Source organism: Oenanthe melanoleuca, chromosome 9, assembly GCF_029582105.1.
Source record: "Oenanthe melanoleuca isolate GR-GAL-2019-014 chromosome 9, OMel1.0, whole genome shotgun sequence".
In the NCBI taxonomy this organism is placed as follows: Eukaryota; Metazoa; Chordata; class Aves; order Passeriformes; family Muscicapidae; genus Oenanthe; species Oenanthe melanoleuca.
Genome location: NC_079343.1, coordinates 15,625,249 through 15,913,606, shown reverse-complemented (window position 1 = coordinate 15,913,606; position 288,358 = coordinate 15,625,249). Strand labels below are relative to the sequence as shown.

The 288,358-nt window shown below is 42.8% G+C and overlaps 3 protein-coding genes across 7 annotated transcripts in view; 2 read left to right on the top strand and 1 right to left on the bottom strand.

Moving 5' to 3' along the window:
* Positions 1-34,324, top strand: part of MECOM (MDS1 and EVI1 complex locus) — a 321,227-nt gene extending 286,903 nt beyond the window's left edge. For 2 of the 5 annotated variants that reach the window (XM_056498563.1, XM_056498565.1), the window contains 12 exons: positions 518-734; positions 2,848-2,995; positions 4,019-4,175; positions 9,362-10,721; positions 12,808-12,895; positions 22,573-22,739; positions 24,955-25,032; positions 26,764-26,933; positions 27,867-28,011; positions 30,730-30,966; positions 31,507-31,693; positions 32,613-34,324. In XM_056498563.1, coding sequence (XP_056354538.1) covers positions 518-734; positions 2,848-2,995; positions 4,019-4,175; positions 9,362-10,721; positions 12,808-12,895; positions 22,573-22,739; positions 24,955-25,032; positions 26,764-26,933; positions 27,867-28,011; positions 30,730-30,966; positions 31,507-31,693; positions 32,613-32,747 — 3,089 coding nt within the window. In that variant the 3' untranslated portion in view covers positions 32,748-34,324. The remainder of the gene's footprint in view (positions 1-517; positions 735-2,847; positions 2,996-4,018; positions 4,176-9,361; positions 10,722-12,807; positions 12,896-22,572; positions 22,740-24,954; positions 25,033-26,763; positions 26,934-27,866; positions 28,012-30,729; positions 30,967-31,506; positions 31,694-32,612) is intronic. The other 3 variants (XM_056498567.1, XM_056498564.1, XM_056498566.1) reach the window with 3 other exon arrangements.
* A 952-nt stretch (positions 34,325-35,276) lies between these two features.
* Positions 35,277-43,933, top strand: LOC130256698 (uncharacterized). Its single transcript, XM_056498562.1, has 2 exons — positions 35,277-35,538; positions 40,918-43,933. Exon 2 carries the CDS (start codon positions 41,029-41,031, stop codon positions 43,465-43,467), a length of 2,439 nt encoding a protein of 812 aa, XP_056354537.1. The 5' UTR covers positions 35,277-35,538; positions 40,918-41,028; the 3' UTR covers positions 43,468-43,933.
* Positions 43,934-75,822: 31,889 nt separating this feature from the next.
* LOC130256962 (multiple epidermal growth factor-like domains protein 6) lies at positions 75,823-267,413 on the bottom strand. The gene is made up of 36 exons (XM_056499137.1): positions 267,337-267,413; positions 255,433-255,567; positions 254,705-254,814; positions 253,176-253,280; positions 166,263-166,385; positions 147,490-147,612; positions 140,902-141,027; positions 136,645-136,767; positions 133,952-134,074; positions 131,272-131,409; positions 127,906-128,028; positions 126,952-127,074; positions 125,851-126,003; positions 123,524-123,655; positions 120,892-121,020; positions 120,122-120,250; positions 118,866-119,000; positions 117,765-117,899; positions 117,207-117,332; positions 116,756-116,887; positions 111,213-111,341; positions 105,410-105,538; positions 99,628-99,756; positions 97,879-98,007; positions 97,259-97,384; positions 96,224-96,352; positions 94,742-94,870; positions 93,534-93,665; positions 88,583-88,711; positions 87,603-87,728; positions 87,056-87,184; positions 84,788-84,916; positions 84,366-84,494; positions 83,560-83,685; positions 80,943-81,071; positions 75,823-80,543 (listed from the first exon to the last, which is right to left on the bottom strand). The coding sequence occupies exons 1-36, from the start codon at positions 267,411-267,413 to the stop codon at positions 80,464-80,466; spliced, it is 4,509 nt and encodes a 1,502-aa protein (XP_056355112.1). The 3' UTR covers positions 75,823-80,463.
* Between the last annotated feature and the right edge of the window lie 20,945 nt (positions 267,414-288,358).

Sequence of the window (288,358 nt, the reverse complement as noted above, 5' to 3'; positions counted from 1 at the left end):
TTCTCTGCTTTTCAGTAAGAAATTATGACCAATTATGACCAATTTTTTGAAATTTAAGGCAAAGAATTTAACTTCATGTGTCCCTGGTTTACTTTGAACAGGGATGGGTGCTGCAGAAGGACTGTGATGAAAATGAAGAGGCTTTTAAAAACTCTAAACATCCTTTTGGCTATTTTTGATGCTGGTGTTTGTGTCTGAGTCAGCCCCTTTCACTGAGAAATGCAGAGACTGGCAATCTCTGCTGGATATCCATGTTAGACACTTGTCCTTGCTATTTAAACTTTTGTCCTAAGCCAGTGTTAGGGACTCCTGCTGGATGTCACCCTGCCAGTTAACATGGAATCAAAGCTTTATTATAAAGCATTCTTAAGAGTCCTTCTTTCTTTTTGAGGTTCTCCTCTCCTTTTATTGAGGAGCAATTTGCTAACCACACCATTACCCAGCTTGTGGTGGGGTGGTGGTTGAACATGAGTGAAAACTGAAGTGGTGTCCCTGTGGCCACCCCTGTGTGTTGCAGAGGAGCGCCAGTACCGCTGTGAGGACTGTGACCAGCTCTTTGAGTCCAAGGCTGAGCTGCTGGACCACCAGAAGTTCCCCTGCAGCACTCCTCACTCTGCCTTCTCCATGGTAGAGGAGGACTTCCAGAAGAAGCTGGAGAATGAGAGTGACCTTCAGGATGTGCATGAAATCCAGGAGTGTAAAGAGTGTGACCAAGTCTTCCCAGACTTACAAAGGTAGGAGAAGGTGCTTGAAGCGTGACTTGAGTGGGGCAGATTCTCTGGTGGCTTCAGCTGGGTCATGCAGGGCTTCAGAACCTGATAAATTCACCTTCTACAGAAAGCAAAGATGATGATGAGCAGGATTTCTATGCCAGCTGCTGGTTTATGGTATAAAAAGCAATAGAATCTATTTGGTCTTTGTGCTTGAAGTCCTTAGTGAGGACATTAGTTTAAGAGCTGGAACTTTTGCTAATCAGGTCTGAATTGGCTAATTACAGTGAAATCACAGGAGTGGTTCTACTTCACATCAGCTGAGGTCTGGGCTCCTTAATCTTAGGTAGAAATAATTTGAAACATCTCTGAGTGTTGTTCACTGTAGTTACCAATTTTGTCTTTTCAAACAAGCCATTTTAGTTAGAGATGGGCACTCCCCAATGCAGGCCACCCCTCTGAGCAGGAATTTGGGCAAGCACAAGGTCTTGCTCACTGGCTGATGTTGGGCAGTGTGTGGCTCCATCTGCCTGATTTTCAGTCTGAGGGGTTGATTCCAAGGGGCTGATGGAGGCAGATCAAGTCAGAAGAATTTCCAGCAGCCTGGGTGAGGTTTTTGCATGTTGGGAGTTATTCAGTGTTAAAGTTCTTTTCTCCCTGCGAACAAGAGGACGATATCTAACATATGGGAATCATTGAGGAAATGTAAATTTAGCTTAAAATATTAAATATTGAAGAGAAAGGGCAGAAAACAAAGAACGAGTCATCATAAATAGATGGGCAGTACTGTGAGAAAGAGTAAAAAATGAGAGTGAATGCAGCCCTGCTCTGAACTTCTGAATTATTGAACGGCTCATACAGCACACAGACAGTTCACTGCAAAAAAGTGCCAAAGTGTGCTATAGCCAGATTATAAAACAAAAGGCCCAAATGAGGCATGCTTGAGGGTGTGAGCAATGACATGGAGAAATAAATAGCTGAGCAGGAGGATGGGGCTGCTGGGTCCAGGAGTGCCCAGTGCTGATGGCTGATCACAGAGCCACAGCAGAGTCCAGGAGCTGGTGCCACAGCCAGGGACAAGAATCTCTAGGTCTTATGGAAAATTTGTTTAAATTATGGAAATTGCTATAAAAGTATTAGGAGAAGAAGCCAGAATTATTTTTTCTTCCTCCTCCTCAGAAGAAGAGGGGTGGAAGTGTGAAAGCATTTCCATTGTCTGTGGCTGAGAATGGAGGTGGCTGTTTGGGATACATAAACAAGGCTGTAACCCCAGCAGGTTTTGTCACTGGTTCAGCAGAAATCAGTGGGAGCTTCATGTGGAAACAGTTTGGGCATCCCAGGCTAAAATTCCCACTTTACAGTGGGTTTTCTGTGAATCCACTCTTTCATTATGAAGTGATCTTCCCTCAAGCAGTGGTGTGAATTATGACTCTGTATGTGACCAAGGAATACAGGTGTTTAAAAATACACATTTGCTACAAATGCCTGATAAAAATTCAGAGACAAAAATTAATTTAAAGATGTGCAACAGAATTTAGGTGGACATTGAATATCCTAACAATAGACTGAATAAACCACTAAGAAATGAATGACTAAACAACCACACAATTGCACACAGTTAATAATAGTCATCAAGAATAACTTCAGTTGTGGTGTACCTTATCTACAGGCTTCTTAAACTCATCCTATCCTACTCCAGAGGAGCTATTCCTCATCTATTCCTGCTCTAAGAAAAATTGACTCCCATCAAAGGAGTAGATTTATAGCAGGTGGTGGCATCCAAGGTGTGTTTAGAGGGAAAGTCATAAGGCAGAAATAATTCAGACTGCAGGGAAGAATTACCAGAGTGAAATACTGAGAGGTGTATGAAATAATCTCCTTGGGGAGCGATGGCAGCAGCATCTCCTGGAGCATTTGCAAGTGGCCTGGCAAAACATGAGAGGATGTGTTATTCTGGTGGGGAGAAGGAGATTCTGCCTGCTGGCTGGGGTGAGCCTGGAACTCACAGGACTAATTTCTGTCAGGATTGGGCCTTTGGGGCTTTTTAATTTTTTTTCTTTTGGCTGTAGCTATATGCTCTGCTGTCTCCTCTTCCTATGAACCCACATGTGACTGAGCCCTGTTCCTGTTTCCACAGCCTGGAGAAGCACATGCTGTCACACAGTGAGGAGAGGGAGTACAAGTGTGACCAGTGCCCCAAAGCTTTTAACTGGAAGTCCAACTTGATACGTCACCAGATGTCCCACGACAGCGGGAAGCACTACGAGTGTGAGAACTGTGCCAAGGTACAGTGAATTTGGGGGCTGCCTGGCACCTCCTGTGCTGCTGGATGCAGGGGACAGTGCAAGTGGGGGTGCCCCAGGCTGGGATGCAGGAGGGCATAGAGCTTCTGCTGTGCTCCAGATGGTTTCTCAAGGGTTTTCACTTCTACTTGGAAAATATGTTATTTTTATTTCCCTTTTGGTTTGGAAATGGCTGTGGAGTCTGAAGTGGGCAGTGATGGAGGATGCTGAGCGTTCTTGAGCTCAGGGGTTGGCTCCTTGAGAGGATTGGTGGGGTGTAAGAGGGTCAGTGAGGGGCAAGAACCCCCAGGAAACACAGGGCAGAGGATTCCCTAGGCTGTGTGCCAGCTGCTGGGACCAGAAACTTCAGGACACTACTGCAATATAAATCAAAAATAAGCAATAGCAATGCACCCCAGCTGCACTGAGTACACCTCTTATCTCTAAAACATCTCCATCACTTCCCAGCACTGGGCTTGCCGTGGGGATTATTTGTGTTAAGATGTGGTACTCTGCATTGCTTTTTATCAGATTCCCAAAGCTTGGCCCTTTTGCATGAGGACTTGCTTGCTTTTAGGTAGATTTGCTGCAATAATGGGAATTTCATATTGAGCTGACATTTATAAGATGTAACCAAGCCCTGCTTTCTAGCTCTGGGTTGTGTACAGGATACTTCTTGTCACACACTCAGGTATCAGTATAAAGTATTTCTAATGCAGCAATGCTTAGAGGTTTCAATCAGCCACATTTTCACTCATTTCCCTTGAAGTCCCTGACCTCAAATGTGCAATTTCCAATGGCAAAGTCAAGTGCATCTTCTGCAAAGGGGTTAACAGACCCACACAATACTTGGGTGATCCTGGGAAACTGAGGCCCCTTCCTGCAGGCACAGCTCCCATTGCTGGCCATTAGCAAGGGTTTTAATACTCCCAAAAACAGCTCCAAGGTTTGGATTTTAAAAGGCTGTTGTAATAACTGGCTTCTTCTGCAGTCAAGTTTCTTGGTTAATGAGTACTCATTTCCTAGCAGGTTTTCACGGACCCCAGCAACCTCCAGAGGCACATTCGTTCCCAGCACGTGGGGGCTCGTGCTCACGCTTGTCCAGAGTGTGGCAAGACCTTTGCCACTTCTTCAGGCCTCAAACAGCATAAACACATCCACAGCAGTGTCAAACCTTTCATATGTAAGTCTCCAACTAAACCTCTTTGATTAAGTGTTGTTTCTCTCGCCGTAAAGCAGCGCAGTCTGGAGCAGGGGGTTGTGTTCTGCTCCCTTTGAATTCCCCACCCCGTGTCACAGGGGCTGTGAGTTCCTGAATGAGTTCTGGCTAAGTTGTGGTCCAATGCAAGGAGTTGTTTTCATGTGGTTTTCCTTTTCAGACAGACACTGTATTCTGTATAAATGTACCTGTTGTCCCAGGGGTGTTTTTCTGTGCACAGGTGCAAAGTGAGGAGTGGGATTTAGCCAGAAGAAGCCACGCCAGGCTGGGTGGCTGCAGCCTCATTGCTCTGCACCGTGCTGGGCTGGCTGCTCTCCTCCTGCTTTAGGAGCAGATTTTGGGCTGCAGAGTCTCCACAGCAGATGCCATGACTTTTGCTGGAGCTGGAAAACAAATCTCAGAGGCAATGAGATTCATCTTGCCACCTTCCTCGAGGCTCCTCAGCCTACCCCAGGTTTAAGGACTGAATTGAGCTGTTAGATCTTCACTAACAGCTTCTCCAGCCATAAAACTTTCCTTGGATGTGAGCCTGGCTCTGTGCTGGGCTTAAATGGGATCCTCAGCACCTCACAGGTTGCTTTTGCTGCTGAACCAGACCTGCTTGGAATGGGTGCACTTTGCTTTCCCTCCCTGTCACCAGGGAAGCAGAGGCAGAAAACATTTTAAAATATTGCTCTTGGTAGTGCTGCTGTCCACCACAGCCTTTTCAGGCACCTGCTGTGACTTGTAAGGTACCTTCACCATCTCCCCTACTTCTCTGCTAAACCTCTTCATCTTTTGCTGCTCTCAGCAATAATTTACCAAAATATCTGCACCACACCTGTGAAAAGCATTGGCCACAAGCTAATATATTTCCTAAAGAGGAGGAGTATTGGCTTAAACAGCTCATTTGTGCAAAATCTGTAACCTGCCATTGGGTGAGTAATACTTTTGTTTTGGACTCCTTCAATGAGAAAATGTATAAATAGATCCAATATTAAATTTTAAAGCTGATTGCAGATTAAATGATTACACTTAATTAGAAAGTGTTAGGTAGGGACTATTGCAACATCCTGCATAGAAGTCTCTAAGTGGAACCTCTCATGAATGAAATAATCTCTCAAATGCTTTTTGTTGCTATTTTTCCTGAGAAATCAAAACAACAACTGGTATTCTTCATGTGTAATGTGAGGGATGAAGCCCCACGGAACAAACTATGGATAACAGCCGTGTGATTGCAGAACAAAAGGGTTTGGAGACCACATGTTTGGGTGGCTTTGAGAGGGAGGTAGGGTCACCTAGAGCAGATATCTGCTTTCCACCAGAAGGCCACACACCAGGATTTACTTGTACCAGTCTGTTTATGGCAACTGTCTCTTATTACAGCGTGCGCCCAAGCTTGAGTGAAAACTCACCAACACTAAGGTAATTACTCACTGCCTTCACAAAATCTCCAGCCTCCCCAAATAGAAACCACATGCCATAATAGACTGAACATATTCTAAATAGCACTTACAGTAATTTTTTTAATAAGCAGAAAATATGCAAACTTAACTGCTGGCTCGTTTGGGGCACAATCACCCTACAGAGTGTGCGTAGGCACGAGATTAATTTTTTGCAGTTTTTGAAGTTTGTGTTAAACCTGGGGTCTGTACAGCAATGAAAGCTGCAAGGAGGGAAGCTTCTCTCACAAGCTAGTTGCTCAAAAGTATGGCAGTGAGATTTAAAGGTGTAACTGCAGAAATCAAACCCAGCTTCTGTTGCTTCCATACATGGAAACAAAGTTGACAACCACCCCCCATCTACTAAAGCTTAAGTAATGTGCTGAAAAGGAGGCAGATCCTAAAACACAAATTTATCTGAGGAGTCCTGGCTCTTGGGAATATCCATGGAGGTGTCACAGTCAGTTTAGACACAGAGTCTCCTCCAGAATTGGGTGTGTCCATCACTGATGCTGAGACACACCCAGGCTTCAGGTGACAGTTCCCAAAAAAGAAGAGCACTCCAGGGAGCAAGGGCTTCCACCTGGGCACAAAATTTCATTTCTATTCCAGCCCTTAGAACCTGTGGATTAAATAGGATGTTGCCTGTTGAATGCAAGAGGCACCTTGAGCAAGCAGCACCTCATTAAATAGTCTTAAATAACTTCAATGCTCAAAAAGATAAATTGTTGGTACAGCTTTTAATTATTTTGTTTGCTGAGATTATAATAATAAGTATTTTTACCTATTTAAAGGTATTGCTATTATTGATTGAATTTAGTTTAAAAATAAAATATAAGATAAAATGCATTTAGTCAAATTATTAATTTGTATTTCCCTTAATAGCCTGTAAGGATATCTTAAAATTTTAAGTGCATATTTTTGCTTTTCTCCAGAGTAGAATAATTCTTGATTCTGTTGACTGTGGAATGTATTAAAGGAGAATAATAATTTCATAATGTACCACTGTTCTCTAAGGGAGAACTTCCCAGATTTTAGGAAGACCCAATCTGTGCCAATACTCCTCTTCTGAGTCCTTTGCCACTCCAGCCAACCTGATCAAAGCCTTATCTTAAATAAAGCCATGTGGATAAGAAGCAGGATCTCAACACAACCTGGTAGAAGACCAAAAGTTCATAAAACATGATTTTTAAAAATTCTACAATAGCATATCCTTGGAAATGCATGCATTTGAGATATTTATTTTTCTGGAAAAATACATATGGTCTATCCTGCTTTACATGTGGGAGAGGAGTAGATTTATAATATCCAAGATGGAACTTGTGTGAACCTGTGGATGCAACACTCGAATCACCATTTGGGTCAGTTTAATTTTGATTTCTGTAAGCAATGTGATGGGAGCTGGGGGAAATTGCTGTGTAAAGCCTCAGTAGTGAAGGTAAGGGGCCTGATTCTGTACCCTGGAGAGTGGAACAAAAATCTTATGCCTGCAATTAGGATAAAGTAGGAGAAAATTGCAGAAAAACGAGAGCTTCAACTGCAGAAAATGAATGATAAATAATTCTGTATTAAATAAAAATATATATCTATGTTAAATAGGCAAGTAAATTATTTTTAAAGGGACAAAAACTACTTATTGAGAGAAAATCAACTATTTTCAAGAAACTGGAATAATCTCATCCTGCTTGTCTCTCTTATTTCTTTCTCTTCCATATTTTTTCCTCACTATTTTTCCCTTTATTTTTGATTTTCTCGCTCTTCTTTCTTGCCTTTCCTTGTGAATGAAGCTTTCCAGCAGGAACAGTAGCTGATACACAGAAGGAGCCTCCTTCCTGAATGGCAGCACTGCAAATTTCCTGTGTTTGGGGCCGATCCTGCAGCGTTCACCCCATGAATTGTCCCAGGGATGTCAGAGTGGGATGGGAGCGGGTGGATGGAGCAGGATCAGGCCCAGGAACAATGGGAGCATTGTTGGTGAGGCTTGGGGCAGGCTGCTGGAGAGGTAAACAGTCAGGAGAGGACAACAAGCAGTGGAGTTTCTCAAGGGCAGGGGTTTGGAGGAGCAGGAAGGTTAGTGCTGGCCCCGGTGGAGTGGAAGTTAGAGGACGTGATTGCAGCTCATGGGAACCAAGAGTGCAGGATGGGATACATTCAATTCAGTTTCCTCCTCAGGCTCAAAATAGATCCATTGTAAATTATGTCAGACTGTCTCGAGCCATGAAAATGATTGTTGAAAAGGCCTCGGAATGCACAATGCGTATTGTTGTGCGGCTTTGATGTGTGAAAGATGAGAGTTTATGATATAACACAAATTAAATAAAAATAAAGTGGCCACATGCTTTTTCCTGGCTGGGAAAAAAAAAAAAAAAAAAAAAAGGATTTATTGCAGAGGGATAACAGTGCTTGCTGATAGTGGTGCTGCCTTGTTTTCAAACAACTCTTAGAAGCAAGGTGGTGCAGAGGTACAGACAAATTCTGGCATAATGAAAAGCACAAGACACAGCACAGCCTTAGGAGTTGCCCAGTGCTCCTGCTCACCCAAAGGATGCTAAAAAGTCACTGGGGAATAAAGCATTGCCCTCTTCCAAACCCCACCTGTATTTACAGACTCTTAACTTGGTTGCTGCCCCAATTTGCTCCCTAAGGTTTGTGGCAGCCAGAAAATCAGGAGCCTGCAAAATCAGTGTTTGCCTCAGTGTTCTGCATGTTGGAGCTCAGCTTCCAGCAGCTTTCCACAGTGGCAGAGTGTCACAGGCTAGATCAGGCCCTGACCTCAAGGTAGATCTGCTCCCCTGTGTGTTCCCAGGCTTTCTTCCAAATGCTGCATTTGTGAGACTTGGATTTGTGAAATCATTCTCATCCGAGAGGTGTTTAAAAGGAAATTCATCAGGTTCTCACTGAGCATCAGACATGCAAATAAAGAGATTTTCATTCTTAAAGGAAATTGTTGTTGAAATACAGTCTATCTTGTCATGTGAGGAAAATAAGGAATATCAAGACTAGGAGAGTTAAGATGTGGAATTTACAGTAACAGCATCCCAGGCACCTGTAAACACTGTATGAATTACATGAATAGAAATGCATTGGACATATGAGAGTACTGAGGTTTTCCAGGTTCTAGCCTGGACTTCCATGGGTTTAAATTTTCCATTGTAAGTGAGAAAAAAAATGTTTGCTACAATTATACTTGGAAATAGGAAATACCTGGTTGTGTCCTCCTTCACCTCTTTCCTATTTTTGCAGAGTGAAAGCTCTGTGAGGCAGCTTCATCTCTGTCTGGTCCTGCAGATATTTATTTTAATGATTCATTTCCACATGGGAATAGTGACACAAATGGATGGCATTGAAGACACCTGCGCTCTGTTCACTGTGGGGTCAGAGCACAGGGTGGTGGCTCCTGGGGGCTCTGGGGCTAACACAACGTGGGGTGATGGTGCTGAGTGTGCAGCACTGTGCAGTGCCAAGAGCACACCAGGAGAGCGTGTCTCTCAGTGATTCCAGACCTTTTCTGCTTGTTGGAGTGGGTTTTGGTGCTGTGTTCTGACCTTTGTCTGCCCTGATGCCTTGCTTTGGAGAGTACAGTGGCTTTTACATTTGTGCACCCAGACCTCCCCCTGCGGCTTCCTCACTGACGTTTGGCGGGTTAAAAATGGTTTTATTTGCACAACTTGAGGGTGGGGGCGATTACCACAAAGCCTGAGATGTGTTGTTGTTGTTGTTCACATACAGGTGAGGTCTGCCATAAATCCTATACTCAGTTTTCAAACCTTTGTCGTCATAAGCGCATGCATGCTGATTGCAGAACCCAAATCAAGTGCAAAGACTGTGGACAAATGTTCAGCACTACGTCTTCCTTAAATAAACACAGGAGATTTTGTGAGGGCAAGAACCATTTTGCAGCAGGAGGATTTTTTGGCCAAGGCATTTCTCTTCCTGGAACCCCAGCTATGGATAAAACGTCCATGGTTAATATGAATCATGCAAATCCGGGCCTTGCTGACTATTTTGGAGCCAATAGGCATCCTGCTGGTCTTACCTTTCCAACAGCTCCTGGATTTTCTTTTAGCTTCCCCGGTCTGTTTCCTTCAGGCTTGTACCACAGGCCACCTTTGCTACCTACTAGTTCTCCTGTTAAAGGACTTCCGAGCGCAGATCAGACAAACAAAAGCCAAAGTCCCCTCATGACAAATCCTCAGATACTGCCAGCCACCCAGGATATTTTGAAGGCACTAAATAAACCACCATCAGTAGGGGAGAATAAGCCAGTGGAGCTTCAACCAGAAGGGTCCTCTGAAGAGAGGCATGAGAAACTCAGTGACCAGTCAGAGAGTAGTGACCTTGACCTTGACGATGTCAGTACCCCCAGTGGCAGTGACCTGGAAACCACCTCGGGCTCTGATCTGGAAAGTGACATTGAAAGTGAGAAAGAGAAATTTAAAGAAAATGGTAAAATGTTCAAAGAAAAAGTAAGCTCTCTGCAGAGCCTGGCGTCAATAAATAATAAGAAAGACCACAGCAATCATTCCATTTTCTCACCATCCTTAGAGGAGCAGACTGCGGTGTCAGGAGCGGTGAATGATTCTATAAAGGCTATTGCTTCTATTGCTGAAAAGTACTTTGGTTCAACAGGACTTGTGGGGCTGCAAGACAAAAAAGTCGGAGCCTTACCTTACCCTTCCATGTTTCCCCTCCCGTTTTTTCCAGCATTCTCTCAGTCAATGTATCCATTTCCTGATAGAGACTTGAGACCGTTAGCCTTGAAAGTGGAGCCCCAATCACCCAGTGAAATTAAGAAGATCCCAAAGGGAAGCTCTGAGTCTCCCTTTGACCTCACCATAAAACGTAAGGAGGAGAAGCCACTTACCCCCATCCCCTCAAAGCCAGCAGCCCCCTCTGCATCCAGCCAGGACCAGCCCCTGGATCTCAGCATGGGCAGCCGGAGCCGCGCCAGCAGCACCAAGCCCGCCGAGCCTCGGAAGAACCACGTCTTTGGGGAGAAGAAAGGAGGAGACCTGGAGCAAAGGAAAGCCTCAGAGTCCTCTCTGCAGCACGCCAGGCCCACCCCGTTCTTCATGGATCCCATCTACAGGTAAAGGGCCCTCTGCTGCTTGCAGCATCCTTTGGTGCAGGGCTGCCACCCTGTCCCTCCCAGTGTCCCTGGAGGTGCCATTGCACTGCCAGGGCATGGGGGCCCAGGCCACATGCTGACCTGTACATCCCTCCTCCCATCCCAGTGCTCCAAGTGGGCCACAGGACTGGGAATACTGCAGTTAGCAAGCCCTCATTGCCAGGAGTCATGGGTTTAACCTGCATAACTTGGCATTCAGAAGTTGAATATATTCTCTTACCCATCAATGAGCCGGCATCAGTATTGAATGTTTGTTTATTTGATGTGTATTTTATGTTGCTGGTTTGCCTGAAATTAATTTTCTTCCAAAACTCTGCCTACTCTGGCTTCCCCTGGAGATGACAGTGCCTCTCCCCAGGGTACCCCTTGTACTCCACTCTGCCAGCTCCTCTTGAACTCGAGAGGAGTTTCCCACAAGTACAACAAAGAAACACATTGGCCCTAAGGTGTACTAAAAGTGTGGAAATTGAGAATGATTTCTGCACTTTTTTACCATTATTTGAATGCTGAGTTGATTTCTTCAGGCATTTCATTCATGGAATTGAAGGCACAGCATCCTTGTGTGTACAAAGCCTCACCAGTGGGCTCCTTAGTTATAGAATCATCACAGAAAGCTTGGGTTGGAAGGGCCTTAAAGCTCACCTGATTCCAACCCCGTGCCATGGGCAGGGACACCTTCTACTCCACCAGGCTGTGCAGATCCCCATCCTTGTGAAATCAACAGGAGCCTCACTGTTGCTTTGAAAGGTGCACACTGTCAGTGAGCTGAGATTTTAAAAAGCAGTGGTAAAACCCAGACCTCCTGATGTTTCCCAGCAGAACTGAGATGGATCTCACTGGGATGTGAATTTCACCTGCACCCTGTGTGTGTCAGCCCCTCTTTGCCCTTTCTGCTCTTATATCTGTAAAGAGTCAAAGTCATGCATCTAAATTAGTTTAGAGAAATATTAGCCATAAAAATATTTATCTGCAATATAAATGACTGATTTTACAGCCTGTTGTTAAGAAAAAAGGATATTGCCATGTAAATTATGTTAATTTATTACTTTGCCTGAAAAAGAAATGCTGTGGGCAAAGTTTTGGAGAGTGCTGGGGCATAAGACAACAAGTCTGCATTTTGAAGAAACAGGATATGATGCTATTTACTGGGATGGTTTTATTCATGCCAGATTGATATCTGTGTAAGACCACACATTTTCTTTGCGTCATATTCACTTAAAATGCCTGAAGCAGTGGAAATAATGATCCGTGTTTTATGGCCCTGCATTACCAACTAATTAAATTGCACTGCAAACTCCCCTGCCCAGGGCAGAGGGGTTGGAACTAGATGATCTTTAGGGTCCCTTCCAACCCAAACCATTCTGTGAGCCTACATTGCTGTGATTTTAATGAAATCTGTACAAATTCTGGCAGTTATTTCTGAGGCTTCCTTTGCCATGAGCTACCTCTACATGTGGACCATGCACAGCACTAACAGAAAAAGCAAAACCCTCAAATTTCAATGCCCTTCTGAATTACCCATGCTGGGTTTTGCTGCCATGAGTGAATTGCAGGACTTGTTGCTGGCACCTCAGATTCAGTGTGTTTCTACAAGCCCACCTTTCTTGCCCTCCTTGGCCTTGGCACAGGGGAGATTTCCAGGGTGGTGGCTGTGATGTTATGTTGGACAGATGGCAAGGGACCCGTTGCTTAAGGCTCTTAAATTCTTCTCCTCTTAGTGCTGAGCATGCTCAGGTGCCTTATTTCTCTATAAAAGTGCTTGGTAGTTAGTCATTGGTTCCAATTATAATGGTTACCAATCTTTTAAATGGGATAATTGCCTATATAAATGGTATAATCAGCTTTAAAGGTGATTCCCAGCCCCACCCTGCCAGCAATGAGCTGTGTGTGAGAATTAAGACTTGGGTATCCTCCCTTATCTTTTACTGTTATCTCCTAAAAACAAATTGCTTGATGTGTAATTGCCTGTTTTAAATCTGAGTAGCTGTATGATTATTAATATCTGAGACTGATTCATCACAAGCAAATCTAATTTTAACATTTACAGAGTAGAAAAAAGAAAACTAACTGACCCACTGGAAGCTTTAAAAGAGAAATACTTGAGACCTTCCCCGGGATTCTTGTTTCATCCACAAGTAAGTATTTTGGGAATTTTGATGTTGTAAACAAGCCTGTTGATGCTTCAAAGCAGGTGCAGAGAAATGAATGCAGTCTTAGTCATTTTTGGATTTCCTAAATACACACAGTTTTTGCAGGACCATTGTGGTGGAAAAGCGTAAGCATTGTTCTGAGCTTCTTGATGTTTTGCAGATGAAACAACATGTTTTGATTATAGAGGAAGCCAGATTCGAGCTGAATGTGTCTTTTAGAACCATTTTCCTCCAAAACCATAACGTAGCTACCAACATTTGCTGCCACTCATGTCTTCAGCACTCTCCTGTGCTCTGGGCAAGGACAGCCAGTGCAGATTCACAGTAAGGACACCAAAGCTGAGCATCCCACTTCAAAAGGGATTTTATTTTGTTTAAGGACTCTCATAAAAAAGTTTCCACCTGATGTTTGCAAGGCTCATAGCTCCACAGTTTCTTTGGTAGCTGCAACGTGTGCAGTGTGTGTGGGATCCCTTCTCCTCCATTCCTGAAGAGAGACTTTATGAGGGCTACTTATTGTTCACAGAGCATAATCCTGGATGAAAAACATTTAGGAGTGTGTCCCAAAACAGTTTAACAACTGTGATGTGAATGAGGTATAGCAAGAAGATCTGTGTGCACACTATCCATTGCTTTTCTCCACCAGTACTGCACCCTCCTTTTGCCTTCCTCCTCCTTGCTCAAGGACATTTTGCTGAAAATCTCAGTTAAATCTTACACCTGGAATAAAATGCTCTGTGGTATTTACAGATTTGAGCTCCTTGCTGACTGTGGGCTGTTTCATCTTAGTAATGACACCCTCTACACATCCTGTATTTTAAGCACACGACCTTGAGCTGCTGTCTCTGGTTCAGGTTCCTCTGAATTCCAAGGCAAAACAGCCCAATTATCTGCTACCAATTGCTTTTTAAATTTTTTTAAATTATTTTTTTAAATTTTTTTTTCCCCAGTGAAGTTCTAACTTGTTATGCCTGGAATATATTCTGAAATATGGCACTTCTGCAGGACTGGGAAGAGCTGCTGGTAGCATATATGGCTCCAGATACAGAAAAACACCCCTTTCCAATTTCAATGTCTGAACAAAGTGTTGGATCTAAGTATTAAAGTATTTAGTAGTATTTACATGCTGTAAGTATTTATGGCATTTATGAGCACTAAATAAGAATTTAAGATGTGTTAAAATCACTGAGAATTTAAGTGCAAGGTTTAATAGCAGCTTAGCACCTCCTGCTGAGTTACCTTAAATAAGGTAAATCTGCCCAATTGGCAAAACAAGTGAAAATTCCCCTTTAGTAACAGACAGTGCTAATGCACAAATACACAAAGGACCTCAATCTGCTTTTTGTCCCTGCTGTAAAACAGACTGGTTCCTCTCCATCAAGTCAACGATTCTGTTAGAGCAGCTAAGGAGCTGTAAATTATGAGTAAATTATTTAAATGAGGGCATTTTAGATACTGCATTAGTGGAAAGAGCAGGATTATTTTGCTTGGTGCTCTGTAGCTGTTCACAAGCTGTAACTCAGAGTGGTTCAGTGCTGTTGGATTTGGGGGTTCTGAAGGTGTTGCTGCAGGCTGGACTGATGCCAGTGGTAGCTGGGGTGGTCAGTGGGTGGGAAAGGGGCTGCTGGGGTAAAATTCACTGTTTGGAGTTTGGCTGTGGTGGGCAGGAAAGGAGTTGGATATTTCATGTAGCACTGTGTGACTGAGTTACCTGGGGGTCAGGTGAGGATGTGGGGGTGAAATGGAGACATTGGGCATTTCCCTGTTGATTAGTGATGTCAGGCTTCCACCCTTTGTGTTAGTCCCAGGGGGTTGGTGAATCTCTTGTTGGAAGGTCCCAGGGCTGTCACCAAGGGCCAGCCCAGGTGGGACAGAGATGATTATCTCCACATTTCTCACTGAGCAAGAGAATAGAGAGCCCATGGCAAAGCCTGGCTGTGGTTTTAATCCCTTACCTGAGTGAGAGGGATAAGGTCTTTAACTTGGTGTGAGCTGGATCGATGCAGAGGTCAGGAGTGTAACAGGCACTAAGGAACATTGTAAAAGAAAACCAAACCACCAGCACATGTCCTGTCAAAAAAGCAAATGTCAAAATGCTTTCTTGCAAACTTTAATAGAGCAGAAAGGAGCCTCCTGTTTGCAGAGGCAGAATCTGGCTTGGTATTTATAGAGGGCTGGGGAAGGCTTCCAGAAAAGCTGTTTTTTCTTTATAGTCCTGTTCACTCCTGTAAAAGCACAGGTGGGGAGTGCTCTGCCAGTTTTCATTTTCTGATGGCAGCGTTTAAAATATTTACAAACTTATTGTTCATCTCCTAAAAGCTTGCGGTTTGGTTGTTGAATTTATTCCTGAAAATTACCATCCGAGGGACTAAGAATTTATTATTTCTTAACTAGATAATATGAGAGCAAACAGATGGATCTTTCAAATAGGTTTCTGAAATAGAACTTATAGACATAAACCCTGAAGTCTGTATCCCTGGCTGGGCAAAATTCCTCCCTGTGCCCAAAAGCTATGAAAATTAGATAATTTAATGGCATTTCTCAATAATTTGCCATTACAATAATTGTATTTTTAGGAAGAGAACACCCATCTACAATAAATCATTCAGAAAAACATTTTAATTAGTATCTTTAGATAAAATCTTAGTAACTAGATTGATTGCAATAAAGATTCCAATGCAGGAATAATGTGTTATTTTTGTTTCAATTTTGCTCCCAGTTCCAATTGCCTGATCAAAGAATTTGGGTAAGTTCATTGCTTATATTTTTGATTTAGTCACTGTGAAATAAATTGCATAAGAAAAATATAATATGAAAGATAACTTACCTCTCAATTATGGAGCATGCCACTCTTTCCTACAGGGTCTTGCAGCTCAGCAGATAAATATGCTCCTATGTCAAATTGGCTTTATTTTTATGTACCTGATCCTGCTGGTTTGGTTTGGTGAAGGCAATGGGAGCTTTACCTGAGTGAGGGTTGTAGAATGCAGTCTTTGTTTATATGTGACTGAAATCGTTCCAGGCCTTTTTCCTTCAGAGATTGCAGTGAAATTTTCAGGCTGAAATCTTGTTAGATTGCAATAGTTAATAAATATTTAATCTATATTAAAATACAGAGTCTCGGAGGATTTAATGTTTCTCTCTCATTTGACTTCAGTGGGAGTTAGTCACTTAATAGTCACTTAAATAGCTTTGAAATTTTGAGCCTAATTGCTCATAGCAGTGCTTAAAGCAGAAATAAAACACCCATTTATTTGCTGTGTTTAGGTCAAATTTGTCCTCTGTGTATAGTTACATCACCCTCCTTACATGAACAGGAATTGTGCTTTTAGTGCACTATGGGATAAATTTAGGCTTTCTCTTCTATTTTTATAAAACCTTGTTTTTAATGCATATGGATTGTTCATGAGAAGAAAAAGAGCCACAGCTTTTGCAGATGCAGCTCCAAAATCTCCACGTTCTGCTCTCACCGCTGGCTCCTCAGCTGCAGCGCCCAGCCCATAAATACTTGTCCCAGATTTTCCCAGCCTTTGGGCTTTGGAGGGGAGAGCTGGAGCCAGGAGGCAGGGCTGGGGTCCTGGCTCAGTGCTGCTCGTTGCTCTGACTGTGAGCTGGACTCATTTCACCAGGCAAAGCCAGAATTCTGCACAGTGAGCGCTGGGATCTCCTGCTCCCCTGCATGTGTGTCCCTGCACGGGGCTCTGATGGGCTCTGAGCCCTGCCCTCTGCCCCATGCCCTCCTTGGCACACTTCTAGAGCAGTGCTGGCCTTTGCTTTGTGTGCACACGTAGATTTTCATCCCTCTTTCTTCCTGGGAAGAGCTCTTTCACACAGTGCAAAGATGCTCTGGGAGCCTGAGCTGGAAGGAGTTGAGCAGGCACTGAAGGACTCCTGAGAGCACCCAGAGGTGTTGCAGGAGCTCAGCAAGCAGGAGAGAGGTTAGGTGCCAGACTTGGAGAGCACAGGAGGTAGTTCCCAAATATATTTTTTTGGAAATTCATTGTAGGACATGAAGGGGCCATAAGTAGTGTTTGTGATTTGGGCCAGGCACGCTTAATCCTGTTGTCTCAGAAAAGTGGCTCTGCTTCAGCAGGTTTGGGAAGTGGAAAAACCCAGTGCAGTCTGTTTCTTCTGTCTGATTTCCTTGACTTTGGCTCAGTCCTCAGATTTCCATCATCCTGCTCCTTTTGTGAGTGTTTGTCTCCTGGCTGTGCTCATTCTTTGAGCAGCTCCAGCAGAAATAGGTTTAAAACATGAAGTTACTGAGCAGGATGCTGATTCATGGATAAATCTCATCTTGAGAGATTTGGTTATGTCACACAAGCCTTTCCACCTCAATTCCCTGTTGCATGTGCCACAAATTTCAAGATTATTTGAGATAGTTTTTTTCATTGTTCCCTGGAGCCGTATGGTGCAAATCAATAGGCAACACCCTCTTGAATAATCAGGATTAATTTGATCTATTTATGCCATTTTGGTCCTATCAGGAGAAAGTTGCTCTAAGGAGTTCCGTAATTTTAGGCAGACAATATTTGGTTTACGGAGAACCATTGTAATTGAAACAACTTTACAAATGAATGGAAAGGAATTTGGTGAGGGCCTTAACAAAACTTTTGTTTCACTAGGCTGATTTTTAGGACACAATCCATTCTGTTAACTGAGCTTGATCCCCACCAACTGCATTCATACAAATCCAGTTATTCTGGAGCCATACTGCAGATCAGCAGGAGTTTCTTGCTACTGCTTCATAAAGTTCAGCCACATGTGATTGGTGTCTTGAACGTGAATATAACTCAGCCAAGTTCCAGGGCTGGCTGTCCCAATACACGCAGTTTCAAGACATGATTCACAAATTGCAGATTTTCGAGGCAACGTTATAACTTCAGCTGGGGGAGGGAGAAATCCTGAGCTTTAGCAGTTGGATTTTGTAGAGTTCCCCAAATAACAGTAATAAAAATAGAAAGCAAACACTTGAACAGTTCTTTTCCCATGAGGTCTGGCCATAAAGTCAGTTGTTTTTGTGATAGTAGCAATGAAGGAGTCACGTTTGTCAAATATGAGGTCATGCAATTCATGACATTGTCTGAGAGATTATTTCATATCATCAGGTTATTCTTAAAAAGCACCAACAGCAAACCTTCACTTTATTTATGCCACTTTTTCTTGGGTTGGTTAATAAATTTTAAGACAAATGTCCAAGGCCCCTGCTGATGATATCTTGCCCGCTGAAATGTTTATAAATACTTGTTTTAGCCGATTATGGTAATGTCTGCATTTCTGAGTCGGAGCTGGGGAATTGTGACTGCACATTAGTTTGCGTCAGTCGGAGGTTAATAGCCTCTCAGGGAGGTGGGGGAAAGCTGCTTCCTTTTCCAGACATCTGGACACAGATAGAATCAACAGCTCTTATATATGTAAATCAAAAGTTGCTGTTCTATATAAAACACTGTCACTCACTGATGGCAGATTAGGAGTGCGTGACTTGTCCGTGAGGCAATAGCTGTATGCGAAATATGTAACAGGATCTCCTCCCTCTGCTGATCCTTGGAGAGCTTTCTCCACGGGCATGGCAATTCCTCTAATCCAATCCTTGGGGTCAAGCAGTGCTTCACCCCTGTGCCCCACTCAGGGATCACCACAGCCCTTGGGTGTTGGGTTGGGCTGCAAACCCCCTGAAAGCACAGCTGGTGGCTTTAGCCACACACCTGCCTCTCTGGTGGTCCCCTGGAGAAGGGAGGTGACCATGAGCATCCACCCAATCCCCTTAGGACAGCCACTGTCACCAACACCTCTCTCCTGGAGTTTGGTGGCTTGAGCAGCATCTCCATGGCCAACACAACTCCTGGAGGCAGGCCTTGCTTTGCCATCAGTGTTTGGAAGGGTGAAAAGCTACTTCAGTTGTGTTTCAGCTGGAAGAGGGAGTTCCATTTTGGGAGGAAAGTCATCTCCTGGGTTAACATTTAGTCATTAAAAAAAAAGTGGAAAGAGGGAAAGAGTAAGAACAAAATAGTGATTTTTACAATCACTGAGGATTACCAGTGGTGTCACTGGGCTCTGAAGTGTGGCATATGTGTCTGTAAATGCCATAGGAAGAAGGGTGAGCAGGCTGAGAGTTTGTTTACTGTGAGTAGCCAAATCCAGAACTGACTATGAAGATTTTGCAGAAGATTCAGAGAAAGCTGAATTACCAGGATTAAAACAGCAATAAAAGTCAATATAGTAAATACCCAGTAATGCCAAGGGGAAAGTGTGACTTTTAACTCCTATCATTCAGGAAAAAGATCTTGAAGTTATTAGTCTTATGAAAATATCACCTGAGTGCTTAGCAGAAAGGAATTGAAAACACCATTATGTTATACTGCCTTCAGGTCTTGAATACAGCTAAAGTTCCTCTCAAAAGGCCATAGTAGAATTCAAAAAGACACAGAAAAGTGCAACAATGATGATCATAGGTAGGGAACAACTTCCATTCAAAAAGAGACTAAGTAGATTTTGATTTTTTCAGCTGGGAAAAAAAATGCCTGAGGGAGCTGTGCCCCAACCCCTTGAGCCCATGAATGGTGAGCAGAACCTGAATGAGGAATGGTTATTCATTAGTGATAACAATACCAAAAAAAGCCCCACAGAAAATATCAGGCAAAAGGCTTAGAAGGAACAAAAGCCAGTATCTTTTCATATGCACCTAATTAAATTGGTGAACTCTCCTTGACGGAAATATAAATGGGTTTGAAAAGGTTTAGCCAAGTGAATGGGAGCAGCAGCAATGGCTGTTCAATGTTGTAACAGAGATGCAGCCTCCAATTAATGCTCTTGCACCTCCCTGTGCTGGTGTGTGGCAGGGGGGACATCTGTCCCTTGCCCACCCTCCTGTGTGTCCCCTGGAGCCACTGCTTGGCACTGAGTACCAGCTTCCAAAACCTCACGTTTCTAAACCTCAGGTTTAGAATTCCTGCTTGGTTTTGGTGTCTGAATTAGTCCTCAGTGCAAAACCTCTGGATTTCTTACTGCTCAGCTGGTATTTTGCAAACAGACTGGTGAGCAGGGGCTGCCTGCCTGCACTGAAGGTGATGGAAAGCACATGGTGGATCAGGGCTGCAGGATTTCATGGGCTGTAAAATGCCCCCACAGCCCAGGAACCCATCTCACCACAGGAATTTGCATCTTGAAGGCTCTGAGCACCAACACACTACAGGACTTCTTAAGAAAATGCCCCAGTTTTGGTTCTTGGGAGCCCTAACTCCAGCAGATAATAGCAGCTATAATTATCCTGATAGCAGTGGAGTGACAGTGCCTTGGATCAGCAAAGCTGTGGGGCCAAACACTTCCCATTGGTGCTGGTGCAGTTCTTGAAAAACATAAATCATACCAGGTCATCACATAAGTCAGGCTTAAAAAAAAAAACCAACTCAACAGCAAAACAGCAAGCACAATAGTCATTCCTATGGTGAGAAACATATTTTTAGAAAGCGAGTAATACTTTAAAATAATTGGAAGTGCTCGTGTTTCCTCTGGATGAGGGATTTGAGATTAGGTGCTGATTTCATACCTATTTTGGGACTGATGTAATCCTGGAGGCAGTGTTTGTGGTAGAGCTGATCTGTGTTGCTGTGCATGAAACAGGAGCCCACCTCAGCTTCTACTCTGCAAAATCCTGGAAATAAGAACTAAAACAAAAATCAGCATGACTAAGCCATTTTAAACGTAAAGGGGAAAATAGTTGCTTTAATATATTACTGGCAGGCACCATGTGCATGAGAAATTGAGATCCAAAAATGATTTAAACCCACTAGATAATGAAATGGACTTGAATATTAAATATACATAAATAAAACATTTATTATACTTCTCAGTACCCTTATTATTCTTCACCATAAATATGTGATATCGTAACCCATGCACTGTCTTGTCATTGCTAATCAGCCAGAAGGCCAAAGGGCATTTTTCATTCAAACCATTTATTTTCAGCAGTTGTAAAATAGATGAGTGAATTTTTGTGGGGAGCAATTAGAAGGAATTAAAGGCAGTGGAAGAACTGTTTTAAAAGCTCTAAGAATCAATTCCAAGCAAAGGAGAAGATGAAGTCGTATAAAAAGAAATATATGGTAATGTTGAGGTGTATGGGTTGATAATGACATCTTGGTGCTGAGATAGAATTACCTCCTCTCCCAGCAGCATCATCATTACATATCTCATGCCTGTGATCAGTACATGTCAAAATCCTTCATATTGACAAATGTGCTGTCCACTTGCATCTGTGGAGAATGTTTTAGCAGCTGAGTGATTATGAATCAAACCCCAGAGCTTACAGCCCTTGCTGCCTCTCAATGCTTTCACATTTGTTGCCTGACAAGTAAATGTATCTTGACTTCCCTCTGAGATTTTTTATTTTTTTCCACCGTGTTTGATGAAAGACATTTGGCAAATTGGCAGTGGTACCCTGTACGTTGCAATTTGTACTCAGCATTAGGAATTTGAGCATGAAATGAGAGGGCAGGCTACAGGCTAAAGGGAAAAAACCAACCCAACCCAAAGGCAGAGCTAACCAGCATGGAAACAGTCATGCCAGGAGACAACCGTGTAATTCTGCCAATGAAAATAAAATTAAAGAAACCTGCAAAAATGCCCAGTTCTCCCAATTAAAATTTCAGTTTTCCAACAATCAGAGGAACCTTTTATGGATTTTGAAGAACAGTCTGTGGAGATGTTCCAGCTGAGAAGGGTTCAACATCTTGTCTTTCATATAATTTCCTTCTTCATTACAAGCAAGATCTTGCACAGGGCTCATGCTGTGGGGTTTGTGCTCTGTAGGTGAGAGCTTGACTTTCTGTTTTTTTCATTTGTTTGTGGTGTTATAAAGAGGTGGATGGTTATTCTCACCTGTCAGTAGGCTCAGCAGCATTCTTGAACTCTTCAAGTGGTAATGTTTGAGATTTTGGAGGAGCTTTTCGTGGTCTGTTCCAGACACCTTAAAGGAAACTGTTCTCCAGAAATTATTTAATCCCTGCTCCCTGCAAATTACAGACAGCTAATCAAGAGTGGAGCCATCCCAAAGCACATAGGAGTTATAAGCAACTAAAGATAGAGCAAGAATATTAAGAGATGGAAAAATAGCATAGACATCTAACAGGTAATGTGAATACAGAGCACCAAACCCACCAAAGCTTCATTTCTTCTGTGTTTATCTAATGGTCTTTGGCTCTGATGGGCTAGAACATTGGACTGGATGGCTGGATGTGGCTGGGACATTGATGGAGCCTCTTTGGATCTGGATTGTTGCAGCCCTTGGTTGAGCTGGAGAGACATAAGGTTTCCTCTGCAAGTCCTCAAAAATATAAAATTAGAAATGCAGTTATTATTTCTGTTCATTTGGTAATATATATTCAGTGATTTAGATGGGATGCACAGATGTGTAGGCACACAACCACAGATCATGACTGCAAAACCTGGAATTTTACAGGAGAAAAATAAGAAGAAACTGGCTGATCATTACCCTCATGGCCCATAATTTTCAAGACTGCAGCTCTACACTGATTTTTTTTTTTTTTTCCCCTTTTCTTCTTTCACTTGTCAGCCGATGTTCTCTTCATTCCGGGTCCCCGCTGGGGGGCAGGAAGCCGAGGGGATCGTTCACCTGGGGGGGCTCTGTCTGTCTCCTGCTGCAGGTGTCAGCTATAGAAAGCATGGCCGAGAAGCTGGAGGGTTTCAGCGCCCTGAAGCCGGAGGGCAGCGAGCTGCTGCAGGCAGTGCCATCCATGTTCAGCTTCCGCGCGCCGCCCAGCGCGCTCCCCGACACGCTGCTGCGCAAGGGCAAGGAGCGCTACACCTGCAGGTACCCTGCCCCAGCCCTCCTGCCACCCCTCAGCTCCCACTGCCCAGCAGGGAAAGCCTTCCTGCCATCAGGAATGGCGTGGCCAGCAAGAGCAGGGAGGTTGTTCGTGCCCTGGGCTCGGCACTGGCGTGCTGCGTCAAGTTCTGGCCCCTCAGTTTAGGGGGGATGGTGAGATGCTTGAGTGTGTCCAGAGGAGGCAACAAGGTGAGGGGCTTGGAACACAAACCCTGTGAGGAATGGCTGAGGGAGCTGGGCTTGTTCAGCCTGGAGAAAAGGAGATCAGCTCCCTGAAAGGTGGCTGTAGCCAGGTAGAGTTGGTCTCTTTCTCCAAGCAGCAGCTGCCAGAACGAGAGGACACGGCTTTAAGGTGCACCAAGGGAAATATAGGATGGATATTAGGAAAAATTTTTTTACAGAAAGAGTGATAAAGTATTGGTATGATCTACCTAGGGAGGCGGTGGAGTCACCATCCCTGGGTTTATTTAAAAACAGACTGGATGTGGCACTCGGTGCCATGGTGCAGTTGAGGTTTTAGGGCATGGGTTGGACTCAATGATCTTGAAGGTATCTTCCAGCCTGGTGATTCTGTGATTCTAGTTATTAAATTATTGGTGTTACGAAACAAAGAGCTCTCCCTTGATACCTTGGAGTGGCTGCCTAGAACAGAGGCTAGACAAGATTCAGAGAATAAAGGGGTTATTTTTTAAAGGCCTTCAATAGGTACACATTGGGCAGTCAGAAGCCTCCAAAGGCTACACCCAAGACCGACGATGGTCACAAGTTTTTCAGACAATTTTAAGTCCATTTACATATCAGGGATTAATCCTCCAATTACAGTTTCAGCTAATGAAGTAATTTACTCTGATTTTGCCCCTCTCTGTAGTTTACATCTCTCAGGGCCTGAGACAGTGAGGTGTCCTTGAATTTCAGGCCTAGAGGAATTGTTTTATCTGACCAAATTGTGAAGACAGTAGCTAACACTCTACAGGGAGTTTTAGAGTTATACACTAAAGCAGTACAGGATCTGAAAAATATAAAAGCTAAATCCTAAGGCATCACCCTGTATCACAGCGGTTTGATAAATGAGGTGAAAACTGTTATATAAACAATTCTTTTTTTCTCAAATTTTCTCATCACTTTCATATATGAAAGTGTGCTTTCATTATTGATTTTTTTGATCATAAACTACAGACGTGTTTTCTCTCGGGCTTCTGGTTTTAATATCCAAAGGGATCAGTGATAAAATACATTACTTATTAGGACTTGTGTGTACGGACTTTAAAAAAACCCCACAATGAAGATAGTCTTTGAATGTGCACCCAAAATGAATGGGGGCTTTGTCAAGGAGAGTGGAATTAGCTGTGCGGGTATTTTGAAGGCTTATACATCACGTTGTGAAAAAATAAATGGGATGTTAAAAGTGTAGGGATGCAATCTTCAAAGTCGTCATGCAGAGCAGCCATCACCCTCCTTCCCTTAAGAGAGTGCTGTGTGTGCTCTGCCCCCATGCAAAAATGGGCTCAATGTCCTCAACAGAATGGGCCAATTATAAACTGAATATTAATATATTCCTTGAACAAAGGGGGAGAATTCGTGATAATTTTTTTTTTTGCCATTTTTTTTTCCTGTGGCGTATTATCGAGGTTGGAGAATGGTTTTTAAATTGCACTGTTTAGGTCTCTGTATCATCTCCAGAATGTGCAAGCATTTGACACTGGCATATCAGTTTATCTGATCTTTTTGAAAACATGTCACCTTCTTTCAAGACATGTTGTTATAGAAACATACCTTGATGGATTAGGTCTTTGAGTCTTGTCTGCTCTGATCCTATTCAATGCACAGAACGGTGTCATGTTTGCTGACATGTAGAATTGGTTGAAAGGTTTGAAATTTGCTTACACAGAGGCAGAAATCCAAGGCTTCAATAACAGATTTGCTTGATTCCAAATCTGAATGAGGCTGGTAATCACCCAGTGGGCTTAGAACCTTGGGGTGATCTTTGAAACAGGTTTTTCATACAACCAAGCAAAGCTGGTTGGTGCCAGCAGTTCCAACCCCTCTCCTGTGTGTGTGACATTTGCTGAGATGTTGTTGCACCAAAGCCATGCCAGTAGGACCATATTGAGATAATTCCATTTGGGCTGTGCATCCAGTGCAGCTCAGATTGGGAGCCACTGAAGGATGTGTTGTCTTATCAAAGGTTTTCTTATCACAGATACTGTGGCAAGATTTTCCCGAGATCTGCGAACCTGACCCGTCACCTGAGGACGCACACTGGAGAGCAGCCCTACAGGTACCACACCCCTCACCCCTGCTTGTGGCCAAGCTTTGGGGTCCCTTCCAATGCAGACATTTTCTGTGAATAAAGCCAGGGAATTCAACATCCTTGCTGGACCAGCTCCAGCCCTTCCTCCGTAGCTTTGGACCCACCATTGCATTTTGGTCTCGGAGTTTTGTGCATTTGGTGCTGATCCTTGGTGTTGAAGCTGCAGAAAAGGAGAGAGTTTTGGTCTTAGTGAAGTTCTTTTGGCTGGGGCAGCTTCCCAACACAGTCCCCAATTCCTGTCCTTGCTGGCAGAGTGGCTGGTGCTGCTGAACCAGTGATTGAAGTGATGTTCAGTAGGGCTCATGGACGTATTTTCCCTTCCAATTTTTTTTTTTTTTGTTGGAGTCATGTGGTGTTATTTGCAGCCTAAATTTGGGTGATTTGTCAGTCATCTGATTGCTGAAAGGTCCTGGTTGCAAAGGCATTACTGTATTTATTTGTTTCCTGCCTAATCTGGATCCTTTCTGAGGTCTGCTTAACCAAAACCCATGTGGGTGCACTCTCCTGTTGATAACATGTGTGTGATACCAAATACAGGACAGTCACATTCAGAAATGTGTGTAAAGCTTCACCTTATTGAAAATGAAAGGCTAATTTAAACTGGAAAGAGGCCAGTTCATAAAACAAATGCACAGATTTCTGCATTTTACGAGCTGTAAAGAGCAGAGTAAGCTCATTGTTTGTGAGGAAACAATATGTTTTCTGCATCTAGTCTCTTTGGGAAATGAGATTCACATCTAATTTTATTGAAGGAAGGTCTTGATGCATGTTATACCCGTCCACTGCATAAAAGCCACAAGCAATTAGTAGCATAATGGGCGATTTCAGCACTAAAAAAAATTTGACATCACTGACAAGTGTAAGAGAGGCACAGGAGAAGTGAAAGATGGAAAAACTAAAGTGGTGAAGACTCTTGGCTAGTTGCCAGCCAGAGAATTTGGAATAGTTATAGTATGACTTAGTAATGGCTTAAAGAGCAATACAGTAAAGGCTTTAGGGACTCCAAATCACTACAGAGTATGAAAATTGATGCCTCTGGTACCAGAGTGATAGACTAAACTACTCACATTGGCACAGTATTAAAGGTTGGGATTGTTTATTGCTGGTTTTTGCAAGATAACCAAATTTCCTCTGGGATTAGCAATCAAGCAAGCTAATTCCTCAAGAAAAGATTTAATCACACAGTATAATTGAGAATAGGAAAAGAAATAGCCCTTTTTACCTTATTTGAGCATTAGAAGAGATCTGTTTCATGTTTTTTCCAAAAGTGTTTAATTGTATTGTATTGGCAGCACATGAAACAATAGAGTTATTGCTCTACTGTTTTCAAACTTCCCAACTTTGCGTGCAACAGTTTTAAAAACATGGGACTCAATTACCATAGCTAATTTGATGCCATAAGCTCAGAAATATTATGCTCATTCCTAGAGGCAGTATTTAACCTATAAAGTCTAATGTGAATTAAAGCTGAAAACCCACCATAGAAGTTATGTCTCCATTCCAAGAACACAGCTCTCCAGTTAGCCAAAATTTGTCTTTTTGTCAGAGAGGATTGAGCCTCAGTAGGGAGCAAGGAACTGGGTTGGTTGCTGAGGCTGAGCCCAGAAGGCTCTTCATGTATCTTAGGACAAATCTTACATTTCCAGCTACTAACAAACTTTCCTTCCCACTTGTTTTGTTGTTTTTTGTTTTTTTTAGATGCAAGTACTGTGACAGATCGTTTAGCATATCCTCTAACCTGCAGAGACACGTGCGTAACATCCACAATAAAGAGAAGCCATTCAAGTGTCACTTGTGTGACAGGTGTTTTGGTCAACAAACCAATCTTGACAGACATCTAAAAAAGCACGAGAACGGGAACATGTCTGGTATGTTCTGTCTTTTCCCTCCTGTCTCTTCCCTCCCCAGGCTGTCCCACATCCCCTGTGCTGGGATTGCCCATTCCCTGTCAGTGTCCACAGGCACACACTGCTCAAAGGGTGGGGGGTTGCAAAATATGTAAGTGCCTAAGCTCTGCTGACATTTAAAGTGCTTTGCAAATCCCAGCATAAACTCTCCCCTTGTATAACTTAAGACCACTGGATGATGCCTTTTGGTTTTAATTAAGCCAACCCATAGCGTTTTGAGGACAGGCTGGGAAAATTGGTTTAATCCCATCTCTGCAATCATTTGGCTCTCAATAGGAGTTCTAGATTTAGAGTCTCCAAAAGATTTTCCTGGCACCTTCTGATTTGGGTGTCTGCAGGGTTTAATAAAAACCCTCTCTGCAGTGCTTTCAGTCTGCATTTTGCCTCAAGGGAGATAACCAGAGGCAGTGAAGGCAGAGCTGTCTCTTTCCCAGTGCTCAGAGAAAGGTGTCTGACACTGGTTTCTCTGTGCTAATGAACCTGAGTGATTATGTCAATGGCTGCTCCATATTTTGAACAATTCTGGATAATTGATACCTAATAATTAAGCTCCATTTGCTCAGTTGAGCCATTAATCTTAAGGACAGCTATCAATAAACAGCCTTGGAATCACGAGAAGCAGGAGGGAGTTGTTGAAATAGAGACGTGGCAAAAGTGATGATAAAACATGATGATAAATGGTACCCAGCATGCAACCAAATAATTTTGGCTTGAAATCACCATTGCCCACGAATAATTACTAATTACTGGTTTTATGGCCAAAAGCTGATAATTCACACTGACCAGCTTTTGGCTCTCACCCATTTTAACCAGCTTCAATTTCACTTTGATTTAAATGGTTAAATATAGAAAATGTAAAGGAGCAGCAACAGACGTCATATGTTTTGCTTTAAGGTACTGCAACATCTTCACCTCACTCAGAACTGGAAAGCACAGGGGCAATCCTAGATGACAAGGAAGACTCTTACTTCACAGAAATTAGGAATTTTATTGGAAACAGCAACCACAACAATCAATCCCCCCGAAACTCAGAGGAGAGGTGAGTTGTGTCTTCTCTGCCTTCAGAAGGTGCCCACTGCTCCTTTTCCAGCTCTGCAGACCTGATTGTTCACTTTTGATGATGTGTGGAGCCAAAGTTATTTTAGAATCTGGTTGCTTCAGTGGCCACCTTGGTGTCTTAGGAAAAGAAATGTGTTGATTCCATCCCCACTGCATATGAAGATGTTCCAAGTGGCAGATGCTGGACAAGAGATTCCATCTGTGCACAGATTTCTCTTTGCATCTGGAGCTCTCAGTTTCAGCCTCCCACCGTTGATTTAAGTCTGCTAAAAAATTCCTTTTCTTTACATTCATGGCAGGACAGGTGAATTCTACATCCTGTGGCTGAGTGTATGGAGCCTTAGGATTTAAGTGCAATTTAAATGTGTAATTAATAAAGTAGACCAAGCTAAATTCTTGGATCAAATGGGAGATTGTAGCTGGAAGTCCTTTCCCGTAAGTAACTCAATCCCAAGAAAGATGCTGAGTAGCCAAAAGCCCGTGAGGCTGCGGGTGGGCCCTGGGAGTCCACAGAGCTCCACCATGTGAGAGAGCTTTTTCTACTAAGATTTATTAAGTATATGTGTGTTTGACTTCTTCTGAACTAACAGAAGAGAGACCACTTCTAAATATTTTCAGTTAATAAAAGTACAGCTAAGCAGAAAAGGCTGTGGGATGGAGCCCCGCATATTTTTTTGGGATTGGTGTTGCATTATGCATTATTTTCCCTTTTGAATTGGCATTGCATTATCAACATCAAAAAATTCTTACTGTTGGTGACAAACTCTGCTGTCTCCTCAATTTCTAGATGCCTTTGTGAAGGGATAAAAAGGGTGGACACAACAAAATTTCCACAAAAGTATTGGATTAAGTGATTACATGCATATTCAAATTTCATTCCATCTTGATTGGCAATGAGGGCTTGGGATTTTTTCCTTGCACATCTGGTCTCAACATGTCCTCCAACAGGAAGTCAGCAAAGTGGAAAGGTTGCTGGGTTGTGCAGTGTTTCCTTTCTAAATTTGGCACTTCAGACTGCTCTTGACGGATATTTTATCCCTGGCAAATTGCTGCATTTGAAAGCATAATTAGAGAATCTGTTTTCTTAATCACATGGCTTTTGTTACTTTGGTTGTAGTCCATCTCCCTTTCATTTCTAGCAGCCTCAATTGAGCATAACAAGCAAGTTGGCAGCCCAAACTGCGCTCAGCAATTTCTTATTTCTGCCTATTTAAATAAAAGATGATAAAGAGATATTTCTCTGAAGATCTTAGAGGGAGGTGGCTGCTTCAGCTCTCCCTGCTCTGCACAACCTCAGATTTTTTTGATACTCTTCTAAAGACAGACCGTTCCCTAGAGCATTTTTTTCATGCAATACTAAACTCATGGCAGTCAGCTGGAATTTGCTCGGAACATAGATGAAGCTCTAATATGTTCAGGAAAGCGATGCTATTATTGTGGCAGAAACCAGCTTTGCTCCTCAGAAAGTCAGCAGAAAGTCAAATGTTAAACACCAGCAAGGCTGTGAGGGCTCATCTTATCTTGCTCCAGCGTTGGGTCTATCCCATATTGTCGCGCACAGTTTGAAGCACACGGAGTCTGAAGCAAACTGCGTGCGGACAATAAGGTTTCCATTTTTATAACTGTATTCCTGGAAGAGTTAAGGACCTTTTGCACAATGAGAACAATAGATGAATCAAGGCCTCTGTGCTACATGACGTGATGGGGGCAGATACAGTGGTAGCATGAGTTTTGGGGGGGCTCCACTGGGTGCAGCTCATTCACGTTGCTGTGCCTCTGCTTGGGGTTGGGGCCAAATTTCTTTAGCTCTTATTTGATGTGATGGACACAGAGCAGTGCTGGCTGCTCTGAATCCTGCAGGGTTGAGACCATTACCAGACGAGCCCCTACTTCAGTGTGGGTATTATGTCCTTGATAAAAATCCTGTAGGAAGTAGTTAAGAGAAGTCATTGTCTGAGAGCAAAGGGCAGCGTAATAGCAGCGGGTAGACCAAATGGTTTTCCATGTGTGTATTGCTGTAATTACTCATTTAATAAGAATAAATGCACTTAAATTGCCATATGACCTTTCTTTTCATTGCTTTTTACCCTTCAGATCAGTCAATAACCTAGTTCAGCACGGTGGCAATATTGCAGGCCACTCTTCAGGTCTCCAGCTGAAGTCTCCTAGGTTCCCATGTATGAAATCCATACATTCAGTGAAGCAATATGGCTTCCAAAGGGGTGGTAGCCTGCAAAATTAATTATGCATGCAATTTCGACTTTAAAACTCTGAATGCAATATTGGATGCCATTTTTTGTTAAAAATGCTAGATCTGATTTTCAGTTTCTTGGCCCCTATAGCTTCTGTTAAAAGGCAGTGAGTTGTTTTGCCCAGACTACATGTATGATTGGAAACTTGAGATGAAATAATGCATGAGAAAATTTGGAATGGTTATCTGAACATGCCTCTGTTAGAACAGTAGTTTTAGCAGGATAACAGGAAAATCCCACGATGGTGCTGTAACATCCCACTGGTTTCTGAGTGGAATTTTCTCCAATGCTGCCTGAATGTCTGAAGCTAAGCAAGATATAAAATACAGAAATCACTTTATTCTGCTGGGACAGATGCTTTTCAGATCTGCCTCCAAGAGTCGGCCGATGAGGAGCTTTCATATCTGATCTGTGTTTATAGCTTGCATTTGTTCTGGTACTTTCAGAATGAATGGCAGCCACTTTAAGGATGAAAAAGCCATGATAGCCAGCCAGAACTCGGATCTGCTGGATGACGAGGAGGCAGAAGATGAAGTGATGATGGATGAAGAGGATGAAGAGAGCGAAATGGCAGGGAAAGCAGGCAAAGAGCCCGTGACGAGTGACATGCACGAGGGCACTCCCGAGGAGGATTACGAGGAAACGAGTACTTTGGACATGAACTGCAAAGCTTCCCCTGGCAGGTTGGTTCCTTCCGAGTATTGGTGTGCCCATGGGCGGGATAAAAACAATGAACCATACAAGAGTGCCAGCACCAAACCGGCCGCCGTGGGAACCGCTCCGGAGCAGCCGCTTCCCACTCACAATAGCACCGTGTGGCTGGGTCAGCACCAGCCCTGCCTTCTGCCTCTTCGTGCAGGCTGGAGCCCTCGTTGGGAAAATTGACTGTGCTTGGGGAGCTATTGTGAGGTTCTGGGTGAGACAGGAAGCAGGGTGAGACGGTTCCATGGGAGAGACGTTATCTGCTCCGTGAACCGTCCTGGATCTCTCATAATGGCCTTGGGAAAGGCAGTGGGGACACCAGGAGAGAGACAGACCCTCCCTCCCCCACTCAACTGCCCTTTCTCTAGAACAAAAAAGGGAATTCCTTCCATTTCAGGACACCATTCCATCAGGCAAGGTGGTTTATGAATGTGAAGAAGGGAGAAATTGTGTAAATCTGACAGGAAGACGCAGAGAGGGCCATTTAATTGACATTTAAAACCTCTACGGTGTTTTTGTAGGTATAAAGAAGAAGAGTATAATAAGACTGGACTTTCGGCTCTGGACCACATAAGGCACTTCACAGATAGCCTCAAAATGAGGAAAATGGAAGAAAATCAATACAGTGAAGCTGAATTGGCAGCTTTCAATGCTTCCCAGCTGCCAGAGGACCTCAAACAACCGTTGTACAGGAAATCCAAATCCCAGGTAAAAGCTTAACTCAGTTAAAATGTTATTGTCACCAAATATTCGTGGGATTAAGCTGTTAGTGTGTGGCAGGCAGGCTTGTTCCAGCTTTGTCAGACAGGGCTGTGCTCCATGTCCACAAAACTAAGGCTCACCCAACATCCCACAGCACCCCAGAGACATGGCAGGGTGCTCTGCTCCCTGAGAACAGAGGATTCCCATACTTTTTTACTTTTTTCTTACTTTCTTTACTATATTTGTTCTGCCTGCTGCCCACAGAAGTGCCGTGGTAAGAACTAGTCCCACTCTGCTGACACTGGTGCTGTGGAATTCAGCTGCAGCCTCACAGGGATGTGACTTGATCTTCTGGCTGACTTGGCTTTTTGGTATTTTTTTATAGCCTGTTGGTGGTACCACCTCTAGGTCCTCAGCATGTTTGACAAATAGCAATAACTGAAATGGTATCCTCATGCTATTTCTTGCAGTTTTCTGAACGTTAATTAATTAAAATGGGGTTGTTTTAGCCCCTCTGAAAGATTCCTGTTTTAAAAACTGCAGAGTATGCATTAGGAAAGGTCAGCAAAGGAGACTGTTATATTTGGTGAAATACAGGACGAGACAAGGGATAATGTGATTCCTCAGCCTCTTGAAAAGAGCCTCCTGTGCCAAGAATCTGAAGGCAAAGGAGACTTTGGGACCTTGTCGACTATCAAAGGTTTCTCTGAGCTTTGTGAAACCAGATGAAAGCAGAAATTATTATTACTATTAGTGAGTCAAAAGTGTCAGTGAAAGGGCTGACAGTAGTTTTACCTAAAGCATTTTGTAGTTTTTTTTTTAAACTAAGCTGAGTGGCCGTAGCCTGCCTGCTGCCCTGCCCACGCAGGCTCAGATCCCCACCACGGGATTGTGACCTCCCTGTCCTCCTTCTGTCCCCATCCAGGCCTATGCCATGATGCTCTCTCTCTCCGACAAGGACTCCCTTCATCCTGCATCCCACAGTTCTCCCAACATGTGGCACAGTATGGCGAGAGCCGCCGCGGAATCCAGCGCCATCCAGTCCATCAGCCACGTATGACACTGAGGAGTCTTTCCGAGGATGGGACCAAGTCCAAACCAGTAGCATGGCTCTTTCATATATGACTATTTAAAAGACTGCTGAGCAGAATGCCTTATAAATCTGCAGGGTCACTCATTTAAAGTCCGGTGACCTTAAACTGAATAATTTTAAAAAAAGAAAAAAAAAAGAAAGAAACTATTTATTCTCAATATTTTGTTTTGCACAGCAAAGGCAGCTGCTGACTTCTGGAGGATCAATGCGACTTAAAAAAAAATTAAATAAGATAAATTTCAGTGGATTATGTAAACAGAGCTGGGAAAATGTGTCTTCCAGTTCACCTGGCTTTGAGGGGCAGGGGCAGAAGGGTTAAGACTGCATTGATACACACATGGGCACTCCTTTAAAGTAGGAACTGAATTGATTTTCTTTTTGTATAAGATAGTTTGACACAGGATTGGGAACAGTTGCTTTTATGTACAAATCTCTTCATTAAAGCTTTATGCATTTTAGCCCTTCAAAAAATGAAAATAGTTCTATCAAATGCACACTATCCGTCGTAAATGTAGAAAGAAGTAACAGGGAATATTTTGTTCTCTCCGTAATTCTTTTGCCTTCTCAACTGCATTGTTTAAAAAAAAAAAAGGAAAAATGAGAAAAAAAAAAGACAGAAAAAGAAAGAACTCTGAGAAACAATACATAAGAGGCTTGTGTATATTGTAAACTATGAATGTTCACTACTCCAAGAAGCTAAATCATCCAGATAATTCCGTGAAAGCACCGCGTTCATCGGCAACACCACTAGTTCCAATCATTGTAAGGAGATTTTTAATTTTCGACAATCATGTCACTCTTTTGTTGTATTGTTTTTCTTTCCCCCTGCCCTCTTTAATTTCTCCTTTGTGTTGTGTGTACCGTGTATTTATTTGTTGGCAAACGATTGTTTGTTGATTACAATAGCACTGTTCCTGTAACAAACAGCACTGCTCCAGTCCCCCACTGTGTTACCATGTAAGGCACCCATGTACTTCCAAAAAAAAGTGAGGTGAACTGATCTGTGTATATGGGAGTGCAAAACAGTGTTTGAAATTTTCTTACATTCCTCTTTTATTTTTTTTTTGCCTTTTAATGAACTAAATAACTAATAGATGCGACTTAGTTTTGTTCTGTTTTTTTTTTTTTTTTTTTTTGTAATACAGTAAATTGATTCGATTGTATAAACAGTTATAATTTCTTCATGAAAGCATGATTCTTCTGATTAAAAAAAAAACTGTACCCAATATTTTATGCTGGTTGTCTGCGAGCTTGTGTGATGTTATGTTCATGTTAATCCTATTTGTAAGATGAAGTGTTCCAAATTTATGTTTTAAAAAAATAAATAAATAATGGAAGGTATTCAGTTATTTTTGGGGGTTTTTTTGGCCTTTAGTGAGGGACCAGATTTATTTTTCCTTTTGTTTATAATCTCATTTTGAAATAATCGGCAAGTTGAGGTACTTTCTTTAAATGCTTTGTACAATGTAACTGTTACGCATTTCAGTACATTACTATGGGAGGATCAACTTAAAAAAAAAATAATAAAGGACTACAAAACTGAAGGGATCTATTTCCTTTTTGTCTTGGTTTTGTCTGAGTTGGGGCAAAAAAAAAAAAAAGAAAAAGAGGAGCATTTCCTCTGCAGCAAAGATGGATCTGTGGGGTCCTGAGGGCAACCAGAGGATGGGGCACTGGGAGGTGTCTTGGACTTGGCCATGAAATGTGGGACACGAGCCAGAGCCTCTCAATAGACCAACTGTTGGAGGGGTTTAGTAAAGTCCTTTAAGTTTCACAACACTGCCTTGGAAAAGAGGGATATTTAGCTCATTTCACAGAGGAGGTTGGTGCAGTGTCACCTTCAAAGGTGCTTGTGGAGCTCTGAGTTTGAGGTTTTTTTTGAGTTTGAGTTTTTCCTGCTTGCTGCATGTGGGGACAACGTTGGGAAGCAGTTGGGCTTGGCTGGTGCATAGTGAAATATTCATTTACCAGAGTGATCAAAATCCATGGTTGAGAAGCTAAATGAGCTTTCATCTGCATAAAATGAGCCTTTTAGAGTCTAAAAGGGGGAAAAAAGAGAGCATTTTAAATTGTGTTCCCTTTGAAATCAGATCCAAACCCCTGCTTCTGGGCAACCTGTGGAGGAGGGATGTCAGGAGAAGCCAGCATTTTCCCAGGGAATGCCAATATTGGTGCTCTTATTGTTGCCATTTGATTAAATAAACCGTATTAAAATAGTAGTAAACCTTAATAGTTGACATTAGTTGACATAAGTAGTAGTAGTTATGCTAAGGCTTGATAGGCCGCATTTAACCTGAAGATGAACTCTTATAGCCAATTTCGAAATGTAAGCAGTGTAGTTAAGAAATAATTACTTATCTTAAGGAGTGTATTCATTTATCTAAAGAATGTACCTTTTGGCAGAAATTTAAATGTCAAAAAGATTATGGTACCAGGTATCGAGAATGAAGCAAGAATTTGTTACGATGAAGAAATCATGTAAGAAACATATAAAAACCCTGTAAATTTTCTGTGAGATGGGGCTCTGTCTTTGGACGCTAGTCCACAGGCTCCCGGGCCCTCAATAAAGCACCGCATAAACGACTTCGGTTGTTTGTGTTTTCTTCGGATCGGGCAACAGTTTTCTGGCGACCGCGGCAGGACTCCGGAGGTGGCTGGGGCGGTTCGCGTTCTGATCCACTCCACGCCGGCACCGAGTGATTCTCGGGGAGTCATCGGTTCGTGCCCGACCCCTGCGCCTGGCGGACGACTGCGAAAGGTAAGCCCGAAGGTGCTTTATTTTCTGGTTCTGGTTTGGGTGCCTGCCCATAAGACGAGGCGGCGATCCTCGCCGGGTTGGGCTAAAGACGTCTGGTTGGTCTGGTAAGCCTAGGCGCCGGCTGTCAGACGCGGCGAAAGCTGCGCAGGTCCGGCACTTGCCCCTCGCGGCGTCGAGAAGTGGCAAGTTGGATTGGTCTGGTATTGGTCTGGTGTTTATTTCTGTTGTGTGAGTATGTGGTATGATTAATTCTGTTAAATTGTCAATATTGATTGTGGTTATTATTGTTTTGTACGTTGCTGCATATTGGTTGTTGCGATCGGTTGTCGAGTTGTTGTACAGTTGCAAGTAAAACCGGTTCAAAATGCCACTCAAGGTATTTAAGTCTGTAGTTCGGTTCACTAAGGGTGTACCTGAAAATACTCCGTTAGGATGTTTATTGAAAAGGTGGAAAAGTGAAGGGTTTTTCCAGGAGATGAGTAAGGATAAGATGATTGATTATTGTAATCATTGGTGGCCAGAATATGAGCGGGAGGGGCCATCATGGCCGAGAAATGGTACTCTGGATTATAATACCCTGAATTCATTAATGCAGTATTTGAAGGAAAATGAAAAATGGGATGAAGTACAGTATTTAGACTTGTTTTATTTATTGCGCCGTAAAAAGGAGTGGCAGGCTGAATGTGGAATAATGGTATTGGAGATGAAAGAATTTAAGTGCGAGGGTTGTAAAGAGAAATCTAAATGTGTTAAGTGCTTGGCTTTAACCTCTCGACCAGAAGAGGATTTGTCTTTAATGGTGTCACCCGGTGCGCCTTCCGCCTCACCCCCTTCTGCTGTCTCACCCCCTCCTGCTGTCTCACCCCTCCCCTGTGTCTCACCCCATTCCTCTTTGTATCCACCGAAAAGCAGTGCAGAGGAGGAGGAGGAGGAGGACGAGGTGGCAAACATAACAGTAGTACCAGGGAATGCTAAAAAGGTTGTTATGTGTCCTTCAACCCCTTCCCCTGTTTCTTCCCAAAATCAGCGAAATACTCCACTCGCGGCACGAACCAGGCAGGGACGTAAGAATTATGGGGAACCCCAGCTTGTTGCCCCCTTAAGGGAAGCTATGGGACCCCGAGGAGAGAGAGTGCTTGTGAAAGTGCCTTTCTCCCCAGGAGATTTGGTGATTTGGAAGCAGTCAGCAGGCAGTTACCGTGAAAATCCTGAAAGAGTGGCACGGGTGGTTAAAATGATTATTAAAACCCAGAATCCAGATTGGAATGACATGCAGGTTTTGTTAAATACTTTAATGGATTCCACTGAAAAGGAGATGGTGTTGCGGGCAATGAGAGAGCGTGCTCGAGAAATGATTAGACTGCATTTAGCTGGAGGAACTGTGAATGACTTGGTACCGAGTGATGATCCGGGATGGAATCCAAACCGGAGTGAAGGAAAATAATCTATTAGGGAGTATCAGGAGTTGTTAGTAGAGGGAATCAGAACTGGAATGCCTAAAACATTAAATTGGTCAAAATTGTATTCAGTTAGACAAGATAAGAATGAATCGCCTTCGGCATTTTTAGAGCGACTTAAAGAAACTGCTAGACGCTTCACTGACTTGGAGATTGACAGTGAAGCAGGAAAACTGCAGCTTGCTTTAATCTTTTTAGGTCAGACACAGGAAGATATACGTAAGAAACTGCAGAAATTAGAGGGACATGATACTCGAGATTTGGATAAAATGTTGGAAGTGGCTTGGAAAGTTTATAATAATAGAGAAAAAGAAACTGCCAAGAAACAGCAGGCAAATATGTTAGCTATAATGCAGCAAGCCGGTGGTAGGGGAAGAGGCAGAGGTGGTTTTGGGCGCGGTCGTGGCTTTGGACGTGGAAGGGCAGGATTCCAAAATGCTGGATTTGGAGGAAGGGGAATGGCCTTTACCGGTCCCCAGCAAGGAGGGATTGCTCCCAATCAGTGTGCGTTCTGTCGCCAAATTGGGCACTGGAAGAATGAATGTCCAGTAAAAGCTGGACTGGGAGGAATGTCGGAAAGAGAACAAACAGGCAATTCTGCTGGATACCCCGCGAATCCAGAAGGGGTCGCTCAGGCTTTTGTTTTGGGAAATTATCAAAATCAGAGCTGACTAGAGCAGGATTTGAAGGTTAGAATAGACATAGATGGGGAAGAGCAAGAATTTGTAGTAGATACAGGGGCAATGCATTCAGTTTTAAATAAAAGATTGGGACCTATTAGCAATACTACCATACAGGTAGTAGGGGCCACAGGACATTTGGAAGAAAAACCCTTCTTACAACCACTAAATTTGAAATTTGGAGGGAAAGAATTAGACCATCAGTTTTTGTATATGCCTAATTGCCCCAAGCCATTACTGGGCAGGGATCTATTATCGTTACTAAACGTTAGAATTATATTTGAGAACGGAAGGGTAAAATTGGAAGTTCCGGGAGAAGAAATTGCTAAATTATTTGTAATAAAGGAAATTGATCCCTCTCCTATCCCCATCGAAGTAGATCAAGCTGTAGTACCTTGGGTATGGGAGACGGGGAACCCTGGAAAATCAAAGGCTGCCCAGCCAGTGGTAGTAAAATTAAAAGAAGGATCTCAGCCAGTCAGAATAAAACAATACCCAATTAAGTTAGAAGCTAAGAAAGGTGTTGCTCCTTTGATAACCCAGTTTTTGGCACAAGGAATTTTGCAGGAATGTGAGTCAGAGTTTAATACTCCTATTTTTCCAGTTAAGAAACCAAATGGTAAGTACCGGTTAGTGCAGGATCTAAGGGCAATTAATAACATAGTAAAAGACATTCACCCGGTGGTTGCCAACCCTTATACTTTGTTAACATCTGTGTCAGAAAAGTTTAAATGGTTTTCTGTTATTGATTTAAAAGATGCTTTCTTCTGCATCCCTTTGGCATTGGAGAGTAGAAAATATTTTGCCTTTGAATGGGAAAGCCCTGACACTGGAAGGAAAAGACAACTTACATGGTCCCGCTTGCCACAAGGATTTAAAAACAGCCCAACAATATTTGGAAACCAGCTGGCAAAGGAATTAGAGGAATGGAAGATTGCTGAGGTAAGAGAGTCACCTTTCTCTTACGTCATTCTCCAATATGTGGACGATATATTTCTGGCAACAGAAGAAAAGGAGGTATGTCTTAAGCTAACCATTGCCTTGCTAAACATGCTGGGTCAGGCTGGGTACCGAGTGTCAAGGGAAAAAGCACAACTGGTAAAGGAAAGTGTAATTTACCTGGGATGTGAAATTGTTCAAGGCCAAAGAAGACTGGGAGTCAATCGAATAGAAGCTATTTGTGCCATACCCCTCCCAAGAAATCATCAGGAATTGAGATCCTTTTTGGGAATGGTGGGGTGGTGCAGACTGTGGATTTTAAATTTTGGACTCCTAGCCAAACCATTATACGAGGCCCTGAAAGAATCACAATTAAACTGGAACCGACAGAGGAAAAAAGCATTTGAAGATTTAAAACAAGCCCTTAGGGAGGCTCCAGCACTGGGCCTCCCAGATTTAAATAAAGACTTCCAATTATATGTAAATAAGAGACAAAAACTGGCATTGGGGGTGCTGACCCAAAGGCTTGGATCCTGGAAACGTCCAGTAGGCTACTTTTCAAAACAATTGGACACTGTTAGTGCTGGTTGGCCGTCATGCTTGCGGGCAGTTACGGCCACAGTGATCCTCATTCAGGAGGCCAGAAAATTGACTCTGGGAAGGAAGATAGAGGTGTTTGTACCTCACATGGTACTGGCAGTCCTGGAACAAAAGGGGGGTCACTGGTTGTCATCTAGTAGAATGTTGCAATACCAAGCAATCCTGAGAGAACAGGATAATGTAGAATTGAAAACAACTAATCATATCAATCCAGCAGAGTTTCTCCGCAGTCAGCAGGAAGAAGGGAAATTAGCACATGATTGCATGGAAGTTATCGAACAGGTGCATGCCAGTCGGATTGACTTGCGAGATACCCCGATGGAGAACCCAGACTGGGAGCTGTTTACTGATGGATCCAGCTTCGTGGAAAACGGAACCAGGTATGCAGGGTATGCTGTGGTGACTGTTAAGACGGTGGTAGAAGCAAAAGCCCTAACTCCTGGAACCTCTGCCCAGCGAGCTGAAATTATTGGACTTACTAGAGCTCTAATCCTGAGCTGGGGAAAGAAGGTAAATATTTGGACTGATTCTAAATATGCCTTTGGAGTTGTGCATATTCACGGTGCTTTATGGAAAGAACGAGGACTGTTAAACTCTCAAGGGGTCACTATCAAATACAAGAATGAAATCCTAGCCTTGCTAGATGCAGTACATCGACCCGAAAAGGTTGCTGTAATGCATGTAAAAGGACACCAGAAGGAAAATGGGAAGATATTTGAAGGAAACCGATTTGCAGACTACACAGCTCGTGAGGTGGCAAGAAAGGTATGGACTCAGATGGCTCTGATACCTACCAAGGTAAGTCCAGCAACTCCGTTTTTAACCCAAGAACCAAAGTATTCCCTAGAGAATGAGAAATTAGCATCGTTGTTACTTGCTCAAAAGAATATGACTGGATGGTATGTGACAGGGACAGAACAGGTGGTGGTGCCTGCCAGAATTATGAAAACGATTCTGGAAATGGAACATAACAAATGTCATTGGGGAGCAGAGGCATTGGTAAAATTTCTAAAAAGAAAAGTAATTTCTAACCAGATGTTAACATTGGCCAAACGGGTGAATGCCATGTGTCCAACTTGTTTGAAGAATAATCCAATAGTTAGGAAACAAATTCAGCTAGGGAAAATACAAGTGGGACCAGAGCCAGGAGATTATTGGCAAGTAGATTTTTCAGAATTACCGAAAGCACAGAACTTTAAGTATCTTTTGGTGTATGTATGCACTTTTTCAGGCTGGCCTGAAGCCTTTCCTTGTCGAACAAATCAAGCAAAGGAAGTAGTCAAAACACTGTTGAAGGAAATCATTCCGAAATTTGGGGTGCCGTTGGGATTGTCATCAAATAGAGGCCCACACTTTATAGCAGGAATAGTACAAGAGGTGGCTAGGATGCTAGATATATCTTGGGACTTACACACCCCGTGGCGACCTCAATCAAGTGGCCAGGTAAAGCGGATGAATCAAACAATTAAGGGACAAGTCAAGAAAATTTGCCAAGAGGCAAAAATACAGTGGCCACAGGCTTTGCCATTAGCATTGCTCAGAATCAGAATCAAACCCAGGGAGCAATTGGGAGTTAGCCCATATGAAATCCTATATGGAAAACCATACCATGCTAATGTGTTGAAAGGGGATTTGCATGTGCAGAGTGATCAGACAATATTTAGTTATGTCATGTCATTAAACAAAACTCTTAATGCCTTAAGGGGAGCTCTGCAGTGGAACCGACCTATGCCACTGGAAAATCCAGTGCATGACATTCAACCAGGAGACCGAGTGTATGTGAAAAACTGGTCCACCCACCCCTTGAAAGAAGCATGGGACGGCCCACGCCAGGTGATCCTGACAACCTACACGGCGGTAAAGGTCGAAAGAATCGACTCATGGATCCATTACACTCGGGTCAAGAAAGTCCCCGCACAATGGGAGACTCAGTTAGTCTCTCCAACTCGGATGATTATTCGCGGAAAGTAGCGTTTTTGATTATATTGTTGCTGGTAATAACGAAACCAATTCTTGTTAATGGTTTTGTTGTAGTTGCAGTTACTGAACCAGTGGTTGGTGTTATGGACGGAATGAATGTGAACCTGACCTGTTTTATAACTAATGACCAGAAAACTGAAGTCCGGAATATACAGGCAACCTGGAAGGAAGGTGCTGATTATCCAGAAGCAAATATTGTCACGGTTTGGGATAAGGATGCACAGAAAGGAAATACCACATTACTACTGAAGCAAGTCAGGCAAGAGGATATGGAAAATTACATGTGCATTGTAAAATCCCGAAAAAGCTTTGATTATAAGCAAATTAAATTGAGAATAGTATCCTGGAAATTGAGAAAGGACATTCCATCCCAGGAATCCGTAGAGGTGAAACCCTCCTGGACTGTACAAGGTATGTGGGATGGACTTCCTTTGAAGGTGAATTGTTCATTTGTGTTAAAACAAAAATGTAATCAGACATTGCAAGTCAAATGGTGGAAAGAAAACACTCAGAAGTCATGGGACAGAATAGACCAAGGAACTAGCTGGTGGGAAGAATCTGGAAAAGGTATGGGATGGTTAAATATTAGTAACCCACAAATTGGCTTTACCGAAGGAAAATACTTGTGTTTAGTGATATGTGAACTTGATGCTGATTATGGAATAAGAATAATAGAAGCTGGACAAGGAACCAGGCCCACTCACATGGTATCCCCAGTAGAAAAGAAGCGCAGAGAGTTGAGAAATATAGAAGCAGCCGTACATCAAAGTCGCGAACAAGAAAATTTAGTAGTAGGGTTAATTAGAGATTTTGGAATGGTGCAAAACGTATCCCGAATTACAGCATGCTTGCCACTTCCACAAGCGGCAGGAGAACCAATTCCATGGGGAATAATTCCCATTCCATTACTACCTAAAACGGTAGAAAACACATCTACCGTATGTCACATTGAAAGGAAGGAAAGAGAAATAGTTACCGTCAAAAAGAAAAATGTATGGCATGCAGCACTGTATGCTGCTAGAAATGTAAAAGATAAAACAAAGCAACCTTACCAAGAAATTACATGTCAAAATATAAGCCAACAACATGTAATTTGGGATGACTGGAAAGCCGTATGGGGTCCGAGCTTATTGGAACATTACAGTTACATTGGAGCAGTGAACTGGTGTATACAGTGGACAGGAAGTAAAAACCAAACCCTGGTGGAAGTCTATAAGACAGAAACCTCTACCAGAGAAATTAAAGAAACTAAAGAAAATTGGAATTGTACTAAGGTTATTACATGTGATACCCCAGAAAGTCAAATCAGTCTAGCTCCTCTTAGAGTACTACTCAAGTGGGGATGTAAATGTAGAAAAATTAATCATACCATTGTAGAAAGAGTAGCCGCACTAAGCAGAAGCGGAATTAAAAGAGCTGTAAGCTGTAGGGATACTACAATTAGAAGTCCAGGAAATTTAGTTTGGGTAATGGGACATGGACAGTGGACCACACACATTCCTATAGATGGCCCTGTGACACAAATCACTTTAGGAGTTCCCACCCTTTGCCCTCTGTGGAAGCAATCCAAATTACAATCCAATCGGAAGAAAAGAAAAGTAGATGCATTCACTGAGTTAGAAAATGAATGGCATGAACCAGATGGTGAAGTTAAATTTGAATGGGCTTTAGAATCACTATTTGCACCTGTAGCCACCTATAGGAACAGAGAAATGCTGTACAAACTGCTAGGGCAGACTGAAAGATTAGCAGCAGCCACTAAAAAAGGATTCAAAGATATGAATTTGCAATTGCAAGCCACATCCCGGATGACTCTGCAGAATAGAATGGCATTGGATATGCTCCTGTTAAAAGAGCATGGTGTGTGTCAGTATCTAAAAACAAAAATTGACCATTGCTGCATCCATATTCCAAACATGACCATTGAAGTAGAAAAAGATATTTCTCAATTAGAAACAGTTGAATCCAAAACAAAAGACATTGAAAAGGAAGCACAACATAATTGGATCGGAGAAATTTTTGAATCTTTAGGACTTCAGGTTTCTGGTTGGGTTTCGTCTGTAATACAGTACATTCTGTTGTTTGCAGTTCTATTATTAATTATTTGGCTAGTGTATAAGTGTGTTTTAGGAGTCATCGAAAAGGAAACAAAACGCACCAGAAGAGTGATAAAAGCCTTGACAAGAACTGACGAGATGCACCTGCCTCCTCCGAAGTATGAAGTTGTTATCGGGCAAGAAAATCCTGCATTTGAGAGACCCGATAATGACTGAGAATTGAGCATCCTTGCAGAAGACTGAAGAATGCTCAAAAGGGGGGAAATGTTGCCATTTGATTAAATAAACCGTATTAAAATAGTAGTAAACCTTAATAGTTGACATTAGTTGACATAAGTAGTAGTAGTTATGCTAAGGCTTGATAGGCCGCATTTAACCTGAAGATGAACTCTTATAGCCAATTTCGAAATGTAAGCAGTGTAGTTAAGAAATAATTACTTATCTTAAGGAGTGTATTCATTTATCTAAAGAATGTACCTTTTGGCAGAAATTTAAATGTCAAAAAGATTATGGTACCAGGTATCGAGAATGAAGCAAGAATTTGTTACGATGAAGAAATCATGTAAGAAACATATAAAAACCCTGTAAATTTTCTGTGAGATGGGGCTCTGTCTTTGGACGCTAGTCCACAGGCTCCCGGGCCCTCAATAAAGCACCGCATAAACGACTTCGGTTGTTTGTGTTTTCTTCGGATCGGGCAACATTATCAGCAGAGATGGAAAGGCTGAGATGTCCCTCTCTCAGTCTGTGTCAGTGCACAAAGACCTCTTGTGGCTCATAAGATATTTAAATTATATTTCAGAATAACCTGCATGTGTCATTCTTGCCTTCAGCCCAGCTGTGGCCTTGTTTGGTTTGCTCCTTCAACTCCTTCTGCACAAGTTGGTGGCAAGCTGAGACCTACATCCCAATGGTTTTCGTGCAGGAAGCCTAAACTCCACCTGGAAAAAAATGCAAATAGATGAAAAAAAAAAAAACCCAAAACCTCCAGTGTGCATATTGTACTGTATTGGCCTGAAGCAATGGCCAGGTATGCAGATAATTGCATAAAGGCAATTATTTGTAGTGCAGTTAAAGTCACTGTGAAACTTGGTTTTAGTTTCTGCCAAATACAGAGAGCAATTAGATTAATCAAGTCAAATTTTATCTGCAAACAACTTTGCAGATCGTTTTCCCCTTTAATTTGATGCAAAGACAGCTGTTATCAGCTCTGCCCTCACCTGCCCTAGATGAAAGAGGATTTGGGAGGTGGAGAAAGGATGGAACAGTGTCCCCTGGGTTTAATGTGTCCCCTGGGTTTAATGCTCTGTGTTACATAGCACAGGGATCATAAACCTGCCAGGAAAAGTATTGCTTGAGCTGAGCTCAGGGCTAGCTCAACCTGTCTGGTGACCATTAGGGAGTGACTGCTGCCAATCCTGGGCTGATTTTCCCATTGGTTGTCTGGAATTTGGTATTTTCTTGTCACAGATCCCACCCAGCAGCTCTGCCCATGGGGTTTGATGAGCTGAGGGGACAAAGTGTATTTCTGTAATATCACAATGAGTCCTTCAACTCCATGTAGATCCTTTACCATGACCTTGATTTTCCTTGCCTTGTCTCACTGCCATAGTTGTCCTCCCAGAGGAATAGCTGAAAAGCAAACCCATATTTGATTACTCATCTGATCCCTCAATAAGCACAGAGACCTGGATAATTTTTGTCTTTGTGTCATATCCTCCCCAATGGACCACACAGGTGCAATTGTCCAGATGCAAACAGATGCTGAGTGAGGATTGATATTTCTGGCTTTCTGCTACAGCAATTTAATTTTTTTTTAAGGAAAAAAAAAAAGTCAATACTTTTAAAAAATCCCTTCAGCTTATTTCAGCATCATCCTACTGTTCACCCCACTGCAGTACTTTTCTGCAAGTCAACAAATCATTCCCATGTGATCCAGCAGCCTTCCTAGATGGAGGAGCTGCACATTACCCTCTCAATTCCTATCTACAGAACTGAACAAAGCCCCAGCATGACAAGATGATTAATCAATATTTCACCCTGGCCCAGCTCCTCAATACCCCTGTGGGTCTCAGTCACCATTCCCGTGTCAGCTGCTGTTTCCAGTGGGTACATTTGTGGAGTAATGGGAGGGGAAGTTATTATAAAAGCATTTGCAGGGCTGCTTTTGCTCAGCTATTCAGCTTGGCCCGTTGCTCCATGCGTGTCTCGAGCTTTAAAACTTTCTGTCAGGTCTCTCACATGTAGAGCTCACTGTGAGCTCCTGGATGGCTCCACTGCTCTCTCTGCCTTCCAGCTATGTTTAATCCCAGCTGTGGTTTTGCTGCTCACTCGTAGAGTGGTGTGGAAAAGTCAGTTTTAAAGATGCTTCCAGTAATAATTTAAACAAAACAAAGGTATCCAGCAGCAAACAGAAACCTCCTTTTTCCATGTCAAAGCCCCTGTTCCTTGCCAGGACTCCAGTGAGCAGGAAAATGTTTTGTGCAGCCTGGCCAAATCCAGCCTTTCTCCCATCCATTGACTGGCTCTGTAGGGCTGGGAGTACACCTAGTCTGGGGCTGGCAAGAGCCAAATTAACTCAGCTTCTGTTTCTGTACAGAAAATGGTGCCAGCTTTAGGAAAGGCTCAACTCCAGTTCAGAGTCATTTAGGGAAGTCTGGGGAGATGGTGAACACCAAATATAAAGTAAAAAAATAAGCAGTGTGTCCCTCTTCTTTTCCATTATTTTTTGCCCCTGATTCAGACTCTTTTGCTGCCAGAGGTAAAAAATTTTCAGCAAAATTATCCCTGAATTTAGCTTTTAATAAGACTAAGATTTAGATAATCCCTGGAAAGAGCCCCACTGCCACACAGTGATCCACAAACTAATGCAACATCTTGCAAGCCTTTATCCCAAAACTGTTGCCTAAACTTTGCTTGGGACTGGTTTCCCCCCTAGGTATGAACATAAACCAGACTGAGCACAGATCCTTCACATGGTGGAAGCAAAGCCTGCTTTTTTTGATCCAAGAAGGTCACATTTGAAAGGCAATTGAAGCTATTTACATCTGTAAATCCATTTGGGGAAGTTTGGGGAACCTTTTATCCTGAGGGGTGCTGTGAAAATATGAAAGTGTTGTGGTACAATGAATTTTAGCAGTCTAAGCAGGGGGTCTGAGAGAAGGCACCTCCAGCAGGCACTTGCCTTTTCCCTGCTTTATTTTAATACTAATTAATTCCAGAAAAGCTACAGAAATTTGATGAAATGCTACACTTCTAAGAAAAAGTCTTGCCCCAGAGTCTTCAAGCAGGCCTCCCAGCTTGGTAGAGTCTAGTGGGAGAAGAGGGTTAGTGGTGATTTTGATGCTTAAATTATCAGTAATTAAGAAGTTGATTTTCAGGGATTGAAGAAAATTTTAAACAGCTGCTCCTTTCGGGCCTTTTACTCTTCATTTTCATTAGCATGTGCTAAGGCAATCTGGAAAATATATTTAGATCCATATAATGCTATGTCAAGACCTCAGCATCTGTACCTTGGGGCAGATACATGTGAGATAGCCGGGGGTGGATGTGCCAGCACGCACATGTGGAAGCGTTCAATTTGTAATATGATTATAGCCCCAGCACAAAGCCTGCCTGATACCTGTGGCAGGCTCCATGGTGAGCACAGAAAATCCTCCAAGACCATGTCATGTTTCACATCACCAGCCAACTCAAACTCGAGGAGCAGAGCTTTAATTCCCGGGGAATCTCTTTCAACGGGAGCGTGTCAGCCCCAATTAAGGTCCAGCAGGGCTGGTGCTAATTGGGGTGAGCTGGGCAGGGTGTAACGAGGCCCTGCAGCAAAGCAGCCCCTTTGTCCAGGCCACACCAGCCCCTCTGTCTTCCCCAGGGTGGCCAGTGGAGGAACTGCTAGAAAATCTCCTGGAAAAGTTCACAAGTGGAGCGAGATAAGAGAGCTGGGGGTGCTCGCTGTGGGGTCTCCTGCAGGAAAGTTTCCATCAAAAGAGTGAGAAAGGTGGTGAGCTGCCCTGTCCACACACAGAATGCAAACCTGACATCAGCATCCTCTCTCATCTCAACCACGTCTTTCTCCACTCCTAAAATAAAAATACTGTTTTGGATATCTGAAGTATACACTAGGAAAAAAAAAATTAAAATTTAGGCATGAGCTGAGATGTTGGAATTAATTTAAACACCCAATCTCCCCTGAATTTCAGAGGGATTTATGTGAAAATCCCATCAGATTTAGTATCAGGTTATCCATAATCCAAATGAAAGTAAAGCATTGGAGGACAAAATCTAATGGTCTAATTCAAAACTGATTCCTACAAATATTTGAAGGATCTCAATTTTCCTAATTAAGTAACCAAGTGTTTTATTGTACCCATCTTTCATAGAGTCATAGTTTGGATTAGAGGGGACCTTTAAAACCCATCCAGCTCCAACCCCTCTGCCATGGGCTGGGACACCTTCCACAACCTGGCCTTGGACACTTCCAGGGCCAGGGCAGCCCCAGCTTTTCTGGGCATCCAGAAAAAATTATAAAAAAATTCTTCTTTATGTCTAGTATGAATCTATCATCTTTTAGTTTAAAACCATCACTCCCTGTCCAATTGAACAAGCCCCATTAGAGTCTGTCCCCTGTCCCTGTGGCTGCAGAGCCTGTTGGGCAGTAGTCTGGTGGATCTTCTCTTGAATTCATCTCTGAATGGCCTCAGCCTCAGTCTGAGCATGGCCAGGAATATTTTCTAGCACCGAGCACTGGGGTTAGGTCTTAAGGGAGGAAAATTTTTGTCATTCTCAGACTGAGAGGTCCTAGTAGGTTGACACATCTACCCTTCCTCAGGAGGCTCTCCCAGAGGTGTGAAGTCCAGTCAGCTGCATCACACTGGTGTAATAAAAGTTTGGTTCAGAGGGACCCACAGCCCCTCTGCTCTGTGCAACCACAAGCCACAAAACACTTTTCAATCCACTGTAATGAAGGAGAGACCTTTATTGCATTTAGACTTGATTCCTGGTACTCCCTGGAAGCAGCTCTGATGTTTTTATTACTTAAGAGCTATTAAAACCTTAACCACTGCACGAAGCAACTCACTCCAGCTTTACACTTGTCCATAAAAACTCTGAATGAGAGATCAAGAACTACTTTTTGGACCTAACACCCCATCAGCTGAGGAGTGCCAGAGTCAGGTCTGGGTTTGTCCCTGCCCTGGCTGAGCACAGAGACCAGGCTGAGAGGTGCTGAAGGGCAGGAGCATGGCTTGTAGCTGAGCTTTTCTTTGCTGCCTGTAAGGATGGACAGGGAGTGGGATGCCAGTGACCTCTCCTTCCTCTAGTTCTGGCCTTAAGCCAAGCTCTGAACATGCCACCCTCTGCTAGCTCAGGAAACAGCAAAGCAGGACAAACTGCCACTGTGGGAAGAACAAAGTAAAGCAGGGACTGGGGTAAATCCCACCCAAAAAAACCCCTAAAAAGTATCTTGAACCACCCTCCAAAAAGTCCTTCTGAAGCACAAGTGCAAGTCCAAAACAACCTGACATAGTGTCAGGGAAATGGCACCAGCCAGAACTTGCTATAAGGGAACTCCTTGTGTTGCTCTTTATGCTGCCCAGACACTGGAGGCTTGTAACACAGAAATTAGCCCAAAACCTTTTATTATTTTCAGGGGGGTTTATTATAGAGTTGAAAAATCTGGCTTTTTCAGATAGCCATTATTCCAAAGTATAACTTACTCCTCCTCCACTCTGACATTGAATTTTTAATATTTCCTTTTTGGAAAATGTCAGGAGTCTCAGCAGGGTGTGGGTTTCTGCTCTAATACAGCTCTGCCAGGGGTGAGAGAGGCTGAGGTGCCTTAGGGCAATACTTTGCCCTTGGAAAATATATTCTAGCTACTGTCCTCACAGAACAACAAGGAAAAAAATCAAAAAGAAGCATTTTCCCAAAACCTGAGGAACCAGCCTCGTAAATTATCCACTTGCAATGTTTCTTCATTTCAGCTGAAACAATGATCCTGGTACATTTTCTTTTAAACTTTGTCTCCCAGTCCAAGTGGCCACCTACTTTGTTGTCCAAATTTCTCGTGCAGCTCGAATCTTACAATGTGTAATCTCAGTAGGGTTATCAGTTATGTCATGCATTATACAGCCTCCAATCAGCGTAGTGGGAAACAACATTTTCATTTAATACCAGGAGAAACAGTGGAAGTCAGCGATTGATACCAACACAATGATGGGAAAAAGTGTCCAGAGGTGCTACTCACATAATCTCACTTTACAACATCTTGAAAATTCAATAGAAAGGACTTTGCTAACAATACCAGAATGACATACCACTGATTATTGTTCCTAAAGCTCTTAACAATAAGAAAGCTCTCTAAATATATCTCAACAAAAAAGATATAACAGTTTGTTTCTTCTTTTTTTTTTTTTTTTTTTTTTTTTTTTTCTTTGCAAAGCACACAGTATTAGTCAACAATTGTTGTGTGGCGTGAGCCCATTAGGGCTGTTGGCTGGTAATGTTCTGGGAAATGAGCTCTTGAAAGATCTTTTTTTTCTTTTTAAAACATGCCTAACAATTGTATCTTAAAACAATCCTGGATCAGCAAACTGCAAGGACCCACTCTAACTTATTTTCCTAAGGATGACAGAACTAACTCAGCTTGCATTTTATTCACCCGCTTCAAACTGCCGTGAGAAATGAATTTTAGCTCAGAGCAGAAATGAGAACCTCTTTAAGGACCAACTTCTCAGTCTGTCTTTCCCCAGCAGCCCATCCTCAGTGTAATGTGACTTTCAGAAATGCAGTCAAATTGAACCTTAAATGCAATACAATATTTCCCACAGAAATAAACTGGAAACAGGCATATTTACTTCTAAACCCAGACATTAGGAGATGAACTAGAAACCACTTAGAAGTCAGTGCCTACTACAGAAGACCCCTGAAATAATTCATTGCTCAGCATCTTCCACAAGCAGTACCCACCTCTGGGGCCATTCCTGCTGACCCCAAAGCACACAAATGAAGACAGATATGGGAATCAAACCCTTCTTTTGCCTTGCAGCATCAAGCTCATTGCTATGTTTCATCACTGTGTCACTGTATGATGCTTTCAGGGTGTAGGGTCTTCCAGAAACTTGTTGGTGAAGATTAAATAGTAATTTAACTTCCTTTGATATGGTTTACATTTCAAAACCCTTACATGTCTCACAGATCTTCTCTGCATTTATAGCCCCAAAAGGCCAATGAAAGATCCCTAAAAATCATTAGCTGAAGTAAACATTGAATCACATTACAGAGTCAACAGCAAAGAATTTTTGAATGAAATAAATGTGTCATGCTTGAGGATATTGAGTGAAATATCCACTGGATTTTCTTTTATGCATGCCCTTACTCTCTGTGTTTATTATTGAAATGGTTAATAAGCAATTCCTAAAACTGGTCCAGAAGGTGTCTTTAGCAGCCTGACTGTCAGCCCATGCCATCCAATATGTTTTCCACCAGCCTTTTGCAGCCCTAGCTTGATTTCACCTTAAACACTCTTTGGAATGATTATTTTTGTTCCCTGAACTTAGACACCAGTCATAGAGATTCAGTTAAGATTTGTTTGCAGTCAATATAAACAACATTTACTGGGTACAACATGTATCAGCAGGAAAAATTTCAGCTTCTGAAAACGTTTTAGGATGATCAAATGAAGGGATTGAGAAAACTTTGTGAAAATTTAACTTGAGCACTGGCTGCTTGGCTCTGCTTTTCCCGTGGTACCACCACACGGTGGCTGCTATTGCCCAGCAGCAACCCCAAATTTTTTTAGAAGAATAGATCCATTATGTATTTCACTTGGAGGATTTTCTTCACTTCCCCACTAAAGCACCTTCTATTATATTTCATAGCATCTGTAATTGAACCAATTATCTGATCTCCCTCAGTTGAGTATACTGACATACATCTTTTTATAAAGTACTAAATATTAAGTGTTTATTAAGTATAAGGCAAGATTTTTTTTTCTTACCATTTTTCTGATATTTAAATGTAGACTTAATTAGTGGTATTCCTACAACAGGGTAACTTGAATGAAGCCTCTGCTGAATTAGGCTGACTCTCCCTAAGGCAGGGCTGGAAATATCCTGGATTTAATTTTGCTGCTTATCTCTCCTTCCTGATTTTATGTACTTACAATACTCATATATTTCCTATAATAATAGGTGCTTGTATATAAGTATTGCAATTAATTGGATATATATTAATGTAATTTGGAGAAAGTGCTCAACTAAGGGACAGAGGCACTCACAGTGGCTGTGAAAAATGAGGAGGTGGCTTCAAATCCCCCTGGCTGAAAGGTGAGAGGGTTCACCCCCCTGTCCTGGGCAGGGTGTGTGCCCTGCCCCAGGGTCAGTGCAGGTCAGTGATGGCAGTGCTGGTCATTGGTGGTGGTGCTTGGTTTTGAAGTTGAGTGATAGGAAACTGCTTGAATGGCTGGAGCCAGAGCGTCTCTGCAAGGGGCTGCCAAAGAGAAAAAAACACACAGGGCTGTACTGGTGGATAATTGCTTTGTTGTTTTTTAACTTTACTTTTTTGTTTATTGTTAGGGGGTTTTTTTTATTTCTCTTGTAAGGCTCGAACTTGACAGTACCTGGGAGAGAGCTGGTGCTGCAGAGGCTCCTCACTGGGAGCTCAGTGTCTTTGAGGATTTGGGGCAAAGCACTAAAATCCCTTTCTCAGCCTCACTGTCCCTCCTCCTCATCCTCTTCCTCCTTCTCCCAAGAGAAACCCCTGGGAGCAAAGCATCTCCCCCAAGTGATGGAACCCCAAAGAGCCAAAGCTCCTCTGCTGAGGGTCCTCAGTGTGCCCTGGGGAGGACACTGCCCCAGCCTCGCTCAGCAGTGCCAGGCCAGGTCTGGAGGTGTGCAAGGCTCTGGCAGTGGGATGGGATTGAGCCCTGGACACCCCAGCTCTGGGCTGGGCACGTTGCCTGGGCTTGTGCCCAGGAGTGGCTCTTACACGCCTGTGAAAATATGTACCCCAGCAACCACACAAGTAAACATGTGCCTCGTGAGCTACATGATTCATATGTGATCTGAGCTTTCAGGGGATTTCTGCATTTTTTAAATACTAACCATGTTTGAAAGTATTGTCCAGGAATACAAATAATTTTTCTACTATTTATAATATTTGTGTTCCTTTCTTGATAGCTTACCCCAAAACCTCATGGCAGAAGCTCTTTGAAAAAAAATGGTTTGAGTTTATAACCAAGAGTTTAATATATTCTGGGAGTGCTGCAATTCTTCCCAGGAGCATCAGGAATGGTTGGACTCGATGATTTTAGAGGTCTTTTCCCAACCTAAATGATTCTATGACTCAATAGAATGTGCCCTGGCAGGGACAGCAGCAGGATAGAGACCCCCACAAACCCCCTCCCTTGTTCCTGCTTGTCCACACGACATTTCTTGCCCCTATCAATGTATCTAACATGTGAGAAATAAAGTGTGGAAAACTTATTTCAGCTGCGTTTCACGGGGCAGACGCTTTGATCAGCCAATGCCTGAGTACATTATTCAGCACACAGGAAAATGGACAACTTAACTTTTAGACTTTTAGGTAAAGTGAAAGGGCTGGCGAAGTTGCCAGCAGTCATTAGGGAGCCTTTAGGAGAAGAATACCCAAAGCCAGGGGACAAGCTGCCCCATCCCCTGCTCCTGCAGCATCCACGGCCCATCCACGCACCACCGACCCACGGGCAAACCTCACAGCTGCTCAAAACGAGTAGCCAGGGTTTAGCTAACCCGGGCTGGCATTGCTGGCTCGGGTTTTGTCCAGGGAGCGGCAGGGGTGCGCTCGCAGGGCCGTTCCCGGAGCGATGGATGCTGCCGGAGCTCCAGCCCCAATTGCCGGCTGCTCTCTCGTGGCTGCGCGGGGAAATGCTCAGGTCCCTCCGCTCGGACCGCGCTTTTTCCAAACAAATCCGAGCGAAAGGCTCGTCTCCAGCTGGAAATAAAGCTGGATGTCTGTAAAGTCCCCTGCACATCAACACCAAACTGCCACAACTCCTTTCTGCGAGGCAAACTCAATTTTTCACCTGTAAAGCAAGGCAGAGGTACCAATTTTGACCTCCTTATACTGGCTCTGTTAGCTGGTAGGTGCTGCTAGGATTTTGGAATTCAGCTTTCCTTTTTTTCTTTTCTTTTCTTTTCTTTTTTTTTTTTTTTTTTTTTTTAATTTAATATATGTTAGTCTGTGGAGCGGAACGCACGAGCCAGACCTGAGCAGTGCAGAAAGGCTGTCTTGATTCATTGCACTCCTATGATTTTGGCTGCAGTAAATTCACTCTCCTGCTACAGCATGCAATTTGAGGGTTTATTGAATGCTGGCACAACCGGAGGGGAATCATCAAAGTGGAGATAATTGCAGGGCTCTCGTTGCTTCTGCTGTCATTGCTTTACCAGCTATTGTCTGACTGCTCGGGAGAGCATGGCCAAAGACCTCTCAAAAGAAATAAAATAGTAAAAAAAGTCATTTTTATCCCTTCTTCTGTTTCTTTTCCTTATGGTAGGACTTACTCCTACATGTGATCCTTTACAGTCTCTAGGAAGTTTTCAGTTTCTTCTCCTGTTTCACTGTCCCTTTATTCAGCGCTGCCTCTGAAAAACATTATACAAGATCCTGTCCTTTTTGTACGGTTAGCACCCAAAATCTTGGCCCCTTTCTGTTTGAGGTGGAAACCTAATACCTATCCTCCAGCAGGGCTTTGGCCAGTGCAATCCCTGGAGGAGCTTTCTGTTCACCTCAGCAAGCACCAGACCGACGGGGAGAGCGTCTTCTCCCCGCAGCCTTCCCCTGCTATTTGTCTTCCCTGCTCTCCCTCCACTTCAATTCCCCTAAAAATCGCCTGGAGATCATTGGCCAGTTCAGCAGAGACAACTGCTCCATCACAGCCGAAATCTGAGCTCTCACATATGGTTGAAGTTAAGCTAAGGTCTTCTTCCCAGAAACGCTTTGTGAAGTTCTTCTCCAGGCAAGTCTTTTCCAGTAAGATAGTGTCTCCTTGCCTGCTATTTTGCTTAGTCTCGCTTTCTTTTATCTTCCTTGTCGAACTTAAATGTCGCCATTCACTGCTAGCAGATGTGGTTTGGGATTCCTGCATTCTTTTATGCCTTTATTTCAGTGCTTTCATCACATCTTCTCTTTCAGCTAGGTGAATCAAAGGCCTTTCCATAGTCCAGTCAATGCGAGCTATACATGATGGCTTGTTTTATTTGGCAATCTTCTCCAGAATGTGATTCATTGTCTGCAGGTGATTCATAGTTAGGAAATTACTTCTGAACCCTGCCAGTGCTTGTGGTTGATTAAAGTTCAGAAGTCCCTGTAGTCTGTTCACCAGCGCTTTTTTGTCAACTCAAATATTTGTGTGCAGTAAAGAACAGTAAAAAGTGGATGTGCTACTGACATGAGCAATTTACTTGAATGTTTGCATCTTTAGAAAGTTCTACCAAAATATCTAGAACTGGCATGAAACTGTTTCACAATGTCTGACTAAATGAATCACGTTTTACAAATAAATATCTGTCAAATCGCTCAATTACTCGAGATCCAGTCATTAAGCAATAAAATAAAGCAGTAAATAGGAGACATCTGCTGCAAAGTGCTACAGAAACATAAGCATCTTTCTCAAGTTACCTCCTTTGCATTTTGGTATAATGATTCACCAAAAATGTCCTACCCAGGGCAATCAAACATCAGAAAATTGTCCACCCCTAAACTGGTACCTTACCCAAATATATCTTGGTGGAGGCTACCTAGGAACTCATCAGCTGAAGTGATCACTATTATTGGGTAAGCTCAGATGGTCCAGGAACTGAAAACTTGAAAGAAAAATTGCATTGGAAGTCACTGCTTCTGATCTTGGATTGATTTTTTTAAAGATGTAAATGCTGCCCCTCTTTTGAAAGATAATATTTCTCATGATGGCAGAGAGAGAGCCCAACTTTCTCTTTACATCAAAGGTGATTTACATCAGAGGTGCTTGTAGGAATAATATTAAAACTCAAGGCATGGATGGTCAAGGGGCTTGAAAACTGACTCTCCTGCTCAAATCCATTTCAGCAGGAATTGAATCCCAAAGGCTGGCAGCTTCTGGGGAGATGCAGCCACACAAAAGTGGGGATAACAGCTTGTGTCAGTCAGGCACATCCACATCTGGACTGCCACTTTCCCCAGTAGGATGAGGGGCTTTTTGGCAGCATCATCCTACAGTGTTGACACAGAAAATGGTATTTCCAGGAATACAAATCAATTCAAGTACCTTTTGGAAAGGCACTCAGATAACAGCAAACTTATGGACTTGTAGCCTCTTCACTTTGCTTTCAGGCAGCTCAGGCTCATTGCTTCATCAAGAGTGTCAGTTTGCAGAGCAGTGCTTGATCTGCAGTTCTTTGAGAAAGAAAATATTTTTAAAACTTATCTTGATAGTTATAGAATTTCATATGAAAGATACATTTTTCCTGCCAAAAGATTCCTACAATTCTCAAGCAGCACTTCAAAACTGGTAGAGCTGGACTGACATTGCATATTTTACTGGTAATGGAGCATAGTAAAAACAGAAATGGAAAGAATAATCAAGTACCCAAAGCTGCATTGTCACAGAAGTATCAGCTCCTTTCAGACCTTTTCCTGGATAACATTTCAGCAGCAGCAGCTCTACCTAAAATTTGGCTCATGGATTATGTTTAAAACTGAAATTGTGTGTATTTAACCCATACCTAGGCAGGTTTCTGTGTTTAATTCAAAATTCTTCTCTAAACAAACTCAGCAACTTCTCCATGCTTCAGGCTGCAACAGTTTCTCTGCACACGTCTCCAGATGCAGATGTTTTTTGCCAAAATTGAGGTTTTAAATATCTGTTTAGTGACTTTAGTTACTTTCCACAGTTCTCACAAGCATAAGAAGCTCCAGAAAGTGCAGTGTCTTCTAAAACTTCTCCCACTGTGCTTGTTCAGACAAATATTTCTTCTGAGTTCAATTCCTCCCCAGGGAATTTACTTTGGAGAAGAAATGGTTAAAAAAAATCCCCCCAGGACTTGACTGAGTATAAGTGTCAGCAATTTAGCAAGAACATTGGGACACTGTGAAGTTCAAAATCAGATTAAAAACATTAAATCCGTAAAACAGGAGGTTAAGACCTCAGTTTTCCATCTCATCCAAGAAACTGGGTCTAGTATAATTTAAATAAAGTTGTTCAACAAGTAGGAGCTGAATGCTTGACTTAGAAGACACAGAAATGCTCCTGCTCTGGGGAGGTTTTCCAAAAGCCATCAGCTGCTTTCTGCCAGCTGCCACTTGCATTTTCAAGTGGTTCAGCAACGTTCCAGGTTAGATTTGCCTGCTGAGATCAGCCAACAACGCTCCTCTTTTATGAAAAACTACAAGCAATGACAATGAATTTGGCATTTTCTCCATCAACAGTGCTCAGCTTTGAATTCCTGCCTCATTTAGCCAAAGATATTTGGCTTGGTCGCTGTTCCTTTTGACAGTTTAGATATCGGTGCACTTCGCCTTCGTGCAAACATGTGCTTTTTATTTTAGGCTAAGCAAAACTGTGTCAAGATGGTAGGGAAAATATATCCTCCTGCATCCCAGGATAAAAAGGATGGCAGTCACTTCAAATTTGTGTCCACTCTTCCATGACAAGTGCATGCACATCTAGCTGATAAATGTGTTTATTTCCAGAGTCCCTCTATGGTTCAGATGTCAAGAGAAGGACAAACTCCACCATGAGTGGCAGAAGGACTGCCAGGAGGAGCCATGCCTCTGGCTGATCTATTCCTGGACTATATTTCTAATTAACTTGAAAATATCCAAAACAACAAATGTGTCTTTCAAGCAGAGCTCAAATGACAGAGAACACAAAGCAACGAAACTCAAAGCTAGTGTGGTTTTGATCCTTCTCCTGAAAGAAAAAGCAGTGCTTTTGTGAAACTCCAGTGCTCCCAGTTATGATGTAGAGACTCAACATCCATGGGGGACAGAGGAGGTGGAACGGTGCCTTTCTGAAATAAACCCCCCTGACTGCCACTCTCAATTCCACTCAAGGAGAAGACAAATGCTCTGGATCCAGTGTCCACATGCATTCCTGCCTGTCCAGCCACCAGAAAATGGTGGCAGGGAGCTTATAGCAGCATCAGAAGTTGGCTGGTCCCATGGGACGTTTTTAGGACATATAAAACAAATTTAAAACAAACAGTGAGCACGAAGCACTAACATGGTGAGAGCTCTTCTTGAAAGCCTGAAGAGGCTCATTGGAAACAACAACTCTTTGGAATCATTTACAAATGCTGCCCCATCTGTAAACACAAGAAACATCCTTAATGTAAACAGCATCCCTCACTCTGGAAGTGTGAGGAGAAATGAACAGGAAGCAGGGCAGCAGAAGGAAGAATAAATCAGTGGCAGACTTTTATGAAATAAGACATCTTGGTCCTTGTGCTTATATGCACACACCAAAATCTCTTATTAAGTCCACATGGATCCAGAGAGCTCTATGGAAAAGACAGCCTAAAGAGATGAGGAACATGAAAGGAGCATCTAGAAACAGATGGGACATGAGGTTTTCAATAAACCTGAACAGAGATGGGGAGCTCACATAGCAGCAGCTAAACCGCCTCGTGCTGTGAGCCCATCAAATTTCACAAGCTTAACAACACTGGTCTGACTCTGTACACGGGGATGAGAATTTGCAGAGGATAAATCCAGCCAGTTGTGTGGGGCTGATGAGTGTGTGGTTCAGCTGGAAGGATGTTCCCTCCAGGAGAATGCAAGGTCCCCTTGTAGTGCATTGCTGGAATCAGCAGCTTCTCAGTGGGATTTGCCAACCTGCCTTGCCTGGTCCGTGGTTAATTAAAGGATCATACAATTCCCTTTCCTGTTCTCTGCCAGTGCCAAAAATTCTTGTTCTAAGCCTGGATCTGGATCTCACTCTGAAATAAAATTTTTAAAGAATCCCCAGTGTCTGGTAGTGTTCCATAGTTATTATTTGTGTTATAGGAAGACCAACAGAATCCAAAAATAAGATGAGAGCCAATATGGCCATCCCTGTACCAATATAGTGCAATTCTTCTTATCTTGGAGAACTTACAAAAACAGGCAGAAATGTACAGAAATCCAAACACAGGTAATAAGCATTGCAAGAAAATAAACTCCTGCTCCTTGCTGTCCCCCATACTGTCCTGTCCATCTCCCCATTCATCCCAGGCTTCTAGCACCTCCTCATGACCACCTGAAGATTGCTCTTGCTCATCAAGAGCTGCTGTGGTACTGGTGAATAGAGGTATTTTCTAGGATAAAGAATTACTGCAGACAGAAGATGCCCCCAGGTGAGAACAAATTTCCCATTAAAAAGCTTCATGTGTCTTCAGTTCTGACATGACACCAAGAGCCAGCAATTAAATGTGACACAGCAGATAACACAAATCTATAGTTATCTCTAATATGTCACAGTGCCTAGAACATAATTACCTGAATCACATTCACCCTCACTCTGAGGCTGGAGATTCACAATCCATCACTTCACCCACCTACACCAAGAGTTTGAAAAAAGGCACCTTTGAAGAAAAGTTGAATTTTATGAGAACACTCTATTAGACTATGGATTAAGAGAGGAAATTAGTACCTAGGGTCAAATCCTTTTGGTACTATTTACATTGGAAAGGGGCTCCCTGATTTATATCTCTGTAAATATTATCTGCTTACCAGGTGCCAGCTGGGGGCAGGGCTGGACTCTGCAGGGTGTACATCAGGACAGGACATGGTGCATCCTCTCCATGGGATGGGGTGACCTCCCTGGGGATGTGGGTGGAGGTGTGGACTCAAAACCCTTCATTTTGGGCTCCAGGGAATTCAGGGCAGAAATGTGAGCCCAGAAATGAGCACCACAGGCACAGGTGTACACACTTGAATAGGTTGTCTCTCCCATTTAGATCCACAATGCATATGATTTAAGGGATATCCCAGTAATTTGCAGGCATTCCTTTAAGCAGAATCAGCAGACACCTCTCTGACTTGGGGCAGCATTTATGTAGAGGGCTCCAAGCACACCTCAGCCTTTATAAATGATATAAATCAGGCTGTGCTCAGGAAGGGGGACTTTCTCCTGACTTTATCAGCCCTTACCATGAAATCATGACCCACAGACTGCATTGGTCCTGCTTTTCCATCTCTTTCTGTGCCATGAAGCCAGTCCCTTGGGATGAGCAAGGGATGAGCATGGTGCTGGGCATCTTCTTCTCCAAAAGTTCTTCAGACCCACCTCATCATCCCATGTCTTTTTGGGACACAAAATGATGTCAGTGGTTCCATCACTGCTTTTTGCCATGTATTCAGACAGTCCTGGCCCATCTGGAAGAGGTGATGATAAAGCAAATTTTTCCACAGGCAAAGCAGAGCTGAGGTCCTGCCATGAGGAAATCCCTGCAGAGCTGGAGCTTTGGTCACCCAGCACCTTCAAGGACTCAGTTTGTGAAGTGAAGTCAGACTCAGCAGTGCCCTGGCACTTGCAGCAGGTATTTAGCAGAATGAACAGAAATTGCTTGCTTTACACTTCTGGAAAGGATGGTGCTGGTTAAGCTCAAGAATATTTTTAACAAAAGATGGCACAGCAGAAATATTTCAAAGAGGAATTCTGTATCACTAAATATGGAGTTATTTTTCAAGTCTGAGTATGAGCAGGATTTATGGTAAGATTGTGCCTTCAACTATTGCTACCACAACTGCTGGTCCTACCCAGCCATTAAATACTGGGTTTTTGGAAGCACTGAGAGCCTTTCATAGTAAATAAATATAAGTATCCTCAATTTATGATTGGAGAAACAAAGACAGAAAGCAAAGACTTCAGCTCTTCCTGAGATCTGTGAAATGTCCATGCTGGAAAACCACAATGCTAAGGAAAAAAATGATACAGGATCTGAGAAAGCTTCAACTGTTTTATAGAAACATTTACACACATCAAAACATTTCATCCCAGGCCACTGCCACTGCAGGTAGCTGCTAATTAAAATCTGCTGTGCTGTGGCTACTGTCTCTAAAACTCTGGCCAGCATATGTTTTATTTCTCTTCTTTTTTTATGTTTCTATGTTACTTGTTTAGTTTCTGAGCTTGTCTGAAGATATTTTCAAAATTCAGTTTTATGTTTGAAGATTAAGTTTAATAAGCTTGTACAATATATAAAAAGATTATAATTTATTATTCAAAAAGTTTCCTGACAAGATGTCTACAAGAAACATGACCCAAACCACACTGCCTTGTAATAATACCTCTTAAAAATTCCTGACCTCCCACTAAACACTCCTGCAGACTTCCCTGCTTCAGTCCTTGCTGAATATCTCATATATGTCCCCTGTAACATTACACAGGAGGAAATGAAATGGGAAAGTCATCAGCTCAGACTGACAAACGAGGGCAATTATCTACCACCAGGTTATTTTCTCCTAGCATTGACAAAAAAAACCATTTTTTTCTGGCAGTGAAGGGCTGGAGACTCATGAAAACACTTTTGGATCCCCTGTGACACTTGGGGAATCTTCCCTTTTCTTAAAAATGGGGCCACTGAGAATAAGGTGGAATGGAAAAGGAGAGAGGACATGGGCTGTGCTCAGAGGGCAGAGGGAGATCAGGTGTGATGGGTCCAGGTGTGATGGGTCCAGGTGTGAGAAGTAAAAGCAAAACCATGAAGGACAAGGTCCCTCTGCACTCAGCCCCTCCTGACAGGGGTTTGAGCTCCCAAAACCACACCCAGGCTCAGCCCAGGGTGGTGCTGCCTCTGCCTGTTCCCAGAATCTCTCCTCAGCACCTCCTGCACTCCCCAGCCCTGTGTTCACTGGAATTAAGGTTTTCCCACCAGCAGGTGGGCAGTGTGTCCTCTCCCAGTGGTTTCCATGTGCCCCATGACCTGGCTCTCTCCTTTCCCTTCATTACACTACAAGGATTGACTCCTTTTTGCCATCACCACTGTCCCTGTGTCCCCACAACCAGCCTGGGCATGGAGTTGATATTTTAATGACACAGCTGTTTTACAATTTGTGATTTGCATTATTACAGATTACATATTTGCTAAAAGTAGCTTGCTTTTCTAGCTGGAGAATGCTTTTTCCCCCTCTAATTTTATCTTTTTGGGTGGTTTTAATTCCTGGTGATAGGGTTTGGGAGCACTGCTGTAAATGAGCTTTGTGTGAGCTTGGTCCACATGCCAACAGCTACTCACCATCACTAATAGGTAAAATACTCAGGGATTTTAAAGCTTTTAACAAGGCCTTGTCTAGACTGGTATTTAGTGGCAATACAATTAAATCATATTGCAGAAGAAAAAAAAAGAAAAAAGAGATTATTTTAATTACCTTTTGAAGCCACTTCTTCCCTGTAGAGGTCAGAGCTTGATTTAAATCAGTGCACATCAGGTGTTGGTCCACTGATGCAGCAGCAGTGTGGAGGTTAAAGGGATCATGTGTTTGTCTGTAAGACAGGCTAAAGCCTGGCCCGTAGCACAACTTTATTTATCTGTTTGGGTTTTTTTTCTTTGCTACAAACTTTGTCAAAGGAGTCTCCCAGTGTGGGGCTGTCACTCAGGGTCCCTGTAAAATGTCCAGGATGCAGATACTGGACATAAATTTTCCTGGGATGCATGGATGGGTCTTCCATGCCTGTTCCTCAAGGCATCTCCTCCCCTGTAAGCCCTCAGTGTGAAGACCAACCATGTCCAGAGTGGGCAAGGACTATATTTATTTATCTATCCATATTTATTTCTCCCATATTCTCCCATTTATATTTTCTCCACCATGCTTGGCTGGGTGGCATTGTTTTGCTCCTTGGGCTTTTCCAGCCCTCCCTCCACTTCAGATGCATCTCCAGTGCCTGATAATCTTTCCCTAGACAATTAAACCTTCATTTGTTGCTTCCTTGCAACTCCAGATTTTAAAACTATACACATTTTTTTTTTCTGTTAGGTTAGGATTGCTTCCAACTTCCAATCCCCAATTTAGATTACACGCTCAGAAACTAACTCCAAACATTTACTGTGTTTGAAGGTCACAGTGCTATTGATTGATTTCCAGTTATAATGTATGTTGTCCTAACATGAGTTAAAAACATTCTGGGCTAAATCCAAAAATGCTGGGATCAAAGCATCTGGACTTGTTGCTTTCATGTTTGGCACATAAAGGGGCTGGCAGTCACCAATGTGGTCTTGGCTGGGCTATAGTTGTTTTCATTCTCTGATGTGAAACAGTTGGGAATCACAGACCCTCCAACAGTTATAGTGGACTAAATAAAAATTGGCTTAAAAACCTGCCAAGCATCTGAAAGTGCCAGTCTCCAGAGTTTTTCACAACTTATTGGCTATGGCATGTTTTTCTTTTCATTTCTCTTGTGTTTTTTTTTTTCTTTCTTCCTCTCTCTCTCTCTCTCTCTTTTTTTTTTAAAGAAAGAATTTTCTGCAAAATTAGGCTTTCAGTTGGGTATTTGAAATAGGTAAAGTCTTCATCTCATCAGACTCAATTTATCATCTTTGATCTGACTTCACTCATTCCTTTGGCTGCTCCATCTGATTTTATAATTATATAAAAAAAACCCCAACATTTTTGCTATCAAACTTATCACATAAGAAAATAAACAAGGGCCAATTTCTTGGCTAGCCTGCCTTAAAGATATCCCGGCACTGCATCTGCATGTCAGCTTTTCACTTTCAAATTCACTCTAAACAGATTATTCCTAAAGTTTTTTCATTAGTCTCCCCTAAAAGTCTTCTATTTATATTTGCTGTTTATAAAATCGCATCCAGAGGCCGTTGTGCAACAGAGTCAGAAGCCATCAAGCCCTTGAGACAAACAATGGAAACACTTTACAGATGGGAGCTGTGGTACAGATGGAGGATGGGGGCAGCAGGGACATGGAGGTTGGAGAGGGGAAGAATTATGGATGTTGGCCGTGGTTGTGAAAGAAGCCAGTGGCAGAGCCAGCCACTTAACCCACATTCCCATCCAATTGCTTCCCTACTAATTAATTTTCCCCTCTCATCCTTTCAGAAGGCACATGATAATTTTTACCCCCTTCTCTCGTGTTTCTAAAGAAATAAAGCGCTGGCGACCGACACGTCAAATTCTTCACGAACATCACGCGTTTTTTCAGTCACTTTGGCTGATTTCTAGGAACTTTGTGTTGGCCTTGGGATCAGGCTTGGGGGCTGCCCCTGGTGAGGGCAGCACCAGGAAGGTCACAGCTGCCAAAGCTAGAGAGCTACTCCTGTTATTTCCAGCCAGACAACGGCACCTCGCTGCACACTGGGCTGAGGTTTATGCTCAGACAAGTTTTAGTGCAGTCTATCGGTCACAGGGAGCAATGCTGCTCCTCCTGCTTCCCACTCTTGACAGCTAATCCACAGGAAAAGGGAATTTATTGTGGCCCCATCAGTGGTTCAGCCCTGATTGATGCCACCAATGTTCTCTGCCCATCCCTCCGTGGCTTCAGCAAACGTCTCCCAAGGGACCACGGGCTGCAAATCCCCTTCCTGCTGCCCAGACTGAGCTGAGGATCCTTGGATTATTCAGGCAAGTGATACCAGAGCAAAAAAAGGGAGGAGGAAAAGGATTATATGATCCTTAACATCTGTATGAGAAGCAGGGTCTTCGCTGACTGATTTTTAAACAGAACATTTTCAACATCTCCATGAGGCTTCCAATCAGTTCTGGGACAGTAAAACTTGGACTGAAGAAAGGCTAAAACCAGCTAAAACTAATGTTTTAGAGACAGTCAGGACATGAGGGATGAAGTGTTAAAGCAAAGAGATGATTTCAGTTCTGGCACCTTTGGCAAGGCTGAATATCTCTTCAGGACTCATAGTAATGAAAAAATGAATGTTCCACTAAGAAAACCAACACTCAGCATAAAACACACTTTTACCATTAATATGTAGTCTAGAGCCATCTAAAAGTAAGATTACCTTATAATAAAATGAATATTAATTTGGCTTGCTAAAGAATTTTGAGGACATTTTTGTGTTCAGGTGAAACATCATCAATTGCTGCTGTGTGTGGCTGCATTTATACAGTTTGCTTTTCATATTGCCATTAGAAAAACCCGTGCACATTCTTTCCATGTAAAATAATTTTGTAAAATAACTTAGTCCAACACTTACACCTAGTCTGAGTATCAAAGATTTTTTTTTTTTAATGTTTTGATTATAAGTGAGTAAATGAGCATATGTGCAATTATATTTTGGGTGCAATAGCTTCAGCCGCCACATTTTGGCATTTTATTTTATTAGCTAAAAGCTCACATATGGTTTCCATGTTTCCAATCTGGCTTTAAGGATGCAATGGCTGAATTAAGCAATGTTTCTCCTCACTCCAATTCCCTTAGATATACTTAAAAAGTCCATTCAGATTATAAAAAAAGTAAATTAAGGTTTATAATATTCAGAAGGTGGCCCATGGTAGTGAATAATACAGTGCTATCTTGTAAGTCCCCTTGCACCCTGCAGAAACTGTTAAAAGCCAAGTTTCATAGTTTAAAATATTAAATCTCTCTGTGATCCTGTGGGGCAGAGTCATGCCTGGATCCCAGCATATTTCTTGTACTAACAACAATGGATTATATCAACGTGAGGACACCCAGAAAATGGGTCACCCCACATGGCCACTGGGATTTGCAGATACTCCAGCACCTCCCCACCTTGGATCTTGGGGTTTTGGGGAGGATTTTGAGAGTCCCTGTTTAACACAGTGTGACAAATCCTAGAAAAATTAGGAAAGAGCTGAGGGTCACTTGATGTGTAGCTGTGAGAGTGGTCGAGAGGAACTGTTGTGTCCCAACGATGGGATGGGGCAGAGAACACAGCTCCAGGGTTATGGAAAGGGCATGGACAGCTCTGTATCCCACAGGGTTTGTGGCAGGGCTGGTGTGGCTCAGACATCAGGCAGCACTTCCCAACCACAGACCCTGTGAATCCCTAAATGCAAAGAGGGAACTCAGTGAGTCCCTTGGGAGGAGGTTTGCAATAACTGCAGCAAACACACGTCAGGGATGGTCTTGGCCTTGCTGCAGCAGCTTGGCTGAGTGACCTCCCAGGTCCCAGCCAACCCCACATTTCTGTGAGCTCATCTAAACACGTCCAGCACATCTGGGAGCATGGGAATGTGGGGCTTCTCTGCTGAAGTGCTGCAGAAGTAAATCAGATCCAGGATATCCCTCTTTTATCACAGAATCCTGGAATGGCTTGAATTGCAGGGGGGCCTTTAAAGACCATGTAGTTCCAACCCCCACCATGGGCAGGAACAACTTCCACCATCCCAGATTGCTCCAAGCCCCATCCAACCTGGGCTTGAACATTCCCAGGGCTGGGGCAGCCACAGCCTCTCTGGGCAGCCTGTGCCAGGGCCTCAACAACCATCCTAACACAGACTTACTCCTCCAGATCTTCTAGTTTCCATCTAAATCCATCCAAATCCAGCAAAACATGCACATTTGAACAGAACCCATATCCACAGGTACACTTAAGCATGGGATTAAACAGTTTTCTGAATGGGGTCCCTATGTTACTAAGGATTGGCTGTTAGTCTTGGCTCTTTTTTTCAGCCAAATTGAGATGGGAAAAGGTTTCCACACTAGGATGAAGCCAAGGGCTTTTTCTCTCCCTTTCTCTCTTTTTCCACCTTTTTCTCTCCAACAGAACAAGATAAATACCTGACAACTATTTCTATCTTGCTAATATCCTGGAATTTGGGCCTTTGGGTATGGGAAAGTCAAAACTAAATCAGACACGTTCAGCAAGATTGTAATCCCAGTTCTCAAATGTGAGCTCTCCTGACCACTAGGATGTTCAAACCAGCAGAGTTCTGATGATTTGAGTAAATCACAGAGTGAGAAGCGGAGACAGTGTAAGGGATGGTCTAAATTCATCTGATTGTTCACAGGTTTTAATGTTGACAAACAATTTTCTAAAGATTTGTTCTAATTGAGGTGTCCTCATCAACTCTAAACATTTGACTGATATTTTAAAGGGTGACCATTATTTTTTTCAGCTCTTTGGAAACAACAAACTACCATAACTTTGCCTGAAGTCATGGAGAAGGAGGTGACCTCACCTTTTCTGAAAATCAGCTGTATGTATACCACGTTTGTGAACAGAATTGCTGTCTGTGATCACTTTTAAAAATGTAGACCTTGGATGTCTTCCCTTTTCAGTACCAGTGAAATGAACTAATCAAAACATCGAGAGCACAGAGAACAAGTGGATATTATGCTGGGAATTCCACATAGTGCCTGGACTGGTCCACATGGACACACAATCTGCAAGATCAAGAGATGCTTCAGCCCTTCTGCCGACACTTGAAAAAAAACATTACAAGGTTTAAGGAGGAAAGCAAATTAATGGAAACATCCGCTTAAAAGGACCGTTTCCAATCACTGGTACTCCATTCATTACAGGCCTGAGTGGTTCCAGAGACAACAGAAAACTATGCATTGTTGCAATGCCAAGAACAAGAGACGCAATATGGATGTTGTGTTGCTTCTCACTCATGGCAATGTGAATGTTTTCGTGCCCTTCCCATCTCGCCTGGTGCGTTCACCAGCCAGAAAATTGCTGCCACTGTCTCCCCTGTGACCAAAAGGGAGGCAGGGCTGGCATTTTGGGGGCCTTTTAGCCACACAGAGTTGGGCTGGGGGCTGGCACTGGAGTTGCTTGCACAGCCCCAGCAGCAGTATAAGGCAGACACTGGGCAGGAGTTCTGCCTGATGCATCGTCAAGCTAAAAACCTTTTATGGGAGGCAAAGTTTTTTTATGGGAGGTAAAAGCACAGCAGTCATTTAATTAACAATACCTCAAAGTCTTCAGAGAACCACATGGCTGAAGTTTTCTCAGGGCTGCTGTGATAACTTGTTAAAATTTGGGCAGTGTAATTCAATCTTTGCTCCACCAGCCAGTTCCCCAGCATCCCTGCGGCGTGGCAGTGACATTACAGCACAGACTCTCCAGCGTGGTGAGGATTTGAAAATGTCACCATATGTTACAGATATCTCAAGACCACATGGAAAAACTTCATCTCGGGGCCTGGCAAGGCACACACAATAACACTGGGCTTTTTCAGAAAGTGAAGCAGCAGCCTTACAGCAGAGCTTGCTTCCAGCCCTAGCAGAGGGGAGAGTGCACCATTTCTGTACTCAAAATACTCACCAGGTAAGGCAGAAATAACCTTAAAATGCCCAACATTACCTGATTGAGGTCAACTAGAAGCAGGACATCAACCCAGTGTGAAGCCCATCACAGTCTACTGGAGTCACCAACTTCTGTTGAGTTTGATGAGGCCAGAATGGGTTAAGAAATGGGTATGTGTCATGAAATTGTGCAACTTGTATTGTTTTGGCACTACATATATTCTAAACTAACAATCTTGGCCAAGTTAGGCTTTTTTTTTTTTTTTTAATCTTTCCTTTTAGGCCTCTTGTAATTTAATCTTACCCAAAATTTGTGGAAAAGAATACACACCCTCTTTATGCCAATCAGTGAGGATTAGCCTTTGCAAAGACTGTTTCTTCCGTGCTATTTTGCATCTTGGTGCCGTTCTCTGGATCTCTTAAATGCAAAAACAAATAGACAAACATCCATACATCTGGGAGCAGATTTCCAAGCAGAGCCCAGCTCCAGCTTTTTTTCCTGTTCCGAGCGCTCAGCACCCACGATGGGGCCAGTTCAGCCAAGCCAGGGCCAGGTTTCCATAGGAACACAGCGATCTGGAGGCTCCCAACGTGACAAATATGCACAGATCCGTCGTTTAACTCATCCTCCCACCCAGGAATGATAAAATGACACAGTGCTGCTGCAGCAGCAACATCAGCTATGGATAGCAGCAGCAGCGACCCCGTGACGGATGCATAAACAGCTGGGAGGAATGTTGGCCGTGCAGGGAGATTGCTCAAGCCCCCAGTGCAGACCTGAGTGTTTGCTTATGTTCCTGCTTGGCAAGATCGAGCTCTGTGAGATACTGGTCAGTGCTTGGGCAAGAGAATCATTTCTGACATGCCACTGATTCCTCAGAATGCAAGGGAACTGAAAACAGGGAGATGCAGTGTTGGTAAACTGCTCTTCCTTGCTGATTTACTGGGCCTGGCCCTGATTTATGAAGTGCAACTGTGGACAGGATGTTGCCAGTTGAGGCTGTGTGTTGAGTGTCAGCTGCAGGATTTAGGGATGAAAATGGCTCTACACTGGACAGGGATGGCCTGAGCAGGTGTTTTCCATCTCCAGCTTCCGTGGCGAGTCGAGTTATTCAGTCTGACAACTGCCAAGTGCACATTTAATTGGGTAGGACAGAGAGTTGGGTGAGCAAAGCAGGGAAGCCTTGCCCTTACTCATACAGACAGCCTGATGAAGTTCTTTCTGTTACTGCCCCTCCTTATTTTGCATTTGAGTGAACCAAGTTAATGGAAAAGCATGGTCTCATGTGAAATCATTTCTGGAGAATGAAAATAATTTCTGCACATAAAAACACTCTGGTTTTTACTCAGGGGACAGTAACCTTGTGTGCCAGAGAAGCCACATGATGCTGAGTGTCTGATCTATATCTGAATGTACACAGAATCAGAGAATCACTTTAGCTGGAAAACCCTCTCAGACCATTGAGTCCAACCATTAACCAGCACTGCCAAGTCCACCATGAGCCATGACCCTAAGCACCACATTTACATGTTAATTGAACAATTCCAGGTGTGGCGATTCCACCACTGCCCAGCACAGCTTGTTCCAATGCCTGACCACCCTTTCAGACAAGGCAATTTCCCTAATATCCAACCAAAACCTCTCCTGGGCACAACTTGAGGCCATTTCCTCTTGCTATATTGCTCATTACCTGGAAGAAAAGATCACTCCCCACCTGGGTTCAACCTCCTGTCAGGGAGGTGTAGAACGTGATAAGATCTCCCTGATCCTCCTTTTCTCCATACTCAACAACCCTTGCAGGTAGATTCAGCTATCAAACACAGGAGTGGTGAATAGCCACACCAAAAAAAAAAGAAAGACTTGTTGAGAAATCAGTCAGAAAGAAATTTAGAGAATAACAGTTGCATAGATCATCTTCCTTGCAAGAAATCATAGAGCAAGTTGGGAACAACTTTCAGTGTGTGTGACTGCTCTGCATCTCTTGTCTTTTTCATAAGAGTTTTTTTCCCAACATTATAAAAAAACACCAAACAGCCAAAACCCCACAGTTATTTGCTCACTGTTTGTAACACTCTGCAACTTTAAAAATTCTTCCTCCCCACTGCAAACACACTTGCTCAGAGAGGCAGCAGCAGAACCCCGCTAAGATGCTTAAGAGGAGGTCAAGAGAAAAGCCATTTACCAGGGGAATCTCTCTCAGCCCTTAACACATTTTTATGGCTACCTATGCACACAGTGCTCTCTCAGAGGCTAGATGAATAAATATCCCTCTTTTGAGCAAACATTTATAATGCTATTTGAACATGGGGGAAAAACAGTTTCAGCTTAAAAACGATACTCACACCATGTTTACATTTTTTTTTCCCAAGCTGCAGTTAAAATGAAACTATCCAGACAGACATTCAGCATGAGGCTCAGGAAAGCATGTTTCTTTTGGCCCCTTTCACTACAGAATTTCACCTAAAAATGAAATACAAAAGATTGGGGTTTTGGTGGGGGGAGAAATACAAAAGAAAGATTTGTTTGTAGATGAATTACTCTGTGGAAATCCATCCAAGAACATCAGTGTAATTGCTCATTAATATGAGAGTTGGAAGATACTTAAAAATGTTTCTCCTCCTTTGAACTTTCTGCAGCCAAACAGAGTCCCTGAGCTGGTGATGTACTTGTGCATGGTCTTCTCTTGGAATGAGGGGGTGCCCCTTTCCTCCTCCTCCACCCCCCAAAACCCAGCAGATAAGGTTCTGATCTGCTTGGGGCACTCAGATTTGCCCCTGGGCAAGGAACTTTCTCATTTTCACCTCCTCTCCACCAAATTTTGAATTCCCAAGGCTGGGGAGCAGCTCTCATTTTATCAGATGATGGAGGAGTGGCCTCTGGACGCTGTCCCACAGCATTCCTGATGCCAGCTTTGAGAGGACTCCTCACACACTGCAAGTTAAGGAGCTCTGAAGGGCTTTCCTGGCTGGGACTGGAGAGAGTGATTAGCCCCTGTAAGGATCCCTGTTCTCTGAGCTGAGAGAAACTTCAAATCCCACTGACTTCACTGGCACTTCAGGGCACTCAGCACCTCCCAAGATTAATTCCTCAAGCAGGGAGAGGTCTAGAAACATATATATTAGAGCACTTTACGTCTTCAGCTGCAGTAGGGCTCTTTCTGGTGAGTTTGACAAAGGACAGATTATATATTATGCCATGCCATAAACTTCAGCAATCTAAGAATTCTGAAAATACCCCGTTCTATTACTCTCCTTGCTTTGACATGAAATATTAAACACTGCTTACCAAAGTGATGTTATTGAACACAGATGTCCACTATCACATTCAAATTGTTCAAGTCAATCTAGGTTTATATATTTTCTTTACTTAAGCGTTTGTATAAACCCAAGTGTGCCCTGACAGTAATGATTTCACAATATCCTATGTTCAATTAGGGAGACAAATATGCATTTACATTTTCACTGAACTTGTTTCACACACACACTCACAGGCTCCAGCTCCAACTTATTTTTGGCATTTGGTGGAAAATAAAGGAATAGAAAGGGTGCCACCTACTGAGTCGCTCAAACATTTTTGGAGGCCAAAAAAAAACCATGCAAATTACTAATATGTTCATTCCAGTTAAAAATAAACAAACCTTCCAGCTATATTTGTAAGCCTGTGGGAAGATAGCCATGGGGAGTGTTCTGGTTATCAAATCACTCAGTGACTGGAGCTCTTAGCAGGGTGTAGGAGACTCCTTGACTCCCAGCAGGTTTGAATCCACCTATTCCTCTGGAAAACCCAAGCTAAATGGATCAGTGTGTGTCGTGGCAGCCCATGAATATCTTTAGCAAGCAATGGATGCCACGACACAGGAGAATCCAGCAGCATTTCTGGAACTGCCCCGTGGGCCCCGTGCCAGTGACCAACCTGTCAGGAACTGGGAAGGTCTGCTGTCAAGTAGCCCATAAACTCTATCAGGCAGATGAAATTTAGGCAGATAGCTGAATTTACAAGCTGAAAAGGTGCATCAAGGCTCAAGAATGAAGACAGGCTCTCAGCACCACTTCAAAAGCCAACGTCCCTTTCTGACATCCATCAAGGCACAGCCTTGTCTTTAAGATCCTGCAGAGTGAGGCAGAAATATTGAAGGTGTTGTGCCAGTGCTGCAGTTTCCTCACTTGGGGGAGATAAAATATCAAAATGAGCTTCAATGGTGCCTTGATATCAGGCAGGGAAGCTGCAATTTGTGGGTTTTTTCAGTTGTAAATGTCATCCTGGTCAGCTTTGTCATCCACCAGGCAAAGTACACCTTGAGGCAGGAAGATCACACCTGTCTGTGGTAAATCATGAGTTTTTATCTGGTTAGAAGCCACTGAAAAAGCAACACCTTTATGGGGATGGGGAATTACAAACAATCCCTCCTGACTGGCCACTAACACTGCTCTCCTTCATTCCCCAGAGCAGCCTCTGGGCAGAAAAGTTGGGATGTGCCTGCCATGAGTAATTTGTGGCTTAGCTTCCAAAAGATGAAAATCACATTGATTTTCTTTAGAGAAGTTGTATTATGACTGACACAGCTCCAGCTTTTTATTCTCCTTGATTGCACAGAGTCCTCACCAGATCTGCAGATGTGCAGCTCTGTCTTGGTCTTGGCACACACAGACAGACCAGAGGTTTCCACAGTTATTGTGTATTTAATATCTGCCAGTTCTTGTGTTGGGGATTGGTGCAGCAATTAAATATTTGGGAAAATAATTGTGAAACATTAACAGGTCCTTATTGTTAACAGGTATTTCTGGCAGAGGTTCCTTCAGGGCAACTTGGACAAGGCACTCTTGGCAATGGCATTTTTTCCCACAGGGACCTTCAAACCCCTCTTGTGTGGGGCCTTATTTTGCTGGCAGCAGAGGCAGGAAAAAACCCAGTTTTCAACATCCTCCTTCATGCCCACTCAAAGTAAAATATTAATTTAGTGATGTTTTTCACATCTCCCCTGCCTAGGCACGTGATGCTGCAGCACCATTGGTGTATTTGAGACACCAAGGGCTGCAGATCCATCCCTTCTCCAGCTCCTAGGGGTCCAGAGGTTTTCTGCTTGCCCAAGCCCTCACTGAGACATGCATTAAAATGGATTTCTGCTGCTGAAATCATTCTGTCCCCAGTGCTTACAGGCACTTTTTGATTTTTCTCAAGGAGGCAGCCCTGTCTCTCTAGAGGACCCCTCTGTGGTGGTTAGGGTTCTTTACTTTTGTTTTTAAAGGTAAAAAGAGCCAAGGCACTTTTTAAAAATTATTATTTTTAAGCTAGAAATCAAAAAGAAGATAAAATGTACTGCAAATTCAAATACTTGTGCATTAAATCACACATCTTGTTATCCCTTGTAGAGAGCACATCATCAAAGCAGTGACACTGACCTACCACATCAATCCTCAAAGCTTCCCAAGGGAAGAAAATCCCCAGCAAAAGAGTTTGCAACAAGAAACCAAACTCACCCAGCCCCTACCACTGCTCTTTTCAAAGACATAAAGATTTCCAGGTGCTTGACATCCACGTTAACTTTTTAAGTAATAAAACTTGAGGAGATGATTCCCGTTGGATCAGAGGAGAGACTTTGCTACAACAATAGCTGTGCTGGCAAACTGACTCCTTTCAACACATTCTTGAGTTTGTATTTTAAGTGGTTTTGCCACATTGGCAGCCAAAAATAACTATTTTCTGATCAAATTCACTGGTTCTTGTAAAATATTTTAACACGCTAACTATGACTGTGAGCAGTTCTAATACTCCTTCAGGCTGCCTGTTCAAATCCTCTTACTTTTGAGAGGGTGAAGGGCTCCTCAAAAGCCTTGAGCAGAGTGATGCCATCACTGTTCCTGCAGCATTCCCACCCCTCATTACCCAGGGACACGGCCCACATTTAATGTGATGCTATTTGCTGCTTTGTATTTCATATATACCCTTAATGCAAAGTAATAATTAAGAGCAGCCTTCCCCTGTGCCTGGTAGTGCAAGGCCAAGATCCACAACAGCTACCACAGCTGAAATGTCAAGGAAAAGGGAAAAAAAGCAAATGGACAGGCAGGAATTACACCACAGTCTCTACTTGCACTGATCTCGCTCTTTGATGATGATGTACAGCAAGAAATCTTGATGTGGTTCTTAGAGGAGAAATAAATCATTTAAAAACTGCATTTCTGGTTGAAAAAAAAAGCCTTCTCCAGCTGCAAAAATTAGAGAATTTTCAGTAAGTTGCTTTGTAAGTAATTTATGGCACCTTAAGACTTACCAAATAACAAAGAAATGACAGGCTGGTTTGAATAGGAACAGGACAGAATCAGTGGGACATGGAGCATTTCCACCCCAAAAGTGGCTCCACTTACCCAGGCAAGATGAGCCCAGTTCACAGTGCTGCTCCCACCTCCAAAGCAGGGGACAGAGCTGAGACAAGCCCTGGATTTCTGGATGAACCAAGGACTCGCAGGCAGAAAGGAAACACAAAGAACAGAACCTGCTCCAAATGGCAAAGCTGCTCCTTTTGTACTACTTTTGGTAAGAGGTCAGTGAGGTCACCTGAGCAGGTGGATCTCAGTTACTGTGGACCAACAGAGTGATTTTGGATAACAGACCTTAATTAATTAATTAATTAATACTCATTAGGCCTCTTGGAATCACTAGAGGGAGAAGAGAGCACGTGCCTTAAACCAGGAGGTTACATCTGGACAGGAAAAAACACCCAGTAGATGATGGCATGAAGCATTTAAGCATTAACTGTAATATCTACACCACATGCAGCTTCTCAAGATGTTTTGCTGTCATCAGCTTAGTAAAAGATAAAGATTTATTGGGCTATTACTGAAAAGGAAGCTAGATACTGCCAAATGGCACGGACAGTTAGATGACTACTTGCTGACATCTTTATTCATATATAAAACAACACAACTGAGTTGTGTTTTTTTTTTTTTAACTACCATGCTTGAAGGAATCAGCAAAGCAGTGGCTTATCATACAGCACTTTAAAGTAATATTTAAACCATTCATAGGGTTTGGATGGTTGTTTTTATTGCATGCATACAGAATATTCTATCAGCACCCTGTGAACTTTTAGTGCTGACTAAAAGAAGAGATAAGCAGTGCTGGCTGTAGATTGGGATAATGATTTCTGAAGGTGCTGAGGGACCATCCCGTGGAACAGTGGTCCCTGGATACTGTCACAAGGTCACTCTGGGCCCACATATCTCAGATATCAGGAAAAAACCCTTTACTGTGAGGGTGGTGAGGCACTGGCAAAGGGTGCCCAGAGAAACTGTGGCTGCCCCACATCTATCTGGAAATAGATGGAATTTAAGGTCCCTTCCAACCCAAACCATTCCATGATTTATGAACATTTCAAGTGCTGCAGAAGCATGGCTTTTTAAGGGTTTAAAACACACATCAGTGCTAACTCTGCAGAGATTGAGAATATTCTGGTTTAATATTCCATGTCTAGTTTTTGATCAGCCTTTAACAGCTATCTGAGAGGTTAATAGCAATAACATCAACAGCTTCTATGAATAGTTTAAATATGGCTTCCAATAAAGAAATTACCAGATAAATTGCAGGGATTATAGAATTATTTTTAGAACATATGTCAAAAAGATGACAAACCAAATGAACTTAATTATTCTGTTCCTTGTTGAAAACTGCAGGAAGAGTGAAGTAAATCACGCAAGACAGAACCCTGCAGTATTACAGAGCTCAATTCAAAACGTTTGCCCTGAAATTTCAAAAGGAATCCAAACCTGCTCTCCCAGAAAGCAGCAAGCCAGAGCTGTCCACTTTTTCTCTGACAGCTTGATCTACTGTTCCCCCTTTGTTACACATTTTGAATTCAATTTAGCCTGCTACTTCCAATTAACCAGCACACTCCTACTGCATTATTTGGCACTAAGCAGGCACACGTGCTCCTTCAGCTCCTGCCAATGTGAGAAGACAATACCCTGAAGGTGAACCAGGCAATTTGTTGGCAGAACTGGGCTCTGGGAAGTGCCCAAGCAGGCTGATGGGAGGCTGCAGGTGTGTGGTTTCAAATGCCTTCAAAGTGCTCCGTGCCCAAGTCTTCCTAAATTGTTACACTTCATAACCATCCTCTTCCAGCAAGATTTATGCTGTGTTTTGAATATTTCTAATACTCTGGAGTCTGAGTGCCAGAAAGCTCTATTTGTCAGGCTCAGTCACTGGCCAGGTTGCCCTGGTCAGGGATCGTATACAAACCCATTTGGGCACAGGCCATTATTTATTCCATCCAAACTAGTAAAAGCAGGTGTGATTTCAGCCTGTCTGCTCTGAATGTGAATTAGTTCAGCAGAATAAAGTCTCATGAACAATGTAAGCCTGTTGCTTCAAGACTAGCAATAAAGGAAAAACAAACCAAGTTTTAATGACATGTTTATATATAACAAAAGCATCCTTTCACTACAACACATCTACAACAGAAAGTACAGTACAAATCTGAGATACATGCCACACATTCCTTGAAGAGGGGTTACAAATTCACAGAGACACAATATTGCTATGCAAGTGCTTATTAAAAGCAATAAAAAGAACAGAACGAACAACTTATGTTCTACAAGGCTGAGATTTGGTGTTTACTGCTGGAAATTGCTTTACACAGTGTCAGAATTTAAAGCTGTGACCTTGCAAAAGTATTACTGGGCACAGTTGCAGCCCATGCACGGAGCTGCTCAGTCACTGGTCAACCTGAAGGAAAATTCCTCCTAAAACTGGGGACTGAGAAGGTTTCTAGCCTAAATATAAAAATATTAACACAAGGATGGGAAGAAGGAGGTTTCTTGGTCCACCAGCACTCTCAAAGATTGCTCCTAAGCTTTACTTTGCTCTGATAAGAAGCTAAATTCTAACACTGTTTGATCTGCACAATGAAGCCACCATGGCTCCCAAATGTGTCTTTGCCTCTTCTGGGAAGGACATGAAGGCATTATTTCCATGTTTGTCCCGTTGGCAACTCCTGACACTATGCTGGTTATTACTTACACAAACAGAAACCTGCAGCCAATCAAAATAATATGGTTGGCAAGGAATCTGGGCAAACTTTAATAGCTATGGTTCTTCAACATAAAAAGGATAAAAGTAGAATAATAATTTTTGGCAGGGGAAGCGGGGAATTTTTAAAATTCTGATTGTTTTCCTATGAGAATAGTGTTAGTGAGGTCTAACTTAAAACATGTTGTTCTGGTTTCATGAATTCGCAGCGAGCAAGTTCTGCTGGGCCCACTGAGTTACACTCAACTCCCCACTCCAACTGAACTTATCTGGAGCACACAAGGTAAGAGAGGGGGATTTGGCACAGGAACTGCATGGCTGAAATAATTCCAGTGTCTTTCTGCAAGGAGTTATCTGCATGTGCAAGTGTGTTACAGAAGAATACACAGAGCGCTTTCTTCAAGGAACTGTAATTAACTTCAGCCCCCTGGGAAATGGGGAGCCAGCAAACACCTCCACCAACAGGAAGATGGACATCAATTTAACTACAAACCCCATTTTCACTGCATTTTTCACTTTCATTTTCAGCAAGCCCCAGTGCTGTGGTCAGGGCTGTATCAGCCTTACACTCTTTCACTGGAATCTGATGAAGAAAATAAGCAGAGTTGTGTTAATTTAGTAGCAACTACACTCACTTGCCACAAAATTAATCTCTGGAAAAGCTGATTTAGTCAGTTTTCCATTAAAAATTCCATCTTGTCTAATAAAGACTACTTTGTAGGCAAGGAATTAGGTAAATATGTTAAACTGTAGTAAAGAGCAGAATCAGAACAATAATATCAGAAGCATGTAAACTTCCTTAATTAACAGCTAATAATGTAAAGTGTGGCTCTTATAGAAAACAAAACCCTGTAAACATTTTTAATGCCTTATGAAAAAAATAACAACCAAGATAAGACACTCCAACTACCCCAATCAAAATTCCTCTTTTAACGTTTTTGAAATCTTTAATTCTGATTTTTACCTGTATATGACTGTACTTTGTATTGGAACAAGAAGCGATGCAGAGCCACAAATCAGAATTCTCGATTTGATAGCACTGAAGTGAACTTCTTTTCCCAAGGTAGTAACATAAAGCAGCCAAGAAGCACTTTGAATTTAAAAAGTCTATTGCATAGGGAGTGGTTTGTATGAATTGGCATTTTTTGATTTAAAAAAAAGTCTGCTGAAATATTTCCCAAGGCAGATCTACTTGGGCCTCTTAATTCATTGGCACAGACTCAGTATCAGTCACTTGAAATATCAGTCACTTGAAATATGTGTTCCATCATGTACCTAAAATTGTGACATCCTTTAAAAACACTTAATACAAAATCTTTTATTTCCTTATGCTACATATTTACATTTCTATTATCAAGGTACTGTGGAAAATGTAAACAAGTATACACAGGTGTAAATAATATGGCTTGAGAAAAGTTTCCATTTTGATTAGCTGCTCAAATCACACATCAAGCTACGAAAATAAGAGAAAAACAGTACATTTGATACATTCTGCTGTCTGACAGCAGTGTAAAGGGTTTTATGCACGAGCTGCTGAGTAACCACAGCAGTCTCTGGGCAGCTGGAATGAACTGGAAAGTCTTAGGTACTGGAATGTGGCCAGTGGAGGGTCACTGAGGTAATGGGGTGTCTTCAGAAGAGAAGACCAAGGCTGTGGCCAACTACCCCATGGGGGCTGTGGAGGAGAGGGAGCCAAAGGCTCCTCAGAGATCTACACTGAAAGGATGAGAAACCATGGACCAAAGATGAAACTCAAGAAATTCTGATTAGAAACCAGGAAAAAAATAGAGAGAAAATGAAATCTCCACTAGGACAGGTTCAAAGAGGTGGTGGGATCTCCATCCTTGGAGATAGTCAAAACTAGGTGGGATGAATCTCTGAAATTTGACTTGAATGATGAACCTCTGACCCATTTGACTCTGAAGTTGACCAGGCTTTAAAAAGAAGCTCAGTCATTCAGAGGTTTTCTACAGCTTTACTCCCTCGATGATTCTACAAACAATCTTGAGTACAGTGTGACACTTGCAACGCTGCTGTAGTTTGGCTCTGCAGTAAATGCAAAGTTAAGATCAAAATATGTCAACTGCTCAACTTGAATTGTTCTTCTCCAGCAGCTGCTAAAATTATATCTCATTGTCTCACAGGAGATTTACCTTACAGGTTCCTGTTCAGTGAAATTGCCCCAAATTCACATAATTGTCAGATCAGACCCAGGCCATCACACCTCCAAAAGAACATTTAAAATGTCACTGCCTTGCTGAGAGTCACTTGCTTCTGGGACCATAATTTTGCCTCATTTACATTGAATGAACTTCTCAGTGACATTCATTGAGCTCTACAAAAGAAATTAAAAGGGATCAGCATCAGCTCCAGTGATTTTCTGGCTGAAAGCACAGTTAGTTAATTAACTTTGACACATTCACAAATACCTTTTCTTTCAATACCTAAAAAAGTAATGAATAACAACAATAAGACTTCCATGAAGCTTGGACAACACCTCCTAAAACTGTGTTGCCTCCCATAGATCACACTTAGAAATAAACTCCCAGGGAAGCAAGTGCCCCTTGCTTTGGCCTGGACAGTCATTGACTGCAGATGTGTTTAAGCTCTGGGGTGAACCACAGGGGAAAATTGTAACCTCACCTTCCCATCCAACCTCATGGATCCTGCTTCACCAACTCATCACTTACCACAACAACAAACCTCTTCAAAAATCCCAAGTTACCATCAATTATTGCCATTTTGTCCCTTGCAAAACAAAAACCTGCTCTTGCAGAGCTGCAATTTGTTCTGGTGGTGAGTGGCATGTCAGCACAAGAGCTGGAACTGCCCATATTCCATGTCTACCACAGTCCTGATGCCCCTTAAATGCACTTTTGATACAGTCAGGATCAAGTGGTTACTACATAGATTTTGTAACTCCTAACATAAAGAGAGGTACAAAGAGGCACTCTGAAATGTTTTAGTCTCAGATTAACTCAGAATATTAAAATACAGAATGTAAATTTCTTTATAATGATGTAGTTCTATATCAAAGGAAAACCTGTCTAAACAGACAAAATAGCACCAAAATGTCTCTGTTCTAAGAGGTGGCCACCAGCAGCTGTTGACTGTTGTGAGATGACTTGATTAAAAAAAATTGCTCAATAAAAGCACAAACCCCAAAGATATTATCTTTAAGCATCCTTCCTTGCTTACTATCTGCTTTGTCCACTCAAGATGAAACATTTTCTGCATTAGCAGACACTGTTTGATGAGAGTGCTGCACAGTTTGGCTTGACAACCCACTGAGAAATTCGTCTGGTAAGATGTGAGAACACAGAATGCCAGGCAAGTCTGGCAGATAACACCATGTTCTCTGGAAGACAGACTCAGACAGAGACCTTCCAAGCAGTCAAACCACACCAGAAATGCAGAAGATGCTCTTAAATAAATTAACAAAGTATTGAGGACTCTTGTCGGATCTTGGCGGATTCTTCTTCAGCTGCAAGTTCAAAATTCAACAGCGTGCTTCTCTAGAACACACAATGTTATTCAAAGAGGAATTAACTTGGTGAATCCCTCTAGTTTCTGTGCAATGTGATTTTGCAGTGAACCTGTAGAGAAATAATCTGTGGATTATTTCAGACTTGGTGCTGGTTGTCGAGTGGGTTTAGAAAGTTCCTGATACGGAGCATGGCTCATTCCATGGTGATGCGTTACATGCTGCTTATCCTGATACGCTTTGGAGCTGGTCTGATTAAAAACATGTCCAGGCTTCCAAGCAATGAGTTATATTAATATCAGAAAGAATGTCCAGAGTAGATTAATGGAGGGACAAGAGGCTAGGAATAAGCACATGAAACAGATTCAACTTTTTAAAAGGATCCAGCTACTAAATGGCCTCTGTAGTCTTCCATAAGAAGTGTGAATACTTCAGTACAATTCAAGCTGAATTGAATAACTGTTTTCATATCCAAATTCAAATACCGTCTGTGCATATAAAACAGTTCATTTATTAGTCCAAATGTTACTGTTGTAGAGCTCTTGGAAAAATACTCCCTCTTTCTTGAGCTTGTTCTTCATAAAAAGGAAGCTTTGGAGGGCCACCTAGAGAATTAAGTAGAAACACGGTTTCAGGTCTATATAACCTAATACTGAAATATTATATAGATTATACAATTTACACTTAAATAATTCAATAAATGGTAGCCTTGAAAAGAAGGTAGAGGAGGGAGTTAGAGTGGCCTCCTCACAGAGGCAGAGAGCAGGCAAAACTGTAAAACACCTCCAAATCAGAAGGTTCCCAAAGTTTTTCCTAAACTAAAGAAGGAGTTATGATTAGACTATAAGTGAGAAGAAACTTTGCCTCTGTACTCTATTTCATTAAGAAAAATTATTGAAACATCCCAGTGGATTGACACTCCCATCCAAACCGACCACCAGCACGGGCCACACGTGTTTTACCCCAGCAGGAAGGGCTGCAGCCCCCAGCCCCGGGCTGGTTACCTTGTGTGCAGGTTGGCCCCATCCAGGAGCTCGGGCAGGCGCAGCTCCCGTTGCGGGGGTTGCAGCGGGATCTGCCGGCGCACTGGCACCGCAGCGAGCAGCCGGGGCCGTACCTGCCTGGTCTGCACCCTGCAAGGACAGGAGGGGTTGGCAGGGGGTTTGGGACACTCCTGGTAGTCTCTCCCCTCTGTGGGATCAGGAAGCTGCTTAGACACCTACAGCTGTTCACATGACAACACGACATTTGGGAAAGCGCGGCAGTCATCAAGTTTTGTCTGCCGCATGCTCTGCCCAAGCTGCAGCCCAGCTGTCCTGAAGAGGCTCCCAGACTGGAAATCATTACTGGTGTAAAAACAGGGGTTGACAGCCCAACAGAGAACATCTTGGGATCTGCTCAGGAAAGTTGCTGTCAGTATCCTGGATCCACACTATCTCCTGCCCTTGTCTCTCCTGTCAGTGTGTGCTGGCCAAGAGCCTTCCCTCACAGAATGAGAATCAATCCATTTTATAGATACTCATGTCTCACTCTGATTGCACAGTTCTGCTGCCTCCTGGCAAACTAAACTCACAAAAAAAAAAAAAAATCTCACATCCAGATGCAAACACATTTCATACTTAGGCTGGTAAATCCTCACTGCAATTTTTTATGCATCAGAGGACAGGCAGGAACGGAAAGTGAGCAGCAGGGTCACAAGGCAGGGTGTGAAACACAGAGCAAACAATGGCCCTCTCTCCCTCACCTCACTGAAAAACCCTGTAACCAGGGAATTTGCCTTCTCCCATGAGCACCCTCAGGTAAATATAGTCCTGCTGAGCCCTGCATCAGCTGCAGCCCCAGCACATGGGAGAACTCGCCCCATGCTCTCCGAGCTTGGCCTTTTCAATTAGGAAATGTTATGAGAAAAGGTCTCCCCAAACACCTCTGGACCTGATTTTAATTTATGTAATACCACATTTTCATGTTAATAACAATGTGTATTTAAGACATCTGTTTGAAAGTCTGCAATGTTAATTTACTACAGAAAAAGAACGCCCATAAAAGTCTGTTATATTCTCTATGTCTTTTTTTTTTTTTTTTTTTAATTAACATTTTGCCTGTTTAATGGGTGCTTTACCAGAGTTCAAATTAAAATCAGGCCTTTTATCTTTATGGCTGCTGCACAGTCACAGCTGCTCACAGTTATATCACAGATGAACTGAGCCTAATTGAAAATAAAAATGCAAATAAAACCTACCCCATAACAGCTTTTCATGGATGGGGGCTACCCTAGCTGATCTAAGAAAAATAAAAATGACTCGCAGAGTTTGCAAGGAGGAAAACCTCGATTCCCATTTTTGGTGCTGAGCTTCCCCCTTGCGTTCCACTTCTGCTAAAATTTGACTGGAAAGGCCCATGGGCCCAGTGCTGTGTGGGCACTGAGGGTGGCTCTTGTTTCCACTGGAACAGTGCTGCAGACTGGGAGCTTCATTTCCTGACCACAGGACACTGCACAGAGGGAATCAAATTAGTTTTGCAAGCTGCACTAGTGCTTAAGACCACAGCAATTTGTATTAATAACAGTCTGCTTACATCTATTTCTGTCCCATTCTAGAACAAAAGGAGAAATAATTTTCTCCCTCTTTTCTAAGGACTCAGAAGGATTTTGGTTCCTGGTGAAGCTCCACAGTAGCACATGGATGTTCACTCCTTTTGTCTTGGGATCACAAATGTTTTCTGACACTCAGATAAACCACTGCAATTCCTTTTACTCCAGTGCTTACCCTAAAACTGCTCCATCACAATCACAGAATCGTAGAATAGCCTGGGTTAGAAGGGACCTCTAAACTCATCTGGTTCCAGCCATGGGCATGGGACACTTTTCACCAGGCCAGATTGCTCCAAGCCCCATCCAACCTGGCCCTGAACTCTGATCAGAGCCACAGCTGTGACCAGAGACTGGCTCAGAAATCTGTCACTTCTGACTCTCTCTGCATCCAGCCCCATCAGGGTACAGCAGTGGGGCTGGTTTTCCCTACAGAAAAAATTTCTCACCTATTTTTATATCCTTGTTACAGAAGAATTCTGCTCCCAAGTGCTGCAGAGGAGGGAATTAGGTTTGGGTTAAAAGCTCCTGGGCTGCTGCTGGAGGCCAGGGCCAAGCACAGCTGAGGCAGCTCCACTACCCTCATCTGTGGGGATTCCATCCTGCTTCCAGAAGCAACTCCAGAGCTGGACATACTTTTGCATTGGTCTGAAAAGTGTCACAAATGTCAGAGTGACAAAACTCACAGCAATTGGAGCCCCTGGTGGCCAGCCGCACACTCTGGAGTCTCCCTTATTACATTTGCAAAACTTCTTGATCTGTTCTTTCCCCAGCCTGTGTTCTCCAAAATTCAAGGCAAATGACATTTTACAGCTGACCCATGAAGAGTTTTCCTATCAGTATATCAATTCAAATATAGATTAAATCAAGAGGTACAAGCCTGCTGATAAAGGTGTTGATAACCCCAAAGAGCAATTTTCTACAAACAATGTACTCTTGTACACCAGCAAATGCCCTTTTACAGTTATTCTGAAACCAACAGGTCAGAGTGGTTTAACTATACACAGTCCAGCCCTTAAAAATATTGTCCTTACCAATGTCACACTTGTCTCCAGTCTTCCCAGGTGGGCAAAGGCACTTCCCAGTCTCTGGATCACAAGGAGCCTCTCCACAGTCACACTGATGCTGGCACCTCTCACCAAACCAGCCCCTGTCACAGCCTGACAGCAACAGAACCCTTTAGAGGCACATTTGAGTGGCAAGATGTACATTAAAACCAGAATTTTCCCAGATTGTCTCAGAGGAAAGCTCATAAACTCTCTGCTGAAGTCAGTGTAAATGCCAAGCTTAATGAAGAATCAAACATAGTGGAATGGGCACAATATTTATATAAGCTCTCCTTCTGTTGGGGTTGTCTAATCTAACTTCTCAAAGGTATCTGTAAATCTGTCTCAGAAATGTAGCTGGCACTTATTTTTATTTTTAATTAGAACTCTCTAGAAAACCTCTCCATAACACTCAACAGGTCTGACATGCACCTATTTAATAATCTTATTTAGAGTTTTAGAAGCAAATTTAGAATCAGTAAAAGGGACTTATTTTTAATAAATGGCATGTGGAACTCATTGCTGCAAGACATCATGGAGACCAGGACTTTCACCGTATTAATTGGAACCAGATTAGTTAATTTATAAGGGAATGGGAACACCCAGCTGTATAACAGGAAATCTGCCCCAAATTCAGTGTTTCAGGATATTCATTAAGCTCAAAATAAGGAAGAAGTGGCTCCCAACAAATATTTCAGTAATTATATGAGGTTTCTTGAGTTCTGCTTTTTTTTGGTTTTTTTTCCCTTTTTCCCCTTTTTCTTTTTTCTTTCCCATCAGAGGTGTACCAGTACCTTTTTCACAGTGGACACCATGATAACCCAAAGGACAAAGGCACTGTCCAGTCACTGCATCACAGGTCGCTCCATTTTTACAGGCACAGGCCTGAAGACAGCCCAGCCCATAAAATCCAAGGGGGCACCCTGAAAAATTAAAATTTAGAAGGTTCATGGAGAAGATCATACATACCATTAAAATCCTCTGTATTCTCTGTGACAGCCCAAAAAAAAAAAAAAAAAAAAAAAAAAAAATATCCTTAACTCTAATAATGCCGTGGGCTGTTAAACTTGTACCACACAGCATCAGAGACATGCAAGATCTGGAAGGAGCTGGATGATCTGGGACATCCCCAAAATTTTAACTGAACCAGCAAGGTGTTTCTTGACTACTCTGAAGCCCCAAAGCCGTGACAATTACCCTGAGTGCCTCCACTTACTGTGCTCACAGGAGTGGCCGTAGAAACCCTCGGGGCACCTGCAGCAGCCTGTGAACCTGTCACAGGTGCCATTGTGCTGGCATGGGCAGTCCAGGGAGCAGCCAGCCCCATACTTTCCTGGGAGACATTCTGCTGGCAGGACATGGACAGAAAAACAGACAAACAATCAAATCATCAATCACTGCCCTCACCCAGAAAAGCTTGTATGTGATAGATTGCATTGCCCAGAGAATGACTTGCAGACTCAAAAATATTTGTTATAAAGACACAGGATTTCTGCACAATGATGATGCATTTACATATTTGGTGAGAAATATTTTATGTCATATAGGTGTTTGAACAGCAATTTCCTCATAGTTTTAACAATCTGCCTTTTTTGATATGTCTATTCACAGACTCGATGCTGAACAAGCACCATGTGTTGTAAAGCCTTGTATTGAACGACAAAAATTAGATTTTCTCTTTTTTTTTTCTTTATCTACAGCAATATTTTCTTTTAGGCACTTAAAAAGTGTGAAAGAAAACATGAAGCTTTTCCTCCTCTGTGTTATCATTGGAGATCACACTATTTGAATTCCTAATAAAACCAGGAGGATCTTTTTCACACATAGCAACAGTCTGTCCATGTATAATGAGCTATCTGCTTTTACAAAACTAAACATGTCTCAAATTACTGAAAGCCAAGTCATGCAGAAGGGACTATGCCAATATAATTAACCTCAGCATCATCTCTGAATAAGTTAACTTCCCACTGCTGGGATAATTTGAATCTGGGCAGACGAACTTAAACGAGCGTGGCCGTCCAAATAATCAGATTGAGAACTCAGCAAATGCCAGACAGGATCTTCCAGGAACTTCATATCTAATCTCTATTAAAAGGATGCCTGATTAGCTGTCTTTGATTTCCAGTCACAACACACTCAAACCCACACTGCTGTGGAGATCAAGACTCAATTTTCCAATAATTTCACTTCCTCTGTCAAAAGACAAATAGTGAAGTTCTCTCAATGATACAACACACAGTTCCTTATACAATGTGTGCCTGTCTGCCCCCAGTGCTCCACTCCAGAGATGTTTTATTTGTGAGATACACCCACAATCCGCTACTCCATGGGGACACCTGCACCACCCTGCTGAGACTTGGCAGTTCCAGCACAGCCTGTGGGTGACTACAGAGCTCTCCAGAACAGACAAATGGAGTTGAACACCAGTGGCCTTTTCTAGGTCACCCATATATTGGTGACTAAGACACTGCAAGTGTTTTAGAGCCTGTGCACAGAGAGCATTCACTGCCCACTGCATCCTCACAGGGTTCACACTGTGAGTAGCTGCATCTTTCCTTCCCTCCCTGCTCCTCCTCTGCACACAGATGCACAGTGGGGCTCTGGGTCTCCTCAGATGCAGAGTGGAACAACTGCAGCTCAGAAAGCTGCTAAAAAGTGTCATTTCTATATGACACTTTTATATAGGGACACTCCCCTGTAACAACCAGTCCCTGGTATAGATATATATGGAGTTTGAGGTGAATATTCTACAGGTGTCAGGGACAGAGGTGCTGTAATTGAGAGGCTGGGAGGGTGTTGGGGAGCTTGAACCATGGCAGTTATGATTTAATGATGACATTTGTCTTGAATATGTACTCAGAACTATTTACTTATATTTCATACCAGTAAACTTGTGGTTTCCTAAACATTAAAGTCATAACTATTCAGATATCTCTTACCTACAGAGAAAAATAGGAACAGAAATGCAGAATGGGTTTTGGGAGATGAACAGGACAGCTGTGGGAAGACTGGGCTGACAGGAGAGATCCTGGAGTAGGATAAGAGCTTATTCTGTTAGTGTGCTTTGCACAAGGGACAGCTGTCATGGAGAAGTAAGGGTGAGATAGCAGAATAATCTCAATTGCTTTGGAGAGATGTTGTCAGAACATCTGGGAAGTCAATGCATGGGAAGTTCAACTCCAGTCCAGAGTCAAGTGAAAGAGAAGAACATAACTAGTGAGGAGGCTTCTGAGGATCTCATGGAAGAAGACAAAACCCAACTTTCCTAGGAACAAAAGAACACAAAAGTTGGACAGGAAGAGAAATAATGGAGTGAAGAAGAAATAAGGGAATTCATGAGCGGGACTCAGGAGAAAGCTTTGAAAATAGACCTGAAGCTCTAGGGGCAGTTCTGAAACTGTTTGTCCTTGTCTGTGGGTGTGTGGGGACACTGCAAACCCCAGCTTGAGCGTACAAATGCACTGCCACCAAAGCAGGAAGTCACCTTTCTCACAGGATCTTCCTGTCCAGCCGAGCCCGCAGGTGCAGTTGCCATCCACGTGGTCACAGATGCCACCGTTCTGACAGGCACAGGTCAGCTGGCAGTTGGGGCCATATTGTCCCTGGGGACACACTACAGAGAATTAACAAAGTTTGAAAAAACCCAAAAATTAGCACCCCAAGAAAAGGATGAAGGTGACAGGGGATAAATACAAACACATGCTCCCCACGTGCATCCCAAGTGATTGGGTCTCCCTAGGGTGGTGGGACACTACTCCATGAGTATTATTAGTTTCACCCAAACACTCTGTCCTGACATATCCCTTCAGCTTCCTGCAGAACCCAGTGCCCTGGCACGAGGGTGGCAGGGAGGTGTGGGCAGGATTAGCCTGGGTGATGGAGCGTGGAGGGACAGAGGCTGAACACCCCAAACTGCAGCCTTATCAGCAAAGGGGAACGTGGCTATGAACAATGTTTGGCACTGAGTTTGTTTGCTGGGTGTTTGAAGTGTGTCACCCTCTGGCAAGGTGACCTGGGTCCTGCTTTGTTACCTTGCTGACAGGCAGGTCCTGTGTGGCCGGGGGCACAGGTGCACTCGCCAGTCCGTGGGTCACACTGGCCTTTGCCACAGGCACACAACTGGGCACAGTCCTTCCCATACCGGCCCTCAGGGCAAGCTGAAGGGAACACAGGATTTGTTAAAACCAGCAGTTTTCATTTTTAACATAGACACAATCTTAGGGGAAGAGCTGGCTTTGTTTTTATTCCACCTAAAGCACTTCAAAGCATCAAAGATGAAGTCAAAACCCACCCAAAGACACGACTGCTTTACCTTCTGAGACTACTTGTGATTATAAATATAATCCATGAATTCACATGGAATATCTCCTGTCTTTCCTATCAGAAGAGTGAGTGTACAATTCAAATATCAGCTGCTCATCATTCCAGCTTAAAACATTTTTCCTTCCTTAATGTTGATGCTGTCCAACACCAAAGAGCAAATCTATGTCCAACCAAATATTCAAACATTGCCTCTCTGTGAATAAGCTGAAGAGAACTTCACAGAGACCAGACCTTTGGAAGCAGCACAGAAATTTAGCCACACCATTTAGCCCTGAAACAGAGAACAGTAAGGTTTCCATGCAGTCTTTACCAGTCCTGTCATGACAAAACTTGATCTTTCTCCCATTTATTGAAACTAATGGCACCATAGTGTGAAGCAAAATATTGAGATAATTTCTCAATCTTGAAATTTTGGATAGGAAGAAGGAACTTGAGCAATTCATACTGAGCTGGCTCTAGAAATAAATTTGGGCAAGCAGGTTGTAATCCTGGGGTAAGTGTCCTTGCTTCTATGCATGCAGGAGCGAGGAAAAATATTTTGCAAGAGATTTTTTACAAAGCTGGAATCCTGATTTACAATTCAAGGAAGAGGTAGCTGGGATCTGTCTGTTTTTCTTCTGACAAGCTCTTATGCAAATGATGCTCTCTGTTGTGTTTTGACAGAAGCAGAACATGAATGCTGGCTTACTTTTGCTGCAGTTGGCTCCGATGAATCCGGGAGCGCAATCACACGTTCCTGACACAGGGTCACAGTGGCCTCCGTTCATGCATGTACAGGGATTTTGGCAGCTTGAACCGTAAGTACCTTTTGGACACTCTGTTTCAAAAGAAAAAATACCCAGCAATTAGGTTAGGTTGCTACTAGGCCTGTTGCATTTCATGTCTTAAGCATTTTGTGGCTTTCAATCAAGGTTTTATTGTCATTTTCTAATGTTACTCACTTCCAGAGGGCCAGTAGTAGGCATTGAGGAGCAGATGGCTGCTGTGGACAATGTGCCTTTGGGACAGCACTGATTGCAATGTCAAATCCTGGAGAGCTGGACTGAGTGCTGCTGCTCCTGGCTCTGTGCTCTCCCATTCCCCCCATGTGACAGTAGCAAGAAAAGCAAACCCTGTTCCACAGAGGTTTTCCTCTTGGGATTTCTGCTCCAAATGAACATTTTCCCTCCTACACAGAAGGAGAGATAGGGTCATTCTCCCTCTTCCTTTGGGCAGCAGCCACATGGTTTGCCCAAGTCAGTGAGAAGCTGTGAGCCTCTTTAGAAGCTGTTTTATGGTTTTAAAGATCTGTAAGTTGGAGAAAGTTTATTTTCTCTGTAATCTACTCCTTCTCTGCAAACTGGAGCTGGCATTGTTAGTGGCTGCCCTGAGAGGCTCCGGATTTCCCATCCCTGGAAGTGCCCAAGGCCAGGCTGGACATGGCTGGGAGCAACCTGGGATAGTGGAAGGGGCTGGAAATGGGTTTTAAGTTCCCTTCCAACCCTGTGGATGGAAGACCATGAAAATGTGCACATGACAGCAACACAGAATTTCAGAAGACACCTTCTCAGAAGATAGATACAGGAGGATCATTATTTAAATGCAAAGCCAGAATATCCTCTGTGGAAGAAATGAAGAAAAAGCAGCTGTATTTTTTAAGAAGCACAAGGATCATTACATGGCAACAAACTGCCTACGGAGAGGTTTCCCAGGTGGTAGTCAGGATTTCTGGTTTCTTTTTGGACAGCTAATGTTCAAGGAGAATCAAATAAAAGATCAGGAAGATGAAAATGCATTTGCCATGCTTAGTTTACATCTTTGGGATGATCTTTAGAGAGATGGAGGTTAGAACTGGGGGGAAGAGCTGTGCAGAGCTGCTGGGCATGGGCACCAATGAACCTCCAGTGTGCCACTCTGAACTCTGGAGATGCAGGTTATCCTAATTTCCCCTGTACTGGGAGAAGGAGTAGCTGGTGCTTGAGCAGCGTGATCACCATCCAACAGTTCCACTTCTGCTACTACCTCTAAATGTCATTTCTTTGCTCACCCCTTCCTTCTCTTCCCTGGCAGAAAGAAAGTCTGTGGCTACTTTAAAAACCTGGTTGAAAATATATTTGCTCACGTCTCCAAGCAACAGATCCCTTGCAATCTGTGCATAAATAACTTCATGTATTTTGTCTTTCCTAAAGGCATGAAAACGTGGCCTGAGTGGCTGGAGAAATCTCTGGCTTTTCTGAGCTATTCAACAGTGAGGGAGAGCTTATGGGGAAGGGGTGCCTTTTAAAATAAAACTGAACGTTGGCTTCTGCTCAAACCAGGATAGCAGATCATCAGGACTGAGCAGATACACGCTTTTATAACATGCAGATATTCTCCCCAGCCATTCTCAAATACAGATTCTTCTCAATAAATGCTCTGTCATCAGTGCTTCCATCTGCCAGGAAGCAAAATCTGTTTCATGTGCAAGCCCTGGCATCAAGGAGTGAGCCCTGCAACACCCCCTTCATTCCCACCAAGACTTGAAGTTAAGGACTCATCCAGATTCAATGATTTAAGTAATGTATGTGAGTTTCCCTTTTCCTCCTTCTTTTCCTTTTGGTCATTATTTGAATTTTCTCCCTTTTTTTTTTTTTAAATTCTGTCTCCCAGAGTCCCAAAGATGCTGCATAGCTTTCAGAGCTATTTCTTAGCTCCAGGCTAGCAGTAGTTGCTCCATTACTGAACGGGATGCAGTAATTCCCTCCTTACAAAATTCTTTGTCCTTGCAGAATTTCCTGTGTTTTGGCTCAAGAAGGAGCAGCACACATAGGGCATGTTCAGCTGCTGCAACGTGCACATGCTCAATAACAAGGCCACCTCATCTGTTAGTACTTTGCAGAAGAATTTTGATGCAGATATCGAGGGCAATTTGCACCATGTCCCACCATTTCAGTAGGCTCTGCCTTTGCAAAGAGGGCTGGTGTTATTCTTGCACCACCAGTTATCTCATAAAGACATTTTCTAATTTAACTGTTTCCTGTGCTTCTGACTTAGGGTTTTTTTCTGCGAACAAAAGAGTGGCAGCCAGATTTCCACCTCATTTCCTGATTTTCCCTTCTGCTTTGAGTGGGTTTGTCATGACCAAGAGCTCCTAAATCTTTCCATAGCAATTGCACACACTGAGGCTTTTCTGACCAATGCTATTAAATGGCACTGTCAAATAATCCCTTCTGACACATCCTGTCACCTACAGCTCGAAAGTGAAGCTGGTGAGATCCTTCTGGCTCTGCCCAGCCCAGTCAATGTCACAGAAACATACTGTGCTTTATTTTTTAAAAATCATTTCACCACCACTTACTGCTTTTTACTGCTTTTAACAAGTAGATCTGCCCATCCACCAAGCTATGGACAACTGATGGGAACCTTCCTGCTAGTTTGTCTGCTTCCTCTGGACCCTGCCAAGAGACTTTTTCAGCTCCTCACTCCAAAATTTGAGAACATGAAAGCCCCGTTGCTCTTGGCTCCTGGAAATTTGACTTCCCAGCCAATTACACCTTTTATAGATACTTTCTTGAACCTTTTATTTCACTGTACTATAAATACAGCAGCAGTTGCCAAAAACTGTTTCCAGCAGCATCCAACCACATGTTGACTGGACCAGAGCCCGTTTGGGAGCGGCTCCCTGTGCTGGTTTTAATATTCTATGGAGAGCTTCTTCACCCGGAGCAGCCCCAGCTTTCCCTGCACTGAGGACAGCAGGAACTTGGAGTGTTCCCACCAAAGTCACGCAAACCATCCTTGCTTCTCAGTCAGTCTCTGCAGAATCAGGCCCAGAATCTCTCACTCCACTGACCTAAACTTAAAATAACTCACAATCAGCTGCTTTCCTTCCATTTTTAGTGTCTGTCTACGAGTGGCACAGGGGGACAACAGGAACAACACCAACATAGATGAGTATTTTTCTGTGAACTTCCATCATTTCATTATTTCTCCAATAAACTTCCATCATTTCATTATTTCTCTAACAAACCCGTGTTTAAGAATTTGTTGTATATTTTTGGAATTTCCGAGTACAAAACACCACGAAATCTCAAATCTCATACTCTTTAACCCCAGCTACACAATCCCCCCTGAATGCAGCAAAACATAGATTTATTTTGCAATGAATCTTTTTATATCTTTTCTATCAGAACTTCAGTGTAATTGTTAATGCTTTGAATTTTAAAATTCTGAAATAATATCTGAAGTATCTAAGTAAGTTTGAGGACATTTACTGTAATGAGAGATTTACTGCTTTACACACAGGTAATGACTACTGAGAAATTGCTACATAAAGGTAATAGGCTGCCCATGATTAAGTCTTTTAAAATGATCCTGTTAAATAGTTGATCTCCACTACTGCTCTACTATAACATTTATTATAATCTAATGTATAATGGATCCAGATGGCTCCAGCCCCAGTGCTGAAGGCCAGATTTCGATTTCACTTACAGCAAAAATTGATGCACAAATGAGGACAGAATCAATTCTTTGTATTTTATTTATAATTTATATTTTAAAGAATAACTTTTGATGACGTGATGGCAATACAAAGGCCCATCTCTAAAATGAATCTTTCTCCTATTTCTGCTCAAGGAATAAAACAGTGGTTTAACCCTTACTGGAGCTGCACATGTCACAGCTGGCTTTTGTATTGTCACCCCAAAAAACAACTAAGCCAAACAGGGCTGTGCTGGATTCCCAAGAAAGGCAAATTAGCACTCCCCAAAGAGAGAAAAACTGAGCAAGATAGACAACAGCTTTTTTTCTTTTTTTTTTTTTTGTCTTTTTTTGTCCCCTAAATGAGACTATTGCATGCTGTGGAGTAAAACCAAAATTAAAGTTGTAAATAAAAAGGTAATTAACTGTCTCCTTTATTGGCTGCTTTGGTGTATGTTTCTTATCAGTTGCCACATTCCACCAGAAACAACTTTACAGATGTCCTGAAATACCGGCATGAGCCATGTGGATCTGGGAATATTTTTTATGATGGAGCATTGGGCCAGTTGGCATTTTGTCCTCTACACTAGTCACTATTTTTCAATCCAGAGTAACAGTTGGTTTAATTTGATTGTTCCTCAGAAGGTTCTGCAACTGAAAGGACTTTATGAATCACTTGGATTTATTGCCAATTTCAGCTTGTTGTTTTCTCATAACCATTTGTCCTTACTTGAGCACGCAGAGATTTCGGGAAGTATTTTGGACTTGGTATTTAGAAAAGAGAGAGCTGCACAATATCCAGGTGTAGCTGAGAGATGCAATGCAGAGAATAATCTTTACATTCTTTAGCATGTCATGAGATTGGAAAGAATTTAGCTGCTAAATCTGGTGGTTTTAAAAATTAATTTGAAGGATTGAATTAGTTACATTTATGAACTAACATTATTAATGATTTTTTTTTAGAAAATATTTTAAAAAATTAATTCCTTGCTATAATACAACTACTTTTTTTAGTGTAAATTAACCCACCCTATGCTTGCTTCCTATACTATAACTTGTGATACTATAATTTTTATAATATAATTAACCTCTACTTCTCTCAGTCACCACTGTACTGACGCAGATGAACCCAAAGCACCAGCAGATGCTCCTGCAAGACTCAGCCCTCTGTCAGAAAAGCAGCAACCCCCCAGAATACTCACGGAGGTGGCAGTGGGCCCCGTGGTAGCCCGGGCTGCAGGAGCAGTGGCCGGTAACAGGGTGACATTCCTGATTCTCAGCAGAGCACTGGCACACTCCGTGACAGTCCTGCCCATACGTGCCCGGTGGACAAGCTTTGGGAAGAAGAAATGCAAACCAATAAATTAAATTTGTCTTGGTAAATATAGCCCTCAAACAAAGAGCGGGCTGAGATTTATTAAATAAAATCCCTGCCTACAGAATGACGCTCTCCTGCGGGATGTCGGATTTATTACATTTACTTGGGGGTTACTTGACTGCTTGATTTTGTTTTGTTCAGTCAATTTGTGCCCAACTGTCAAGGGCCAGATACAATTTTCTTGTCACTAGAAAAAAAAATCATAGGGAAATGTCAGATAAAATTGACTAAAATAACAGTATAATTCCCAAGGGACCAGGCATGTGGATAAAGACATTCTACCTTTTGCAGAAAGTTTAAACTTGCAAAGCTGCTGCAACATCAACATCTCCACAGGTTTCATTCTGCCTGCTGACAGCCACATTGCCTACAGGTTTTGGACCTTCCACATTTAATTCCTACATCTCATTTCCATTAAGCTGCCCTAGTTGTGGGTCAGCGTTTAGAGTCCTCTGGTGGAGGATATGAGACACCGATGTCAGTCCTTTCAATTCTTATTTATTGCTGGTTCTCCTTTGGCTAAAACAGGGCTTAGGCAAAGTTTTGTAGGGAGGAACAAAATCAGGGTGTTGCAGCTGGGGACAGAGCAGGAGCCTGCTTCTAAAGACACCTCTGGGGACCAAACTGCATGCTAATAAAAGCCAGAAAATGTCCTTTCCATGAGCTCTGAGAGCAGGAATAGAAAGCTTTGCAAAGGGACAACAAAAGCTGAGCTGCTGCTTTACTGACAGCACAGCACTGGCTGTGGCTGGGCTCCGCTGGCACATCCTCAGCTTCTTTGGGTCCAGTTCAGCCCATGGCTGTCCAACAGCTGCAAACAGAGAGGGCAAACCCCAGCAGCCCAACAGTGCTGGCACAGAGCTCAGAGCTGGCCAAACCACTGGGGCGAGGGACAAGCAGCCCTTGGCCATCTTCCCTCTTGTCAGGTTGTCTCCTCTCTCTTTGGGCCTCACATCACCACGCTTTGATTCAAGAAATCAACGTGTTAGTTAATTAACAAGGGAAGCATTTGTGCCGTGGTCACAAACTCACTCTTGTCACAGCCGAGGCCGGTGAATCCCGGGGGACATCCGCAGGCGCCCGTCAGGTGGTGGCAGGGCCTTCCCGGGGGACAGCGGCAGCGCCGGGCACAGCCCGCGCCGTAGCGGCCCGGCAGGCAGGCTGCAGGGACAGCAACCCCGTCAGGCCACAGCAGGGACAAGCCACAATCCACACCTCCATCCCTGACCCACACCCCAGCCCGACCTTGTGGAATGAGGCCTTGAATATATCCCCAGGGCTCGGTGTGGGGAATAAAATTCCCAGCTGCAAGCTCTTCCCTACAAGGTGTCTACCCAGTTGTTGTTGATGTTTGTGTTGATGTGTGTCTACCCAGTTGAGTATAATTGATGTTTGTGTTGAGTATTTGTTGTTAATGTTCTATGTCTTTGTAAATCATTAATGCTGCTGTTTGTCCTTTCCCCTGTCCCAGTATCTGCTCTTGGATCCATGCCCACCTTCACTGCCCCCTCCAAAATGGTGCATGACAGCAAAAACTCATGGGATTCCATTCAGTGATAAAAGCTCCTAAAACAATGAGCCAGTATAACATCTAAGACTAAAAAATGGTACTCCCACATGGGGAAAACAGTGGAGAAGATGGAATCACCAACCAGAGCCTTTTTTGACTTCTTGACATGACTTCAACAGTGCTTGGTCAGATTGACACCCCTAGACCAAGAGCCAGCAAGTTTCTTCCTAGGGATTTTTGTAAGGATGGCAGCCCCAGCTCTGCTGTTTGGCAAAGCTGTTTTCCTCCTACTATGTGTAGTCTAGCAGGAACAGCAGTGGTGTGTGCAACCCTTCGGGTTCCCCACCCAAAGCTGATCTCCAATAAAGGCCTTAAACAGGAGCTAGTCTAGTGGGCCATGCATTACACTTGGGGTTTGGGGGGAATGCTCAACCCAAGGCCCGAGGCTGGGGGTTTGGGGGGAACATGCAGTCCAAGGCCCAGGGCTCGGGGTTTGGGGGGATTGCCCGGCCCAAGGCCCAGGGCTCGGGGTTTGGGGGGATTGCCCAGCCCAAGGCCCAGGGCTCAGGGTTTGGGGGGATTGCCCAGCCCAAGGCCCAGGGCTCAGGGTTTGGGGGGATTGCCCAGCCCAAGGCCAGGGCTCAGGGTTTGGGGGGAATGCCCAGCCCAAGGCCCAGGGCTCAGGGTTTGGGGGGAATGTCCAGCCCAAGGCCCAGGGCTCAGGGTTTGGGGGGAACATGCAGTCCAAGGCCCAGGGCTCAGGGTTTGGGGGATTGCCCAGCCCAAGGCCCAGGGCTCAGGGTTTGGGGGGATTGCCCAGCCCAAGGCCCAGGGCTCAGGGTTTGGGGGGATTGCCCAGCCCAAGGCCCAGGGCTCAGGGTTTGGGGGGATTGCCCAGCCCAAGGCCCAGGGCTCAGGGTTTGGGGGATTGCCCGGCCCAAGGCCCAGGGCTCAGGGTTTGGGGGGAATGCCCAGCCCAAGGCTCGCTGCCCGCCCTCACTCACGTTTGTCGCAGTGCCGCCCTCGCCACCCGCTCTGGCAGTGACACGCTCCAGTCCGGGGGTGGCAGGACCAGCCGTGGGCGCAGTCACACCGCTCCTCGCAGCGCGTGCCGAAAAATCCCGGCGGGCAGGCTGGGGGCAAGCAGAGAGAGCCACGTTCTACCTGCTGCCCCGGGAGCAGCCTCACTGGCTGCTGCTCACAGAATGCGTGGTCAGAAAAGAGTGAAGATGTTATAAATATTAGAAGTATTTAATGCTGGCTGCTAATGAGAGTGCACAGGAAACTTTGCAAGGATTGAGTCACAGCCTGGAGTGCAAGTCCAGATGGAGTCCATGGAGAAGGTGATGCTGTTTGCTTTGACACAACTGTGCACAAGGGGACAGCTGGCACTGGCAGCTGTGCCCAGAGCCTCCCAGGTCCCTGTGAAGTGACCAAAGAGAAAGGGAGGTGGGCACTGAGAAGGTTTGACAGGTCACACCAGTGGCTGAGGCTTTGAGTCGTCAGCACCTCAAGACACCTCAGAAAGCTGCTTGTGGCTTGCTAAAAGCACAGCACCTCAGTGGCTGAGCTGAAAGCATGTTTAAATCACCTGTGTATGAGATTTAATCCGTATTTCAGGGATTCAGGTGGCTCTAATCATGCCAAACAGCTGTGTCAAATTTGGGTCATGTGCCAGATCTGAACTATCTGAACCATCACAGTCCAGCTTGCTGAGCTCCCCTCAATGACCCACAGAGACTCAGCAGCAGGTGGCTGAACTGGCAAATTCTCCTTAAAACTCCATCCCTTTCATATGTTCTTCCTTGTGTGTGTACAGCAGAGCAATACCTTAATTTTCTTAGCAGGGAGCAGAGGTAGGAGGAGACAAAATTATTTGGACAAGGGCATGGCTGGGCAGAGTCCTGCCTGTGGGTCTGAGATGGGGTGAGAGGGCATAAATCCTGACTGGCCTGCAGAATACTGGGAATTTAAAATAGAAAACTGGCAGAAATGGCAGGTGGTTGAAATGAAGGATTTGCAGAAGGAGCTGCCCTTACCAACGTCACAGCGGTCTCCGGTCCAGCCGGCGCGGCAGAGGCACCTCCCCGAGGGATGGTCACACACCCCGTGGTGGCAGCTGCAGTTCTGCTCACAGCCCTCTCCAAACTGCCCCTCCTCACACTCTGAAACAGGATGGGGAGGCTGATGGGGGGCCAGGCTGGAGAAACCCCAGCAGGAACTCCCTCATGCCTCTGCAATATGATGAGCCACCTAAACTGGGCCTAAAAACCTTCAGGGAAGGAAACTTTGAAGCCTCCTTTGACAAAATTCTCTAGTAATATACCATTTTCCTCTTTCAGCATTTCTTTCTTTCTCCTTAAAGGAAGTTCATTGCCTATCTTCCCAGCTCCCAAGGGACAAAGAATAGCTTATTCCTCTCCTCTGCCCAGCAAGTTCCCAGCACCATGGATATGTCCAAGTACCAATACCATGTCTCCCCTCAGCATTCTCATTTCTGACTAAACAACCCCAGGTTTTTTAACTTCTCCCCAGCTGGTGTTTTCCATCCTTCTATCTCCTTTTCCCTCCTGTCCCAAACCACACCCCAGCCCAACTGACCATCCTTTCAGAGTGACTGAGAAGGTGCTGGAGGGGTGGAGGAGGTGGTGACACTCACCCAGCTCACAGGCTGTCCCTGTCCAGCCCTGGGGACACTGGCACTGGCCACTCACAGGGTCACAGGTGGCCTGGCCGTGGCAGAGGCAGCGCTGCTGGCAGTTTGCTCCGTACCACCCGGGGGGACAAGCTGTGAAGGGAGGCAGGGAAAACCTTCCATCAGGAAGTGCAGGAGAAGAACACAGGTTCAACACCACCTCTCCCACATTACAGCCCTTCTGTAAGGTGGAATCATCTGGCCCTGGAAGATGCTGGCCCTGGGAGATGCTGTGGGAGGTACAACCAAGCAGAAATGGGGACACAACCAATAGGGAATTACTCCGACCATTGTACAACCAGTCTTGGAACAAAGTAGGTGATGAAGTGAATTAGTGACTTACCAAATAATCTTGAGAGTTTTTGTTTGTACCTACAAAACCCAATTTTTGTTTCCTTCCAGCTTTCTCAACACTGAGGAGGGCAGTTCTTGATTTCCTGTTCTCAGAATTTGTACAGTCCTCTTAAAATCACAGCTCCTTTTCTAACTTATCCTGCTGCCCACAGCTGGCTGGTGACATTTCACCATTTAGCTCATTTTAATTAGGCAAGTCTATTAATTCCTATGACAAGTTTCTATGGATAAAACCTAACTTTTTGGCAAAAAAACCACACACCTCTGCCACGTGCTAGAGTCACAGTTCTTCAAGATGGAAACAGTCAAGCTCTCACTTTGGAAAAGCACAGGTACCAGAGGATGGCTCCCCAAGCCTCACACAATTATTCTACCTCCTCACTTCAAAGAGAAAAGAAATCCCCAAACATGTATTTAAAAAGGCGTGTTTGAAACATCTTTTGTAACTTTCATTTTGCTTTGTATTTGTGGCCTTTGGACAAAACAAAAATGCAAGTCATGCCATACTTGTCATCAAAAAAAATTTTTAAATTGTTCCAAATTTTTAAATCCCATTTTTAAATCCATCATGGAAAGGCCTCTTCATAACGAGTTTTAAAAGGGGAATGTGCTAAATTTAAATATCACTCTACCCCTGCCAGCTTTCATCCCCTTTCCCTAACAATCCTCTTGGGATGCTGAAGGGCAGAGTCTGAGTGAAGGTGGTGACTGCAAATCCCTGCTCACCCTGGAGCACCCACAGCAGCATTCCCAGCTCCAAGGTACTGCTGCCATCTCAGAGACCTTGTGGGGAAGGCACAGAACAAAGATGGGGATGGACAGACTTTTCCAACTGCCTGGGATGAATGGATTAGGATGAGCAGTTCAGCCTTTCTTTGCCAGCCTCTCCTTAAGGCTCTGTGGAGCTGGGCTTGTGTTTGAGCCTCCTGTATGGGTCTGATTGCCAAGGCTGGAAGGCTCAATGCCTTTCACATGTTCTGGATTTAGGCTCTGTCTGGAACAGTACAAGGTAATGCCGAGGATCAGTCTGGTGCATGGGACAGTAAAGCAGTTCATAGAAAAGAAACAGAGCTTCATTTCTGCGTCATAATTGGGAGTTTTATGGACCTTTTCTCCCTTCATCAGCCTTCAAAATCAGCTCTCTTTCCAGTTTATGGGTGTTTCACCCTTCTGCCCTTTGCACACTGGGATCTTACATGGATTAATTTAATGGACCAATTCACGTCGCTGCAGATCCAAACCCAATGACAACACAGGGCAACGAGCTGAGAGCTAAAATATCAGGGAGCTTTTCCCAAACACAGGTTTTATTCTTCCCTCCTATAATCCATAGGCAGGGATTGGAATTTCCAACAGTACCTTCTTGGCAGGTGGCTCCTTTCCAGCCTGGGCTACAAAGGCACGTCCCGGTTACGTGGTGACAGAGAGCTCCGTTGTGACAGTGACAAGTGTTCCTGCAGCCCGGCCCATAGCTGCTCCCCTGGCAGGCTGCAATGACAGAATTCCATAAAACCCCATCAGGAAGCTTCCAAGGGAGCACAGAGCAAGGGTGAGACACAATGCAGTGCCAGGGAAATCAGGTTGGAGCTGTGTTCCAATAACACTTTTCACATCATAAGGGTGCCTAAGTCCATAAAAAAAAATCATAGAATCATTAAGGTTGGAAAAGATCTTCAAGACCATCTGTCCAACCTTTAGCCAAACACCATGATGATCCTTTAACCAAAAAGTGCTGTGCCAACTAGTTTCTTGAACACTTCAAGGAATGGTGACTCCACCATCCCTGGACATATATACATATACATAAAACCCCATACACTAACCATGTCTGACTCTAGAAACAATAATAGAATCATTTAGGTTTGAAAAGACCTTTAAGATCATCAAGTTTGACTGTTAACTCAGCACTAAGTCCATAATAGCAGCCAATACAGTAACTGCAAAAGGTATTTTTAAAAAAATTTCAGCAAATTAGGATCACATAAACTGAAACTGCTCTGCAACACTCGCAGTTTAGAGATAATGTGTCTTATGAAAGCCTAACTTAATAATGTGGGTTAAAAATACGCATCACAGCCCATTCTGAAGAGGTTTCTATCAAGGGGCTGGATCACTGGGGGTGATGGATCAGCTGTCATCTCCTGCTCTGCAGAATGTCTTTGTGCTAAATTAATGGTCCAGCAGAACTGCCAGCCTGACAGCCTCGGTATTTATTTGCATCCTGGTAAGAGAACTGACAACTTCATTGTTTTCAGTGTTCATTTTTCACAGCTGGGTGCCTCTGCTCACCCAGACTCTCATTCTTTGGTCAGAGAGGGGTGATGTTTTCAATGAGTTTGGTTAAGCAGCTGGCTCCCAGGTGAAAACTTAACGCAGTCATCTCGCAAGCAAATGCTTTGCTATCGGTGCTGCTGCCTGTGAAAAATGGCAGTGATAAAATTCCTGCAGTCTCCATTGCATTGGAGATTTGGATAGCTTTGGATGGTGGAAAACAGACAGTTCTGCTAGCCTGTTTCCTTCAGATAGCATCCAAAATGATACAGAGGGGGTTGATGGAGCTGGATCTCCTCCTCGCATGGTTTCTGTTCTGCATTGCAGGGGCTCCTGTCAGAGCCTCTCATCCCTGCAGCACTTCTGGCATGCACTGGAGAGGCAAAAAAGGCCTGGATCCCTGATCCAGGAGAGTGTCCTGCACTCACTGAATGTGACATCTCCCACTTTTCACAGCCAAACAGTGAATTTTCAGCAAACCTCTCTGCCTTTCAGGGTGTTGGTGAACATGATGCAGCGCTGTGGGAGAGCAAGTCTCTGGGGACAGAAGGGAGGTGTGGAACCACCTTGATCTTGGAGGTGAACTTGACTGACAATCTCTGACCCATTCTCAGCCCTTTTCTCCTCATCTGAGGGCTTCCAGCTTCCCAGCCTGGTTCTCAGACACCATTTCTCCCAGGACTTCTTTTCCACACTGCTTGTTCTTGTCATCACTTGGACCCTGTCCACGTTGAAACCACAAGAAAGAGCAGGAGCTCAGTCCCATCACAGCTAAAAGTTTGTTCTGCAAATGAAGCTTGGTTGCCAAGTGAAAAGTTCAGCACATCTACAGAGCTCTGGCTCAATCTTTGGGAGCAGAACTAAATATTTCCACAATACAGACCAGAACTATAGCACAACCAAGCCAAAGGAAAAACCAGCTCATCACCAGATCCCCTGACTGGTCACCAGTTGTTTGTGTGAGGTTTTTGGAATATGTATGCAAAGCTTGTTACACTTACCAAGAAGACAATAGAGTGTTTCAGTGAAAATTCTGATAAGAAAGCAGAAATTTATGGAAAAGAAAATTTTAACTATTCTGCTGGGTAGACACAATTTTTTTTTTGCTTCCTGGTGGGACAATCCTGATTTTCAAAGTACTTTTCTGAAGATTAAGGAAAAAAATGATGTACTGGAGCTATTTCTTGGAGTTCCACAACTGAATGTACAAATATCCCTGGGGCTTTTCTATCTTCATGATGAGAGAAAAGGGATAACTTAATCCAAAGGTTTACATTAACAAATTTCTTCCTGGTTCAATATTTTCCTCTTGGTGTCTTTCCTCTGCAAGAGGAGGATTTATTTGTCTACAGTCTTTAAAATCCCTTTTTGCATGCAGAGTAAGGAACACATGAAACTGAAGACTTTTCTTCCAGCTAGAAGTCAACAGCCATCACAAGTGCCCAGGAGCACAGGAAAATGATGGGCTCTAATGTTCTACAGGGTGTCCAGTAGTTTTGATTTCAAGTGACTCCTGTGGATTATTCTCCACAAAATGAAGCTTTAGCTTTAAAAGAACAGGGAATTTACAAATTCAAGTGCTCACACACCATGGAATGTCAAACCCCTGCTATCAGTGCCTCTGGCCGAGCAAATTTTTCTGTAGTTATTTATTTTTCAATCCAGTGTGGTCTCTTTTTAACCACAAGGAGCCACTTCAGTGAAGATTCTGCTGAGCTCCAACAGCTCCAGAAATAGGCATGCTTAGTACTGACAGAATTAAGGCAAAATTCAGATGTTGAATTGTGTACATCTGCTACAGACCATATGCAGCATGAGATTTTGGTTGGTTTTTTTTAAGTTTGCAAACTTTGGATGAATTTGAAGTGAATCAGGATGGTTTGGGTTGGAAGGGGCCCTAAAGATCATCAATTTCCAAACCCCCTGACATGAACAGGGATGCCACTACTAGATCAGTATGCTCCTTACATCCAACCTGGGTTTGAACACTTCCAGGGATGGAGCATCCAGAAAGGAAGGTTACATCTCTATCACAGAGAAATGACAAATGTCAGGTCCTCACTTCTGTATCACTGAGGTATCACAGCACTCAGTGAAGCAGTTCATTAAAAAAAAAAAACAAAAACAAAAACAAAAAAAACCAAAAAAAAAAACCAAAAAAAAAAAACCCAAAAAACCAGAAAGAGACTAGGCAACATATTTTTCCTAAGCCTCTTTCTTGGAAACCTAAAATACCTCAGGTGGACGCTCAAAAAAATCCCCAAATAAAATCTCTGAGCACAAACTGAAGCTGAGGCAGAGCTTGCTTGGCAGATTTCACCCCAGATTAACATAATCCATTTTCAAACAACTGAAACCCACAGTCTGGTAATGGAAAGCATTAGGCAGCTTCAACAAAAGGCATCACTGTCCGTATTGCCTGTAATTAGATAGCAGAGTATAAAACTCACTGCATGGCTGGCTTAGGATCAATTCAAATCCCATGATGCCAAAATTATTCCTCAATATCCTCCAGCACATTGCCTGCAATCTGATTACTTCCACACGAGTGCTGTCCTTCCAGCTGCTGGAGCTGGCAGGTCCCAGGAACAGGCAAGGTGAATATTAAACACCCTGGGAGCATGGGGAGTGCTGAGCTGTCTCCCACCCAAAGCTGCCTTGATCTGAGCTGCTCTGGAGCTGTGTGGATGAGGTCCAGTTGTAAAATCAAAATGAAGATCCCTCACTTAGCCAAGAGAAAAGGAGGAGACACCCTGCACTGTTAACTGACCCCTCTCTCTCACTCTCAGAGGCCTCGGGGGCTGTGGCACCTTCACCAGCAGGAGGAATAAATCAACCCAGCACAAAGCTCTAATGGCTCTGGCACAAGATAATAAATATTTTTCCCTACTGTGAGTAGAGCATGGCATCAGAGGCCACGGAGAAGGAGCTGCATTTCTTAATTGAATTTAATGAAATATGTAGCAAAGCTTCCCATTCCTGATCCTAAGGACTGGGGAAGGGGCAAGGGGACACATTGTGGCTCAGAAAAACAGGCTGTAACTAAGAATCAAATATTGTCTCTGTTCAGCAGCACATCTTCTGATCTGTGGGATGGGTAAGTGGCTCTGTCTGCTTTTGTTCTGTGCTCAGTCCATTAATCTACACTCAAAGGCTGTGCTACCACCAGCATCTTCAGGTGGTGGGAGGTGCAGGGACAGGTGTTCCTGTGGGAGGGCATGAGGAGGCAAAATACTGCAGTGGGATGTTAGGAAAAGTGTCTGAAATTGGGAAGATCCAGCAGAACTGACCCACCTGTAAACAAAAGAGCAGGGGATTCTGCAGGAGAAGCCTTCTCAGAAGATGGGCTGTGTTGAGTATGGGGGGAAAATGAGGGGAAAATATCATGAAGAGCAAGTACTGCCTTCAAACAGGGCTGATGATAAAATAGTGTATGGCTGGAGAACAGCATTGCCTCTATACAAGCCACATTTCTCTCTATTTTCTAAATTAAATCACTTTCTATTGCAGAAAGCCATGACCTATGGATTAAAGAAGTGTTCCCTTCAGAATAACAGAGCTGGCTCATTGTGGAGCTGCCCTGGAGCCCAGCTCTACTCCCCAGCCCTGCAGACAGCACTCATATTTTCAAAAGGAAGCTTAGACCATGACATCATCCTAAAGGAAAACAACGAAGTTGAGAAGCTAAAACCTGAAGATCTTTTAAAAAAAAACACTTATTTGCTCAATTTTGCAAGTAGGCTCAGTGATCTCCATGTGCAATGCCAGGCAGCTAAAGAAAATAAACTGATTTCCCATGAAATGCAATGAAAAATTTCCCTGAATAGCCAATTCTGTATATCTAGATATACACAAGCACCTTGTAAGCTTAAAAATTGTGGCATAATCCATACTTGTGAACATCTAGAAAGCTGACATTTATTTTAAAACAAGTAACTTTTCTAATAATTATTTTGAGAACTATTTTGTCATGCTCAAAAAACAAAATAGTCCCAGCTTTGATTTTCCCATCTTGTGCATTTGTAATCTGACACTTTATAATTGATAATTAGATGAGATAGACCAGAAACAGATACACAACATTTAATCTCTTAATGTCACACAAAAATAAAAAAGCAGGGAGTTGTCATATGGCAGGAGACAGCTCTGCTATTTAAAACCTGATGCTTACCATGTTTGATGAGTTGAAAAAAAAAAAAAATTAAAAAGAAATGATGATTTTACACAGCCACCAAAAATTGTTTCGTTTTTTTGGCATCTTTGGGAAGGAAGGTGAGCTGTATGAAGGTGTACCCTGTCAGGGCAGTGTCTCCATTGCCAGGGAGTTTGGGGTTTGGGAGGGGCTAACCCAGACAGGATATTGTCCCCTTGCCAGGGGAGGTTTGGGGTTTGGGAGGGGGTACCCCAGTCAGGGCATTGTCCCCATTCCCAGGGAGTTTGGGGTTTGGGGTTTGGGTTTGGGAGGGGGTACCCCAGTCAGAGCATTGTCACCATTCCCAGGGAGTTTGGGGTTTGGGAGGGGGTACCCCAGTCAGGGCATTGTCCCCATTCCCAGGGAGTTTGGGGTTTGGGAGGGGGTACCCCAGTCAGGGCATTGTCCCCATTCCCAGGGAGTTTGGGGTTTGGTGTTTGGGGTTTGGGAGGGGGTATCCCAGTCAGAGCATTGTCCCCATTCCCAGGGAGTTTGGGGTTTGGGTTTGGGTTTGGGTTTGGGAGGGGGTATCCCAGTCAGGGCATTGTCCCCATTCCCAGGGAGTTTGGGGTTAGGGGTTTGGGGTTTGGGTTTGGGAGGGGGTATCCCAGTCAGGGCATTGTCCCCATTCCCAGGGAGTTTGGGGTTTGGGGTTTGGGTTTGGGAGGGGGTACGTACGCTGCTCGCAGCTCTCTCCCAGCCAGCCTGGGAGGCAGTGGCAGGAGCCCAGCACGTGGTCACAGCCAGCAGCATTCTTGCACTTGCACACCTGGTGGCAGTCAATCCCAAAGAATCCGTCTGGACAAGCTGGAAATGCAAAACATTCCTTTTTAGCACAGTTCCTGCTTCTTTTTTTTTTTTTTTTTTTTTTTTTCTGCATAAACTCCATCTCGTCTTTTCACAGATGCTTAAGAGCTGTAGTTGCATCAAGGGTTAAGCCTGCCCAGTTCTGCTACATGTATCTTGGAAAAATGTGACCCTTTTACACAAGCAACAGATTTCTGCACAGGAAAACAGGGCTGAGAATATTGAAAAGCCATAAAATAAGTGAGAGAACGGAGCTGGGTTCACACAAGCTGTTCCTTGTGCCTCTGTAATGGACAGAGGAAATAATTCAACATAATACAAGACTCCAGGGCCATCCCTGCTGACCTTTCCCCCTTTGGAAATGCAAAACTTCTGCTCCCATTTACTGTCCTGACACTTTTCTAAAGATTCTTTAACAGTGAACCTAGTTCAGTGCTGAAATGAAAAACTGGCAAAGTGAATGAGTAGGGAAAACCAAGACAAATTAAACATAGCAAAACAACCCCAGGGGGCTGAAGGAGCTCTGCACCTACATCTGGAACTGAACCTGGACTAAGGAAAAGCAGCCCCATGGATTCAATTTTTATCTTTATCAGTGCTGACAGCAGTGAAAATAAGGATCAGTGCTTGTCAGTGGGCAACATCGTACCCCAAATGCTGCATTACAAGAACACTAAGGCTGCTATACAGAGTTTAAAAATATATTCTCTATGTAGCCTTAATTTAACCTCTCTGTGTATGCTAGATAAGTGCATATATTATGCTACACTAAGTAATAACAAATCTATAGATACACAACTGTACATCATTATTTTCACAGAATCCCTCAATCAAACTCAGGAGTGATGGTGTTCATGAAATAAGCAGTAGTTCAGTAAAACTTATCTCTTTGTCCTTGTTCAATATAAACTTATATTTAAAATCTCATCCTCACATTCTCACCATGAAATCAGAATGACTGGACTGCCAATGGAATCTTAAAATGATCATCTACACTGACCAACAACCCTCTACACTAATTCACAGCTCTCTACAGGTCAGAGTAACACTGGTTAGAATGGTTTAGGTTGAAAGGGATCTTAAAGATCATCTGCCATTGACACCCCTGCCCTGGCCAGGGACACCTTCCACAGACCAGGCTGCTTTCCAAGCCCCATCCAACCTGGCCTTGAATATTCCAGTGAGTTCTCCACGTGCATCTTCCACTGTTGGACTCTTCTGTCCCTTTTTTTTTGCCCTGGGGCTTCTTCATGCCCAGGCTTTTTGTGCCTGTGCCTCTCCCACAGATGCAAATGCAGTTCTCCAGCCCTGTGCAGTGCTGGCTGCTTTGGCTACAAGTGGAGGGAATTCTGCATCCATAGCTTTAGGAAAACCTGAACCATCATCCAGTGACAGTGTAAAACACTGAACATCTGCTTTGGCTGCTCTGCTGCTCAGCCTGTGACTACACATGGTTGTTTCATCCACTCAGAATCAAAAGGCTGCTCTTCCCTCTGTCCTGTCCAGACTGCAGCTTCTTCCCTGGCAGATGAGAGGGAAACCTGCTGCCCTTCCCAGGTCTGTGCTGCCTCAGGAAAACAGGGAAAGGGTTTCATGATAATAGAGCATCCATCAGTGCTCACCAGAAGAGAGCTGGTACCAAGGAAGAGCCACCAGGGTGAGGTTTAATCTGTTATTCCCCACTTACTCTGCTTCAGTGGCAGATATAGCACAGCACAAGGATGGGCTCCTCCTGCTGAACCCTCACTGACTTCAAAGGCTGACAAAGTTCTTCTTTAACACAGGGGCTGCACAGCCTTGTCAGCTATTCTTCAACATGCACTGTGCTCATTTTCCCCTTTTATCTCAGCAAAACAGCAGTCTTGCTGGGCTCTCCTATGGTAATGATTAACTGCTGAAATCCCAAGGGAAAGGTCCAGTCTGTCCATCTTCTGGCAGTGCTGATCCCAGCAGTTCAGATGCAGAAGCCAAGTTCAGTGCTCCATAAGGGTGATATGTTGCTGTTATTAATAAATCAACTAATAAATTTATTGTGGGAATGCTCTGAGACTCCTGCTGCCTCCACTTAGTGCACTAATTGTCTGGCATTTTGGGATATTCAGATAGATGAATCAATGAACTGGATAATTCTTCTGTTGGCCTAATCCCAAAACTGGACACAAGCCTTGGGTCATACAGCACATACCAGAGAGCAGTGGGGAAGGGAATTAAACAAAATTACAGCACAGGGAAGGCAATTGCAGCCTTCAAAGTGGGAGCAGCAGATGCTCAGCACTTGACAGAATTAAATCAATTACAACAATTACCTTCCCAAACAGGAGTGGAGCAGCCCTGGTGCAGGGCAGGGTGTCCCAGCTCACTTGGCACATCTGTAAAAGAGCTGTGAGTGTGGCTGGGGAATCAGGCACACCTGGATTCCTCTGGGTTTGCCAGGAGCCCATAGCTCAGGCTTCCTGCATGGCAGATTCTTACATTTAATTAGGGAAACATTGATACCTTTTTATCACAATAATGACTGGTTTTGGGGTTGGGATTTTTTTTTGGTTGGGTTTTTTTCACCTTGCCTGTTTAGCTGGAATTGCATTATAACCCCAGCCCTGCAGCAGTGGGTGAACACAGAAGCATCTTTTCTGAAGAAGATACTCAGGTTGTCTGTGCTCAAACAGGACAGAAAGGACTTAAAAAGCCTTTGCTGTGATCCCTGCCCTTGCAGAGCCCAGGAATGCAGAGGCATTGACTGTTGCTTCAGTTGAGGAACAGACAGAACTCCCAGTGTCCCTCTGCCACCCTCTGCCCAAGCACATAACATCCTCCACTCAGATATGGAAGCTGGCTGGTGGCACTGCTAGCAGCATCCACCAAAAATTATTCATTTTCCTTTGGTAATGCGAGACCTTGTGAAGAAACACGCATTATTTCATCAGTGTTCCGCTTGTATCACTTGCTGCTTTCAAGAAAATTCAAAGGAAGCCTTTCCTAGATTGCTCTCACAGACTGAAAACATTTCTTTGTAGATTATTTTGTTTTCAGCCTTATTTGCAATCGTTATCTTCTCTGCAACTGAAACAGTTTTGCTGCTTTTGAAACTCCTTTGAAAGAGTCACAAGATTCACAAGGTTCATTTTCACAAAGCACTGAGCAGGGCTGAAAGATGGAGCAGGCATGACTTTCAAGAAACGTCTAATTTTCTTTCAGAGAGCGCCTTGATAGCTTTATTCTTCCCCATCATTATTATATGTGACCACAGCACAACTGCAGAGGCAGCAGTACCACTGAGTGGTACCAGATGAAGAGCAGCTGATCAAAGGTGACTCAGGGCAGAGCAGAACTGAGATGCTGATGGACAGACAAAAGTACTTTGAAGAGTGTGAGGTCTTTTGTCAGCATCCTGTGGCTCAGAGCACATAGGTTCAGTCGGCTCCTGAATAATTCACAGCAAGGTCTCATGAAACAGCAGCCCTGGAGCAAAAGTGTCTCCTGCTATGGGTGAGCTTGGAAACTGTCCTGTGCTGGTGGGTGATGATGGGGCTTTGGTTGTTATCTGTGTTACTGACAGATGATATAGATAGACTGAGACTCAGCAAGGACTAAGATTACATTAACAATTCCAATTAATATTAATAAGACATTATGGAAATTTGTGGCAAATAAGCTGGGAAATGATCACTGAAGTGGTGTTTTGCAACAGGGCTCGTACCCTCTGAAGCCTTAATTCATACTGAGGGCAGCAAATTAATGAAAAGAAACAGCAGCTTCCCACCAAAATTGGAAAAGCTTTCCCCAAATGAAAACTAAAAATTAGAAGGCAAATTTTTGGATTTCTGCAGCTTCAGCTTGAATCCAGATCCCGTGCTGCCACAAAGCAAAATACCAAAAGCAACAACTGTAGGTTCAAACACCATCACTGTGCAGGGGTGATATTAACTATTAATATCAATCAAAATCAGATTTTGTAAGGGACTGCCTTCTCTGAGGACTTTGAAGGCTGCAAAAGTCTCAGTTCCAACATTTCTGTGATGATGGAGAAGTCCTTCCCAGCCACGGGCTGAGGCATCAGCAGCATGTTTGAAGTCCAAGGCGACCCTGCAGCGCCAGGGCTCATTGTGAGTTTCTGCCTGCAAGGCACAGAGCCTGGCCAACGTGGGTGGATTGCCAAGAGGACAGCAAAAAGCACATCCCTGCCAGAAGGAAACCCTGCCAGTCTCCCAGTCACCGAAACAGAAGCGCTGCAGCTCCTCCGAGAGAAGGTGCCAGGAAGGTTCTACCAAGGGCAAACCACCCACATGTTCTCCTCCCTCGGCGTCTTCTGGAAGCTGCCAAACTGTTCTGGTTAAAACTTCCCAAGTTAAGAGGTAACCCAGGTCAGCTGAGAGCAAACACTGCTTCTTGAGAGAAAACACGTGGAAAATGGTGTTTTACAAAGCACTACATTTCACTCTCCCCTCCACAATCTTCTTTCAGGAATTAAAAAAAAAGATAAAAATGTCCAGCATGACTGACTTGGATGCTGAGATTTGTTCTTTTTTTTTTTTTTTTTTTCCCCACCAGTAGAATCACCCAGTCTTCTCCATATTCCTCACACCTATTCTGGCAAAGGATATTTAGCCTCTTGGTTCCCATTATAATTCCTGCTGAAATGAAGAGATTTACACAACAACACAGATAATTGCCTCGTTTTTTTTTTCCAATAAAAATGCAGTAAGTTAATAAATACAGAGGATTTAGGAAAACAGATTTCAGCTAAATTATATTAAAAAGGGACATAGTGGAGATACCATAAATTATGAGGTGCAATTCGCAGCAGAACCTTGGAAAGAATATTTCTTTTGTAAAAGAGTGCCTGGTAAGAATGAGAGGAAAACAACAAACAATATCAACTCCAACCAGTGGGAGCCTTGCCACTTTCCTGGCCAGGCTGTGGAGCATCTTCCTTCCCATGAGAGGGCAGCAGCTGCCTGTGAGTGCTGCCACTTCCCTCCATCCTCGCTGCTGAAACTGGCTGATAAAGCTGCTTTCCATGCAAAATAGGTGTGACTTCGGTTGAAGTACCACAATTTGCAGAATATAAAATCACCCAGACTTAACTTTCACAGTGCTCTGTTGTTTCTCTTGTATTTTTATACAAAAAAAATCTGCGAAATGATGCAGCTCGACAGCAACCTCCTGTGATAATGCCACAGACTGACTCACCATAATGTAGCTAAAGAATCCAGTCCAACTTTCCCAACACTTTACCAAATGACTAGGTAATAGAAGATTAGATAGAATGGGATGGATTTACTTAAGTTAGAAGTGAATCTGTTCTTAAAGAGTTCCATGGGGACGATGCACACATCCATGTTTTTCTCGGGATCGCTTCAGGGAGGCACTAGAAACAAGCAAGTGTGAGGCTGAACAAGCATCTCCCTGCTCAGTGCTCAAATAGAGGGACTCTGCTTCATAAAGATGTGATACAACAGAAGCCTTAAGCATCTGTCTAATTTTAACCATGTGAAAACACGTGCCCAACATTTGGCACCCAGCACGATGCTCTGCTCAGTTAGGAGGGGAGTTCACATTTCTGCATCAGCTTCCAATAAAGTTCAATGGTTCATTTAGATCCAATGCTGTCAGCTGTAAAACCTGCTCTCTGAATTCTCCATGAATCCTGAAGGGACCAGGGGAGCAGCAGTACCTCTCTCACAAAAGGTTCCTGTCCAGCCCTCCGTGCAGGTGCAGGCTCCGCTGACGTGGTCGCAGGCAGCTCCGTTCTGGCACTGACAGCTGGACTCACAGCCTGGGCCAAAGCTCCCCTCAGGACACCCTGCAGCACAGGAGTCACAACCAGGTGATGGGTTAATGCCAGAGCACATAAGGGATCAATAGGGAATTTTTACATACTTGGGAAATCTGACAATTTCCAAAAAAATCAAGCCGTAAAGGTAACGGCTTAAAACTAAGATTTGAGTGCTCCCCTTGAGGTTCAGGTAAGTTGGGCTACACTTAAGATCTGTTTTAGAAAAATTCCAGAGTGCTGAAAGACTAAATTCTGTACAGAAAATGAACATCTCCTATTGCAAAGCCTAAGACTTCACAGGTTCTGCATGATGACACTTTGCCCACTGGTCTGGAGTTGCTTATGTGCACATCTCCTCCGAGACTTCATCAGCTGGGAGGGGAGAAGCTCCCCCGTTTTCCTGCAAATCCTCTTTCCCCAGAAAGCTGGAGAAAATACAAAATGTGTTGGTTGCCTTCACAAAGCTCCAAACTAAATGCTGCACACTTTGCTTTCATGCTCTGCTTTGAAAAATTCAAGTGAAAACATTACATCTGGGGGACAGATTAACAATGACATTTCCACAGCAGTTAATGTGAGGAGTTTTAAAAGATTTGCGTGGTACTCACCATCAGAAGAAAGAAAACATTTGAGAATGAAAATAATTTCTTCCAGGATTATAGGAAAATCAATTAAGAACAGGGCCAGTTGCCTAATTCACATTGGATATTTTGGACAGGCTGAAACACAGAGATAGACTTGGCTAAATACAATATTACAGGGCCTCTACTTATGTGTGAAGGTCTTGTGAACATCTCTCTAAATGAGTTATGGAGATTATTGCCAGACCTCTTCTAGAAGCCCATGATTTTAGCATTTACAGCAACAAAGTGATTTTCAGACAATCTGGAAGGAATCAGAGAGAACAGAAAACGAAGAGTCCTTGAAGACATTTCCATGTCTGGAATAGGGGGGTGGGTTTGGTGTTGTTTGTTTGGTGCCATGGGTGGGCAGTGATTGGAGCTGGCATGAATTCAGGTGCTCCCGCAGCTCAGTGACTGCCAACTGTGTCTTACAGAGGAGCTGGGATGGGAGATGGGAGATGAGCAAGGTGCTTTAAGTATTTCTTTGCTTTCAAAGAGTCAAAAAATGGGACATTGTTTAAAGAGGAATACGTTAGAATATATTTTTTTGCACTTACAGGTGAAATCCCTTCCTCTTCCCAAAGCTGCACATCACTGTTTAACACAGAGGTGCACTTGTGTCTTAAAAGCTTCTCCATGTTTCATTTTCAGGTGAAATTTCAGCCAGAGGATCTGTGCAAGGGAAATGGTGCTGCAGTGCAGCAGGCTCTCAGCAGAGCTCCCTTCAGGCCCACGGTGTTTAGCCCAGAGCTGAGGCTTTTCAAGGTGATGGCAAAGGGTCAGAGCACTTCACAAATGATTTCACAGTCCAGAGCACAGGGAATCTGCCCCTGCTCCAGCAGGCACAGGCGGCTGTGATGCGTGTCAGGATCCAGCCACCCCGACAGAGAACCTGAGCTCCTGCCAGGGGAAAGAGCCCAACCTGCAGGGAGAGGGTAGGGATGCCTGGGGAGCAGAGAAAATATCCAGGGATAGTGAAGATTTCACCTCCAAGGCAGCATGAAATTATGGGGAGAATTCTGGTTTTCATAACGTGCATGCATGCACACACACATACGTGGAATTTTAAACATATATATACAGACACACACAAAAGAGAGTAAAAAGCAGACTAAATAGAACAGAAAGCCCACAGGAAGAACTTTAGGGACTGAAAGATGTTTTGTCAGTGGTGATGGTTTCACTGATTCCCTTCCCAGCGAGGATTACAAGCAGCTCTTTGGCCACTCTCTCTCTGCAGAGATGCTATTTTGAGAGAGATCAAGAGGGAAAGAGAAGCAGAGCTGGCAGCTCCTTCTCTGGGAGCTGGTCCTCCCCACAGTGTCCTTCCACTCCCTCTGTGCCAACAGCAACAAGGGCTGCAAGATCAACTTTCCAGGCTTTCTTGTCTTAGGTCACGGTTCCAGATTAATTGTTCTGACATTTCTGTGTGACACCAGCAGTTAATCCTGCCCACGCTACTGAGACTCTGGTAGCTACATCTGTGCTACTGTAAGATTGTTAAACTAGTAGATAAAATGTTTATTTTATTTAACAACATCAATATAATCAATAATAATAGTAATAGCAGCTTAACTACGCAACTTACTGCCACAAGATGAAGTGGATTCCAAACGCTTGCATGAAATGAAAAAGAAAATAGGCACATTAATTGGAAAAAAAATCAAATAATATTAAATACAGAGATATTGCTTCTGTCTCAAGAAGCTCCTGAATTAGAAATTGATGATACCTGGGGAGACATGTGAGGAACTGACTATGAGCCTGTTTTCATATGCTTGAAGCATCTGCTACTGACCTCAGTTAGAAGTGAGTGTTAAAATGAGGGTCATGGGCCTCTGATAAGCCTATTGCACATTTTTGTTGTTAATAAATACAGGACTCAAAAAATTCCTGGTTTTTCTTCTGTTATGTACACGTGAAGTATTTCTATATACCTGACCTGAAACAGAGATTTAGTTAGGGTAACTGCTGCCCTAAAACTGAATAAAACAAACCAATACAGAAACTCTTAGGCCACAACCCAAATATGCACCAATCCTGTCCTCCTCACAAGATCCTACCATTAAAAATAGCTGCTGGGTCCAAAACAAGGCTGAAAATACCTTTTCTGGAAACCAAATTAGGGAAACATCTAACCCTGGTGAAACGCGAGAGCGCAGCGTGGGGCAGGAACAGCCTGGGAGTGTTCCTGCAAGGAATGACCAGGAAAACACAACTTCCAGAGCTGGGGAGTGGGACTGCATGTGCTGGGGAGCTGAGCATTTACAGATCTGGCAGTGCTGCTGTGGATCCTGGCTGGCAGGAGCAGCTGCCCGTGGCTGGGTCACAGCCCCAGCCCCAGCGACCACTGCTGCAGGCTGCCAAGGGAAAAGGGTCACATCCTGAGCCCTGCTGCACTTCCACTTGGCAGAACACAGAATACACAACATGGTACAGGACTAAACTCCCAGTGTGAATCGTGGAAATAAAGATCAGTTTTGCAGCTCTGTTTAAGCTGGACGCAGGCAGATATTATCCCATCCACATAAAACTAATAATTCATAGTCATAAAACTAATCATTCCTAAGCTGGGCCAAGGGAAATATAGGTTAGATGTTAGGAAAAAGTTTTTTTACTGAAAAAGTGATCAAGTACTGGAATCATCTGCCTGGGGAGGTGGTGGAATCACCATCCCTGGATGTGTTTAGAAAAAGATTGGATGTGGCACTCAGTGTTAGGGTGTTAGGGCATGGGTGAACTCAATGATCTTAAAGGTCTCTTCCAACCTAGTGATTCTGTGAATCCACACCCATCAGCCACAAATCTATAATTCCATGGAAATAAAATATCATCTATTGACTCACTCAACAAAAATCTGCATAACCAGACAGTTAATGGGTTTAAGCAGACAGATTTGGGAGCACTCTCCTTGCTTTCCCCAAAATACTGGGAAATGCAGCACGGACACAAAGGAAATCTCACAATGTTTTTAAAAGCAACTTACTGCTTTCATCCTAAAATCACATAGCACTGACACAATTACAACAATGTACCACAGCATCTCCTTTCTTTCAAGTAAAGGATGAAGATGAAAGTGCCAATTAGGGCAACAGAAACCTGGTTTTGGAGTTGGGAATCTGTTTAATGCTTGGTCTGCAATAGCTGGAAGCTGCCTCACCGACATACCACTGCAAAACAATTTTTCTCAGATCTTATGCTGAATAGAAATAAAAGCTTTCCTTTGTCATGGTATCTCAATTCTCTAGACGGCCCAGGGAGTCATGAAAAGCCATCTCAGTGGCTCTACACGCTACCAACTTGATTTTTAAAATATGTATACGGGTGGAAACTTCAGATTTTCCCAGCCTTTTCTTCAGTACAGAGCCCAAGAAATCAGGTGCAGAACTTGCTGCTGTCAACACTGCCAACTAAATGATTTTATGTGTTTAAGACCAAGTTTAGAAAGAGGTTTGTCTTCTGTTGGCTTTTTGCAAGAGGCATCACAATGAATCAAACAGAAGAGATGTGTCACAGGAAAAGGGAGGAATCAAGCAGGATGGCTTCACATTTATATGGTGCCATCCAAAAAGGGCAAATCTACTCTCTCACACAGCCACCAATATGGAGAGCGATGCTAAAGTCAACAGAAGGATGCTCTGCTCTTCCAGAGAACAGAATTTTTCACAGCATTTATATTCCCAAGTTAAAAAGTGACCTTTAGACACACGACTCTACATGCCACTCACTTGTTGAATAAATCTCCCCCAAACAAAATGAGAAATGGAGAATTAATCTCAAAACTAATCTGCACTGAAAATGAAAAACAAAACTGTCTGTCAGTCAAAATGCTGACGGGACAGATGGTATTGGGCAAAGGGATCCATAGTGTTGAAATAAGAGCTTATATCAATACTTTGTGCTTCATCAGCCATCTATTTCATGCTTTGAACCTGGATAATTAAGGATTAAAACCACCCAGGCTGTGCAAACCCACAAACACGCCATTTCAGAAGCAGTAAGATTAGCAAAACTATATTAAAAAACTGTAATAAACTAAAAGCAAACAGAGCTGGTTCCTCCAGGTGCAGCCCTGGGGAGCCCCTGAGTGCTCTGACTTACTTTCTGCAGTGGTGGCCAGTCCAGCCCAGGGCTGAGTCCTGGAATGTGGGAACAGCTTGAGTGACTTTGGGTACTCCTGTGCACCAGGCTGCTTCCTCAGAGGAGGAAAACCTTCCCCAAAAGCCATTTTGTGACTAATGAATTAAAAATGTGCCACCATCAAGGTCTTGCACCAAGCAGAGCTGTCCTGAGAGCCTCTGTGCAGCTCAACAGCCACACTCAAGCAGCTTTTTAACACCCAGAGGCTGAAGAGCAGCACAGAACTGCTCCTTGAATGAATTCCCATGGCTGCAGGGATACTGATACTGCTCCCTCATCTTCAGTATTATTTAATCCTAAATGATCTACACCAAGGAGTGCGGCTGCAAACATAACTCAAGATTGATGCCCTGTGGACCAGCTGCTCACACCTCTTGCCAAACAGCCAGGATTACACTACCAGTGCTGTGGCTGTATTTCCAAGAGCAGCTTGCCATAAATTAGGTCTAATGATAACATCCATTTGGGATGCAGCTTAGCTGATCACGTGCCTTTATCTGCAACCTCCTCCCACAAATAATGTCAAATCCAACCTGGGGAATTCCTGGAGATGAAGGGCACTTAATCTCAGATCAGCACGTTTTATCTCACAAAAGAATAAGAGGGCAGAAATCAAACCACAACCTGAATTTTCAATCTGACTTTCTTTTCGTGGGGAAGGCTGAGGCAAGGACTTACTGGCAGAGCAGGATGGCCCAGTGAAGCCAGGGGGACAGTCACAGGCTCCAGTTTCCCTGTTGCACTGTCCCCCATTGGCGCAGGGCTCGCAGGAGTTCTGGCAGTCTGGTCCCCACTGGCCATCTGGGCAATCTGGAGAAAAAGCACATGAGTGTAACCAGTGCCATTTTCTGTTTCAGGACAGTTACATATTTCTGCTGTCGCCCTGAAAATTTTAAAAATAATACTAAAACTGAGCCAAATTGTTAAATTACCTCTACAGACCTACATCCCTGTTAGCCCTGCCAGTAAACTGCAGCACACAAAAACACAGCTAAAGAGAGACCAAAGGCTCTCTCCCAATTTCCATCACAGTTTGTCTGTTTATTGGTTTGGAAAAAAGCAAAATTCTACCTCTTCTCACATCTTCCAAAGCCAGGCACTCCCTACCTTGGTCCAGCACCTCACACACCTTGCTCACACGAGGCACCAGTCTTCCCAGCTGGGCAAACACACTGCCCTGTCTTCGGATCACACGGGGCTCCTCCACAGCTGCACCTCTGCCTGCAGCCCACCCCGAAGCTGCCAGGCTGGCAGGCTGCACAAAAAAACCCCAAAGTCATGGTTAGGAGCATTTTGAAGACATTAGGAGGCACCACAGCCACCAATTTTAAACGGAGCTGTGCTGGCAGAAGTGATCAATGTTAGCATTAGTGTCTGAGCAACTGGTGGTCTGAAATCAACTGCAAAATCTGTGCCTGAAGCTTTAAAAGCAACTGTTGTTATCTGGATAAATGTTAGTTTGGGTAACTGGCCTCAGCCTTGTGCCTTGACCTTTGCAGGGAGAGAGAGGCAGAGCCAGCCTTTGCCAGGCTCCAAATATCAGTCTGGTTTCAGTGGGGAACTGCCAACTCCTATCAACAGCAAATGTACCCATTTATCTGCAACTTCTATATCTGAAGCTAAGCTTCCTGAATAAGCTTTCCCATCCCAAGTGTGTCTCCCAGGGAAAGATGCAGTGAGTACCTACACAAATGGCATTTTTCTCCATGAAACCCAGCTGGACACGGATGTTTGCAGGCTCCTGTCTCAGGATCACACAGAACATCAGGAGGACAGCTGCACCTCAGTTTGCAACCAGCCCCATAAAACCCCGGGGTGCACTCTGGAAATAGAAGCAGATACAGAACATGTATAAGAAAAAGGAAAAGTTAAGCAAAGTGAACAAAAATCAGAAAATAATTTGGCAGAAACCTGCAGAGAATATATTATAATGTACATTTTAGAGGTGTTGTTAACAAAATGTAAATACTTAATAAATGCTTACACTTCAAAGAGGTTACTGCTTAAATATAACCCAGAAAGAGAGTGGCAGAATGCTTAGAGATTTTTTCAATTAGAATAACTGAGGATGTATTCAATTAAATACATAATGGAATTCTCTTCTTATATGTGTAAGTTCTTGGTGCACAGCCAGTGCTGGGCAAGGCACATTCCCTGTCAGAACTGAGCCCATCACCAAGAATGATAAAAATATTAAATATTGTCATTTTTGTTCTCCACCAAACCTACCAGAACTACTCCCATAAATCCAACACAGTTCTGTCTGGCCAGAGAAAAATCTGAAGGGAGAGTCTTTATTGTGTTACTCCACTGCTGTCTGGAAAGGGCTACTGAGACATGCAAACATGAATATAGGATACAATTCTCTTTGAACTATCCCCAAAAACTACAAAGAGTAAGTTGAATTCAAAGTGCTGCAAATCTGAAGGCAAAGCAGCATTACTGAACCTGTTTACAAATCACCCCACTGCCAGACAACACAGATTTTGCCACTTATTTATTGACTGTGTCAAAACCGCACAGAAACGAAAACTCACATGATCTTAATTATTTAAGGTTGTATTATTTGGGTTCTGGATTTCTGTTGTTATTTGACCAGGCTAAAACTCCTCCAGTTCTTAATCTCTATTCCCTTCAATAACCCTAGCAGGGTTAAAACCCCACAAAACCATTAGCAGGATATGAATACATGAACGGCAGCAGCCAAACAAAGCAGAGGGGCGGAAGAAGGAGGTGTTAGCAGGACAGAGGAAGCAGCAGAGGTGGGGGAGCTGGCTGTGTGTGGTACCTTTCTGACACTTTGTGCCGTGGTAGCCGGGCTGGCAGGTGCAGGAGCCGTTCCTGGGGCTGCACTCCAGCGTGTGCTCCTTCACACACTGGCACTCCTCCGAGCAGCCCGCGCCGAACGCCCACCTGGGACAGGCTGCAGCCACGAGAAAGGCAAGCATCAGCTCGGTAATTTTGCAGAGCTGGCTGAAATTGCACACTGCTGCAGAATGCAACTGCTGCAAGAAGCAAAAGCTCTGTTCTGCTTTCAGCAAGTACATCCCCCGTTCCTACAGCAGCACCTGTTCATGTGTGGGTGGGTAAAAGAAGAGTTTACATGATTCCTGTGTTAGGTCATTCATTCCATGTCAAGCAATATGTGGTGAATGCAGGAACCAGAAACATTTCAAAGCAAACTCAGCTGATTTTCCGAACAAAAAAAAAGTTGGGCGCACTCCAAGACAAAAGCTTTCATAACAAAACTGAAAACAAAACACAAAAGATTTCTGATCATGCACAGATTTTACAAACAAAAATTTAAGTACAAAGAAACTCCATCATCTTTTTTGCAATGTTTTTGCTTTAATTCTTTTTATTCCATCTAATGTCTGATCCTCAACCTGTCCCAGCCAGCCCTGCTCCCCAGCTCCCACTCCAACTCATCAGCAGGCACTAACCAGCTCCAAACAGATTCCAGCCTCAGCAATAGCCTAATGTTAACCTGCCCACCCCACCTATAGTCCTCACCTTCGAGCATCAGTAAATCTCAGTCTTTATGGCAAAGATTAATCAGTAGAGGAAAAGATTAATGAAGCTTCTGGGGCTTCATGGCACATCTCAAAAGTCCTGTTCTCCTGCTACTCCTAGCCCATTGCAGAACTCAAAGTCTTGCTCATTATGTCATAAAATGGTTTGGGTTGGAAGGTCCCATAAAACCATCTCAATCCATCCCCCTGCCACGGGCAGAGACACTTTCCACTATCCCAGGTTGCCCAAAGCTCCATCCAGCCTGGCCTTGGACACTCCCAGGGATGGGGCAGCCACAGCTCCTCAGTGCCAGGGCCTCCCCACCCTCACAGCAAAGAACATTTTTCTAACATCTAAGCTAAATCTCTACTCTTTCAGTAAATCCATTCCTCCTTGTCCTAGCACTGCCTGACTGTGTGAGAAGTCACTCTTTTTCCTTTCTGCCAGCTCCCCTTTACGTGATGTGGAATCTTTTACAGAATATTACATTGTGCACACACTAAAGAGATCCAAAAAACTCCAGGGACTTACTGAGGTGGCAGAAGCGGCCGTAGAGCCCGGGGTCACACAGGCAGGCTCCGTACAGTCTGTGGCAGTGGCCATTGTTGGCACAGTTGCATGGTTTGTTGCAGTTCTTCCCAAAGAAACCTTTTGGGCAGCCTTTGGAGTGCACAAACACAGGAAGGCATCAGTGGTTCCAGGTCAAAGCCCCAGCCCCAAAGTGGTTTGTGGCAGCCTCGCCAGCCAGGGGTTTCCTCACCCTCTGTTCTGCTCATTATTTAAAATAAAGGAGGAAGGGTGGTGTCCTAGGTTACAATGTAAAGATGTGCCCTGAAGTATGTATTCTATCACCATCTATTAAGAACCAGGTGGGGCAGTGTTCTTTATCTTTCCCACAATCCATCTTTCCTCCGGGGAGATATCTCCTGTTAATGGGCCATGGAGTCCCAGTGCATGACTGATAAAATTCCATCATCCCACTGGGAGATGATGCTCCACCCAGGGGGAGGAGCCAAGCCTTTCCTACCTAGATAAAAACCCTTCCCCACTGGTTTCCAGAGGACAAGAGCTACCAGACCTTTCTTTGGGATCACTATTTTAACACGACCACTTCATCTGGACTGGTACCACCACCCAAACTAGCGGGGTGTCAGGTTGTATTCTGATTCTGTCCGTGGTTTTCTTTTGTACTATTGCATGTATTTTATTTTTTTCCCTATTAAATTGTTTCTCTGACTTGGAGTCTCTCTGGTTTTGCTTCCAAAGCAGCACAAGGGGCTGAGGCAGAGCTGGAGCCGTACCATCCTCGCAGAGCTGTCCCAGCACACCGGGGGGACAGTGGCACTGCCCCGTGCCGGGGTCACACGAGCCTCCATTCTGGCACTGGCAGACACCGGCACATCCCCTGCCAAACGTCCCGGGGGGACAGGCTGTGGAGAGAGCAGGAGAGTGAGCACACCGAGACAGCCTTCTCCCCTGCTGGAAAGTACAAAACACAGCTTTGGTTGTTGAGAAGGGCAGCAAGGCTGGTGAAGGGTCTGGGGCATCAGTCCTGTGAGGAGTGACTGGGGGAGCTGGGGGTGTTCAGCCTGGAAAACTCATGGGAGACCTCATTGCTCTCCACAACTCCCTGAGAGGAGGGGGTGTAGCCAGGTGGGGGTCAATCTCCTCTCCCTGGCAACCAGCAATAGGACAAGAGGACAGACATAGCCTTAAGTTGCACCAGGGGAGGTTCAGGTTGGACATCAGTGACATTTCCTCACAGAAAGGGAGATTGGGCACTGGAATGAGCTGCCCTGGTGAGAAGTGGAGTCACTGTCCCTGGAGGTGTTTAAGGAAAGACTGGATGTGGCACTCAGTGCCATGGTCAGTCTGACAAGGTTGGACCCAATCTCAAAGGTCTTCTCCAGCCTAATTGATTCTGTGATTCTGTAAAAACTGAGCAAAGAGAGAGTCCTTTTAGTTGAGCAGGCTCTAAACAAAGTTATATTCTTCTATAAAGCACAACCACCTGATACTTACTAGGACATCTCAAAGGACACTGAATTAACCAAGCTTTGGGAAGTACTACCATGTATCCAACCCTCTCCTGTACATGCCTTCCTTCCCCCAAAGCACAGGCTCAAAAACCATTGCCTGCCAAGTCTGAAGCTTAAACATCAGAGGGCAGCTTTGAATATTTGCAGAAAAATATTTCAAACTTTCTTTTTTCTCTCCCAAATGCTATCACAAAAATAATATCTTGTTTTTCAAACATAGTTTCTGAAACTCCCCAGGTAATCATGGCAGCAATGGATCCACAACAGCAAAAACAAACTGTGAGATGAAGCCTCGCTCTGCTGTTTGCAGCCTGAGCTGGCTGAGTGAATACAGTTGCTGGAGTCATCTGACTTCACTGACATTTTATCAATGTACATTAAGAAAGTTGACATTTCACATCAATTTCCATTCGGCTTCTTTGGTGCATTATTAGAGAAATTTAGTTCCAGTTTTCTCCACTGTTTTTTAGCTTACCCTAAACCTGCTTACCTTAAACCCATGAATTGTGCTAAATATTAAAAAATGCAAGAGAAAAGAGTGAAAGCAATCACATATGACTAATTCATACAGATTAGATATTGTATTTATCACTGTCCCTGCTGATTCCATCAGACAGCAGGTTTAGCTCAATAACACAGTCCTATTAAAGTTCTTTAAATTCCAGAGCTGAATTCCATTAGACTACATGCATGGATATCTAGTGCAAATATACATCATAAATGTTATTATTTATGAAACCAACTAAAGAGTTTGGATACTGCCTTGAAATTTTTATAATCTATCCTGAACTACCAGCACACCAGGGATAGAAGTAAGAATATCCTCACTTGATATATGGAACTTAGACAGGCTGGAAATTATCATTTTAATCCTCACATTCCTATTCTCTTGGCTGCCCCCAGTGTTTACAGACCAACCTCACCATCAGTCTCCCAAAATAATCACGGGCAGACTGTTGGTTTCAATCATTCCCTTGATTTTTCTACATATCTGTCCATGTGATGACATCCCCTAAACAATCTTGATGGCAATTAACCTGAAGAGTGCTGTCTACTGATGTCAAGTAATAAATTTTCATCGACTTTTTGTCTCACCAGTGACAGCAAAGACTTTCTGAGAATGATGGGCCATCATATCACACACCACGAAACGGAGGGACCCATCTCAAACAGGAAATCTGCTCTGTGATGTCTCAGACAAGCAGCAGACAAGTTTTGCCAAACTGCAGATGAAGAACAGCACATCAAGAAATCACCACTCTCTTTCCAATGGGTTTTGACACATGCTTCTGAATCAGAAAGATCTTCTGCCAGGAAACAGGAGCAAGGAGAGTGAAAAGCTATTATAAAGGGCACTGACTTGGCAACAGAATTCTGAAAAATACCATTTCCAATATGAAGAATTAACTGTTTCAAGAAACAGATAATAAATGAAATTATAAGGAAAAAGAAATGGAAAACATAAGAAAAACTTTAAAAGGCAATGTCTTGGGGTGCTATAATGGAATAAGTCAAGTTTAGCATACATGTCCACCCAGACTGTGACACCAATTTCTGGGACAGACTTCTGGAAGTCACCAAGGCAGGTTGTGGAACAAAGCATGGCCAGCAAACTTCAGCAGCTTTTAGCAGCACAGTGAACAGGAATGAACAACAACCAAATCTTTAGGAGGGAGATGATTTTGTCCTGACCTTCACTGGAGTGCAGGGAGCTCTGTGTGCTGCGGCATCACCTACGGTTCCTATTTAATGAGCGCCACCACAATTAATTTGATTATGAGACAGCTGTGCTCCTTCAGGAGCTTCACAGACAAAAAGCACTAGAGGTGAGTCCCATTCCCCAGCTGCAGAGCCCCTGCAGGAGGATCACTCCCCTCCAAAGCCCCGTACTCACTCTCATTGCAGATGACACCAGCCCAGCCGGGCGCGCAGACGCAGCCGCTGCGCTCGCTGTTGCAGCTGCCCCCGTGCAGACAATCCTCACACCTCAGGCTGCAGTCCTGGCCAAACGTGTCACCCAGGCACACTGACAGCAGGGAAACACACAGGGCTGACTGAGCAGACAGATAAAAATGCTTCCACAGGCTCTTACCTGTTGAAAACCCCGCTGGTTTGGCACAAAAGGCAAAATGGGCATTCCTGACTCCAAGTAAAAGGAAAGCTGGGTGTTCAGCTGGAGTTTACTCCCCTAAATGCTGTAATTCTCCAGAAAAAAGCACTTCAAGCTATTTTTTAAAAGCAAGAGTTTGCCTTCAGAAGAAGTGAATTTGCACTTAATGCTTGATAACATTGTTTAATATAACTATAAGAATTTTTTGGGACTTTGCTTCTCTCCTTGCTAGGCTATCCCTGTTGTTTTACTGCAGTAAGTGAATGTAGTGTTACTTAAACACAGTTCAGTGATATTTTCAACCACATAATTTGAGTGTTCTAGGAAAAGAAAGCAAAATACACATTAATCATGTCTCTTCTCTTCATGGATATGTAGAATTTTATCTGGAAACCTGATATGAAAATGCATTTTTCCCTCTCCTTTCCCACCCTCCTTTTATCCCTTGCACCCTCATGTTCTCTTTGTGGGGTCTATTGAGACAGGCATGCAATATAAAGTGACTGACAAAATACTTCAGTGGCATTGAAGATCCCATCCACACAGTACAGAGCCTCCAAGGCTTTATGGCTGTGGCTGGAGGCTTTTTGGAAGGGGATTTTTAACAGCACCTGAAAGTGAGCTGGCAGCTTATTTCAGCCTACAGTAAGTCACAGGCTGGTTGCGTTTCACCAACAGTTTTCTGTGTTAGGCCAGATTTCCTCTAGGTCTGAGCACCCAACTGTTCCCTTTTCTGTAGCTGAACAAATGCCCAAGCTTTCAGGGACACTCAGAATCCCACTGCTCCCACTTGGAACAGGGTACAAACTCATACTTCAGGGGAAAAATACAGACCATCATTAAAAACATCATGCTTCCACCTTAAAGAGTCATTCAAGTTATAGAAAATATTTAATTACTTGCACCAGCTTACTGTTAAAACAAGCTTTTTTATAATTTAGATAGCAGCATAAAACCATGCCTGAAAATACAAGGAATAATTGCTATTTGGGAGGCAAAAGAACTTATTAAACCATTTAAAGCTCCTTTTCTCCATCGCCTTTTCACACAAACCACCGCATGCTGCAAAGCCTGAGCCTGAGAAAAACTGCAGTTGCTCAGCTGTGACTGATAACACCCAAATTTCTGTAGCTAAATATAAATAAAACATGCAAAAAGTGGTCAATAAATATTTGATTGTGGTTTCTAGGCCTGATAATTTTGCCTGTGGTTCTCTCATTTATCAGTTTCCCGGTTGGTTATCGGTGTCGTTGAGTCCGGCTGGATGCTGCGTGATTTGGGAGGGTCTTAACAGTTTTGTTCATAAAAATAAGTTAATTTTTTATTAAAGTCAAGACCAGCTCCTGATTTTTGCCTGTAGGGCACAGTCCTCAGACGGGTAATTATAGAGTTTATATAAAAATCACAGGACACACAAAGGAAAAAAACAAGAAATCCTCCCTGGTGATCCACCAGCACTCAGCACAAAGTGAAAACAGGGGTTCACCTCATAATACTCTTAAAATTGTGAAGTTTCCACCTTTGGGTGGAAAGATTGAATCATGCAAAGCTGCTCTGCACCCCCTCCTGTGGCAGTGGGTGCTCCTGTGCTGTTTGCCACCACTTGAGCTGAGCAGTACGTGGATGGGTTGGTGCTTTTCCCAGAGAATCAAGGGAAACCTGGATTTTCAGAGGATTGTTTTTAACACAGGCAAAACGCAAATATCTTAAACAAAAAGCCTCCAGTTGTTATAGGAGGGTTTGTAAACAGGGAGCCATGCTCCCAGCTGTAGGAGGAAGGAGTGTTTTGTTTCCCCAGGATTTAGGGCACTGCAGTAAGGCACGCCATCCTGTCACCCCTGGCACCATGAGCTCTGCCCCTGGGGCTCTGTGCAGACACCCTGTTCCCCAAGCACTGCCTGCTGTGCTGTTCCCTTTCCCCTGCCTCCCTCCCAGAGCATCCAGCAGCCTCCTGGCTCCTCAAACCTGTCCCATTTGGGATGGACCACCTGGAGCCGGGCAGGATGCAGGATTAACGCTCATCCCTCCTCCTGATGCTGACCCCCCAAATCCTGTCCCTGAATGATCCCCCCAGGCTGCTGGGCTGGCTCAGGGCTCTGCTGGTCACTCACCGACCCTGTGCACCAGGGTGAGCTCTCCTCGGGGGTCTCCATCCTCGGCCAGGGATCCCAGGGCGTAGTGGAGCAGCTGGGGGGGCCCTCGGAACTGCAGCCCTGGGGCTGCAGCGAGCCCTGCTGCCTCCTCTGCATCCACCTCCTCCACACCTAGGGCTGACAGACACACCCATCAGCTCCCCAGCCTGCCCCCTCAGCCCCTCATTTACACCTTTTTTAATTATTATGATGCCATTAGATGTGGCAGTCACATCTCTGCCCAGCACTCCCAGCCCAGGCATTGTCTCATCTGTATTTACAGAGTTTCTGCTACCCAAAAAAACAAAAAAGAAAAAAGGGGACACACCCTCCCTGCCCCATCTTTCCCTTTTCTTTCCTCTGGAAGAAAAAAAAAAAACAACTCTGCTGCCATAGAATCAAAATTAAATGAGGAGATTCATTTTCCTCACTTGAAGTTTGAGATTATTTTTAGTTAATGAAGGTCATTACTCTTGCTCGTTTTGGAGATGACAAATAGAAAGTGAGGCCGGCTATGCAATTTATTTTCAGAAACATTAAAATTTGAGCCTTAAAATGACGGGAAATCAGCTGGCTTTCTTTTTGGTGTTGGTTAGAATATCAAACTCTGGCTTAAGGTTTAGCAGTTGCTAAACTTGGTTATAAAATTGAGTTGCTGTGCTAAACTCTGGACTGGTTACACTGGCAGAAATCCAGAATAACGTCACTGACTAATGGAAAACTTGCCATGGTTGATCAAAGAAGAATCTGGCTACCTTTTTTTTTTCCACAGGATGTTAAACTTCATCAAACAGTGCAAGAAAACTGTCAAAATAGAATTTATTTCTAAACCAGGAGCTTTAGGTTTTCAAACACGTCCAGGGGATTTAAGTGCTCATGTGCCATTAATCTTTGGCAAAACCCATTCCTGGAGGATGAACTTGGATCCACACACTGCACGTAGCCATACCCTGGCCACGTTCAGAGATGGCTCAAGCTGGGCTCCCAAAATCCCAGGATTTGTGAAAACCCCCATTCCAAAATCACTTTTTAAATCAGTGGGAAGTGCTTAATGGCCCTCATGTTTTGAGAGGAACTCACCCACGCAGGCCCATCTGCTATCCCCAAGCCTGTAACCCTCCTTACAGGCACACTCGTACGACCCCAGGGAATTCACACAGAAATGGTCACAGTTGCCATTATCCAGGCCACATTCATCCACATCTAGAAAATCCAGACATAAATGGTGATTAGGAACAGGCACTTCTGCTTGGGGAGCCCATGCTGTGCCCAGCTGCATCTGACAAATCATTCTACACATATGAAAACACAATTTTTCTTACGTGTTTTGGGGCTCTGTTTCTCTCTGGTATTGGAGGTATGAAAACATTTCAGGGCAACAGGGAGCAGATTATCTCACTGATGTTTTTGTCTCGAGTGAAAACAGATGCTTTAAGCTGTTAAGATCAGCTGATCTTTCAGTTATTTTGAGGGCTCTTCTTTTGTGGAAGGAGTGTTTTAACACACATCAATATACAGTGTCCATGGAGAGGAGGGAGTTTTTCTCTGCTGGCTCATCTCCTACATCCCCACACTGGATGTTGGGTTATTCCTGCATTCCAGCCTCACAAAGTGGAAATTACATGTTTGTAAAACCTTATCAGCAAAGCTGGCATGGGGTCAGTGACTCTCATTAGGGCAGTGCTCACAAAGCCCTGCAAAGGGCTTCGACAGCATTTCTTCTACCCCGGGCTGTGATTAACCAGACCGAGCCACTGGTACCAAAGGACTTTTGACAAGGGCATGGAGTGATGCAGGACAAGTGGGAATGGCTTCAGGCTAAGAGAGGGAAGGTTCAGATTGGATATTAGGAGGGAATTCCTCCCTGTGAGGGTGGGGAAGCCCTGGTTGCCCAGATAAGCTGTGGCTGCCCCATCCCTGTATGTGTTCCAGGCCAGGCTGGATGGGACTTGGAGCAGCCTGGGGCAGTGGAAGGTGCCCCTGGCCGTGGCAGGGCTGGAGTGAGGTGGGTTTGAGCCCTGGCTCTGTGCTCACCGTCGCAGGAGCAGCCGTCGGCGCCGAGCTGGAACCCCGCCCTGCAGGCACACTCGTAGCCCCCCGAGTAGTTGATGCAGAACTGGGAGCAGCAGGACTCTCCAGTCTCACACTCATCCACCTCTGCAAGGAAAGGGCAGCACTCAGCCCCTGAGACAGCCCCTGCTGCTGGCACAGCTCTGCTCAGAGCTGTAGTGCTGCAGCACTCACTGCTTACACCTTCCTCCAACCACAGAAACACTGGCTAATTCCTGAATCCTGCCTTCTACCCACAGCAGCCAGGACCCTCCACATCCTGGGAGAAGCATCTCCTCTACAAGTCTGAGCTGCCATGAGAGGATTTACAAAACACCAGCTGGTCTCACAGGTGACCAAGGACAGACCCAAGGAATGGCTGGAACTGTGTCAGGCAGGTTTAGGTTGGATATCAGAAAAGGTTTTTCCCCCAGAGGGTGCTGGGCACTGCCCAGGCTCCCCAGGGAATGGGCACAGTCCCAAGGCTGCCAGAGCTCCAGGAGAGTTTGGATAACACTCCCAAGGGTGGGATTGTTGGGGTGTCTGTGCAGGGACAGGAATGGGACTCAATGATCCTTGTGTGTCCCTTCCAACTCAGAATATTCTATGGTTCTAGAAAAGAGACAACAGCAAGGACGCACCAGACCTCAAAAACGTTCTGTTCAACAGAAACTTACATTTGACCATTTAGACTTTTTTGCATCCAACCTTATTCAAGGCAAACTAACAGTGCTCTGATCCAACCAGGCACTTGCTGCACAGCAGCAGCCTGGAAGGTTCAATTGCAGTTTTTGAGAACTGCTTTCCTGCTGCCTCCTCCCGCTCTGTGCCCACTCAGAAATTGGTATCATTGACACCACTGTTCTGGTGATTAGATAGGAGAGCTGAGCTGTTATCTGTGCACTGCAGGCTCCTGGCTGCTGTCAGGCTGCTGAGCAGGTCAGTGGCCATCCAAGGGCCACCTTGTCAGTGCTGAGTCTGCAAAATGCTTCTGAACGTGGCCTGGCTGAGCAGCTGCAGATGGGAAAGGTCAGTGTCTCAATTAACCTTGGAAGGAGCACCAACTTTATGAGGAAACACGGACAGGAGAGAGAAAATGTAATTAATCAATCGAGGTGAGGGGGTCAGTGTGAAAATGATTAATGCAGGTTATTTGGAGGCAGTGTTTGCCAGAAATGTCACAAGCTGAGCTGCTCTGCAGCACATCAGGTGACGCCTCGCTCTGGGCTCCAGAAACAGCCCCTTGTTTGTGTAGGAATGCAAAATCTGCATCCAACACAAAGGGGATTTTTGCTGTCAAGAGCAACTTTTCATGTCCTCAGTCTTTCTCTGTGTTCTCCCCCTTCCCTTGCTGTGTCTGGATTATCTGCTTCCCTCTGAGCTGGGATGTGGGCAGGAGGCTGCTTTGCCTCCTGTCAGCTGTACAGACAAGACTGTGTAACCCACCCACCCCTGTGAGGCTCTGGCTCCAAATCTGCCTCCCAAATTTGTCTGTTATGCTTTTTAAGCTCCATCGTCACCTGCCCTTACAGCCCTCAGTGCTTCCCTCCTCCCCTGCTCCTCCTCTCTCCTGCACTTGGATTTTTTTCCTTGCAAGACTCCTTTTGTCTGTAATGCCTCTCACACTCATCAGTGCTCCCACTCTCTACTTCTTCTCACCATCTCATATCTCCCTACACTGCTTTGTGATGCCTCTTCCTTTTTCCACCCCCCATCTCTTTCTGGCTAGTCTTAAAAATTGTAATGACATAGTGACAGCAAGCCCAAAGCAGAATGAGATACAGTTTGCATGTCAAAAGCCCTAAACAAAACACAAAATGAACACACACAAAAGAAATATCATAGTGGAATTGCTTAAACATGAATGAATTTTTAAGCTCTTGTCTCGAAATAAACCCAAATCTAACTCTGTTGCTTTCACCTCCCGAGTGAGACTTCTCACAGGCAGAAGTGTAAGCTCATCACTGAGCAAATCTGATGGCAACACTTCTGGAGAAAAAGTGGAGTTTGTGCATGCAGCACTTGGGAGCAGTTGTGCTGCTGCTCCTAGACACTGGCTGAGAAGAGAAAACAAGGCCAGGTCTGCAGTGCTTGGGCTGCCCATGGTGAGATGTTGGGAAGGGTGAAAATTTAACAGGAAAGTTTTACAAATATACAGAAGGTTTTATAGAAATAAAAGCAAGTTTTGATATTTAAAAAATGCTTTTAAGGCCAGTTGTTACTGAAACAGCTAAAAACCAAAAAGTGTAGTTGAGTTGACAAAAGTTTTATAACTAAAGTCTGAAAACTAAGCAACCTTCAAACAAAAAGTTAAATCTTCTTCAAATAAGGCATGTTTTCTACCAAGCAAAAAAGCATAGGCAAACAAAAAGATGTTTTTTACCAAAGCTACAAGAAATTTCCACTGCAAAACAAATCTCAAAGTTTAACACGGAACTACTAACTCAGATGATTGGCTGGTCATTATCATAGTATGGTAATTTTAGCAGTTTTGATAGATTATATGTAAATGTAATAAGTATTGTGTATGATGCTGAGACTGGTTGTTGTGTAATAAGATACACAGCAAAGAAAGATATAGCATATATAATAGAATATATAAAAAATAGAATATGAATAGGATAGGATAGAGAATAGGATAGAGAATAGAATAGGATAGAGAATAGAATAGAGAATAGAATAGGATAGAGAATAGAATAGGATAGAGAATAGAATAGGATAGAGAATAGAATAGAGAATAGAATAGAGAATAGGGTAGGGTAGGGTGGGATGGGGTGGGATAGAATAGAATTAGAATTAGAATAGAATAGAATAGAATAGAATAGAATAGAATAGAATAGAATAGAATAGAATAGAATAGAATAGAATAGAATAGAATAGAATAGAATATAGAATAGAATATAGAATAGAATATAGAATAGAATAGAATAGAATACAGAATATAGAATATAGAATATGAAGATATATGAATAGAAAGGGGCTTCAGGACACATGGCTTGCCTACACCCAGCAGCTATAGACTCACCCACTACCCCCAAACTGCTGCAACCTCATCTCTGCAATAAATGGCACCTCAAGAGCCATCTAAAGTCCCCATCTCTCTATCAGGCTCTCACAGTGACACCCAGCCATGGCACCAGCGTCACTCCCATCCCTCCCATGCCCAGCGATCCAGGCAAGCCGGGGCAGCAGCTCATTAACGCTGCAGGAGGAGGGCGGGCAGCAGGGGAGCTGTTCCAGGGAGCTGCCGCGGCTCGGGGCCGTTACCTGAGCAGGTTCTGCCGTTACCTGAGCAGGCTCTGCCGTTACCTGAGCAGGTTCTGCCGTTACCTGAGCAGGTTCTGCCGTTACCTGAGCAGGTTTTGCCGTCCCCAGCCAGGCGCTGCCCGCGGCCGCAGGCGCAGCGCGGACCGGCCGCCGTGTGCTCGCAGCGGTGCGAGCAGCCGCCGTTCCCCTGCCCGCAGCTCTCCACCACCTCCATCTCGATGCCTGCAGGAGAAACAAACCAGAAGGTGGAAAAAAGCAAGCCCGAGGTGGGGGAGGTCAGGCTGTGAGTGTTGCGGCAGTGAGTTTAATCAGCTCACATCCCCTCCCCAGAAGGGCACTGAGCTCCAGCTGTTGCATCCAGTGGATGCTCTCTAATGCAGCCATGTGGAGCTGCTTCAGTGCTCCAGCAGCTGCATGGTTCTGTGAAAAGGGACAACAGCCCTAAAAAATATTCTGTTTAACAATAACCTACATCTGATCGTTTAGAAGGTCCTGCTACAGGAGCCTTCCCAGGTTTCCCCAGGTTCATGCTTTGTTTGGACACAGTGCTTGCCCCAAAGGGGAACAGAACTATCTGAGGAGCCCAGGTGGTGCCCCTGAACCCAGCCTGACACACTTCCCAAAAAGCATATTTGAGTTTTGCATGGGAATGACAAAGAGCTGGATTCTGAAACATCCCCCAAACACAAAGGCATTGAGACTTCCTCAGCAGAGTCCTGCTGGTGACAGGGACACCCATACACAATGCAAAACAGTCTCCAGGTTCTGGTTCTTGGATGTCCCTTCCAGGGGGACACAGCAGCTCTGCTGAGACTTTTCCAGCTAAGACAGGGGGGCACAGTGCCACTGCCAGCCCCCTTTGCCCTGACAGACTTCCATGCCCTCCTCCTGTGGCTGCACTGGACAGTCCTCAGAACATCCTGGCCCTTTCCAGTGGGAACCCTCACACAAGAAAGGGAACACCTGGCCACCTCCTTCCCACCCAAATACTCCATCAGATGATTTCTCCAGGATGAAAAGAAACCACAGGGTCAGTTATAAAGTTTTTCATGAAGGATTAGCCAGCTTGTTACATAGCTATTTAGAGAGGAAATAATTTCTCCTACTACATAAGTGAACTGAAAAAAACCTTTCCTAAAAGGAGCCACTGTACTTCCAGAAACACCCCAGCTTGGAGTGGTGGCCATCAGATCTGGCACAGAATCTCCCCAGACACATCTGTGCTGGTGGGCTCTGGTCCTACCCCTCTTTGTGCTCCCAGGGAACAACCTGCTTGCCAACAAGAAATGTAATTCCAGCTGGAAGCGGGCATAAATTAAGAGAATAAATATATCTACATCTCATGCACAGTCTGATTATTTGCACCAGTGAGAAAAAATCGTGTCTCCAGTCCAGTGTGTTAAGCTGGGATTTAGTAAACCCAGCGATTAAATGCAGAATCTGACTTCATACACTATCTTCATCATTTACTTTGTCTCAGTTCTTCATCAGTAAAACTGAAATACCAGCTCTTCCCCAGCCACTGGGGAAATGAAAGAATAAACAAAGATTGTAAATTGCTCAAACACTGGGATAATCCTGATCATAAATATATGCAGAATGTTTTTATTTTTATTGTTTGCTCTTCAATATTGTACATGAGGCACAGAGAATCACCATCCCCTGAGATCTGCTGAACATCCAGGAAAAATATTATCAGAAAAGCACAATGAAATCTAAGTGGTCTAAACCTCTTTTTTATGCCTATGACAGAAGATTTCATATCTGTCTATTAATCACATTTCCTCTGCCATTGCAGCACTCACAGTTCCCCATCACCTATGAAATAACTCTCCAGGATGTCGCTCACATAATTGGGTTTTGTTTTTAATGTATGTTAATGCCTTGAAACTGGATTTCATTCTTAATAACTATTTCTTACACACACATTCTTAAATAAAGCACTCATTCTCTGGCATGCAGCATATTTTCCTAAGGAAGCTCTGCTGAAAGCTCTTGCACAGTATTATTAGATTGAATGATCTTTGCCCACCTCTTTGCTAAAACAGGTCATGCTTTTGTCTGCATTCCAGGGAGCTTATGTTAGGTCCATAATAACCCCAACTCTTCCACATCACCTCCTTTATTAATCTAAATTTGCCCTCAAGGGCAGGCCAGGATCACCTATCAGCTAACAGCACTGGGAGTCAGTTCCCCCCTCCAGAAAAGCTGTGTTGATTAAGAAACCCCGCTGGCAAGAGGTAAGTATGTGAGGAAAGACAACAAGGCTCCCTTTAGCTTGAGAAGTTTGAGTTGTTCAACTATTTTTTCATCCCAAATCCTTCCTTTTTGTTGCCTTTTTTAAAAATTCATCCTCTTAATAGTGTCAGTAATCTCAGGAGAAACATAAGCAAACCCAGACAGGTAAAGACAGGAGCAGAACATCGTGTTGGTTTTCCCTTGCATCAGGTCTGTAAGGAAGCTGGGAGGAGGAGGAGGGCAGGCATGAACACATTTCACAGAACAGCAGCATTCTGGTAGCTCTGCAGCAGAATTCCCAGACTCAAGATAAACCATCAGGGCTATTTGCTCTTTGAAAGGCAGTAATTAAGGTCTGTGAGCACAGGCTTAGGAGCGTGTCACCCTGCAATCCCAGCAGCAGCAGCGGAGGAAGAAAACAGCATTAAGCTTGAGCTTTGGCACACATTTTTTTCTACTGGGAATGCTAATCCAGGGAGGGCTAGCAGAGAGAGGAGGTTGAAGCAGCAGGAGCAGGGTTACTCACGGTAGCACTGGCGCCCGTCCGCGCCCAGCTCGAAGCCGGGGCTGCAGGCACAGCTGAAGGAGCCCGGGGTGTTCACACAGCGATGGGCACACCTGGCTCTGCCCTCTGCACACTCATCTACGTCTGCAAGCACACAGAAACTCGTTTAGGAGGATTCTGACATGGAAAAATAACTCTGCTCCACGTGGACATGGCCGCGTTTGCAAATATCTGCTGGAGTCAGACTGCACCCCATGAACCCAGGAGCATTACACTCACATTATTCTCCAGAACAATCTTTTTATTCTGAGCACCATTGACCTTGAACTTCCCAGTGTGAACATTTACAGTATCAAACACTATATCTGCAGTATCAGCCAAAGCAACTTATTTATTATTCCTGTAAAAAAGAGCAATGGCAAAAGAAGACCTTGTGTGAAGAACTCAAAAGAAACTTCCAGAATTCTGAAGTTGGAGGACTCATGCCCTCCAAGTCATTACAGTTAAATTAATGGAACAGGAAATAGCTGCTTATTTTCTGAATGTCAAATGACCTGGATTAAGTGGTGGTTGGGTTTCAGCAGGGACAATGGAGACAGATCATCCCTGAATCCTGCAGCTGCTTCTGCAGCAGTGCAGTGGGGAGGCTCCTGCTGCAGCCACAGCAGCTACACCACCCCTGAGGAAAGGAAAAGATTCAGAGCCTGAAGTGAGGAGGCTGCTCTTCCCCCAGTCCTCTCTCAAGCACGCTGCTCCTCTTCAAGCTTCATACTTGCTGGTCTGTATTTTGGAGTTCAACGCCCCCAAAGGTGTCCATCTTCCTAAAATCTCAGTGGAACATAAAGGTGCTTTTAAGGAATAATTAGTTTAAAGAAAACAAAAACAAAACCACAAAAATTTACGCTAAATACAGCTGCACAGAACACCAACATCTGTTCAAAGACTGGTACCACACATGGCAAACCCCTGATCCAGCTCCTGTTCCTTCCCATACTGACATCTTTTCTGGCAAAATACAGATTATTTATTACACCAATGCTGGGTCAGTGTCTTGGAAACAGCAGGGAGAAATCTGATGTGCAGCTCTTCACTTTTTATCCCAGAAAAATCACTTTCTAACAGTTTTGTCCCTCCACATGTGCTGTGCCCAGTGCTGTGCTCGTGGCCCCTGCACTTGAGCACAAGGAGTTTGATGGATGCAATCAGGCTCCTTGCAAAGAGAGGCCCCAGGCACTGCAAACACCACACACTGGCTCATGAAAATTTCAGAACAAATGACAGCTTCTCTGAAGCAGCCATGGGAGCAGCTGCTGCTTAGGATAAAATGGGTTATTTCTCCTTTTTCTCTAATTGTCAGTTTGTGAGTACGCTGTGCTGGCCAGTGCTGTAAATACTCTTTTCTCTTCTTCTTTTTAAATAGAAAAATAAAAAGTTGAACCATAGCCACCATCCTGCACAGGTTTCTTCCTGTCCTACAGCTAATAGCTGAAGTATGACACCCCAGCTGCCCTCTGTCTCCTTCCAGCTCAGTTTGCAGAGAGTCAAACAGCTTGAATTTTGCAAAAGGCATTGAGTAACTTCTAGGAGAAAAAACCAATAATTGTATATCCATGGTAAGACACGCTGCTTAATGATTCAAAAGATTGTTGCCATGAGGCTGGGGAGAAAATTTGTTCCAATATATAACACTGCAAGTTAACTCAGTGATTCAGTTTATACATAAATCAAGGGAAATATCAATGTGTATCTGAAATAAAACAAACAACAGGCTGACCCTACTGCTAAACACACTGTTGTTTCCATCCACTCATCATCAGTGTTAAGAATAGTTCTTATTTTCAATAATTACTCATCAGTAATTCCAGTAAGAGAGAATCACTAAGATCTGCCATTCCACTCACAGAAGGGCTTACAGGCAACTAAGTAAAATACTCAGAGTAGGAAGCAAATATTTTGAAAGGCACCCAGCACTTAATATGAGACAATAATTTAAATATTGGCAAGATTTTGGGCAAGTTTTCAAAAGAGGAGTGTAAAATTAGTGTCTGTATATATATACACACCCTGCTTCTGACTTGACTGTTAAAAATCTGTGCACCTTAAAGTCCAGAAATGCTTTTTGTTTCATAAAACTGCTAAATTATCTTTCAAAACTTTCACTAAAAGAGAAAAGCAGGTGTTTTGATCTCTAATTCTCCCAAATTTTGAGTCAGAAATGCTACAGATTCTCTTGACAACCCCAGACTAAATACAGGACTTTAGAATTCAACTTTTTAAGCTCATCTCTTTGGAAATCTTACATATCATGATTTCTTCCTTCACAGTAGTTTCTCCATTAATATGGAAACAGTTCTCCAGCTAAAAAGCCCTTTGAATTCTAAATAGGTTTTGAGTGACCTGGTTCAGAGTTTTACTTGAACCAATTTTCCAGGAGCTGTATCTGGGACATTATTTTAAAGGGACCCTACAAGAATAACACTACAGCATTCACAAACCCAGTTTCTAGAAAGCATGACCTAGGAGACCACAGAGGAATTTCCATCACTAAAAAAAATCCTTCAAGACTAAGGGCTGATGTGAGCATCACAGAGAGAAGTGCTGCTCCAAAAATGCACGCAGATATTTGTGTAACATATTCCTTCCCACTCACAGCTCAGTAAGCCAGAGCACTGATTAATAACTTTCTTCACAATAAAGAGCTCAGAGTTTCTTACCTAAACAGGACTTTTTGTCTGCAGAAAGAGAATGCCCTGGATGACACTCGCACTTTGCAATTCCTCTCTCATTCTGACAGATTTGTGAGCATCCTCCATTCCCACTTGTGCAGGGGTCTGTCTCTGAAACCAATTAGAGCACACTGTCAACTGAAAGGTCACTTTTTGCCTGAAAATGGTCTTACCTGCCATTGTTACAACTAATGACGAAGTGGCTGTAAGAGATTAGACTGGGGAAAAAATGTGACAGCATCTGGTGGGTAAAGCTGCTGTTTTTCTGGATGCTCTTTGTTGCTGGACAACATTTTTCACAGAGCAGCAACGAGGCTTTAAACAGCAGGAAGCCAAGCTTGTGTTACATTGGAAGTGGGACAAAAAAAGTACATTTTATTGTTATTTTGCTGTACCTGAACAGATTTCAAGAGTTCTCTAAACAACAGCAATTAGCACTCCAGTATGTGTGAATCCATAAACACACACAATGATGGAGTTCACCACAAAACAATGAATATTTAAAAGGCTCGAGAGGAAATAAGCACTGAAGAGCCCCCAAAGACATCTTTCAGTCTATAAACATGTGCCATTCATGTTGTACATCAAGGCTTTTTCCTCTTCTTGAGCAATAACATACTTTTTCAAGGATAAGCTCCTCTAAGTGAAAAGTACTGAGAAAAACTTTTATGAAGAGCCTACAGCAGCCTCCATCTCAAAGATTTCACTGTGCTTTATGGGTTTATTTCTGGAACATGCACCTGCTGGAAGCATACTGCCCAAATGGAGACCCCAAAAAAGATCTACCAGACAGGTCTAACTTGGGTTAGGATCTGACATTCTGCAGCAGGCTGAGGTTTTGCTTTGGAGCACTCACTGCACCGAAATTCTGGTGAATTATCATTCCACAGGTTAATTTGGAGGACACCTTGAAAATGTGCCCTCTACAGCTCTGCTTAGCTTGGAATAAAAATTCTTAAAAGCTTTATCTGTTTCCTTACAGCTCTAATTCAGTTTCAGCACTTTACTAATTACTGATTTGAGACAGATGACCAATATTCCTCAGTTGCCTCCAGCCTAACATTTTCTTCCCTAGCTCTGTATAAGCCAGATTTTCTCAGAGCCCCAGAGGAAAGTCACCCATTAGTGTTCTTTTTCACACATCAGTTCAACAACACTGGAGTCAGGGTTTGAGGAGCCCTGGGGAAGGGCTGAAGGAGTTTTGCTCTGGACCTGGCTGCTTTGCTCTTCCACTGGCTACACAGAAGGGAATGGGAGAGAAAAACCTCTACTTCATGTGGATTTTAATAATTTTTTTCTGTCACTTTTCTGTGCAGCCAAGTGGCATTTTGTGCCACCATTTGGTAAAGGAGGAAGCTGCCACAGAACACCCTCAAACTCCCTCATGTCACCTCCTTCCACCTCGAGAACACAGCACACAAACCATTCCAGTCTGCAGGGCTGAGCTTGACCTGTCAGCATAAAAAAAAAAAAAAAAAAAAAAAAAAAAGGAAAAAGAAATAAAATAAAAGCATGGTTAGGGATGTAGAACTGAAATTGGACTTCTGACACGATAGGTTGCAAATAGGTTTCCAAGGAACAGCAGCTCTTCATCGTGCATGACACTTCCAAGGCTGACAACTTGGCTCTGCAGCTCAACAATTTGCAGTCTACAAAGGATTTAGCTCCAAGCAAGAACTCACTCCTTGCTGATATGAAATATTGAGTTATTTGCCGATTCCTTCTCTATTTGGGTAAATTAAATGAAATCACTATCAAACAGCATCTGTTAAACCTGCATATTATGAAGGTTTTCAGAGCAGCTAAAGCTTTAATTTGAGAATGATTACAGCACAGAGTAAAGCTTGTAATGCTCTGTGACATGACAACAGGCAAACAACAAATTACATGGTAGATGTTAGTAAAACATAGTAATTCAAATAAAGGGAGCAGCCTTGGAAATCCTTGGATGAGGTGAGTTTGTAAAGGTAAGATCTTTAGGACATTAGGCAATCAGTGATTGACTTGCTTTCCAGTGATGCATATGTTCCTGTTAAAAGCAGGTTTCAGGAAAATCCAAAAATAACTCATTAGTTTTCCTTTTTCACACATTTGCCTCTTACTGGTTCATTTAATAACTTTAGTAGATAACAGACTCCATCCTTCAAAGCTCTACCCCAAGCTGTTAAACACTATGGTGAAAAATTTACTGGTATGGTTTCATTTCCCAGGTGCCTCAGGACACAGAATCCCAGAATCTTTGGGTTGGAAGGGACCTTAAAGCTCATCCAGCCCCACCCTCTGCCATGTCAGGGACTCTTTTCACTATCCCAGGCTGCTCCAAGCCCCATCCAGCTTGGCCTTGGACACTTCCAGGGATCCAGGGGCAGACCTTCCAATCCTTCACTGCAAGGCTGGAAACAACAGGGTCTCCAGTCCTACCTGCCACGACCTCTAGGGCAGCTAAAGAAAAGAGGTTTGGGCCTTATCAAATTAATTTTCTTGTTCACAGCAACCATGACTTCATACTGGAGAAAATATAAAGGGGTAAAGAGAAAAATTGCCAGGCTTGAGTGTCTCTCTAAGGTTTCCAGGGCTGTGGGTGCAGTGTTAACTCCCAAGGAGTCCCCAGGGATGAATCCAGCCCTGCACAACACCTGCACCTGCTGTGGCAAACACCCTCATGACACTGTGCTTTCTCCATCCAAACCACAACTCCAGCAGCCAAGCTTTGGTTGGAAAATAAAAACCAGCCAGACTCAGCTCCTCCCACCTCTTCTACTTAAAATATCTCTGGACCACTTCACCCTCATTTGTTCCTGTAAAAATCTTGTCCATGGGCTTACCTAGCACTTTTCTCTCCCATTCACTGAGGAATTTATTTATGGGGAGAAAAGCATCCTGCTCAGTGCTCATTTTGCAAGCTGAGCTCTGCTTACAAGACAGATCCTCCTTCCCCCCAGCACAACTGCCCTTCTGGGGGAGGGCTGCACTCATTTATTTTGATTCAAACACCCTGAGCACCCAGGGTGGGTCAGGCACCCAGGCAATGCCCCACCTGCAGACTGGGCTGACCCTGCCCCTCTCCTGCTCAGGAATTTCAGGCTGGTGACAAACCACTGCCTTTGTGAGGGGCTAAATCTTCAGCCCCACCATGGCAAGACCTCCTCCTGGAGGGGTCCCAGCTGAGACAGAGCATGAAGTGCTCCATGGAAGCTTCAACTGTGCTCAGGACAGCTCCCACCCCACCTGGCACAGCCACACTCAGACCCCTCTGACCCATCCTCTGCCCACCACTCCATAAAACCCACCCAAAAGTCCAGGCTCTGCACAGCCAGCTGCCCAAACACATCCTGAGATGCTGGGAAACAGGATGGAGAGCAGTGGAGGAAGGTCTCTGACACCCTCTTCTCCCCAAAATCCCATTTTCTGGCTCTTTCTGATAAACTCAGGGACAAATCCTGCCCACCCTGGAGGGACAGGCTGTGGGTGCTCCCTGAGCTGAGGGCAGGATCTGGGGAGACCCAAACCAAAGGGAAGAGTTCTCTGCACCCAGCAGGAGCTGGGAGCCATCTGAACAGCAGGGTTTACTTACACTTCATCCACAGCCTGTAAAATCTCTGAGCAGAAGAGAAGCCATATGGAAACGGTTTTGTGACAGGAATTTCAGCTCAATAAATCCATAAATTTGGCCCTATCTTTCTCTGGCGTGTTCAAGGGTGTGTGTGTGTGATTGTGTTGGGGAGTGGTGGGGGTTGCCTTCAAAACTGATGAATATGTTAAGATATACAAGGAAAGAAAAGCAACAATCAAACCCAAAGGTAGCAGTGCTATTCTGCTTGAGAGGGTGCTTAGAAACCTGAAGGGCAGGAAGAATGAATCAGATTGTGGTAAGCCAAAAGGAGATAAAGAGGAGACTTTTTGTAGAATAAAACACGTAATGCAGGCCAACTCTATATACAACTTGATGAGCAATAAAATGTTAGAATTAACTCATGATTAAGTTCCTAACCTATGTCATCACCATCACTGTGCAAGGAACAGCCAGGGATCCATGAGGCCAAAATCTTGTTCAAAGCTGTGATTCAAAGTGAACTTCACACCTCAGACACGTTGCTATTTTAAAATCCTGTTAATAAGCAACTCCTATAGCTGCTTTTGGCACACAGGGAGAAATAGGAATGAACACAGTGACCCAAAGCATCATCCTGGAGTCTTTTAAATTGCCTTTACTGTGTGTCTTCAGGCAGGTAGCACAGGACTCACCTTCACAGGATTTGGCGTCTGTCTTCAGCTGGTAGCCTGGCTGGCACTGGCACCTGTAGTGGTCCTCACTGAGCTGAACACAGTCCTGCTCACAGCCCCCGTTGTTAATGCTGCAGGAATTGACAGCTGGAGCCAAGGAAGCAGTGAAGGAATGCATGTCAACAACCTGGGAGAACTTATTTCCTATTTTAAATACACAAATGACAGCAAAGCCAGGCAAACCTCGCTGAGCAGCTTTCAGAAATGTGCCTGTCCCCACCCCTGATGGCTGTGCTCACAGAGCTTGGCTGACACAGTGTCCCACAGCACTGAAATCCTGGCTCCAGGGAGAGGCAGGTGAGATCTGAGGGCTGTAATGCTGACTGAAGCACAGCCCCCTTTGATCTGACAGCACCAAAGCACTGCCAATCCACCCAGCCAAGGAGGGGAAAAAAGAACAGCCCTGCTGGCACTTGCCCATTGATTATCTTTTTCTCTCCTTGCTTTCATTGATTTAAAATAGTAATTGTCTCTCAGGCTGATTTCCTCAGCCTCGTAAATAAAAAAAAAATCCAAAAAACAGAAGCCACAAGCTCTGCAGAACAGACTCACACAACAAACCACAGGAACAGAGGGCATCTTCACATCTTTACAACTCTCTACATCTTTAGAGATGCTGCTTCTTTCACCCAAGCAAATTAATATTCTTTTTAGTTCAACACATATCCCTGGCCTCTGGAGAAACATTTCTCCCCCTGACAAAACATGTTAACACACACCCACACCTATTCACACGCTGCATGTAAAAATAAGAGTGATGGTTTGATGCTGCTATTGTGCTGTGCTGATGGAAGTGTGTGTGCATGGCTGCATGGAGCTGTATTTCCACAGCAGGGATGTAGCATTTAAATTAGATATTAGGAAGAAATTCTTGGCTCTGAGGGTGGGGAGGCCCTGGCACAGGGTGCCCAGAGAAGTTGTGGCTGCCCCTGGATGCCTGGAAATGCCAGGCTGGATGGGGTTTGGAGCAGCCTGGGACAGTGCTGGTGTCCCTGGCCATGGCAGGGGTGGCACTGGATGAGATTTAACAAACCATTCCAGGATTCTGTGTTCTATTTGGTCCTTCATGGAATGCACCAAACTCTGAACACAATTAAGTCAGAAAACAGTTTTGATATTCATTTTTTTTCACATTTATTTTAGCAATATTCATATTTCTTCATCTGTAATATACATTAGTAAATGTTAGCTGCATAACCTGCTGCAGGATTCCTTTCACCCTATGCCACCAATTAGGCAAGCACTGAGTTTGTGCAGTCAAGTATGTGCTAAAAAGGTGAAAAGAAAAGCAAATCCTTACATTCTCCTGGCTGCACACACAGCAGGAGGCAGGAGGCACCTCACAGCACAGAAACCTGACCTTGGCTCCTGATCTCCACCTGTGCCCACCAGCCTGCTGCCCTGCCACAGACACAACCTGAGAGCAGCCTGGTGTCTGCACAGCAGACCCTGAGCTTCCAGCCCCCTGCACATTTGCATCCAAAGACCTGTTTTTCAGCAAGAATATTCAAATAAGATGAAAATATTTCAGAAGATGAAAAACATCTTCGATCCAAGTGACAGAATATACATGTCTGCTTTTAAAAGTGCCATTTTCTCCCTCCACTCCTGGGCACGAGCCAGTTTGGATGCAAGGGGAGATAAGCAGCAGCCTGTTGTGACAGAAATTTTGGAGGATTTGAAGATGGGAGGGGACAGGTGTGAAATCCTGTGTGCTGGAGCACCCCAGCCTGGTGTGGGCTCTGCCAGCAGCCAGGGCTGGCTCTGGAGCAGCCAGGGCAGGCTTGTCAAGGCTGCTCCTGAGGCACCACGCTGGGTCTGTGAGAGAGGTGCCAGACTGGAGGGGAAGAGCCCCAGGGACAGGACAGGATGGATTTTCTCGTGGCTGCCAGGCCAGCAGCACGTCTCTGATCAGAGAGAGGGAGAGACTTGGCAGCTCGTGGGTCTGACTCCATCTGGCACCAAGGGATTGTGGCTGGAGGTCTGAGCACCTCCACAGGCAGAAATATGGCCTGGCTTTCACTTTTAGTGATTTACTCCTGAAATTTGGTAGAAACCCAGCCCTGATGCAGATTCCAGGCAGGGTGGGGATGATGCCAACAGAGGGAGGGGGCATCTGGGTAGGGGGGCAGTGGAGGGAGACAGCAGGTGAGAAACACAAGGATCACAGAATGGTTTGGGTTCATCTTAAAAATCATCTCATCCCACCCCTGTCATGGGCAGGGACACCTTCCACTGTGCCAGGCTCCCAAGCCTGGTCCAGCCTTGGACCCTTCCAGGGATCCAGGGGCAGCCACAGCTTCTCTGGGCACCCTGTGCCAGCCCTCCCCACCTCCCAGGGAACAATTCCATCCCAATATCCAATCTAACCCTGCTTTCTGCCAATTCAAAGCCATTCTGCTTTGTCCTGCCACAACCAGTCCTGGTAAAATGTCCCCAGAGCTCTCCTGTAGGCCCCTGATCTGATGAGAGTTAAGAAATACACATTTCTCAGCCCATTATTTTTCATAATAAAGGTGATGTTTTTAAAAATAAGCCATAGTTGGATACATGCATAGCAGCCATGGAGTTAGAACATGCAATCTCTTCCAACCTATGTTTTCCAACACCTTAAATCCAGCCTTGGCAACGATGAGCAATGTAACTTCAGACGTGCAGGGCTTATCTTTGTGTTGGGAAACACAGATTATAGAGTTGTAGAGATACTTTCTTTGTTATTTTTTCTATTAACAGCCTTAGTGTGCTAAAATCTCCATAAAAAACCAGCATCTCAACAGCTTCTCCACATAAAGCAGACATCAAAGGTAGCAGCTGGCACCAGAGATGAATCAGGGTCTAACGGCTGTGCCCTGTTTTCACTTCTAGGAGTTCAAACAGGAATAAATTCCACTGCAGACAATGAATCTACAGCAATCCAAACCCACAGCCTGATACTACAATAAACACGTTCTTTCTGAGTTTCAGCTTTTCAGATACCAGCTGGTTAAACTCCAGTGAAGTCAAATTCATTGCATTAACATAATCAAGGCATTACAAACAAAACAAACAGAAAAAAAAAAAATTGGACAAGGTTGCAGTGAATATTTGGTCTGGCACGTGTATTTATAAATTAATTCAATGCTGAACAAAATCTGTGGGGCCAAAAAGCCAAAGAAAGAAAAGGAGCATTGAAAGAGATGGGATTTTATCATGGTACAAAGTATTGGATAACACCAAAGGATTCAGGAATTCAGTAATTTACTTTCACACACTGGTCATCACTGAACAAGGCAACCCACTCTGGAGATTCTTTGGGTCTGAGCAGAGTATGAGCTGATTACTCTACCTTAGAGTGTGAGCAGAGGTTTCCAGTGAGAACAGGAAGAATGACAAAAGCAGGTTTCCTCTCCACTTATTTTAAGGCTCATACTGGCAGTGGAGGGATGGACCACCAGCAACTAGTCAGGATCCCAAACACCCTGTGATGAGGTGGCAGGAGGACCAGATTTACTGGAAAATTTATGGCAGAAGTTCAGCAATATTCCATAAATTGCATGAGAAAGTATCTTATCCTCAGATGTAAGCTGAATTTAAGATGATAGATCCACTTCCTTATGTATGGGAGATTTCCAAGCCATCCAGGCTGCAAAATCTGCTTCCCCTCAAATGATTTTGGCACTTTTGTTCCCACAAACACAGGGTTGCCAAAAAAGAAAAGAGAGACATGGAAAGAATGAGTGCAACAGCAATCTGGGCTGGGCTTCTCTGAAAAGCCTGTCTAAAGGGACTCTTGTTTCTTATTTCTGCAGCTGAGATAATCACCTTCCATAAACAGCTCAGTGCCAGAATGTGGTCCCTTTTCATCCTCAGCATGCAGGAGAGATCCTTACATCCTCTGAAGTATCCATGGAAGAAATACCATTGCTAATCCAAGCCTGTTTGAAATGCTGGCTGTCCTGCTTAGCTGCACTGGGTCAAAGGAGAGGGGCATTAGTGGTTTGCTTCTCATCAGGTGGGTGATGAAAGCTGGATGTACAACCTGGTGCCATGCAAGGGGCAAACTCTCCCTGCCCAAACCCTGATCCTAGGCACCCTGATTTATATGAAATGCTTCTCCCCATCCTCATCAATTAGTAACTGTCTTGTTCTCCAATGCATGAGAGCTTATTATATCCATTTATTTTGGTGTCTTCTCTAAACAGCTGGAACAGGACTCAATATCCTCCCTCGGCATGGAGTACATCCATTATCATGATAACAGAGCTCTCTGAAACTCCTGTCTCTCATCTTAGGATTTATTTTTGTTTCTCCTTGATAATTTCTGAGATAATGCCAACAAAACTGATCACTGTGTGAAGTATTTTGAATAACTTCTTGAGAGTATTTACATTTATGAAATGAAAACTTGTTCTCTGGTATTGATCACAGCTCGGACAAAGCTAAGCTGAGTTTTCTGATTATTTGAGGCAAGAGGAAACCTATTTAAGGTCCACAGAAAGTTTGACACATTATACAAGTAAATTCATTTAATTGCCATTAACGCTTACTTTGTGCCTTTATCACACAGTTCTCTTTCTCTTTTCACCCCCAAAGTTCCTTTAGTCCCCTTTTCATACAAAACTCCCTCTCCACTACAAATGAGACTGTTCAGAGGGAGTCATAGCTCAAACACCAATCTTGCACTTCTGGGTCTTCCCTGGTCAGATCTGATCTAAGCAAGATTAATTTCTCTTTTAACTCACAAAAAACCACCATTGCTTCTAGTTAATTATGAACCACTCTGCTTTTACATTATTTTTTTCCCTCTCACTATAGTGTTTCCTTGTCCAGTCCTTCACCAACTAAGATAGTCAAGAAAAGACTAAGACTTCATCACATTTTTAATTGCAGTTAATTACCAAAACTCTGAAAGTCTCTGTATGTGATAAACCCAAAAAGCCTAAAAGGGTAAGTTTTAAAATAAAAAAAAATCCATTATTCCCACAGCTTGATACTAGTACCTCCTGTGTCCTGCTTGCATCAGTGAATGTATTGCTGTGATAATTCCAGGAATGACTGATGGCATCTCTGGTTGAAGTTAAGCACAACCAAGGGACTTTGTGCAGGAGCTGAGACAATGCCCAAACTGTGAGTGAACTTATTCTGCAGATGTGGTTTGACTGTACTTGACTATTCTTCCCATATTGTCCCAAATCAGGTTTAAAAATTTAAACAAAAAGTGCCCTTTCCTTCTCTCCAGATGAAAGAACATTTTAATCCTTTCTGCAGAATTCAAAAATTTGACAACTGTACTGATTTAAATGCAATACAAGAACTGTGTATTTCATATTTTTTGTTTTTAACAACACACAGAATTAACTCTGCTATGCCCTGTTTCAGGCTTTAGAGTCCAACCTAAGAAACACAGGGTTGATTTCTAATGGCAGAGCTGCTAATTCTCTCCACAAAAACAGGCAATGTGCCATGGCTGAGCTCCATGGAGCTCCCATTGACATGAGCACACACAGGGTAACTCCACCCTGTAAATCACAATCATTTAGCCTGGAAACAACCTCTAAAATCACCAAGTCCCAGGGCAGTGCTGGAAAACTGCAGGGAGACATGCCACAGAGAAAAAGCACTCAGAATTCAAAAAATGTTGTCATTTGAAACAAAGACCCCCTAAGCTCTTTAATGCCTGGTGCAAAAGAATTTTCACCAATGTGGGACACCATATGTCTTGGGTTGCAACACAGGACGTGGCCAGAAATGTGAATTCTGTCCCCATCTGTTAAACCAGTGGGGCAGTGCCCCTGATCTCCTGGCACACATTATCTGCTCATGGGCCATCTTTAAACCAGCTGGGAAATCATCTTTATCTTCCCACAGCCCATCCTCCCTCCAGGAGATATCTCCTGTTAATGGCCAGTGAGTCCCAGGGCATGACTGATAAAATTCCATCATCCCACTGGGAGATGCTCCAGCCAGGGGAGGAGCCAAGCCTTTCCTACCCAGATAAAAACTGAGATTTTGGACACCAAGGCACCTTCTTTCCACTGGATTCCAGAGGAAAACCAGACCTTTCCACATCATCCCTGGAGCTTCAGAGGAAACTGCACCTTCTCCAGGAGCACTGCTCCAGCTGAACCACATCTGCCCCTGCAGGAGGATGCAGCCACCATTGAATGGGACTGTGCCAACACCCTGACTGACTGACGGGTGTCAGCTTGGATTCTGACTCTGGCAGGGCTGGGATTGTTCTGTGTAATACTGCATTGCTATTTTAATTTTCCTAGTAAAGAACTGTTATTCCTAATTCCCATATCTTTGCCTGAGAGCCCCTTAATATCAAAATTATCATAATTTGGAGGGAAGGGATTTACATTCTCCATTTCAAAGAAAAGCTTCTGCCTTTATTGGCAGATACCTGTCCTTCAAACCAGAACACCATTTAAAAAAAAAAAAAAAAAAAAGTGAGTTTGGCAATACCTGAATCCTCACAGAATGAGTAATGATATTTAGTACAAACTCAGACTGGAGAAGTTTTGCACTGAGGGAAAAGCAGTGCTGGAGGAAGGGAAGGGTCCTTACCGATGCAGGTGCGCCCGTCGGCGTGGAGCCGAAATCCCGCCCGGCACTGGCACTGGAAGGAGCCCTGGGTGTTGACACAGCCCTGCTGGCAGCCTCCATTCAGCACCTCACACTCATCCACGTCTGCAGAAGGAAGGGAGAGGGTGAGGAAGGGTCACAGGAGAGCCCAGGACAGACAGACAGACCCTGGCTCTCCTGCACGGCTCGTCCATGACGCAGCCAGGGCGCTCCGGCGGGGTGGTTGTTGTTGTTTGCTTCATTTTGGCAGCAGAGAAAACTGGGATTTTATGGTGTTTTTCCACGTTCCTGCAGGCACTGCCCGTGTTGTCTCTGTTTCTGAAGTCCTTGTTAATTAGAGTGGTTTGTGACACGGCTCTTTCATTGAGGCCAAGAGAAAAATACAGGGGTAGAATTAGGGTTAGATCACACATCTGAGCCTGTAGGAACTGCTGGTCAGACTTTTGGCTTTTATAAAGACTTGCTGTATGAAGACTTCCCTTTGCATCAGGCCTTTAATTCTATTTGTTCTTGGGGTTACAAGCAGGTGCAGCTAATATGACTGGAAAACAGACACATCCTCCATCACCATTACATGCAAAGCACAGAGAGTTTAAAGAGAAAAATTTTGAAAAGTGAGGAATTTGTGCTACATTTTCTGTGTCTCTTGCCATAGAATAATAGAATTACAGAATGGTTTGGGTTGGCTTATCTCATTCCAACCCCCTGACCATGGGACACCTTCCACCATCCCAGGTTTCTCCAAGCCCCATCCACCCTGGCCTTGGATACTTCCAGGGAGGAAAGTTCCTTGTTCTTCCTTGTATTCACCTAAACTTTCCATAGCATCTTCTCAGATGACCTCCCAGAAAAACGATGTGAGCTCCCGCTGACACCTTTTCCAAAGCTAAGCAGGTATCACTCCATATTTCAGGGGATTTTAGAGGATTACATTCGGTCAAATGAAGAGGGAAACCAGCATTAAACCAGCTTGAGAACACTGCTGTAAAGTTTTATCTGAAAATGAGGGGCAATGATGGACAAAGATCAAGAGGAGTTTAAGTAAACAGGTGAAGGTCTAAGACAGAATCATAAAACTGAATTTCCAGAAGTACCTCATAAGCAGTTTTTGCACCTCTTCAGCAATGCTGGGCTACTATAAATAGCATTTGATTGACATGTTGACACCATTACCTTAAAAATCAGCATGGGGGTCATTTGAAATAAGGGTCAATTAGGCCATTCCCTGAAAAAAAATTCACCTGGCAGATGTTTGCCTAGATTTTGTCTGTCCTCTCCTTAGCAGTCCCAAGGGATAACAACTCCTCCTCCCACCATCTCCCCCAGGGGCAATGCTGGTCCCAAATTATCCCAAATACCAAAGATATTTTCTTCCCCAAGTCAAGCCTCCCTCCTGCAACAATCATCTCTGAACAGCCCCCTTTTAACACTGAAGCCTCCTGCTGATTTAATTGCTCTTTAGATCAGGTTCTTAAATCATCTAGTGGGAGGTAAGTCCACAGTGAAGGAATTTCCCCTCCACACTGCACTTGAGCAACAAGGGGTCTGGCTTTCATATCTTTGCTGTGCCTGTATCTGTTTTGCATTTAACTTTCGTGGCTTACATATTTTTTAATACTTTTATGTTTATTCCATTTTAGAAAAGCTAATCAAAATTAACCGAAAGAGGAAGTTTTAAAGAAGGCTTGGAAATGCACAACATGTATTTATGAAGTTAAATTTTAATATTTCACAGGTGAATTTCCCTCACCTAAAATGAAGTCCTGGTGTTGACTGGTGTTTAAATTCAGACCATTTGCTAACATGCACCACTTTTTGATCCTTCTGCTGTATTTGTTATTTTATTAGACTGTATACTACATACATGTCCTGCTGCCTGGGGACATCTGGAATATGTTTTTTTAAACAGAAATTCTGCTTTTTAAAATGTAAACAGTAAACAGAAAATGTTATTTACCTTGTTGGATTCCATACTGCTAAGAACCAGACTGCTGAAAAATGCCAGGACAAAATCAAACCCAGGAAACTCTTTGTGTGGAGTGTCAGAGAAATAAAATAAGCAAAAAGACTCAGAAAAATAGAACAAGGAAGCAGCTGAACCACATAGTACACCACGTTCTAGTATTTATACCTCAATAAACTCAAACACTGAGAGCTTCAATATTTTAATTTTATAGGCTACGATCAGCTGGAGAATTTCTCTCATATACCAAACACAGTTTAAGTTCAGATATTGGCACTTACAAAGGATAAAAAATAGCCCAGCTAATAAAAGGGAGCTGGGAGTTAGTGATATTTGTTAGTCTCCATTTGGAGATTTAAAGGAGTGATTTGGTTTATGGGGGAGCTCTGCACCCAGCAGCAGCTCTTCCCTCAGTGGCATTTCCCTCGTGCTGGCACATCCCAGAGGGCCATAAAGCAGTGATAGTGCTGAAAGGCAGCACAATTCAGTGCAAAATTAAAGATGCTGGAGCAGTTCTGGGCATGAGCTAGACCCAGCCCCAGCCTGAGACTCCCTGCAGCAAACAGAGGCGAGACCCAGGAGCTGGAAAAGCAGCTCCACGACGCCACATCCACAGCAAATCCGATGACAGATGATCCCTTCCAGCCCCAGACTTCCTCTGCTAGATCAATATTTTAAGGATTATATGCTGAAAGATTCCTTCACATCCTACAGATAAAATCGAGAGACACACAAGGCGCAGTCGCCTTTCCACGTCTCCTCCATCCCGAGGCCAGGAAACAGCTTCTCCCCCAGCCACAGCAGAAAAATTCCATAATTATTTTGTCTGGGGAGCAGCCTGCAAAGCAGACACTCATCTAAAGGCCTGAACTGCATTTGAGAGTTTTAAAAGTCTAAACAATTTGGACTTTCACATTCAAATTGCTGTACTAGTAAAGGGCACACATAGCTTCTGCTGTTGTAGGTACACAAGTGGCCTTTTTATTTTTCTACTTGGAAATAACTATAGAAAGATGAAATTATTCTAGAATAGCAGATGTATTTGTATACAAGTATTTAAAAGTATTCTTGAAATATAAATCCCTTCCATTGCAATTCTGGAACATCACAGGATTATGGAAGATTGTATCTGTATCTGTGATTAAATTTGGATTAGTTTCCAGTGCAGATCAAACTGAAACTCCTCCTGCTCGACTTTCTACAGTTACAACTTAGGATGCTTATCTGAATAACCTGAATTTCAAGCCACTTATGGCTTGCTTATCACAATTCAGACTGTGATGAAAGCAACTGCATCCCCACAAGACAGAGGGAGAGCAATCCATGGAGACAAGAGGGAAAATGAGAGCTGTGTGCTGTCCCCAGGCTGCCTTGCCAAGGAGATTACCCTGCTGGGTGAACAAAGCAGAGGTGGTGAGTGGATATTCTCCTTCTCACCTTCAGAAGATTTCAGAGATGCTTTTCAGGGGGATTCTCACTAAAGGTACCTTCCTGTGTCCTTGTTTATTCACCTTTCATCAGGAATTGCCTAACACTCAGTCACACAAACCAAAGTCTGTGTGTTCCCAAGATGTAAAATATTTTAGCCACCATGTTATATATATTTTTTAACTCTTTGTGCTCCTTAGGGCTGTGCACTTGGACTGACCCTTCCTCCATCCCAACACCTCAGGTTCCAAACACAATAAAAGAGGATGTGAGGTACAAATGCCCAACCCACTTTCCAAGGGCAGATCTTCTTACAGGTGAGGTTCCAGGTTGTGAAATCCTCCATACCTGACTGAGGACCCTGCTAATCACCAAGGAGCTTGGTCCCTAATTGCTTTGATGAACCACATTGACAAAAGTCCATCTGCCCTGCAAAAAACCTGTTTCAGTACAGAGCTGTGTGGCTGTTTGTTTGGAATTCAGGATTGTCACATCAGCAGCTTTTTTTATATCATTATTAAAATGCTGAGGACTAGCTATGATCAATCAGTTCCTCAAAAATACACAGAGAGCAGTAATAAACGTGGATAATTAGTGAACCTGCAATCATGGTTTTTACAAAGGAAGAAAGAAAGCAAGATCCTGCCAGATCAATTCTCTACTAACAGAAAGCTTTGCTTTTTAGACCACTAAGAAATTCAAACAAGATACAGAACTGAGCTCCAAAAAAAAAAAAAAAAAGAAAAATGGAAGTATAACAAGCCTCCAGTTTAAGAATCCTGACTGGAGGAGGGATGATGTGCCAAAGGTATCCCAGGGATGGAATTCACAAGGTTTGCCTCTCAAGGAGCTTCCCCCAGCCAGTGGCATTTCTTGAGGGTGACAAATGAACAGGCTTTCTCTCCCTTGACTATTAAAATTTTTAATCTCCCTTAAATATTAAAATTTCACAATTAGATTGAGAACTGTTGAGAGTCAGTATTTTCTGAGAGATAAGCAGACAAAAAACTTCCTCTTCCTTGTGCCCAGGCACTGATGGAGAGAGAAACCAGAACTGGAGAGTACCAACCTCACCATTTAGAATAGATATTAGGAAAAATTTTATCCTGGAAGAGGTTTTAAAGCATTGGAACAGGCTGCTGGGGCAGTGATGGAAATGTCCCCATCCCTGGAAGTGTGGATGTGGCACTTGAGGACATGGTTTAATGGTGAGCACAGTGGTGGCACTGGGCTGGCTGCTGGACTTGATCTTGAAGGTCTTTTCCAACCTCAGTGGTCGTATGATTTCAGGATTATTTATTTATTAATTAATTTGGGCAAAATCTCTTCACTTTGTCGAGCAGGGAACAACACAGAGAGGCAGAGACCAAGTGGTTGTGAGCATCAGCCACCCCACAAAGACCAGAGATTTCCTGTGGATGGAAAGATTTCTGTGCACTGGGAGCTGATGTGGGAACATTTTCTGGTTTTTTCTGGGTCCTTGCTGGCACCTGCACACAGGGACCCAAACCCCCACCACACCATCTGTGGATCTGGCCCAAATGACTTTCACAGAAGCACAAATACACCCTTTTTACTAAATGCCTAAGAAATACTACATAAAACAGGAATGAATGACACACAAACATTTCCTCTTTCCAGCCACCACAATCCCCAGCTTGCTGCAGAAAGGAGGAGACCAGCAGGAGCAGGGAAACACAAAACCCTACTTGTATTTACTTAGAGAATGGTTTATGCTGATGGTTTTAAAGTCAGATTATAATTTAAAATAATTACAGTGACTATTTATTTAAAAAATCATGAACAGAAAGAAGAAACATGGTCTAATCTTTGCAGCATTATCTTAAAATTCAGTAAAATCAGGGTTTGACCCCTCTTTACCCAGGGAGGTTAGTGGTCCCCACAAAATACTGTGAGGATCAGTCAGGAATGATGGTGATAGAAAAAAAGAGAAGATTGGATCTTAAGTAAAGTACCACAGCAAGAAACCTTATGTGGCTCTATTTAAAATTATCACAAGTGGATAAACTGTTCAACTCCAACACAGATTTGGAAATAAATTCCAACAATCTGCTCACCCCTCCCTTGCCCCAACCACCTCCCTGTCTCTTCAGCTGCAGATCATCTCATACATCTGATAAGAAAACTCTGATTGTTTGCTATTTAATGTGGTATTTTAAATCAACAAAGATGCATGACAGTGCTTTGCCTTCTGTTATTTGTAACTACACTGTTACTACTCCCTTTTCTATGTTCCAAAGGGTGTTTAAACCTCACAAAAGTTACAAAGTGAAAATATCATATGGTCTTTCCCCACTAATTACATGGTGGATTTTGCACATTATTTAGTGTGTTTTTCAATTAAATAATTTATGTAATCATGGGAAGGAAGGGAAACAGGCTTGGTTCCCAGACATTCTTAAGCTGATCCCAAAAAAAAGAAATTATTCTATAAAGTAAAGCTTAAAATAAGTCCCTGTTATTGCTGTAAGTAGGTAAATTTATAACAGATTCAACTCACAGCTTCCTTTAAATCACAGAACTGCTCGAATCTCAAGCTTGGAAATGTCCAAAATTTGACAACCAATCCCCTCACAAATGCTCTTGCTACTAAGCATGACATAATTTGCTCTTGCAGCAAAAGTTTTGAAAAGGATCTCTCCTCTTTTATTAATACTAAGATGATTTTCAGAATATGAAGCTTTGATTGGAAGGGGTTTGAAACTCCTGTTGCTAGAAAAATATTTGGCCATCTTTTCCACAATGAAAGTAGTTTTACATTGGTATTGACTCTAGGAAAGGAAAATACAAGTTTAAAGTCTGGTCCAAAGCAAAGCCTAACATTTAAAAAAAAAATCAGTTCATATTAATAAAAAACTGATTTCTTTTTCATTGAACTGAAGTGAGCAGCAAAGATTGAGAAGAGAAATTTTGGGTGGCTGGGAGGTTTTAAACTGCAAAACTCCTGGTCTAGGGCTTTTTTTTTTTAATGCTTCACAAAACACCACAAATGCTACAAGCTGCTTTGAGTGGTTTCCTAGAAGCTGGTGTTAAAACACCTCCATGAAGCAGCTTTCAGCATAGATAAATGTGCTCCTGCAGAGCCAGCTGGGTCATTTTGAACTGTTAGTGCTCCCAGGCTTTTATTTTTGCTCCTCAGCTATTTGTTCTGCCCTTTGCTGGCCCCTGCCATGGATGAGATGAGCATCCATTGTCAGCTCCTGGCTGAGCCAGCCAGGTCAGCCCTGGGCTGCAGCTGCAGCTTCCTCACCTTCCTCACCTTCCTCACTCCCAGGTGTCCAGCAGGAAACCAAAAGGAGCACGTCCTGGCTGGTAAGAGACTGGTTAAAAGGCAAGGTTGATGATTCCTCACCCAGTTTAGCCCCTGCAAACCAATTTCACAAAGGAGGACCCCTGTGGGAGCAGCCAGTTTTCTACATTTCTTCACCCAGGATTAAGGACAAAGCAACTTTTGCCAGCAGCCATTTTGCAGGCACTGAAAGAAGCTTTTCAAGTAATCTGATTATTTACCTGCCCCTGAAAATGAGGAAAGGAAGGTAAATAGTGGCATTAAACCACCACAGCTCTTTGTACCAGGTTCGCTGTCTGTCAGTCCTTCCTCCAGACCTCCCTGGAGATTTGGGCCATTGTGGAGAAGCATCTTCAACCCTGTAGCTGGAACCTTGCCCTACACTTCACATGTTTTCCCAGGTAATTTTAAGGACTGCCAGCTGTGTCAAGGTCAGGTTTCACTCCTCTCCTTCAGGTTTCTCTCTCTCTGCACAGAGAACACCAAAGGATGGAAATTGTGAAATGTTGAACAGCAGAGCCATCAATGGGACCTTGTGTTGGGTAATAAATATTTATCTCCAGGTCTGAATGGAGATGCATCTCCTGATGCCTGTTTCCAAGGGAAAAGGGCAGAGGCATGTCCAAGTTATGGCATTTTTAACAGGCCCATGGAGCAGGAATGGCAGGAGCTGCTCCACAACCTGCTTTTGGGGAGAAAGCTTCTGTGAGCACTGCAAGGGACAATCTACCCCACCAAGTCTGAGACCTGGATTTCATTTCCTGGTCTGTCACTGGCCTTACTGGAGAATAATTAGATGAATAAACTGCCATGAATATCCTGGAACCCTGTTAATGGGGGCCACAGGTGGTTGGAAAGAACATCACTGACCTGACAACCATCCTGGTAATTTGAATTAATTGAATTTGAACTCAGGATGGGGGAGGAATATATCAAAGATGCTCTAGGACTTCTTTCTTGCTTTCCATATTGCTTTCAAGGTAAGACTGGCACAAGGCAAGCACTCAAAGTGGAGTCTGGTTCCTCACCAATGCCTGGACCCTGCCACCAGGGTTCATTTCTCAGCTGTCCTGCACAGAGTGATGTGAAGAGAGAAAATTGGCCAATATCTGTGTGCCTATTTCTGCTTGCTCTCAATGCCTGACATGCCACTCTCTCACAAGATATTTAACAGTGGTTTAGCTCAATAAACATCCAAGAGCCCCTCATCCACAGCTCTAAATGCAAACCATATGTTGCAGATGAAAACCCTGAAGATTATAATTAGAACTGTCCATTCAATTTAAACAAAGTCAAGAATGAAAACTATTTCAAATTCAATAAACAGGCCATTTCAAAATGTAGACACTGTGGAGGACAAGCTTAACAACTTAATTGACAGGTAAACTTCATTTCTAATCCTCATTTTGATATCATCTGTAGCCTCAGGAGTCAAAACACATCACTGCTCAGTGCTCAAAATATGCAGAGAAAATGAAAATGTCAGCTGAATGAAAAAAAAAAGGAGAAGCATCTGTTTGATAGCTGTGTAAGCCTGTGATATGTAAACTGCTTTGGAGTCAAGCAGCCCTAATTAGAGTTTCAAGGAATTCTTCATTAAATATACACACACAGAGACACACACACACACACACACACACATATATATATATATATATACACGTTTTAAGCAATTATTGAAACCAGACAACTTGCAAGAAAACCAGGCTATAGAATTAAAGCAAGGAACACAACAATTTCATGGACAGACCTCAGACAACACTGTGATGTTTTCAGAAATACATTTTTCCATCTTTTCGCAAAGCAGTTCTGCATGTTTTTCTCCACTCTAAGTACTTAAAACAAAAAATAATGATCCTTTTTGGGATCCCAGTGTAGTACACAGCATCTCAGCAAAGAGAAGCCAAAAGGGAAGAGTGGAAGGGCTACCAGCCTCCACAGTGGGGTTAGACTAATAGATATTTTGGCAACTGCACCCCTTGACGACTCCAACTCCCATCAACATGAAACCCACACAGATGGACACAAACTCTCAGCAGAGAAATGTGCCAGGATAAGGGAATGACCACATGAAATAGGAAGGGAGTGCAAGCTGAAGAACGACAAACCAGATAAAAGGGTGACTTAGGCTCCTAAAAAACCGTTTACACACCAAAAAACCCAGCTTCAGTAATGTCACTGCTTCCAGTAGAAAAGAGGTAAATGAGGCTGTAAACAGGGAAATTGGAAGGGAGTGCTTTAAAGACAACAATCAAAATTTTAGGTGATTTCTGCTTAGGAGAAAGACTTTGAGATCACCAGTATCATCAGCTACTGCAACACTCCTGCAAGGTTTTCTGATGTGGGCGGAACAGCAGAGAGAATATTTGTTATGGGTCTATCAATTTTTAAATACAGCTCCTCAGCACAACCCAGTTGGGCCCTGCTGTGAGGTGGGGGGTGGCAAAGGAGGAGAGGATCTCTACAAGGAGCTGCACTTAATAAGTGACAGCATGACACAGCCCAAACTCCTTGTGTGGACTCAGTTCTGAGCTGTATTAAGGAGGTTTTTATGTTGGGCCATCAGCATCTTCTCTCTGCAGGATGTGCAGTTTCCAAGAGTAGTTATGGAATAAAAAGAGAAATGCCTGATGTGATGAGAGCACCTGGATTTTGCTGGCAGCAATATTAATGCATGCTTGCTGAGCTCTGTGTCTCTGCTAGAGCACAATGCAGAGGAATGTGTTTTCCACACACAGCAGGTAAAACATGCACAAGAAAATTATAATCATGCAAACACCTTCATAATCTGGTGTTTCCAGCTTACAGTACATGAGCTGTGCTGGCTGGAAATACAGATGTGATTTGTGACAAGGATCAGGAGAGGAGGGAGGGCACAGGCACCGTTCAGACAGCAAACTCCACCTGTGCCAGTCCAAAACTGAGACCTCAGCTCAGCCCCTGTCCCTCTGTCACAGCCATCAGTCCAAGGGTGCCTCTCCAGGGGCCACCACGAGCACTGATCCCCCTCTGGAGCCATCCCAGCCCCAGGACAATCTAACACAATAAACTGCCAGCAAAGATCAGCATTTACACAGATTGTCTTGCTCTGCCTCCTTTATGACATAAATCACTGCAGAGATTCTACCACAGGAAGAGAGAAGTGACATTAACACATCCAAAACCTATCCATGCCAACTTCCAGAGCATCATGAACCACAGAATGGTTTGGGTGGGAAGGGACCTTGAAGATCAGCCAGTTCTAGTTCCCCTGCCATGGGCAGGGACACCTTCCCCTACCCAGGCTGCTCCAAGCCCTGTCCAACCTGACACCTTGAACTCTCCAGGTAAAGGCCATGAATCCTCTGGGAAACCTCTGCCAGTGCCTCACAATCCTCACAGGGCAGAATTTCTTCTCAGTATCTGATCTAAACCTGCCCTCTGTCAGTTTGAAGCCATCTCTCTCTCTCTCTTATCACTCCTTGCTTTTGTTAAAAGCTGCTCTCCAGCTCTCTTGGAGCCCCTTCAGGCACTGGAGGGGGCTCTGAGATCTCCCCAGACACTTCTCATCTCCAGCCTGAACCACCCCAACTCTCTCACCCTGTCTTTGTAAGGATAATGTCACCAGGCACGCAAGAATTTATTTCACTTCCTTTTTTCTTCCTCTTCCTGAGATTAAAATTCACATCAAATTAATCAGTTGATTGCTCCATTTTTATTAGCTGTTTCTGAACTCCTTGGCTGACACTGAATCCCTTTTGGGACAGGAGCAGTTCACAGGGTTCTCAGGTGGGCCTTTCACAGAGCCAGCCTGCAACAACAGCAGGTTTGCTTCAAGTTGGTCTTCTAATATATCCCAGCTAAAGCCCTTAGGTGCTCCTGTAATTGAAGTTTGAGTAATCCAATATGATGTTGATCAAACTACTGATCTTTTAATAATGCAGTGTAGCTCTCCCAGCAGTTGCTATCTCGCTGACAGTCATGTCTGCATCGCTTCCTTTGGGCCAAGGCTTTGAACAGAGAAGCTGACGGGTTTCTGTTTGCTTTAGATTTTATCACAAATTGTTTTAAAGCTTTTTTAAGGTTATATCAGATGGCTCGTAAAATCCACAGGCATTTCAATAATAAAAAAAAAGAAAGAAAGAAAGAAAAAAAAAGGGAGTTCTATTAGCTGTCCTGTTGAAGAACAGTATTAAATGCTCCCAAAGAAGAACATAAACACCTCTCAGGAGCTGTGCTCTTTCCCATCCCCATATCTGCTGTTAGTTCTTGTTTATGCAGCCTGTAGGCAAAGCTATAGAAAAAAGCTGTAGCCACCCTGCACAATACCCTCCTCTGAAAGGCAAATGTGCACATTTTTCCTCTCACAATTTCCATTTAAAGTACGAATTTAAGGTTTTTCTAAGCCTCGCCTCTTCACACAAGAATAATTCAGCTGCAATTTGCATTTTCGATGTGCTCGAAATGAACACCAAGATGACTCATGTGCTGTTTATAAGATGCCTGTATTTGCTGGTAAATACCTTGCTACAAACAAGCTGTAATTTAAGTATTCAAAAGTCTTACTTCTGCATAAAATTACTACTAAGTGTAATTTTGGAGATCATGACCAGAGCTTCAATTTTCAGGCTTCCTACACAATGATTCTTAAAAGTACTAGTGGATTTTCTTCTCTGACAACAGCAATCATTGTATCTCTGTAATTGCAGAAAAGATTACCTGGCTTTTAATTCACATTAGTCAGCTCCAACAATACCGTGCTTCTTTCCTTTCCTTCAAAATAAACTAATTATTGTCAATCAGCCCGCTGGAATGTTAACATTCTCCATAACCTGCTTTTCAGACGTAGTCATAAACGCAAAAAACTAGCTAATATAAACTAATCAGAGCCCTAGAAATATCTCAAAACATATTTGTACTGCAGTCTATCATTTTTTGTCACATTATTTCCAAATATTATCTTTCATCTGGACAATAACAGCCTTTTGATATAGTTCTATAACGCTTTTCATCTAACTCTTCACAGCTCCTCCGCTAATTAAAAGCATTAAGTCCCTCAGTACTGTGGCAAATACTGCAATATTTCTGAACTTACAACAATACAATAACTTTATGCATCAAGTGTTTTGGACAAAGAAAACTCTCCAGGCCAGTTTTTTTGAGTTTTTTTTTGCCCATGTCCAACTTTGTTGTGAGCACAAACTCAAAAGTGCAAGAACTGGAGTCACTCATAGAGAAGTCGCTGTCCCTGCACATCCCACAAGCACTCCTTTCCAAGGACAATCACAAACTGAGGTTCCTGCTCTGTATTTGCTCCCAGCTGGTGGGGCTGGAGGAGGACAAGGTGGCTGAAGGCTGGGGAAGGAGCCCATGTGCTGAGTCTGTAATCAGCTGTGACGCACGGGGCACCGCCAGCGCCATAGGGATGGTGGAGATGGGGCTCAGCGTTTGCTGCTACCTGGGACACCCAGAAACAAGCCTTCCCCTTCAGATCAGCGATCAATAACTCATCTGAGAACTGAAATGCAAAGGGAAAAGGTGCCAGTTTTCTGTGGGGTACGAGCAATGCTGTGCTTTTCTAAAAGGCGCCGCTGCCTCGGAACGCGGCACAGGTTGGATGTGTGACACGGCAACAAGCTGCACTACACCCAACCCTGTGTAATCCTGACATAACCTGGAAATTAAACTGCCACTTCCACGGGTTGTTTATGCAAAAGGCTGCTGTTAAAACGTTGCAGCTGAATTAAGAGTTCCAAGGCAAAAATCTAGGCACCAAAAAACAAGCTCCATGGAGAAAAGGAGATTTACCAAGATTATCTGGAAATAATCACCGAATCCTTGAAATACAAGTGGTCCCAGTCTTCCCCAAAAGTCAAGGGCTTTTGGGTAGGACTCCTTCAACTGTTGCTTTGGAGCCTTGGATTAGGATAATAATACCCATGACCATGATGTGCATAAAACTTTTATTTGAAAAGTGACTGCGAACTGACTCAGCCCCATCGATGAAAACACTTCCCCAGGATAAAGGAGCTCAGCCTTCAGTGGCAGCACTCACTTTGGAGGGAGCTGTCATAGCTGTGAGCCTGTCTACCCCCAGGGATGGCAGATGTGAGAAACTGGGTGGCTCAGAGAAATGTGTATCCCTTCCCTGACTGAAGAGAAACACACAAAAACTGCTGGGATTTGCTGAGTTTAGTATTTGATGTATTTTAATAAGATTGAGGAGGTTTGTGCAGCTGAGTGGTTTTTGCAAGAGGACAGCCCAGACCTGGAATGAGCCCCCAGAATTCAGCTCAGGTTCCTGCCTGCTTGGGCTTGCCAGGAATCAGCACTCAGGTAATTAATTTTAAAAGCCCAATGAGCTGAAGGCAGTGTTACCCTCACTAGGAATATGTTGTCATTTTTGCTACTTATTTTGAGAGCCTTTTCTGCTGTAGAACTACCAGGAATAGACAAATGCAGACAGATGACACAATTTTTCTGGGAGAGTGTAACTATTGATCTCAGCCAGATCCAACACGGCTTGGGAGAGCACGAGGGAGGTCAGAGCAACAACCTCCAGCTGTCATTCCTTCTCAGGGAAAAGCTTGAAACTGAGAATTAAAAAAAAAAAAAAATTACTTGAGAGAATAAATAAAATTAGATTCCCCATCAAGTCTGCAAATGTAGAACATCTCCAGCAGTTTCTGCCCAGAGCTTCTCTGCAGCCATGAACAAAATCACACAGTCCCCCTGCCCAAACCCAAGTGTCTCCAGAAAGCCACAGAAGTCTGAGTGCACAATGCCAAACAGTGCTTATAATGCACAATTAATCCTTAATCTCAGTAAATACAGTTCCCTCAATAAGAGATGTAGAGGAATCCCTTTTTATTATTTTTTTTTTTAATTACCAACTGGGATCTGCAATCAAAAGAAGTTATTAAGTTTTTACTCATGACTAAAAATAATGATCTGACAGGTAGGAGCAATCATAATTAATATTTAAATGTAAAACCAGATATTGTTTCTTGTTGAATTCACTTCAAATATAAGACATTTACCAGTATTCTGGATGTATAAACTAATGCGGAAGAAAATATTTACTCTTCAACACCCTTGGCAGATTACTGTGGGTTTTTATACTTTGAAACATAAATACTTGAAATTATCTGACTTAGCTCTGAAAACCCAAGCTGAAGTCCCAGGATACCTGAGAGCCACCAACAACAGGTTTGGAAAAATCAGAATTTAGCTTTCACCTTCTCTCCTCTCAGAAGCCTTTTGCTTTTCCTATTCTTTTTCTCTTCTTTTTAGAATTGCTGTAAAATTCCAATACCCTGAAATACCTCAGTTATCAAGATGGTTCACCAAGGGTTTGCTGAGGTGATGAGGTGGAGTTGTCCATTCCCCTCACATTAGGTGGACAGAGCAATTCAGTTACAGATAATGAGATAATTGTGGCACAATTCCTGCAACTGGATTTATTTCCTTGTCTCAAGACAAGGTCTTGAAATAGAGAAAGATGAAGAGGGTTGGGTGGCTTCACCTCATCTAAGGGTCTTACATCACTTGAGTGCTGTAAGATTTGAGCTCAGTTGGTGTGGTACTTGCTGCACCTGGAATAAGAACTGGTACTTTTTGAATTTTATAAAATATATTCTCCTTGTTCTCCTTCTGTTGAAGTGTTCCTGGCAATAAGTACCTCAGTGCCATGGCCTGCCAACACTGTGTGTTGAATCAAATGCAGCTTTTACAGCTAAGGTAATGCAAAAGCATCCTGAATCCTTCCAGTAGACTCACTTCTCCTGATCTAATAAAAATGAAATAAATATAATAAAAATGCCTTGGCATTTCCCTTGAAGTGCATTGTATGATATCCTCCAGTTTTTTTATCACAGGACATGGCAGACATCTGTACATTGATTTGTTGGGGCAGGGAAAACAGCCCAAATGCAGAATCACCATTTGTTCTCTTCAACAAAACCAGAATCTGACAAGAACAAGTTGCATCTCAGATCTTATTAACTGAATAAATGCTGTCACCATATTAATAACCCTTTCTTGCTCTCAGACATGTCCCTCAGCATTCCTTTTAGCTCACCATTAACTCTTCCAAGGCAACACACAGTGCTGGAGAGTCCCCCTGCACTGGGATCAGGCTCCAGCAGTGACCCCAGTGACTCTTCCATTACTGGGGTAACCAGTGGTGGCCCTGCCCAGTCACACTCTGGTTCTGGAGGATCTGCTCCCAAATTCCCCCTGCAAAGGTCAGGAGACCTGCCAGAGCTCAAGGTTTGACCAAAACCCGCAGGGATGGGCTTACAGTGATTGCAAAACCACTCTGATCAACAAAATAGGAGCTCCTTTTCATCAACACTTAATCACAGGACTTCACTTGTCTCTAAGTTCCTTCAGTTGCCTTGACAGACGAGAGCACAATAATATAAATAAGAAATGACAGTTTACCAAAGAAGGTTAACATAAGGGCACGACCTTTTTCTACTTGACTTCTGCAGCTTATTCATGTGTGAAAACACGCTTTTGTAGCTGTAGCCTCAGCATCCCTTACAGATCTGGACTTGTGCCAACAACTGAGCTTTAAAATTACCATTTAAAATACCATTCTGGATGGTATTTATGCTCAGAAAATACCATTTCTGCATTTTGCAATGCCTCAGTAGAACCGTTTCGCACCAGAATGAAATTCAAAGTGAGGATCTCTCTGATCTCACACAAAGGTACCTGTGCTCCACAAACAAGGAGGGATTGGACACACACCCATTTCCTCTCCCTTCCTCAGAGCAGGTCACACCTTTCTGAGCAAACCCAGCCACGGCCCCTGCCCAGGCTGCCCCAGGAGCACCTCACAGGGCACAGCATCAGCCTGACAGTCCTACACTAGTAAATGTCAAGTATTAATTTGTCACATTATTTGTGCAGTGATTTAAAGCCAAATCCTGTCTCATCACTCATTTCCATCAGGCACACAGGAGCGGGAGGGAAGCAGGAGCTTTCTGTCACAAGCTGAAATGCCTGCGCGAGGAGCTGCCAGGAAATATTTCCCTGTCAGAGAAGCAAACTGGAGCTCTGAGCGTGAAGGCTGGAGAGTGAAAGCTGCAGTACAACATGGAGATAATTAGTTTTGAAAGGCTAATCAGGTCACTGCTCTGGCTGGCATTTCTGTGGAGATGCACAGGCCTTCAGCTCACCACGTCTTGCCTCTCGGTACGAGCATCCCTCACAGAAGTGAAATAAGATTTTACAAACTCCATAACTCTGAATGACATATCCTGCCTTAAGAACCCCCAAACAGCCAGAAAAGAACCTACAAATAGCCAGGAAATATCCCTTGAGATGAGGACAGACCCCACAGCACGGGGTGTCCCAGGCTGTGCTGCTCGATCCCCTTCCCCATCTGGGTTCAACCAGCCACAGAATCACCCAAGAAGGAGAAGGTTTAATCAAAGCTGATAGCAATAACTATTTTAAGATTATCTCACCTATTTTATGCTGTTGTCTTGTGCATATTCATGGAGCCTTGTGTCTTGCACACACCTCTGACACCCTAGAAGGTGGAGATGTTGAGCACTGTCAGCTCGTTCAAGCTGTGAAATTAGGCCTTTGGGTCCCCAAAAAAACTTGCTCACAAACCCCCAGCAATGCTTGATCAGTGCACTTTAGTGAATTTTTATCCACTTTCCCTTCCTTAGCATTAAACAGCTACAAATGCCTAAAAAAATTATTTTTAAAAACCCAACAGTTCTTTTCTGACATCTTTCCCTTTTGTCAGAATGATGCTCTATTTTGTTTCTGAAAAACACAATCAATCTTTCCAGCAATAATGACTTGCTGAATAAAGTCTGTGCTACTTCCATGCTGCTTTGCTAACAATACACCTTATTTGTACCTTGGCTAATAAAAAAACCCCGTACACTGATCGATCATTGCAGGCACCAGTGAAATAAAACCAACCATGAGACAAATAATGGGAGCAGAACAATAGTGCACATCTATTTAATGCCTGAGTTTAGACTAAGGGGTAACATAAAGCACAATGATGCCATAAAGGCAGAAAGAATGGAACAACCCAGAACAACAATAAACTTTATTCCTCCAAAACCACTGGTTAACCTGAGTGAGGAGCTGTTTTACACCTATTTGCAAAAATTACTCCTTTGAGCAATGCAGAGGCATCAATAAAACCACAGTTCATGCCCTGGAAGACCTCACAGCAGCACACACAGTTTTGTTTGGGAGCTCACTTTTCCCTCACATAGTAACCAACCACTAAGTTACTCATGTTGTAACACCTAATGACCAGAAGTTGGCTGAAATTGGCCTCCTTGCAGGTCAGCACAGCCAAATTCTCACTGTCACTGTCACCTCTGCAAAAGTTCAGGTGTATTTAGTGACACCACCACATTCACTCTGTGCTATGACTTGAGTGTTTCCAGTTCATTGTGCTTTTCCATTTTTGACTGAAGATTTTAAAAAAATGGCTTCAAAACAGCTAATAATATATTCCCCTGCAATTCCTGGTCAGATAATACATAGTACAAAAATCAAATACCTTAATCTCTGTTGGAGTTTTAAAGACTATCCAAATGCTAGAATTTAAAGCAAGAATTGAATTGTGCAGAGGGAACACTAATTTGACTAACTTATTAAAATACAACTAGTCTAAAGGAAAAGTTACTCTTGCATGCTAAGGATTGTGATGAGTAGGACTTCTGCTTTCAAAAACCTTGGAGTTTGGAACTTTTATGCACTGAAAGAAGTAGCCATCAAAGCAGACCTGTGCACTGGCTCATGGGCATATTACCAGTCAGTCCCCAAAAAAGGTAAGAGAGGTGAAGTAGCAGAGATCTGTGAATCATAAATGATATTCCTAGGTTGAGCTCTCCAAAGGCCAAAATGAAAATATGGAGGACCATGATGAAGTACTTCAATCAAAATAAAAGAACCATCTACAGCTTATTTACACTGTCAAGGTGGATCTCAACTGATAGGTTGCCATAGAAAATAATTCTATCATTTTTTAAGAGAAAAAAGGAGTGCAGCCAAATAAATTATAAAGTTAGCATAAATCATATGACCACAGGCAAGAAATACAGAGCTTTATACAAACCCTAAAAAGGAGCTAAACAATGGTAAAATGAAAACTTGGAAAAAAGGAATTTGTGAGATACTGTGCAATGGAAAAAGCCAGAGAACGCAGTTGCTTGTGAAAAGATTATAATACAGTTAATGAAAAGCTGCCCTGAGATTAAAAAAATATAATCTCTGATGCATTTACTGCAGCACTGAGATGCAGGGGAGGTGCAATCCAGGCACAGAGCAGAGCACAGCAGCCCATGTGGCAGCACATGCCTGTTACCTGTGCCAGGGGAGAGCTCAGGAAGGAGGAGCAGCCCTGGCTGCAGTGCAGCACGCCCTGGGTACCCAACACCCGACCTTCTGCAGCCCTGCTGATGCACAGAATGGAGTGACTGCAGGTCAGCACATCATCTGGGCTTGTTTACAGCCACTCTGCTTGCCAGGACACCTTTAGGAAGTCTGACCATAATTCATTATGTGTTCTAACAGAAGTTTTTGCATAAGAATGAATTTTACCCTATCATGCACTAACTAGACTTAAATTTCCCTAAGGAAAAAGACAAATGGGTTTACATAGCATGTGGTTTTAAATCCTTTTTTATTCAGTTAATCTCTAGCTGTGGAATTGTGATTGAAATGTGAAAATGTATGTGTATTTTCTGATAAGAACCATTTGCTTTAGAGACAGATGAAATATTACCAAGCATACACACTTCCTTCAAGTTTTTAAACTGATGACGGAAATCCCATAATCAGAACATGGCACAGCCAATCCAGGTTAAAGTGATAACATTTCTTTTCAACAAAATAAAACAAAACCCCAACCCTTTGAAGTGTTCTTACAGTTACATCTTCATAATCCAGGTGTGAGAAGACCTGCACTCTCCACAACTCTGAGCACACGCGCTTCAGCTGGCTCCACATAAAAGCCAGCATTCCCTTCCCCATCCTAAGTCTGCTGATTCTTTAATAGCAGAGAGACATGGCACAAAGCATTACCTCCACAGGATTTGCCATCCTCCCCCAGCTTCTGGCCAGCAGGACACTTGCAGTGGTAGCTGCCGATGGTGTTGCAGCAGCGGTGCTGGCAGCCCCCGTTCTCCATGCTGCACTCATTCACATCTGCCAGAGAAAGCACAGGCAACCAGTGAAGAGTGGCCACTGACCACAGCACCTGAACATCTGAGGGCAGTCATGTCTGACTGATGTGAAAAAATGGGAAAGTTTCTGAGATAAAAAGCTCAGGAGCAGCAACTCCCAGCTCTGCTGCTGAGCCCCTCCACCCAGCCAGGCTGTGCCAGGGGAGGTTTAGATTGGATATCACAAAACATTTCTTCATTGAAAGGATTCTGGTAGAGTCACCAGCCCTAGAGGGATTTAAAACACAGATATCATGGAATCATTACAGCTGGGAAACACCTCTAAGACCCTGAGCCCAGCCATTAGTGGATGTGACACTTGGGGACATGGCTTAGCGGTGGCCTTGGCAGTGCTGGGTTAATGGTTGGACTCAATGGTCTTAAAGGTCTTTTTAACCTGAAAGATTCTGTGATTGTAAGAGTTGCAAGGGTGGGATTTTCCTCCTCCCCTTCTGCACAAGGTGAGTGCAGAGCCCACCTGGCTCTGGCTGCAGGCTCTACCCAGCTTGCCAACTTCCACCTCTGGAACAACCTCTATACAAAATCATTTCCAGCAGCCTCACTTGGGTATTAGGCTGCTTCTAGAAGCAGTAACAGAGATGAGAAACCTCTGAAAGATAGTAGGATTTTAAATCAATTATGGTCCTGCTTTCTGTCAGGTGCTGTTATCTACACACCTGACTCATTCACCTTGTGAGTTGGTGTTTTCCTGCATGCAAAATAGAACTTTACACATTACAAATGAAGAACATTAAAGAACTAAATGAAAAAAAAAAATAAATAAGTAAATAGCCAGCCAGTGACAGAGAAAAAATCAATAGCAAAGACATTCACATGCATATCTACTTAAATACCCTACATAAGAAATTCCAAAGAAATATGATAGAAAACATAAGGCTAGAAATGCTGCTCTGCTGAGCAGGAGCAGAGACAACAGACAGTATGGAGGTGATTTACAAAATAGAAAATTTGTTCAAAGGGGATGGCAAATGTAAGAAGCCCAGCAGGTATTTGCTGCACTGATTTGTACAATGATGTGGGAAATTCCTTCTCACTCACTTTGAAGCGTTCATGTCCCACACACACCCAGTCCAGCAGTGCAAGGACAAGCAAGGATGGACCTGTGTGAGAATAATGGGCTCAGGGGGCTTGGCTTCAATTTTTGGGCAAATGTCTTGATCTGCCTTGGTGGCAGAGCCAGGGCTGAAGGTGCAGGTGACAGATCTGACAGGCCCTTGGCACTGGGAGGAAGCTCACGTTGCTTTCAGGTGAGACAGCAGGAAAGTCAGGAGGAGGAGGATTAAGCAGCAGAAGATAAGCATCATCATGACTTCAAAAACCACAGGCAGTTACTTCGTATTAGTGGCACTCCTCGTTCCCAAGGGGGAAATGAGGCTTTAAAAAAAACCATTTAATTAGTTTTTAAAGAAAAATAATAGAAAAAAGAATTTTGCATTCATCCAAGAGAGGTGAGAGCCTTTCAACTGCAACCTTTCTGTGTTAAAGACTAAGATTTACCAAGGTTTGTTAGCTCTTTGATGAGCTCAAGCTTCACTTGACTGGTTCATTTCTGATCCTGGCTAAAAGCCACAGGTTAAAAGAAATTTTTGAGGAGGTTTCAGCCTATTAAAAAGCTAAAATAAAAGTGTGTCCTGAAACACCAATGTTTGCTAAAGTGACACAAACCCACTAAAACCTTCTCAGCTTTAGATTCAACACAATGACCGACAAAATGATAATTTCTTTGTCCTCTGTGATACTGGAAAACACTGGCAGGCTATAAAGAAATAAAATAAACTCCAGCTCTCTCAGAGCTGCACAACAAACCAAATCCTAACCCGCGTGAAGCCGACGCGGCTCCTCTCGATTTCACGCGACCGCGATTGGAACAGAAACTTCTCCCCTAGAAAAACACTCCCCCCCTTCCCTCCCCTCCAAAAACAAGCGGCACCAAAATAAGAACGTGCGTCTGCTCGCCTCTCCTGGCAAGGAACAGGCAGAGCATATGACAGGAGGCAGATTTTGGCCCTGTTCCTCCAGCACTGGGGGGAGGCACGCGAGCGCTCGCGCCCCTTCCGAGGGATTCACCCCCCAGCTCAAGGCACCTCGTGGTGATAAACATGGGTGATAACCCAGCTCCACAGCTTCCACTTCTATTTATACTGGCAGGATTGAAAACTAATAAAATGTCCTTGCTCTTTTTATTTTTATTTTTTTTTAAACAAAATTAAGGGGAGGACCGCTTTATTCTGTAGCGCCCACAATGCTACGTGGCCTCCTGGCTTAAAATATTGACTGGGTGAGGTGGTCTACGATGTGCAGCCTGATTTATTAACACCTGTGTCTGTATTTTGAACCAAAATATTGGAACAAAACCTTTCCAGCTGAGGAGCTCATCATTATGCCCTTGATTTCACCAGGGTATCATCCATTCGGAAGTGTACAGTGCTGTTACATGCTAATACAGAGGAAGTTTCTCCTTTGATTGCAGAGTGTTCCTGTTAGCAATTAAAAAATCTCTTCCTTCCTTGTTCAGCATAAAATTCTGTGGTCCAGCTATTGCTGCTGTATGACTGAAAGCCTCATTTCCTCATTCTTCTAACCCCACTTTCTTAATGCTCTTCAAGATTTCCTTGTCTCTGCTTTAATATTTGTTTTCATCTTTTGCTGAAGTGTTTTCATGCATTTCTTTGCTGCTTTTTACACCAGAAACCCACCACTTCTTCTGTCATACTCACAAACCTGACTTTCCAACTCCATGTGTCTTTAAAACAAACACCTTATTTAAAGCTAATCATCACATAATAAACTGGAGTTTAATTTCTGAGTTATGACACCAAAAAAAGATTTTTTGATTCAGCTTTATTAGAGAGCAACCATATTTGAAGGAATACAGTGAGTAGGAATAAGTCTCAGCAGTTTTAGCCCTAATGCTATGAAAATTTGCTCTCTAAGCATCTGCATCCTTTGCTGTCCTGTCCCCTGTTCAAGACCTTCCCCACTGCCTGCTCCCTGCCAAGCTGTTTGCTGCAACTCCATAATAAAGGTCAGATGTTGCCTCAGTCCAAAGAAGCACAAAAATGAATGATCTGAATGTGAAGTAATAAAGAATGTGTTTTACATTTGTAAAAGGCAGGGTCATAGAGCTTTTACAAGCCACAATCAGCTGTTCCACATTCCTAAAACAGAATAGCCAGGATTTTAAAATCTGATTACAGCTTTGCCTCTGAAAAAAAAAAGGAAAGTTAAAATAAACTCAACAAAAACAATTCTGTCAAATGATAAATTTCTGTCTGCTTTCCATATTCAATGTCACTCAAGGTTGCAAATATATTTTGCCTTTTGAATAGTGAGAAAAATGACAGAAAATTTCTGACACGTAACAAGTCTGCCACGTTAGGTCTGACAAAAGTTCAATGTTATCAAGCCTATCAATCCATCTGTAATGACATGCTGTAGGCAATTCAGAAAAAAATAAAAATGTGATGTTTGCTACTGCAATGTTTCACGTTTATTTATAGAGCCAATGTTGCAACACAAAAACATTATCCATGGTACACACTAGATGTGAGCCTTCAATCTTGCCATGGGAAAAATAATTGAAAACACCTTGAATCTAGATTAACTTGATATTAACTTTATATATGATCTGTCTAGCATACATGTGAGGGGAAAAATATTCCACAATATATTTTAAATTCAGTAGTATGTTAAAATGTGGATTGTTGACATGTGCTCATGTCCCACACTGCCTGCACTCGTGGTATTACAGAACAGAACTACCTGAAAAAGTGTCTTTTCTCCAAAAATCTTACAAAGCACTTGATATGGAAGGGAACATACCTTTTTTCATGAAGCAGACCACCTTTGCCCAATTAACCCTGCCTAGGAGCTAAAATGGAGAAGGACAATTCCAATCCCTTCACTTCTCTCTTCTTGTTAATGCTATTCCATCTGAAAATGTCACACATCCTCAGCTCCAGGGAAAACAACCCTTCACCAAGTTTTTATGAATATGTAGGTGATTTCAAATTTCCTACAAATAAATGAAGGCTTTATGTAAAAGCAGACACTGGACTAAGTGGTTTTCTTTGGTAATTCCAGTTTGAAATCCAACAGCAGCAACCTGCTCTATCCTTAGCTCTCAAAAGTAGGAAGCAGATGAAGAAAAATCAGTGTGAAAAGCAGAAATACATATTGGCATTGGGGCAGAAGTCTCCTCTCCACTGAGCTGTTGGTGAGGGCTGCAGCTCTGCAGGGTCTCCACCTGGAGCTCAATTCAGCATCTCTAAAATCCACTGAGGGATTAAACTGCCCTGAGCACAGAGCTGGGGAAGGAGAAATCACCTGCACGGAGCTGGGGCTCAGCTCTGCAGCAGGAAAACCATGGAGTGAAACATCACCTAATTTTGGCAACAGTTTGTGTGTTTAGATCAGTGGAACACAGCAGTTAACTCACTGCCTGCAGCCGAAGGTATTTTTATTTTCCCCATACAACAAGTTTATGCCGTATTCATTAACATAAAGACTAATTTTTAAGATAACAAAAGGAATCCCATAACTGCCACCCAGCATTTAAAACCCATTTTCTGTATTTATCAGCTGTATATGAGCAGCAAGTTTCCTTATTTAAGGCAGCCCCATGCAAAGTTGCCATTTGTGTGCCCAGCTCTGGGCTGACCCGTGCCCTGACCCCTGAGCTGACTCCAGCACGTGTCAGAGCTCCCTGGACTTGTAATAAATCACTGAAGTGGAATAAAATCTGTACAATCATTCCCATTGTTATTGCAATCCTGCCTGAACAAAGCCCACCAGCACAGAGTGAGGAGGTGATTTTGATTAGTTTAAAAGTGTTAGGGTGACACACCCTGCTTCAATCAGGGGTCACAGCCACCACAAAATATTTATTTGGAGGGAAGACAACATTTCATTAATAACATTGGGACCTTCTCCTGAATACTATGATAAAGATGGGCTGATTTCAGGAATCTAAATGTTAAATATCTTTAAGAAAGCAGTTTGATTCCTGTCTCAACAGGCACTGTCAGTTTATATTGACTTTCACAGCAATTTAGAGATGTAAATTCCTAACTCAGAAAGCACAAATGCTGTTGGGCAAAATAAACCAAACCAAACTCTCATAATGGTTCAGATCAAAGTCTAAATATAGTTTATCATATGCATCTGAGATGCTGCTATATGTGGACTTTAATATATCTGAGTGCCTGGCATAAAAAGGTGTAGTTCTGCAGCAATCTTACAATTTGCTTTAATAAGGAGGTATTATAGGCAAGTGTCTGCAAATCACAATGCCCATTTGTCAATTTCTCATAAATTGATCTAAATAATTCGAATGAACTTTTTTAAAATTCTGAAGATCCAAAAATTAAGTACCTCCTTAAGTTTTACACACTGTTTTTTCTTTCCTTTAATTACAGCTTGGATGGTCTGCAGCCAAAACCATGTGTCTAAAAAATCCTGAAACCCGAGAAAGTTGATTTAAACTTTAAAGGCCACTCACTGCTACAATGCAACACAGCTCACACGAGCACACACGCACATATATCAACATTACACGTAAATATATTGTAATGAACAAACACTGGACAGGCTGCCAGGCACAACACTCACACCCCAAAGACTGCATTTGTCTTCTTCTTGCTTTCCTGCAAAAAGCTTTGCAGCAGTTGTCTTTGAGCAGTAATTGTCTCTAAAACATAAATTACATACATCACTTCCAGCACTAACCATAAATTATCCGCCTGAATAGCAAACAAAGCTGCTCGTTCTGATAGTCAGCACAGCCCTGCCCAGCTATTGATTAAGCACTCTCAGTGCTTTATTAGGTTTTCTTCCCCCACAAAGTCAATACCAGGATGAATATTTCTTCTCGGGCTGTTATGAAGTATCGTAAATCTGAGTCATTATTAACAAGCACCTGATTAGTGCAGCAAACTCATCGGGGAGTTTGGCACGGGCTCCTGGAGTGTCCCCTCCCAGCTAACACCCATCACTGCCACTGTCTGGGCTGGCAGCTGTGGTCCTGCTGCTTCCACAAGTTATCACCTCCTTTTTCCCTTTTTTTTTTTTTTTTTTTTTTTTTTTTTTTTTTTTAATTAAAGAAATTACTGCTGCACTCATTCCTCTTTATCCCCATGTCACATTCTCATATGTGGAAAGCATTTGTCATCTAACGAGTGGTCCCTGTTCCCCAGGGATGTGGGGCTCTGCTATGGTTTGCTTTCTTTTCTTACTGTGGCACTAAAAAAATCTCATTTAATTCAACTTAGATGCAAAACCAAAAGCAAACAAAGCTCCTTGTTAAACATACTTAGACAGCATTCATTTCTCCTTATTAAAATCATCATCTGAAGAAAATAAAACAAACACATTCATCAATCATTTGCACTTGCTCGCATTAAGAAGAACTCCTTTGAAGTCAGAATTAAATCCTTTAGGGGGAAAATGCAGGCTCAAAGTATAAATAGGTGAAACTACAAGCTCTTAAAGCCCTAGATGTTGGCACAAAAGCCCAAGATGCTGGCACATGCTGCTGTGTTTGTTAGACTGGACCTGCAGCTCACCCTGTGCCACTACAGAGAACATTCTGTACCTGCTGCAGGTACAGAGATGGCTCCTTCCATCCCACACTCTCCTACACCACAGACCACACTCAGTTCTGAGACTGGCACTTAAAAGTCTTTTTAAAGTCTCTGTCCCAGGTCATGGCATTCTTCATAACCATATAAATGCCTGCTCACTTTTAAAAATTTTTCTTCTTTTTTATTCCTAATGTCCTGCACATTGATGACATTTTGCAACAACTTCCAAAACCAAACTGTTACATGAAAATACATCAGTTTTGATTTCTTTTGATCTCTCTTTACAATTCAAGCAGGAACTATTTCCTAGAAGTGAAATGCAGGACCCAGATGATGCCTGAAGTTTTTCCTCTGTTCACTAAATAGAATTAAACCGAGAGGTGGAGCTGGGAGAAGGTCTATCACAGCACAATGAAACCCTGTAATGGTGCTCATTTTTAAACTATGTTTTCCCAGGCAAGGTATGAATAATGCAACCAAACACCCCAGAAGATCTGAATAAAGCAGCACCAGCCTGGCGGATGCTAATTGGCAGCAATTGGCGTGATTGTGGAGTGAGGCTGGAGCTGTGATTACAAACAGAGCTGATGCAGCCAGCCCAAACCTCAAGTACTGCTGCTGCAATTAAAGATATTTTATCCAATTAGACAAGTGTTTGCCTTTCCCTGCTATGATGGTTATGAGCAAAACATAAAAGAAAGCCTGGCTGGCTGTACGGCACCTTCCCCACATCAGAGCTCTGCCGAGATGAGTTTCTTTCTGCTTTGGCTTTTTGTGCCACAAAATGGAACCCTTTTAGAAAGAACTCAGGGATCTGCAGTGACATCCTTAAAAGCCCTTGCTTTTGTCTACAAGTGCTTTTGCCCTAGAAATGCAGTCTCTTTGCAGTGTACCTGACTTCCAGCACCGACAAGTGCACACACACAAACACAGAAAGGCTTTGAACTTTCCAAGTCTGATTCCACAATGTAAGCCCTTAGTACTTTTGCAGGCAGGTAAACACTCTTCAAACATAATTTCCAAGGCAGTGACTATCAGTGAGGCTTCAGGGCTCTCAGCAGCTGGATTGATGTTTTGAGTGCTAAACCCCCAGCACAAACCCCACGGTTGACTGCAGCCAAGCCAAGTCCTGGTGCCCAAAGGAGAGTTCACAAAATGCACCTTGAACTCCACACACCCTTGCACCCTGCTGCCTTCTGCTTTCCTGGGGGAGGAAGTCAGTAAACCACTTGGTCATGAACTAAGGCTGGCTCTTTGCTAATATTTTCTATTATCCCCAGCTCTCCTTTCTTGGTCTCAAGAAAATTTACATGAACTTCTGCCCTTTCTCCAGCTTCCTGTAAACATCTATAAATCAGGTCAGCAGAACTGAATTGAAAAGGAGATAGAAGAAAACCTAATGTGCTGGGTCATTTCTGAAAGCTTAACATTTACAGTAATTTTTACAGCTCTCCATGAGCACCAAAAAATAAAAATAAGTTGAGGCTGTGTAAATGTATGGAGGTTTTCAGGCCAAGACAGCTGGAGAGTGACAGCCAGTGTCATATAAAAGTGTGAATAACCTGAAGATACCCATGGGTTAGCTAGTGCCAACATCTTCAGGTCCAAACACAGCACTGGCATCAAAAAAGGAACAGCAAGGAAGCAAAGGCAGCACTTTGTGTTCTCTGCTCGACCTGCACTTTTAGGGGATTTATGATGTCAGGTCTGATGAAGAGCACGGCAATGATCCAACACAGCAACAACAAAACCAGGGATAAAGATAGATGTGCACGTTGGTGATGCCTTTGGGGCTCCCCAGGATGAAAGGTGAATGAACAATTTCAAACAGAAATAAATGCTTGTTCCAGGTAAAACCTGTAAGGATGGGTCAGATTCTACCAATTTAGTGGTGGCACACTACGTGCATGTGGGGTGTTGAGAAGCTCTGCTATAATATTACTCAAAAATCTGTGTACAGCAGCAATCTGAGTTTGTGACAGCAGGAGTGTGAGAGGATGAGCTCGAGACAGCAGGATGCAGGAACAGGGAACCAAGAGCTGCAAGAACAGCTTATCTGGAAATCAGCTTCCAAGCATTCAGGGAAAGGACAGAAATCACAGCTTTAGCTTCTGGCTGCAGAAAAGACAACAAAGAAAAGTCCTGTTGGAAGTGTAGAATAAAATAAGTGTTTATTCCACCTTTGTCCCTGTCTTTAATCTATCCTCAGAAGATCTCATCAATATGAGCCAGAGAATGTCTCCTTTTGTGGAATAAATATCTCAAATCCAGAAGTGTCCACAGTGGGAAAGGAACACCTGAAGCACTCCACACCCAGTTCTGGTGCTTCAATCCACACCAGGGCAGCTCTCCCTGGTCCAAAGCAGTCCCTGATGTCCCTGATGCAGCAGGGCCAGGACTGCCATGGGGGAACCCCCAAAACACAATTTGTCAAATGTCCTGCCCATAGGTCCCAGTGCAGGACCACAGCCCCAAACCCAGAAGTTGCTGCTTCATCTACAAACAGGCTGAGTGTTACAGCAGCTGGGGTCTGAGCAAGCTGACAAATTAGGCAGCTTAAATTTCAGGGCATTCCTATTGTAATAAGCCAGTTCCTTACAAACTGTGCTTTTTCATAATATAATTAACCCCAGCACCAAGCATGTGAGCAAATGAGTTCATTTTTCACATGAATAATGAAAACCTTTTTTTCTTTCTTCTCTTTTCTGTTCCCAAACCATTATGAACAGAAATGAATATAAAAAATTTCTCAGCAGAGAAAGGATGATGTGTGCAGGCTTCTAGTTTAGAATAGGAATTCATTATGGAGATTTAAATGGAAGTTCCCATTTCCTTTTCTTGTTTTTCTTAATAGTTGTCCTTGCCAGTCTAATCTGAAACTTTGCTCATCAGCTCTGCCTAGGATTAGATCAAACAACCTCTGCTATGACCTGAAATGGATTAAATTTCTCTTCCTTTCCATATCCTCCTGAATATTCTCTCCCATCTTTTGTTTTCCATTCCTAGAGGATCTTTCTAGCAGTTCTGTGGGCAGAATTAATCACTGCCCTGACAAAAATCCCGTGCTAACTTTAAATGTAAACTCACTCCACTTCCTACTGCAGAAAATAACATTTCTGTCATCGTTCCCTGCGTGGCTGAAACACAACCACACAACCAGGTCCCTCATTTTCAGTGGATACAAATGGGAACTGGTTATTCAGTTTACACAGGCAGAAGTGTAGCACAGTCACTGTGCCTTCCAGTAACTAGTCTTGTGTGTCAAGGGCAATGCAACCCATGGGAAGAAAAAAAAAAAATTAAATCATCATCAGTTTAATTTGGGAAGAAACACAAGGGAAGTCATTATTTCCAGAGACTCCATTGCTTGATTTGTCTTATGAATTCTTCCAACTTCTCAGACACCAATGGGTGCTCATTACCTATTGCTTACTGTGATTACTGCTTACTGCTCCTGCTGGAAGGGAGTCCCTAGAAAAGGCAGAGATGGCATTTACTGCTGAACAAGAGCTAAATATTGCAGAGAGGTCTGAATCCTGCTCATCAGCAACAGCAGCCAGGTGAGCATCCTTTAACAGAAAGGGAATTCCCACTAAGGAATCCAACCAGATTTAAACTGGAATATGGAGTTACATCGAGCTTACAAAAAGAGAGATGTACAAACCATTAACTTTCATGCAGATTTCACCAGTGACAAGCTCGAAGCACAGAACTGAAACAGGATTTTCTCTTTCCAGTTAAATTAGCAATGAGGAGCAGAGCACAGCTGTGATTTCTCAGGGCCTTCCCCAGCAGAACAGAACAGCACAGAACACTCCTCTAAAACAAATAAATCAGCGTGGTGGGGTAAGGCAGACACTCTGCAGAAGGAACAGTTTGGCAGCCAGTTCCCCCAGCCTGACACCAGCATTTGAACCTGGGACCTTCTTGCTCCTGCTCACACATGTGTTCACCATGTGCAGCTGCTGCCTGAGCACAGGGAGCAGGCTCAGCCTCACACCCCGGGAATTCTGCTCATAAAAATATCAGATCCCAAGGTTTTTCCAATGGACCAGTGTCAAAGGTGATCACAGGCAGGAATTAGAGGGCTGAATTTGTTAATTCCACATGGCTGAAATTAATTCGTACCAGAGCAGGAAGAGTCAGTTTCGTGTAACCCAAACTTCACATTCTGGTTCTCAACACAAGCTAAATTTGCCTTTTAAATCTCTCTGGATGTCAGGCATCTGGTCTTGATGGAAAGCCATACCCTATTTTTTCAGGGGGTATAACCAAAGAAAAATTTGCATTCATGTTTTCAGTGAGACATCAGCGTCGCGTCAGCTTAAATAATTTAAAACTTGAAAGTTACTACATGATTTGGTCTTTATATGTATGATGATTTTACACCTTAAAACATGTGTTCCTCTACCTCTCTCCCTGCAAACAGCTGACATATATTTTCATGTTCCTCACTATTAACAAAATGTGTACCATAGTAGAATATTACATCACACCACACTTCTATAAGATTGTTTAGTTTAGGATAACAAACTCTGGTTTTTTTTGTGCAACAGTAAGGTCAAAGTATTAAATTTAAATCTCTTAAACAGAACGTGCATTAGAAATAAATTCAACGTTTTAAGGATCTATTGAAAATGTTAAAAAAATTAAAAACAGACAGCAAAGGGAAAACACTACTAGGGAGAGAAAAATTCACAGAGAGCCAGAAGGCTGTGTAAAAATAAACACATATCCAGCACACGTAACCTAGGCAAAGACGAGTATGTTCCACAGGCACGTGTATTGTTTGGAGTCTGAGTCCTGTTTTCAGAAGAGTGAGGAAGTAAATCAATAAATATGTTTACCTTGATCTTTAGCTAACTCTTACAGACCACTCAGAGCATCTCATTTAACCAGAGCTCTTCAAAGCCAGCGCTGCCGGCTCTTCAGCTGGCGGAAAAACAGCCCAGCAACGCACGTCAGAGAATCCAAGGCTGAACAGCCTGGCCTGAGCACATCCAGCCTGGCCTGAGCACTGATTAAAACCAATTTCCTTCCAGCTCTATGAATAAAACCCCCCAAACCTGAGCAGCAAGGCAGGACTGCAGCCGCAGGTCGATGCCAGTTCACAGCTCAGGTTTCCGCGTTCGGAATTCCACCCTTCGGTTCCAATCAAAAAATAAATTCCTCACATCCAAGCCAGGCTAATCACTTTTTTGCATGGAGGAGGCAGCCAAATTCAGTGTGACGCACAAAGGGGAAGTGTGATCTATGAGCAAAGTGCATCCACCACAGCGTTATGGATGGTTCTGGAAATGCAGCCAGAAACAGACGTCGCTCCCAACATCGCCGCTGTTGCCAACAGTTACCACCTAATGTTGTCTGAGAGACTGCAGTGATTTCGTGCTCAAAGGGAAAGGCAAAGCCTCTGGTGCCTCGGATCCCACGCTGCTGTTACTGCTGGCAACGGGGAGTTTAACACCTGGGGGATATTCCTGGAGAAGGCAGCGATCGCCTGCCCCACGTGGGATGGAGCTGCTGTGCTCAAAAAACAACAAACCACCCCAAAACCCTGACAGCTGGCTGGCCTGAAGTGTGCTGCTGAAGGAATGAGTGCAGCAAGACCATAAACTATTCCTTAATTACAGGATACTTTAGTTAGCAATTTCACTTTTTCTGCCCACGCTGCACCGCCTCTTTCGCCCACCCAGGAGTGTAAAATTATTAATTTTACTGGATACTTATACCTCCCAATTTTACTAAATTCCTGTATCTCTTCTGCAGGATACCTGCATTATGACCATTAACAAACAATGAAAAAGACAGATAATGTGTGAATATTTCTCCATATTTATTTTTTAAACACTCGAAAGGTGTGAACGTTGGCCAACACAGGTAATGCTAAAACTTGATTATTACATTACTGGAGCAAAAGACCAGAGGCTCAAAGATAGGAGAGGAGGAAATTAATAGTGTAATTTAATGGGCAAAGTTCTGCAGAACATAGAGCTAAGAAGGATAATTTTTTAGTATTGGCCAACCCAAAATTATTAATGAAATTTTTAAGATTCTCGAGCATCCACCCATGCCATAGACCTCTGCACATCTTAAAACACAGCTGCTTTTCCTTCACATCTTTCTCTTTTTAGGGATCACTTTCTGAAATTCCTTTTGTGCATTATCAAAGGAACCAAGAGACAGCTTTTGCAGGAAGAAATCACTTGGTTTGGGAGAAGATCAACAAATCTCCTTAGGCCAAGATTTGAGCCTGTGACCCAGAGAGGCAGCATTTCCCTGGAAAACAGACCTCAAGCTTAACTTACAACAACCTGCTTCATCTCCAGGTGAAAGTTCTTCACAAACTGCAAAATACTTTTAAACATTTCATTTTCCTTATTTCTTCCTTTCCCCTCACCTCCACAGTCCCATGTTCCCAATTAAATTAAAAACTGGACCAGTGTAGTTTTGTGGGATTTTCCCCTCCAATGCTAAAGTATAATTATAAGATGGGGGGAATAAAATTACAAATTCCACCAAGGTCATTAATGTACAAAATGCAAATTGTCTCCCATTTGTCAAAGACCCTGGGGAAGTCTGGAGATAATTGAAATGATAGATGAACAGAGGAGACTAACTGCTAATGGTCTGTATATCAATGAATCAATGTCACATTTATGAAGGGCTTTGGGAAATTATTCTAAATACTTCATCTACAACAGCTGAAGTTTAGCCTACTTTTTCTTTTTAATGCTGAAAAATTAATGAAAAAGTTCAGTTTATAGTTACACAAGTGCAAACCTGGGGTAATTTAAGGTGGATAGCAAGAAATTGAAGCACTGCTTATGTGTGTGCCAGATGTGACCAAAATTCTCAGGTACCAGGGATTAAGGGATAGATAAAAGCAATACATATTTCAGAAATAATCAAATATAGGACTAGCCCTCACCCCCAAAGCATTTAAACTCAGCTATTCACCTTTGCAACTCATTTTCTTCAGAATATGAATAAACTAAAAAATCAAGGAGCACCCATACCATTGATTCCTGTGCTTTCCTGTTTTCCTCATATGTTCAATTGCAAACTGAACTGCTCAGATCAGGGGCTGTTTTCAGATGTATTTATTTATCTGACACTGACAAAACAGGGAACAGAAAGAGGAAAACCCAAAATATTTCCTTTTCAAACAAAAGGTGAAGCAAATCCTGCAGTTAATTTCAGTACAGTTTCACAGAAAGTTATATTTCCACTTCAAAAGAAGAAAAGCTACAACCAGCAAGTCCCTCTGCAGAGCATTCTCCCATCTGTGTGCTGGCCAGGCTACATTAGTAAGGGCCAGTGGAGACATAAATAAAAAGAACATTTGAATATTAAGATGCCACTTTGGTTGAATCTGTAAATAGTTTGGGGAGGTGGGTCAGTTTAGATGGTTTCTTCTATGATTATGATTATTGTTACATTTATTATTGTTTTTTTCTGCTTTTCTCCCCACACATCAGGAAGGTTTGGATGAAGGGAAACCAGAAAAATAACTGAAGGGTTCTTTTGTGGGGAAAAAAAAAAAATCTTCTTCTAGCAAAAAGAGATAAATATTTAAGAGGCAGTTTACACTGCAACAGGTACCATCACCACACAATCACACAATTATTAAACCCTTTTCCATCTTGATTTCACTGCACAACATCACATGGAGGCGATGGGGAAAAGAGATTAATTTTCTTGTCTGTGGGAATGAGAGAAATTTATTTCATTTGGAAATAGCAGCATGATTGCCTGGCTTCTGGAAACATGAACTAATCCAGAAAGACACCTGATTTCCCCAGAATCTGGATGAAAAGGTCCTGTCTGAAACACAGAACTGCTGCTCCTGTTACAGGACTTGGTACACTAAGGAAAAAGGGAACAAGGCTCTCAGGAAAACAGCACTGAGAGGAAACTTTGCAGCTGTCTGAGAATTGCAGGTAAAATGATCACACTACATTTTCTGTTCATTACAACCACAAATAATCACAAAAAGAATCAAAAATCCCATCAAGCTGCTGAGAAAACAAGGATGAATTTGTTGGAACCTGCCTTCTCAATTATAAAACATCACTAAGGATGATGGAGATCTGGATAACAACAAACCTTGAGGCAAAACTGATCAGAAATGTAAAGTGGTGTTAAAATCTATGAGAAAAGGACCCCCCAGATCAATCTGCTGAATCACTGACATTAATCAGCACTGCTCATACTGACTGTCTTTTCTAACAGAAGACATCTATCTGTGAACAAATACTCAAAAAAATCTCAATAGGAAGGGGATGGTGTTATGGGGTAAAACAAAATTTGCAGTGCCTATTTTAAGGAAAGCTAGCATTAAAATAAAACAAGGTGTCTTCAAACTAGAGGACACTTCTGTGGAGATAGTCTGTTCTGGATGTTTCAGTTGGTTGGCAAAATCTGGAAACACACAAAACCAGTGTCTGCTTGATGCTGGTTTGTTAATATTCTGTCTTTTCTCCCCCCACTGCCCTGTCAGTCTTCCTTAGTGCAGCCCAAACCAACCTCTCCAAACCAGCAATATTACAGCCCACCCTAGCTAAATGAACATGTGTTTGTCTCTTTTTATCTATTATTAGGTATTTATCAATTAGAGGGGAGCAGCAGTGTTCTTTCAGGTCTCAGAGCTGCCCCTTCCTCCCTTGTCCTCCCCAAATCCTTCCCCTGAGAAAGAAAGAGGCACAGAGAGGAGAAAGAGCAAGGTCCCCACCAAGAGCAGAAGCTACACCAAAGAAACACAGCTGAGCTTTACAGGAATCCTTAGCTGCCAGTGAAGGGTATCAAGGGCTTCCTCTGAGCATCTCAGTTTGCAGCTTTCCATCTGTGCTGGACTCCTGGGGTTTCATGGAGATGCTACAGGAGCAAACCCCTTGGCCTTTATGGGTTTTCAGGGGAGTGCTGGCTCTCATCACTGTGGATTCTGGTGCCAGGTAACCCAAAAAAGAGCTGTCCATAATTTCATCTCACAGGGTGCCAGGGGTGAAGTGCAGCCCCTCCCTGTTGCTGTCACAGCTTCCCAAGCAGCCAATTAACAGAACATTCAATTCCTCCATTTGCTGAAGCACATTTGCTCTGCTAGATCTTAATTTTTTTGAATGAGTGAAATAGGAGGTAAGACAATTTAGGTGAGTTAATGATACAGTGCAAGTTAACTGATGGGGTGTTCTGGCTTTTTGCAGGAAACAATTTGCACACAGCCTTTCAGGGCCATAATTACTTGCAATACCAGTCTCAGCACACTCTTCCCTTTTTTTCTATTTTTTTTTGCTGTTTTACAGAAGTGTCACTCTCACAGTACTAAGTGGAAACAGATTACCTGACACTGATCACCCAACACATCCACAGAGGAAGGTGGGGGAAGCGTCTCTCCAGTGACAAGTTTTGATTTGTGGATTAAATTCCCCACTTAATTGAGCCATGCTTCTTCTGCTAACAAATTCTTGTGGAAACCCCAGGATAAATTCACCTCTTCACAGAGTAACTTTTCCTCACATCACCCCCTCCCCCTTCCTTCTCCTTATTTCATTAAGATTTTGAGCTATACGTGCAAACCCTTCATCTCAAACACTCATTATGGAAATGCTGCAAACCCTGAAGATGTCACAGCCGTCTCTTTTACAGCTTTTCTTTTTGTAGGCGACATTCATATTGCAGAATAATTTAGACAGTAATTTAATCACAGGGTTTAGAGGTCCAGCAAATGTTACATTTACATAATGTCAGTCTTTCAGCAGATAATTTGGTCCTTTGCATGTGTTAAAAGACGACATCCCTTGTTAAGTTCATGTTAGTACGTTTAACCCAGCAGATGAATGGCTGCTTCCTTAATCTGCCATATATTTCTAATTTTCCTAAGGATGATTAGAAAATTTTATTTAGAGTAAATTCATGAGCGCAGTCATTCCGCTGGAGTGACAAATCAAAAAGATTATTAAATCTCAGGGTCCAGAAATCTCCATAAAATGGCCATGAAGTCCTTGCAACACAGTAAGTGCCATTTTTTTCCTTATATAAGTACTTCAGCAGCCAATATATTGCTTCTGCCTCCTTTGAGTACGTGACTGAAGTTATTGAAATGTGCCTCATTAGTTTCATAATATTCTCCTAAGGACATATGGGTATTTTGTAGTTTGGAAATGTAGTGTTCTTTGTCTTGTCAAATGCTGTTAAAGAGAATGAAACAGGTTATAAGAAATGTGATTTAGTTTCTGTGTGCCAATGCTACTATCCTGGACATCCAAAAGATGAAATAAAAGGTGGTAAATCATCATTACCCAAAGAGAAATAGCATGTCTGTACAAGTGATTTTTCCAAAAGTACTACTGTGTATTTAAACTTAGAAGAATAATAACCTAGGCAAACATCTCAGGAGCCTTAACACTGAATACTTATGTTTAATACTGTATTTCTATCTTTTTATTTTGAAGTTACACATTATATCCTCACTACTTAACATGTAAATTGAAATCTCCCTTTTAATTTAAACTTGTACAATGTCAGGATTTAGAGCAGGAAAAAACCTGTTGCATCATCTGGCCAGCCCATGCCACTGCAGGATATTCCCTTATTTTCCACTGCCTCACTTGTCTGGTTTTAAATCTACTGCAGCCAAACACAGACCAAATCAATGAGCCAAAAACTACACCAAGAGCTGGGAGCACATTTTGACCATTTAGTTGTAACTTGGCACAATTTCTGCACTCTTTAAAATAGAAATGTGTTTACCTGGAGGACAAATTCATCCAATGAAACAGGTATAGCCATCCCCAGGGAGGGGCTGAGAGCAGCTGCAGAGCAAGGCAGCAGAACAGAGTGAGGGGAAACACTCATTATTCTCCTTAATTCACTCAACTGACAATTGTCACCAGCCTGACTTGCACAGCACAGAGAAATCCTCTTTCTCCTGGCTTAAGGTCTTGATTACATTTAATTTCTAGAGAAAAAAATTCATTTCTTCCCATCATACACTTCATGACAAACTAGCTTTCAATCAGTATCCTTTATCAGTTATTTTTACTTATTAAAGGAGCTGGATGGGGATTTCCATTCATTATTTGTTTTTAAAATTAAATCCAGACAATTTTTCTCTCCTAGCAAGTTTGGGCTGACGACTGCAGGAAGATGAGGAAACCCAACTTCTTCCAGATGTAAAACTGTGTATCCCCTTAGCAATGAAAGAATTTATTAATTAGCATTAATACTTATATGATAAAGCTTTAAAACAATCAGAATTAAATCAGATAAATTTAATTACCACTAAGGTTAAAAAAAGGATTATTTGCTATTGCTATTTAAACAGAGCAAGTTCCAAATTTAGAGTTGACACAACTGACACGGGCAACTCAGCATGCACTGATAATTTTGTCATCAAAGTGATTAAATCCTAAGCTCAAGGCACTTTCTTTGATTATTCTTTAACACAGTTTGTGGTATGGCACTAGGACTGGGTGATCCATCACCAAATGTATTTCCTTTCTCAGCTGCTGAGCTCTGAAGGCAGTTTAAGGAAATGCCTGATCCACACAAGCTGGGTCTCCTCGAGTCAGAAGGTCCCACCAGGTGAGCCCTTTGTCAATTAGACTGGCACAGACAGAAAATCTTGTGGATCTGCACCAGGAATACATTGGAGAAAACATGCACGATCCCAAACTACGCCAAAAATCAATGAGAATATTGATGTACAATGAGATCTTTAGTGGCAAAATCCTTACAGTTCTTTACATCAACCAAATAATTAAATTAAAAAAGAACTAAATGTTTTCCTAATTAAGCAGCATGAAGTGCCAAATACTGATCTATTTTCATCTCCAACATGTTTCTATCATTTTTCTCCCTGCAGTCCCTGATGTTCCCGTTAAAAAAAAAAAAAAAAAACTCATAAAAAAAAAGCTGTCTTACAAATCCAAACTAAACCTCCAAGAAAGAAGAGAAAAGTTATAGAAGTCACTCCAAAATGTTCTCATTAGCACTTCTTTAGGTAAGAATGAGAATGAAAAAATGAGCTCTGTGAGGGCTGAGTGTCACAGCTATTTGCTGAGGCTATTATAATCATATCAGTGGCTTATTGAATTTCATAACCATGGCTCTACATCCTTCACTGACAGCTATCAGAGAGCTTAACTCAAAACTCCAACTCAGAATGAAGGCATAGACACAATATGCTTACACACTGAGGAAAATAAAATCCCAGAAGGTCAGATTTATTTTATGGTTAAATAGGGACGTACATAAAGCTCCAATTCCTACCTTAACCCTAGTGAAGCCATGAAAGAGTAGAATGTGGGGACACATTGTGTATGTACTCCCTGTTGTGTGTCAGCACAGCACAATACAGCTTGAGAGAGAACATCTCACTGGTTTTATCCTGCATGTCAGCTTTATTCAGTGCCAGGAATGAGGAAATAATTCAATTTCTGGCACTGAACTGCTGCAAAACTCGCTGGAAGTCAACCCCAGCACCACCAGGATCAAACACTGGTATCAGGCACAGGGAGAGCCTTCCTGAGACCCCACAATGATGAGTAACTGGGAGCTGGCATGAAGCAAACCCTGCATGGTCCTAACACAGCTCATCCCCCCCTGACTGCACCCTGAGTCATGCAGCACAAAGGGAAGCTGTGCCTTTATGAGCCACAGGTTTTCTTTACACATTTAATTTGCCATTTACTGAAACCTCCAAACTTGGCAGCAGAGGGAGACTGCATGATTGCCAAAATAATTGGGGAGAATTAGGACTAGACGGTGCAGTAATGGCAAAAGCCTTGGGAGAGATCCCACAGATGTTTCCTGATGCTGAGCAGAAACTGCATGCAAACCCAAAAATCAACAATAAACTGGCTAACAGAGGTCAACAACCAAGGCAAAAGTGGAATATTCAGTGACTCAGGGTGTAAAACACCTCACCTGTCCTGCACAAAGGAAAGGCTGGCAGGGGTCAGACTCCAATGGGCAAGGACACAAAAAGGTTCTGTGACTTAATCAGGACACACCTTTATTAACCTACTTCTTCAGGGATCAGTGTAGAACCATGATTCATTTTTTAATCATTTCTGTCTGGTAAAAAGCTGTGTCAGTGTTTCCCTCCCTGCTGCTCTTCACAGCCAACTCCTCTGAGGAACACTGAAGGATCCAGGTGTGTGTGGGTGCTTCACTGCCATCACCCCCATGCTGTAACCCCTGTTTTCCAAGGACAATTTCAGTCCCCCAGGGAAGTGCTTGCACAGAACATGAGGGTATCACAGTCACTCAGCTCCTCCTTGGTACCAGCTGAGTGTGGAGACAATTAACAGCTCCCTGCACAGCATTTCCCACTGGAGAGGGAGACATTAATACCTTAGAAAAGAAACCCTCACAAAGAACACACTGTATTCAGGAGGCAGTTGCACATTCAGATCACTCCTGCTGCCTTCTGGCCTTGTCACCACCTGAAAGGCAGGTCTGATAAATCCCAAAAACCCTCCATACAAAGTCCCCGTGCCAAATCCCACGTGAGTCTTGTTTACATGCAGGACAAACTCTTCACAGGGCTCTTCCTGGGGGGAATTAGCCCATCTGGTCTTGTGTTGGCTGACCAGGAATGGTTTTACCTTTGAGGTGCAGCTGCTAATTTCCTGGGGAGTTGCCTGTCCATTTGAATACCCAGTGAAGAGTGGAACCAAACACGAGCTCTCATCATCATAATTTTTTATAGCAAGGCTACAGCCCCAGGCACACTCAGATGGAGACATGATATTGGACTTTTATGGCACTTGCAACTTTTGGGCCAAGCTCTCTGCAGGCAGAGCTCCAAAGAGCCCAGAGTTACACCACCAGAGAATATGTCAATTGTCTGGCCAAGAGCATAAAAAAACCTTCTTGTTATTGTTGTTAGGAACCAAATGACAAGCAATTCATTACTGCACTGCAATTCAGTGCAATTTATTGGTTGATTTGCTGTGAGGGATTTTAGCTACATACTAATACACATACTATAAAAAGAATGCAAATTCAGTAATGCAAGTCTAAATGAATGAGACATAACATTTTCTCACAGTTTGCAAGAAATTAACCTTTAACGTCTTTTCTGTGCTTTGGGAACAGCACTTGGCCAAAAGCTCTTACAGTAATAAAGCAGTGACCCATAGCAAAGAATAAATGTCAGAGTGAAATGATAACAGCAAGCCTATTTGCCAGAAAGTGGTAATTTATAAGATTTTAATTTGAGATCATCATGGGGGGTCAGCCTTATCAAATAATTCAAAATGTAGGTCACAATTATAGCCCTCAAAGTATGGTTCTGCTCTGAAATGTGACTGCAAAAATGGCATGTTTATTATTTCTAAATGATTTTTTATCAGATGCATTGAGTTTACAAGTAAAATGCTAATGGGACAGACTTGCTTTTTGCTTTCTCCATTTTTTGCATTTGTGTAGCTCACTGATTTCAGTGCTTATTTCTGATTTACATTCCCCTAAAAGGAAAATCAAACCCCTCCATTTTTCACCTTCCTGCTTGAAAGTTCCACAAAGCCAAATTACATCCTTGCTGTTCCCTTTGTCACCAAAAGCTTTCAACAAATTTACACATTTCTGGGCTAACTGGAATATAAAACCTTCCCAATTCTCTAAGTAATAAGGAAAAAAAAAAATCCAATCCACCTCTCCCTTCAGGCAGATTCCTTGGGTGGTGTCAGTCACTGTGGCTCCATCAAAATCAATGGAGCTCACTCATGCACAGCTTTCTCTACAGCACTGTCCTTGGGTTTGCTGGCTCCTCCAGTCCCAGGCAGAAGGAGAAAAGGCTTTTAACAGGTTTTTAAATCACCCTGCCCAAAGCAGTAACTGTGAAATGCTAACACCTGTCTGGAGCAGAGCTGGAATCCAGCCTTTATTTCAAAGTGAGCCAGACTAGGAGACAGTCCAGGAAGAAGGAAAGAACCATCAAACACATTTCCTGCCTTTCCTCACAGCATTTTCCACCCCTGTGATCTCCCAGCTGCAGGTGGATCCTTGATGCAAGGCAGTGTAATTGTTCATTACTCCCAGCCCTTCCTCAGAGATGCACCTGGGGCATTTCCAGAGAAACTGAATTCTTTCTAATGAACCCACAGAATGAATGGAGACAAAGTGAGGGAGGCCTGGCTAAAGAGAAGTGTGTTTGCTCCACCAGTGCCTGGATGGAGACAGGAATGTTTTCTATGTGCAGGGAGTCAATATTGCTGCTGCTAAACAAGTTCTGTTCATCCTCTTGTGCCTTGAGAATTTGTGCCTTTGCTTCTTCCTCCTTTAAACTACAATGAATCTTATGAAGGCTGAAAAAGCAAAACAAGCTGTAAACATGGAGAACAAAACCCACCAAGAACAAGCTTAGAGTCAATTAGAGTTTGATCTAATTGGATTTAGCACAATGCAAGTGAGATGATGAAACATCTCCACAGTATTCATTCATACCATACTCCAGTTTTATCACATCTCTAATTTTACTTAATAACTTGATTCCATAATTCAATTTCTGCAGTAATTCTGTCTTTGGACATCCTTCTTCTGTCACAACTTTCTGCAAGCCAGCATGTGCATTCATAAAACTCAATACTGACATGCCAATGGATGATCAAAAGTCTGCATTTGCCTGTCATGGGCTAAAAAACAAATCCAACCACAAGAACAGAGATTCTATGGGATTGCTGGACTCAGAATTTCAACAAGCAAACTCTGCCATTATTCCAAAATACTTTAAAATCCACATCACCTTCTCCAAGGTGTATTCCCAAGAGAGGGAATAACTGGCCAGTTACACAGACTGAAGAGCTGGTGGCATTGTCTGGGGGTGACAACTGAACCCAGGCAAGCATAACATTAAATATAATACCTTTCATTATAAAACAAGGTAGGAGAAATGCAACAAATTATTCCTCACAGACAATTTGTTGCTTAATGGCCTGAAGCAACTCCAAGGGCTGTTAAAGCTGATAAGACAGTCCTTAACCACAGTAACAATCTATACACTGGGATTAATGCCATCATAAAGTTTAAGCAATGGTTTGTAACTCCAAATATTGGCAGAAGCAACCAATTTTCTGTCTCTTGGAAAGCAGAGTATCTTACATTAAGTAAATCATAATTCAAAAGCAAGGAGAGGGAGAAAAGAAAAACCCCTGCCCTCCACATGAATAGATTTCACTTATTATAGTATGTGTGTTGAAAAATACCTAATTATGAGTCAGGAAGCAGGACATGAAGTAATGCACTGAGAGCACCTTTCTGCTGCTTTCTGCCAGGCTCTTCAGGCAGCATTTTAAGGCTGATGCACAAGGCTCAGCTCACACAGAAGAATAAGCTGCTTTCAGGAGGCAAATGCCTGGCAGTGCATGCCTGGTCACAAATGCACATGAAATGACTGGAGATCTTCCAGAAGCAGCTGATAATTTGTCTGATAGTGTGCCAACAAAAACAGCCTCAAAACCACATCCTCTTTAATGGTACCTAGCTCTTCAAAGCTCCAGTGGACAGTCCAAAGGGCTTGAAAAGAAAGGATGAAAACCTGAAGGGTGACAGGGAGAGTCAAAACAAACCCAAAATCAGTCCTAAGAAATGCTGTGCCCTGCTCAGAGCTTTTAGGAAACTCCATTGGGGTTCCAAACCCCACCACAGCAAATGACCTCGTTACATTTCCAACATTCACCTTCTGATCCAGACTGGGGAAAAAACTCAGTGATCATTTCTGTCCTCTACATTTGAGTTTCCAGATGGGTCCAGAGCAGCTGGAAGTTCCAGGCTAGATTCCTGTGACAACAGCTTGCCTTTTGTCACAAAGGATCAAAAGCAGGTTAATTGATATTAGAGGCATCTTTTAAGGCTCGTGTGCAGCAAGAGCTCTAAGATGAAAGCACAATATGTTTCAGTGGGCACATCTGAGTGTTTTGTATCTTTGCTTGCACTGGAGGATGGTGTTGAGGGACTTGGCAGAGTGGCAGCATCTGATTTATCCCTGCTGCCTCCTTGGACAGTGCCAGCACTGGGGTCTGTCCAGGACTGGGGCTTCTCTCTGCTGCTGGGATAAATCAAAACCACACCAAAAACCAAAAAAAAAAAAAAAAAAAAAAAAAAAAAAAAAAAAAAAAAAATCGGTCTTTTGTTTTGTTTTTTCTCTTTGCTACAGTAAATTAAAAAAAAAAAAAAAAACTCAAACAGCAAACCCCACATTTTAAGTTTTAGGCTTTCAAAAAATAGATTGGTGTTTTGGCACTTCAACACCTTGTGTATTATCTTGCCACTTTCTTCTCTCTAAGTGGCTACATTACTCTTGCAAACTAGCAAAGGGTGTGGAAATATTTATTATCATCTACATTTTCTGTAGAGATCATCAAAGGACAGTGGAAAGTGTCTGTGTGCAGAGGAAGGGAAAGAGAAAGGCAATTACTCCTGCTTGATCTGTTTATTCCACAAGTTGGACACAAGTCATTGCCGTGACATTTTCATTTTCCTGGATACACGACTGGGCTCTAATCTCATTTGTGCTGGTGTAAGCACAGGAGGATCAGCAAGCTTTCCCCCCATCTACATTTTGGGAAGTAACAGCAGGAATCAGGCCCCCCTAACCCTTGATCATTAATTCTGGTTCACCTCTTGCATGTATCAGTAGCTGTCAAAAAGATTTTGGAAAGCTGTCAATCTCTGGTAAGAGATAAAATCTTGATTAATAAAAATAATTTAAAGCTGAGTTTGTTCATTGGAAAGAGAGGTCACTGGCACTGTGGTGTCAAGAAGCCAATATTTTACAAACACATGGTATTCTTGGGGGAAATCAAAGCAAAGTCTGTACAGAGCCTCCTGCCAAGTGAGCTAACAACTCCATTTAACAAAACAAAATCATCCCCATGCTTAGAAGAACTCTTTCCTTAACAAATAAAAATCAAAGCAAAATGCAGACCAAAGTGAAATTACTTCCATGATCAAATCAGAAGCTAAGGGCCAAGCTGTGCTGTAGGGGGAAAGGGAGGGGGATGGAGTTTTGCTTTTAACAAGCAAGAAGACTAATGGAAATGATCAGCAGTGAAAATTCAGTTATCTGGGCTTCTGTTCTGCTGGCCCATTATTTACCATGAAGCCACCAAACAGTTTTGAGTTTCCAGCTCTGCTGCACTGAGAAAGGACTCCAGAGGAGCTGGATCATCCCAGCCTGGCTGCCCTTTGCTCTGCACCCCTCCAGCCCAGCTGTTTGGGCAGCACTGCCCCAGCGTGCTGAGCTGCCCCTGAGAGCAGCAATAACCAGGTTATTCCACCTGCAAACCTGCACTGGGCTTGGGCACTGCCATTCCTGACCCCTCTGAGAATCCAAACCACCCACTGAGGGTGGTTTTGGGATAAAAATCTCCCTCCCACCTCTGAGCAGTCTTGTTTTTATAGCAGCACAATGCACTGATAAAGTGGGGGATTATCCCACCAGCTAGCAGAAAAATGGAAATACACTTTTTTACTGTTTAGTTGGTGACAAATTCCCAGTGTACACAGAGATTTTTGCTCCAAATTTTAATTTGGATGATCTACCCCCAGATACAAGACAGATCAGTGAGGGGCACCTCCAGTTAAGCTCAGAGAGCAGCTCCAGCACTCAGAATCCCCAGATCAAAACCTGGAATGCCTTTGCAAAAGGTTTTCCTTATTGCAGCTACAAGAGGCTGTGCCTAAGAAGGGAAAAATAAAAGCCAAGCTTCATCCTGTGCCTGTGTGAAGGGCGCTCCTGCGGGTAGGAGTGTGTGTCTCTGTTGCAGATAACTAACTAGCTACATGACAATATGCATGGGAGATGAAACCAAAGCAAATGCCAGCATGATATATTGTGTCAGTAACATCAAAGGAGAAGGGGAGGGGAAGTGAGTGTGAAAATCAAACAGAGTACTTGGGAAAGAAAGCTAATTTTGAGTTTGATGTGCACGAGTGACACTCATTAAAAATTGACGAGTGCATGTGAAAGGATGCCACCTGGGATTATGCAACTGCTAATTAACATTTAACACCATTTTCTAACCTTATAAAATATTCTTAGCCTGCTGAAGGCTTCTTCATAACAAGCACAATGGAAAAAAAAAAAAAAAAAAAAAAAAAAAAAAAAAAAAAGAAAAAATCCAGCACCTAGCAACAGCAAATGGAATGGGAAAACTTTATGAACTTTATAAAGCAACAGAGGCACAAAGGGCTGAAAGGGAGAGGGGACAAGGCAGCACCTCCCCTGACAGGTGAAACACCCCTATCTGTGTCTGCTCACTATCCCATGAACCAAAGGGACAAAGGAGCAAAGGGATGTGGCACTAATTACAGGTATTGCTTACTGAATGTGTGTCCTGCTGCTCCTGCCCATAGGATCCACTGGGTTTCCACAGAATCATCACTTTTGGGGTTGGAAAACACCTCTCAGTTCATCAAGTCCAACCTTTCACCCAGCACTGCCAAGCCCACCACTAAACCATGTGCCAGGTCCAGACATCTTTTAAACACCTTCAGCACATATTCCTATTAAATTAATATCAAATCCAGCTTGTTTTAAATATTTCCCAGCACAGCACCAAGTTTCACCCTGAATGACACCCTCCTACCTACTGTAAGCCACAACTGAGGGTATTATATGAGGTCTCCCACTCTTGGAATTTTGCATGAGCCTTGCAGTAGCTGCTAATTTTCCCCCAAAAAATCCTTCTCCTGGATTCCTGCCAGTAGCCAGTAGGGAAATCCTGGGTTTTAGTATCTTTTAGTTTTTTTCATAATAGTGGTCAGGGGAAATATGGACTGGAAGCACGAGCATCTGTTCTAGCTGTAAGTTCACACAGATTTGGGGTCCCAAAATAGCAATTTTTTAGAAGCTGAGTAGGAAGTTCTCTAGAGAAAAAGGGAGGATAATTAAAAAGAGCAGGAGAAAGTAAGAGAAAGTGAAGGGGAAGCAGATAAGGTGACAACAAGACCTGAGCCTGGTGGAACAGATCATTGAGGGAGGGGAAAGGGGCAGATTTGCTGATTCAGAGCAAAGTCTGAGGGAACGTGCACTCCAGAGCATTTTAACAAACCTAAGCCCAAAGCAGCAAAATTAATAGATTACATTTGGGTTTGGCTGTTTCAGCCCTGTGTTTACATTGTGTTGTTCCATAGTTTAAACAAAGCAGGGAGACCAGAGGGACAAATCCAAACAGAGCCAGGGCCCAGCGTGGGGCATCCCAGCAGATCTCCCTGCTGGAATCACAATATGGTTCTTTGCAAAAATGAGACACTTTTATAAACCCAGGGGCCTTCCAGAATTTTACACACATATCCCAGAAATAAAGTGCTTTTTGGAAGATAAACACCTGAAGCTGTCTGTGTGCAGTGGAACTTTATGATAAAAGATGGCCCCATGATATGGCTCTAACTGCACAATACTCCATATTTAGGTAGATTTTAATTAATACACTGGTATTCATCCAGCATGCCCAGAGGATTCTTGTGTCTTTTTTCACATGCTTCCAGGTGAACTTGCTAATTGAATGGTTAAGTGTTCTCCAAAGAGGCAGGACAGAGACTCTCCCCATTTTCACTGGGAAAAGGGAACGGGATTCATTCTTACAAATAATTCTCCAGCACAGTCAAAATTTTTTAAGAGAGAGTAATACCTCTGCTACTTTTAGATGTGTCCCAGATTAGCCACGTTCCTTAGAGTCCACAGATACCCACAGCTGTGGATGTAATGTCATTTATCCACACTCAAAAGATGAGAGGTGTTGCCTTGTTACAGTGATCAAATCCTGGGGGAGGGATAACAAGAACATTCAGGGAGGGCTGAGCAGACAGAAAACAAAAAAGGAGAAGTGTAAAAAGAGGGGGAAAGGGGCTCAATATTAAGCAAAGAAATGTTCCAGTTACCACAGGAAAGCCCAAGACAGTCAGGGACCAGCCCCAGCAGACACGGCGCTGAAACAAAGCAGAGAACTGGAGAAAACTGATTTTTAAATAGAAAAAAGAGCAGTTTTCCCTTGCTGAATTTGAAGCAGTGAACTTTCAGATGTTCAGCTTGGGACTGTCCAAGCCTGTCCCTGGGGCTGGAGTGGGCAGAGCCAGGTTTGGGAACAGCCCCAGAGTCACTAAAGCTGCCCCAGAGCAGGATCTGCTGCAACCCAGGATGAAACTCTGGAAACTGGAAAGCAGGTGTGTGCTCTAAACACAAAACAGAGGGCTGTCCACAGAAAAAAGAAGAATGAAACATCTGTAAATAAGAATATTTTCCCTTCTTATGAGCCCTCTCCATGACCAACATCCATTCACGCCTGATATCCTGCTTTGATTCACAGATCCCAGATATTACACTGGCTCTCTTCTTACAAATTGTGAAATCTCCACTGAGAAAAAGGAGAGAATGAAGTTTACATGTTTTTTTTAGGGATTATCTTTCATCATTACTATTGTTTCAAAATTTTTTAAAGTATGGCCTTTCCTGAAATGGCCCCTGTTAAAAATGTGAAACTATATTTTCACATAAAGAAATATTTATTTTGCAGAAAACCCAGAAAGATAAAGCTCACTGACTGCCATAACTGTCATCTTCACAGGAAAGAAAAAAAAAAAAAAAAAAAAAAAAGATCAAACACTTTAAAATCTGTCCAAATCTTCTAACCCTTAAGCTAACAAAAGAAAAACAGTAAATCAGCTTTAAAAATATACTACCCAAAATTTTATATTTCTAGAAAAGCATGTCTCTGAAAACTATTACACCTCAATTATGAGGTAAGAAAAAAGTCAATACCCTGTGTTACATGCCAGAAGGAAACATAGAAAACTAAGAAAAGAGGAAAAAAAATACCAAAAAAAAAAAAAAAAAAAAAAAAAAAAAAAAAAAAAAAAAATTAAAAAAAAAAAAAAAAAAAATAGTCTGCAAGAATCTATCCAGAGGATTGGGGAGCAGCTTATTTTGATTGCCAGTATGCAAATGAGGAAGGATGTGGATAAATGGCATGCAGGGATCTGATTTTATTTCTTTATTTTTTAAAACTCTTGCTAGAGTCTTCCAATTTTTGAGCTTGCTCTTTCTATAGTGAAGTATCAACTTAAGGCTTTCCTTATTTCTTTATTTTCTAAGTGTTTGAGCATGGAAAGCCACTGATAGTGAATTTTGGAGCATATTTAGAGCAGGTGGCTTGTTTTGTTTGAGATTATTGTCAACAACTGATCATATAAAAGATGATTTTATTTGTCCATCCTTCCTGGATTTATATTTTTCTGTCTGTACCCAGAGGCAAAACCAAAACCACAAAGACATGGAGTGGATTTTCTCTAGCAAAGTGCTGTTTCCTTGGTCCACCACATTTGTCACCTGCTTCAAGGGACTCAAAACACAAGATTTATTGGAATAATTAGTGCAGAGAGCTACACCTGCACAGATAAATAAATATGGTCAGATCCACAACCAGGAGAAATATTAACAAGGATAAGAACCACATTTAAGAAACCACAAAAATAACCTTTTTCAATACCAGGTATCACAGACTCCTTCTGCTTCCTGACAGCTTTTCTTTGGTTATCTGATAACACCACAATAGTTTGTTGGAAATTTCCATTCTAATTTGGCAAATAGGAATGTGAGTAAGCCTTTAGCTGTGCTGAATGAAAACTCAAATGGTTTGTCCAACAAACTGAGAAAATGAAGTGTGGGTACTGGAAGGATATTACTGATTATTGATTACATTTTATTATATTATATATTGATTATATATTATTACTACAGGATATTTTTGATGGGTTTCTTGTATAAAACCAAGGAAAGGAAGACTAATTGAATTTTCTCATCAAGAAGAACATTTAGAGAAAAGTAGGTACAGCATTAAAAGAAAAACTGATCCCCTTCCACATGCTAAAATAGCATTAATATAAATTCATCACATTTTGATTTTAGTAATAGTAGGTTGTGTAAAATGGGGAAGGAAACAAGGAAGCTGCAGCCAATGACACCAAGGTGCTTTCCACAAAAGAAGTACCATCTGTGAGGCATCAGGACAGGATCAATTTCATTCTGTTTCCAGCCTTAAAATCTTCCTCAAATTCACAACTCACGTGACAAAAAGGATGGTGAGATTTAAACCCTCCCTGCTTTCCCTCTCCACAGCTAAAGGAAATCTTGGCATCTCATCCCCCAGTGCAGAAGGCTCTCAGCACTCCCCAGTCAACTTTTCCTCGTCCCAGACTTTGCTGGGAGCAGCAGAAATTCTGGAGTGAGCAGCAGCAATTCTGGAGTGAGTGTCAGAAATTCTGGAGTGAGCAGCAGCAATTCTGGAGTGAGCAGCAGAAATTCTGGAGTGAGCAGCAGCAATTCTGGAGTGAGCATCAGAAATTCTGGAGTGAGCAGCAGCAATTCTGGAGTGAGCATCAGCAGTTCTGGAGTGAGCATCAGCAGTTCTGGAGTGAGCAGCAGCAATTCTGGAGTGAGCATTAGAAATTCTGGAGTGAACGTCAGAAATTCTGGAGTGAACGTCAGAAATTCTGGAGTGAGCAGCAGCAATTCTGGAGTGAGCATTAGAAATTCTGGAGTGAGCAGCAGCAGTTCTGGAGTGACAGCAGCAATTCTGGAGTGAGCAGCAGCAATTCTGGAGTGAGCAGCAGCAATTCTGGAGTGACAGCAGCAATTCTGGAGTGAGCAGCAGCAATTCTGGAGTGAGCATCAGAAATTCTGGAGTGAGCAGCAGCAATTCTGGAGTGAGCAGCAGCAGTTCTGGAGTGAGCATCAGAAATTCTGGGGTGAGCAGCAGCAATTCTGGAGTGAGCAGCAGCAATTCTGGAGTGAGTGTCAGAAATTCTGGAGTGAGCAGCAGCAATTCTGGAGTGAGCATCAGAAATTCTGGAGTGAGCAGCAGCAATTCGGGAGTGAGCAGCAGCAGTTCTGGAGTGAGTGTCAGAAATTCTGGAGTGACAGCAGCAATTCTGGAGTGAGTGTCAGAAATTCTGGAGTGACAGCAGCAATTCTGGAGTGACAGCAGCAATTCTGGAGTGAGCATTAGAAATTCTGGAGTGAGCAGCAGCAATTCTGGAGTGAGTGTCAGCAATTCTGGAGTGAGTGTCAGCAGTTCTGGAGTGAGCAGCAGCAGTTCTGGAGTGAGCAGCAGAACCCGGCGGAGACGAGACCCCCCAGCCCCTGAAACCAAGTATGGGTCGCCTTAGGGTTTGTGCACGAGGTCTCACCCACCCTTGATTTCTGGAGCCACGGGGCTGCTTGGGCAGAGCCTGCAGCCAGCCTGGGGTGAGGATGATGAGGGTGATGTCTGTCTGCAGCCCCACGGTAAAACAAAGGGGTTTGGCCAAGAGACACACATGCCTGATCTTGTGGCTGATATTTCCTCTTACATCATCTGTCCTGTCTGTGTTGCACTTTACTGGGACTCATAAACATTCCACACTCACTTTGCAATGTGTTTTCCCCCTGCAGGACAACCTGCTTGCTATTAGCATGGAAACTGCACACTTGCCAGTCAGGCTAACCTCATCAATCTTGTCCAAGGCAGAAGAGCTTGTACCCTCTTACAAGATTTCTGGGACTGCACTTTTAAGTTATTCATCCATTTATTTGAAAGGAAAAGAAGAAAAAAAAAAAAAAAAGAATCTTACAAGATTTCATCTCCAGGCTTCAAAAATAGGACATATTAATGGAAAGAAAAAGGATCACTCGAGTTATTTTTATATTCAAATTTGAATTTTTTTCCCCCAGAGGAATCCGTTTTTGTGTTTCCCAGAAGAATACAGTACAATTCCATCCCTGCTTTGAATTAGGAAAGCAGAATGAAGGAATTAAGATTTTTAAAATAACTATCAAAACCATGCCTTGGATTTCTGTGTTTGTGCTCTTGCTCAGTAATGACTCCCCACTCACTCCCTGAGGAGCAGAATAAATTAAGCATGTACCATGTTAACAAGCTTTTATTCTGGGGCTGACTCCAACCTCCCTGCACTGTGTGTAGAGGGTGAGTTCCTCCTCACCCTGCTGCCCTGCCCTCCAGGAAAGGCAGGAGTGGGAAGGGCTATTTTATAAAATGGAATATAGTCTGAGTTGGAAGGGACTACAAAAGCCATCCAGTGCCACCCCTGCCACGGCAGGGACACCTCCCACTGTCCCAGGCTGCTCCAGGGACACTGCCAGGGGCAGCCACAGCTGCTCTGGGTACCTGTGCCAGCCCTCCCCACCCTCCCAGGGAACAATTCCTTCCCAAAATCCCATCTAACCCTGCCCTCCTTCATTTGGAAGCCATTCCCTGTCCCTCCAGCCCCCTGGGGTCTCTCTCCATCCTTCCTGCAGCCCCTTCAGGAACTGGAAGCCACCACGAGGTGACCCTAAAGATTCTCTTTTCCAGGCTGAACAATCCAAATGCTCCCACCCTTCCTTGTAGGAGGGTGAGCCACCCTTCTAAACTCTGTATTCTTTTGAGATTTGCCAAGACAAAACTTGCATGTGGATCACAGAATCCAAGCATTGCAGGTGGGAGCAGAATTTGTCTAATTCTTCACAACTCACTTGTACTTTTTTGAGGCTCCACACACTGTAAAACTGAATTCTCTCAGTTTGTGTTTCTTGAAAAAATAATTTTTCATTTTCTCTAAAATAAGGAGACGTGAGCAACTTCATTTTGCAGTAAGAAGAGAAAGGCAGAGAAAGATTATGAGCCAGGAAAACCACCAAAATAATAAAAAGACCTTTTTAAATTTCACCCCTGATATTTCAGAACCAAGTCCTGAATTCTCCTGGAGGATTTGTGAAGGAAGAATTTCAATATGTTCCTTCTGCCAGAATTAACTTCATTAGACAGAAGTGAAGCCGAAACCTGAAAGACTAGACCTGTAAGTGCAAAAAAATTATGCATTTCAGGAACTCCTTTCTTCAGCAGAGCTGCTCCCTTGCAAAGCTTTTCCAGATGATACTTCAGAAAGGGGGCATTGCTCAGAATGTGAACAAAAGCTTTCCCCAGCAGGAGGGGGGAAAGCAGCCACGTTATTTCATTCTGAAGAGTGGTGTTGTACAGCAATTACTTTGCATAAAATCTCCCATAATGAATTAAGGACCCCGAGTTAGTGCAGCAGCCAGGCTGACAGAGCAGGCAATCCATCACAGAAATGATTCATAAATTAAACCATCCCCAACTAAGGCCTTCACATATCACTGTGTAATAGCTCCTAAGGAGTCATTATGGGTATTCTGTCAATAATGCATAAACTTCATGGCCCTTTTCACTCCCACCTCCCCTCAGATGCAAACAGTAATGGCCCATCACTCCTTCCCCATCCCTGATTGCTGGCTGCTGTTTCCTCACCCCATGGAAGTCAATGAAAGTGCTGCCATTGATCTTCAGCAGCACAAACTTGCCTTCCCCTCACCTTAGCTCTAACCAACAAAAATTCAAACTTAGCAGTGCTGCCAGGGCTGGATTTGCATGCAGAGGACAGGGGAAAACCAAGGAAATGAAGGATTAAACATCCACTTTTCCAATATTGCCAAAGCTCTGTGCCAACCACCACTGATGTGTCACACAATGTGCAGAGATGGGCTCGTTCAGTTTAACTGATACCAATCCCATTAATCCCCCCAATTTTCTGCTTTCACAAAACACTTTCACATGCACTTTCACTGACAAGAATTGAGAAAGCCACAAGAAAACATCTCATTCATCGTGGTCTGTGAGACTTGGTGCTTTATTCTGAAATATCCCACCACAGCTCCACATTCACCAGACTGAATCCATCAGCTGAACATCAGCACTGCCCAGTGAGCCCTGCACCTCCTGGAGCATCACAGTCCTCAGAAACACCTCAGCAGTGACTGGTGCTTTTCAGGTGAAGTGTTTTATACCAAGAAATAAGCAAAAGCATAATTTTAAATCTAAAATACAGGGAATAAAATAAGAGAATGCGAGTCTGACATTTTGAAGCCCTTGTTGGATGCCAGCTATTTGCAGAGAGTTCTTTCAATGGAAGAAATACCATGGCCAAACTCAGAAATAAGTGTATTAATACTAAACCATACATAACAGGTTATACTTTATTAGTTTAAGGACTATGTAGCAGAAGGAAACTCTTCTTTCTTTTAAACACCTGTGTAAGTTAAGCAACATGTACAAGAAACCATCCTGTAACTTGGTATGAAACAACACAAAAGCAACGCTCCAAATACCACAGGGAAGATTTATGAAAAGAAAAAAAAAATAAAAAATCCCTTTTTAGCAAAATGTATATATAAGAGAATTTATACCTCCCATAAAATCTCTCCATTTACAGATCTATTTGAGATGAATGAAAACTGAAATTCTGGGGTTAGATGGGGATGCCCTTTGCTGTGCAGCACAGAGTTGGTCTGTGCAACCTGGAGCTGCACACACCTGGGAAAGCAGAGTAAAACACAGCCTGGCTCATTTCTGCAGCTCCTGCAGTCATTGCTATTCCTCTTCCAGCTCGCAGGGTTCACTGGCAGATCAGTCCCATCAATTACTGCTCTGATATTACCTCAAGGAAAGCTCTGCACATCCAAATTCAAAGGCTGCCAAGGTGCAGTGGTGACTCAAACATCATCATTCAGTTTTCACACACAACAAGGAAACCTATCATTGTGAAAATGGATAATCAGCCAAATAATCTTAAGTTCACTTCATTTACAGACCTGCAGCTTGCAGTTTTAAAAACACAGGGGAAGTGTTGGGGTGTTTTAGCAGTAAATATTATTCATAGTATACTGGAATTTTCCAGGAACGAAAAGAAAACAATGGGAGTGAGATGATGAATACAAACTGCAAGGAGCAGTTTCTTTCTGGTATTTCTTTCCAGTATTACTCTTCAGGATGGCTCAGATACTTCTCTTTCAGGGATTTTATGCATGGTAAGCAGTAAAAGTAACCAGAAATATTTTCATTGCCCCAACCTTCTGGACCCACCAGGATAAATCACCTCTTAGAATAGTAGCACCAAATACTTCATGTCAGTTCAAACCTCTGGATGCCTAAACCCATCCTTTACTTCACTAGTAATTACTTTTTTAGAAAAAAAAAGAAATATTACGTGCTTGACAAGTTAAGCCAGCACTGACACATTAATCTTTCCCTTCAGGTAGTGTCTCAGGCTGAGCACTGCTCCCAACAGCAGAGCCCTGACTGGGGGAGACACAGACAGAGAGACATCCCCACACTGGGAAGGTCACACTCCTACTCACCCTGGTTCTGTCTAAGAGTTTGATCTGGGAGAGTTAGCAATTTTTTTTTTTCCTAAAAAATAATCCAGATGGAGTTTTATTTCCATTCTTTCACTGTGTTGTTTCCATGCCTGTACACCAGGAGCCTTGAACTCTCCCACAGCTCCCAGCTGTGTTTGTGCCAAGGCTGACCCTGGTTGTGCCCTCTTTAGCACAAATACAAACATATTTTTCCCCAATAACCTGAAAACCATCATTTCCACTAGTAAGAATGCTGAATTTTTCAACTCCTTGCATTCCCATTTAGAACAAAGCAGGATTTCTGTTGCTGTGCAGGTGCCAAGCTGGAGCTGCCACTGGGCCACAGGAGGCACAGATGGGACAGCCACAGTGCAATGGAGGTGTCCCCAGGTGCTGTCACCAGCAGAGAGTGAGCCCTGAAAAATGCAGCCAGGAGGGTTTACAGGAGCTGATCTCCTCCCCAGGCCAGCCTGGGGCAGGACAGTGCTATCCCATCCCAGGGTATTTACAGCAGCACCACTGCCCAGGTGGGTCTGTGCACTCCCTGAGATGCTGATTTTCCATCTGACACCCCTGCATGGGCACTGCAGGCTCCACCTGCTGCTCTCAGAGCACCAGGGCACAGTCAGAGCACACCTGGGATTGTTTTAGGACAATAAGTGTAGGAGAAGCAGCCTCCTGTGCTGCCAGAGGAGCTGTGCTGAGAGGGGAGATTTTGTTGGTGCTCCCCTTGAGCTATTTAATACATAAATATATGGACATGGAATCTGATTTGTATTTTATCCCCCACATCTCCATAATCCTGGCTGCTCTGTCCCTGTCACTGTTCAGGGTTAATGGTGGCACTGGCAGCACATGGTGAGGTTGGACATGAAAACCATCCCAGTGCATGGGTTTGTATGAGGAAAACCAGCTTCACACAGGAAAGAGATAAATAATTTCAAGTGTATTTGGTGAAAAATGGCATCCACAATTCAGCTGCAGACTTGGATCTAAGGGGTTGTTCTGGATTTGAAACCCAAGAAAACCAAACTGCACTGGGACAGAACCATTGGCACAGCCCCTTTGTGGGCTCCTTGGAATAAAAAAATAACAGCCAGGGTAAGAATTTGCCTTTCACTGAGTTTTTTATGTACCCATATGCACAACAAACCTTACTTGATCTCTCTGTAGCATTTCCACTGCTTCTTATTCAGATGAGAACACGAATGCAATCCACTGGCTTCACGTCTTTGCTTCTTGCAGATTGACTTTTTTATACCCTTACCTGGCCTAGTTCCATTTATTAGGAACATATAAAAAATTATTGCCTTCTATAACTCTTCTTCAACAATGCCTCCAGCCTGAAGGCTTCATGAAGTTATAAGCAAAGATTTATACGTAATAAATTATTGAAAATGAAAAATATCTGTCTCCAACAAAAGTAATATATCTCAGGTAACAATGACTTTTCTAGTGAAGGGGAAGATAAAAGTGTATTTAGCAGGTATTCTGATACCATAAACTAGAATTCAATATTTGCATGCTCAAATATATTACAGAAAAATATGCTAATTCAAATCTGACATTAAGAAATTACTTTCTATTGCAAATTGGAATTCCAAATGAAACAATAAGCTGCACTAGACTTAGACAGCTACACAGTCCACTTGGCAAAGAGAAACCACCTATAGAATTAATAAAAACCAAAAAAAAATTCCCACAAAAACCCCCAAAAATGCACATAATTGTTAAAACCACAAAGAAATACTAGAATGAGATTTCCTGCCTTTGCAGCACATACCTTCTCCCAATATCCCCTCATAAATTTCCCACAGGAGTCCTACATCCACACCCCATCACTCAGTGCATAAAATGGTTCACAGCTCTTGTACAGAGAACCTGCTAAGTGGATTAAAGCTTATTTTTCATGTGTGACTTCATGATTTACTGTGTTTGGCCAAGATTCTTCCTTGACTGAACTTGACCTAATCCATACATGATTTAAAGGGGATTTTATGTATACAAACACATGAATAGAAGTAAAGTACTTAGATTCATTATACTAGAAAACAACTCTGAGATTCAAACTCCAGAGAGGGTTCTCAAAGCTACTATCACATATGCTTTTTATGCTTTTATTTCAAATGAGAATAAAACCATTTTTACTGTTGACTTTGACTCCACAGTTCAGGATCAGATTCCACTAGTTTTAGATAGTTTGAACTATTTCTATATCTTAAGTCACAGAACCTACAATGAGAATAAAACTGTCCAAACAGAATTTATACCCCCATTACAAAGAACAGATCAAGCATGGAAGCCAAAATGGGAATGGCACATTCCCAACAACAGGAATGAAATAATATTGAAATAATATAATATAAAAACTCCATAAGAAGTTTTTTGCTAAACTGCAGTATTAAAAATTTGTGCTATGGTTTTACCATAAAAAAATTCTATTATAATGACAGAAAAACTTTCTAGAAAGTTGTTTTCATTCTCAATACACAGAAGGAAAAGGCTGATGTAAGACAAAGGTTCTAAGATGGCTACAGGAGGATAATTCCAGTTGTAGAAACAATTATTACTGCTAGAAAGGAGGTTACCACTTCTGTACCTGCACAAAATTCCCTAACACAGGGTGAGGATGAGCTGTAAGTTCTGGATCCCAGCTGGTTCCAGGGATGTGAAACTTGCTCTGAAAACTGATCCTTGGCCCTCCTCTCATTGGGAAGTTCTCAGAGAAACATTTTAGGAATTCAGTGTGATAACTAATCACCACTTTGTGAACAGCAACAGGCACCTGCCACTAACTTAAATATGGGCAGAGGCAAGGGAATCAATCCCACAGCTCTGGGGGAGCCTGGAGCTCCTTTCAGCCACCTGGGATCCATCCCTGGATGCATTTGAGCAGGGAGATGGAAGCTGGGCACTGGGCAGGACACCAGCAGCTCTGTGGGACATGGGAAGCACCCTCAGAGCTGGGAGGAGGCTCAGCAAGGGGCTGCAGACTGGAGCAGGGAATGGTGGCCAGAAAAGGGCACTCCAAGAGTGGTCACTAGATTGTGGAAAGGGGAGAGAATGAAATTAAAACACAACAGCAGTCTGAAAACAAAAATCTGTAAGGACTAACCTGGCATGGCTGGCCCACAGCAGCAGAAAATGGGAGCTGGTTATACCCAGACTGATCCAGCTGCCCTAAATTCCCCCCCAAATGGACCATGGCCACCATCCTACCTCAGCATGGCTCTAGGAATACAGCAGAAGAATCAGCTCTTACTTCTAGACTTAGTTTCCCTTCCTAGCCTTGTGTACTGCTGATGAGGCTCTGCACAGAATTCAGATTTGAAAAAGAAAGATAAAACCACAAAACCTGTCAGATTTTTCCCTAGTGGCACATTTTTGCAGCAGAGGAATACACTCCCCTCCTACCAGTACTTTTTTGAATGGTCCAGGAGATTGTCCCGTTCCCAGGAGATCTTTAGGTTTATCTGGATCAATTTATTGGCTTCCTCACACTGGTTTTCAACAGCATAGCAATTTCATTTTGAATCTAAGAGCATCATCAATTTTCTTCTTTATGCTGAATATATTACTGGCCTTGAAAGATCCTGCTATCAGAGCTTTCCCAAGAAGGATGGGTGGATTTGCTTAGCCCTGGGAAAAGCTCCATTTCCAGGAGCTAGTCAGCAAACAGAACCTATTTCAGCTCCTTCCATCAGCAGGTTGGACCATTAATACCTGCAGGAAGCAGATCTGCAAGTCAGATGGAGTCATCACTACCTACTTACTCTGAGGAAAGTGCCTGGCTCTAATACCTTCATAATCACAATTTGCCATTGAGAAGCTGCCCCAAGCTATTGCCAATTTATAGTGGACACCCACGATGAGCAATAATAGCTTGTACTGTGATAAAATAGATTTATTGTCAATATAAATATACTTACTGCAGCAGCTTTTCTTAAATCTTTATTTATAAGGCACACCAGATAGCCCAGTGAGGGAAAGGAAGTATTTCTATATATCAGACTTTTCACTTCATTTCCTAGAAAGATTACAGAACATCATGGACACAAGGATCACACCAAAGGTTACATATTCTAATTTCAGAGAAAATAAAACACTGTGAAGAAAAGTAACTCTACAGAAATCCATGCAAATATTAGTCTATATAACCAGGTTTTACTCTAAAATGAACCCCAGACTTCAAAAGGAATGTGAGGAATGATGGACCCTCTGGAGATATTTATCTGATAAAAGACTTCCAAATTATCCTCCCACCCCCATAAGATATTATCTTTATAATGTACTAAAAAAAAAAAAAAAAATCCTGGCCTTTGGTATTCACCTAGCAGTCCTGGATGGGGCTGAAATTAATAAATAATAGAGCCACTAGCAACACCCTATTGATTTTCTGCCGGATTTGTCTGTCTCCACAGAATTTTAAGAAGTGTTTAAACAGATATATCCATTATGTGTTGGAAGGAATTTTAAAACTCCCCAGTAGGGCTGTAGTTGATGACATATTGACAGTATCTCAGCCTGAAATAATTCTGGACATTCCTCTTGTGTTGTCTGCAGATGCAGAGCCAAAAACACCCAGCTGAAGGGCAAAGTGAAGGTCAAATGCCTGAAGCACTCAGAGAAAGCAGCTATACTTGAACACTATTGCTTCAACCCTTGGACATCAGCTTGTGAAGACAGAAGCAATTCCTGTTATCAGCTGTACAAATAAAATTATTAAAGCATCAGAGTGTTTTTCCATCGAAAAGAGTGCCCTAAGGACTGAGATTTTAACTCTGCTGAGAAAGAACTGAGGAGTTCTTATCTTCATTTGCTAATATAAACAGAATACCTTCACTAATTCCCCAAAGCTGCTCCCAGCTCCTTTGCAGAGCTCTCCTCAAAGTTCCTTCTACTGTGGCCCAATTTATGAGAGCTTTTAATGCATTAAGACTGGAAGGCTCCAGATTTTCCATTTGAAATGTAGGGCAGCAGAACGCTGTCACCTTGCTAATAAAATGGGATGATGTGGTTTCAGAGCCATTTACCCATCCCTTGGAAACTTTTTTTGCATTTTAATGCACCAGTTAAATGGAAGAGCATGCAAGAATTTTGGTTTTACTTTGACAGGAGACTAAAACAAGAACATGTTAATCAGCTGTGCAAATGCTCCTTTTTGCACTGATCCTGTTTGTTGCTCCTTTGCTTGAGCAGGAATGTTCTCCTCATTATGGTCCTGATTAAGAAATTTGATGTGCTGACCTTGAATATCAAATTAAGCTCCACGCTGCAAGCAAAGCATCCTATCTTCTCTAGTGGCTTATAAATTCATTAGACACTTAAGACAGAGTTTTAAAATTTGCTGACACTAAATTCACTCAATACGGAAGAGAACTGTTCAGATTTATGAGGCAAATCTGCAGTTAAGTGAAACATGCAATCTCCAGGTGATTTCCACCAGGAGCCCTTCCCATCCAGGCCCTCTCCTTGTTTTTTAAACAATACCCTATTAAACTGCAGACTCTTAATTATCTTCTCATTTTCCAGTCAAGTGATCAATGGCAGAGGACAGCAGCAGTCTGGGATGAGGATTTGCTCGGTGCCACTGGCTCAAGACACTGGTGTTGCACACCCCTCAAAGTTCAAAAGGAATAACTTCAGTGCAAAAGTTCTCTTGCTGCTGTGCAGTGAGAATGATTTATCTCAGATGCCATGTTTCTGAAGCAGCTGGATCAGAATTTTAAATCTTTTTGCCATCTATATTCCCCAAGGGCACGAGAAGTGAATCAAGGCTCTTTTTTACTTTCATGGATTCCAGGCTTTGACAGGAGTTCACAGTGGAAAAAAAAAAGTAACTTCTGTACACCAGGCAAGCCCTGTGTGCCTGCTCTTTGCTTAACAGGCTGTGTTTTCATTTTGGCAGAATATGTTTTGTTTGCATTTAAAAAGGGGCATTTGATATCAAATGCGAGTGCTTAACGAAAGCAGCTCCACCAACAACACCAGCCTTGTCTACCTCACAGGATAAGACTCACAAAAGAAAGTTAATTCAGCCATTTCTTCAAGGGGATGTCAGGATGTAAAGCCTGCTCCCAACAGGAAGGAGAGATGGTGAGAGGGGGACACGGGGTAGAATCAATCCTTGGTGCAATATTCTCACAAGAATAATTTATCCGATATAAGGAAGGGTTTGTGTCACAAACCTTCCTGCTGACAAGATTTAACTGAGCACACACACTGCAGAGGAAGGGTCAAGACGAGGACACAGAGGCACCTAAAACACCCAGCAGCCTTCCCTGAACACCCAGCTGGAATGATCCTCTCTCTCTTGCACGTGGTGTGCGACACAGCAGTCTCAGGCCGTATGGCACCGAGGATGCTGATGTGCTCATCTGCTGCCAGCCTGGCCAGGAACCCAGAGCAGCAGCAGCTGCCACAGGGATGTCTCTTCTTCCACATTGATCCTTTTGTAAATACACAGGATCAGCTGTACAACTCACAGCTCCAGGCTCACACCAAGACTTTCTTGGAAGTCTGCTGTCAGTCTGCAAGTTAGTTGGGATGAGAGGATCCAAAAGAGGATCCACATCCAAGTGGCAGAAAGGATGCTTAACAAACTGATGCAGCCTGAAGCACATAAATACCTTTTTTTTTAATACTTATAGCCAATTCTGCCTCAAATAAATGTATCTAAATGGAATACAAATACAAGCGAAAACTTATTATACTGATAGAAACCACAAACAAATAATTGGGATGGAAATGTTTATCTGGAGAGTGACTCAAAGTGGCCTGAAGAAAGAGTGGCATCAACAGAACTTGATATCAGCGTTCAGTTGGTTTCTCTGCTCTCAGAGCTGTTGGAGGGGAAGCAGATATATCTAATATCAACCTTAACTGCTGGAGCTGCAATTCCAGCCAGAATGGAAGGTGGGAACGGGTCATACCTTGACCTTGTAAACAAAGAAAGCAGAGAGAGTAATTACAGTCCCCACAAAACAAACATGCAAACACAGAAGGACAGCAAAAGGACTTTATCCCATATTCCAGGTGGCATTTCTGAGATTCATTATAGAAATGAAGGTTGATCAGAAGAGTCACACAGTTAATGGCATCAGAGAGGAGTGTGACCTTCACCAACCCAAGTAAAAATAAACTCACATAAAATAGCCACTTAAAAGATGAGGTGAGAAATGACATGAGACCAGCAGCCATTTCTGCTTCCTCTTGAACCAGAAAGAGAAAAGGAGGGGAAAGAACTGCACTCAAGCCTGTATGGGGGGAAAAATGTGACCTAAGATCTTCTACCACAGCTAATTCCTCCTCTGTCCATAGAAAAATATGGTTGGATTCAAGATACAACAAAGTGAGACAGTAGCAAGGAGTGTTTCATTAATGCCACAAATCTGGTTTCTGTAAACCAGAAGTGATGTACTGAGGTTTAGTTCCATGTAAATAGACAGCAAAACACACCATGGAAAGTTGTGTCCTAAAATGTGCAAAAGCATCCAGAGTTCTGCCTGCATTTCAAAATATATTTTGCATTTCACCTACAGCAGAACATCCTTTAAAAGAAATGTCATAGCAACCAAAATACCATCTTCAAATATAATTTCATCCTTGTTCTCCATCACTTTTTTTTCTTCCTGTTTTATGTTGTAGTTGCTCACATTTGATATTCCTGTTAATCATCACTACAGCATTTTGCTTGTTTTTGCCATGAAAGGTTGGATCACAAGGTTCTTGCCTCTCCTACTGCTGCCCTTCCCAGATTTATCTGACTTTATTTCCTTAAAAAATATAAAAATAAAAAAAAAAACAGAGACTTGACTCAACAAGTCCAAGACCTATAAATATTTTGTGCTCTGAACTGTGTGTTTTACTAAACACATATGAAAGTGCAAAATTTCCATCTTGACAGTCAAAGTTCAGTCTGTGCTTCAAATGAGTGTTGCCTGCACATGGGTCATAAAATAAAAGCATTAACAGTGGTTTAGTCCCTCAATTCTTCATTTCTTTGCAGTTCCCTCTGGTACTGAACCAGGAACCCCAAACCCAACAGGAGAAATTTAAGAAAACCTTAGAAAAACTCGAAATCTGTGTCCACTGCCAGATGGTTTACCAGCAACAGCAATGAAAAAAAATATTTAATGACAGTAAAATCTGAAAGGAAGACACAAATACTAGAACATAAGGTTTTTAAAGCAATTGCTTAACAAGTTTATAGAGGGATTAATAAGACACATCTGCTCACTCTTGCTGGAAATTCTGTCAGTGGCTCAGGAGTTTCTTCCAGTCCTAGGTTTGTGTTATTTCATGAGAATCTCTTCATTTCCAATCAGGGCTCTGCTGTGAGGTAAGGAAACACAAATCTTTCCATTTTAGCAGGAAAGGGGGAGACTGGGAGGCCTCTCTGGGCTCCCAGGGGAGGAGAATTCAGCTGCCCCAGTGAGCAGAGCCTCACTGGGCTCCTTCCCCCATTTCAGTCTTGCCCAAAGTCTCCTTGCTGAAACATTCCCTTTATTGTTTTACCTACAGTGAAATCTCAAATTCCTGCACACTGTGTGCATTCAGAGCTCTCCCTGCTCTCCCCAAGTGTAGAAACCCCAAACACAGTTTGTGCCTTCAAGTCCTCCCAGGCCCTAAAACCTCATTTCTATTTCTCTACCTATTTAATTTCTGTTATTATTTACCTTAGCAAACACCAGCTGCTTGTCCTTCCCTTGTCCCCCTAGCACATTTCCAGCCCTGGAAAGGGATGCTGAGGTTCTCTATAAGGTGATCCCATGAACACTGATCCCACACCAACCACCCTAAGTGGTTTCATCTCCTCTCTGATGAAATAATTACCAACTCTGCCTTTTCCAAGATCAGTGAATCTCAGTCAGCCCTCATTAGTGTAACTCCCTTATCACAGCACACAATATGACTCAAAATTATATATATATATAATCAAAATTACTTCCTGAATCCTTCCTACTCTTTCAACAGGTTAGAAACAGCTTCTGGATGGGAGAGTTTTAAATATTGATATGTGATTTACAGTTTACTGCACAAACCTCAGAACAACTCATATGAACTTAAGTACATCAAATCTGTGCTCAAATTCAGTTCCACCCCAGAGGAAGACAATGAAAAGGAACCAGCAGAGTGGCTTAAACTAAACTTTACATTCTAAGTTCTTTCTAAGGCAATCCCTCAGGCACTAAGAACCTCAGAAAAATCAGCTGAAAAATTATCTGAGCCCTCCAGCTGCTCCAGATTCATAACCACCTTCCTGTTGTGCAGCCTGATGCCAGAGGTGGGATTCATATCCAGGAAATTCACCTTGTGCCAGTGAGGAATGTTAAAGGAAGCTCCAGCCCTGGGACTGACCCTGCACCTCCAGTGCCCTGAGCTGTGACACTGCACAAAACAGGGCATTTCTAAGATTTGGCACAATTTCATTGCCAAATTTGCTGGAAAGGTCAAACTCCCCCTTTACCCTAGTAAAATGCACAGGCTATTTTTTTTTTTTTTTTTTTTTTTTTTTTTTTAATTAAACAGGTCCTGCAAGGCAATGCCATATTTCCATGACCTCCTGCCTGTCTGTGTCACAGATCCTGTGCAGGTTAATGAGAACCAGGAGTCCAACATTCCTGCCCCAGCTGTCCTCAATAGATCTGTCCAGCACAGCCAGAGCAGACCCCTAAAAAGCCACCAAAATTTCAGCTGGCAAATTTAGTTTTGACCAGAAATAAACCTGTGTCCATCCCTAGTTCATTTTAAACCAAGGACTAGATTTCAAGGTGCCTAGGCACACTTTAAATGCAGCAAATATGATAATGGCTTTTTTTCTTCTGTAGGAAAGATAAGGAGAAAAAAAAATCAATTTTTGTCATGAGGCAACTTTAAGTTAATTTAACAATATTTCAGGATGGCTGCACATGGATTCTCAGACTGTCAGCTACACAAGTTAAAATCCCTTTGCAGTCTCATGCTGCACCTTGGGATCTGCTCATTGTTATATTCTCCTAAAATTAGTTTGGAAGCCTTGCTTGCACATGGCTTCTTTTCTCTGTTTGCCATAATTTTACTTGAAAAATGATCCCATAAATGCTTCTAAGTATGATCAGTGTTTCTGATAAAATTAGAAGGTGCTTTGTGGTATGGTGGTTATGGTTTTAATTTGCTTTTATGGCCTAAACTTCCTTTTCCTAGCAATTAATTAATTCAGCAACAGGATTTTATAGTTCTCCTGGAGGATCCTTGGAAGCTTCTCTGCACAAGACAGAGATGTCTACATCTCTGTGCTGCCTCAGAGCATCTCCAGCTCAGGCCTGAGTTTTATTCAGAATGGTGAGGAATGCAAACCTCAGTCACCATTTCTGCCTTTCTCTTTTCCAGACTCATGCATGATGCCTTTAGGAGCTGAAAATGGACTTGAAGGAATATGGTCCCATCCATGCAATAGAAAGAGTTTATATTTGAGGATATTAATTTCTTCCTACATTAGTGACAAAAGGATAGAAGGAAAAATCTGCCAGCAATCAGCAACAGAGAGCTGGGAGAAGGGTCTAATCTGAATCCTCAAGGGATTAAACATCCCAGGGATTAAACTGGGATTAAACATCCCAGTCTTAGCTGGTTAACACATCATTAAAGGGCAATGAGAACCAAGTTTTGGATTTAAAACCTACCACGATCCTTTTACATCCAGGGTTTGGCTTTTGCTCAATACAGAAAGAAACAATCCCTGCTCACACCACCTAAAAAAGCAATTTCTGCCTCAGCCTGGGTTTAAAGACAGACTTGAAAGCCTGGCAACAACAGAACACATAACAGGACCAGGAGAAAGCCACTAACATGCAGCAGAAATACCAAAACACACTCTGGTTAGAAAAGATTTTTTCCAGTCATCTTTAAGTTCCTGCTCCACTGAGAACTTCCAAGCACTTGGGAGTCTCTCAGAAGAGAGATTTCAGCACTGCTGGAACTGTACTCTATCAGGATGATCCTTTCAGACCTGTCAACATCCCCCTCACACACTACTGAAAGTTTCTTTGGAATTTGCTCTCAGGTTGGTGGAAGAGGTGGCATTCACTTGGGAGGTTTGCAGCACTTCCCTAGGAAATGTTTCTTAATTAACTTCAGAACATGCAAATGGGTCTGAAAGCTGAGAGAAAGCATGCACAAAAATGAGTGGTTTTAGTTTTGGGACAGCAAAAAATGAAGCTGGGTTTTAAAGTTTAACTCCTGAAAGAATTCAGATTTTAAAAATCTTCATGGTCTTGCTGAGAGGTTTCCATCTAAGTTACTCCACAGCAAGGTGTGAGTGGTTTTACACATCAATACCATTTAAAATTCCTCCATTTTCATGGGGCAGTTGTAAAAGGTGCTGTTCCCAAACTTTTACTATTTTCCTGTCCTGCAGCCCAGGCTCAGAGCACTGGTTCAACACCATTGTCGGGAGCCAGTGCAGAGCTGTACCTGTGAGGATTAGCCACAGCCTGCTGAGCTAATTGAGCAGGTTTCACTTATCCTGGCACTCAGGAGCCAGAGATTCTGAGTGTGCTGGTGAATAAAAGAACATCTGCCTGATAACATCCATTTCATGTGAGTTACAAGTTTCAGAGAGCAATTACACAGCATTTTCTAATCCAAATCAGATGTTTAAACCATTTTGTGATTGCACAATTATCTTGTTTTATGAGGCAACCCAAACATCATTTAACAAGATTTGGATGCCACTGTGTATTTTCAATTTATTAACAAAAATACAGAAGCCAAGCCCCCAAACATGACAGGGAGAAGCAATGGGAAAAGGATAACAAGGAGGACAGAGTGAGGGACAGAAGAGCCTGTCCCCACACCAAACCTGTCCCCAAAAACCAAGAGAAACTTCTGCACTTTTGAGTGGATTTTGGTCCATTCTGGGATTTTGGTCTGCACATCTGGTCAAGCTATGCAGCAAACTGTAAATACATAAGGTTCAAATCAGTGATTTTTGGATGTCTTTGCCAACTTTATTGATTCTGTGAATCTGTGAATCCTTTCTCACCAAAGGTCAGAGGATTAGAAAGAAAAAACATCATCCCTCTATTTGTGTGTTCAGAGACTTCCCTGAGCTGCTCCAGCAGAGAGAAGGATTGCAGCAGGACTGGGTTCCCTGAGTCACCTGGGGATTGCAGTGCAGCCCAGAGTTCTCTCATCTGGACTTTATCCAAATGTAAAACTGGGAAGGAGAACAAGCCTTGGAGAGAAGAGAGGCTGAGCAGACAAACATAATTCTGTTACTCAGGAATTAATTCCCACCAAAACATATTTCTGCCACATTGAGATTGTAATATTCGGCTTCCAAATCCACAAAACTCATTCCAAGATTATTCAGTACAAATTACACCCATAAGAAAAAAAAAAAAAAAAAAAAAAAAAAAAAGCTTTGATTTATCACGTTTCATTTACATAACCTCCATTTACAGTCAAAATCTAATTTAGTGTTTTCTAACAGAAGATTTCCAACGTTGCTGTACTGAATTAAGCAGCAACATGGAAAAGTCAGGACCAGCTCTCAATCCTGAGCAGGGCCAACAACCAAGCCTTTAAAAGCTCTCATGCACCTCCCAGTTTCACTCCAGGAGCACAAACACACTCCACACAGCAATGGCAAGTCAGGACCTTCACTTGCAGAATGGCAGGGACTCCAAACTTCACTTTCTCAGGTGAAGCTCATCATATCCCTCTAGGCTTTGGGAAGCTATTTTAAGGCTGGGCTTTTTCTTAAGAGGTCACAGAATACATCATCCCTGCTGTACAACTTGCACTCTCAGCATCCAACTGCTCCAGCAGCTTTTATTCTTCCACCCCTGCTTGGACCTGTCTCTCCTCCTCACAATTCCCAAAGGCTGGCAGAACAAAACTCTGAAAAACTCCACCAAAGCAGACTCACTTGCAGTGAAAGAGCAGAAGCCAGGAGCAGGGACTAGCAGGCTGAACAGTGCCCTGCAGAAACCTTGGCAGTGCAGAAGGATCACCACAAAACCTGGGCACGTTCTGCCTAATTGCTTGACAGCACAAGCAGGGCTGCAGCCTGAAAACTGTGGCAGAAATTAAGGGCTGCAGACAAGGCATTTAGAGAACAATGAAAACCACAAACCCATAGATAATTATAACCAAAAATAGGAGCTTACTAATTTTTCTGCCACTAACACTGTTAGTGAAGAGCCATTACTGAATCCAGTCTTATGGAAAAAAAAAATGTTTATGGAAGCAAAATAATGTAATCATTCCTCTACATTTAGGAGATCTGAGGTCCAAGGAACACAGAAAGCAGTGAAATATGCACTGCTCTAATTTTTGTTTTACCACTGAGTAATTTTCATGAGCAGAGTACTCAGACATCATCTCCCTTCTGTAATGTTTAAAAGATGTACAGCACAGAAAATCATCCAGCATCAGTGCAGGCACAGACCAGAGGACTGAAAGGTCTCCCAGAGCTCTAACTTTTTAGCACTCTGATTTTCTGGACTTTCAGTAGAGCTTATATAAGTCCATATAATTTGCAAACACATTTCCTCCTGAGTCATCTTTTATTTACCTTTCTTCTCCTTGCTGACTTACAGAGCCAGCTTTGTGACTAAACAATTTTGGTAAGCCTTGCAATCAACAGGATTAAACAGTGTGTGCTGGGTGAACTACAGACAGAATTCATTTGTCAGATCCCCAGTGCCCTGACTTTAATCAGGGGTAATAAAGCCAGCAGTATTGCTAATCCAATCAGCAAGACCAATGAAAAAATAAATTTGTTACTGCAGTTCAAAAACTGCCCTTTCACTGTGCAGAGCAAAAGTGGAATGAAAATCTCTCCCTTTTCCTCTCACTCCAAAGGTCCCTAATGAACACAAGAGGGAGGAGGCAGAGGAGCTGCATATCAAAGCCCAGTTGTCCCTTGAAATCCAACTTTAATTATTAATACATGTGATGTGCTGAGCAAAGACAACATGTTTGAGGTCTTGCAAGCTTACACTGCACAATGTGGTGGTTGCAAAGCTGCATCACTCAAAGCCAAGGAGACTGCCTTTTCAAGGAATTTCTCCCAATGAATGGTTGACTTGAATACACTATTTTTCTACTGTGTGCTGGAAAAAAAAAAAAAAAAATATTTCCACACTTAAGATACTTCTTCTCCCAGGAAATTGCCCTCTGTGAACAGCTGCTTCTTTAATTCTGTTTGCAGAGGGACAAGGTGCAGCTGAGAGAGCCCTGGAAACCATGGAGGAGCTGCAAGGACTGAGCAGGTCAGGATGATTAATGAGCACCTGCTGACTCTGCAGGCTCAGACTGATGCCAGCAGCTTCTCCAGCTCACCTTCAGCAGGTCCCTGTGGCAGCACTGCTTGGAAGCAAAGCAAAGTCTAAGGAGTGGGTAAATCACAGCTCTGCCTCCCCTACACTGCTGCAGGAATTATCATGGAATCACACAAGGGCTGGGGCTGGCAGGAATTTAAGGATCCAACACCTGCCACATTCAGGGACATCTTCCACCAGCTCAGGTTGGCAGCTGTCACTATTCTAGGATGGGATATGATGACTATTTCAGTTACTCACAATATGTTTGTCACAATCATTTATTACACACAAATCCAGGGGTTGAGGACAGAAGCATTTCCCTCCTGGTGGGAACAGACTCTCCCAGCTTTTACAAGATTCTGTGCTTTTCACTGAAAGAACCTTTGCCTTCTTAATGGCAAGGTAGCAGCTTCCCAGGCTGACCTTAATGAGGGCAAGGGCTACAATAATAAACCTGTTATCTGTCATAACTTTATAGCAGCCTTTTTCAGAGAGAAGCTCAGCAGTTGAAGAACACCACAGAACTCACCTCCCTTATTCCTGTGCTCCTCATCCTGAGCTCCCTACACCTGCTATCTTTCAAAATCTAAACTAAAATATCACTGTGGATTTTGCATGAGCAGAAAGAAATTCCAGTCCCTGTCAAAGGGGGAACTTCCCTTAGAGCTGCTCCTGGTTTTATTGCCACAACACCTTAACTTTCTTTGGCTGATTTACTTAAAACAGCTTAAGTGACATAGATCTGGCCAAAACTGAGATGCTGTAATATACTTGTAGGGACATTTGTCACTGTATTATTGATCTTGGTTTTCTTCCCCATCTGGCCTCATATTTCCAAGCTTTTAAAGAAATGAAGTGGATGTCTGTCTTTCAGCATCACCTTCACTTGTTTGTGAGGGTTCTACAGACATGGGAACTCCCCTGGTCTCTCCATCAATTTTTAAAATTATAGACTCTAAGGATGTGGCTGAGAATGGACAATTCTTAAAATAATTATTTAAATCTTAATAAAATTTCTCTCCAAAGAACAAATACTTAATTATTTTTAAAATAGTTTTTAAAAAATTACATGCCAAAAGTAACGTGGGTGAGAAACAAATCCCCATCTCACTACAGCACTAAATGCTCTGCAGCAGAGATAAGATCCATCTTCTGGACCAGATTTTGAAGAGGTCCAGCAATTGTTATAAACCAGTAATGAGTGCATGGAAATGGTAGGATGAGTTGGCATTAATGACAATATGGCAATGCCTTTTGGAGGGATTTTTAATTAGAATCTACATTCTCACCTATATCATTGTTACTTTAGCTGGAGAGGTTGATCCAGACAACAAAACAGCTGTTGTAAAATATCCACTGCTAATACTTTAATTATAGCCACATCATCATTAACTTGTGCTCCCTCAATCTGCTGCCTCCACCTGTTATTGTTAAGTTTATATTTATCTTATTATTGTATCTGGGAAATAAATTATCTTCCTGCTATGTAGCTTTACACTGCTCAGCAAAACAGGAGTCCTGAACATGATCAGGACTTTCACACACTACCAAAAGAGGAGAAAAATATCTTTTAAGTTCTCTTTCAGTTTTCTCTAAGGCTACTGGCATGTGATGTAATGACTGAGGAACTCCAGCCTGCAGGTTAATGCACTTTCACAAGGAGAGAAGCAAAGAAGTTCATAAACACTTCATAAAGCCCACAGGCACTGATGAAAAGCAGAATATACATCAAATATAAAACGTGGTTCAGGATGCCAACCTCTTAGCAGGTAGGCACTGCCTATTTGAACAGGTATTTTTTGTGCTGGTGATGGTTTAATGAAGCAACTTTTGCTAGGTGTTCAAAGAAAGATCACTGTCTCTTCATTCTGCCTTATTATCAGAGCCTGTTGATCAGTGAAGTGGAAGCTCCTTTGGTCCTCTGAGTCACAGCAGGAAGCCAGCACACAGCCATGAGCTGATTGAAAATCTGAGATACAGGCTTTGGAGCAGCTCCTCAACAAAGGTATAGTTTTAGAAACAGTGACAGACTGTCTGGAGTTGGAGGAAAAAAATTGTGACACATGACAAGCCCAACACAAGTCCCTGACACCTCACCTGTGAGCTCACTCACAAAACCAGGGAAAAACCGAGAAAACTTTCTGAAACTCTCTCTGGACAACAAAATTACTTCCAATTTCCCCCAGACAACAAAAATACTTCAATTAATCTCTATTCTGATAGACTGTTTCTGGGCATATTTGTAAATGGCCTAGGGAACTATAATTAAGCAGTTAACTTGATGAACAGCTGCACTTTTTTGAAAGCAGTCATTAAAAGTAAGGACAGACTTACCTGCCTCATTGTTTAACAAGATCTATTAGAATAAAAACATGAAATAGTAACCCTGGAGGAAAAATAATTCTTCATAAAATATGAGATGGTTGCATTTGGTTTCCCCACAGAGTTTCTTTCTAGGCTCCATATTTCTTTGGAAAGAAGGCAGCATCTCATTACTGCTCCTGGTCTTTTCAAAGAACAATGCTTGTGATTTAGCTGAAGAGAAGACATCCCAAGGAAGTGGGTGACCTCTAATCCCTCCTTGGATATAAAAATTCATAAAAGACAAGCATGGGGTCCCAGCCTCCTGGAATTCTCAATGAAAACAATATTACCTAAAGTACCAAGATGTCACACAGTCATATTAGAGGTCTGTTATTCAGAAAATATTTCATCTTGAGTGTTTTTCTAATGCTAACTTACAATTACAAAAAATTTTATTCATTTATAAAAACTATATATGCATCAGAACAAACGATTTTCATGCTTGTCAGGGTTCAACAGAAAAACCCCAGCAATCTAAGATGCTTCAGTTTTGGAAAATAGTTGGCTGGAATAGACAGAAATATTTTAGTTTCTTTGCAGCCAATAGTTCTATCAAGCTGCTATAGAAGCAGATAAAAGAAAAGTACCTGAAGATATAGCTCATCCTTATTAAGCTTCATGAAAAAATTCTATTTATTTCTAATATATTCTATTGTATTTATTTTTTGTATGACCTTGGTAAGGGGTTAATGGGAAGAGTCTACTGATTTCCACTCAGGATGCTTCCAGAATGTTCCTACAGGGGACATCAAATCCCAGTGCAAGAGAAGCATCATCACTGTTATTTTAAAATATCAGTTCACCTTATTTAACAGAGTCAGCTTCAGTGGCATCCAAAGTCTCTTCTCTGTTCAAACACAAAAAGAAATTAATTCAGTAAAAGAAAAATAATCAGTCAAGAGGTCAACTTTTCATTGCAGGGACAATTAGAGCCTGATCTATTCCCAAAGGCAATGGAAAGACTTAAGAGTGTTTGGCTCACAGTGAAGACAGAAGGGGTAAAGAAGCCCTGACCTGGATTCACATTTGCAGGTTTGTTTCAATTTATGGTGTCATTAATCTGGAGGGGGAGGACCTGTATTTCAGCTTTTAGCTTTGGGCAGGTTTGGTTTAAGGTCTCATTTATGCCCCACGGCACTTGACTCCAACTGAACACTTGATTATTTACCACTGCCACACAGTAAATGAAAAACTGCTTTTCTGGGGATGAGAAAAACAGTTTTCCCAGAGAGGGTGTGGAGTGTCCCTGGCTGTAGATATTCCAGAGCCACCTGGAACAGCCCTGCCTGGGCAGGGACTGGGACCAGTGACCCACCCTGCTCCCTTCCAGCCTGACCCATTCTAATTCACTTGGAAGGCTGTGAACAACGTTTTGCAACCCCAAAAGTCTCATTTTCAAAGCTCACACACCCCAAAATGAGATGCCAGATGGTTTTGGTGCCAGCATTTCTGAAAAGCCAAGCTCCAGCAGCCACCTGTCCTTCAGAAAAGGGAGCAGGTCACCATCAAACACATACTCTGATGACAAGGGTTAAACCCTGCATAGACCAGCACGTAGGAATAACAAAAATAACTTAAGAGAGGGAAATTTGGCTTAATTATTGCTCTTTTCATCAAGTCATACATCCCCAAACACTGAACAGCAACGTGCCTCAGATTCTCTCACTTATGACCCAGTTTATACAACAGAGCTGGGTGCAGATGGGGTGCCCAGGGTCTGTCATTTAAAATCCATGAGTGTATTGATGTCTGTAACTCAGCCCTGAGAGAGCAGAGGCAGACAAAGACAATTTGGCACCCAGCCCTGCAGTTCTGGTGCCTCTGCAGCACTTTGGGTGAACCCAGGAGCTGCAGCAGATGAAGCTGCATTCTGCACCTCCCTCGTGCTGCAGCAAAGAAAATACCCCCAAAGTTCTAACCTTGTGTGAAAACGAAAGGTTAAACAGGCAAAATTCAGGGCACATAATGAGAGACTGAAGGGAGGGAAAAGAAACCTTCCTGGACAAAGTATTCTCTGCTTCTGGAGCAGATAACCAAGGATCACACAATCTGCCCCCAGAAGATAAAGTTTCCAGTGCCTGTTCAATGCAAAAGCTTCTGCTTGTTCAGCACACTATTTTTTCTTGTATTTGTTTCCCTTAGACCTTGGTGATCTTTCCTGCATTCAATTGCTCAGCTCCATTTCTCATCAGGCTGCATGACACAAAAGCAACTATTCAGGACTTGGAGGTGCTGAAACTCCTTATCTCGAATTTTAAGGACAGATTACACTAACCTCACTCACACTGAGCAGTATTTTGTACAAAGTGTATGTACCACAAAGTCCCTGAGAACACCAGTGCTACAGAATATGGCACAACAGGAACAGAGATTCACAAAGGATGGAAATGTTTCCATGGCACCTCGTGCTGCCTGATAAATATACCAATGAAGTACAAAATTTAATGCATACTGGAAGTCTCTGACATTTATTACCCAAAAAAAAATTTTGCATAATAAAATCCATGCTTGCACCAGAAGAGTAAGACAAGCTGCATTTGTAAAAATCTGCTCAAATTAACTGTTTCTCTCTGCCTGGATTGAAAGATCTTGGAATATTCTGACCAAACCCAAAGGGGAGGGTAGACCTTTCTTGCTTTGGAACAGATTCAGATGCCAAACCACAGGGATTGCTTTGGCTCTAGAAAACCATGTCTTCTGCATTTCCTCTCCTGGCAAGAAATACAAGAAGTAAATCAGGAATAAAAAGGAAATACGATGTCATTTCCAAGAAAACAAAATTGCAGGACCTCATCTGTTAAATACCAGAGAAGTGGGGATGAGCAGAGTAAGCACTTGTGGGCACAGAGAGGCTTCCCAGAGCTTTCTGTCACAGATGGAGCTGGGCTGGAGACATCCATCCCTGCCAAGGTCAGGCTGGCAGCAGTGCTGCAGGGCAGGGCACACTCCAGGAACCAGCAGCCAAGCCAAACTCACACCCTGACCTACAAACTGTGCCCAGCAGTGCCTGCAGGTGGGAAACCAGCACGGGGATTTTGCACTGATGCTCACTTGTTCAGGCTTTGCTCAAGTCTGTCGACAAATTGTTTCTCTGTGCCTCTGCCCTGAATGCCTGGCAGAGCAGCTTGTTGTGCTGAAGATGAATTTTGCAGTCTGTGCACTGTACCTGCCCCAGAAATCCCTTCAGCTGCCTCACAGATGTTCACAGATGTGGCCCTTCTCAGCCCCACACTGCAAACAAAGCAGAGGTTCAGCTGAGCAGAGCAGCCAAGAGAGACCCAGGGCTCCTGGCACCCACAGCAGCCACAGGAAAGCTCTGGAGGCACCTTTGAACTGAAACCATCTGGGCAGGAATGCTCTTTGTCACAGCATTTCCTCCCCTGTGCTGTTTTTCCAGTTTCCAGCTTCACAAATTAACCAAAATTAATGTATGTGGCCCAACCAAGAGGGTTTTTCCCCCTCATTACTTAATCTCTTAATCAGCTACCAGGGCTTATCTGCTCCAGAGATGAACCTTTTTTATAAAATCCTCAAGGAAGTTAGCATAGTATTCCTTAAAATATTTTTTTTTAAAGTTACTTTCTTCAAACCTTGGGCTGGGATTTGCTTTCTCATTTGTGTTTTTCAGTACACTCTGAGTAGGACTGTGCACAACTTCACAATAACAAATTTTCTATTCTCCCTGAATTTAATACCATATTATCACAGCTTTACACATGCCATTAATTTAAATCACTTTTTATTTCTTTGTATCAAGTAAGTAATGATGAGAAGTAAGTCCAGTTAGAGACCAAAGGAAAGCACAAAGAGACACAACCTGACTTTATCTTAATCAGCCTGTATGAAACCAGCAAAAATATGGTATCATCTAGAGGTCTCAGCTGTAAGAACCTGTACAAAAGCAAGCAAGGTGCCCACATGGCACAGCAAATTGCCATTTCCAGCACTTCCCACACACTTTGTGCTATGTCAGCTCAGGTACCAGGAGCAGAGTGGCAAAATTAGCTAAAAAAAAATAGCAACAGAGTCTGGGGGAAATTCCAAGATAACACAGCTGAGAGCACACAGCAGTGAGAAACCCTCCCCATGCTGAATTAGTTCAAACAAAGGAGAAAGGAGAGGTAGGAGGTGAAAAACCACAGCAAAGCCAAAAGGACTCTCCAGCACAGAGCACACAAAGCAATGCTACAGCCACGGCCCCCTGACTGCCCCAGAGATGCAGCAGAGCCCTGCAAGGTTACCAGAGAGTCTCAAAAATTACCAACCATGCCTGGAGCTGATGGATTTCTGCACTTTGCAAGAGGGGATTTGTGCAGGCACCTTCTCTGCTGAGCAGCATCTTCCCATCCCCTGAGCAGCACTGCAGCCATCCCAGATGAAAAGCTAAACTCCTGCTCTCTCCCCTTTTCCAAAACACCAGAGGTTTTGGTTGGATCCATCAGCCCCTCCTGGAGCTGCCCCTCTCTGCTGGGAGCTCCCCATGGGCACAGCCCTGCTCCTAGAGCTTGTTCTGCTCCCTCTGCAAATAGTGTCCATCATCTGTCACCAAAGCACACCAATAACCTGGTGCTGTGCAAACACAGAGGTGCTTCCCTGAACAGAGAGTCTATATCCACTGGCTCTTTGTGGATAAATAGATTTATGGAATATGGATGCTGCCCTAAAGTAACCAAGTATTAATACAGTGGAAATCAGGACAAGACAATACTGAGCAATGGTCTATACATTTTTTTACCTATCATAAACAAGAAATTAAGGCCTTTGATATACATGAAACACTCTTATAGACTTGAATCCATTTAAAATGGATTTTGTTTAGAGTCACTTTCAACTCCTACTGCTTTCTTACAAGCCTCAGGTCTTCATTTTTAAACAAGGAACCCTTTGTGTTCTGTCACACATCCACAGTAGTAAAAGCCAGATGTGAGCTGCAGAGTCTCATTAAAAGCATCGTTGCAAAGAGGTGATGGAAGCTTAGAGGACTTATGACCAAGCAGGGAGGTCTGAGATTCCTGTAATGGCACAAGAATACATTTTCAGAGAATAAGGCTGCTTAATGTGAAACAGCCTTTGAACTTTTGAATACCTGTAGTGCTGAGAGCACCACTGTTTGTAACAGAGTGGCAAGGAATAAAGATAACCAGTATTTGTTAGGTTTATTTTACTCTGCAATGCTGAGCATAATGATGGTTCACAGTCAAATAAATCCTGTACTCCCAATACTGGTTCCAAAGTTAAATGGCTTTTACCCAGATTACAGCTAATACCTCACCAGGCTGAAAATAACCCAAATTTACACAAATTGGAAGCCTGAAGTGGGAACAAAGGCAGCTCCCTGCTGGGAAACATTTCCACCAGGAACAGCACGACTGAGGCACATTTGGTGATCCAAAACCTTGGAAGGCAACACCCCTACTCCCATTCTGGGACACATGGGAGGGTCCAGAGCTGATGTTCCACATGGTTCTGTTTCTCTTCTCACATGCTTACAAGGAATATAAAATAAAATGTGAAACCAGCAGAGTCAGGGCTGTAAACATCCCTGGGATTTGTGCTGTGACCACTCTGAATGTTGCTGATGGGGCTCTCCTGGTGGGAATTAGGAGGATGCACTCACTGAAGGATGATGGTGAGGTTCTGGTGAGCACTTTCTTGATGCAAATACTTAAAATGCACTCAAGACAACACTTAGGACAAAAACATAGGTTAAATTAGCATTGTAAATTCAGCATTCAGCTAGTGAAGTCTTCAAACTTTGTGCCCTGTAACAGTCAAGTTATTTCAGTAAAATAGTCTGCTCCTCCTCACATGGAAACTCCAAGCACCTCTGTTTTCCTAGACAGTCATTTTATTTCAAATAAAGCCACATCTCCCCCTTTCTCTCCCTCTGAGGCATAAAAGCATTGCACCAGAGAGAAGCTGGGCAGATTTAGCAGTTCAAACTTATCTCCTCTTTTTGGAACGATATAAGTGAATTTAATCCAGAAAAACTGTATCATTAATATGTGCTTACAGGCATTTCCTTGAGCTTTCAAGTTTGTAGAACAGTGTGAGTTATCACATCAAAACCTTAAGCACCAGGCAGGGAAAATGGGAGCTGCAATGCCTATGATTAAACATTAAGATAAGGTGAGAAAAAAGTTTTATTTCCACACATGTAAGTTCATTTTTCTTCAAAAAATAAGTGCTAACTTTACCAGCCTTCTGCATGACTCTCCTTGTATTAGTTCTACTAACCATGATTAAAAGGGATGAAGTCCAATTCTCCTCTTTGTGACTAACAGGAAAAGAAGATATCAGTGATGAAATATTTCCATCCAGTAAACAAAGTGCCAGGGAAATATCAGAGGCACTGTCAGAGCTGGCAGCAGCAGCAAGGCAGAGATTTCCATCCCACCTCTGCCTCTGCTCCAGCTATCTGAAGTACTTAACATTTTCTTCTACTTCAGAGGAGGCTGCTTGAAAGGAAAAATCATTCAGCACTGCCTATGCAGAGAGAGAACAAAACTGTATCTTATTATAGCAAAAACTCGTTTTTTCATTAAAATTACTGCTTCCTAAGTTTCAGATATGAAAACTGTCCTGCAAGTACCACTGTCAGGAGTGACACAGACATAAAAAAAATTACAGGTATTTAACTAGTGATTCAAATCTAAGGATGATAGGGCACACATAAATTTTAAACTGAAAATCCTTGCTGTTTTTTGTGAGGAGTTATCTAGATCATCTTTTTCAAACAAAAAAAATGCAGTTTACTGGCAGCTGTGTATCAGACACGGCATCATTATTGTTGTTTGTTATCTCCAGCTTGCACAGGCAAAGTATATTAATAAACATCCCCCTTGTCTCCAGCACACTTCCAGTCTGCAAGTGTTGGCATTAATGTTGTGATAGCTGGGTTGAAAATCCTGCCCAGGGAAGAGACTCCTGACCCAAAAGGCTGGACAAATTCCTCCTCTGAGAGTTCCCCACTGCACAGAACAGTTCTGAGGCACCTGATAAAACAGAGACACATCCTTGGGTATGCAGAGAGGGAATGCTGCTGACAGAGACAAATTTCCTACCAACAGCACATGAAAGGGAAAGCTCCTGGTGCAGGGGGCAGGATCACAGGGCAGAACAGCAAAACACTGATACTCATTCCACCTGAGCCAGAGAAAAGGTGCATTTGTTTCTGAATAAACAGGGTGCAAGACATGCAATCAAAATATGTATTTAGCTACTAATTACAGCAGCCAGGATCTTGTCATGGCATAGTCACTCAACAACCCAGATCTCCATTTCAAACAAAAGCTCCTGTAGGAAAAATATTTCTGGGGGGTGGGGAAAATAAAAAAAAAAAAAAGAGAGAATTGGCACTTTCCAGTGTCAAGCATCAGCAATTAAAAGCAATTATAACTAGAGGATTTGTTTGCCTGCATAATCATATTCACTCCAATCTGCCTGCTGGCTGTACAGGGGGAGGGTCAGGCAGGAGACAAACACAGAGCTGCACAGGTCAACTCAATTTATTTGGAAGTCTCAGTGGACTTCCAAAATAAAGAATCCTTATGGAGAGGGAATGTGTCAGCCACATGGGTCTGAAGCCAAACATGTTTTGGCTTCAGAAAAGAAGATACAAAAAAAGTCCACAGTGAAGCACAAAAGATTTATAGTTCTGGTTACTGTCAGTCAGGCATTTGATTAATTTTCTCAAACTGACAAGGTGGGAAAAAAATTGAGAGCAAAATAATTGTTAGCAACTAAATAATTAAATATTAAAAAGGAAAAAAATAATGTGAGGACAGAGCCTACTGAAGGTAACAAGAGGGAGCATGCACTTGACAGTCAGGAAAACTAACATCCAGCCAGTCCCTGGGGTAACTTTTCCACTTAAATGAACTGCTTGATAATTAGTTTATCAACTCCATCTGTATTTTCCTAGTTCTCCCATGGTTTTGCTCAAAACAGCCACTGGTTTACTGCTTGGTCTTACTCAGACAAAAACTTCTAAATCTGCTTTTCCACAGAAACTCAAATTCCAGGTATTCCAGTTATTTCCTTGCACGCACTTGAAGGGAGGAGCTAATTAACAAATTGTTTTGATGTTTTAATGAGACTCCAACTCCTTTGAGGATTTAACTGCAGTGGGGAGAACAGGGCTGCCATGTTTTCTGTCTAGGTATTATCTGGAGAGAACAAAAGCTCCTGCCACATCTTTTGCCTTCCAGGCACCTCCTTGCTGTCCTGGGAAGTGACCTCCAACTCTGCTCATCACTTTTTTGGTTTTGTTTTTTTTTTTTTTTTTTTTAAGTGTTGCAATTTCCCTTGCTCATATCCATACAGACTTGGGAAAGCCCCAGCCCGGGTAAGTGGCATTTGCAGCCAGATCTCAGCACTCTTTCTGCTGCTGCTCCTTCATCTCTGCAACATCAAGTATTTATTTTCTCCCCTTTCCTTCCTTCCAAGGTCCCCAACAGCTCTGTCCCATCAATCAGGGTGTCAGCCTACATTACCCATATGATAAAAATAAAAGCAAACAACTCTCCTTGCATATTGTCTTACATTGTCTCTCACCTTGCAGGACCAGGGACTCAACTCTCCCTGAACAAAGCTCAATCAAAAAACTCTGTAAGAACTTTGTTGTTACAAAGCTCTGCTAAGATTAGGTTGTGGATATGAAAAAAACCCACAACCTAACCCAAAAAATATCCTAAATTATCATTGGTTTTCTACCTGTCCACCATCTTTTACATTTAAGCAGTGAGAAGTAAAATTCTTTTGTGTTTTCATCATTCTCAGGACCTCACCCCTCACTGAACTCCACAGTAATGACATTTAAGTGAAACACCATAAAAAAATAAAATACTTTTTATCCCTATAAGTTAAACAAGAAGTAAATCTACAAAATCACATCTTTCAATAGAGTTTGATGACTCCTGTATTTTGTCACTTTTTTCCCCAAATCACAAGGAACATCCTTCTCTTTCTCCTTCTGGTCCCCACCCAACCTGTGTTTGGCAGTTCTTTGCATGTTTATACACAAGTATTGTATTTTCTAGTGAACCACCTCAAGCCTTTTCAATATCACAATGAGGAATAACACACTTACTTATGCTAAAATGGTTTTATCACCAATATTTTCTATTCTTGCAATGTTTTTAACTGTGGAGTATGCAGAGTGTGGCTGGGCATGCACGGTGCATTAATCCTACTGCCAGAAAAACAATTTTTCACTGAAAGTATCTGGTAAAAGCACACTAGAGACCTTGAAATCACGACTGGTGCTCTTACTATTTGCAAAAAAATGAGTACAAATACACACTAATTTGATTTCCCTGACCCTGTTTGCCCAATAGGAACCATCTGCTTCTGTTCATTGCCTCCTATCCACCCTGATCCAAGATCACAAATCCAGCAGCAATCATCCCTTCTTTGTCTGCAATGTCTTTGCATTAACCCAAAGCAGAAGATGAAATAAAGAATGTTAAAATGAGCTTTAACAATCTATAAAATTCTTCCATTACGCCGTTTATGGCGAGTGATTATCTCTACACTTTGGATTCCCATAATGAGTTACTTTCTTAATAACCTCCTGAGGGCATCATAGAACAGAGTCAATGGCTGAAAATTATAGGGCAAACAAGAGACAGCTCCAAGTTGGTGTTTTATATTCAACAGAGATGCAACTGGACTGAGCTGGGCTCTGCATCCTGAGCTGATTTCAGTAACGAGCCTGAATGAACTAAGAATTATCAGAGTTCCTCTCAACTCCACTCAGCAAAGCCTGAGTGCATTTCTGTCCTCTGAAAGGAGAGATTTGAGACATCCAACTAGCAGCAGGTAGAGGTGGTGTGGAGCACCAGCTCTGCACCAAGAGGAGGAGCTGTGAAAATCCCATGTTCTGGCCAGCACACCATTACTCATCCCGACAGCTGGAATGGAAACAAGGACCACATGAATCATCCAGGCTGCTCTCTAGGAGCACACTGGGCTGCTCTGCACAGGCCATAATAATAACATTTGTTATTCCACAATGGACTTTCAGATTAACTGCCTTATCTGGTTTTACGAGGCCGCGCTGGCGCGTTTCAGAGGAAGGTAAATCACTCCACCAGCCCTCCACCAGGAGAGCCACAGCAGATCTCCCAGCAAATAAATACTGATCAAGCCTCTGTCATAATTACAGGCTCTTCAGAACACCCCATTTGCACCAAGGGGTGCACCTGCAATGAGATCTACTATCTCAAAAATTAAATTGGAAGAATAACTTTAACTGGAAGTCAGGTTTGTATGAGCACTGGCCAATATTTATTAGAGCCCTAAATCAGGTCCTTCTGTAAATGATAACCAGTGAACAGATGTAGCATTATTAGGTCAAACCACAAACAAGGGGATGCTGCAATATGCATGAATTCTTTAAGCACTTAGCTTAATGTAATTTTTCTGGGGAGATTACAGGTGGCAAAGCAACAAATAAAACCTAGAAGAAACAGTTTTCTACATGCTGGCTTCTTTTTTTTTACTCCCAAGGATGGCAGTCACAGAGGTACAACCTCTGAAAAAAGTAATATATTTATATTATGCACAAGGTTAGCAAAGTTTCCAAAGCTCTTTCTGTGACTACACTTTCTCATTCTCGTTAGCTGTGTAACAGTTGTCAAACACCTCATTACAAGATAAGCTCAGTTTTATTTCAGAAACTGAGGAACAGACAAATTAACCGACAGCCCCAAGAACAAATTGGTTATAAGAAATGGGCTCAGAAGCTGCTTTTTATAATCCCATGAAATGCATATCTCAAAAAAGCATCATTAATGAATTTTCTCAGAAGCAATCTTTGAAAAAATCCTAAGAGGTGAGCAATACAAAAATCTAAAAATAAAAATAAGTGGGCATAAACCTGCAAGATCTTCAGTTATTTTTGAATCTCCAGATACAAGAGAAGCAGAAAAATAACATAGGAAGGGAAAACATTACAAGAACAGTTCAACTGATGAATGTGTTCATATCTTAAAGGAGTTAATAATTTACAGAATGTTGGAAATAATTACTTGTTTAAGCAAGCTACCCACTGGACACATTTTAGAGCCATCAGGGATTCTCTAATTCAGTGTATTTCCTGAATTCTGATTCAAAAAGAAATATATTTTACTCTGAAAATAAATTGTAGACACGATGCTCTCTTTGAAATCCAGCACGAGCCCCCATCCTGCTGCAAGAAATGCTTTGGGGGAGAAGCTGTGTTTCAAATTTATTAATGATTCCTCAAGTTGTTATAGAAACACAAGTGCAGCAAGGCAGTGTCTGGAGACACGAGCCCCTTTCATGTTCACTGTCAGAGGAGCTGGTTGCTGAGGTTACCTAACAATGGAGGAACTTGTACATCCAATTCCCTCCTCACAAAGGCCCCACAAGCCCAGGGCTTGCCACACAACAGTGCTGGGCTTGTTGACAGGGCACAGATTTAGGGAACTCTGCTCTTGGGTTTCTGCTGGAGCCACAATCAGCCCTCCAAAGAAGGCATCAAAAAGCAGAACAAGATATTTCTACAACAGGCTTTGACCAACTGCTTCAGAACTTCCAGCACGTGCTAAATTCATAATGTTAAATTAATTTTTAATTTCAGTGGGACAACTGAGTGCTCAGTGAGACGTTTAGGGTGAGATCTTAAAGGCTTCCATGCACTCTAATACCTTCAGCCAGGACTTGCAGCTCCTCTCAGGAGCAACTCCAGGGATGAACAGGCAGCCTACACCCATTTAACAGACATTGAGCACCTTCTGCTTGCTGCCAGCAACAAAAACTGTTTTTGAAGGGCTATTTCTCCTCTTCAAAAGGCACAAGAATTAGTGAGGAAATCTGAATAAGAATGAATATGTAGGGCTATGAAAGCAGTGGAGGGTTTGGAGGGACCCACAACCTCCTGAGGAGGGGAAGGGGAAGGCACTGACCTCTTCTCTCTGGGGACCAGGGACTGGACCCAAAGGAGTGTCTGGAGCTGTGTCAGGCAGGTTTAGGTTGGATATCAGAAAAGGTTTTTCCCCCAGAGGGTGCCCAGGGAATGGGCACAGCCCCAAGGCAGCCAGAGCTCCAGGAGAGTTTGGGTAACACTCCCAGGGATGCTCTGAGTGGGATTGTTGGGGTGTCTGTGCAGGGACAGGAGCTGGACTGGATGATCCCTGCAAGTCCCACAACTTGGTCATTCAAAAGAAAGAAAGTTTCTTGTTATTATTACAAATTGCAACTAAGAGCATTTTGAACACCATGCAAGAGAGCAGGGATGCAACATCGAGTAGAGAGGAGAGGCACAGGAAAAAAAGAAAAGGGAAAGGCTTATTTTCATAATTAAAAACAGATTTCCATAGGAAATTTCAGTTTAATTACAGTCAATGAGTGCTCTTCTATCAATTTTAAGGGAGCCATGACTTCACCCCCAGACAATTATTAAGTGCAACAAATACTACATCTTTTTTTTTTCTTTTAAACAAGGAAACAGTAAAATGAAAAACCTTTGAGTCTGGCAAATTCCGGAACAGCAGCTGAATATAAATGAGGAGATAAATGATGAAAAGTGTGTTAAAGCCATTCTTCAATGGGTAGGAATAAAACAAAAGTTTGCTTTCTCCGTGTCCCCAAAATGGTTTTTGCATAACTGGAACTAGAAAATCAAAGCTGGGCATGGGGAGGTGTCTCAAGGGTGACTGAATGGATCTGATAAGAAAGTGAGGTGAACACACATGTGTGTGTTACACACAACCACATTTACTACAAAAAGACATTATTTAAGATAATACTTAAATTAAGCACTTCCATTTTTAAAGTTCTTGTAATAAGATCTCTACACAGTATTCTCTGGGAAAAAATAAAAGCTGCAACTTCACTCTGTGTTGTTTTTTTTTTTTTTCTTTTGGCCTCTCTGCAATTTAAGTCACAACCACACGAGTTCTGCACAGGATGGTTCCAGAGACGGGATTTGTGCCAGCCCTTAACGAGACTACAAAGTGTTTCTGCACCTACCTGGCCTCTCTGTGAGGCTGCCACAGTCAGTTTGCACCCTCCAGACACCTCCAGACACCTCCAGACACCTCCAGACACCTCCTTGCTGCTGCAGCTGCACTGGGTGCCAGCCCAGCATTCACAAACCAGCACTGGTCCAGAATAAAGGCACTGGCAGAACACTGCACCTATGCAGTCAAAGGAACTGGCTTTATCTACAATTCATTTATTCCAAGTGTTCAATTCTGTGCAGAATGAAAGAGGAGAGTGAATTTTAAAATTAAGAAAAATACAGTAGAAGATGTTCTTGGTAGATTTGGTTTCACAAAGAAAATGAGTCTTTTCTTTGTCAACCTTCTCTCTACAGACTTTCTGCTCATCATGTGTCCAACCCTCCTGCTACAAGCCACAGCCACTAAAAACCCCAGTTCAACACTGAGGAATGCAGTTCTCTACTCAGAGCTCTAAAAGATTATAATAAAAGGCCATTTTTCACAGAAGTGGCATAAAGAACACTCAGTAATTCCAAGTGTGTGAGTTGTGTATCATTTCTGTGTATGTATCATTTGTATGATTAAAACAGTAATGGCACATATGGCTAGAACTGGCAGGCTTTGCTTAATGAAAATACTGAAAAACTAAATGTCTTATTTTCATTATGCTGTTCAGAGGGTGTTGTTGCCTCTTCTCCTGGCCAAACACAGTCAGAAATCTGGATCCACCCACAAATCATTTCTTGCAAACACCTGGACTAGAAGGGAAATTCATCCCAAGCTCTTCCCATTCTCCAATTCTCTAATGAAAAGATCTTGGGCTCTGAGAGCAGCCTTTTATTTTCTTTAATGGTTATAGTTCAATAAAGCTGACATAATCCAGAATGGCTTGAAATGAATAAATCTGCTGGATAAGATTCACAGATCTTGCAGTCTGTTCCAGTGAGAAAAAATTGGTTTCACTCAAATAAAAAAAAAATTGATTATGAACCTGCCTTGAGAAAGGTTCCTCAGCAGAGTATTCCAGAGCCTGGACAGCTGCAGTCCCATCCACACAGATGACTGATGATCTGAGAGTCCAGAGTGCCTCACTGAACTGTATTTAAACTCATCACAGCTACAGAATGGCTCTGGAGCTCTCATGGAGCTCCTCTGGCTCCATGTCCAAGTGCTGATCAATGGGTTTTCACCAGGCTGAGGCTCTCAGTGCCTCCTGCTGCTTTGTGCTGCAGGCAGGCAGGGGTTTGGGGAGTGCAGGTGTGCCAGAGCATCCTTTACAATGGGTTTTAAATGGTATTGGACCTGCTCAACCAGAAAGCTGAGCCAGTGGGAGGTCTCTCATCCCCAGGGGCTCTGAGGTGTAAATTAAGAGTACCTGCTGTGCTCCACACACATAGGCTACTGCTCAGTGTAGCATCAGCACAGGAGGACTAACAGCTCCTTCTCTTTAGAGAATTTCTGCCACTACACCTTCTGCAGACTGCTTTTCAAACTCTCCACTTCCAATTACATAGAGAGACTTCAGACTGGGGCCAGTAAAGCTGCTCCTGATTTACAGTGATGGAAATGGAGGAAAATTTAGCAGGAGAGTTCACAGAAAGTTAATTGGCTGAACTTACAGGCAGAGAGACTTTCTGCATTAGACCATCACAGAAAATACAGAATTAAGAACAAAATGATCCCCTGAACTTTTGAGCACAACTTAGTCCACAAAACAACAGAAGGGGAGACAACAGCAAGTGCTCAGCTCCAGCACAGGCTGAGTCAATTCCCAGTGCTCATCTCCAAAGCTAAAAGCAAAACTGGCTGCCAGAGGAAAAAGAATAATGTATATTTTATGGATTCTCCCCTGCTGCATTCTCCCTCCATCCTTCCAATGTTTTGTCCTCATTTGCAGCCACCATTGGCAGCCCCTGCAGGTTTCCAAGCCTGAGAGGGAAGGGTCTGCAGGGCAGAGAGGAAGGTGGCTCCAGGAAAGGCACCAACCCAACAAGGAGCCTCAGGAGTCACAGCACAGCCTTGCTCTGTGTTATTACAGTGCAATATTCTCCATAAAGTGGCAGCAGTGAGAACAATTGAGGCATTAACCTTTCCTGCACCTCTTCCCTCTTTCAGGACAGCCTAAAACCCACACCCCTCCTGCTGCCATTTCCAGTGTTAGGCCTTGAGAATCTGGATAAAATCACACTCCCAAATTTTCACACAGCACACCGAGGGTAAGTGTTTGAAATTCCCACTAAAGTGAAACAGATGTTGGAATGCAGCAGTGGAACTAGGAGCTGCATCACAGAGCAGGGAGGACTTTTAAGAATTACTTAAAAGTGTTTGGAACACAGGATATTTCTAGAATTAGGCCAACTCATAATAAGATGAACATTTTTAACATTAATATAGAACAGAGCTGAAGGCTCAGCTCTCATTTCTATTGACTGTAACACATTTCTCTTGAAAAGAGGTGATGAGAGAAGATGTGTTTTCTTTCAGTGCCAGACATGCTCATGGACCTGACACTGAAGAAAGTGTTTCACAGTATTCCCCAGTGGCTGCAGCTAAGATCCAGAAACTGATCCTTTAAGAGCATTTAGTCATAACACTGGTACTTTTTGAATAAATCAAATCAAAGTGGCCTCAGCATTAGATAACACATTGAATAATTTTGCTTTAGGACCATATTTACTAGGGCTGGGAAGAGCTTACTCCACTCTTACTACAATTTATTTGATTTTTAATAGGACTGGAGTTTTGAGGGAAGGTGGTTTTTTATATATATTTTTCTTTTTTCTTCTTAAAAAGTGTTGCTGTAATTCAAATCCTGGTAACCTTGGAAACAGCCTCTCTCCTCAAATATGTCTGTGTCAATTAAAGTAATTGGGACACTCCAGCTAATGGTGCTGAGATTTCAATATCCAGGCTAGTGCAGAAGCATTACTCCTAAAGGACTTTCAGCTGAGACACAGATCCTCAGAAAAAAGCTTGTCTTGGAAAGGTTCTGCTCCTCTTGTGAGCATAGCCAGGAAGAAGCTCCCCTTAAAGAATGTCTTTGTGTGTATTCACAATGCCCAGACTGTTCAGGGACACTGAACTTGGAGTTTATTTGTATGTGTATGTCAACAACATTTCTAAGCAAAGCAGAAAAACAGCATTATTACCTTTAAGATTGGCTAAAAATCTCTACAGATTTACAGAATTAAACTTTTTTTCCCTACCCTTTGATAACATGTGTACATACACATGCACAAACACCCCTCAAAATTACATATTCATTAAGAGATGACCTCTACCCACACCAGATTTGTGAACAAACAATTCTGACTTTTACTAAAGTGCCTTGGGCTATCCTGAAAACTGGAATAAACCAGGATTCCCACATTGTAACACTGGTGGCTGGGAAAAAGAAAATCAAGGAACTGTTTGGAATTTCCCATGGCATCTAAAAGCAGCTCATTCCTTCTTTAGTGAAACCAGAAAGACTTATTTAAAAACAGGAATATCCTCAAATGTTTTTTGAAAACCACAGACATCAATCAATCAATCACTCAGCTCAATGACAGGCATCACCACCTTTCTGCAGATATACTTCAGTAAAACCCTTTTTTTGAGAGGGTACACATATATCTTGAGCCCCACCCCCATCCACAAAAGAAGGCATTAAAAGAAATATTTTTTCTACAAAGGATACTCACTGTGAAAATACTGGCATGCAGCACTGATAATTAAAATTAACTTTTAAATTCCTCTGGAGATAAACAGCTTTTCAAGGTATTTTAAAAATATTTATTTTTGTACATTAAATTATTGTATAGCAGAATGTGATTTTTAAGGTGAGGTAAAATGGAGGTAAATGTTTTCTGTTGGTATGCAAATGGTAAAGTGACTAAGCCACATCTAAAATCTGTCCCTTCCATCCCTATCAACAGCAGAGAAACAGAAAGAATTACACAGCCTTTGGGAAAAATAATCTAAATAATGATGGTTTGAAATGATTATGACTGGGTACTTTAGTTGTCACACATAATACAGGCAAAGGGAGTAAAATAAGAAAGTCCAAGCTCTGAGCAGCTCTTTTTCCCATATGAAAGATTTACTGTAATTCTTTTTCTAAAGCATAGATGATCCAGGCCTTGCAGGCTGGAAGACCAAAACTGGCCAGCAAATGGGGTGTGCAGAGCTAGGCTAAGGTGCCTAAGGGATCCTCTGGTATTAATAATGGAAAAGAAGGAAAAAAAATGAAAAAAGCAGGCAGAAGAGTGCAGTAGCTGAGTCAGGACCCACACACACATCACTGCCAGCAAAGGCAAAAAGATCAGAAAAGTCACAGCCCAGAACTGTTGTTTCAGCCCCTCTGAGATGTGGAGTTATTTATAAAAGGAATCTGTAATACAATATGGAATAAGTCCATTGACAAGATGTGAAGTGGGACAGGTCCAAGTCTGCAGCAGAGCAGCTGCCAAGCTGGACTTGGACAGCTCAGCTCTACAAGGCCATTTTTCAGTTTAAAGACTACAATAAGCAACATCCTGAAATATTATGCCTGTAAAACACTTTGGAAAGATGCTGTAATAGTCTCTAAAACCAGCACAGATAATAATGAAAGTTTTAACTTGTTACAGTTTAAATATGGAAAACACATTCTAGTCACTGAAAACCCAGACAGGAAGGGGCTTTGTAACAATTTACTTTTATAAAGTAAAAACTTGAAGTTTCACTCTTCAGATGAGTCCAGTTGTCCTCCCACTGAAGGAAGCTGAGTTTGACATTCACATCAGCAGCAGCAGAATTAGGCTATAAAGCTACAACTGCATATAAACAGCTGCCAGACAATCACATTGCAGAATAAACAAACCCAAAATTAATTCAGAGTAATTATTTATACAGGCTTAAGTGAGATCAGCGTTGTGGATTTTTTTTTGTTTGGTGAAGATAAAATATTATCTTTGTTTTATTACCTTCTTTTATGTGAGTAGAAGCTGAAAATTGTATCTTGCTGTAAAACATTTCATACTTTAGCCTAAATATTTATACTGAGTTTCATTCTGAGGCAAAGTAGTTTAAACTTATTGTTTCATTTTACTAGTTTTGCATTAGGATAGAGGCAGTCACGTTCTCAGCTGAGGAGATTTTAATGCTGCACTAAACCCATCCTGTGACCCATCTCTGAGAAGAGGCCCAACACAGTGGATTGTGCCAATCAGATCTTCCAGAAACACCAGCAGAATTACATTTACAATAAAGGCTGTTGAGACCTTTCCAAGAAAAACAAGCTTGTTTAGTTTTTAGATCATTCAGTGAAGTATCTCACAGCAAACACGAGCTGGAACCAGCTCTGGTGAGACACAGAGGAGGAATATGCTCGTGCAGGGCAGAGCTGCTCAGAGAGCAGCTGGAGATCCCTGGTCTGCAGCAACCCTGAGAGCCCATCTGGAGGGGTCATGGACCCCAAAGCCCAGGGGTTTCCTTCAGTCACAGCCCTGGGGTGTTTTGGGGGTGCAGGGCTTGCACAGAGCCAGGGATGCTGTGTGGATGAAGGGCTCCTCATTCCTGGGCTCTAAAAGGAGGCACAGTGATCACTGCAGATCTATTCAGCACCTGCCAGGGCAGGGCTCTGCTAAAGGTGCAGGAGTTCTCGACCTGGAGCAGAATAAGGGAGATCTTCAGCTCCATAAACACTTGAATTGTGTTGCTCTGCTCCAAATCAGGGCGAGATGAAGACAAAACATCTCTCTGATCTTGAAAACAAGCTCAGAACAGAAATCCTGACACACAGCCAGCCCTACACCACAGCACATCTTCTCTCACACCATTTCCAAAAGCATCTGCAACCTCAGCCTTCGCTGTCTCCAACATTCAGTGTTTTGTTCCCTTCAAACTCAGTGCAGGATGATGAAAACCCACGAAGCGCGATGGTGCCAAAAGAAAAGCTGCACCACCATTAATTGCTACACGAGCACATCAGATCTGTCACGAGCACTGACATGCCAGGCATAACAAGCATCTCTGAAGTCAAACTCCCCTTTTCTCCCTGCCACAGAGCAGAGGATGCTGATGACAGATGGGCAGAGTTAAGCAAGCCGACTTGGCCAAAATCCTCCAGCTGCATTTCACTGCCAAGACCAGAACCTCAGTTTATAGCAGAAACCACTAACTTTCAGGCATCAGACAGGGGGGGAAAAAAAATCTATAAAAAATTAATGGTATAAATCATAAGAATTAAAAATGAAACAATCATGCATTCTTCTGGCATCTGTTCCTAAATTTCTCCTCTGGCTCCAGGACTATTCCCTCTGCCTGCACAGTCCCAGATCCACATAATTGCAGAACTGCCACTCCACATCACTTAGCACTGCTGTCCACTGAGTCAGAACTCCTCTCCTCTCTCTGGCTGCTCTTTATCCTCTCCACCTGAGCTAGGATGTACTTTTACTCTGTCCTGCTGACTGGCACCAGCTTGGAGTCCCTGGATAGAGAGATTCAGACACATCTCATGGGTGTGAGGTCTCTCACCACTTGTAGCAGGAGGTGATCATTTCTCATTTACTCCAGGGTGACAGCACATCTTTTACCAATAATGAAGCTTCCAAACGTGCTTAGGGTGTGTGCAGTCAGGAGGGACCCTGCCAGACAAAGCCATTGTATATAAAGTGCTATTTTAACACTTTGCTCCTGCTCTCTCAAATTCTGCTGTTTCAGGTTCACCCATCTCAACCTGAACTTGCATTGTTTCACATTTAAACCTCCCAGTGATTTCAGTCTGAGCTGCAAGTACCCAAGTCAAGAAGGTTCTCTATTTTAGTGTGGTTAATGGTGCATCAAGTCTTCTGCTGCCTCATGTCCCTCCCTCAAAGTCAGCAGGGCTGAAAAGAGTCTAAGTCAGGGTAATTTCAGCCAAAGTCCCTTCAAGTATCTGCAACATTCACATTTTCTTGCCTATGAATTGTAACAGCAAGTCACGGAGCACTGCCATTTATATAAACTTGCATTTTAAGCTTAAATCTATTCTCAAGAAAATGAAAACAATGATTTACTTAAGTATGAGAAAGAATGAGATCATTACAAATACACTACATCAAAAATGGCAAGAAACTTTTCAAGTCTTTTTTTCTTTATATTGGCAACTTTTGTAGACTTACTTCACTATTCATTACTATCTGGTCAAAGTGAAAACAATCAATAGCAAATTTCTACCAAAAGAAAAACCTAACAGCACAATATCATATTGTGTGCATTAAATCAATAGCCCTCCTCAGTTTTAATGTAGTTGCTGCAATACTTTAAAGAGAATTTTGAAATGAGTGTTTTTTTAAACCACAGAATCTCACTTCCTTCATTGTGACCTGAATAGGCTTTTAATGAGTATTTCTCCATACAGATGAAACTCTCTACAAGGGCTTCAAAAGACTTTGCAATTATTAAGATAAATAAACCATCCACATTTCTAATATGTACTTCACAGATGGGCAAGATGAGAAAGTCTGGAAGCTGCTTGCCCCAGACACAGAACAAGCCAAGGACAGACCATGGTAGTGGGGTTAAGAGTTCATTTTCTCTAGAAAAGTAAAATGAGCCTGATTCAGAGTTTAAATCTGCCACACCAAACCTTCAGAGAGAGGGTGTGAGAGGCCAAAGCCAACACAAGCAGCTGCTGCTGGGCTGGGCAAGAGCAGGGATGGGGCAAGGGCTCCTTGGAACACAGACCCTGGTTGGGTAGGGTTCAACCCAAAGCCATCACCTCCATCCCAAGGGCTGGGGATAATCTTTAGGATTTACAGCAAGGCTAAATATCCTGCCTGGCTTGGGGAGCAGACCAGGTGCTTCACAAAGCTCTGCAGAAATTCTGCACCAGCTCCACTCACACTCCAGTGCAATAAATAAAACACAAGGAACCCTTCCCAGGAGATTGAAACAGCCTTGTCCCAGGGACTACCACACACAGACACCCATCCTGAGCCTCACAGCTCACACTGACATCCTGCAGCACTAAACACAGGAGCAAAGTGAGAAACAGCACTGCACTGGATGAAATGTGAGCCTGAATTGCACTGAAGGGAAGGGACTTGAGGAAGGTGCTGGATAAAGCAGGACCCTTCTGTCCCTCAAGGGGGGTGAAAACAGCAGCACAAGAGGAACCTCCAGTCTCAAAAAGCAAAGCCAGGTTTGTTTTCTTTTCCCCAGGAGTGTGTACACTCTCAGACACTGATGTGGTTTCTGGATGAGCACAACCCCCCATCCTTTGTGCTCCTGCTTCAGTGAAGCAAAGCTGCAATAAGTGTAAGCCAATTAATTTAGCCCACAGCTGTTGGAACCCTGAAGCCTGGGAGGTTTGAGCTTTCTGGCACTGACCCCAGGAGAACACTGATTTGACTTGAGGCCTTGGAGTAGGCTTCCAAATTAGAGTGATGGAGCTGCAATCACTGCTGTGGAGTCAGAATGGAAGTGTGTAATTTCACATGGTGAAGGGTTTGGAATTTGGAGTTTTAGAATATAGTGATAAGTATGGGACAAGATGGAGGTTTTTGGTGTTGGCTTCTCCCTTCTTGTTCCTTCTTCTTAGTTTTAAGTAGTAGTTTTTGGTTGGATAGTTAGTACTGCACTGGGAGTCACAGGTGTTTGGTCACTGGGTCAAAAGTATAAATAATATAGGTGTTAGCTTTTAATTGGATAGTTAGGCCTTAAAAGACCTTGTAACAAGCGAAATACACCTCCATTTTTTCACTTTTAGCTTGTTAGCTGGAAGTGCTGTAGCACTCACTCTACTATAGATAATAATTAATAAACAACTGAGTCTGAACACAAAAATTTGTTTCTCGTGCTTCAATCTCAACTCTGAGTGGAGGCAAGAGAAAAAGAAGGTACCCAATAATACACAGCCATCAGAGCATCACCAGGAAGAGACTGGCACATCTGTCAAGCCAGTGTGTTATGCAGGCAAGAGATCCTCACCATCACTAGTTAAAAATCTCACAGGTTTGCTGTAAGCACTGAACAAGGTTAATAATGACCACACAGAAAACCTTTGAAATGGTGACAGAAATATGGGCCTCCCAACAGAGCAAAAAATATGGCCTGCTTAAAACTCCTAAGTCAGGAAATTTGATATTGGACAGGGAAAAGCCAAATAAAATGAATCAGGTGATAGTTACTGAGTACCTGTGTCAGGGTAAAGGGCAGACAAAACTCACAGCATTTTATCCAGAGCACAGACAGAAGGAACTGCAGTGCAGCCAGGGCTGGGGGTGCAGGGTGACACACTCTGGGATCACCTACAGGCATGTTCTGCTTCTGAATCCCAAGGCACAGTGCTACTCAGAGAGCATATTTTAAATCTATTTTGATATTTATAAGGTAGAATGTGCTGTTGCTATACACACTTTCATCTTGATGCATTGATATGTCTATTAAAAATAAAAGAAAGAGATACTGGCATTGAATTTGCATTTTTGAGAGCTTATGTAAATGAACATTTAGGAAGAGGCCATGAGAGCAATTTATCAATTAATAAGAGAATTGCACTAAGAGAATAGTCCTGTTCAAAAAACTCTGGTTAACCAAGACCATGTCAGAGCAGATTTAACCTCACTCAGCTCCTCTCCCATGCATTCTCTCCCACTCACACCTGTGCATCTCCCTTTTCTAAATGTTTAGGTACACCTGAAACTTCACAAGTGTCTGGATATTTTGATGTAGTTAAATTGTTTTTTTTTTAGACAGTCTTCCTTATTTTAAGACTCAAGGAATTGAAAGCAACCATTTCTGGGATGCAGTAACAATTCTGAAGTGCTGAGCTCACAAATTACCTGACCAGGCTCGTAGCATGCCACCTTTTTGGGTTTTTGGGGTTCTTTTTAGGCTTTGTTTGGTTTTTAAAATAAAGACAGCACCCTTACATTACAAATACTTATCTAAGAATACACAGAGATTTTGAGAAAAATGAGATGAGGCAGATACCATCCAAACCTGAGTTTGATCTGCTCTGAATGGATAACTAACTTTCTGTGATATTTGAATGAGTTATGCCACTTTTCAAACACTTGTCTAAATTGCTAGTTAGCTTTATCCTTCACCTCCAGCAAGCTGTCCACAGTCCATGAGAGGAGTGATGGCATTTCAGGTTTTGGTGAACCTGTTGCCATCCCATTTCCACTTAGAATGAGACCAAACCAAGAGAATGTTTTCAGTGAAACTGAATTAGCTGCCCAACCCAAAAATCCTGGAGTATTTATTCACAGATACAGTTGTTCATCAGCTCTGAAACTCCTGGCTTTATTATGTGCCTGTCAGGATGAATGATAATGCCAAGGGGCTGGCAGGATAATGAACAACTGCCAGGATAAATGGATCCTCACACAAAGCTCCTGCAATACAAAGATGATGACGAGAACAACGCTCAGAGCTACACCTACAGTTTCTCCTTTTCCATTTTTCCCCATGTATTGTGCAATTTTCTTCTGTCTCGAGTTTACTTGGCTGGAACAAAGGTGGAACGTGAAACAAATTGTGGCAAAATTCTCTGGAGATGTGAAGCACAACTCTGCTGCAATCAATGTAAAATTGCACAGTCATGCCACAGATGAATTTGCTCTCCATGCAAAGAATTTAGCATTGTAATGCATTCACTTATTCCACAGTTATTAAGTCTGCCCTCTGATGAACATTTCTCTCTTATCTGCTCTGTTAGCACATTCTCCCTCCTGTTGCTTCCCACAACACACAGAACCAAAGAAAGATTGCTACAAGTGGAGACTGTGTGTGAAAATAATTCCAAATTCAGTTCCCAGGACTATTCATACAGTACCACCTTCCAGTGCATGAAAGATTTTAACCACAAAACACAGAAACTGGGGAAAGAGAGGATTTAACTGAACTCTTGATTTCTTTGGCTGTACAAGGATCCAGAAAGGATGCACTGCAGATTCAGCTTGGCAAACATCACTTACATAAACAGCCCCTATTTACAGCAACAGCACACCAAGCAAAGAATGATAACCAGTTAAACAAACTCACATACAATTTCAAGATTATGTTCCATAGGATACCAAGATCCAAAATGAGAAAATATTCAGGGAGTTTAACATCAATTTGAGCTGGGTTTTTTTTTTCCCCCGTCCCCAAAAAAGTTACATTTACAGCTTCTAGATTATTTACAGTAAAATGCAGCACATGGGTCTAGAGGACTCAGTAAGATCTGCAAAGGGTCAGTGGGGAAGGATCAAAGTCAGACTGCAGGTACATCTCAGATTGGAGCAGGTGTAGGAAGAAGAGGTGGATGGACAAGTGAAAATCTAGCCATAAAAATCTCCATGGAATGGGCTATTTCTCCCCTCATGTTACATGATGTTAATACTAAGAGGATTTCCAGTACTCACATGTGAAGGAAACGATGTCAGACATGTAGCAGATCAGCACTGCCTCCCCTAACTCCTGCCAGCTCTCTGAGCTCCCAACCAGTGAGATTACAGAGAGAAAAAACAGATTCAGGTCAGCAACCCTGCACACAAAAGCTCCCCTTGCAGTATGGATAACAGCGAGGAAAGCAATTGCCTGTGAATTCTTGGTGAAGCAAAAGCAATTAGATTTTACAAAAAAGGAAACAGTGAGAAATAAGTTTTCTTTAAAAGGATAGCACAGACACCAATTCCCCCACTTCAGTACCACCATGAGAATCTCTCAAACGTCTGAAAAACAGGAGCAGCCACTTTTATTCCAAGTGGTCACGAAATAGATTTGGCCTTTTCAACTTCTGGCATACTTAGATTATTACAAAGTACCTGAAGAAGCAGAAAACAGTTTTGAAATAACTGGAACTAAAGTTTAAGAACTTTAAGTTTAAAGTCACAACTTGAGGTTTGGAAAGTAGCAAGAATGGAAAAAAAAAAAATGAAGAGGGGAAAGGAAAAATAATGATAAAGACACTCAGAAATGAAAGAAAGAAATAAGAATTGCCAGTGCCTCCAGGGACCACTTCATCCATAGCTGCCTCTTCTTCCACAGGAGATGTGACAAAGCAGAAATTAAATATCTGCCTAGACAAATAAAAGCTGTACTTCCTTTAAGCAGAGTAAGTCAGTGCTTTCATTATAATGGGAAAAAGGAAGCACCTAAGAGGACACTTAAAGACTCTATTTTCAAACAGCCAAATCTGAAATTTACCCAACCTTCATAGCTTTTTATGGGACCAACAAAAATCTATCTCAAACAGGACCTATTTCCAGAGGATACCAAATCTCATGATAGACAAAACAGAAAAGGGTTTCCAATACTCCAAATCACCTCAAAACTTGAGAGAGCATGGGAAGTCATTGCAGGAAGCAACTGACCAATGATGCTGGAAAAATCATTTAGATCAAGTTCTTGTTCTAGCCTGACTTGGAGAATATTTTAATTTGTCTGTGGAGGTTCTAGCTATTAGTTTTAGTTTTACAAGGCTCAAATTCACTTTAAAACTTTTGATTTTCCATTTTCTAAAAGCTGAAATATATCAACAACAAAATAATGAAAATGTAAATTCAGTAGTCATACTTTTCTATAGCATTTCAGTTGGTGTAGTCTATTGCTGATGTATCATTGAATAAAATGACAAATGAAGTGAATTTTAAAGGTATCTTTAGCACATGTTTAACCTTCTCCCATCCCTCCCTGTTCCAGGCAGGAATGGTCCTTTAAGATTGCCACAGAAATACAAAACATCCAGTAAGTAATATTTCCTTCCTAACTTGTTGAGGTTAATCACACAACCAGTGCTCAGATTAGATAATCTAAGACTTTTATTTGTGAGAAGGCTCATACTTTTGGGTGGAAGCAGAGTAAAACCCTGCACGCCTGACACATCTGAGCAAGAGCCAGCGAGACAAAAACACAAACCTCATCCTGCAGCCTCCCTGGGGAAATCTTTATTCATTTTAATACTTGTTCAGTCAGCTGTCTCGGTGAATGACAAGGTTTTATCTCTAATGTGAATGGCTTCGAAGGCTACTTGCATTATCCATTCTTCAGCAGCTGCTGCTGAAACCACAGGGTTGCAAACTTATAATTAAATCCAGCTGCCACTACTGTGAGTTCAGTTCTATCGAAGTGAGCAGCAGTGCCTCGTGGTTGCTGGCAAGATTCTGCCTTCCCTTTCTACACAATGTAATTAACTCTTTTGCCCCTTTTAGATGAAATAAACATCAGCACTGAAAATGCTGTTAAATGACTGTAAAATAGTATTTATGCTGAAGAATTCTGCTGCAGAATTACACCTGAGAAAACAAATTTCTAGGTGGATGATGGCTGATAACAAATAGCTGTTTCCTTAAAAGCACTGAGAGGACACCCAAGGAGACACAAGGCACAGGATGGAAGGAGTCTGCTGTAGGAAAAGTGGCAGGATACACATTAACACATCCACCCTTAAGCCTTAAAACACAGCCTCTGGCATAAAGCACATACCCAGACCCAGCCTGAGAGAATTGCAGACAAGGGCTGGAAAGGAACCAGGACAGGCACCACAGGCTTTCCTGTGATGCTAAAATAATTTTTAAAGGCCATTGTTCCTGGCTTAAAATAGATTTAGAGGTACCAGACCAGAGAAGTTGTGGATCCCCCTTCCTGGGAGTGTTCAAGGGCTTGGAGCAACCTGGTGCAGTGGAAGGTAGAAAGATGTTCTCCCTTCCAAACCTATGGCACAGTCCTGACTGAACAGCTAAACCCACACCTTCTCTTCCCTTTTCTGTCCATATCTGTGTGTCAAAGGGTTTAGGTCAGCAAAAATAATTAGCTACCCAAATCTGGCTTTGTCAGAGTCCCTGCAGTGCTGCTCAGGGCAGCTGCTCTCCCTCCCCTTCACAGGAAACATTGCAGTGACAATGCCTCAAGAACATCTCATGGCAGAGCAGCAATCAGCCCTGACAAGCTGCACTAACACCACTGAAGGAGAAAAACAACAGCCAGCCAAGCCTTGTTTGTGAAGCCTTGTCCTGCTGTTTGTACCTCTTTGGAAACACACACCTGTCCACAGATTTTTGAGGATGGGAAGGAAAGTGCAGCAGAAGTGTTTGACCTCTAACTCAGAGCACAGGAAGGCTGGAAAAGGGCAGAGCTCTCTGCAGACAGGACAAAGAAATGCACAGCAACCACCTCCAACTTCACTCTGAAAAGCTACCAAAACACAACTAAAACATTCTTAAAGACACAGCAATCTGCTGGATATTCTGCCAAATCAGTTAAAATTCCATGCTGTCTAGATGCTTTGTTAATACAGGGGGTGCATCCAGAGCTGCACAAGCCCTGCATGAACTGGGTGCTGGCAGAGCTTAGCCATGGTACCTCGGATAATTAAATTCATCTGCACTACCTGATCAAATCCATTGTGACCCACCTCAAATCCCTGAAGCAAGCTGGGACCCCAAATAAACCTGCCCCAGCCACACAGAGGCCATGCAGGTGTCACAATCAGGACCCAGATGTTCCCAGAGACTCCAAGCCTGCTCCTTCACTTTGGTGTGTGTGTGGAGGAATGCACCTGCACACACCTCTGCACAGCACTCAGCTCTGCTGTGACTTGCAAACAACAGCAAACACACACCAGCAGCCCAACAGCAGCTCTCCTCTTGATTTTTTCCTCTTCCCTTTTGCAGCAAGCCCAGAGCAAACAGCCTTTTGTGGCAAAGACAACAGGGGTGAGCTCTGTCTCTGGTTATTCCGAGGTTCATTTACTCCTGACACATTTGTTTGCAGCTCCAGCTCTGCTGTCTGTCTAGCTGTCTCTAATGGCAGTGGAGCCCAGGCACTGCAGAGCTTCCAGCAGGATGGGCTGATGATTATATCCTGTCATAGGCAGGAGAGAGCCAGGCGTGATTTTTCAATCAGCGTTTCTACCCTGCCCGTTTTAGAGCAGCAAAGCTTTTATTCCTCACAGCTTTTCAGTGGCTGCTTTAAAGGGCTTTTCATCTGGAGAGGTTCATGTCTTGCTGGTGATGAAAGGTGTTTCCATGGCCAACATTGGCAAAGAGCAGGTGGGTGTGAGGAGGGAAGCAAAGAAGAAAGAATGGAAAGTTTGGAGGGAGCCATGCTCTCGGGTTGTTTGAATCCTGCCTTGCTCACAACTGGAGTTAATCTCTGAACCAACTGTTATCACCAGAACAGATAATGTCATTTTATCTCAGCCAAAACTTTTTTCCTTGAGAGATCACAGATAGCTTGGACCTCCTGCAGTGGTCTGTGCACTGCATTTGTCTTCTGCAAATCTCTGCCCAAAAGAACATCCAAACTCACCTTTCTCATGGGTTTCTAATCAGCTCCAGACTTGTGACACTTTATATCAAGGTCCAATGTTATCTTCCTATTGATTTGTAGCTATATGTGTCTATATTTTAAATATACAAATCCCATTATGTTCTAAGTGTCAGGACAGCTGTCAGTTGTCACCAGAGTACAGGAGACAGATTACAGAAAGGTGTGTCACCATGAGACCAAACCCTGTCAGGAGAGCTCTGTTTTGATAGACCTACATGATGGGGATGACATTGTAGATTAGAAACAGTTTTTTTTCCTAATATTCAATTTTTTTTTCTTCTCTTTAAATGATTTAGAAATGCAATGTCAAATTTATACATTTCATTAAGGTTTAGAGGTTGAAAAAAATAAAAATCAAGCAGTGTCTTTTTGTTTCTCAGGATTTCAAGGCAATTAGGTCACTGGAGTGCTGAAGGACCAACTCTCCAGTGAGGGCAGAATCAGCTAAAGGGCTGCAGTTGAAGAATTTATTGCATCTAAATTCTCACTAAATTGGATAAGCTATTTAGAAACAAAGAAAAAGGCATCAGGTTTTCCCTGCTTCCATGTGAAATGAGATACTGAGAGGGGAAATTTGAAAAGGTCATCCTTATTTTGCATTGGTTTTAGCAAGGGCAGAGTTGTGCAGACAACTGAAGTGGGGCTTCAAGTCCAAAACCACCTAAAGTTATATGAGGGATATTTTTCAAATGCATGCTGGGCAGTAGAACACAGCACTGAATAAAAATCACCTGAAACAGCTTTAATTGCCTGAAATCTTCAGTGTAAGAAAGAATTGTAGGAAAGAAAAATATTTACTTGGCTCTCAGATCACTTCATCAAGATCAAGGGCTTCTGCATTTGCAGTGTGACCAATTAGAATAAGCAGTGTATGTTTTAAAACTTAATTTTTTTCACTGAATTAAACCAATTTGCTCTAGAACTGGCTGAGTTTAGAGCAGTGGCTGCATCTTTAGCATAAGATCAAGCATTGCCTGCTGGCCACAACCAACCTGAACACTTTTAAATTTAAGCCCCACCATCCAAAACTGCCTCACTGCTCGTGTTTCCTGTGTGCTGCACACATGACAGACAGAAAGGAAGTGCCACAGTCTACTCTGAGCTCCTGATGAGATGGAACACATCAACACACCTTGTTGGCTCTGCTGGCTGCTCAAAACACACTCCTGTTTTCAAATGCTGCTCCTTGGGAGGGTTTTGGAGGCTCTAAGTGCACACAGCACTGTTATTACCCTGCCAAGTGCTGAGGAAGGGCTCATTACCTCAGTCCCCAATGCAGGAGCCAGTGATTGCAGCACATCCCAGCCCACAGGATGCTCTCAAGCTGTCAGGAGCTGGCTGGGGCTCCCCCAGTGCTGCAGGAAGGTCCAAAGGCATCCCCACCTTCCATGTGCTGCCTGCCAGCACCTCTCTGTCACAGGAGGAGCGTGGCAGCCAAAAAACAACCACAGCACTGATGGATCTCTGCTCCTGGGAGTCAAAAAGGAGCAGAAGGACAGCACTGATGGATCTCTGCTCCTGGGAGTCAAAAAGGAGCAGAGGAAGGACAGCACTGATGGATCTCTGCTCCTGGGAGTCAAAAAGGAGCAGAGGAAGGACAGCACTGATGGATCTCTGCTCCTGGGAGTCAAAAAGGAGCAGAAGGACAGCACTGATGGATCTCTGCTCCATGGAGTCAAAAAGGAGCAGAGGAAGGACAGAACTGATGGATCTCTGCTCCTGGGAGTCAAAAAGGAGCAGAAGAACAGCACTGATGGATCTCTGCTCCATGGAGTCAAAAAGGAGCAGAGGAAGGACAGAACTGATGGATCTCTGCTCCTGGGAGCCAAAAAGGAGCAGAGGAACAGCACTGATGGATCTCTGCTCCATGGAGTCAAAAAGGAGCAGAGGAAGGACAGAACTGATGGATCTCTGCTCCATGGAGCCAAAAAGGAGCAGAGGAAGGACAGAACTGATGGATCTCTGCTCCATGGAGCCAAAAAGGAGCAGAGGAAGGACAGAACTGATGGATCTCTGCTCCATGGAGTCAAAAAGGAGCAGAGGAAGGACAGCACTGAGGGTCCCCCCAGGACAGGGGATGATCACAAGGTTCCTTCCCACCCTGAGCAGCCTCAGTCATCTCTGCTTCCCTTGCCATGACAGGCTGGCATTTTACTCATGAGGCTGAGTCATTTGGAGCAGGAGAATGACTGTGCCAAAACAGGAAAAAACCCCAAACCTGGTATCTTTAAATATTATATGCACCAAACTAGAGCAATCTGAGCATAAATTATCTTTTGTGCCATCCTCTTCCACTCTCCCTATGGGCAAATTTTAAAGTTGAAAAGGTTGTCTTGGGTCAGACTTCATGGGACTCATAGCCAAAAAATGAAAACAAAATGCCAGAACCCCTGGCACAATGAGGCTCCAGCTATCAGAACTAGTTTACACCCACAAATATTTAAACATTTTATAGTGTTTGAGTGGGAAAAAAAAACCTGAAGACATCTCCATGGGCAGCAGATCCATTGGAGCTTCCAGCTTGCCATTTGCTGTTTTAAAGAAGGAAAATTTGTAGCACTGATTTATGGCTTTACACTGCTCTGACTTCAGCCTCAAAGAATAAAAACTTCACCTCTACAAGAAACCAGGATGGTAGGCAGGACATGAATCAGAAGTTGAATCAAACAGCTTTTTGCAGGAAGAAATATTTCCTAGAGGAAAATGGAAGAAAATTCTTTTTCACAGTGAAAGAAAAGACTATTCTTATTTGCAAGAAGATATATCAGAATTCCTGCCATTTTAATCAATGGCTTAAAAAAAAAAAAAAAAAAATCACACCTTTGTTTTAAGCAGTTTTATAGTGTAAACTCTGATCTACCTGGTCTAGGAGGTGCTGACATTTTTTTGTTTACCAGAATCTTTATATAGTTCAATATCTTAATAGTGTGTGACCAGAGTGAAGGCAGAGATTGACAGCAAGTCAATGAACTGATGGATATCTCCCTCATAAGCATTTCATTTAGCTACCCATGCAGTGTGCATTTTGCCTTTACACACACATTCCAATGCCATTATCTTACACTTAATTACTTGGGTCTCAAAGCACCTGACAAAGGAACCAGCCACCATTATCAACATTTCATGTACAACAAAGCCCAGGCAGAGTGGGGTAATTTGCTAAAAGTTACTGCACTAAATATCCAAGGTCAGTGGCAGGTGGAAAAGAGCTTTTCTCAGGTGAGCACGCTGCCTCTCAGGAGCCTTTCTGCAGTCTTTAATGATCTGCACCAGGCACTGCAAAAGAACTTAAAATTCCACTTGTGTGTGACAGCAAACATTGGTGTAAAAATGGAATCTATTGACACTTTATCTGTTAAACTCTGGAATATTGTATTCAGCTTTCTTTAAAGGGGACAAACACCATGTCACCATGAGAAGACTTTCCCTAGTCATTCCTCACCTATTTTTAAACATCTTCCAATTACACCCATTGTCTCAGCTGGACTCAGTTGTACTTATTCTTTCTTAATGATGGGAGCCTCCTGCAAAACATTAATCATGCTCAGATTTTGTATCAGTCAAGAAATTATAAAGCCTGTTCAGTTCTCACTCTGATTTTTTTACTTTGTTTTAAAAACCCATCAGGAGACCCTCAGTGAAACCAGCAACAACTTTAAAGTGATGACAAAACTCTTAAGAGTCAAAACTAACCCCTCATTTTCCACAATTCCATGTACATGAGGAGTAAATAAATACATCCTTGTTTGTAGAATTTGGAATGTTTTCACTGGCTGCATGTTCAAGTAAAAGTCCCAGTGCTAAATTAAACAAGCTAAATGAAATTAATTTACTTCCATGTCCAGCTCAGGTGGTTACCAGGCCTTGAACAAGATTATCAGGACAACTAGTGAATATCAATGACATCAGCACTGCAGCAGAATTTATTCTTGGCACTGGCTTCTGCCTTCTTTTTTCCTGAAGGTTTTCCCTCCCTTCCACTGGGACAAATGGGGATCACAACTTCCAAACAAGTTAAAAAAAATGGAAAGAAATCCAGCTTGCAAGTTTACATTGTAATTGATATAAGTCTATTATTACAAGACAAATTGCAGCAGACAATGCAAGAGACAGCTCAATCTGTTTCCCAGTCCCTGCAATGGCTGTATGAAGAACTCGACCATTTCACTCATAAATCTTTCTCCTAAGTTTTCATTGCTGCTTCTGTGGGTAAAATAATAAAACTGTGGAGTGACGTGTACAAGGGATGCAGTAACACATTTCTAAGCACAATTACATCAGGTTTGTTACAGGAGCCCTGACCCTTTCAGCATCTCATCAGGAATAAATTGTGTCCCAGGCTGAAAAAGCACCCCATGATTCCTTTAAAAAGTCATTAGCTGCTATCATGCCAGTTGTGAATAATCATCTCTGCTGAGATGCTCTGAGGCACTGGGCTGTCTCCAGCCATTCCAGAGGATCCATCACAAACTTTCTGCAGGACAAAACTTCATTTTTTCACTTTTGACCTACCCCCCATCTCAAAGGCAAATATAAACACCACAAAAAGAGGAATGATTAGAAGATTCTTGAGATGCAGGTTCTCATTTACTTGAGTAATTGAATTTAGTAATATTTTTATCCTAATTTCTTGTCTGCTGTCTGTAGTTCCCAGCACCCAGCAAGGAGAGCTGCTGCACAAGTGAAACTTCAGAATCAGCTGTCAACACTGATGACAGAAACAGATAAGAAAAGCAAAAAGGTTGGGGAGGCACAGATATAAAATGGGATACATAAAGCAATTTTGCTCAAATGAGTTGAAGTGCAGCTCTGAAATGCCTGTGGCTCCCCCTCTGCCAGGGGGCTGACAGGAGGCCACAATGCCAGAAGTGACAGAAGGCAAGATCACAACCAAGAACACCCCAGGGCACCTTTCTGCCAGCAGCTGGTGGGCTCACACCCAGCTGGAGCCTCCCTCCCCTGAGAGGGACACTGGACCCTGCTGGGGACAGTCCCCAGGCACAGGACCCTGCTCTGCTCCCCTGGGACTCAGCACCACCACACCTCACTCCAAAGCCACACTGGCTCCCCTGCATCCCTCCCTCCCCCTGAATCCTCAAAGGAAAAGCTGCTGCTGGAACAGATCCCTGTTTTACTTTTGGGTTATGGAAGGAAACATGTCCAATTTACAGTAACGTTCCACAGACAAGTAGGGAGGAGGGGACAGACTAAGCTTAATAATCATTTAAGCCCAGAATGTATTGATTAATGCTGGCACATTAAGTCCAAACCACTTTAAGAGCAATATTCCAACATCAGCCAGGAAAACTAGAGGCTGTTGATCCCACAGTACATTTCTCCTTCCTTCTGCTTGCACAAACACGACACAAACCTCAGAAGAACCTGCCTGGAGGCACCTGCAACAGTTAAGGGGCCTTACACTCTAAATTACCTTGCTTTTGTTAGGCAGGTGAATGGTCCATAGCATTCTTCCTGAAAGAAGGTTTTCCCCTTCAGAATTCAATTTATAAACTTCCTCCTGCCAGGCTGTGATAGCAGCTGCTGTATAAACCTGAAAATGATGACTACTGGAATTCCATTCAAACCTCAGGAATCAATAGGAAGCAGACAAACGACCCAAGATAAAAGTTCCACCCAAGTGCAAAGAGCAAGGACTCCAGGACACCTCTCATTGTTTTTACAGGGGCTGCAGGCACCAACCTGTGAAATAGAGACTGCACAAATCTCATTTCTGCCTGAAAACCTGACCTGTGCACCCACACAATCTGCCTGCTGGGAATGCCTCAGTTCCACAGGTATCTCCAAGAAATAAAGGAGTCTCAAAAGACAATTTATAATGGCAAGGACAATTTATAATTTGCTGAGATACATTCCATTTGGTAAAAGCTTATTATAAAGCCTTTTTGGAGAGTGTGATCCTGCTTACCTTGAAACAGCAGCTCTTCTGTAAGTTAATCACAACCAACCTGCCTTGGTGTCACTCTGGCTCATCTCAGCTCACCCACACAAACTTGTTTCTGTGGGCAGTAAAGAAACACCCAATCACAGCTTCACTGAGCTAATATTGTCTGCAGGCAGCAGCAGCTCCATTGTAAACAGCTCTGCATTTTATTTATTGTTATAGCTCTTCTCACTCACACTGCCTGACAGACAAGCCAGGTGAGGACAAGAACATATTAGAATTTAAAAGGGAAAAAAAAAAAAGAAACACTTAAAAATCTGCCTTCCTTTGAACAAAGCACAATATGCTTCAGTTGAAAAGGAAATTATCATTTGCCTAATACAAAAGAAATCCTTTGTCCCAATCACAGCCTACTCTGAAGGAATGACTTTCTTCCCTTCCTGAAGAAGCCAAATGGATGCAGTTCTGTAATTTTGGAGAGCTTTACACAGTGTGTTAAATTACAAGACAACCCATTGTGGGTTTATCAAATTGTGAGCCAGTGTGTGAGACAAAAAAGATTCTCATTGAGAGTGGGTGATAGAGTCTAAGTCACACAGAATTCAGTCTACAGTATGCTGGAACAGTGAAATGAAAGATTGGTGCATATATTATTCCAGGAATACTATGAAATATTTGGTAGTGAGCTCTAAAACCTTCCTATTTTGAGATGCACTAAAAAAAAAAATATCCCATGAGCAAATACAGTGGTTGATTTGCTGCATTCTTCACCTGCTGCCCATCTGCTCAGAATTTCCTCTCACAAAGGTAAAAGCAAGGCTGAGAAATGTAGGAAGAGCACCACAGGAACAACCAAGTTGAGAAGCAATAGACAGATATTCCACTGGACATCACTGCTGATATTCAGTGATATTATCCACCACAGACATTCACTCATCTGATAGCAATCAAATTAGATTTTCATCTTGCTTTGTTAAAATTCAAAACCAGAAAAAAAAAAAAAAAACTGGAAAAATCAGATAATGATCAAATAACCACTTAAAAGTGCAGCAAAGGCATCTTTAAGTCAACACTGATAAAATATTCTTGTGTTAACAGTTATTGTGGAAGATGCATTTTATCTGAACCCCAGGTGCCCTTGAGGCAGTTTCCAGAGGACTCACCATACTGGCAGCGAGGACCCTGGAATCCTGCAGGGCACTGGCACACCTGGGATCCTTCCTCAGAGCATCTCCCTCCATTGAAGCAAGTGCCAGCACTGCAGAGCACTGGAACACACAAACAGAAAGGGACAGGGTAATTTAGCTGATTTTGTGCCCAGGATCCTCCAGAGCTGCCTTTATGACATTGTCCTGTTGTAATATGAATTTCCAAATAAGAAGAAACTCAGATTTTTATTTAAGGGCAAAGGTTGGACTTGGTATCATAGGTGGAACTACCTTGTTGATATGAAGAAATTTAATAATAATAAGACTTAGATATTGCAGTTTAACTTGAAGGTGCTTCAGAGGCAGAGAACAGGACACAAAGCACTGCCTGAATCCAAAATAAAATAAGAAAAACTGCCAGACAATAATGCAGGAATGCTTAAAAACCACTGATGCACTGGGAGATATTACATATGTGGAGGGAATTACAATTCTTCCCTTCCTCTAACACAGAACAGTTTTATTTACAGTAACTTAAATTCCACATGCTTGAGCCAGACTTGCAAAGACTATCAAATATAAAAGAGTAATTCAACCACTTTGGTGCTTTAAAGAATTCAAAGCAAGCCTGCACTGCTCTTTCAGGAAGAAAATTTCATTTTGCCACTGGTGCCCACATATCTTAAACTCCTTTTCACCAGAGATTAAAACACAGATTGTAAACATATTTTTGACTTCTTACAACTAAACAGGTGCACACTAAATATGTAGATTCAGGCTGAAACTAACAGGAATACCTCTCAGGCTTGTTTTTGTTTTTTTTAACTACAAAGAGACAACCATAAAAGCAAGCTCTCTGAATGCAGCCCTGAAGTTGGTATGAAGATTACAAAATAAATAAGAACAGATGCTAACTTTCATATAGAAAATGCAATTACTGGCTAAACAGCAACAAAACTAAACACTGAGTAGGTTGCCATCTTCTACTGATGTCTTGTTAGCAGTGGCTGAAGTGCTGCCTTATCATTTAAATTAAATTCCATCTTTTAGGAAAACATCCAGTCACGATTAGAAATTAGTGATAGAAATGGTTTCTCATCAGATGGAGAGTCACAGGGTAGAAATACAATTGTTTCAATGGCAAGAGCAGAAGTGAAAATGCCAAAACCAGTCAGACTCCACAGAGACTGCTACACCCAAGGAAAGAGTGCCTCATATCTAATTTCTCTGCATAGTTTGGGCAACAGCAATAAATGTGGTTGGCCTGTCAAAGCCAGGCTGGCACAAATATTCTGTAACAACTCCAATTAGAGTTTAGACTGCCAATCTAAACTGTGTCACCCTGTGGATTAATATTAGAGCCATTTGCTACTTTTCCCTGAGTGGTTTTGTACTTTTAAAGGACATTTATCTCCCCATCGCTGGGGAAATCCCAGCTATAAACCACAGGAAACAAAATCCACACATGCAGAAGTGGGGATTGGGCAGGAAGGCAAGGCTGGGGTGTCACCTCTTGGTTTGTCACAGTTTTTGTCCCAACTCACAGTGCAGACAGCCAGGTTCATTGTCCTGCTGGGCCCAGCCAGGGCAGCACTTGTAGACAGTCTGCTGCTCCATCCTGTACACCTGCTTGTAAACTGTGTAGTAGCCAGACCTGTGGGGAAAGGGAGTTTGAGAGAGCAATCACAACTCCTATTCCACTCACTGCCCCTCACCAGCAGCACACTGCACCCATTTCTCATATTTATGAGACATTTCTTCAGCCTCCATCAGGAGTTCTCGTTAAAAGTGAAGCAAATATAGCAAACTGCATCCTGATAGCATCCAATAGCTCTGATATGCTATGTCCACTTATTATTTTGAAGAATTTGTATTCAGGCTAGCCAAAGGTGAGTAATTTTTTTTTTTCCAATCCATTTTGGGTTTAGCTGTTGGGGCAGTCAGATCTCCCATCAGTTCTAAGCATGTGACAGAAATGGAAAGAAGTTCAATTTTTCAAAGTCAATGACTTGACAGCTGGGCTTCACCTGAACCAGAACAAGACAGGAACATTTTCTGACAGTGTAAAATTCTGAATCTAAAGCCAGCCACGAAGCTCATGAGCAACCCAAAACACATTAAAAAGTCACATTTTCTACTCAGTAATAACGGATCTCAAGTCAAATCTCAGGAGGACACTATGCCCATAACCACACATTTCAGATGAAAATTTTAAAAAAGTTGAAGATAGATTGGCAACAAAACCCATTTATAGGAGTAGATAAGAGATTACCTTCTCTCATAGCTCACACACCACCTCCTCTTCATGCAGCCTTGTTTCCACATCTTCACCATCCTGCTGAAGGACTGAATGCAGGGCTCCTGGTGTCCCACCAGTGCCAGCTCCAGCACTGGGCACACATTTGGCCTGGGGGCAAAGAAAAAGATAATTTTTATTTCTAACACCAAACTTAGACATCTAGAGAAATAGATGTGAAGCTGTGCTGCGTGTAACAGTCTGAAACAGAATTTTTACTGGTGTTTGAACAACTGCAGCCCCAAGCCCAAGAAGGCAGCATGTGAACAATGTGCTGAAATTCAGGCTCCAAAAAGTCAGTGAAATATTCAGCACAGATTCAAGGGCAGATGAGATTTATCTAAACCATTTCTAGGGAAATTGTATATTCTGTAAGAATCCCCCTCCCTGTCTGTCCCCTCAGGGAAACACACAAAATTCATAAGAGGAAGTATCCTTGTTCTCTGCTGATTATTCCTAAAATAACAAGACCAAAATAAAAGTGCTGCTTTGGAGGATGATATGTGATCTTCATCCTGCTACCTAGCCAGAGTTACAAAAATAGCAGGAATGCAGGAGGTATGGAGGGTCAAAAAAAAGGTTACATGCTGATGGTTTTGCAGAGATTTTGTCTGCCTTATCCTGATTTCTTTGCCCTGGTATAAATCAGGAAACTGTGCATGACAGAAAACAACAGCACCAAAAATTCAGAGTCTAACTAAAGCCATAAAGCACGAGGGGGTTTGTCATCTTTTAAGGCAGGAACCTGTTGTGACACGGATGAAATTAATTCACTGATTTTTTTTTTAGTAGTTTATAGATCATTAGTGCAATAATTTAATCTCCAATTCCCCAAGACAGCCTGGTGAGGCTTTGCAAGCACAAACCTCAATAACTCAAACACAGGGGGGAACAGGGACTTCTATACCCACCCCAACAACCCCACCATTCAGCAGACAAGTCCTTCCCCAAATTTCAGCCTGAGTCCTCTCTGAGCTAGAGGGTGACCAGCTAACAGCCTGTCACACTTCTTTCCTCTGTCACTCCTCACAGGCAGGAACACAAACCTGTGCTGAAAAACCTGAGGTTTTAATAAGAAAGCAGTTTTAGCCCAAGAGCTGCCTGGCATCATCACTAACACTGGATATTGTTAATATCTCATTCAGGATTTATGGTGCTTTTTATCTCTGAGGCTCCCTAATAAGCCTGAACCCCACACAAGGTAGCCTTGCTAGCAAGAAAACATCTTTCATCCACAGGACTTCAAGCAGTTTACAAATATCATTAAATTAAGCCTGTGCTGAACAAGAAAATATAATCATGATCAGTTTTACTGCTGAGCTGAGCACTTGATAGAAGCCCTGCCTGGATCAAAGCCACAATAGTCCCAGTGCTGTGCAGAGCATTGTCATTGCCCTATGGAGAATGGGACATCCATCCATCCATCCATCCATCCCCCAAAGGCACCCCAGATCCCAAGGGAATACCTGGGACATCACCTCAAGGTGAAGAGGACACTTTGGGAGGAGGAACAGAGCAGATTTAAACACAACCCAAACAGCCCTCAGGAATTCAGGCAGCCCATGTGGAGGAAGTTAGGAGAAGAAAGCCACAGCTGTAAGCTCTGGTTGTTCTATACCAGCTGTGGAAAAAAAGGTAGAGAATCCATTTGTACTGGAACACCTGACCTTGACAGAAGTTACTTTCCTAAACTAGAATATCTGCTCCTGCCAGGCTTTAGAGCAATTAGAGCAATCATCTCCAGCTCCTAAAGCACACTGCCAGTGGACATCCCCCCATGTCCTTCCTCCTCTAAGTCCAGGCTCGATATTGCTCTGTATTTCCATTCCTCAGCTCTGCCCTGGGTGCCAGCACTCAAAGCTGAACAGATGGTCACAGCCCAGTTTCAGATTGCCTTAAATTCCTCAAGACCAGCCTTCCCCACGCTCCCAACACCATCTCCATCACTTACAATCCTTCCCATGTGTCCCAGCTACCTCTTCCCTCCAGAATTACCTCCCCATTTAACATATTTAGCTGAAGTTCAGAGCCATTGTTCCCAAGCCATAGTTAGCACAAAGTCTGCCATTTGCTTGCCATCCAAAGAAGATCCTGTGCCCAAAATTTTGCCTTTTTTTTTCCTTTCCATTACGTCAGTTGGTCTAATAAAACCCCTGCCTTACTTAGCAACCATGCCTCACTTAGCAGGCTTTTTAAAATGATTCTCCCTCCAGTGAATAGAACATCATGTTCTGATAATTCATGCATATCTCCTTTTATTAGAATTGCCTAAAACTTTCCAGATAAAGGTACATTCATATGCATCGCTCTCCCATAAATAAAAGAGAGGAGCTGACAATTGTTGTAATGACACACTGAGCCCATCCCACAAGTTCCTCCTCATGTGATACTGCCATGTTTCCAGGAATAGCAGTATTGACTTCTAGGATATGGTTAATGGGAACAAATGACGCTCACAGAACAAAACAAGCCAGCAGCAGAGTCATGTGTTTATGAAGATTTATTCAAAGGAAGCCATTCCTCCTTGATGCCCTTGGGATAATTTAAAGGCAGATATCAAAACTGCTGAAACACTATAATTAAATTGCAGCAATTGCATAACATGTAATCCTGTGCTGGCAAAGCTGGGAATCAAACATGCCCTCTCCAACAATTCAGCATCTTCACAGCTCCCCACACACACACAGTCAGCACTGTGGTTTTGAGCCTTCTGACTCACTTGGTACCTCACCCTAAACTTCAGAGCAGCTTCTGGAACAAGGCTACAGCTACAAAGGTACAATTGGGCACCGCGGGACTCTGCTAATTAGAGGCCATCAGGACTAGGCTGAAGCCCCAAGTGGATGTAGGGGTGTATTAGAGACCAGCTCCTATTTTACTGCCGTGCCCTTTGCATTCAGAAGATATTTCTTAATGGGAGTTTAAGTGTTAAAACAAGCAAAAGACTCAAAAGGCATATTATGGGCCACGATTTGATTGATGCACCAGTCCCTTGAAACCTTTTTGCACTGGTGCTCTGTGCCAGCCAAGGCTAACACCAAGGCTATTATTAGCTTGTCAGTCTGACTCGGGCAAGGCAGAAAGCTCTCTTAATATTTGCATTAGGAGACTGCCCTTTAAACAAAGACACCCTACACACTTCCAGCTCAAGACTTGAGATGCTAATGAACAGATAATTAGACCAACACGGAGCAGGAGCAGCCTGGGCTAATCATATGGCTGTGGTGCCTGTGAACCACTGCACAATGGGAAAAGTTCAGAGAAAATTAAAAGCATCTCCAGGAGGGATGTAGCTCGTTCCTGTGTTTGGAATTTCAAAAAGAAAAGGAATAGATCTACCACAAAACAACAGAATGCTTTGAGGTGGAAAGGACCTTAAAGATCAGTTCCAGCCCCTGCCATGGGCAGGGACACCTTCCACTATCCCAGGTTCTCCTTGGACACTTCCATTTGTGAAGATCCATCATATCTCTGTGACAGGGATACTTTCTTTTTCTGCCCAACACCTGGAATGCCAAAGCAAATCTCTCATTCTGCCCATCTACTTTTTCCCAGCTCAAAGCCAAAGGTAGGCAGATTTAACAGCAGCAAGAGAGCAAACACACATCAAGATATCCCTAAAGATTTCTTTCCACAGCACAAACTTTAAATCAAAACATTAACAAACAGGAATTTGGCTGTCTGGTTTCAGGTCTTTCCACAGAGATTCTGTGGATGACACCACCTTCTACACCAAGTCAGGTGGCTGTAAACATCCCCCTAAAAATGAGATGTTGCAGCCTGCGTTGCCTCAGCAGACGAATTTGCAGCCTGAACACTATTGATCTTCCCATAAATCAGTCAATAGATGAAACCTGTCACTGGAAGCCACTGGCTGGAATTCTGTATTTTCAAAACACTAATTGGTTGCTGCTCCTTCCCTTTGTGCTGTAACTAAAAGTTTAGAAAATCCCAGTCTGCTTTTTCAGTTTTGGTTTGAAAAGATCAAATAGGAGTTTTCTTAAGGGAACCAAGATTACAGTCAGGACTAAACTCTCCACTGCTGTGATGATAACTGGTTTTGCACTAGAGATACACTGAAGTTGATCTGAAAATAGTTGTACGCTGCTACAAAGGATTTGGTTAGAAACTTTTCAGGTTAACTGTCTAAATACCCTGACACCTCCAACATCCCAGCGAAACAAAACCATTGTCCTATAAAAAAGACCTCTGGAAAGACAAGGTGGCACTCTGCAGAAATTGTAGAGGAAACACAGACAGCAGCATGATGGTGTATGCAAAAGAGATGCTGATTAAAAGTATTCAATCTATATGATCTCAATAGGAAAGGAGAAAAAAAAAAATTATTTGAAAAAGTTGAATCAAGAAATAGGCCACAGAAACAAAAGGTCCAAAACACAAGTTATATATATTTGCTTATGTACATAAATTTTGTCTCTCAATACATACTGCTTAACAATTCACAAAGGCCACAATGACAGAAAAGGCTTTTATTTTTTCAACTGCCAAGCTCCCCTTTCTACCCTTAATCTATTTTAAGGCTCATTTCCCTGATAAAATTAATCAGCACTACCAGAGACAATTAGGACATCCTGCTCCCTTGACCACTAATCAATCCCTGCTCTCCCCTGATCCTGTATCAATATTTGTGATGTTTATAGCCCCTCTGGGATGTGGACTGTAAGCACCAAGCTCATTTAGATTAGGGCTCATTATCACTGCTGTTCCCTGGCTCTGTGGATGAAGGTCCAGCACACGGGGCTGCCCTCATCCCACAGGTTACTAATGCACTGCTGTGTCTTCCTCACATCCTCCCTCTGATTAGATGGGGCAGCTAAATAACAGGAGAGTTCCTTCAGCCCTTGTGCCCTGCATCCAGATGAAGGGCAAATCAATAGGAGATGATTAATTACACACTCAGCTATTATAACAACAATAAGATTTTTAGTATCAAAGCGCGGCGCCTGTCGTTTACCTTCTACTTAACCATCCTCCTCCCTCCCCCAGGACACAACAATCTATTTTGGCTGGCAACAAAAGCACAAGATAAACATGCACATCCAGATCATTTAACCATGATTGGCCAAGCCACTTTTTTTTTCCATTTTAAAAATCAGGGAGTGATTTTTTTTTGTTGTTGTTTTAGTGTCACGTAGATTAAATCCCCAGCAACATCCAGTTTTATGTCTACTACATCCAGGAGAGCACCAGCATCACACTCCAGTGACCAGGCCTGCAAAGTCCCAAGCAGCACAAACATTTAGCTTTACAAACGTAAGGACCAGTGTCCCAAGGATCTCTCTTTTAATTAGAAAACCATATGGGATATCACATAAAGGAGGTTAAGAAACAGTTGGCATGCACTCATTGTTAAAACAAAGCAGATTAGGGTCCAAAATCCAGAGTAAACTGAGGATGGAAAAGTGTGAAATCAGAGAGGAAATGCCCTGAGTAGCAGCAGCCACCCCTAGGTGTAATTTCACATTAACTGCACCCATTGCCATTCCCTGCAGGAGTGTGTAACTCAGGTTCCCCCAGTAAATCTGCCAGGTGCACACACCTGAGCTGCTTTCAGCAGGAAGGCACAAAGGGACCTGATCTGAAAAGATTTACATAAAAATCATTCCAAGTGTCACACCACTTTGTCATAAGGAGAGAAAGCTCACTCTGGTTTACAGCAAGTGCCACACTGTTTGACAATTAAATGAGTTAGAAGGTACTGAAATCCTCAGTTCTATTTCTGCAGCCATATCCAGGAATTGTTAACTGCTTTTTTGGTGGTTGCCAGATTTTAACAGTTCCAAAGAACAACTTTTTTTTTTTTTTTTACAGCTTACTTTTAAAATAACATGTAATATATAACTTCCAGTCAAACTGAAACAAACAGGATTACATCTAATGTATGCAATATATGTAAGAAAAATCCCTATGTGACAACATTTTAGGTGTTAAAATATTCCAAGTCTTTTACTCCCTTATAAATCCTCAGCTTGATACCAGTGATACCAATGTCTGTTTTCTGAGGGCTTTTGTTTGGTTTGGGGTTTTCATTTGTTTATTTTAACATTAAGAAAATTTGGTTAAGCTAAATATTTAATTGATTTTAACCACAGAAAAACTAACAGGTATGCATTAGTGGATTAGTGCTCAGCAGTGGAAAACTAGAAGGGGGAAAAAAAAATCTTAATTTATATATTTTGGATTAGAAACTTATGCTGAGATTCTAAATAACCCACAGCTCCTAGTGCTACTCTACAGAGAGAGATGGACAGGCTTTGACTCACAGTTATAAGATAGAAGCAACAGAAAGATGAGAGATATGATGTTTATAAAACTGTATTTTTCACCATTGATGGTGCATGGTCAGGCAAGGAGAGCACCAGCAATTAAAAACAGAAGGGAACCACTGAAGAGTCTCCTGATGGTTGAGGTGTATAAAAACTCATTTCCTATGGAGGAATATTCCAACGTGATTAGACCAGGCCTAAAACACCCAATTGTTTCATCATTTATGGAAATTTCTTTGTTAAAAAACAGTACAGAGCACCCCACAAAGCCTCTTCTCAGGCACATCCTCAGATATCACACTAAATTTTCAATATTGAATTAGGCTGTGTACATAAAATCATGGTCTGGGCATGGCAATCTCTTTTAAAGAAGATTTTTTGCCAAGTTCTGACTTACAAAGGGAAGACAACAAGGTGCTTCTACTAAAGAACTCAGGAACAAGGGTCAGCACTCTGACTTAAACAACATTCCCCTGTCCACACACAAATATTCATCCCCAGGTCAGAGGCACTGAAATGGAGCTCAGTGTACACATTAAAGCTCCCATCATCTCACACCAAAGGCAGAAATATCAAGTTCCCCTCTGGAACAATTAATGATTAGTTTTAAACCAAGGCTAGCCTGGGATCCAAAGCACAAGCTACATATGTTCAGTCCATCATTTTAGAATGCTTTGATTTCCCAGTAATGAAAGGAAATTTCTTTCTCCTCAGAAATAAATTAAAAGCAATAGATTTGAGAGGGAACGTAAGCAATAACAGGCTTGAATTTCAGAGGAAGGAAATCTATTAACTGTGTTCAAAGAGAGAAGGTATTTAATTGGTGAATAACACAAGTCTGCAATATGGGCTGTTAACCCTCTGGGAGCCAAAGTTCCACTTGCATCAAAGTTCTGCTAAAAAGTCACCTCCAGACCAGGTCTGCCACCACACATCATCTCATCCCTCCTCACCAGGGGGTTTCTTCAAATTTATTAAAAATATTCCAGAGCCTGTCATACCCAGATCATGGAGTGCCTAGAATTAGGAAAAACAGGCAGTGCTGGATATAAACAATGCAGAATAAAAGTCAAAGCAAAACCAGGCAATTTTCCCAAGTAACAATGCAAAAAACACATTTCAAGCACATTAAACTATTGCATCAATAACTAAACTATAGCAACATTCCATAAAATTATACCTAAAGAAACATGACAAGTTTTTTCCTTTTAGAGTGCATTTTTTGGAGAGTAATGTGAGAAGTCAAATCTCATTAGAAGTGAAGGGGCATTTGCCTTCACTTTCTTATTTTGAATGTGCAGATTTTACAATCACACAGTATGTGTAAGCTACTGTGGTTATGAGCAGGAAATTTCTAAACCTCTTGTGAGATTTAGAACCATTTTATGATGCCTCTGATATAAGCCCAGGAATTTCTAAAATTGGAAAATATTTACAGTTCATCTTTGATAAATGCAACAACTTCAAGCTATCAGATTTTATTATCCTGTCTCTACAGTTATTTCAGAGTTTAGGAGAAAGTCTTGATCTCATTTTTCTCCTGAAGAGCAGGGAAATGTCATAAATCAGGAAAAGTACAGTGCCACCATGACACTCATTCATTATCTTTAAGTCTCCTGACAGTGAATATACTGGGGCAGAAAAAGAGGAAAAGAGCGCTTTGCCATCTGTTAAAAGACTAAATTCAAAATTAATATTCCTCTAGGAACTGTGGAACAGAAGCTTTAAGTGCAAAGTCTTGAGAAATGGGATTCTGTGCTGTAATGCTGACCAGCATGAGCTCTATCTGGTGGCAGCATCCTGTAGTGCACAGGCTAAAATGACTATTTTTGTGAGTGTGAGGCTCACAAAACGAGAAACATCTCAGCCTTCAACTGCAAATTAAAGGATTGGAGGGGCAGGGATGGGGAAATGAGGGGATGAAACCACCATAAACCTAAACCATGAGTGCTAAAATCACATTATCCAAGCCTCAAAGGCTGGAGTAGCTGGAGGAGTAGTGAGGGTTTGCTGCAACCCTATGGTTCTGAGCAGACAGGAGTGGGAAGAAGAGCTTGAGGTTGCAGCTGAAAACAAGTTAAGTAAAATTCAGCAGCCTGAACCAAAATTTGTCAATGACTCTCTCAGTTGCCAGCATCACTTCAACAAAGGTTAAAGAGAAATGCTTAATCTCACTTGATGCACAAATTTAATACAAAGTTAAGCTATGGTACAAATTTAAATGCACCACTAGCAAACCAAGTCCTTATTTTCACCAGAAAAATCTGCAAATATTTTTAACTAGAAAACCTCCAAGTGTAAGATAACGCATCCAAGGAAATGGAAGGAGATTCCACTACATTATTCAGTTCAGCTCTAAAAAGTAAATGTACTTTAAGCCCTTATTTAATGCTAGGAAGACAAGCTGTCCTCACACCTGCAAATTGACATCACTGGAGGTGAAAATAAAGTATATTGGCTAAACAGCCAATACATTGAGATAATTTCTCACCAAGAAATGATTACACAATCTACTTTTTCACATCATTTGGACAGTACTATAACAAAATTCCAACTCCAAGTTAAGTTCTATCTCCATATACTTTCTTGAAGCATTTCTCATTTCGTTTTCTGCATTGCATTCCAAGTATTCAAATTGACATGCAATTTGTTCCACTGTAACAATCACAACTCAGAGGCATCTCCTCATATGGAAATGCTTTGCACAACAGCAGTTAATTCTTTAAATGCATTCCATCCAAAAAAAAAAAATAAATAAAAGTGGACTTTGATTTTTGTTAATTATATCTTTAAGGCAGTTTTTATTTATGTCACCTGAAAATAGTGTCTGCAGCCACATCTGTTTGCAGTGGTGCAAAACCAGTCCTGTGCCATTGCACCCAGCAGCTGGTGCAGCAGAAGGGCCAAATTTACTCCAGGTTTGCATATGCAGATGACATGTGGATGCTAAATTTCACTTTTGGGAATGTGATTTATCAGGAGGAGCACAAGAAAGCTGATAGTGCCCCATAGAATTGAAGAAGCTGGAAAAGTTACTCAGCCAGGAATCCAGCTCTGCATCCAGGTGTTCCTTGGAATGAGGCCAGATTGCTTATGGATAAAGTGAAAATATGCAGATACAACATGTGAGCAGTAAAGAAAAACAGTTTTATTGCAAGATTGAGACTGGATCCTCTAAAAGCAAACCAGCCCCTTTAGATGTGATACTGGGCCTGCAAATCCAGAGTGAGTCAAGGGGCTTAATGGTGACAGGAACAAAACTCATCTCCTGACTCTTTCAAAGGAGCCCTCACTCATCTCACCTGGGAACAGAGGAATCCATTCCTGAGCCTGTCCCAGTCCTGACTCTGAAAGGTGATATTTATTGCACAAAGGGGGTTCCCAGCTCATATCTCATAACCACTCCTGCCTCTGCTCTGTCCTGCATCACCAACAGACATCTGCACTGCTCAAACTCCCAGGGGAATGTTCCTCCAGGAGAGGATTTACCACTCCTGACAGCAAAGCAAATCCTCTTCTCTGAGTTCCCTTTCTGCACTGTCCCTGGATTTCTGTGAAGCCCAGTGGTGAACATGAACCCAATGCCAGAAACCACACATCACACCTGCATTGTCTTACACACCCCAGTTTTGGGCTAGAGAGCTATCTACAAAGTGTTAAAAATGTGCTTTTTGTCAAGAGACATGGTTAATTCCTCATTTAGAGGCCCAAATACACTTTACAATGAAATGGTATATCTGTTCTCTGGTCATTGCAGAGCTCTCTGAAGTTCTATTAGAGGATCATCAAGGGCTAATTGTATGGAAAAGCAGTTGATAGAAGTAGCTCATCACTCTGTAATCCGTTCTACATTAGAGCTCCTCAGGGGGCTTGGAAGCAGAGCACCAACATCTACACAGACCCTTGCATTTCTAGCTAGGAGCAAACACTCAAGTTAGCAACAGAATGAAAACAATTATGAAGAATATCCTGTATAGCCTCAGCCACATAAGATCTCAATCAAAACAACAGCAAAGAACACACTCAGCATGGTGTGTTCCAAGGGATACATTTGTTATTCTGATTTCATTGACTGCAGATGACCAATGCCAAAAGAACAAACCAGAATTGTTAGAAAAAGGTGATCCATGAAAAGAATCCTCCTGGACATTTCACTGTTTCATGGTGAAAGCTGGCAGACACACTCCTAAAGGGTGGTGACACCTTGCATTTCTGCTTCCACCAAAGGTAAAGTCCCTAAATAGCAAGAAAGTTTAGAGTAATACTTATGCTTGCTTGGGAAAAGCAGGAAGAACAGCAGTAATTTCAGGAATATGACTCTTGGGAAAGCACTCAAGGCTCTGACACAGGGCTGGGGGTTTGGGTGGCTGCTCCTGATTGCTGCTGGCTGACAGTGCACTGCTGCTCCCAGAGACTCCAGCCCAGCAGCAACATCCTCACACAGCATCATTTCCAGAGGGAAATGTTGCCTCCATTCTTTCAGCAACACAGTCTTTAAAAAGGTAAAAGCAACCAAAAATTTTTTGGAAGCAATTCACAGTTAACAGCACCTCCAGCTTCAAAAGTGCAGAATCATAGTTATTACTGATGTCAAATGCAAACAGATTAATGTAGGCCAATGCTATTCCTCCTCCTGATAGAGTAATTGCTCAGAAAGAGAGCACCAAGCACGCCTGAAAGAAACGCAGAGCACTTTTAACAAAGGAAAATGTTTACCACAGAATGAGCTTAACTTCTCTAAGCACTGTGATGGATACTTCATGCTCCAGCAAAATGGAGTAATATAAACCACCTTAAAAGCACTTCTGATAAATACCGTGTAAATATGTATTGTATAGAAAGCCAGGGAGCAATAGGCTTGGAAATCTCAGTTTTCAGACAGAAGAAAGAACTAAACTGAAAGCAAATACAGAGTGGGATGAAATTGACGAAGATAAACCCCAGGAAGATAAGAGAGGTTAGAAATTAGGGCATACACGGACATTTGAAAAGGCTATTGCCAGGTCGCTTTGAGAGGGAGGAGCAGGGGTGCACAACATTCCGTAAAACACAAGAGGAGAAAGGTACACAAGGCAGGAAACAGCTTCCAGCAACATTCCATTTCCACACGCGAAAACTTTAACCGCAGATTTTATGCGTCTTTCAGAACCCGACCAGAAAACTACCCCCGGACACAAGCGCTCCAGCGCAGTTCCAACAAAAGGAGTTTGGTGCTCGGGCAGAGCTCCGCACGCGTGCGGCTCTTTGCGCGCTCCGGCCGGAGGATGCTCCGCGCTCCCTGCCTGCCCTTCCCATGCATTCCCAGCCGCTGCCCCCAGCTTTGCCCTGCTTAGACTCAGCTCCCCAGGTTGAAGGTGAAGGCAGAGCTGCCCCGGAGCTGCTTCCCCTCCCCGGCAGTGCCAAGCCGAGCGCTCCGTCCTCTCCAGGCGCTCCATCCAGGACAGCGCTGCGGGACGCGCGGAGTTACAGCGCACCCACCCAAACTTTCCCTGCCAGCTCGCGGGGCTCCAGGGGGGGCAGGACCCTCCCCACAGGGCCACAGGCAGCGTGTCCCGGCCGTGCTGTCCCCGTCCAGCCCCGCACAGTCACTCACATGCCCCGCTGCAGCCGCGGCTCCGCGGCCAGAGCGCAGCCCAGCAGCACGGAGAGCAGCGCCGGGCCGGCTCGCATGGCGCTGCCGGGGGATGCAGGATGGAGAGCGGGCTGGAGCAGCAGCAGCACCACCAGCAGCAGCAGCAGCATCCCCCCAAATCATTTAAAGCGGCGGCACAGCCTCTCTGCCCGGCCCCATCCCCGGCCCGGCCCCGTCCCCGCCCCGCCCCGCCCGCAGCGGGGAGCGCACGGCGCTCCCGGTCCCGGAGCTCCCCTCGGGAACAGCGCTGTGCTCCCGCTGCTCACGGAGCTCCTCCTGCTCGCATCCCCGCTGGGAGCAGCTCCGGGGGGAGGCAAGAGCAGGGGATGGGCGGCAGGGTGTTGGCAGTGTCCGTGCGCAGGGATGTGCATCCTCCAGCCCCTCGCTGCTCTCCCCTCGCTGCCGGGATGCCAAGCGCGTTCTGCTGCGCTGACAGACACGTATCTTGCCTCTCCTTATTTCCTCTGGTCCTTCTTTGTTCCGTGCAGGATGCCCACTGCAATCATATCTGAGCGCTTCCGAGAGGTAACCGTGAGAATAAACGCGTTTAACATCTTCAGGGAGGGATAGCACCGCTACTGCTGAGAGTTACTGACAGCAAGAGCATAAAACCGGGAACTGAGGAGCGGCTTTTAAATCCCAGAGCTGCCTGCCGTCCTCTAGACCATCCTCTCATCTTTATGATCTCTCCAGACCTTTACTGCTGTCAAAACACAACTCTTTCTCCTTTACTGCTGAGAGAAGGGAGACCAACTGACCTGGAGAGGGAACTGTGCATAGTAGCGAATAAAAAAATGAGAAAAACACACCTTAAGCGTTTTATGACCTAATGCAGGTCTCCGTGTCCATTCCAGCACGGTTTCCCTCTCTCCAGAGAGCTGTGACTAACCAGGCACTGGGCTGTGAACAGCAGATGGGCCCTGAGCCAGCCAGAGCTAAAAACAGCGATTCCTTTCCACTCCCATGGCATGGGCTTGGTCTCCACTTGCTCTGTTCTCCTGCACAAATTTGTGACAGACACAACTGGATGGCTACACCAGCATCTCACCAGCCAGGAGACAGCCTCTGTTTTACAGAGCATTAATTTATCTCCCTTTCAGCCCTGTAACACGATACACCCACTTCTCATTTTACACACACTTTACAAGTGGTTTCCTGTATGGTTTTTATTTTCCAAGGCCTTTGCTGAAGTAGGTAAACATTTGCCATTCATAACAAGAAAACCGGTTTTATATTGTTCATTGCTTTGAAGCTTGAATGGACATGATCTCTTTGAGATTTTATCAACTGATTTCTTTTTCATGGGGAAGAAAACACACAGCCCTTATCTGGCCTTAGAGCAGAATAATTGCACCCTGAAATTTCCAATGAATGGCTGAGTCTCTCTTGTGTCTGGAGTAGTTTTAACTCCACAGGACCTTGTGTTGAGCTAATCTCATTACCTCCCACTGAGCACATAGTTTTTAATCATTTTATTTCCTAAACCCCAGAAAATCTTTCTTCATAAAATAATAGGCATTCATTATGTCAAGGCTGAGTGTTCATTATGTCCTGTGATGTCATCCCAGCCTGGATAATTTTCAGGATCACATCATGGCAAAATAGCAAAGGATCTCATTCCTCAGTTGTAACCTCAGGAGAGGTAAATTGGTCTTTAAAAATACTTTAATTTTTTCCACCTTAAGGAACTTAACCTATTCAATGTTGTTTTTCAAAGCTGTATGTGATCATTATAAACCATACACAACATTTATTATACCCAGTTGTTAAGAGTAATGGACCAGCAACCTGCAAACTGGGAGGTACAGAAATGCAGAGTGAAGGACATTTAAGAGATGAGACCTTTGCCTTGGGGCCACACAACAAAATGCAGCTGCAGCCAGACTCTGGAGTAAAAAATCCCTGCTTTCTGGGCAGGAGCTTCAGCTGCTGTGTCCTTGACACTGTCCTGAACTCCAAAGCCAACCCACTCAGTGCAAAGTGTTCTTCTTACAAATATTATCTGATGTTTCTCCTCTTCTGCTCTGTTTTAATTGAGAATATCCTGCAGAGCTGTTGACTTTAGTGGGACGATTCCCATGAGTGGAGTTGCAGCATTGGTGGAAGGAGTTTCAGAGCCTCCTGAGATAATTGATCTGCTGGGATCCCCAGTCAGTTAAACCTGCAGACCTGACACAGAGGTAGAAGCTGACTCATCTATTCCAGTTCTTACACTGGGCTCTGGTGAAAAAGGCCCTGGAAACAGCATTAGTGAGTTTTTTATATTCCACATCCTCGCTATGACCAACCAGACATGGTTCTGAAATTAATTTTCTATTAGTTCTGCATCTTTGGCCTCAGCATCTACAAACAACACCCTGGCCACTACCAAAGCAGTCAGTGGACAGGTTGACCACAGCTCCCTTCCTGACTGGGAAAAGGAATAGATTAAATTGCTTCTTGCTCAGCTAAACCAGCTTTTGAACTGAACAGGTAAAGTGCCAATTCCCCTTGGTAGCTTTGTGCAGTTATAATGGGATGCAATTGCCTGGAGTACAAGTGGTTAGGGAAAAAAAACAGCTCATGCCCTCCATATAGTTGTGAAGGACTTTCTAAGGGATGGAAATTGCATTATTCTCCTCTCTTGTTGATCAGAAAATTGTTCTGTCAGATTCCAGTGCAATCCAAATTCAGCACATTATTTACAACACTGTCCAGATCACGAATTCTGTAAAAGATTTGGTATCTCTCACAATGTTCCATCCCATCCTCTCCACTTTAAAGCATATTTCCCCCCTCATTAGCATTTTAATTTTGATGTGTAATTTCCTACAAACAGGCTGTGACAGTTGTTGTGTATCCCCAAGCATGAACGAGTGTTGCCCAAAACTTTGAGTCAGTGTCACACCATCCTGTTCTATTTTCATTTTTCTGTCTAATTCTCAGTATCTCCATTGCCAGTCTTTTTAAATTGTAGCTAGTTACAGGATTGAACAGTCCCTTCTGATATAAAGAAATTTTCGTGCAGAGATTGTAATTAGGAAGGCTGAGCTCTGTTCTGTTATTAGCAGAATTGTGATTTTTGGAGTGGTGGGTTAATTGCTAATAACCATATGCAATGCTTCTGTCAAGATGTTTCCCATTACAGTAATTAACTTAGCAGCTGGGGTAACAGACATTTACCATTTGTCTTCACAGTATCCCTGATTTAGGATTGTTCCAAAACCTTTTTTGGACTCTGTTTGTTCAATTCCCAGGTGTAAGATGAAAAAGAGGGGAAGCTGAGGAGAGGAGATTTGGGAAGAACAAGTTGCAAGGATAGTACCTGCTTCAAATGTAAAGTGTTTATCAGTGTATCCTCAGGAATTCTGGATTTTTCTTCACTAATCTTAGCCTTGGACCATCATTTTCATCAGCACCAAGCATGGCAGAACAGCCTAAAACAGAGAATGTTTTCAGAAATGATTACTCAAATGCTCAAATTAATCTGATCATTATTGAGGATTTATTAAATGAAAAGTGCAGAAATTTTTATTGCCTATTCATATCCTTAAACCTCAAAATCCCTGTGGTAGGGGACTTTTTTCTTCATGTTTTGTAGTCAACGATATGGATATAAACATTTGTTGTTAATTGCTTCCTTTCTGTGCTGTCTCACTGGAGCTCCTTCCTTCTCAGAGCTGTGCCAGAATTACTGTAATATTATTAACTATATGGCCAACCTGAAAATTAAGAAGAAAATAAAGTTGTTCTCTGAAGCCACATCACATGACAGAGCAGTAGCAGTTTCATTGATTTAATTCATCAACAGAATATATTGAAATAATTCATTTTGTTTACAAGATAATTTTAAAGATTTCTAGGACCATGATGCCAGATTTATCCTTGTTTTTTTTTAAGTTGGTTGTGGCCAGAACAAATTCTGCACAATACCACATTAAAGAAGGTTTGTTAATACCCTTAAAGATGTAAAGCAGCATTCCAAGGGCACGGGAAGCTTTCTCTGTTGCAAGGAATTGGCTTTGCTCCACTGCAAGGAATGGGGGAATGCTAATTTACAACAACTGAGGATCTAGCCCACGTTGTTAATCATAATTATGGACTTCTTTTGGGAGGTGCATTTTATAAAGTAGTTGGGGGAGACAAGAAAATTAAGTTAAAATTATTTTCTTCCACAGGAGGTAAAAGCAGTACATAAATAAATACTTGGTGTTGCAGTAGATCTTTAAAACCTACAATAGTTTCCTGGCACTGCAGCGTCCTGTGATATTTTTTCCTCCAGCATATAATAGTAAGTTTCTGATAATAGTGCTCACAGACAGCTTTGATTATAAGCACTTGTCAGGGAATGGATAACTAGGAAAATAACACCATATTCAACTGTAAAAAATGCTGCCTGGAGTACATTAACAGAGTGATAATTTCTGCTAATAGCAGCCTCCGAACCCCATCCATTAGCTTTGAATTGAAATTCCTGCTTCACTTCTATCCTTCTGAGCATTTCTGCCCTCTGACCCTCTCCCCCGTCACTTGGGAGCAGCAGATCCATCCACAGACACCAAGAGTAAGGAGAAACTCACTGGTCTGAGCAAACTGGGGACTGGGACACAGGGATGGGGAGGGGCAGGGGATGTTTGCTCAGTAGGTTTCCATTCTTTGGGAATCTTCTGTCAGCATCCTGCTCCTTCCCCAGCCACCTCCTCCCTGCCAACCCAAGTCACCAGCTGCACCCTCCCAGTGTGACAGGAATTTAGGTTTTCACTCATGTTCCTTAAGAGGAGAGGGAAAGAGGGTTTGGAAGGGAGGGAAAATAGAAAAGGTCTGAACAATCCAGCTCCAGAGCAGTAGAATCATAGAATCACAGAGTTGTTAAGGCTGGAAAAGTCTTTTAAAGTCACCAAATTTAACAGTGAATCACCACTCCATTCACCACTAAACCATTTCCTCAGGTGCCACATCCTCAGGCTTTTTGAACATTTCCAGGGACAAAGACCCCACCACTGCCCTGGGAAGTTTGTTCCAATGTTTGCAACACCTTTCCATGAATAATTTTTCCCGAATAACAACTCTAAACCTCCCCTGGCAAAACTAAAGACCTTTTCCTCTTGTCCTGTCACTGGGACTTGCCTGACTCCCAGCTCACCAGGGGCTCCCTTCAGGTGGATTTGGAGGGCAATAAGGGGTTCCCTCACTCCTCTCAGTCTCTCCAAACAGCAGAAATGTTCAAACAAAGTATTTCTTTTTGACATGGTTAGGAGAAGCCCATTGATATTCAAGTCAGGAGGATATTTCTGTAGGGACCTATTACATCTGATTGGGAAAATAAAACGTTACCCACATCCACAATTACTTCTGTAAAGACCACTGATCTCATTCCTGAGCTTTTCTCTTTAGCATTAGTTAACCAAAACTCTGGTAAGAGCAGGCTCTTGACAATATAATCCTAAAATAAGTTTTATGTTGGCAGGCAATACCAACTGGGAGTGCTTTCATCTATTTCTGGATTTGGGATAACGACACTCCAGTGAGTGGCTAATCTGGTGTGCTTGTGTACATTCAAATTAAAATCACACATTAGGGGGCAAGTCACATCTCTGACCTACACAGGTGAGAACCAGATGTAACTCTAAATTTAATGCAGCTATTCCAGCCTCATCTCAACACAAAGGAAAGAATTAGCATTTAGAAACTTTAGAGCAATCCATTTTTTTTGGCAGAGCAGTGCATTACTAAATAATTTTTAGGAAGAACTATTTTATTTGGTTTTTAACAATTTTTTTTTCACAGTGGTCTTCTTTTGGCCACAAAAAGCACCACCTGCAAGCAGCTGAGCAAGCAACTCATTCAAAAATTTAGCAGAGTGTCTTCATGCTTGTTCATTCAGAGAAATCAAATTGGGGGTATTTATGCTAGGAGTGTTTGAAGGCTCATCAAGTCAGGAGATACAAGAGCCCTTGGAGACTTGGCCAATAAGAGGTAAGCAACACAATCTGATTATCAAATATTACTGATCCATCCAGAGGACAGGAAATTTCCAAGAGTTATCCTTTTAAAAAATTGAAACAAAAAAATAAAATTTAAAAAAACCCCACAACAAAAAAACCCCCATTGAACTATGTGATAAAAGAGGTTTGCTGGCCCTGATGAATTTTTCAGTTGGTTCATAGCACAGTTCAGTGAGTGCCAGGGCAACACTAAAAGGATGAAGTCAATCACACAAACCAGGCAGTAACAACACTCCAGCAACCTCAGCTGCAGAACTCAGCCTCAGCCAGCACTGATACTTCAATCATTCTAATTTATCCTCCGGGGTAGGCAGCCCCCTCAAAATTTGGGTTTTAGATGTTGAAGCTGGTAACTCTCATCTACATCACTGAAAATGCAGTCACAAAATAAATCAAAGAAGAAAAGGGCTCAGAAGTCTGATTCTCCTCAGGGTTTCCCCGTCCCTTTGGAATTGCTCATGGATTCAGATGCTGCCTGAGCTTCCTCCTTTGTCTCATACTTAAAATATTAAAATTCAAAGGAATAAATGCTTTGTTTGTTTGCTTCCAATCAGGAGCTAATGAAATCCCAGGAACACCCTTCCAGGTGATTTGTCACAGAACTGAAACTCAATAGTGTGTTCCTGTGTGTAACTTCCCTCTCTGTCTGTTCTGCTGACACAACTAGACCACACTTCATTCTCCCAAAGACATTGCAGCATTACTTTACTGGTTTTTCCTCCAAATTACCTGCCTGGCTACTGTCACCATTGATCTTTTAAGTCCTTGACTGAGTAATCAGTCAGAGAGCTAATTAATGTAGTGGCTTGGAGGGAAGGATGAAATGAAAAAGGAGATTTTTTTTCCTTATTCTTGATGTTTTTATTGCCTTTGAAAGGTGCTTTATCTGTAGCATAAAGGAGCATTTGTCTGTGCTTTTTCCTCCTGTCAGTCCACCTACTATAAATCTATTTCTCAACTATTAACAGAAACCAGGAGAATTTCATGAGAATGGTGATACTGAAATCTAAGAAAAAAGGAAATCTAAGATTTTGTATTTGTTTTTCCCCTATTGACACTCACAGAGTGCAGTGTGTATTTGGAGTGAGTGGCAACTGCAAGACCTGACCCAGGTTTTCAGATGGTTTTAGAACTAAACAGATGTTTTAATATTAGGATGACTTTGTTATATTTTATAGAAAAAGAAGGGTATTTTTTTTCTTTCCTCCCTGCTGGGTCTGTTGTCCATAGACAAGAATGATCTGTGTGATCTCCAACCCCCAAAATTTATCCAGATTCATTGCTGACCAAAATGGGTCAAGCTCAGGTGCCTGAACACATGGTTTAAACACCAGCAGTTAGTTTGGCTTTAGTCTGAGACAAAGGATGTGAGAAAAGGGAATCACAGAATAGTTTGGGTTGGAAGGGACCTTAAAGATTGTCCAGTTCCACACCTTCCACCATCCCAGGTTGCTCCAAGCCCCATCCAACCTGGCCTTGAGCACTTCCAGGGATGGGGCAGCCACAGCTTCTCTGGAATGCCCCATGCTAAAGATATTCCAAAATTATTCATCAGGGTCCATGATTTAAAAGAAAAATAAATATTCAGATGTTAATGACCAAGATCTCCTTAAAGAATAAATGAACTATTTAAAAGTTAGCAGTACACAGATCCTGTTTTCCTCATCCTGGATGTCTAAGAAGCACAGAGTATTCTGTCACTGTAATAACTCTGATACATGAAAAGGTATTTAATTTCCTTTATTCTCAAGGAATTCTACATGCCCTGGAACAGCTCTTTTAATCCACAGAGTTAACCCCATACTGCCATGCACACAGAGAGGGATATTTACATATTCTACAGCAGGATTTAAACACTGCTGTCCACAGGGAGCTGATGAACCGAAAATGGTTTAATAAGCTTTCTCTTAAAATTCTTCAGGGAGGCAGATATTAGCATCAGCAGTATTTGTTGCTAAATGCAAATAAAATCATGGTGCATGTGGGAATTGTGCTGCCCATGCTCCAGGAAGCAGCGAGCACAGGGCTGCAGCAAGCAAGTGGCAATTAAATATTTCACACATGCCTGCGTGGCTCTTTATCTGCAGCACCACGGCCACATCCAGCAACAATTAATGGTGTTGGGATGGAATCCCCAACTCATAATTCTGTGATTAACTCGTGGAGAAACCCATTTCCTACAAAGGCTTGCACAGGAAGTGTCTGAGAAACCCACGTTGCTGTAAAGAATTACACAAAAAAAGAAATACAGCAGTGCAAAAAGCAGCCTGCCCTCCAAGAAAATCAGCATTGGCTGGGCTGAGTACTGCAAACTGAGCATGTTTTATTAATTCAAGTATCAAGACAATAATAAATTAAGCACCTAGATATACAGGGGGAAAAGGCAATGTCAGCAGTTGCAAGCTTTTAGACTTGACCTCCTAATTTGTGCAAAAATCAAAAATATTTCTGAAGTTTACTACAATTAAAGATTAATAGAAATGCTGTAAAGTTCTGAAAAGTTTATGAAGCTAAACCTTGCCAAACTAACCCAACATTTTTCTTCTATTATTGACTTTTTAGATGCAAATTCTGATCTACAAAGACTTCAGCAAAGCATTTCTTAGATGTGGAAAATTACTTGTTTAACCTCGAGCAGTTCTCTGTGTAGGAAAAGCTAAGGAGGATATAATGGTGAGCTGTGTCAAAAGAGGAATTGTTCAGTTGTGGGAAGCTCATTAATGAACTTCAGTGATGAGACTCAAGGCAAAAATTAGCAATATCTTTGCCCCTGGCACAAGAGACAGGCCCAGCCTCGTGGAGTTTGCTGTGGAAAAGGCTGATGAGGATGAGAATCTGCTGCTGGAAAAACAAGATTACTTTGAGGCTGAATTCTGAACATGGATGGAATCTAAAGCCATGAAAAGCTGGATGACACACTTGGGGACTAATAATGATTTCTTCTACTGAGGAGTCTTCTGAGCTACCTCATCTAATTTTGATTGTTCAGGAGCTGAAGAAGAGAATTCAACACAATCCAGACATGGATCAGGACTATTAGGATGAACCAAACACCCAGGAAAAGAGAAGGAATTTGCTCTTTTTAGAGCAAAACTAAGGTTTGTTTAAACTAGCAGGATGGAGGTGAGGGAGGAAAGAGGGATTGCTCTCTAAAAGCACACTGTGGGAGAGGGGGTGGGATGGGATAAATTTCAGGGACACCCAGGAATGTTGACACAGTAAAAGACAAGGCTGGCATGAGAACAAGCCAGCCCAAAGCAGCCACACAGATGTTTGAGCACTGAGTGTCTGGGATAGCCTAATGCAAGCCATAGCAGCAAAATTGGGAAATAGCATGGAGGAAATTTGTAAATTCATTAAAAGAATTCTAAAATATGTTTTTATGTGATAACAGGGGACTGGATTTGGTCACCAGGCAGTGCCTTTCAAGCCCTCCTTCCTTGCTGGGTTTCAGCTGTTTAATTTTGAATCTATCAACATCACCAAAGTGCACCCTCAGGTACAAGAAAAACACTGATCTTCTTCTGGTAACTCCTGTGCTCAAAACAGGTCTGTGCCTCAAGTGACTGAAGGGAACAGCTTTGGAGGAGGCAAATTCAACTGACTTTCAGTGATTACCATGAATTAAGCCTTTTTCTTCTTGAAATGGGAACAATCCTTTTGGTTTGTGGCTGGGTGCAAGAAAATCCTGCACCATGCCTGGGGATGGTCAGCCTTGTGCTAATCTAAATAATAACCAAAAAATAGACAACTAGCCCTAGCATTAGAGCATGCCATGATGCTTTCCCTAAGCACTGAGGTGTGTTTGTCTTTTAGAACACAGAAGAACACCCAGAGGCTGAATAAATGCAAAGCTGCAATTTGCAAAGGTCAATTTGCATGCACCCATATCATGATAGCAGAGTGCCTGCAGCAGAGGTGCCAAGGCAATCCAAACCTGCTGGTTGAGTTGTTTGGAGTGTCCCTGATATTGGGAATTTATCAGTTTTTATAATTTAGTTAGAATTAGAAAATAATACATGCCAACTTTCTTTTCAGTAAAAGCAGCTTCTATTTTACCCACATATTTACTGCTCAAGGTTATCACTGCAGGGCTGTCAGAGGCTTCTATCACATCTTTATCACATCAGCAAGTTCCCTCCTAAATTTTCTTTATCCCAAGCAATGCATGCAGGAAAAAAAGGCTGTGGATTGATCAGCAATTACAAAGTTGATTTTGTGGATCTAAACAAATGCAGAACATTTTGTGCAACAGCATTTCCCCCACTTTGGTACTGAACTCGTGAGAGGAAAATTCGACAGAAACATTTAATTTCATAAAGCTGGTGTGGCAGACAACATTCACTTAACATCAATTAGTGTTATAGCTGATAATTTGGGCCAGGGCAATATAAAATTGACAGGCAGAGGTTGGTGTGGGCATGATATGGATAAAGGGGATGCCCTGTGGATACAAGGGGATGCCTCTGAGGCTGAGGAGCTCCTCCCCTGTCACTTCACTCTGTGTGTGCTGAACTAAGCAGCAGCCCCACAGGACACTGCTCCTGCTATTGGGAATTGCATCAATGACTGAAACCCACTTTGAAAGCAGTTTCTCTTTGTGTACATTATATTCAGTGAAAATGGGATTTGCTCCCCAACTGCTGGGATGTATTTTGGCTGTTGCAGACAAAATTTTAAAATTTAAGGGTTTTTTTTTTATTTTGTCTGTTTAAGAGTTGAGCACAGCAGTGATATCATTCAGATATACATTATTTACTGATAAACCATTCTGTCCTTAAGGCTTGGGTTTGCTTACTGAAAGGTCAGCAAAGGCAGAATAAGAACCAGAATCTAACAGCTTAGGAATTAAAAGTTTATGGGAATTCAGTTTGTTTTCTTGCTCCTAAAGCCCATAGGTGACCTGAAATGAGTCATGAGAAGAGTTGTAAAGTTTTTTTTAAAAAGATAACTTCAGGCTGTTTAGCCCCTAAAGTAGAACTGTAGTTCCTAAACTTGGAGCAGAGGAGAAATGGATCCACAGCATCACCACAAGGAAGCCATGCAAATTATCCCATAGGAAAACATAAGGGACAAAGATGTGTCTTAAATCTCAGTTTCCTTTAGCCTTAAATCCTGGGCTATGAACAAATTCCTGTCTGTTTGGGCTCTGCAGTCTGTTTATGTTGAGTGATCACTGATAATTTAGCAAGCTTTAGAAGAGGGGTCAATGCCAAGTTACCTCTTTTTCAGCTCAGTGCCTTCTGTTCCTGCTCTGAGTACCTCCACCCTGTCTTGGCTTCCTCTTCCTCTCAGCATTTTTCCAGAAAGAAGCAATTTCTCATCCCAATTTCTCCTTTGTCAGGTGCCTCCAAAGGTGAAGACTGGCAGAAGTACAGGAAACACTGAAGGAAGGTATTTTCTTTTGAACTGTTGGGCAGGAATAGAGACCTGTGTCCTCCAGCAGAATTCCTGCTGAGGATAAACAGTGGTTCCATGACTTCTGCAGAGGTTATCTCAGGCAGCACAGAGGGGTGTCAGCAAGGGGCAGGCAAAGCCCTGCTCTGACAGAGGCAGTTCTGAACTCAAGCTGGAACAGATTGTTAAAAGCATCAGGGAAACATCACGACCAAAATCATGGCCATTGTGAGCTTTGGGCTGGCAATTCTCACTGCACTGCCAGGATTAAAGCACTTGTATCTCACCTCTGTGTCTTAAGGCACAGGGGGGTTGTGCTTTAATTTCAAATTTCCCTTTAAGTTCTCCCTGCCTTGCCAAGGTGGCCTAAGGACAAATCCATTAATCTGTGTGATGTGCAGGTCTGTTTACATTATGGGAGTTATGTAAGCAGGTAGAGCTCTTCAATAATTAAAGGCTCTGTGGGTAAAGTAGAGATGTGACCATTTTCTTCTGCCTTCTCAGGGTTTCTGTGCAAGCCCCACAGCCCTTATGCTTTTCTTCTGAGTAATGTTAAGGGACAGTGTTTTAAGGGATGGCAGCTCCAAGCCTTCCATCTGCAGAGGTTGTGGGAGCCTCTCTCATTTCTCACAGAAACGAGCTGGAGGAATTACCAATGTAAAACAGGATTAGAAAGGGAAGGATCAAGCTCCCTGGCTGTGTTTTGATGGCAGCCTGTACAAGGTGTAATAAAATCAATAGTTTCTCTCACTGAAAGGGTTCTTTCTATCTCCAGCAATGACAAGGGGATAGTGGGCAAAGAGCTCTATTAGCTGTTCTTTGAGAATCAATCACACTTAAAAGCAATAGTCAAAAAGACAGCAACTGCACAATAGATGAATAATTTTTCACACAAATAGCCCGAATTTCAGAGAAGTGACACACTTTTAAAGAGATAGTAGATAAAAATATCTGCCTCTCTGAAAACCAAGAAAATACTAAGCATTTATTACTAAAGACACTGAAACAAAAATGCTCAGATCCTTAAGGGGTAAAAGCCAAAATATCAATTCAGAACACCTGAGCAAGGACATGAGATAATGATCAAGATTCACTTGATTCAATTTTAAATGTCACATCAGGAAATACAAAATTCCTGAAGCTGCACTCAGGAAGAAAATCCTCAGGTGCTGTCAAACAAGGGCTTTCCTTCACCCACTGTATAACAACCCCTGACTTCAGGATCTGGCATGAGGCTGTGCCAGGGCAGGTTTAGGTTGGGCATTAGGAAAATTCTTCCCCCAGAGGGTGGTGGGGAATTGCTCAGGATCCCCAGGAAATCAGCACAGCCCCTGGGATCTCCAGGAGTTTTGGGACAATGCTCTCAGGGATGAACAGGGTGGGATTGTTGGGGAGTCTGTGCAGGGCCAGGAGCTGGACTGGATGATCCTTGTGAGTCCCTTCCAGCCCAGGATATTCTGTGATTTTATGATCTGGTGAGGATGTGAGCGGATCCAGCACAGAGCCTTTGTCTCACAGCAGATGAGAACCAGCTGTGTTAAATCTCTGCATTATATCTACATCCAGCATCAAGATGTAATTGGCAATTACAAAGTCACATTAAACATTATGTAATGAGCTATTTAAATACATCAGAACTGCATAAAACACAAGGAAAACAATTATATCAGGTAAAAGCCATATTCATGCATAAATAATGAGGGGAAATATAGCAGTCAGCTTGTTCTGTTGTATCCCACTGAAATTTCCACATGGCCCCAGCAGTGTGGAAGAGCAAATGGAAGGCAGAGCAAAGAAAGGAGCTGTAATAATTAGAATTATTCCTTGTTGACTCTGGGTGAGCTTCTTGTGGCTCGACAGCAAGCATGAAAGAACCATCAAGGCCAAAATAACTCTGGTTATCATCTCCCCCCTCCTGTCTGGGTGCAGGGTTTGAGATGCTGGAGTGAAGGAACACTGTCACTTAGTTTGAGGCAAAACCAGGCAAAAAGTGCAGGCAGGATGACTTTGTAAATGTGGACAGCAGACTGTACTCTGTCTTTTCATGCTGTCGTGTTTCTTTGTTGATGTCTCTGTTTTAAGATCTTTTTTGCTCCATGCATCACCAATTGCTTTTTGTTTTCTCACAGCAGGAAAGGCTCAGTTAATCCATATGTCATGACAAAAAATCCAGGCTTCCCTTTGATAGGAACCAAGCATGACAGCAATCTATTGAAAAGGTGTTTTGGACTATCATTTCTTCCAAGCTAATTTATTGACTGGATGGCTTTCAAAAATAATAGGTCTGTTTCCCAAGATAATGAGCTGAGATGTGACTCACAAAGTCCGTGTGAGCACACAGACAGCCTAATTATGAGAAATAAACTAATAATAAACCATCAGTCTCTAGAAATCACTAGCTGTTGTGATATACAAGTCTAAACATCAGAGAACATGAACGTTTCCACCTGTTCCCTTCTGCAGTGATTTTGTTTTATTATCCCTAGATATGTAAAACAAATTTCTTCCCATTAAGCCCCAGACAGATCAGGATGCAGAGAAAGATCTGATCTTTGGAGCTGGGTGGGGGGTGACAGTTTTGCTGAGCAAACTCCAGCTCTAGTATGTGGTTCTGAGAGGAAAATGCTATTCAAATGGATATTTAGTCAGAATCCACAGATTTATAAATCAGAGCTGGCAAAGTGAATCATCCATGCAAATAAAAGCCCTTTAACACGTTGAAGCCCATTGACCACGTTTTTCCCCCAGTATATTTCACTTTAAGCATAGATCACTACATAAAGAATGTTTCTTTCCTGTAGCATTTGTGGAACAATTTAAACCATTTTTAACAAATAGTTTCTGTCACTCATTTTCCCATTTCTTGGACAGATGATGGACAGGACACAGACACATTTTGCCTGTAGAAAAGGCATATTAAAGAAATGTGGCATGCTTAGGAAACATGAATTATTCTCACTCACTGAATCTCCTGCTTGTAACAAGCAAAATGTCCACAATCTTATCTTCTTATCTGGAATAAGGGACTGTGTCCAACTTGTGCTGAAGCTCTAAGAAGGCTGTCACTACCTAGCCCAGCCAGTTTTCAACTCATGGACTCCAGAGGGAAAAATATCACCCTGCAAAGAGCTTTCCTGACATGTTTACAGCGTACCAAAAGAATGGGTGTTCACAGAAACTTCCAGCTCCTTCTCCTCCCCTCAGGTGTAAAAGTAGCAGGGTTTTTTATGATTACTGACTACCTGTGCTCACTGAGGAGTAATCAGCTGTAAAAGCAGTTGAACAGTGGAAAATTCTGTGTTTATCACTCTTTCAAGGCTGGCACTTTTAAATCCGACCCTGAATCATCCCGACCTCCACTTTGCTGGTGAAACATCTCTGCCTCATGTTACCAAGGAAAGAAATTGCTGCCTTAAACTGCTTTGACCTTGTCCAGCACATTGGACTCGCTTTTCATTGCCAATCAAGCAGAGATGGCAAACTAAAGCTGCAGAAGTTGCATCCCAGGAGCATTTATAATTTCTCCTAAGAATTTGGAGCTCCCCCCTAGCAGGGTGAACTCCAGGCTGCTGGGGATGCTCTGCCCTTGGCTCACGTTTCCCTGAGCTGTGATGGGATTTCTCCAAGCACACTCCAGATTGTTGTACTTACATCAACACTTAACTAATGCTCAGCAAGACTTCTGACAAATCTCGTTTGTTCTGGGGATGGACAAGCAGTGAAGATAATCTGGAGCCACAGAGTCATCATTATTTTCTAACCCTGTTTTGTCTTCAGCACAACAGATGTCCATTGAAAAGAAAAACATGTTTCCAATGCTTTTAAGATTGCCAGGATTTTCCCTCCACAAACATTTCCTATAAAAGCTGTTCCTGAGAAAAGCAAGTGACCCAAAGCCCCATTTGGAGCTGCCCTGAAGAATCCCATTTACACAAATTTCCACTTTCCTCTCCTCTTAGGGCCCTGGCTGAGGCCTCCAGTTTGAGCAGTTCTCAGTGATTGTGGGGCTGTGCAGTAATAAAAAGTCCATTTAGCAGAGATGAACAGATGCATTTTTAGTCGTGAAGTAAAACCTGGACCTGAAGGGGCAAAATTCTGAGATATAAACAATCCTAGGATGCCACAGCAACCCTGTTGCAATAAGTTTGAAACCAATTTGCCATCAATATTTTTGTACAAGCCCAAGTACACAAACTCAGTACCAGGTAGGCATTTCTAACAAGTGCAGGCAAGACAGGTTGGTTTCTTTTAAGCTTTGCAAAACCCCCCTTGTGCCAGGAGAAAAATAATGAGGCTGCATGAGCCAAAGTGCTCCACTTGCAGTGCAGACTTTGGGCTGTGTGAATGAAATTTGCACTGAAAATGAGCAACTCACCAGCACCCTGAGAACAGCAGGTCAAGGAAAACAGGATGAGAGCTGCAGAGGGGGGAAGAAAGGAATTAAAATGTTTTTTAAGCCCCCAGTTTCCATCAGCTGGTACAAACACTTTACTCTTTTTTCCAATGAAACTCTGAATTGTTTCAAGGTAAGAAACATCCACTGTTAATCATCTCACTTGGCACTTTTGAGTATTCATCCTGCAGATCTCAAAGCACTTTACAAACCTCTGGCAAAGGCTGCCTAAAAGTTCTGGAAAAGTTTTCCTGAATGTTATCAACAATTGATAGACAGAAAGAAAAAAATCAATTTTTAAAAATCCCAGCAAATATTTTTCCAATATATTAATGTCAGGGGACGTCCACTGAAATAAAATCAGTTGTAAAAAAATACCCAGTGGGAGATTACATTTTTATAGTTTAAATAAACCACACGTTGGGAGAAGAAAATTCCCATTTCTCATTCCCAGGGGAGGAAAAGGCAGCTTGTGACATGTCCAAAGTGAAGCAGAGATGGGATGCTCAGAGCAGTTTAATTTGAGGGCCACATCAATGCATCAGATCATGGGAAGCTCAGGTGAACATTATCAAACACAGTTTTATGTTTTGTGGCATAATGAACATCTCTGAGCTCAGTGAAGAAATCACCACAAACTGGGCAAGGATTTTTTGTTTCCTATTTTCTATTTTCCTTTTACATATATATATATATATATATATATATATATATATATCTGAGATAAAACTGGTGAATAAAAAGACCCCTTTGAAATAAAACACGACAGGTGTTCCCAACTAACTTTTCCTTGAACAGATTCTACTCTCACTGAAGAGAGTAGAAGAGTGGAAGAAGAGTGTAGTATTTACTATTTTGTGGAGGAGGAAACAGTTTCTTTCAGTAGTTAAGTTCTGTAGGCCCTGTAAAATTCCAGATGTTCCTCAAACACCTGGAACATCACAGGAGCAGGAGGTGTGTGGAGAGAGGAACAGGAAACCAGCAATAGCTCAGGGCAGATACAAATAGCTGAGGAGCAGAATCCATCCAGCTGCATGGAATTCTGAAGGAATTCTGTGGCACAAAAAACCAAGGAAGCCAGGGAAAGGAGGATGAGAGCAAAAGGTTTTTCCACAAAGGTGTCCTGGAATATGGAGGGCAGATGGGTTCAAAGAACCTCTCACAAAGATCCCCCAGACCAGGAGATTTTCAGGAGCCAGCACTTCAACAAACGTCCTTAGAGAACTCTGTAACCTTGATTTGTTTTTGCTTCTTTTTTAAGTAAATTTAATATTTGGAGTTTACCTCAATCTCTGTAGTCACCTTCTGGGGAATTTTCATTTTATTAAGTCTGAAATGGAAACCAAAGTGGTTTTACCTTGACCAGGCAAAAAGGAGGCAAAGGTGGAGCCAAAGCTCTCCGTGCTCAGCCCAGCATTCCCTCTCCGGCCAGAGCCGGCTCTCCCAGGCTGCCTTCACCGGGATTTGATGTAGGAATGCTTGGAAAAGCAGGGATGGTCGGGAGATGCGGGGATGGTCGGAAAAACGGGAATAGCCGGGAAGTGCGGGGATGCTCGGGAGGTGCGGGAATGTCGGGAGGTGCGGAATGCTTGGGAGGTGCGGGAATGGTCGGAAAAACGGGAATGCTCGGGAGGTGCGGGAATGCTCGGGAGATGCCCGACTGCTTGGGAGATGCGGAGATGCTCGGGAGGTGAAGGAATGGTAGGAAAAACGGGAATAGCCGGGAAGTGCGGGGATGCTCGGGAGGTGCAGGGATGCTCGGAAAAGCGGGAATGGTGGAGAGTGCGGGAATGCTTGGGAGGTGCGGGAATGCTCGGAGAAACGGGAATAGCCAGGAGGTGTGGGAATGGTCGGGAGGTGCGGGAGACGCCAGAATGCTTGGGAGATGCGGGGATGCTCGGAAAAACGGGAATGCTCGGGAGGTGCGGGAATGCTCGGAAAAACGGGAATGCTCGGGAGGTGCGGGGATCTCGGAAGGTCCAGGGATGCTCGGGTGATGTGGGAATGCTCGGAAAAGCGGGAATGGCCGGAAAAGTGCGAATGGCCGGGAAAAGCGGGAATTGCCGGGATGTCCCCCAACATCAGGGATCTGGTGGCACCTGGCGGTCGCATCCCGAAAAGGCAGCTGGCGCGGGGATCCCAGGAAAGCGCCTGGTCCCACCTTCCCTCCTCCTCTGGAACTGGAATTTGGAACTTATGGGCATCTGTGAGGCTCCTGTTCCCCGTAGGAACAACACCCAAGGTCCTGGCGCTGCATTAAGTCCGAATTGTCACTGAACAGACACATAAAACAAAGTTCTCAGAGTTACCCAACACGGGCTGGTGATGCTGAGGAATATTAGAGTGTAAATAGAAGAGAAATTTAAATAATTCTGGGTTAAAGATCATCGAAGAAGAAGAGAAGAAAGAAGAAATAAGAAGAAGAAACTAATCTCGAACTGACCTTGCCTGAATGGTAGAAAAGAGATGAAATGTGTAAAAAAAACTCCCTTGTGTCAGAGAGAAGCACCCGATGGACTGGAGAAGTTTCTTCCAGCAGGGATAATAAAGCCATGGACTCTTTGAGGTTGGAAAAGACCTCTGAGGTCATTAAATCCAGGGCCAAGTCACCATCATCACAGTGTTCACCATTAAACCCTGTCCTGCAGTGCCACATCCACACAGTCTTTGACCATTCCCAGGGATGGTGACTCCACCACTGCTCTGGGCAGCCTGCTCCACTGCTTGGCAACCCATTCCATGAAGAATTTTTCCCTAATATCGAGTTTAAACCTCCCCTCGTGCAGCTTGGGGCTGTTTCCTCTCATCCTGTCACTTGCTGGAAGGGAAACCAACTCCCACTCGGCTCCAACCCCTGTGTTTGCTGAGATGTTCAAGTGTCAGTGCCATCCCCAGGCTGTAATGGATAAAAATAATGTAAAGTGAACATTGGGACCACACCTTAATAGTTTTAGGAGCAACCACCCCAACCTAGCAGTGCCCATAGCCACAGAAAGTAGAACTGTGCTGTGCAAATCGAGAGCCAGAACACCTCAGCATTTTCCCACCAGGCTGCACTTGCAAGAAATACTTCTGTCACTGGATGTTCTTGTTACAAGGTGTTAAATTTGGCTAACAAATATACTGCTCCTTTTTAATGTAGAACACGGCTGCACTTCAGTCAGCGTTTCTCCCCTCATTAAAAAGTAAAACAAAACCTCATCAGCACAAGGTGATTTGCATACAGAGGCTTCCCTGCCACGTCTAAAACATGAAGTCATATTTCATTGAAAAACCCCAAAAAGGATTATGTACTCACTTCAAAGGGCTTATTTATTATTCAGCATTTGAGAGGTTACTAAGAACCCCAGAAGGATTTGCTGGATTTGTTTGTGCAAATACTGTCACAAATGTACTCAAGCCGTTTACTTTTGTGGTGCTCATTGTCATGGAGAGATGAAGTTAAAGGTCACACAGCCCTCAATCCACATGGAGGTTCCTAAAAAAGCTTGGATAAGCTTCTTGTTGATGAATAGGAATCAGAATCCTGAAATGTGGCAAAACATAGGTGGCTTTTGTCCAGAAGGCAGCTGCATTCTGGGAGGAACTTAAAAAATAGCACACACCAGGGAGCTTGGAGTGAGGAATTTTTGGTGTGTTTCTCTCCTTTTAAAAAGTTTACTAATGAGCTGGGGATCATCAATCAGCCTCTTTGCCTCTTCCTTTTGTTTCTCTCTTTGTTTCCCTCATCATTCTCTTCAGTGTATCAGCATTGTTGGCCACTTCTGGAGAGGCTCTAAGGGATGGAGAGACACCAGTTAAAAGTTCTTTACTGCACATTTTACACATGTGCTCATACCCTGTGTTTTCTAATCCCTTTTCCAAGTTCCATTCAACTACAGAGTCCTGATCTCAGGGGTAAATATGGTCTCAAAGTAAAGTCCACATAAGCTTCAAGGCAAAAGGAATTTATAAGATATTGGACAGAGAAGCAGCATGATCAAAGTAAAACATCAAAAAAATCCCAATTTTTCCAGACTCAATCTTTAGGTGCAAAGAAAAATAATTTAAATTGGCAGGAGTACATTCCTGGTTGGTTGTTTCAGTGATAGCAGCTCATTATTTGAAGGAAGAAACTCTTCTCCCAACCTAACAGAAATGGAGATTTACAGTACAGTCCCCACCTGGCTTGGGATGACAACAAGACTTTTCAACATGGTATCCAAAACAGTCCCAGGGTTTGGAATACTTTAGTCAATAAAAATGTCCTAGATACTATAATTCCTATGGGGAAAAAATGGAAATTTATCTTCCATTTTAAAAAAATCTTTGCTTCAGATGAGGCCATGTGCCTTTGGTATTTATAGAGGAATACTGGCAAATTTGATTATAAGTGACAAAGAGGATGGGTAATCCTGACTGATCCTGAGGCTTCATGCCTTGAAAAAATCATATAAAACCTACTTCTTGAACAAGTTTCAAAATTTGCACAGAAACATGTGAAGAGAGCTCTAAAAAGACAGTAGACACTGAGCTTAGGGGAAAAAAAGGACAGCAAGCCCACTCTTAAACCTGATATATCACCAAATAGTGTTGTGATAAATGCTGTAAAAGTTTGGGGGTTTAAGATGGACACATCAAAGTGGAATCAGAAGTTTACAACCTCATCTACCCTATGCTTACTCTCACCTATTAACCAAGCTCCATTTATTTGTCCCAAAGCAGAGACAGCCTTCTTTTCTCAAAATACCCTGCAGAAGTGGAAAAGGGAGAGTCTGACTTCAAAAGCTCTCAAAGACTGTAACAGTAGACCAAGTGTATTTTAATTAGAAAAAGGTTCAGGCTGCAGAATTCAGGTCTGGCTCTGGACCTAAGCTGCTCTAACATGCAGCCTGGCTGTCATCTTTCAGCTGGGGCCTCTTACTTTTACTGTGGAAATAAAAATGAAAAAAATCCTCCACTGTAGCATTGGTATGAGTCCAAATTGACAATAAAGTTGCTCGAGTTTCTTGGGATTTACCCTAACAGGAAGTTTTATCACTGCACATCAGTGTTAGTCATGCCTCAGGTTATGAGTCAAGTCAAAACAAAGCAGTCACCTCTTAAATTGTGAAGGGAAAAGAAAGTAAAAGTGAAATTTGGAGCATGCTGTAGTCAATAACCTGATGTTGGCTTTAACAGAAGGAGGGTGTCACCCAGAAAAGGGCCTGTAGGAATTCCAGTCTTTGTT

Bases quoted from the DNA above. Each gene is read 5' to 3' on its own strand.
- LOC130256698 (XM_056498562.1), top strand. From the start codon at position 41,029: ATGGGACGGCCCACGCCAGGTGATCCTGACAACCTACACGGCGGTAAA.
- LOC130256962 (XM_056499137.1), bottom strand. From the start codon at position 267,413: ATGCGAGCCGGCCCGGCGCTGCTCTCCGTGCTGCTGGGCTGCGCTCTG. The intron at 117,900-118,865 runs GTACCACACACA...TTCTATTTCCAG, and splicing joins CGGCACAAAGTGTCAGAAAG to AGTGCACCCCGGGGTTTTAT. The intron at 88,712-93,533 runs GTGAGTATTCTG...CTTTTGAAACAG, and splicing joins CGGGGCCCACTGCCACCTCC to AGTGTCCAAAAGGTACTTAC.